Consider the following 211,553-nt stretch of genomic DNA (forward strand, 5'->3'; position numbering starts at 1 on the left):
TTCTGCAACTAGTCGTGCAGACGTCGGCTTCTCGGGTCCTCAGTTGTCCGTCAGGATGTGGTGCAGATTCCGGGTGGTCCCCACATAACAGCGCCGTCAATGATAATTCAGACGTCAGATAACACCCTCTGAACGTTAACTTTTTCTCTTCTAGCTGGAGTGTGAAAGTTTCTCGCGTGTAAGCTGTAGTGGCCTAGGTCTCTGCGGGGATACAGTTCACGTTCATCTTCCTCCTTGCAGGAAAAGCTCCCTGCTCTTGCTCCCTGCAATCAGCAGACCAAGACTTCCATGAGGGCTCTTTAGTTGATTAGCTGAGCGACCACCCGAGGCCAGCACGTTTCCTAAGACGATCTCCTTAAAAGGACCAGCCTGTCTTTAAAAGGAAAAAAAAAGGGGGGGGGGGCAGGGGGTAGCCAGCGAGCCTGAGAAGTCATCAGCAGCCTTTCTTCCCACACTTGCGGTATCACAACAATGATTCACCTCAACACAGGGCGGCAGCTTCCCTAATTAGCCTGGAGACGCTCCGGACCCACACGGTTATAAAAAAACAACTTTTACTTTTATTCAAATGTACAGTTCCCACCCACTGCGCCCACTCCCTCCAGCCCCGGGCCCGCGGGCCGCCTGCTTTGCCGGGCGGATCAGGAGTCCCCTAGGCCCCGCGCCGTCGGGCCGCGAAGCCCCCTGGTGACCTGGAAGGTTGAGCCTGGAGTTGGGGCCGAATCCCTCTCGAGGGTATTCAAGTGAGCCGGAACGTGAACGCCTCGTCCTCCAGGCCCGTCGGGGTCGCTGGTGGACCCCGGCCTCGCCAAGGTAGGGGTGGCCTGGCCCGGAGCCCCGACAGCGTCGCCGAGTGGGCCGGCCAAGGCGGGGCGGCGGGAGCAGCCGCGGGGTGCGCAGGGGTCCCCGCCCGGCGCGTGGGGACAGCCTGGGCCCGCCGGCGCCTTCCCCCACGAGCTGTGGGCAGCGACTCAGGCTGTTGGGTGGCGGCGGCGGCGGCGGGAGCGGCGCGCCGCGGGGGAGGTGCGCGCGGCGGCCGCGGGCGAGCGGAGCCGCGCGGCGTCCGCCCCCGCCGAGCCGAGAGGAGCCGAGCGGAGCCGGCGCGCCCGGGGCTGGGAGCGCGCGCCGAGGCAGGCTGAGGGCCGGCAGCGGGAGCGTCGCGCCCGCGCCTCGCTCTCAAGACCCCGACCAGGGCCGTGGCGAGGCCAGCTGACACCTGCTGCGTCGGGCCGCGGGCCGCAGCGTTCCCGCGCGGGTGCCGGAGCGGTTTCGGGCGGGGGCCGCCGGGCGCGCGCGCCCACGGCAGGAGCGTTCCCCGCACGCTGCGGACGGTGTTCCTCCAGCGCTTCGCCGAGCCCGGGCCACGCTCCTGAGCCAGGTACCCGGGCGGTCTGCAGCGGGCTGGCCTCGAAGCGTGCGTGGGCTGGCGACCGGTGGCGCGGGGAGACCTGGGCGGGGGCGGCGCGGACCCAGTAGCGCCCCGACGTCTGCCCAGGTGTGTGGCCGGCCAGGGCAGAGCCCACGCGGCCAGGTGCCCCTCGGACTGGGGGTTGGGGGGGTGGGGGGGCCGCGTGGGGCAGCGCGGGCCTGGGCGGAGATGAGCCAGACACGCTCACGCAAGTGCCCAAAGTTTCCCTTTGCTCACTTTGCTGGACTTAACTTTGAATTGTGAGGTGAAGCATAGCAGTTTCAAGCTTTAAGAGGGAAGTCGATCTTGCTGGGTCTGGATCGTTAGTATACGAAGTATTTGTGCCTGCTGTCTCTAAAGGCCATGGCAGGAGAAATTAGTGGACAAAGTCACTAAATGCCTTTTTTATGTGTTAGTTAATGGTTTATTTGTAGACAGGTTTTAGGCTTCGGTTACAAGCCACCAGTAAGGGATTCTGGGTTCCATGTAAGAAATATTCAAATTGGGGGGCGTTGTCTTAAAAAAATTATAGTTGACATGCAATGTTGTATGAGTTTCCAGGGTATGATTTGACAGTTCTATAAGTTACGCAGTACTCACCACAGTGTTCAAAATTTTAATCAACAACATATATCTTGAACAGATGCTTCATATCTGGCAGGGCTTTAATTTGAGGTTAATAACAGCATAGGTAGTTACTCAAATGAGCTAACATTTGGCTTTGAAATGCAGGGAAAAAGGAATGCCACCGTTTGAATCGGACTTGTGTAGGTACAGGCTGACAGCTGGCATCGTGTCACTGCTGAACACTTAATTTTGAGCCAGGAAATCTCTCCAGTGAGAGACAAGCAGCTGTGTGATCTTTTTAGAGGATCACCCCATACCTTCTCAAGCTATCTTAAAATATCCTCCCTTATTCAAGCCTGCAAGCTTTCTTCATTTACATAACGCAGGCAGTGGACCATGGAATAGAATCTATTTAGACCCCTGGTATTCAATCTGGAACTCAGTCACCTCATCCCCCACACACCTGGAATTATGGAGCAGGGGGGTCACTCCTGAGAGCCCTTTGAGGTTATAAAATTGTGGGGGGAAACATCTGGAGAGGGCCCCGCAGTGGTGTCTGGGATCCCTGCCTTTGGGAGCTGGTGGAGAAGGGTTGAACTGGCTGGCTTCCTGGCTCTGCCCCAGTCCTGTGCTGAGCCATGTTGGAGCCTGAGGCAAAAGGAAAAATCACTAATCTGGATCCTGTCTTTAGTTAAAATTGTAATATTTAGCACGACATAGATTTTGTGTTTATTTTGACGTTTTAAAACACTGCATTAAGACGTTTGCCTTGTGGAGCTTTTGGTCTCCCTTTAAATTTTGCATCTGAGGTGAATGCCTCACTTGCCTCACCGTAGTTCTAGACCTGCCTGTGAGTCCAGGTGCTTAACTTCTGCAAGCATCAGTTTCCTCACCTATAAAATAAAAAAAAAAGTAGACCCTCCATGGATGCTGTACAACTAAAGCGTAGCATCTGGCTGTTTACATAGGACTAGGCATATGGGACCCATGAAAGGGTGGCTGTCCTATTTGTATTTTCCCGAATTTTCCTGAGTTTTGGTTTGCACTCAGCAAAATGGGAGTAATAATAGCCAATTCACAGGGATGCTGTCAGGGTTAAATGAGAGAATGTGTGTGAAGGCGCTGGCCCTCCTGGAGGGTAAGTTTTCTGTGATGGCTTGGTGGGCCCCGGATTTGCCTTGCAAGGTCACAACCACTTGTTTTCCCCTCTGGACGTTAGCCTTGTGCCTTGTCATGCACAGACACTCATAAATTCTGTTTGTGTTGCATTGAGACCCCACAGAAGCTTTTGAATCAAAGTAGAGATGTTTCTTGCCCAGGACTTATTTTGGAGTGGTGAAGTTCACCAGCCACAAGTTGTAGTTAGCAAAATGTTTTATAAATGAACTTAATTTTGCTACTCCAAACAAACAACTTTGGTTCCCTTTTGGTATATTTAGTCCTTGTTTATGATTGTGATTTTCCTGAGCCTAAGTCAAGTGATATTATCTCAGTCACTAGCTTAAGGCAGCTTGGTCCCTTGAGAGTCAGTCTCTCAGTCTCTCTAGGTTACTCTTGGGGGCCCCTTCTCCCCACAGGTGGTCTCTGGGCACCAGGACAAGGTTGGCATCATGTAAAGGTGTGTGGGAGAGTGGCCTCTTGCTGGCCTTCTATTCCTCTTGCTGATGCATTTCCCATCACCACCACTGAGCCTTCTTTCCCTCCTCTACTGAGTGTGATCCAGCTGGGTGTCACTGGGGTGAGCTACAGCTGGGACCTGGCTCCTGCAACTGGCTGTGAGGTCGGCACACTCTGGCTCTCTTCTAGGTCTCTCCTGGGCACCCGAGAAACTGCCCGGATCATGTGGCACTATGTTAGGCTTCCATTTCTGCTCTACTGTGTGGTCCTCAGTGTTCCCAATAGGAAGCAGGACAAAAACTTCCCATGTTTTGTGTTCCCCTCAACCTTCCATGGATTTTTCTTCCCTCACCACCTCTTCTCTAGGTGGTGCAAAGCGGTGGGGGGGGGGGAGGGTGCTCAGTCCCTTCAGCTTCCCCTTTTCTTAGTACTGGAAGAGTGTTTTTTTTTTTAAGATTTTATTTTTAAATAATCTCTATACCCAACATGGGCTCAGACTTACAACCCTGAGGTTGAGTTTCATGCTCCACTGACTGAGCCAGTCAGGCACCCCAAGAGCTTTTTTTTTTTAACCTGTGGGGCAAGAGTCTTAAGTCATATCTTCTGTTCTCTGTGCACTATGACTTAGAATAAAAAAAGAATTAAACATCATCTCACCTCCCCACACCCCCCCACCTTTGAAAAATCAGATGCATCCTTTTTTTTTTTTTAATTTTTTTTAACGTTTATTTATTTTTGAGACAGAGAGACAGAGAATGAACGGGGGAGGGTCTGAGAGAGAGGGAGACACAGAATCCGAAACAGGCTCCAGGCTCTGAGCTGTCAGCCCAGAGCCCGACGTGGGGATCAAACTCACGGACCGCGAGATCATGACCTGAGCCGAAGTCGGAGGCTCAACCGACTGAGCCACCCAGGCGCCCCCAGATGCATCCTGATGAGGTGGGAAGGAGGCAGGGAAGAACAAACTGGGAAAATAGGGAAAAAGTTCCCTTCCTCTCCCTGCTCTCCGTCTTTCTGGCCACGCTGACCTGGGTTATGGGCACTGGACTTCTTAATACATGAAAAAGACTGGGAAAGATATAGAACCTGCTGGAAATACCAGTCACAGGCTGGGAGGAAATGGGGAAAGAGCAGCTTTGAAGCTTTGTTGGTGGGTGGGAGAAGAGACTAGTTTTCTGCTACACATTACTGAGTCCAGCCCAGTAAACCAGTTTCAGGTGGATTAATGTCTTTCAAACCATTACCCCCTATTTATGCTGCTGTTTCTTCATCATCAGAATGATCCACTGTGTGCTTTGCATTTACTAAAAGCATAAGAGAAACAGAAAAATCCAAGTCATAATTAGTTGCTTCTTCAGGGTGCTTAGGAATTATTTGAAGAATAAGATTAGCCTTTAGGAAGTCTAAAGCTGTAAACCCAAGCTCTGGGTTTTGTTTTCACACTCAGTGGTTGGAAGGTGAAGTGGTCAGGGAAGGCTTCTTGGAGGGGGTGACTTTAAGTAACATTAAGACTTTGCCACATGGATGTGAGATGAAAGAGAGCTTTCCATGAGAAGGAGCTCTTGAGTGCCTAGAGACAGAAAGGCCTTCCCAGGGGTGGCCTTTCAGGATGTGCTCATGGCTTGACCCTTCTTGGTGTCATGTTTATCCTTTTTGTTGTCTAGGTACCTGTAAACACTGGCACAGTTACTGTCATCTGTAGGTAGGACAACAGGAGTGGTCAGCTCTCTAAATTCCTTGTGTTTTCCCAAACTAATGGAAATCAGAGGTGTTTTCATCTACCCTGTTTTCTTAGATATTTGCACCTGGAAAATAATTTCAAACTTTTGGGTCAGGTCAGTGGTCCTTGAGATATGTTTGTGATTCTGATGAGTTAGTTACCTTGGAATTCTTTGTATTGCTTTAACGTGCTATAACCCATAATTCTGAGCTCAGTGGGTCATGAACCAGAAGATGCCATGTGAGTACTCATGGAATTTAGTGGCTAATAGACAGGGAACAGTGAGACAGGTGTGACCATGCACCCAGGGGCTCCTTCTCATTGGTGTCAACCCCTGACTCCATGCAGACACTTGTACTTTTCAGATGCAGATTCCTGGTAGGAAGGACTCTCAAATATTTTTCTTATGATTAAGGTATCTGTGAAAAGAAATTACAGAAGATCTTTTTGAAAGGTGAGGAGTAGACAGTTATTTAGTTGCTCAAGCCTCTTCCTATCCCTGGTGTGTGAGGCTAATTTGTAAATGTATGAAATTTGAGAACTTCTGGAATACTTGGCCTCACATCTGAGGTCCATTCACCAGTCTCTGCATCCTTTCTGACCCCCAAATTCTCGTGTTTGTGGGAGGCAATAGAAGCATTAGCTGTGGTGTGCGATTTTCCCAAGAAACTGCTCTCTGAATGTGGCATATGAAAATGTCAGAGGTGTTTTGCTTTCTTAAAGTAAGTGATCCAGCCAAGGGGGGCAGTCAGGGCGCTGGTTTCAGCTGTGGCACTTAAGAGTCCCTGTGACCTCAGGCACCCCAGAGAATGGGGGGGGGGGTTTACTCATATGCACACACACACACACACACACACACACACACAAGCATTACTTGAGGTATTGTATCAGCAGAAGAAATGCTTCATAAATTATTTATGACTATTCTTCCATTTCCTTTCTTAGAACGTGAAGGGTACTTATTATAATTCCCAATTAGGACCCCTAATAAAGTACCCTACAGCAATAAAGGGTCCTTCTGCATCTGAGATCTGATGGCATTTAAGGAAAATGAGCAAATGTGCTACAGAGTGACCCTGAGAAAAGTTAGTGGTAGATGTCATGTGGGGAAAGGCCTTGATGCAATTTAAAGCACACAGTGAGAAGTGAGGGGAAAGCAATGGGAAGGGTAGCACAGGTAGGATAGGGTGAAAGTGGGTGGAAGACCTTCAGCATCTGGGTCCTGGGGTACACTGTGGTCATGGGCTCCATCTCTCTCTACAGCATTAGCTGTCCCTGCTAATATGTGGTTACAAGGACCAGTTAAAGTACTAGCGGAAGGGCCATAGATGGGACACACACACACACACACACACACACACACACACACACTTGTTCTATTGGTGAGACTCGTAGGGACAATTCTGCCCTGCCACATCTGTGGCTCCTCAGCGAGCCTGATGAACAGCCATGGATTAGAAGATCAGAATGGGTGTCACCAATGGGTAACCAAATTGCAACCAATATTAGGTTTCTCTTATATATTTAATGTTATACATAAGAATACGTCATGAATATTTAGTACCTTTTCAGCATTTAGTGTATCATGAATATTTACTGCCCAGCTACTTTGGGTATATTTAGTACCTCATGAATATTAGGTATCTCTTGTCCTTCCACACCTTTCTGTCTGTTTGATATACACATGTTCTCTTTACTGAGTTTTATCTATACTAAACATATCTTATAAGTCATCCATCCCCTTTGCTGTCTTTTCTTTAGAACTGAATATTCTCAAATAACATGACAAATGTACATTACACCAGCCTAGTCTCTTAAAATAAATTTCCAGGTTGTATATATTTTTGTGAAGCCATTGTCCTATCAGGATGGGTGTCTGAGGTGTGTGGGGGCCTCTGGGACCGGGTGTAGGTCTGTATAGGCTGATAAAGCTTGCTCATGTGCACTTCAAGTTTGCAGATGGACAGTGAACTGTGTGCTCAGGGCTGGTTTCTGCTCTTGGCCCCTCAGGAAAGAAGTGACCATGGGAGAATGTCCATCCGAGAGGCTATACCTGTTGTTTTGAGCCTTGCGCAAGCTGGTCTCAACTCTTAGCTCTTTTTGGTTGGGTGCAGCTGTGTGGCCAGGCACAACATCTGCACCAGCAGGGACAGGGACAGGGACAGGGACAGGAGCATTGGATGTGGGGTCACAGTTCACCTGGGGCCTAGGCTCAGCCCTGGGCCTCTTGAGTTCTCCTCCCTGGTCTGCAGCTGATGTGGGCAATGCAGAGCTGCTCTGGAGCACCATCCCCTCTCTGCACCTGCTGTTCCAACCTGTGTCTAATACCACACTCCTGGTCCAGAGGTTCCATCATCTTGCTTTAATACATTAATTACTCCCCATTTCTTCCCCTCTATTCCCTGAAAAGTGGTAGCAGGAACTTTTTCATGGGTCCTTTCTGCATGGACAATTTGTGACATGGAAGCGACAAGCGCGAACCCTGCTGATGGAAATGGGGAGGAGGATGGGATTTGGGGGCGGGTCAGGCCCACGCACTGGACATCGTACCACTTCACCTGGTGCTTTGTTCTCTGTGAACTGGGCTTATTTCCTCAGGAACTGAAGTGGTCACGTATGTTTGGATGGTTGCTGGGTGGCAGCTGCATGCTCCATTGGAAATCAGATCTTTAAATCACCATGTATTAGCGTTTCCAGTATACCGTCTGGGTGAAACAGGCTCTTCACGTGCAAACACAAAACATTTTGCAGATCTGAGTCACTGTTTTCTGAGGCTTGGCCTGTGTCATCTTGTTTTCATCATGGCCTCCATGAGCAGAGATGGTTCTTTCAGCTGAGGTGTTCGTGCTAGCAAGGCTTCCCTGGTACCACGTTTAGAGCTGAAATTACTGGTTGTGTTTCATGGGCCCTGGGGCAGCCCAGAGGCATCCCTCGATAGTGGAGGAACCACTGCAGGCAAGACTCTGCCAGGCCAGCAGGCAGGGAAGGCCCAGAAGGTCGTGAACTTGGCGTGGGGCAGGCCTGCCAGCCGCCCAGAATGCCGACCAGACGTGTGATTTGGCTCGTCGCAGTCAGGCTGCTCCTTGGCTGCTCCCTTGTGTGGCACAAGGCCAGGTGCGGCACAACAGACTGGCTCCACCACGAGGCAAAGCCGGGGGCAGAACATGAGTGGGCGTCTTGCTAGATCTGGGGGCACGTCCTCCCAAATTTTTGTCTGTGCTATACCGAATATTCATGTGTGTGTGCACGCAAAAGTACCTGTTTAATATGAAGAGGTAATATCTACATTGTTTCGTGCTGCCCTTGCTTTCTTTCTTTCTTTCTTGTATATGTCTTTATTTGAGAAAGACAGAGAGAGTGCGCACGCAAGTCGGGGAGGAGGAGAGAAAGAGGGAGGGAGAGAGTCCCAAGCAGGCTCTGCACTGTCAGTGTGCAAAGCCCGATGCAGGGCTTGAACTCACGAACTGCAAGATCATGACCTGAGCTGAAATCAAGAGTCAGATGCTTAACCAACTCAGCCACCCAGGCGCCCCTGCCTTTTCAAAATTAGTATTGTGTGTTGAGTCTCTTTTCCACATTGCTAGATATTCTTTCTTAGTATTGGTTGTGTGGCTGTGAGGAGCTCCCATAGGATGGGCAGGCCCAGCCTACTTAACCCAAGTCCTCTGTTGGATCGATGTCTACTTAAATTATTTTCAACCCTTAGCCACTTAGTAATGGTAGGACGGTGAACATCTTTGTCATGCTTATAATCCAAACATTTGTCTGGTTGGTTCCTTCCAAGTACTATCTCATAAGTAGATTTCCTGTGTATGTACATGCCTCCTCCTTTAATATGCCCTGCCTGGAATAATTTTTTTTTTCACACCAAGGTGTGTGTGTGTGTGTGTGTGTGTGTGCATGTGTATATGTATGAGAGAGAGAAATTTCCCTCCTCTTGGCCAACAGTGTCTTCAACATCTGTGTTATTCAGGATTTGCTCAAGTTAGTTTAGGCAGAAGAGGATTTAATGCAGGAAATTCAGGGCCAGCAGAATCATTGGAAGCTTGGCCCTTGGCCAGACCTACAGGAGTGACCCCCAGAACAACACTGCAGGGCTGGCTGGACAGAAGCTGCTGCCTCCAACCCCAGACCCATTCCGTGGAGGGTCCCTCCTGCTCAGTGTACATCCATGAAGCTGGGGACAAGGCTGTGGGACTTCCACACCCTTCTCCCCGCATGGAAAAACCTTATGCTTCTGCGGAGGTGGTGGTGTCTGTTAGCAGGGATGCACAGGAGACTCTTCCACGTGGGGAGCCTGGCAGGGAGGGAGGCTAGGAAGTCAATTTATGAACTATATTTCTCCTTGGTTTTCTAGCCTCTAGCAGGCAGTGAATAAGCCAGGGAGTGTCAACAGAATCTCAGCCTTTATTTGTTTTTCTAATGTTGTCCTTTTAGTGTTGTATCTGAAGCAGGCAGAGGTGAGGTTCACAGAATGTAACCACAGGTATGGTGATGGGCCTGGGTCCCTGTCTCACAGAATCAGTTGTTCTGCTCTCAGAGAAGGCCCAGAATCTTTCACGGATAAGGTTTTCATTTCAGTTGCCTTGGACATGAGCCCCAGTCCCCTTCCTACTCACTCTTAGAAACCAGATTAGAAGCTTCTCCAGCCTGAGCTTTGTTCAGATAGGTGACAAAACAACATGAAGCCATGTACCAATAGTTCCTGCAGACTTGCCTTTTCTATGAACCATGTATTTGAAAATCAGATCCCTGGAGACCTGCCTCAGTGGGAAGGGTGTGGGTTGTCTAGTTGTTTTCTCTTGACATTGGAGACCCTTTGCTCTCTCCCCCTTTCTTGGTGGTGTCGTGTTAATGTTGAACAGCCCTGTTATTAGGCATGGGGAGGAAGCAGGAGTTAGCGTACTGTCAAGTTAAGACTCAGATTTTTTTTCATGAGCCATAATTGATCAGCAGTCAATTTATGAACTATATTTCTTCTTGCCTCTCCAAACAGGCTTTTGTGCATAATTACTGTGAATTCAGGTGTCTGTATAGTGCCAAGTTCCCCCTCTGAGTGGATTACTGCATTTTCAGTTGTTCAGGAAAAGCATTGCTGAGGAAGGGTTCCAGGAAAGACTGTGTCTTTAGCAACCCTCAGCCCATGGGTGGCCCATGGTGTTTTGGTGACTGTGGGGGTCAGCTACCAACCTGATATGCACACCTTTCTGGCCCTAAACAGGCCCTCCACCCCTTACAGTAAATTTTACCCTTCAGAGATTGACTATTTAAAGCAACCTGATGGTCCCTAACTCAAAGCTCTGAGGGAGATGCTGGGGGTGAGGAAAGAAGGAGCCCAGCTTCCTCCCAACTCCAGATGGGATGTGACAGCCTTTGGGACCAGTTCTTGGAGGGTCCAAAAGATCATTATTTTAGAGACCCATCAGAGAAACCCATATCTTTTACAAAGGAGAACGTATTGGTGATTTGATATATCCCAAGTGATTCACTTCGGGTTTCAACAGCACCTTCCTTCTGTAAATTAAAAATAGAACTTGACAGAGCCGGTCACTATACGGTAAAACCTTGGTTTGCGAACACAATTCATTCTGGAAAACATGCTTATAATCTAAAGCTCTTGTATATCAAAGCGAATTTCCCCATAAGAAATAATGGAAACTCAGATGATTCGTTCCACAACCCAAAAATATTCCTGTAAAAATGATTACAATACTGTAATATAATATAAAGAAAATACAAAATATAAAGAGAAATAAACAAATTAAGCTGCTCTTACCTTTGAAAACCTTCGTGGCTGATGTGAGGGAGATGAGAGAGGAGGATTATTGTGTAGGATGACTTTTACTATCACTAACGGAATCACTGCTGTCTGTTGGCTCAATGGAATCTTTTTCTGTATGGAGGCAATTGAATAGTCTCACATTGATATTGACTACAGTACAATATTAATAAGCACTTGTCATATACTGTATTTAATGTAACTGGCAATAGGTAGTAGAGGAAAGGGTCTGTATCTGCAGGAAGCCTGACCTAGAATGAAACAAAGCATCCCAAGCTTACTCGTGTATGGAAAAGCAAAGGACAGTTCATTGGTGCTTTGAAGTGACAAAAAATACACTAGTGCCAGTTGTGGGCACTCTCCAACGTTCTAAAAAGTCACTGATTTCTGCCAAACACTGGGGCCTGAGACAGAGCATCCTAGCATGGGAGATCACCTGTAATCCCACAGAGAGAGAGAAAGAGAGAGAGAGAGAGAGAGAGAGAGAGAGAGAGAGAGAGAGAGAGAAAGAGAAACCATTGGCTCAGTTGTGATCATGTGATGTTTGGCATCACATTCTGCTCATATCACAAGACATTGCTCATTTATCAATTTAAAATTTATAGAAATATTTGCTCATCTTGCAGAATACTCTTAGAACAAGCTACTTGTAATCCAGTACTATACTTACTACCTGTTGAACACTGGGCACCATTTTGGGTATTTCCCCTTCATCATCTCACTGAAGCCTGTGATCACGCTGTACATTTTATAAATAAGGAAACTGAGGCCCCGAGAGGTGAAGTAACTTGGCCAGGGTTCCTCAGCTAGTGAGTGAAAGAGCTGTGAACCCAGCTCCACTCACCGCTCCCCCTGTTTCTCTCAGAAGATGATTTCCCCTTGAAAATAGCCTCTGTTTCCGAGGATGTGGAGAAACAGGAACCCTCTTGCACTGTTGGTGGGAATGCAAACTTGTGCAGCCACTCTGGAAAACAGTGTGGAGGTTCCTCAAAAAATTAAAAATAGAACTACCTTATGACCTAGCAATTGCACTACTAGGAATTTACCCCAGGGACACAGGAGTGCTGATGCATAGGGGCACATGTACCCCAATATTTATAGCAACACTGTCAACAGTAGTCAAATTATGGAAAGAGCCTAAATGTCCATCACCTAATGAATGGATAAAGATGTGGTTTATATATACAATGGAATACTACTTGGCAATGAAAAAGAATGAAATCGTGCCATTTGCAGCAACGTGGATGGAACTGGAAGGTAATATGCTGAGTGAAATAGAGAAGTACAGATATCATATTTGTCACTCATATATAGATCTTGAGAAACTTAATGGAAGGCCATGGGGAAAGGGAAGGGGAAAAAATAGATACAAACAGAGAGAGAGGGAGGCAAACCACAAGAGACTATTAAATACAGAGAACAAACAGGGTGGATGGGGTAGAGGGGAAAATGGGTGATGGGCATTGAGGAGGGCACTTGTTGGGATGAGCACTGGGTGTTGTATGTGAGCCAATCTGACAATAAATTATAGTAAAAAAACCTGTTTCTCTAGTGTGCAACCGAGGTACTTACCCACACAAGCGCTGTGTGGTTGTTGGCTTTATTGCTGTTACTATTTAGCGAACATGCCCAGATGCTGTCATGATTGCTTTACCCTCACTGTTTTTATCCCGATTTTACAGGGGAGCAAACTGAGGCACAGGGAGGTTATGGGACTTACCTAAATCACCAGTACCCAGTGGAGCGGGGATTTGAACCCAGTGTCCTTTCCTTGTTGCCCTGCTTTTAACCTGTCTTGAACTTTTAACTTGCAATGACTGGGAAGTGTCCTTATAACTCCCCCAGGCTTTTACTTAATGGGAGGGAACACTCTTGGAAAATCAGTCCTATTGGTGTTCACAGAGCCTGGAGGGGCTCCTTACTCCCCAGTCAGATTCCTTCTGAGCCCACCTCCCTGACATTCCAGCCACAACTGGAGTCTAGGTGGAGACCTTTCTTCCCTCCTGCCTCTCTCTCTCGGCTGCCTGCAGCAGATTTTGCAGGAAAGGAGAGGAGGGGAACGTCACGGATGGAGGTGGCAAGGGCACAGGCTGAAGGCTGGGCTAACCACACCCTGGCAGACCCCTGGCTGTTTGGGTGACCTTGAGGACAGCCTTGATCTCACTTTCCAACTGCACGCACTGGGAGATTGAGATACGTGCCTCCCAGGGTTGTTGGGAGAAGAAAAGGCAATAGTTTATGTGGAAATGGCAGACGTGCTGTAACCAGTGTATAAGAGTGAGTTAGAAATGACCTTTTATTTTAATTGTTATTATAATTTAGCCCTTTTTATTAATACATTTCTAGGAAGAGTAAGGCCTCGTGACTGGGGGCTCTGGGCACAAAGCCTAACTCTCCTGTTCTCCAGCCTCATGGTCTCTCAGTGCCTGGGTTCCCCATGGGGGTGGGACTAGCATCCCTAGGATTCATGTGGGGACTGGCTGGAGTGCTAATGTCCCAGGGCAAGCACGTACTTAGCCCCAGCTCTTAAGTACTTGCTCACCTGAAGGCCTGCAAGTTAAATGGCTGCCATCTGTGAGAATAAAAACCAAAGTGGCAGTGGGGGAGAACGGATTGGAGCCACCAATGGTTGAACAGGTATGTCTTCCAGGCACTATTAGGCACTTATATGACCTCACTAATTCTGCGAATAACCTTTAAAAGTAGAAATGATTGTCACTCTTTTCAGGTGAGGAAACTAAAGCTCAGGGAGGTGAAGGTGATGTGCGGGTCCCCATCACAGGAGACCCAGGGGGCTGCATCCTGAGTCTTTCTGGCTCTATGGGGCTATTCTAAGTGAACTGTTCACCATGCACCAGCATGATTAACTGCAGGAACAAATACTTCCCCCAAAATCATCTGTTCTTGTTTCTCCCCCATTCCCAGATAAACACTGCTGTTGTGGCATCGTGTTATGCTCTCCTAGTTCTTTGCTCTTCTGATGGACATAGACAGAGTCTTTTGTGCAAAGTGGCAGTTTAAACCCCTCACGGCCAACCAAACTGGAATTCCCATCTGAACTCACGTCAAGGAGCAGTATCCAGGATGGCTGCCGTGGTGTTTGGTTTCTTAAAGGCTGTTGGTTCTCCCCTAAAGCTAGAGTGCCTGGTCTTTCTGAGAATGAGGGTCCCTTTGTAACATTGAACAATTTGGGAAACCTTTCACATGACAGTTACTGTATTTTCATGAGCCATCAAGAAGTGTCACTGCTCAGTATAGCTTTAGTATTAGAAATATACAGGTCATCAGGGCGCCTGGATGGCTCCATTGGTTTAGCATCTGAATCTTGATTATGGCTCAGGCCATGATCCCAGGGTCGTGGGATCCAGCTGATGCTCAGCATGGAGCCTGATTAAGATTCATATTCTCTCTCTCTCTCTCTCTCTCTCTCTCTCTCTCTCTCTCTCTCTTTCTCTGCCTCACTCATGTGCTCTCTCTCTCTCTTAAAAAAAAAGGGAGAAAAAAGAAAAGGAAAAAAAAGAAATACACAGGTTGTCTTAGCCACGTAGGGACCCTGAGGCACCTGAGACCCCTCTCTTCTACATGGACTCTAACAGAAGGCTCTGGGACTCTTGCAGCCATGTCTTTCCCTCAGTAACCCAGTCTCAAAGGGTGCCTTGGCCTCCTGTCTACCTGTGAGAGATAGCCAGGTATTGAGCTAATTTGAATACAAAATCTATAGCCAGAAGAAAACCAGGCAAAAGTCCCTGAGACAAACTTGTCAGTTTAACCAGTCCCACTGGTTAAAGTCCTTGTCTGTTTATTCAGTGTTCCTTCAGGACACACTTATTAAGGCCCCTGTGAAGCTCACAGTCTATACAGTAGCTCTAGATATAAAGGCATAAGTGCAGTGAATGTGACAGGTGAGGGCAGTGGATTCCACTGAGGCAGGCTGTGCAGGGTCTGGGTTGTAGAGACACTGGCCAGGCTTGAGCTGGGTCTTCCACAGGGAGTTTGCAGGGAACCCTGCTGGGCTCATGGTAGGATGGAGCTGACTGGCCCAGTAGCTATGGGAGGCTGAGAGTCCATAATAGTTTTAGGGCCCACAACAATGTTTTAATTTCTTTTAAAATCCAAAGGAAAACATGAACTTTAGGCTCAACAAAATGTGTTAATATATAATAACATCATCTTTATGCTGATGCAACTGTAACATATACTTTTTAAATTTTTCTTTAATAGAGGAAGGGGCCTATGTAGGCAAAGGTGCCTAGAGCCCAAAACAGCCATAATGTGGCAGGATGGCAGAGTGACCTCCTGACCCAGGGAACTGCCTGAGCTGAGTCACACAGGCAGGGATGACCCAGGTTAGGAAGGGACCGCTCAGAGGCTTGGCTTAGCAATGCAATGGGGTTGGGGGAAAAGCAGAGACCCTGAAAAGACCGTCTCAACTTTGGCCACAGCCTGTTCATTGAAGGCAAACAGCCCTTGGTTTTGCAGGCTCAGGACCAAGTGTTTGGGTGCCTCAGCCTTAGGCATCACTGAGAGGTAGATGCGAGGGAATTTTAGGACCTTCAGAATATTAGCTAAACCCAGAAAAGGTTGGATTTCTCAAATGTGAGGTATTTGCGGCGGGGCGGGGGGAGGGGGTTCTAGTCCCACCCTGGTCACTTGGGGTTGAGGCTTACACCTTTGAAAACATTTCCTCATCTGAAAGCTGGGGCAGTAATTCATACAGTTTTGCTGAGGGAATTAGATAGCACATGTCGAGTGCCTTCCTAGCCCAGTGCCTGGCCTGTAGGCACTGTCAAATGCTGGTTTCTTCTTTCCTTGTATACTTGGCCTCACTCAGGGCAGGCCAAGGAGATGGAGGTGTGCTTACCTGGGCCGTGCCTTGGCCTGGTACCAGCACCACTTGTGGCTGCCCTAGCCTTACCTACCAGGCTGACTCAGAAGGTCTGGGTGGGACCATAATTTGTGTTTAACAAGCTTTACAGGTGTATCTGCTGTGTGGCCAGGGTTGAGGGCTTTGGCCTTCACCTGAGCACGTCTGTGCCACGGTTTGGTAGATTTGATTTCCAAGACCGAGGCTCCCACCTTTTTGAGGGAGGGAGGAGCCTGAGGCCTCGTGTGGGGAGAGTCCAAGAGCGCAAGGCTGGGCTGGCCTGGGTCCCATCCACCCTGAAGAGGCACAGGCACTCCTTTGTCCTCGGCCCCACGGGCCTCCCCTTCTTCCTGGAATACTTCTTTCTTTTGGCTTGAGGAATGAGCAGAGCTGAGTGGCTTTTCTCCACACTGACGTTTCCAGTTTCCCTCATCTACTTTGTCAACACACGTTTGTTGCAGCCATGTGCATGGCACAGTGATTTGAGGCAGGACAGCTTAGATGTGGGACAGGCCTTCATGGCACCACCTGATAGAACACAGATGTGTGCCTCTTATCATAAAGTAGACTAAAGTAAGGGCTACTCCACAAGGTGCACACCCTGTGGGGATTAATGAATTGAGATTACGGAGGCAGCGTTGATGGATCTGGAGGAGTGAATGCCACTTCTACGGTCAGGGTAGCATGTCCAGTTGGAGGGAGAGTGTGGCATGTGTAGGACAGGCCGTGTCTGATGGCACAGGACACGGACGGTATGGAGGGCTGAAGAGGGCAGCAGAGTTTAAAGAAATGGGCTGTGGCTGGACTAGGAAGGCTGGGCATCCCACAGGAAAGTGCTGGCACTCTTGAGTGGTCATGTCCCTGGGGGCTTGTGGAGGCGACCACTCAGTAAGGGCTTTGGAACCAGCTGTGCTTGGCTCAGGAGAAGTTGTAGAGACAGTGCTTACCCACAGAAGTGTGTGCCGTGAAGCCTCTCTGCCTGTGAAAAAAAAAAAGTCAGGAAATGTGATGGAGAAGCTGTTCCCTTCACTATAGAATCAAAGATGGAACACCTAGGAAAGGCACTCATAGGAAATGTGTAGAACCTGTATGCAGAACACGATAAGGTTGCCCTGGAGACACAAAAGAGCAATTGTATAAATAAAAATGTTCAGCATGCTTCTGGAAGGGAGGGGTCAATATTTTACATATTTAAGTTGTTCCCAAATTATGGATTTAATGCAACTCCCAGCCAGAACCTGGATGGATAACCTACCAGATATTGAAACATTATAAACTTAAATGAAACATTTTGATATTGGGATGATAATATCATGGTAAACATATCCATGAAACAGACTAGAAAGTCTGGAAAATAGAAGTTAATAGATTTAGTTAATATTTAACCCCTTGGGAAACCATCAGGTCTTTTATTCGTATCAAACCTCAAAATATACTCCCTGAAATATATAAATTTTAAAATGAAATGATGAGGGGCGCCTGGGTGGCTCAGTCAGTTAAGCATCCGGACTTCGGCTCAGGTCATGATCGCACGGTCCGTGAGTTTGAGCCCCGCGTTGGGCTCTGTGCTGACAGCTCAGAACCTGGAGCCTGCTTCAGATTCTGTGTCTCCCTCTCTCTCTGACCCTCCCCCGTTCATGCTCTGTCTCTCTCTGTCTCAAAAATAAATAAACATTAAAAAAAAATTTTTAAATGAAATGATGAAATTCACTTTAGCTAAGTATTTGAGAAATTATCAGATGAGAAACATCTTTTTACATGTGATACCAGAGACAGGAGGCACAAGGCTAGAATTGTTTTTGTTTGTTCATTGGGGAGAATAAAAACTGTAGTACACCAATAGGAGAAACCCAAAAGCAAAATCAAAAGTCAATTGATAAACTAAGAAAAAATTCCTGCAATGTGTGTGACACATACCCTCTTACATAAACAAATCATCATTGATATGGAGAAGTGTTATTATGAATAAAGTTGCCAGTAGGAAAGTGGGTAAAGGGTATGAATTTGTTTTAAATGGCAGCAAATGTGAGAAAGAAGGTCAATCTTACAGTAATTAAATAGGTACATATTAAAATTAGATACTACTTTTTTGCTATCAAATGAGCAAGTTTTGGGTGTGTTTTTTTTTGTTTTTGTGAATGATGGTGCTCAGCACAAGTGGAGATGTGTGGCAAGGGCTCTGTTGTGCCTTTAGGAGGGGAAAGTATAAGTGCTCTGCCAAGCAGCTTTGGCATAATGTCCCAAAACCTGTAAAGGAATACATCCTTTATCCTGGTGATTCTACTTTTAGGAATTTTCCCCAAGAAAACAATGAAATATGCAGTCAGAAAGTTTCTATGCAAGGATGTTCCTCACAATGTTATTTATAAGGATGAAAATTTGGAAGCAATTTAAACATCCAATAATGGGGAATGAGTCATTCGCATGCCAGAGAGCAGTGGAGCCCTTGAGAGTGTTTCTGAGGATGTTTAGTCAAAGGAACTTCATGGTCTCAGGCTAAATGAAGAAGGCAGGAAAGATGGCAGCCAGAGCTGAGAGATGATGGGTGTTCAGGACCCCGGAGGGAGAGAGCCAGAGCGAGGAAGGGAGAAGTTTGGGTGAATAGGCCAGCCTTCACATTTGTTTACATTCCCTTCAGCGACTTTTGATTGAACAGGTACTGGGTGCATGGCATTGTCATTTTGGTTCTATTTAGAGCACAAGAAAGTTTGGGTGGACTGATCGAAAGGAAGGGGTGGTGATACTCTCAGAGGCTCAGGCAGGCTCTCACTCAGGGTCACAGACCCGTGTCCCCCCAGCCCCTCCAGACAGGCTCTGCTGTTCTACCCCTCTCCTGGCTGCTCCCCCCTTCCCCAGGAGCTACTTTTTCCTACTTCTTCTTCTCAGTGTGCCTCAGGGATGGGAGTTTAAAACCAAAAAAAAAAAAAATCTGAAAAACCCAAACAAACAAAAACTCAGGAGGTACGATTTTAAATTAAAAAAAAAATCTTTCTGAAAAAGATATTGCCTTCTACATAAAAAAAAAATTTACATGTTATTTATGTATGTGTATAGGGAAAGTACTAGAAGCAAACATTATTAAAATGTTTCTGGTCAGCTCTGACAGAATTATGGGAGATTTAATATTTTTTTTTGTATTTTTTCTTATAATCAGCATGGATGACTTTCTTTAAAAAAAAAAAAGCAGCTGTATGGAGATATAATTGACACACAATGTGCACACGTTTAAGTGCACAATCTGATAAGTTTTGACATATGTACACACCCATAAAACCAACACCACAGTCAAGACAATGAACATATCCATCACCCCCAGAAGTGCCTCATGCCCTTTGTAATCTCCTCTCTCTACTCCTGCAAGACAACCACCCATCCACTCTCTGCCACTGTTACCCAATTAACATTCCCTGGAATTTTATGTAAATTGACTCTTGCAGTATGTAGTCTCCTTGTCTGACTTCTTTGAGTCTCTAATTGTTTTGTAGTTCATCCATATTATTGTGGGTATCAGTGATTTAGTCTTTTTTATTGCTAAGTAATATTTCATTGTGTGGATACAACAGGTTTTTTTTGTTTTTTTTGTTTTTGTTTTTGTTTTGTTTTGTTTTTTACAGCCCAGCGAATTACTTTTGTAATGAAGAAAAGCCCCATTTTTCTAAGCATACCCTGAGATTGGATAGTGTTGTGAGAGTTTGGGTTCCTGCTATCCATCCCTCTCTGGAAGCTTGGGGCAGTTTTCCAGTCCTGACACAGTGACTTTAAGGGCAGCAATCTGGTAAGCCCCGAGGGACCATATGCTATCATTTGCCAAACAAAAGCTTGGCCAAGCCTTTGAACACTTGTGCTGTATATGGTCAGAGTTTGATTTGGGTTCTAAGGAGACTAAGTTCTGGTTAGCAAACATTTTAAAGACCTGCCTTTGTGCTTCACCTCAGTTGTAGAGTTGGAGAAAGCTTTGTTGAAGGAGCTTGACCTCTTGTCACAAATTGGCGTTGAGTTTGTAACTTTCACATGTCACATGGACCCTGGCTGTGCCGCTACCCATCAATGACCGCTCTCCCCCTGTCCCTGCAGCCCTTCTTTTTTTTTTTTTTTCAATATATGAAATTTATTGTCAAATTGGTTTCCATACAACACCCAGTGCTCATCCCAAAAGGTCCTGCAGCCCCTTCTGTGCCCCACCTGCTCAGTGCAGCCCCCACCCCATCTCCCTGCCGCTCCTGTCCTTCCCTCAGACAAAGCTGACAGCCCTCTTCCCTCTGCTCTTGGGTGATTTTTGCAAGGTCTTCCTGTCTCCTAGTTTAACATAAACCTACACAGCTCCTGTAGGACTCCAGACTCCCCGAGGTCTTGGGACAGTCATTTGTTAGTCATCACTAGTCCCTGTGGGCACAGTGACAGACAGACACTGGCATGCTCTCACCCCATTTGTTGCTGTGCTCGTCACTGGGGGTCCTGGAAGGGCCTCTAGAGTGCTTGGAAGCCAGTCTACTGTGATACTCTGCTCTGGCCTCCTCTAGACCCTTCTAGGCCCAAAGGAAGGACTTAGCTACTCCTGTTTCCGTGCAAAAAGGAGACACAGCAAGGGGTAGCCCTTCTTCTACACTCTGTAAAGCTCCTTGTCCCTGGGCCTGAGTTTCCTAATGTCTGTCATGTGATATCCTTTTCTTTTCTTATCATTCTGAGTAAGGGTTAGACCCAGTCCCTGGGCTAGGCCAGGATGTGGACCCTCCCATCCTGCTGACCTCCTTCCCCCTATTATTACTCTACCCTGAGGGCCCCCTGTCAACTCCTTTACCAAAACCACCCACACTGAAAGAGACCTATGACCGACCAGGTAGCTGATGCCCAGATGCCTGGGTCCCCTGCTGTGGATTGCACCCCTTTGCCCACTGTGCACCTGCTAGTCAGCAGACATGTCTCAAGGGGCTGCTCTGGGAGCAGCATCAGGGGCTGAGGGTCACCCTCCCCTTCCTTCTCTCTCAGGGGTCTTACATTCCAGGCATGAGACTGGCAAACAAACACCAGGAGGATGGGTGGCTGGCTGTGCAGGACCTCCTCTTGGAGGGGTGCTGGCTAATGGTCACACCTGCACTCAAGACCACCCTGCCTCCTCCCACAGGGGCCCTCCTGTTAGGAGACAACAAGGGTCCTGTTGGTGGCGAGGGCCCAGGTTTCCTTCTGGTGAACAGTTGCCTTTGTGAACTAGGCACAGCTCCCCAGAAGGTGGAGGAGGGGTGGGGGCAGGGCTCCCCTCTTTCCAGCAGGGACTCCTATTTTTTTTAAAGTCTCCTTCAAGAGGATGAAAACAAACAGTAGGTTTGCCTGGACCATGTCCAGCTCGTGTAATCTTAGAGCCACCGTGGGTGGCGGTGATAGGAGCCAGCCTCTGTAACCCGAGCCCAGAGCCACTCAGAGGCAGCTTGTTGGGGATGCTCCAGCAGGTTCCCGTGGATATCTTTGTCTCTACCGAGTAGTGATGCTGCTTGCCTACCTACACACTCAGGAGCCTTGTGGGCCAGGACATTCAGGGCACCTGGGGAGGTGGCCTGTGCATGGGGAAGCCAACCCAGTGGGCCAGGGGCTGCCCTTAGCCTCAGGGTGGGCAGGACCCTGCTAGGTTTCTCAGGGAGCCCTTCTTTGTGTCTGAAGATGCCAAGGTGTGCCTTTGACACATATTTATACCAGCAGTGCCCACATGCACATGGGTACCATGCCCTGTGTAGAGAGGGGACCTTCCCCCTGGAAATCTGGCTCTGTGACACTTTCTGCCTAGGGTGGAGGTTCAGAGGCCACCTTGAGTAAATCCCATGCTGCTGTTTGAACTGGCTGGGTTGCTGTGTGGTGCTGGAGGAGACCGGGGGATGTGGCCAACTTCTGAAGTGGAAGGTTCGTTAGAGGAATTCCAGGAACACAGTTACCCAGGCTCTTTGGCTTATGCTGCCTTCCCTCTGGCCTGTTCTTGACTTTGAGTCCTGGCTCCTGACCACGAGCAGGGCATGTGTACTAGCCTGTCAGCCCCACACTGCCAGTGGGTCACGGGCAACAGGACGATAATAAAAGTCTGTGGTACAGAGATGATTTCTAAGCCTGTTAACAGGGCACATATTATTCCTATATTATTACTTACTATGGCTCTGAGGTACTAAGTAATCTTCCCCAGGTTGTCCTGGTTAGTAATGGTGGAGCTGGGGTTTGGAGCCTGTCTGGCTCCTAACTGTGTATTCTGCCCATCGTGTCCTACTAGGTCACTGCAGGATCACTGGCCACAGGCCAGAAGTTTTGCCAGGGGCTTCTACATAGCTTATTTAATCCTCAAAACAGCTCTGCGAGGTAGGTTTTGTTCTGATGGTTTATTCTGATCATTGTGAGTCTCAGAGCATGTGAATTACTTGCCCTGCTGCAAACATTGGGAGGGTCTTTCTGCTCCCGAAATCCACATTCTCTGTGACACCTTAGATGCCCACACCTGCCTTTCGATAGGAGGTGCGGTCTTGTCTTTACCAAGAGGCTTGGCGTCTGGCCAGGTAACCACTTCTGATACCCGCCCCTCCCCTCACTGCCTGCAGATTGCAACTTTTATACTCCTCCAGACAGCCGCATATCCTGCTGCAGACATCAGAGTTATGTCCTTGCTGCCCACGGGCTCCTCACTTGGCCTACCCAGTGGCCTGGCCACAAGATCACTCTTTCTCCTCCCTCACCTCCTGCGCAGAAGTGACTGTCCCTGTCACTTCCCCTCTGTCACTCTGTACATACCTCCATTACAGGCAGACCACAGAAATGGCTGTCTGCCTCCCTGACAGACAGATTTCTTGCGGGAAGAGACTGTGCCTTAGGTTCTGGAAACATGCGGAAGAATAACACATAATAGGTGTTCAGTAAATGGTTTATGAATTAGGTAGAATTAAGCTTTTAGATGTAAATGTTCTTCTTTTCTGATCTAATGCTTTTTATGTTTGATGTTTAATAGGGTGAGAATTTTCCATGTGCCAAAATGGGTCCTGGTGGTAAGCGTAGGACAGGTTTAATTTTTAACTCCAAATTTTAACTGCATGCTATGTGTACTATGAGTATATGGCTATGAGCATATGAGTGTATGAATGTCAAGAAATTCATGGAGTTTAAAATTTGGGCTCATTTACTACCAGTGTGATTTGGTTGGTGTGGTAAAAGGCCTCAGATCTGCCTCTGGGTCCCACTGCCAGGTTTGGGGACCCTGGCCCTAGACTGATGGGGTGCCCAGTGGATACCTTGCAGCCTTTCTCCTGGCCCCTGCTTCTGGGTGCCTCAGAAATGAGTCAGAACATGTGCAGCGTGGGCTTGTGCGGGTGGCAGGGAGCCCAGAATTAGCTCAGCTGTGTTTTAGCAGGACTGCAGCAGGGAGGAGGTGGCTGTGCCAGGCTGGGGGCCGAGAGGCAGGCAGCCCTTAGCTACATAGAGGTCAGCTCTCAGGAGCCATCACAGGCCTCCAGGCAGTGGGGGGAAGCCTGCTTTGTGCTTGGCACACACCCAATTGCACGTGAACAGTGGGTCAGAGAAGGAGGCCTGTGCAACCAACCACAACTAGTGCAACCCCAGCACAGCTGAGACAAATGTAGATGCCGGGTGAGCATGGCCAGGTCATTCCTGAGGAGTGAGTGGCAGACAGGTATGGGCATCACTGTGCTCGCTGGTCACATTCTGGTAGCTCAGTGCCTTTACCTGTCTGCAGCACACCTAGTCAGGCAGAGGCCCGCTGAACCTAAGCTGATCCACCACTAGAAGGGAAGGCCTCCTTCTCTGTCTAGCGTTCTTTTACTCTTCACAAGCAACCTTTTTGTTCAAAGGGTGGGAGTGGTTAGTATGGGTATTTTAATAGATTGCAAAATGCTTTGTTTTCCCTTGCCCCTTTTCCTGCTCTCTCCAATCTCTGGCATAGGTGTGTTGCCCAGGACGCCAGTGGTTGTCACCAGAGACAACAGGGCAGTAATACCGCTCCTACTGTTCAAGTGTAAAACACAAGGGCAGGCTTCAGGCTTCCCAGGAGCAGGGAGGGGCCTGGCACTTGTGTTGCCACCAAATGAATCAGCTAGGTGGAACGGTGGAGTATTTAATCACATGTCTGTCAGCACCGTTCTAGAAAAAATATTTTCAGAGGTTCTGGTATGCAGTATGGGTACCCGATGTCACCTCTGTGGTTTCCCCACTGCCATATGAAATGCACGCGAGCAGAGTGATTGGTGTGCTTGAGATTTCAGTGGGCTTAATTAGGTGAGTTGTAGAACAGTTTGGGGAAGAAAGCAAAGCATCCAAAGGTTTTCAGGGTGGCCCAGCTTTGAAGCTCAGCAAGTGATTTCTGCCTCGGAGCCCAGGCCTGTGCTCGATTGTCTGTGTTTGTGTTCAGGAGGCCACGGTGGGCTGGCTCTGAGCATAGAGAGCCTGCTACCGGTGTCCTGTCCTGCAGAGGATCAGTGCTCCCATCCCTGAAGGCGCATCCCCCCTTCTGCCCTTGCACCAGCTTTGATCCAGCCAGCCTCATCAATGCTGGACATAGGAGGATCTCAGAAGGGATGTGATGGACCACACCCAGACCCAGCAGATGAAGGGGCAAGTCAGAGAGCCACGCTTCTGCAGCACACCTAGCTTTGTCCCATTAGTGCCTGATCTAGGGCTCTCCACACAGAGGTCCAGGACTCTTCCTACATGCTCGTGGGCTCACACCCTTTCCAGTCCCTCTCCTGGTACCTGGGGCCAGTCCCTGGGGACATTTGTGCAAGGGTCCCACAAGTCTGAAGAAACTTCGTTTTCATTTGTGCAAGGGTCCCACAAGTCTGAAGAAACTTTCCTCTTGATAGAGCCATATGTTTTTTTCAAGGTACAGTGTGTACCCAGAAGTCTTGTTTGGGCCCCATATCACCTGTGAGGTGGGTGGGTCCAGGGTTAATGTCCCTCTTTGAAGGACAAGGTACCTGAGGCCCAGAGAGTGGAAAGGGCACGTGTGTGTGTTGGGAGCAGAATCACCAACATAGAGGCTCTCTCGCCTCTCACGTAAGCACCTTGCCTGGGGGCCTGCTGCCCGCCTGCTGCCCGACATTGTCCCACCAGGATGTCCTGCCAGACCGCACCCAGAACTCTGGGGTGTAATGACCCCATTGGTGAGCCTCAAACTGGGGAATCTTGGAGGAAAAATAAGATCCAGAGATCAGACAACTTCTGTATTTTCCAAATATGAACACTGAAGCCAAGAAGAGTGAAGTAATTTGCAGTAGGTTGAATGTTGGAAAGAATTCTTTTGGGAAGTTTTAAAGAAAAAAAAAATCGCAGTCAAGTTTCTAATTCTTGGCCAGCAACATCAGTATATTTGTGTCACAGCTCCTCTTAACATTGAGATGCCGCAGGCCTGGGATCTTAGCTGGATACTCCACTTGGTGGCAGCCATCTGGGTTTGAGGACAATTTCTCAACCTTTCTCGAAAAATAGAAGGTTTCTTAGATTGTTCAGATCGTCTGTGCCAAGTTTGTTGAAACCCGAGTCCTGAGCTGCCCCTTTCACTAAGAGGTGGCTGTGTATGATCTTGAGCTGACCAGCTGATCTGTATCACCATATTTAATCCTCCTGTTAACCCCAGTGAGTAGGTGCAGTGACGAGCTCTGCTTTGAACAAAAGGAAACATGGCCTTGCCAGGGTCACCCACGCAAACAGACCCAGGCCTGGCGTACTCTGAAGCCCACACCCTGACAGCGGGTGGACGTAGGAGGGAGGGACGCCCTAACTCTGAGACACTCGGCTCTGAGGCTGTTCCTTGTCTGAGGGAAATGTTCGGTTTTCACTGTGAGCCAGAGCTGATTCTGCTTCTGAGGGGTCCTCAGAGCAGTAGTTTGGTAAATGAGGAACTTCTCAGAGTACATTTTCAGAGAAAACATGCTGACTGCTCTCCTCAAAAGGCATGTGGGGTTTCCTGCCTGAGCTTTGGTCTGTCCCACAGCCCCCTTGGTGAGAGGTCTCTGAAATCTGCTTCCTGTCCATAGGAGCAGCTGGAGGAGGGGATGGAGCTTAGGCAGGGGGCAACGCTAGCCCGGGGGGACAGGGAATAGAATTCCCACAAGTGTGCTGTTGGGGAGAAAGGACCCAATGAGGAAGACTGCTTGGTGTTTTGTTAAGCTGGAGGGTTGAGATCTGTACAACATGCAGCAGTTTCCTCCTTCAGGATTAAATTACCCCTTTATGAAAGCTGCCAGAGCTCTGCTACCCATTTCTTTTGTTGTTGTCTTCCCTCAGCCCCTTTGCTGGTCCTTTGCCATGCCCTCTCATGGGCTTTGGACCTGGGGACAGGCTCTTTGAGATTCCAGGTGGCACTGGAACAGGGTTCTTCTGGCCAAAAGGGAACAAGGCAAAAGGAGCAGCTGGCCAGGTGGCTCGGCGTGTGCTCCCCAGTGGAGTGTTCAGTGCCAGACCCCTGGCTCCCTTGGGAGATCAGTCAGTCTGGGCATCAGATTTCACCTGGCCTTAGCAGAGCAGCAGCAGGAATGTGCGGGAGGGAGGAAATTCCATGTTGCATTGCCAGTGTTTGCTCATGTCGTACAGCCTGATGGCTCCTTTAGCTTGCATTTGCCATTTTCATGAATGGTAGTTTGATGGCACTTTCTTGGGTCCAAATTAAATGGAAACATTCTGAACCTCCTCTGGCATCCTTGGTCTAATAATCAGGACTGCCTTCTCAGACATTTCATAGGGATTTTTCCATACCTGCCCTCCTCCTCTTATAATGCACAGCAGTTTACCTTGCACAGCTGTTACATGGAAATCAGAAGAAAATTGAACCCAGTACAGAAAATCATTTTATGAACAAACAAGGATCCCCTGAGAAGCACAGGGGCTCTAATGCAAATATCATGAAGAGGAATTTAAGAATTGGCTACTGCTGTCTAGGGCTCTGGAAAATATGAATTTCATGGTGTGCTCAGAAGCCTTACAGAGAAATTGCCTGACCACCCTCTGCCAGTCTCTCCTTAGTCTTCATTAAGGAATCCTCATGGGACTCTCTGAGGGACCAGCGTTTCTGAAATGCTGATTTGCTGTGTGAGGCTTAAAATTGGGACACACTTATGCAGCCTGTACTCTTAGAGTTCAGATTAAGCTTTTATTTCTTTTTATTTTTAAAAAATATTTATTTTGAGAGAGACAGAGAAAGTGCAAGCAGAGGAGGGGCAGAGGGAGAGAGAGAATCTCAAGCAGCCTCCATGCTCCGCGCAGAGCCAGACATGGGGCTCGATCCCACGACCTCGAGATCAGTACCCCAGCCAATATCAAAAGTCAGACACTCAACCAACTGAGCCACCCAGGTGCCCCTCGGATTAGGCTTTTAAACACAGGGGTGGGGAAGACAAGTTTCAGGTAGTGGGCTTTTACTGTTTCGACCTCTGAACCTTTAGGACTATTCTGCTAGTTGTACAGAAGAAAACAGGGACTCAGACCCAGCTGAGAGAAAATGGGTGAGGTATAAATGAAATTAATTTCTGTGTAAATGGACTTTGAGTAAAAATTGTGAGGCTCAGTCCACTTCTCCAGGGCAGACTTTGGCCTTTTGTAGATTCTAAATACTTCATAATTCTGCTACTTCTCTGATGGAGGCAGTGACAGAGGGAGAAGGTCATTGGATCTGTAAGCTGCCTTGGAAACCTGAGCCTTTGTCTGTTGTCCGGGACAAGCGGCAGCTTGTACCAGGGAAGGGAGGGGACGGCTTTTTCAGGTATTTATCTGCCTGATAGACATTCATGGTGATAGGGTGAGTTTGAGTTTGAGTTTTTATTTGGGCTGATAAAATCTTTCTGTTCATGTTTAAACAGTTAGGTTGACAAGCCATCCGTAAGCTGTAAATGGGAGAAGCCGTGGAATCATCTAGCTGGGTGGTTGGGAAGGACTATTGGCCTCGCCCCTACTCAGACCCCTAACTGCTGTGCCAGGGCCAGGCATTTACTAGGAAAATAACTTTAGTTGGAGGATTGACTTTGTCCTGCGTTTGTAGGAGAGATAGTGTGTGACCCATTCCTGCCCCTCAGCCAAGGATTTGGAAGTCTCTAGAAGAGACCTAATACTTGAGGTTGACCTCAGAGCTCTCCAGGCCATATATTTGGGTTCCTCTGCCCTCGTGGCTAGTCTTCCAGATGATATGGCCAGTCAGTCCACTGGTTACAGCTTTGAACACAGGAGGAGCTCCTGCTACAGTTGTAGCTGGGCTTGTCCAGAAAACTGTGAGAGAAGGTCGTGTTACTCCAGCCTTCAAACTGCAGGTCTGCATCTGGTGTCAGACCCAAGAACTGGCCTCATGTTCCCATGGGTTTATCTGAAGGTATGTATTTTGTTCCTGAAGTCTTGCCAGATTTGCACAGGTGTTTAACCAGTGTCAAAGCATTTGTATTTTCTGCTTCAAGAAAAACTTTATCATCAGTTCTTTTTATGTGGTCTCATGGTAGGTAATTTATTTTATAGTCTCTTCCACACAGCAGCCAGAGTCACCTTTTAAAATATAATCACACTTCCCATTCCAGCCATGATGGGGTAATAAATGTTAGATTTATTCTCCTTTCCTGAACAGTTATGATATCAGACAAAATAATATGAAACAACTGTTTCCAAGAATGGAACATCACTCAGTTCAAGTCTGTGATCCAGATGGAGTCAGGCTCCATGTTCATCCTGGCTTTCTGTTGGGGAGTACCTCTGCAGCCAAGGCATAGGGAAGTGGATACCAACAGAGAGCTGATCAGAGGAAACAGAAATCAGAATTTTGGGGTGCTGAAGCAGCTGGAGTTTGTGGAGCAGAGTGTGGAGAGTAGAGTTCTGAGCAGAGCAAGGACTTCAGAAACCTTCAGTGGCCCCCCAGACCCTTACATAATACTAATCCATGTTTATATAGGACAAGACTCCTTGAGGTTTTAAGCAGAGAACAACTCCTGGGGGCTGGGTATTGAGCTGAATGGGGATTCTGGAGGTCACATGGTGCTGGGATAGGTAGAGTTCTAACCTGCTGGAGTGAGGAGACCTTATGCACTCCCTGATCTTTTACCTGAGGCCACAAAAAAGTCACACCTTAAAAGTAGGAGTTCTCTAGCCTGGACTAAGGACCATACTAAACCCACTGTATCAAAACCTAAAAAGAAGCCTTATTAGGATAAGATGATATGCTAGTCAACTGCCTGGCAGAATAAAACTCAACACTACTTAAAGTATTATCTGTAATATCCAGCACATAATAAAAAGTCACTAGACATGCAGGATAGTGTGATTGATAACAAAGAGAAAAAGGTCAATAGATATAAACCCATCTAAGCATAATGGGCAACCAGGGGTTTCAGTAGAGAAATGGAAATTTAAGAAACAACCAAATAAAAATTCCAGAACTGAAAAATACAGTATCTGAAATGAAAAATTCACTGGGTGACTCTAATAGTAGTTTGGGCACTGTAGAAGAAAATATCCATCAACTTGAAAACAGATCTATAGAAACAATTCAAACTGAAGCACAGAGTGAAAAAAAAAAACAGAAAAAAATTAACAGAGCCTCTGTGACATGTAAGAGATAACATCAAGTAGTCTAACATATGTGTAGTTGAAATTCTGTAAGAAGAGAGGTTGAGGCAGAAAAATATTTGAGGAAATTTCCTCAAATTTAATAGGAAAGAAATTCCAGTCTATAGACTCCCAAATATCAAGGAATCCCAAGCAGAGTAGACCCAGAGAGAACCACACCTAGGTGCACTGGAATTAAATTGCTAAAAACAAAAGATAAAAAATAAAAGCAGCCAAAGGAAAGAAGATGTATTACATGTAAGGGGACAAAAGCAAGGATATGGCTGACTTCTTATCAAAACAATGCAAAGCAGAAGACAATAAGATATTGTCTTTAACATTCTGAAAAAAATATCTCTTTCAAAAATAAATGTGAAATAAAGACATTTTCAGATTGACAAAAGTTGAGAGAAGCTGTTCCCTGTGAACTCGCAGAATAAGGATCATTAAAGGAAAGTCTTCAGCCTGAAGGGAAGTGCCACCAGATAGACTGTGGATCCATAAGAAGGAATGAAAAGTGCCAGAAATGAGAGATATGTTGTAAACATAAAATAATTCATTTTCTTATTTTAAAATTTCCTTAAAAGGCAATTTATGGTTTAAAGCAAACATGGTAGCAATTTATTGAGGAGTTTATAACATATGTGACAGTAAAAAGTGTGTACAAGGGACAAGAGGAGGGTAAATGAGGAGTACAGACAAGCAATAGGAAATAATAAAAACAGAAGTTGGCTTTTAAAAAGATGGATAAAATTGATAAACCCCTGAGAAGACTAATCAAGGAGAGGAAACCAAATTTGCCACTATTAGCAATGAAAGAGGGCCTATAACATACATCTTATAGATATAAAAAAAGAGAATAATGGAGTATTATGAACTACTTTGTATCAGTAAATTCAGTAAATTAGATGAAATAGATAAATTCCATGAAAGGCACAAATTACTGAAATTGACACAAGAAGACTTTTTCACAAAGCAAATTCCAGGCCCAAATGGTTACACTAGTGAATTTTAGGAAACATTTAAGGAAGAGATAGCACCCATATTACACAACCTCTTTCAGAGACGAAAAGGAAAGAGGAAAACATTTTCCAAATAATTTCACAAGGCCAGCATAACCATGAGTTAAAAGGAAGGAAAAGAAGTTACTGACCAATATTTCTGGCGAACATAAGGTCACACACACACACACAAAATAACAAAACACTAGCATACTGAATACAACAGTATATAAAAAGAATGATACCTCATGCCCAAGTGGGATTTCCTAGGAATGCAAGGTTGGTTTAACATCCGAAACTCAGTGAATGTAATTCACCACGTTAACTGAAAAAAAAAAAAAATTATATGATATGTGCTGTGAGTAGATGCAGAAAAAAGCAATTGATAAAACTTAAAGCCTATTTATGATCAGAAACTCTCAGCAAACTCAGAATAAAAGGGAAATTCCACAATGTGTTAAAGGACATCTTTCAAAAGCCCACAGCTGAAATCCTTCTAAACTGTGAAACATTGAATGCTCTCCCCCTCAATCAGGAGTAAGGCGATGAAGTCTGCATGTGCCACTCCATATAGCACAGTACTGGAAGTCCCAGTCCGTGTAATCAGGCAACAGAAAGAAATAAAAGCCATAAGGGTTGGAAAGGAAGAAGTGAAATTATCTTTGTTTGCAGAAGACAGAATTCTATAATCATAACTAATAATTGAATTTAGCAAAGTCACAGGATATATGGTCAATTTGCAAAAATTGATTGTGTTTCTTCACATTAACAAGAGTGATTAGAAGATGAAATTGAAATGTGTCCCAGTTGTGCCAGCACTGTACCTGCAACCTTCTAATGACAACTTACTTCACTCAGAATAAAATTCAAAGTCTTGCCCATGTGCAACAAGGCCCTCTTGCCATGTGTGCTCCTCTCCCTTGGCACCCACCATGTCTCTAATCTGTCCCTGTTCCCTCCTGGCTCCCTCTGCTGTGTTCCGTCCTGGCTTCCTCTGCTGTGTTCAGGGCTTTTGACTGTGTTCAGGGCTTTGCACTCCTCTGTGCCTGCATGCCCATCCCCTACATACACCCATGGCTCACTGCCTCACTCCACTCAGGTGTCTGCTCACCTGTCACCTTCTCAGAGAATGCCTTCCTGGTCACCTTGTTTAAAATAGCACCTCCCTACCTCAGTTTGGTTTGTAAAACATTTGGTTTTTAAAGGAAGGTCTTTCCCTCATCACCATCTGGCATATTGGTTGTTTTGTTTATTGTCTCTCTTCCCCCCTTCGAACATTAGAACAAAGATTTCATCTTTTGTGGTTGTTTGTTGCTGAATCTGAAATGCCCAGCACAGTGCCTGGAACTTAACAGTAGTCAATAAATATTTGTTACATGAGTTATTGAGAACAAAATGTGCTGGTAAGGATGGGGCTTGGGGGTAAACACAAAAATGAAAGTACTTGGTGTGGTAGGCTCTTGAGTTTGCCGTTATCTTTTTTTTGAAAAATCTGTGATTTTAGTGTGAAAGAAAAAGTTTAAAATTGCGATGTCTTGCTGAGTCCTAAAGCAGGACAGGGCACATCTGTAGGGCAACTCTTGTGTACATGGCACTCCATCATTTGCAAAGTGCTTTCTGAACATTGCCACACCAGAGCCACACAGGGCCCAGTGATGCAGTGGGTAGGATGGTGAGGCAGAGAGATATAGGTACCTGCTTAGGGCTGTACAGAGCTGCTAAAACCAGAAGTCCAGGATTTCAATCCCATGTTCCTTTCCACTGCATCCTATCATGGGAAACAGTCCCTGAAACAAAGTTTTTGCGTCGCCACTTGTGAATAGGGCACCCCTGCCCCCGCCCCTCCCAGGTCCCATCTTCATGAGGCTAAATGTTCTGGTATGTCTGTTTTGTGCACATGTGCAGAAGGTGAGACAGCAGGTGGAGCAAGAGAATTTTGCAGATTTTTGTCGAGGTCTGTTTTGAAGACAGGATCTGTGAGAATGGAGGCTGGGGTCAACTCAGCAACAACGCAGATGTTTTCATTGTGAAAAGAGGCACAGGAAGGGCCCTGATAGTCCTGGGGTTGAGTGAGAGCCTCCTAGATCCAAGCCCTAAGGACTCCAGAATGTGGGTTGGCTTCAGCTACGAGGAGGAGAGCCCAGGGAGACTTTTGGAGGAGTCTGTGGGTGTGAGCATTTCTGTTGGGACCTGGCTTTTGTCACATATGCTGCCTGAGCTCTGTGGGTACCAATGGGAAGAAATAAAGGTGGCCTTTTTCTTCGCTGATTGAAATTTGTGTCAATAGACATTCATGGGTACATTGCCAAATGAAGGGGGATTGGGCATTTGTGTGTGGTATCTCATTGGATCCTCAAAATAGACAAGAAAAATGCCTTCTCTGTCTTCTCAGATGAAGAAATAGGCAGTGTGAAATCACGTGGATTTCCCAAGGTCATTTCCATATTAGGTAGCACATCTGGGACAAGGATCCAGGTCTTAGAACTCCAAGTCAAATGCTCTCTGGGAGGGCTCCACCCAAGATGCCTTGAACTTTCAACAGATTGCCAAGAGTGACAGGGACAAAGAGCGTCATATCATGACTGTAATACCACAAAAACTGCAGCAGGGAGGCTTCCCAAAGATTGTTCTCCAGGAAAGGATGAAGGAGTATGGACCCAAAATAAGGAAAGGGATTAAAATAAACTGGTGTGAGGCATGTGTGAGTAGGTAGGGACCTCGATACCTACTTATATATTCTATGTCAGCTTTCCTCAGTGGCCTCTCACTTTTTATAACTCTCTCTCTCTCTCTCTCTCTCTCTCTCTCTATCTGGGGATCATTTTACCTTGTCCTCACCAGTATGAGGCTCTGGTCTGCACAGAGCTGACAGCTGACAGGAGCTTGGAGTATTGCTGACAGTCCTGATGGAGAGCGGCTGGGGCTCCCTTACATGAGCCTGCAGCCCTGGGTTTTGCAGATGTCACTCTTGGCCCCAGAGACTGGACAGAAGAGTGCCACCCAGACTGAGGGCCGAAAAAGCTTTTAGCATTTCTGACTGCAGCAGCATTTCTAAGTGCAAGGCTACATACCTCTCTCTCTCTCTCTCTCTCTCTCTCTCTCTCTCTCTCTCTCTCTGTGTGTGTGTGTGTGTGTGTTTGTAAGGACAATGCTGGAAAGAATGTTTTTTTCCTTCATAACTTAGTGATGCATCAGAAATAAAAAAATTACTACTAAGATAAATTTCCTGAACAATTATGGGGTGAGGCATGTTTAGGATGCTTAGCTCATTGTAGGAATTTGGGGTTAATCAAAATGCCAATGTTTTTCATCATTGGTATATTGTTGCTTTAGAAAAAAAATTGTTCCTTGATTTAAGGGTTTGCAGTAGTTTAAAACTCCTCTTGGGTCCCCATGCCCACTGAGACGTGGCTTCTTCTCACAGGCAGAATTATTTTATACAGTGAAGCATTATGTCCTCTCTTATACTTCATTGAGAAAGCCTAAGAGGACTCCATTATGCTTTTGTTAGGTGAGCTTTTTGAAAGGAGAGGGAAAACGAAGTGGGTGTTCAAATCATGAAATTCTGGAAAGTAATGTGTCCCAGAGGTGGGCACCTGGCAGGTTAAGGAAAGCCAGTCCCTCTGCCTAGTCACTGCCAGGCACTTGCTGGCTTACTTGTCCTTGTGTGAATGTGCACAGTTCAGGGAGACAACGAGTGGGAGGGAGCTGCTTCTGCTTCAGGCTGTTTGGATTTGGGGTGTTACCTCTGCTGGTTTGCAGGAAGCCTTGGGGAGCTCTTGCCTGCGTCTGTGCTGTCCTGGAGGTTGGGTTTCCAGAGGGAGGGAGGCTGAGCCCACCACAGAGAAGATGGGAGTAAGCACCCCTGTCTGTGAGTACAGTGCCCCTTATCTGCCGTGCATGAGGTGGGAGAGTGTGCCAGGGCAGCTGCAGAGGGACACCGCGCGGGGAAGGGTTTTGTCATCTCAGGACACCAAACTTCCCAGAGGAGACCGTGATAAAGCTGATTGTGGACACTGGGACATTTAGTACATTTTCCTAAATAGGTCTGGGAAACATGGAGCAACAAAGAATTGCTTGTCTTAGAGAAATGACCTGCAGAGCAGCGTGTGTCCTCCGAATGAAGAGGTGACAGTTGACCCAGGAATACTGAACCCATAGGTTAGGGGGTGACTTGGGGTTCCATGGTTTAGGAAGGCAGGCCATGGTAAGACCCTAGTGTTGGCCTTCTCAGGGTGCTTCTGCCCAGTGGGGAGACCCCTATCTAGTGCAAGACTCTTGGTCCTACAGAACCTTCCCTCCAACTTGATGGATGATCGGGTCATGGCAGTAACCAGGGACCTCTCCCCCACCAAGCTCTTTCAAAACTGCTTTGAAAGCCCAAAGCCTGGTTTGCAAATTTAGGATGGCAGATATGTTTACTCTGAAGACCAGCACACCCATGTCTGCGGCTCCAGAGACACCTTCTCAGCACCCACACACTTGGGGAATCTATTCGGTATTCATAAGATAAACTGTGCATGAAGTTCTCCAGTGAGGGCTTTTCACCATATTATGGAAGGGATTTTTTTTTTTTTTCTGGCTGTGGGACATGGGGCATCATTTGCCTTCTCCCAGGCCTAACCCTGGGTCTTGCAGGCCAGAGACTGTGTGAAGGCATCTGGGGACCCCCTCACCATAGGACGAGTGACACCCTGAGAGAGGTGAGCCCACTCCCATTTGGGTGACTGCATCTGCCCTGACTCCTTTCAGCGATGCCCATGGGAACTGACATCCAAATCTCATTTGCACGGGTTTCCAAGTCACAGTTTTGGATCGTTGAGCCTCCAATGGCAAATTCCATCATTTGCAGATCTTCATACCTTTCTATGTTGGTGTCCAGTCAGGTAACATTTTGCCAGGATTTGTTTCTCGGCTTCTCTGCTGTTCATGCCTTACTACTCTCAACTAGTTCTTGGGTTCCTTGCAAGGAGGGGCTGGATTTGATTTTGCCTTGTGCTGCTTGCTGGGTACAGCATGTTCTCAGCCAACTGTCGTTCATATGTGCTGATGCTGGATTACACTTGCTGATGATGTGCACCCACACAGGGTTCACCGATTTTGCCCATTCTGGACTCTAGTAAAGACCTAGCCCCTAACTCTAAGTCAGAACCTCTAGACTGTGTCACTTTGGTGATTCAGGACTTTAAGAAAATATGGAAGAATTCCTCATGTGGTGTGGCCCCTGTGGTCTGATGTGATGGCTTTATGTGTGATTGCATCATACATAGGCAAGCACCTTAGATAAGATGCTCAGCGGATGTGACGTCAGCCTGCGGGCCCCTGACTGAGGTGCCAGCGCTGTGTCAGGACCCCCAGGCCATGTGGGATGTCCACTTCGCCCTCCAGGGCTCTGAGCTCTTGAGAAGGAGAGCCTTGGGACTGTGCTTTTGTAGATGCCCTGTGTACTGTATGTGTATGTAGCATCAGGGTCTCCCTGAGCACCCGGGATAGGCAGACCCTTCGTCAGGGGACTGCTTTCTCTGCTGTGTGGGAACCAAAGCAAAAAGCCATTTGTGTTGTGCTGGCAACTTTCCTGCTGCAGCAGAGGCTCCAAGGACTTCTCATGGTCAAAATGGTCCCCATTTACTGAGCTCTTTCTATGACCAAGCCCCATGTCAACACATCTTCATTTAATTCTCAGAGACCTTGCAAGGAGGCATGACCCCATTTCACAGATGAGAGAGCAAAGAGAGGCCACCTTGTTCTAAGTGGCAGAGCCAAGATCGAAACTCAGGGCCTGCAAAGCCCCATGCTTTTAAAGCCCTAACCCAGTGCCTCCCCTCCCCACCCACCTCTTTCCTTGTCGAACCACTCCCTGTCCAAAGTGAGGAGAGGGGTGTGGTTCTTCTTCCTGGGGAACTTCATTCCTTCACCCAAGGACTGCACCTGTCACAGAAGGTGGAGCTGGATGCCAGGCTCCTCCTCAGACGAAGCTCTGTCCTGGCAGCCACCATTACAGGTGAACCAAAACCGTCTGATCGTTTCCTTGGCTGCTTAGCTCCTCCCAGCAAGGCTTTGGGAGGAGGTTTGGATCTCTCCTTGGCTGGGCTTGAGCCTTTGAGTCATTTTCGGGGTGCCAGTCAGGATGGGACAGTGTGCTTGGTCCTCCTCAGAACTTTGTTAACAGCCCACCTTCCCTACCCCACATGCACACAGTTGTCAGTCAGGCCCTGAGTCCCACCTCTGCTCTTTTTCTGTCCTGACTTTCTGCGACCTCTCTAGAAAGCCAAGGGGAGGTGACAGGCACTGGAAGAGTTGTTGCCGCCCGGGTTTTGTGGCCTGGCTCTGGCTGCCAAGGGGACCAGGGCACCCTACACACTGAGCCACCAGTCCAGCCCTTGCTTTCCCGTTGGGCCAAGATTTTGCCAAACACATTTCGGAGGGTGGGGTGGGGGTCCCAGACTCAGGCCCTCCGTCATCAGGCCTTCCCTGGCTTTTCAGCCTTTTTTCTTTCATTTCTTCCTTAGCCACACTTTTTCCTCCAGTCTGATTGGGACAGTCTGTCTGCTGACCACATCTTGCCCTTTGCTCTCAGGTGTTCCCCTGTGCTTGTACTGCCACCCCAACCCCCATTTCTTCACCCGGACACACCCTCACCTGTCCTCAGAGTACGGCTGCGGTGCAGCTTAAGAGTATCCCCCCAAGTGGTCCAGACTTAGAGCCATCTCAGCCACTGGACCATCCATTTGGCACCTGATTACGTTCTGCCTTAAGGACATTTTTTCTTTCTCCTGGAGACTTGTTTTACTTATTATGTCTGTCTTTTCCACAAAACTATAAGGTTGTACGAGGACTGTTTTGTAATTTTTGTCATACTTGGATGCTTACTAGAGATTTTTAACTTTGAAGAAAGGATTGAAGTCTTGTCTTTTCCCTTTGCGTTGCCGAGTGGCCAGTGCCATGCTGGGCCCATGGCCATTTCTTGTCAGTGGACAGACAGGCTATGTGAAGAAGAGTGGCTGCATGGAATTTTGATAGAATTGGAACGTGGGCTGAATGGACTGGCTCATGTGGCAGCAGGTGCATTTAATGTTTTCTGCCACCACTCTGCCTGGAGCAAATGTTACCCCTTCTGTACTTGGGCCTCTCTTAGGTTCAATGAAATAGAGGGCATATTTCTGGTGTCTTGGCTTTATGGGGGCCTGGTAGCCATGAGCTTGCACAGGATTTTTCCACTTACCACAAGGGCCTGGATTGTGACTGCTTTCTGGATTTCAGCCTCTGTGTTCCTCCTTTTGGAAAAAAGCACCCTTTCTGGCAGAAATTAGTGCATTCTTCTATTTAAGAAGGAAAAAAAAAGTGTGTAAAACAGACTTCTGCTGTCCTATACAGGAAAACAGTCTGCCCTTAAGCCATTTGAGCACCGTGGTGGCATTTATGTAGCATTTGGTCTTTATGGTTTGTGGTGACAAGACACCAGGCCTCCCTTCCATGCATCCACGGAGGCTGCATGCTGTGCTGCTGGGGTGGAGGAGGCAGCAGGAGGGTGTTTGGTGTCTGGAGGGCCCTGCCGAGCTCTGGACAGTGTGGTGGCCACAGGCAGGTGCTGTGTCTGGGTAGACAAGGCCTGGCCCCAGGAAGTTAGGCCCTTGGCTGCAGCAAGCCCCTCTGAATAAGGTGCATGTGTCCTGGGCCCAGAGCATGCTCACTGTGGCGAGGTAAAAGGACTCCAGCTGTGCCCTACCTGATCAAGATCCTGGAAGAGCTGGTTGGCTTCCGTTTCCCAAACTTCATGACATTTATTATCTGAGGATCACATTGGCACTCATCACATGATGCCATGCTCTGATGCTTTTCTTGTGGGCACACCTTTTTTCCCTCATAATTGCAGGGAAGTGAGGACTTAATTCTCAAATCTCTTCAAGACCCCCATATTGCCTACCAAGTTGACTTGCACATGGCCCTTTAAACGAGTAGTGATTGTTGACGGGTTTTTTTCTTTTTTGTGTAAAAAGGTGCAGTAGAGCTCCAACAGCCAGCAATAAAACTTCACATTCAAGACAAGTGACCAATAGAGAATTTTCCTTCAGCTGATACCGTGGTCTTTGTATCTTGATCTTTATAGATCAATTCTTCATCAGCTGTATGTGAATTCACCATTTGGGAAATATATGTGACAAATGGTACATCCCATATTAGCTTCCCCAAGTTGCTCAGCAAGTTTTGGGGCTCTGTGACCCACCTCATTGATCATGAAAGCTTGAGGAGCACCGTGATTTAAATCAAACCTAAGCAAGCTGTGGTGGGGGAAGTCTACTGGCTGAAGGAAACCTCACAGTGGGCTCCACAGTTTGGGGACCATCTGGAACCTTGTCCCTTGAGGGCAGAGAGATGCACCACCTCTCTGTTCCCAGCACTGTGCTGTGTGCATGCAGGCACTCAGTAAAGTTTGGGGAATAGATTGTCAAACAAGCATGCCATTCCAGAGTTGCCTTGTAGCTCAGAATTCTATGAATAGCTGAAGACAAGAGTGCCTGTGCTCCTTCTCTCTCGTTTTCTAAGAATGGTAAGGAAAACTGGTAACTAATGCTTAACTGTATCTCCCAAGTTAGGTATGGAAGGAATTAAAGTAAAGGTTAATTGTTCTTCTTTTCACTGGGTTACAGGGATCATCCCTAACTTTAGGAGCTAAAAATGATCAAAAAAGTTATATCCAATGGAACCTTCAGGGCTTTAATGTTTTACTAATCTATTTCAGCAGAAGTCACTGATTTTCTGCGTACTGCATATTATGATTTTGATTTGCTGCTATTGGGGCACCTGTGGCAGAGAGACAACATCTTTGGCATTTATGAAGGAGAAAGTGCAGGTGATCAAAGGAGCAGAGCAAATATACATTTGCAGTGCTGTCAGTGCTTTTGTGTTTAATACCAGAAGGGTAGAAGGAACGACTATTGATTTCTGCCTCATCTGGGATGAATCTCAAAAGCATCATGCTTAGTGAAAGAAGCCAGTCTCAAATTGTTATATACTGTACGATTCCATTTTTGTGACATTCTCGAAAAGACAGGACTACAATGACGGAGAGCAGATCAGTGGTTGCCAGGGATGGGGGAGGGGGAGCGTGTGAGTGTAAAGGAGCAGCACGGGGAAGATTTTTGGGGGGTGATGGAACTGTTTTGTATCCTAGCTGTGGTGGTGGCTACATAAATCTATACATAAATCTATATATTGACATACCCATTGAACTGTGCCCCAAACCACATCAGATTTACTGTATGGTAATTTAAAAATAAAATAATAACAAAGGGGTGAGCAGCGCCTGAATTGTGTGGTCACTGACAGCAGGTTCAGGCCCCCGCTTCTCCCCCAGAAGTAACTACCTCTGTGCTGAGAAGTTTAGAAAGATCTCCATCCCAGGGCTCACGTCTGTGTCACGTCATTTGGCGGACGGTTGTCAGGGTGTTCCCAGGGTTATGATCTGTGTTTCTCTGTTGTGTGAAAGATGGTGGCGTTTGCACCTCGGCTCCAGACTTACCCCCCAGGGTGTATGTAGGGTGTGGATTTGAGTGAGTTTTTTGACCACTCCCAGGATTTCCTTTTATAAGGGTTTATAGGAACATTTACAGGAATGTGTTCGTATGAATCGACAGATTTAGAACAATTACTCTTTTTCGGCTGTTAATGTTTTTCTTTCTTTGCAAACATGCCTGTGTCCAGGACTGCATGCATCTTCATTTCTGTCTGTCCAGCACCACTGGGTCTCCTGTCTCAGGGAGGGATCTACCATCCACTCACTTGCCTGATTCTGAAATCTGGAATTGATCCTTATTATTCCTTAGCAGCCTTGCTTTACACCATGTAAAGCATGTCTTATATGTTCCGTCTTCCTAACAGCCCTCAAACTGGTCCATTGCTCTCCATGGACCTGTGCTGTCAACCCTTCCGCTCCTGGCTCAACCCTTCAACCAAGAGGATCTTTTTGACCCTCAAATATCATTCTCCTGCTGAAAATCTTGTCAAAATATAAACCAAACACCCCAATGTGGCTTAATACTCTAGAATCATCTAGCTTTACCCTGCTTATTTTTCTAGCTCAGCGTCCCTACCATTCCCTAGTCCAGAGCTCACACTTCTTACTGGGTCTTGAACAGGTTCTGTTCACTTGGGCCTCTGTGCAGAATGCCATTCCCTGTATTTGAATTGTGCCCCCCACCCCTGAGCACACACAGTATTTGTCTGGCAAATTTTCTATTCATCTATCCATCCTCAGCCTACATCTGCTCTCTTCTGTGCTGAGCATCCTTCCTTCCTGGCCTCAGAGTTGCCTGTTCTTCTGTCCTGCCTGCCACCTGCCAAACTGGATCATAATTGCCCTCAGATCTTTGCAGGCAGGGTCCTCCCTGTGCTGTCACTGTTGTGTCCCTGGTATCGAGCACAGTGCTTAGAGCTGGAAGGTGCTGAGGAACATTTTTTACAGTGATGGACAGAGTCATTTATAAATCCCAGAATCGGCAGACCAGCAGAAATCTAATGACCTGGAGGAGCCAGTACCTGTTTTCTGAATTGCTTATGGTCTGGTCAGGGAAAGAGTAACTGTTTGTTAATCCATGTGACACAGACTCCTGATGTCACTGCAGGAGAGCACAGGAACTGAAGGAGTTGAGGTGGCTGGGGACCTTCCCAGAGCTCCTCTCCCTACATCTCTCTGCCTGTTGTGTCTGCCTGTCACCATAGACTGACCCCCCTCCTTCTCACGCTCACTAACACAGAGCCAAGAGGGCCTGCCCCTTGCCCCCTGTGTGTGGCTTTAGGGGTTTTTCTGTCACATTACAGGGGGGAATCCCATCCAGTATTCTGTTATGTGGCCACTGTGCCCAGCATCTCTCTCTCTCCTTCACACTGTGTTTACATGGTGTGCTTGTGGTGTTGCTTCTCTGCTCTAATCAATGTGGAAACACTGCATTTTGGCCTCTGGTGAGCTATCCCCCTCTTCTAGAGTGGTCCTGAGCCAAATTTCCATAGAGATGTGGTGGGGAGGGAGCATTCTCTGCCTTCTCCCTCTTCCTGCTCCTCTGTACTCATCCTACACCTAAAAGGATGGCTTTCCACTTGAGAAACACAGTGTCTTCAATCAGAGTTTGAGCACACATATTGCTGATTAGAATTCTTGATGGATTCCCAAAGCAGTCTCTGTCTTCTGATCTGTCCTGGAACTGTTGCTGGAAGTGCCTGTGTCTAGCTCTGTTTGTCAGGGATTTCTGGAAGCTCTGGGATTGGGTGTTTGGCTCATGTTCTCAGGCTCGATACTGAGGTGATTGTGGGGAGCTAGGCTGGGTGAACCTGCTCAGTTCCCCTGTTGGGCCCCTAGGCAGGATGGTGGGTGTACCTTGTGCACAGGGCTGGCTCAGCCATCTCTGAAGTTGGATCCAGTGCTAAGCTGAGCCAGCCTGCCTTCCTGGTCTTAACATTCCTTTGAGGAAGTTTTGTTTTGCATCTCACAGCCATCAAGGGGAAGGGCAATCCACAGATTGCTGAGAAGCTCTGCTGGCTTCACAATTCTGACAAGGCCAAGGGCATATACCTGTTCTTGTTAAAGCCTTGTCTGATTTCCTGATTAAAAACAGACCTCCAGGAACTGGGAACTTTCAAGGTCTTGGGTTATGACCACTGCCTTTGTGGCAGGACCCTTGATTTGTCCTGGCTTCCCAGTGACCACCCAGTGGGGCACATGGGCAAGTCACTGGCTTTCCCAGGTCTCTGTTTCCTCACCTCCCCAATGAGGGGTTTAGATGAGTTGACCACGGGTTCTCTCCAAAAGTTTGATGTAATAAAGGTATTGTTCCGGGGGTTACGAGTTTGGGGTGGTAGACTAGGCGCACACATCCACTTTCCTGTCTCCTTGGTCCCAATGAAACAGTGAACAATGAGGCAAAGAGAAATGGAGTCATAATGCCCTCAGCAAAGTGGGAATGCAGAGGAATCCCTAGAAGGTAAAAACAGATTGGGTTGACAAGGAAACTGGAGCAGAAGACACAAAACAGCCCAAAACCCTAGACATGAGTCTTTCACGGGAGCCCTGGAGATGCTCCAAGCACCATAGTGTTAAATGGAATTAGAAGAGTCTTCACGGAAACATACTGCAGAGCAGCCAGGGCAAATCTTGACCCCAGGGTAGAACCCTGAGAGTATTCTCTCCACAATGCTGAAGAGACTGGGAAGTTTGCTTGGGTGTGCTCTTGGCAGTGGTGTTGGGGTCTGAGAGAGAATTGTTGCACAGCCTGAGGTGACTTCAGACCTCGAGGAGAATAAAAAAGTGAAAGATGATGCTGTCCAGGAGTAAAAGACATCACCTGCTTTCTGCCCAGGATCAAGCTGTCTTATTTTTGGCAGTTGTGAGAGAGTCCCAGGCTGCTGGCCTGTCCCACCTACCCAGCCAGAGCCCCGGGCGAGCCTCCCATTCAAAGGAGAGGCCTGAGGGAAATACACTCCAGCAAAACTTTAGGATTGTAAAGGTAAGGAATTTTGTTAAAACTTCTGGAGAGAAAAATCAGGTTGCCCACAAGAGCAGCCTCAAACTGGCAGCAGACTTCTTGTCGGCACCACTGGAAGCCACGGTGGCGTCACATCTCACGTTCTGGGGAAGATGGTCTCCAGCCTGGAGTGCTGTTTCCTACTAAACTGTTAATCAAGTGCAAGGACCAGTAAAGATATAGTTTCATTCCTGGAGTAGCTCAGAACTTCACCTTTACATTCCATTTTGTGGGAAAAAAAATTAGTCTTTTAGAAAACCCTCCAGATAAAGCAAAAAACCCCCCCAAACACCAAAAGACAAATACAAGGATTACATGGTGTGCATGAAACAGTGGCAGCTGATGATTCAGAACAAGTGAAGAAAGCTGAAGAGAAATGGAAATGCTTTAATAGACTCTGATTCTTGAGGTTCTGAGGTCCAATTGAAAGGGTTTCCAGTGGGCTGTCCACACCATTTGGTGGACAGTGAGTAATACTGGGGCATAATGTCAGCCCTCCCACGTCTACCTGTTGGCTCCCATGTCTTCATCTCTTCACCAAATGCTGCTGCTTCTACCTCTGCAGTGTCTCTCCAGCTCTACTAGGTGAGAAGGAGGTGGTACTGACACAGGTAGGAGAGCAAGAGATGGCTACGGGGATAGCTGGGGGTGGTTTGGGCCCTGATGAAAAGAGCAGGCCCATTGCTTCTTAACCCTGGCTGCACGTTGGAGTCACCTGAGGAGTTTTTAACACATTCTGATGCTGAAGCCCTTCCCCGCCAATTACATCAGAACCTCTGGGGATGGTGCCCAGGTGACTCTGTGCAGTCCATGAGAACTGAGGTAGATTCAGATGGGCATGAGGATTCAGACCTTGGCCACCAGGCTCCTGCTGATGGCCTGGGTGTCCTGTTCAGACTAAGAATGTCATAAAATAGTCTCAGGAGACTTTTTTTTTCTTTTTAGTTATCTTCTAATTACATGAGTAATTTAAAAAAATCAAACACTACAGAAGCACATAGAGTAAAAAGCTATAATCTCTTTTCCAGAGATAAGCCATTGTGTATCCTTCCAGATCTTTTCTATACTTTTACACAACAGAATGTGAAAATAGAGCTTCTTCTGCATTCTTTTTTTTTTTTTTAACATTTATTCATTTTTGAGACAGAGAGAGACAGATCATGAATGGGGGAAGGTCAGAGAGAGAAGGAGACACAGAATCTGAAACAGGCTCCAGGCTCTGAGCTGTCAGCACAGAGCCCGATGCGGGGCTCGAACTCACGGACCGCGAGATCATGACCTGAGCCAAAGTCGGACACCCAACCGACTGAGCCACCCAGACGCCCCTCTTCTGCTTTCTTAACTGAGGACAGTTTTGTGGTGCTGCACAGCCCTTATTTCTACAGCATGGTGAAGTGAGAGGCCACATTGACCCCAGCCACCTCCAGCCTGCCAAAGACCTAGAACATCAGGTGGGGAGAATTTTTTTGGAGACATTATCAGTGAGCCCATTTCCTTTCCTGAACCTTCCCACTGGAGAGGCAAGGTGCATTCCTGACACTGTGGGCCCAGAGGGAAGCACTCGGGAAGGATGTCTCTGAACTGATGGCACTCTTGCCAGGGGTGTGGCCAGATTGAAGGCTCCTGCAGAGCCAGAGGGGTTCCTGGAGAGTTTGGGAGTCAGTAGAGGGGAGATGGACCCAGGTCAGGGGCAATACTGATGGAGGAAGGTGGAGAGGGGGATCTCAGACCACCTGGAGGGCCCTGGCCCTAGTTGGCCTGGGCCTGTCCTTGGGGGGGCCCTTTGTCCGGGTTCTAGCCAGGTTGTGGGCCCTGCAGGGAAGTGCCCACACCCTATCCCCCATGAGCCGCTGGGCCTCCATTAGCCAGGGAGTGAAGACACTTTCTTGTGGAAAGGACTCTACCTTCTAGTCGACTGGAACTGGCAGTGCTTGATGCCAAAAATAGATGGTCTATTCATCTATTTCAGAAAGCCTGGAAAAGCTCTGGCTGAGATGTGTGGAGGTGGCAGGAACAGGTCCACAGAGTGCGTTTAGTAAGAGTGTGAGGAAGGATGCCGTAGGTTTCTGCTTTTACTCTGAGGAGTCCAGCTTGGTCTATAAGTAGTTACACTTAACACACACATACACATACACGTGCGTGCGTACACGTGCATGTATTGGGGTTCACATTTTTTGCAAAAATGAAATACTATGCGTATTTTCCTGCAGATCTTTATTTAAACTTCATAATATATTTTATAAATACTTCCATGTCAGCAAATAGATCTACTTCATTTCTTTTAACCATTTCTTTCCTTAGTATTCTAAATAATTCAGATAACCATTCCCATACCAAGGAAAATTTATAATATATGTAAATTTTAATACAGATCTGGCTGCAGGGAACATGCTTGCTCATTTATCTGTAAGTTTTTCTGAATATTTCTATAGAATAAATTTCCAGAAGTGGAACTATTATGCTACATTTAATATTTTGATAAAAGCTGCCAAATGGCTTTTATTTTAAAAAGGTATATAATTTTTTAACTCCTACCAGCAGCATATGGGAATGCCATTTTTCATACTCTGCCAACAGTGAAGAATATTTACCTTTGAAAATTTCTGATAGTCTTGATTGTTACGTTTAGTTATTAGTGGAGTTGGCCGTTTTTATACGCTTACTGATTATTGCCTATCATGCCAGTTGCTTTTACATATCCTTTGCCCACTTTTCAATGGAATTGTTTGCATTTTCCATATTGCTTTATAAATCAGGAATATATATTCTCTTTCTCATAGATACTGTTTATATAGTTCTTCCTAATCTGACTCATATCTTTTAACTTTATAGAAAGCTTTCACAGTGTAGAAAAGGTTTGGAAGACATGAAATAGAATGTCACCTACTTTTAAGATGAAAGAAAAAGGTAGGGGCTTGTGATTCTCATTATAACCACTCAAACAATGTTCAACTTTACCAAATAAGAAAAAAGATCCAGGAATTACATTGTTACAAATGTACTAGATTGCTTTTGTTTCCCCCCCCTTACTTTCTAAATAATTGAGATATAATTTACATATGCCAAAATGAACTTGTGAACCATCGCCACAGTCTAATTCGAAAACATTTTCATCATATCCCAAAAGAAACTACATATCCATTAGTAGTCTTCTTTAAACATTTGCTGGAATTCACCAGTGAAGCCTTCTGAGCCTGGGATTTTCTTTGTGGAAGGTTTCAAAATTCCTCATTGTCTCTTTAGTTGTAATAGGTCAGTTCAGAATTTCTTTTGGAGTCATTTTTGGTATGTCTTTCTAGGAAAATGCCCATTTCATCTGGCTTATCTAGTTTGTTGGCATACAGTTGTTCATAGTATTCCCTTATAATCAATTTTATTTCTGTAAGGTCAGTAGTAATGGCCCTTTTTTCATTCTTGATTTTAGTAAGTTGAATCTTTTCTCCTCTTTTCTTGGTTAGTCTGTCTATAGTTTTGTCCATTTTGCTGATCTGCTCAAATAACTAACTTTTGTTTTTGTTGATTTTCTGTATTGTCTTTGTTCTCAATTTCATTAATTTCTTTTCAAATCTTTATTATTTTTCCCCTGCTTTCAGTTTAGTTTGCTCTTTTTTTTAATTTCTGAAGGTGTATTATTAGACTATTGAGACCTGGAGATTGAGACCTTTTTTTCTTTTTAAATATAGGCATTTATACCTATAAATTGCCTTCTAAGCACTGCTTTAGCTGCATCCTATAAGTGTTTGTTTTTAGTAAACTCAAAGAATTTTCTAATGTTTCTTGTGATTTTTTTTCTTTGACCTATTGTTGCTTAGGAATATGTTATTTAATTTATTCCAGACATTTGTGAATTTCCCAACTTTCCTTTAGTTATTGATTTCTAACTTAATTCTGTTGTGGTTGGAGAGCATAATTTGTATGATTTTAATCTTTTAAAATGTATTGAGTCTTGTTTTATGGCCTAAAAAATGGCCTATCTTGGAGAATGTTTCATATGTCCTTGAGAAGAACGTGCATGCTATTGTTACTGAGTGAGTGTTCTGGTCTTTTAGATCTAGTTGGCTTATCATGTGTTCAAGTCTTCTGTTTCCTTATTGGTCTTATGTCTAGGTTCCATAAATTTTTTATTAATTTTTTTAATGTTCATTTTTGAGAGACAGAGACAGAGCACAAGAAAGGGAGGGGCAGAGAGAGAGAGAGAGGGAGAATCCAAAGCAGGCTCCAGGCTCTGAGCTGTCAGCACAGAGTCCAGCGTAGGGCTTGAACTTAAGAACTGCAAGATCATGACCTGAGGCAAAGTCAGACACTTAACCAACTGAGCCACCCAGGCACCCCTAGTTGTTTCATAATTGTTGAAATGGAGCATTGAAGACCTCAACTATTACTGCCTAATCATCTGTTTTTTCCTTCAATTCTGTCGGTTTTGCTTTGTGTATTTTGGAGCTCTGTTATTAGGTGCATATATGTATATAATTGTTAAATTTTGATTAATTGACCCTATTATATAATTTCCCACATTGTCTCTAGTAATTTTTATCTTGGAGTCTATTTTGTCTTATATCAGTATAGCCATTCCAGCTCTGTTTTATTGTTTGCATGGTATCTTTTTTCTATCCTTTTGCTCTCAACTTATATGTGTCTTTGAATTTAAAGTGTGTCTTGGGCTTGGCTGCAGCACCTTACTTGACGTGTCTCCAGAGGCAATGGAAACAAAAGTAAAAATGAACTATTGGGACCCTCATTAAGATAAAAAGCTTCACACAACAAAGGAAATAATCAGCAAAACTAAAAGGCACCTGATGTAATGGGAAAAGATATTTGCAAATGACATATCAGGTAAAGAATTAGTATTCAAAATCTATAAAGAACTCATCAAACTCAAAACCCAAAAAACAAATAATCAAGTGAAGAAATGGGCGAAAGACATGAATAGACACTTCTCCAAAGAAGACATCCAGATGGCTAACAGACACATTAAAAAAATGGTCAACATCACTCATCATCAGGGAAATATAAATCAAAACCACAATGAGATACTACCTCACACCTGTCAAAATGGCTAAAATTAGCAACTTGGGCAGCAACAGATGTTGGCGACAATACAAAGAAAGAGGAACACTTTTGTACTGCTGGTGGGAATGCAAACTGGTGCGGCCACTTTGGAAAACAGTTTGGAGGTTCCTCAAAAAATTACAAATAGAACTACCCTACGACTCAGCAATTGCACTAGTAGGTATTTATCCAAAGGATACAAAAATGCTATTTCAAAGTGGCACATGGACCCCAATGTTTATAGCAGCACTATCGACAATAGCCAAAGTATGGAAAGAGCCCAAATGTCCATCAAATGATAAATGAATAAAGAAGATGTGGTATATATGTACAATGGAATACTACCCAGCGATCAAAAAGAATGAAATCTTGCCATTTGCAACAATGTGGATGGAACTAGAGTGTATTATGCTAAGCAAAATAAGTCAGAGAAAGACAAATATCATATGATTTCATTCATATGTGGAGTTTAGGATACAAAACAGTTGGTGAATGTAAGGGAAGGGAAAGGGAAGCAAAAATAATATAAAAACAGGAAGACAAACCATAAGAGACTCTCAAATACAGAGAACAAATTGAGGGCTGCCAGAGGGGAGGTGGGTGAAGGGACGGGCTAAATGGTGATGGGCATTAAGGAGAGCACTTTTCGGGATGAGCACTGAGTGCTATATGTAAGTGGTGAATCACTAAATTCTATTCCTGAGATTATGTTAACTATCTTGGATTTTAATTAAAAAATAATTTAAAAAAGAAATTAAACAAAAGAAAAAATAAAGTGTGTCTTGGGGTGCCTGGGTGGCTCTGTCAGTTAAGCATCCAACTCTTAATTTGGGCTCAGGTCATAGTCTCACACGTGGTGAGTTCGAGCCCTGCATCAGGCTCTCCCTCTCTATCTGCCCCTTCTCTGCTCATGCTCTCTCTGTCTCTCTCAAAATAAATAAACTTTAAAAATAAATAAAGTGTGTCTCTTGTAGAAAGCATATATTTGGATCATTTATTTATTTAAAAATTTTAACATTTTACTTTTTTGAGAGATAGAGACAGAGTGCAAGCAGGGTAGGGGCAGAGAGAGAGAGGGATACACAGAATCTGAAGCAGGCTCCAGGCTCTGAGCTGTCAGCACAGAGCCTGACGCAGGGCTGGAACAGACAAATTCGAGATCATGATCTGAGCCGAAGCTGCATGCTCAAGCAACTGAGCCACCCAGGTGCCCCTATTTGGATCATTTAAACATCTCCATCCTGTCAGTCACTTTTGTTTGAAATACTTAATCCATTTTCTTTTAATGTAAATATGTGCCCTTAATTGTTTTAAATAAACACTTCAGTAGAGGGAAAAGGCTTTTCACACTGAGCAAGCTCTGACTCAGGTCAGATTGGGGTTTTCTAGAGAACCACTGGAGAGGTCAAATGACAGTTCTCTGGGGATGGAGCTTAGATGAAGTTCCATCCTGGCTCTTCTAGTGGCTGCCAGGCTGCTGATCTACAGAGTGATTGTGAAGCTGTTGGCTTTCAAGGCTACCAAGGAGCTAGAGAGCAGGAGGGTGGAATAAGCTGCAAAACTCACTTCATACCAAGATTCAGTCATTTCTCTTGGTAATGCTCCACAGAGTGCTGCAAGCCTTTAGTTCATTTCCAGAGTTGTGACATTGATTCTAATTTTTTTTTCACAGTTTTCTCATTGCTTTTGTGGAGGAGAGATTTTTGGGGGGGAGGTCCTTATTCCACCATTTTTAGTGATGTCACTTGCTTATGGTTTTATTATTAAGAAGTATTTTGAATCACATTGAATACTTGGCATCATCATATTTGGTTATCCAAGAGAACTCAGTTTTGGTACTACTTCACTGTGTCCCGAGGCGAGTTACAGTATAGAACCTGTCAGCCTCAGTTCCATTGCTTGAAAAATGATTAGTTGTCCAGTGAAGATGCCAGTTTTGACCACCTTTGAAATTCTGAGCTTCTAAAGGCCATATTTTCATCTACATTTTCGGTTCTGATGCAGCTGTACTGAGTTAATTTTTTTTAACTCTTATCACACTCTGTCAATCATATTTTTGTAATAATTATTTTATTCTGAATTGTAAATATTCTTCCAATAGCATCGCTGTTGCTTTTGGCTTTTATTCTTCCTGAGAAGCTACAATGCAGCTGCTATGAATTCTACTATAATATATATATGAAAAAAGCAGTCGTTCTTCCCACCAACATCATGGTTTAGCAGCTCCTTAGCATGATGTTGAAGGAGAGGCCTTTAAATTGGCCCTGGTGTGAGGAGTGATGATGTTCAGGTCTAGAAGTAAGATGCCATGTTACCTGAGTCCTCTCTTACAGTTGCTAGAGAATTGTCACTGAGTTCACTGTCCAGCCACAGATTTTCCATCACCACCTTGACTGAATCGTCTCCATAAGGTACAGCCCCTGTTCTTGGGCTTCAGTTCCCTTTTGTTGGTCCTGTGGTACAGATGCCTAATCACATGGGCACATCCACCCTTCCCACCCTCTTATGCCTTTCTTTGCCGGGCACCCTCTCAGTGTCCTCCTTGTGAGGTGAAGTCAACTCCATGGTCTCTTGTGTCTGGGATTCAAGGAAGGGGCACAGAGTTCGGCACTAGTTTCTGGAAGGCCTAGTCCTCTCATTTTGGCAGGTGCAGGTGGCAATCAGATAATCACCCCTGTTTTTCTCTTCCCACTGAAGTGGACTGGGTGGCAGTGATGAGGCAGGGATGTCCTGGTGGTGTGGCTGGGCAGGCTGGCTGTCAGTCACTGTGGGAGTGGGTGATGTTCATGTCCATCCTACATCTTTTTTCACCTGCTTCCAGCCCTGCATGTTTCTTTGTTTAAGCCCTGCACATGGGGTTGTGGTCGGTCCCTGGCTCCATCTGGCCATTGCCAGGTCCGTGTCCGTGTCTGTGCTGAGCCCCACCCTGGCTCTGTGAGCTGTGCAGGCCTCTGAGTCGTCTGGCCAGTTGTGCAGGGGATTTGCTGCTGACCTGGTCTCTCTCTCCTCAGAGCTGCTTAGTGCCTGGCAGGCGGCAGCAGGTGTTCGGTTCCCCACACGCCCTCTGCTGGCCTGTGTCTCCAGGTGGATCCTGCACCTGGGGAGCAGACTGCTCCCTGGCCACAGCACATCTCCTGTGGGCGGCACTATTTCCACATCCCAGCAAGTTAGGGACGGGACGGCCAGAGCAGGCCTTGTGTGGAGGTGGTGTGGGTGGGCGCCCATGTGCTGCATTCTGAGAGATGTCAAAAATAACCGTGAGCAGTGATCCCTCCCATTAGCTCCATACTTCCTTTATGCATTACATCATCTCATTCTGTCCTTCACAGCAGCCTGTGCGATAAGTCTTGTGATAAGTGAGAAACTGAGGCCAGGCTGGAAGGTGACAACCAGGACCCCAGTGCAGACAGCAACTTGGTGCTCTTTCTGTTCTACTCAAGCCCAAGTTCCTCCGTCTGTTTTGTTGTTGTTGTTGTTTAGTTTTTACTTAAATTCCATTTAACATACAGTGTAATATTAGTTGCAGGTGTACAATGTAGTGATTCACCACTTCCATGCATTACCCGGTGCTCATCACAAGTGCTTCCCTCTGTTTCAAGGTAGAATTTTATTACTTCTGGTTCTTTGTGCAAGTTGCACTTGGTGTGAGCATTGAACAAATGTGCTGTCCCAGAGTGGTGCAGGACCAGTGGTGCAATGTGCAGCTGCTTCTGCCCCAGGCTGGGCTCCCCAGGGGCATGTCTCAGCCCCCAGTGTAGGTGCCTGAGAAAAAACTTGGTTTTCCCACAACTGTTTCTTTTCAGCTTTGAGCTCCTGGGGTGCATGGCCACCAACCTTAATTTCAGCCACTGGGATGTTTCTCCCAGCCGTTAGCACCCAGCGAGTAGCACCTGTGTTCTGGGAGGTTTCCTGTGGTGCTTGATATCTGGATGGGAGAAATGCTGCTTGGTGCTTGGCCTAGTACATTTGCCTGACCACCAAGACCTCTATCCTTCTGCTTCTGTGCTGGTCCCTGTGGGTGGGCATTGAGACTTCCCTGTTGTAGTCCCTTTGAGTTTGGTGACCTGCCCCACCCCAGGCCACCCCTGAAGCACAGGGGTTATTCTGCCCTGCTCCTGCTGGGGCTCAGGATGCCACATGACACATCTAAGCCTTGCTTTCCTAAACACCCCTTGTGGCTCTTTTCACCCAGAGATCTTGCTGCCGTTGCTTGGGTCCTGAGTCTGGGTCATTGTAAGGCCCTTGCCCTTCATTCTTTGCCAGATTGTTTTCCACCAGATGGAAGAGGCAAGGCTATCACGATGCAGTGGGCATGTAGAGGGAATGGCACAGAGCTTAGAATTTGCTTTTGCTGGTGACTGAGCTGTTCATTGGTGACTCTGACACACAGGGATCATGCACTTGCCCCATGCAAATCCACAATGAACACAGTCTCCATTTTTTTTAATGTGTTTTTTTTTTTTTTTGAGAGAGAGAGAGCACGAGCAGGGGAGGGGCAGAGAGAGAGGGAGACAGAATCCAAAGCAGGCTCTAGGCTCCAAGCTGTCAGCACAGAGCCCGATGTGGGGCTTGAACTCACAAACCACAAGATCTGAGCTGAAGTCGGACACTTAACCAACTGAGCCACGCAGGCGCCGAAACACAGTGTCTGTTTACTGGTACCTAGCATGTCGTTTGGCCCCACCTATCCTGGGTGCAGCTGTCTTGAAGTATACCAAATCCCTTTGTCTTATAGATCTAAGAGTAGAGCCAAACAAAGCATGTCCATGACTTCAGAGGGTTCAAATAGCTTGACATCATTCATCCAGCCCCTGTTTGCTCAGAGTATTAGTTGGGACTCTTTCTTTTGTAAATGAGGCTTGCAGAGACTTGTCTGGCATTTAAAAATCAGACAGACTTTGTGGCCCCTGTAACTGGAACATCATGGATAGCTGCCTTTAGGAACAGCTGGATCCAGGCCTCTAAACAGAATTCCCAGGTGCATTTGCTTTTCTCTCTTCATGTCTTGGTGCTTCTTTCCTCTCTAGACTCACATCCTCCCAGACCCAACAGAAAAGAAATATTTTCAACAATTCCATAAAAGCCCTGAGCCTCACTCTCCTTCGCCTGAACTAAGTCATGTGCCTGTCCCTGCAGCAACCACTCTTGCCAGGGGCTAGAACTACATTCATTGATCAGCTTAGGCCTGCGCCATAGCTGTAGCTCCTGTCTTGGGCCACACCGTGTATTAAGAGTCAGACCTTGGCAGGTTCTTACCAAGTCCCCGAGTGAACACAGTTTCCACCCTCTGAAGGAAGAGTAGCCCCCTCTGCTCAGTAGTGCCTGGGAATGGACTTGCTGCCTCAGCCGATCATTTGAAGTGGCATGCAGCCTAAATGGTCTTAACCTTCCCCTGCTTGGGCTTCTGTTCCAAGGAGGCTGCAGTCCCTCCTTTTTCCTTTGTTTGAACTTCAATGACTCAAAGGAGAACCTTTTGTTAATGGAGGCTGGAGTACGGGATGCAGAACCATGTGCCTCTCACTCCACCCCCCCATTCTGTGCTTTAGATGCATCGCCTGTACTGTTCCCAGGGGTTGGAAGCCCCCCTGGGGTTGGGAAGCATTCTGTCTCTTCCTCTAGAAGTCCAGTTTTCCAGCCCTTCTGAATGCAGCCTAGCCATGATTAGATAGATTAGGTAGATCTTTCTGGGCTCCCCTAAGCCTGTATTGTAAGAGGAAGGGGGCTGGATCCATATGAAAAGCCCTCTTCTCCCAACCAGTGAAGCTGTGTGTCCAGTTCCCACCATGAGGTCATGGACCAGGACACACTGGAGGCCATAAACATTTCCATTGCCTGGACGGTCTAAGCACCACGCTTGTGGCAGTTCCTTGTCCTTGTGGGCGAACACCATATCCTTACATGCCTCAGCTGAAGGCTCACCTAATGATCTGAGGGCCACACCCAGAGGTCTTGAAGTACCTCCAGAGCAGTGATTCTCTACCCTGGCTGCTATGGAAATCATTTTAAGAAAATACTGATACCTGAGTCCCACTGTCAGCGCAGGGCTGGGGCATGACCTGAGTATCAGGAATTTTAAAAGCCCTCCAGGTGATTCTGATGTGCAACCAAAGTCGAAAACAACCAATCTTAAGCAGTGGTTCTCAAACTTTGACACACAGAGGAATCATCTGGGGGTCTGGTTCCAGTGGGGATTCTGAGCCCATAGATCTGGGTGGAACTCAAGAGTGTGCACTGCTAACCAGCTCTCAGGTGGTGCTGAGGTTGCTGGTCCCCAGGGGCAGTCAGTAGGTACAGATGGGTCTTTCCCTTGGCAGTGGGTATGTCAAACATGGCCAAATGGTGAGCTGATGCAGGTCCCAGAGAGAGCGCTGGTGAGGGAGTTCTCCAGCACTTCTATCCTCTCTCAGACCCCAGTGTGACGGTCTGTCAGGCATTCTGGGTCACTTCTTGCTGCAACACTTTTACCCTTGGAGAGAAACTAGGCGGGGACAGAGCAGAGCCTCCTCACTATGCAGCCATCCGATGTGCTGCCAGAGAACTGGGACCCTGTTAGGGCCGTAGAAGCAGGTACCCAGCAAACACACTCAGAAGCAGCAGTTCCATGGTCTGTGGGCTCATAGGTGTGGAGACCTTGGGGCTCCACCTCTGCCCCATGCCTGTGCTGGTGCTTCCTGCTTTTGCCAATTGCCTCTGGTGACTCTTTCTTTGATTAACGACTCAGAGTTGCCTGGCATGGATGAAATACTCATAGTAATCAATTCAGTTAACATTTAAAGAGTAAACTATATGAACTAATCACAGCAGTTCTTGGCACATGCTAAGCTGCCGTCATCATTAGGCTTTGGCTCCCTGGAAGGTGGAGTTTGAGAAATCCCCAGTGTCCTCACTTGTTCCTGAGATTTTGCCTCATCAGCACGCCTGCCTTTCTGTGGTCACTTTCCCATTCATCAGCCAAGTAAGGAATGAGTGCAGTGCTCCCTTAATGACTCCACTGCTGTGTTCACTGTTGTGTCTGCAAATGACCCTGGCCAGTAGGAGGAGCACATGGTTTACATGCTGCACCGTATTCATCATAGTGCACTTTTAAGCACCTGCTGCACACTTGGCACCTGGGGATATACAGAAAGAACCACATTTATTGGTATTGTTCTCAAAGAATTCACACTCTGATTGAGGAAGCCAGCTCTGACCCAGGAGACTGCAAAAGTCATTAATTGTTCAATGTTGCGGGGCCTCTATGTACTATAGCCAACGCCCTGGAGATATTTCAGAAAATGCGGATGTTGCTGCCTTTTTAAGGTCTTCCAAATACAGAGAGGCTGGAATAATTTGGAATATTAGACGTCTTCACGTAACCAGCCAAATGTATGTTCGTATTGCTGCATGTCCTTACTCTCCAAGTGTCGTGTCTCCAGATTACAGCATGGGAAGATATTTACGTCAAACCCAACCAGCCCCCACAGCTGAATCACACAGGAGCACTTTGTCAGAGGATCTTCCCAAATGGCTCAATAAAATCAACTACTTGTTGATTTGAGAGTATTTTTGTTTTCTTAGACATTCCAAAGAAAGTTAATAAAGTGAAGGGCCTTCTTCAAAGTGATTATGGGCTTGTTACCTCAGGAATGCTGCCTTTGGATTTTATGTACATCGGGGGTGAGGCTCACTCATTCAGAACATATTTACCAAGCACCTACTGTGTGTAGGTAGGAAGGCTACAGAGATAAGAAGATCTTGTCTCTGCCCTCAAGAAGCACAAGGTCCAGGAGTGGAGATGTGTGTGGAATAATGTGATGACCAGCCAGGGGCTCTGAGGAAGGATGCAGGGTGCCCGGCAAGCACAGAGATTTCCCAGGGTTCCCAGGGTGGTGGTAGAAGTTGCTGTTGCGTGTGGGAGGTGAAGAGCAGGAATTCCCTGCAGGTGTGCAGAGTCTCCGGTGCGACTGTGTGTGGGCAGGTGCGGAGAAGGTGGGAGGTAAGGCGGTTGGGGCAGGAGGGGCCTTCTGTGGTGTTACCATTGCACTTCAGTTTCTGGATCACAAATAAGCAGCACACTGAGAACTCGATGCTGAAAATGTATTTTCAGTATATTTTGTCCTCAGCTCAAACGTGTTTTTTATGTTGTCTGACTAACACATCTTCACAGAAAGAGGAATTTGTGCCAATTTTACAGACCTTTATTTTTTCCAGAAGTAATTTAATGGACTATTAGGTATCAGACATGAGTCCAAACCACTCATGTCGTAAGCAAGACTGAGGCCCAGAGAGGGAAACGATTCATTCCAAGTCACTCAGCTGGTTAGTAGCTAGTTAGTGGCTGAACCAAGGCTAGCACTGTTCTGTAGATTTATTGCCATATCTGCCAGTGGTGCTGCTGCCCCAAACAACTGGCAGTAGCTTCCTGGAGTCCTGTGTGGGGAGCAATTCTGATAATGATGCTGTGGTTGATTACTGATGTCTGCCAAGGGCAAGTGGTAGGAGAGTGGCAGCAAGAGTACCCAGTGTTGCCATTCCACCTTATCTTTCTTTGTGATGATAAAAAGGAAGTAGCAGAAAAAGCAGAAACTGTGGTTGGTGATAACTTAAACAGTTAGACTTCCAATACATTCATGTAAGTCAGTAACCATTCATTGGGATCTAACATGTGCCCTCAGTGCTTGTAAACACAAAATCTCATCCCACATAGGCTGGCCCATATTACTAAGCTCACAGTCTCAGGGCCAATGCCGTGTTTCATGAGGAATGGCAGCAGCTTGCAACAGAATGGGAAAAATGGGGAAAGTAATTTAACAGATTTATGCTCAGTGGTGCATTTGTAACTGGTTGTCTAAATAAATAATTTTTTAAGTTAACTTAAAAATTAAGTTAGGACCTTTTTAGTAGCTAAACTGGCAAGGTGATTTTAGACCTATAGAGGCATTAAAATAATATTATGTCTGTATCTTTAGTCAATTAAAAAAAATAAAGGCAAACAAGTCCACATATAGAATTTATTTTCACTAATTTTACAGTATTCTCAGATCTTCACATCCAACTCCAAACCTGAATGTTCTCCAATTCAGAAGGATTGCTGGAGCATTCTGGCTTTTGCTTTCAAGAACAAGAAGCTAGTTTGGGGGCTTGTGGCTTAACCCAGGATCAAGCTGGCTGATGGACTATCTGAGAATTGACCTAGAGGCAAGTGAACAGGCCAGCAGAACACATTTGTGTGGTGACAAAAGGTGTCATACATGCCCATGAAGGCAAGTCTTGGCTACTCAGGTCTCCAAAGTGCAAGCCTACCAGGGGCAAAGGTGTAATTTCATTGGATGTCTGGTTCTGTTTTTTTTTTTTTTAATATTTTTATAAATGCAGATACTTGCACCTCTTTATTTCTGTTAGCACGGCCAAAGCCCATTTCCTTCATCATTAGTGGTGTGTTATTTCCAGTGATTCTTGATGCCCCATGTTGATTCATTTATGTGTGTTATTTCTTAGGTCACCTGGTCCTTGAGCAAGGTCTGCCCAGTGCCTTCCAACTGCTAGCATGAATGGGATAAGAGCTCACTCTCCCGGGCTTCTCTGTTCTTTCCTGTGCTGTCCCTCTTGTCTGGGACCTTCCTCTCTTCCCTCTGTCAGAGATAGCAGGGACCTTCCTCATCACAGCTGAGCGGCTTCTCTTTGTATCCCTGGGAGTTGGGAGGATGGGCCAGGGCATGCTGAAGGTGACCAGCCCCAGGTGGCCTGAGGTGGAGTGACTTCTTCCCAGCAGCACGCGCAGAATGCCTCCTGACTCTCAGGGTATTGCCCTTGGGTGTCATTTTGCAGTTTCCACAGAGTTCTGCTCAACTGGAAAGAACTGTGAAGAACCTTCAGTGGTGCAACAAGATCTGTGGCTGCTCTCTTCTGGGTTTGTTTTTTGTTTTGTTTTTTGGTTTTGGTTAAAATCAATGTAAATCATGATGGGGGTTGGATTCTTTATAATGTCACTCTTGGATAGCAAGCAAATAACAGATCACAAACGTGGCACTTACCGCTTTGTAAAGGTTAACTCTGAACAACACACAGCAAAGGAAAGATTTTGGAGTTGCCTAACTTATTGCTGACCCTGGAAAGTAGCTATTCTAAGTAATTTAATAAGGGCTCAGTTGAACTTTGGGGCATTAATTGTTTGGTTTGACTGCCTTTGTGGCTGAAAATAATTTATTGATGGTGAACCCATCTTTTCTGTTTGGTTTAAACAGCCTGAGTGTTTAAAATAGTACATGAGGAAAAGCACATTTTGATATTCTTAAAATCCCAGGAGGTCATGAGGGTTACTCTTGAGGCATGGAGAGACTAACTGGCATGTCGTGTGGGAATCCAGGCAGATTCCTGGCAAGCCCTCAGAGACCCCAGTTCTGTAACCCTGTCCCAGGCCAGTTCAGCGGGGGACTGTTCCCCACCTGGGGCACGGCATGGCGGTCCCTGTGTAAGAGGTAGCAGAGCCAGAGCGTCCTGTGACAGAAGCTCCCTTTGGGCCAGCCCGCACTGACGTGCCTTGCAGCGTTGGCTGAGACGTTTGTCTTCCTTGCTGTTCCATGCTCTGTAGGATCCACGGGTGGTCCTCCAGCTCTGACACAGAAATGATGTGGAGACATGGGGAACAAGACCTCAGGAATGACAGAAACGGCCTCTCACAGACAAGCTCTTGGTTCCAGTGGCCCAGCAGGCAGGGCCGGGGGGGGGGGGGGGGGGGGGGGGGGAGATCTTGCAGAGCAGGAACTTTCCCTCAGAGCTGCCCGGGCTCTCACACTCCCCTTCCTCACACTGTCAAGTCAGGACAACCGAGACTCAGGGAGGGGAGGTCACAGCTCCAGACCCCGGGCCCCAAGTCCTGGTCTAATTACAGCCTCTGTCTTGTCTTCAAAAGAAACTATTGGAACCTCTCCTAATTACGAGCAAAATACATTTTCAGTCAGAAAAGCTGTAAAACTTAGAAAAGCACAAAAGGGAAGGTTAAAATACATATAATTCTGTGACCCAGAAATAGCTGCAGGTCACGTGTTTTTGTGGTTCTTTTTGTATTTCTCTTATGCACCCAGAGACTTTAAAAAAATAATGGGCTTTACTGCACACAATTTGTTATAGCATGCTGCTCATCAAAAGAGAGTCCATGGGCAGCGTCATTGCCATCACCAAGGGACTTGTTAGAAATATAAGACTCTTGGGGCACTTGGGTGGCTCAGTTGGTTAAGCGTCCAACTCTTGTTTTCAGCTCAGGTCATGATCTCATGGTTCTTGAGTTCAAGTCCTGCATCAAGCTCTGCATGGAAAGCACAGAGTCTGCTTAAGATTCATTCTCTCTCTTTCTCTCTTTCTCTCCCTTTCTCTCTCTCTCTCCCTCCCTCCCTCCCGCCCCTTCCCTACTTGTGTGCTGTTTCTCTCAAAAGAAATAAACTTTATAAAAAGAAAAAAAAAAAGAAATACACGACTCTCAGTCCCCAACCCAGACTTCAGCAGAGTCTGTTCTACAAGCCTTCAGATGACAGGTCTGCGCAGCCGCTTGTGGAAGCACTGCCATCGGCCACTCCCCACCCCTCACCCCCAGGCTGCAGTGCACTGGGGGCACTCTCCTATGTCAATCACTATTCTCCTGTAATGTGACTTTTTGTGACTATGGAGAATTCCCTCATATGGCAGTATCCCAACACCATCACCCATCTCGGGTTGATGAGCCTTTCGAAGTGTTCCCAGGGTGCTGCCATTAACAGATGCTTGATGATCTCCTGAAGGCAGGTTCCCCAAAGCACAGTTACTGGATCTGCAAGGGTTTTGAGGGCCACCAGACTGCCAGCCCAGAGAAGATGTAGCTTGACTGTCAGTTGAACTCTCGAATGCTTCTTAGGAGGCAACTGCTCTCGGGGAGAGCTCACACCTGGGTGAGGTACAGGCCTTGATTTGAGTCAGATTTTCCACTTCCTGGTTCTGTGATCGTGGACTGGTTTGTTTTCTCACCTGCAAAAAGGAGATTTACCGTTTAATTCAGAGGGGATTGTGAGCCTTGAATGAGAATATAAACCATCTGGGACCTGGGACCTGCTTTATTCTCTTCCTTCTGAATGAAATGAGCCCAGGGGCCTGACACAAAGCCCTTTGGTTTCCTTGCTTGAAAATTTTTCTGTTGGGATTTCTAAACTGCATTGTAATAGGAATGCATCAGGAGTGTTACTGACCTTTTAGTTTGGTTCTCCCATGTCCCAAGGGGTGTATGGCTTGGGCACTCCAAAGGACAAGGAGAGTGTCAAAGAAAGGAAATTCCTGAGCATTTTTCTTGAAATTGAGCAGAGATTTAAGAGGTACAAACTGTGCCGTGGAGAGCACACTGGGAGGAGGTGCAGAGGCGGGCGTGTGCAAGCAGGCTGGAGTGCATCTTCCTCGCCTGCTCCTCAGTGTACCTCTCTGTCCCTGAGACATCCAGCACTGCGACCCCATGATGGGCTCACATAGCAAGTGGCAGGGTTGGCTCCAGTCTCAGTGTGGCTGATGGATACCGGCCTCAAGCATCAGTGGGTTGCTGCTGTGGGTGGGTCCCTCTGGGTTTGACCAAGCTCATGCCTCTGGAGGAGTGCTGCTCACTGGGACATCAGAGAATCAGCCCTGAGGCTGTCTCTGACCTTCAGTAGTTCACTCTACCACCTGGGCCCGTGAACTGCCTACAGGAGACACAGGAGACCCCTCCCCCATGTTGTCCCTCTTCTGGGAAAAGACTATTCTGTTAGCAGCCAACTCCTCCTGCCAGCATTGAGGCAGCTGGCCTTCAGCCTCTAAAGTGCACAAAGGCAAGTATATATATAAAAACCTTCAAAGGTCTTAGTGATTGTTTTCCAAGTTCTCTAAAACTCACTACTTTCTTTTATCACTATCAAGAGACAGTGGTCAGGCTTTAATGTTTAAGTTATGAACCATCTGACTAGAATTTTATATAGATGTATTTTGGAAAACAGAAAAGCAAGCTAGGACATTCTTAGAACCATCTTCAGAAGTCACCCCCTCCCCCTTGCTGCCCACTTGCTCCTTGGTTTCAGTGATAATACAGAATCACACCTGTCATCTAGAGCCTTCTGCCAGCCCTCCAGGCGTTGCTTGGAAACTGCTGATTGTCCCGGGTTAACAGCCTTTAGACTCTGGACAGATTTGAGGCAGGTGGCACTGCGAAGCTGGGTTGCTGGGGTCCATCGCTTGTAAATGGCTCAACTGAAGGTATCAGAGAGGACATCACCAGGGAGGGCAACTTTGTGCCTGGGAGAGTCCGGGGAGCCTCATCACACAGGCTGCAATTGGTGATTTCTCTCCAGTGGTGTGGTCTGTGCACCTGCCAGGTGTGGTGTCTAGCAGGGAGTATTGGGAATCCTCTCACCCTACAGGGAGCAGGGTGAGCAGGTGCCCCACTCCCAGAAACATTTGGAAGGTCCCAGGAAAGCATTCACAAAACATATCATGGATCCAGGATAACATGATAAGCCTTTAAGAACAAATAACAAGAAAGCCAGAGCTAAGGAGCACATGTTCGGTGGCAGAGAGGAGTGTGTCCCCTACAGTGACCCCTCACTCCACAGGTAGTAAGTGCACTTCAAGGAGGGCAGGACTGAATGGATGTGCTGTGTGTCCCTGGTGCTGGAAGGAGAGGGAAGCATAGGACTTGGCTGTGTTAGGCTCAGAATTTGTTTGGGATTTTTTCAGCATCAGATCTTATTTCTCCCCGGGATCAGCCCTTAACCTAGATAGGAAATGCAACCTTATCCCGTCATTGCCCTTTGCCTGCTTCTGTGGCGAACCCAGTAAAACAAAGCCCAGGTTTGTCATTTTTCATCCTCAGCAATTTGGCAGCGACTCCACTCAGAGGGAGGCGGGTAACAGCTCCAGACCAACTGCCTGCCGTGTCAGGTCATCTCCACACGTGGCCTTCCAGAGTTGGGGTGAACGAAGCAAGTGTATGTGTTTCTTAGCTTTTACTGCTCTGTGCTTCACACCTCCCTCCGGAGTGGCTGTGGTCCGCAGAGGCCCCACTTTCTCGTGCCTGAGGAGGTGGGGGTGCTGCCAGGCCCAGTGATGCTTCTTGGGGAGACAGAGAAGAAGGCTCTGGATCAGCACCCAGTGGTGTCCACTGTGGAATGTGGGGGATGGGACAGGGAAGGCCCTCTCTTCTGGCCCTCTCTGCTGCTGGTTTCCAGCAGGATGAAAGTGCAGGAGGCTTACTCTACATCCAGAGGGTGGCTTCCTTTTAGCAGCGCCTCAGGCCTGAGCCCCCAGGTGGGCTTCTGAGCGCAGAGAGATGGGGGGAGGGGAGTGCCACAGGGACCACCCCTGGGGCCAAAGAATAGACTCTCAGAGTTTATTATCATGTGTTCTAGTAAGTTTATGACCTCCTTCCTTACAGATGTTAATTTATCTCCTGGGATTGTGGCCCCACCCCTGCCCCTGCCCTGAGCCTCACTCTCTTCTTTTGTTCCAAAGGGACAGCAACCCAGCAATTTAGGATTCCTTGTGAACCCAGGCCTTTGTGCTGTGTAAAGCCCTGCGCATGGACGTCCTCATCATTACTGTCTCATAAAAATCTTTTTACTGATAATTACTCAACCTCAGTGTCTGAGTCTGCCTATTTTGCGTGGGCCAGAATGAGGGGTGGTGTTATGTCTCCTTATTAATAGTCCTTGGAGCATGACTTCCTACCAAAAGAAAAAAAAAAAAAATCTCAGCTCTGCATCTGCCGTGCTGCAGAAGTGCCAATCACATATGTAACATCCCAGATAAATCAAGCTGTAAGAACTTGCTTCGTGTCATTATTCTTGGTATATGTGCATTTAAAAAGAGAGTTTATTATCTCAGTAAACTGATGAAGTTAAACATGAACCAGCCTGGGATCCAGTGCCCTGTTTGTCAGGTGTGTGTGCAGTAGTCTGCACAAGGTGCACCTCTCCAAGACTGAAGGTTTTAAGTTACATAAGTTACATCCTGGCAAGGTATCCCCAGCACTAGAGTGAATTTGTATTATATTTTTCCAAGAATTATGCAAATACAATTTCTAAATTAAGGCTGCAAAGTTCGAAGCTCTTATGCTTACCTATTTTTGAAATAATGGCTTTGTAAAAGTCCCTAATAGAATTTTTTTTACTCTAATAACCTGAGAATTCTAAACTAATGTTCTTCAAATCTCCTGTGAAAGCATTCACTCCTGGATGTGTGAAAATAGGTTCCTCCTGTGAGAGCTGTCATGCATCACAGTCTGAGGCATGAGATTTATTGAGTATTTGTGTAGGCTCAGGCTTCATGTGTGAACACAGGTGCATGTGCATGTATCTACATATATACACCGCACTGTATGCATTCCCAGCTAAGTAGCTTATCAGCTTGCCCATTTACAAGAATTCAGAATACCGTGAAATCAATTGTTATATAAGTTTCAGAAAATGATGTAGTTTATCTTACGTAAGGTACTTGTTTATATGCTTATAAACTGTGCTATTTTTCGTGTTGATGATGGAGTTTGTTTGGATGAAGCTCTGTTGTTTATTTGTAAAGAAACAGCCCAGTGAATTGTGGCTCACTGCCTCATTCTTTCCAGATGCCCTTGCTGTTCCTGCCCAGCCTATAGCCAAAGGGAAGCTTGAGGATGGGAACAAGGCATCTGGAGCAGGGATGTCCTCTGCATCCATATTCCTTTACTCCCGAAGACCGTTGAACTTCTGCTCTGCATGGTTGTCCCTAAGAAATGTCTAAAGGAAGACAGTGGACAAGCAGAACCCAGGCTGGAGAAATGTGGCATAGTTTAGCTAAGTGGAGTGCTAGATGGCCTTGGGATCTGAATGGGTAGTTGATGCTGTCTCATTTTTATCAGAGATTAGACAGATTCATTTTTCTAGTGAGTATTATAAGTGCCTCTGGTTCATTTGTTCATTCATTCATTCAGCAGTGTTTATTGAGTACCTATTGTATGGCAGTACCATCCCGGTACATATTCCTTATCCTCAAGGAGTTAGTCTTCAAGTTTTACACACTTCACAAGACAGGGGATGATTTGCCTCTCTAGGTCAAGCCTAATTTTAGTTTTTCATGAGATAAGCGAGTCCAGGATACTGGGAACTTCAAAACTTGACCACCCAGTATGCTCTTTTACTCTCTCCTCTTGCTCCATTCAGAGTAGTATGACTCAGTATCCGAGTTCTGTGGTTTTAGCCCTTTGCTTGTAAGACTTCTTGGCTTTCTTTTCCCCCCAAATGTCAAATTAGATCTATCCCTTTCTCCTCCCTGTCCTTTCTGACAGTAGACAGAGAAGGTTTTGTGCACTCATATCTAGGTGTCTGCTTTTTTTTTTAAAGGGTAGGAGGTCCTCTAAGCACTTCAAGAGAAATGGCTGGCTGTGGTGAGTCCAGCGTTGACACCCCTGTCACTTTGGGGTGGATGCAGTGGTCAAGTCCTTTGCTCTGGAGGATAATAATATCTATCATGAATCACTAAGCTGCCACAATTTTTGAAGAGTGATTTCTCACAGGAACTTTGCGAGCATTACACATCTCATTTGCCTCAGTAACGTGAAACTTATTTTTCTAAAAAAGGTACAGGCAGATCCTGGTGTGACTCACTAGAGAACAATAGTTAAGTCACAGTTTATTTTCATCTTTTTCCCCGAGAAAAGGAAAAATTGATTAAACGTATAGGAATGTAAGCAGGCTTAAATCTATAAAGCAGAACTGGATCAAAGAGTCATGCAAACACAGTTAAGATTAAAATTGGCAAGTTCTATGAACAAAAGCTGCGTTGCGGAGGTCCTAGGTCATCCTGAAGGGGCACATCAGTCTTCTTGGGGAAGCAGAATTGAGGTTGACATCGCAAGGATAAGTAGGAGTTAATAAGAAAAAGGTAGGGTGTGAGGGCAGGGAAGAGCATGTTTGAAGCAGAGGGAACATCTGCAAAGGCCCTGGGCCAGAAGGAAATGGAATGTTTTAGGGAGGGAGAGCAGGCCAGGGCACACATTTGTGCTACTTGTACTCAGGGCCTGTGGCTGAAATCCAGACTGCCTCCCCCTCTTGTCCACATTGAGATTTACCCACATGAGTATTGCTCTCCATCCCTCCAGTCCTACCCACACCTCCAGCTTTCATCTAAGATCATACCCGTCTTTTTTAATATTTTAGTGTGGAATTGCTGGAGACAAATTTTATCATGTCTTCTTTTCCAAAAACCTCTTTGTTTCACCTTTTTTTTTTTTCTAGTAACACTTTTTTTATCCAGGAGTTTTGATGACATGTAATTTATATACCATAAACTTCACCTGTTTAAAGTACACCATCAACATATATTTCTAGTAGTGCAACTATGAGCATAATCTAATTTCAGAACATACTCATCTCACCCAAAAGAAACCTTGTGCCCATTAGCAGTCACTTCCTACTCCACCTCTCCACCCGCCCCCCCCCCCCCCCCCCCCCCCGGCACCCCACTCCACAGCCCTAGTCAATCACTAATCTATTTTCTGTCTCTAGGGCTTTGTTTGTTCTGGATGTTCCATAGTGTTTGTGTCTGGCTATTTTAACTGAGCAGAGTGTGTTCACGGCTGATCCATACTGTAGCATGTATCAGTACTTTGTTCCTTTTTGTGGCCAAATAATATTCCATTATGTGAATATGCCACATTTTGTATCTGTTGATCAATTGGTGAATATTTGGGTTATTTCTATGTTTTGTTTTTATAAATAATGCTGTGAACATTGGTGTACAAGTTTTAATGTACACTTTTTTCATTTTTTTATTGTTATAAAATATACATAACAGCAAAGTTCATCATCTTAACCATTTTTAAGTGTACAGTTCAATGGGACTAAGTACATTCATATTGTTGTACAACCATCACCACCATCTATCTCCAGAATGCTTTTCATCTTTTTTTCAAGTTTGTTTATTTTGAGAGAGAGAGAAAGAGAGAGAGAGAGCACACTTGCACAAGCAAGTAGGGGAGGAGCAGGAAGAGAGGGAGAGAGAGAATACCAAGCAGGTTCCTCACTGTCAATGCATAGCCTGATGCGGGGCTCTAACCCATGAACCGTCAGATCATGACCGGAGCTAAAGTCAAGAGTTGGACACTTAACCATCTGAGCCACCCAGGCGCCCCAAGAATGCTTTTCATCTTGTAAAACACAAAGTATATAGCCATTAATCACTCCCCATTACATCTTCCCTCAGACCCTAGAAACCACCATTCTACTTTGTCTCACTATAATTTTGACTCTTCTAAGTAGTGGAATCATACAGCATTTGTCTTTTTGTGACTGGCTTGTTTCACTTGCATAATGTCCTCAAGGTTCATCCATGATATAGCTTATTTCAGAATCGCCTTCCCTTTAAGGCTTACCTAATGAGGAGAGACTTTCTTCTGTCATTTTGCTTTTTTATTCTATACTTTATAGTTTTTTTTATCACTGATTTCATGCATTACTGTCTTCTTTTGAGTTTAGCTGATTTTTTGGTAGTGAAACATTTCAGTTCCTTTCTCCTTTCCTTTTGTATATATTCCATAGCTATTTTCTTTGTGGTTCCCATGGGGATAAATAACACTTAACATCCTAAAGTTGTAACACTTTAATTTGGATTTAAACCAACTTAACTTTAGTAACACAAAAACCTCTGTCTCCTTACATGTCTGTATCCATTCTTTTCAGTTGTTTATATCACAGAATAATGTCTTTATATTTTTTATGTGTCCTAAAACATAAACTAATAATTTTAAAAAATGCATCAATCTCTTATATAGAAAACAAAATGTGGAGTTACAAACCAAAGTTACAATACTGCTAGCTCTTAGGCTACTAATTGCTTTTTAAAAAATGTATTAAATTCCAGTTCTTTCCTTTTGCCACTGTGGCCATTTCCAAGAGTATGATTAGGCTTTAGAAGAGGCTTACCTCTGGTGTCTTCCATTGTGGCAAAAAGGTCTGGTTGGTCCCCATTAGAACAATGTAAGTACTAATGCCAACTCCCATCAGCAGATCTGGAAGCTGATCAAAGATGGGCTGGTCATCCGGGAGCCTGTGACTATCCATTCCTGGGCTCAGTGGCAGAAAAACACTTTGGCCCTGCCAGAAGGTCAGGCTTATGGGCATAAGGAAGTGAAAGGGTACTGCCAGTGCTGGATGAGGAGGATAAGAATTCTGCACTGACTGCTCAGAAGATAGTATGAATCTAGGAAGACTGACCACCTCAAGTGCTTTGAAGAGTGGCTCCAGGCCAAAAAGGAGGAAATTATCATGGCTGTGTCCAAGGAGGAAGAGGCCAAGAAATAAAACTCCCCCTCTTTTGTTTATACATACTGGCCTTGGCAGTTATATAGATCAATCATTCAATAAAACAAACCCTTATCTGCCAAATTACATATATATATATATATATATATAATTACATATATATATATATATATATATATATATATATATATATGTCTCATAAATCTAATATTTTATATTAGGTATATTAGATCTAATATATATATATATGTCTCAAATCACATAGAAAATAAAAAGTGGAGTTGCAAACCCATGTGCCCATGTGTTTACTTTTACTGAGAGCTTTATTTATTCATATGGCTTCAAATTACTCTTGGGGCACCTGGGTGGCTCAGTTGGTTGAATGTCTGATTCTTGATTTTGGCTCAGATTATGATCTCACAGTTCGTGAGTTCAAGCCCCACATCGGGCTCTGCACTATTAACACAGAGCCTGCTTGGGATTCTTTCTCTTCCATCTGCTCTCTCTCAAAAATAAATAAATAAGCTTTTAAAAAAAATTACTGTCTAGTGCCCTTTTGTTCAACCTGCAGGACACCCTTGAACAATACTTGTAGGGCAGGTCTAGTGGTAATGAACTCCCTCAGGTTTTGTTTATCTGGAGATATCTTAATTTATCCTTCACTTTTGAAGGACAGTTTTGCTATGTATATGGTTCTTGGTTGACATTTTTTCCTTTTAGCACTTAGAGTACATCAGCCCACTGCCTTCAGCCCTCTAGTTTCTGAGAGAAATCTGCTTTATTGAGGATCTCTTGTGTGTGTTGATTGGCTTCTCTCTTGCTGCTTTTGCGATTCTCTTTGTCTTCGGCCTTCAACAGTTTGATTATAATGTATTTCAGTGTGGGTCTTTTTGAGTTTAGCCTACTTGGAGTTCATTGACCTCTCTGGATGTTTATATTCATGTCATCAAATTTGGGAAGTTTTGGGTCACTATTTCTTCAGATATTCTCTCTGCCTCTTTCTCTCTCTCTTCTCAATCTGGGACTCCCACAATGCATATGTTGGTCTACTTGGTGAAACCCCTTATGCTCTATTCTTTGTACTTCAATCTTTTCTCTTTCTGTTCCTCAGACTCAATATTTTCCACTGTCTTCAATTTTTCTGATTCTTCTGCCTGCTGAAATCTGCCTTTGAATCCCTCTAGTGACTCTTTCAGTTATTGTATTTTTCAGCTCCAGATTTTTTTTTTGTTGTTTCTTTTTAGGTTCTCTCCTTTATCCATATTTCTGTTTTGTTCATACATTGTTTTGTTGACTTTCTCCACATCTTTCTTTAGTTCTTTGAGCATATTTAAGACACTTGTATTAAAGTCTTTGTTTAGGGGCACCTGGGTGTCTCAGTTGGTTGAGTGTACAATTCTTGGTTTTGGTTCAGGTCATGATCTTGCAGTTCTGGGATCAAGCCCTGCATTGGGCTTTGCACTGACACCATGGAGCCTGCTTGCAGTTCTCTCTCTCTTCCTCTGTCTCTGCTCCTCTCCCTCACTTGCTTTCTCTGTCTCTCTCTCTCTCAAAATAAATAAACTGAAAAAAGTATTTGCCTAGTAGATCTGCCTTGGGTCCTTTTTTTAGGGATAGATTCAAAACTGGATATTTGACTCTAATAATGTGGTAACTTTGGAAATCAGATTCTCTCAGGATTTGCTGGATTTTGTTTTTATTTTTATTTTTTCAATTGCTGTAGGCTGTCTCTGTGCCGAGGATCAGCCATTAAATTAATTGATTTTCATATATTAAACCAACCCACATTCCTGGGATAAATCCCACTTTTATGTTTGGTGGATTTGATTTGCTAGTATTATCTTGAGAATTTTTGTGACTATACTCATAAGAGATATTGTCTGTAATTTTCTTCTGTGAGGTCTTTGTCTGGTTTGGGTATCAGAATAATACTGGCATTATAGAATGAATTGGGAGTTGTTACCTTTTTTTGTGTTTTGGAGAACAGTTTGGGAAAGGAAAGTTTGCCATTAATTCTTTAAATGTTTAATAGAATGCAACAATGAAGATCTCTGGGCCTGGGCATTTCTTTGTGGGAAATTTTAAGTGACCAGTCCCTTTTCTTACTGTAAGTATGGTCATATTTTCTATTTCTTATTGATTCAAATTCAGTGGTTTCAGAAATTGTCCATTTCATCTAAGTTATCTATATTTTTGGAATATAATTATTCATAATATTCCTTTATAATCCTTTTTATTTCTATAAGGTCAGTAGTGATACTCTTTGATTTTTGGTTTTAGTAATTTGAATCTTCTTTCCTTTTGTTTAGTTGAAGGTTGATCAATTTTGTTGATGTTTTGAAGAACTGACTTGTTTCATTGATTTTCAAAATGTTTTCCTATCCTATATTTCATTAATTTTTGCTCAGATATTTATTATGTTCTTTTTTCTGTTTGCTTTCAGTTTAGTTTGCTCTTCTTTTTGGTTTCATATGGTGGAAAGTTATGATATTGGTTTAAGATCTCTTTTATATAGGTGTTTGTAGGTATAATTTTTCCTTTAGGCATGTATCTTACATGTCTTGGTATGTTGTGTTTTTATTCATCTCGAAGTATGTTATAATTTCTTTTGTCATTTCTTCTTTGACTTCATTGGTTATTTACAGTGCATTGCATAATTTATACATATTTGTAAATTTCCCCAAATTCTTTCTGCTCTTGATTTCCAATTTATTTCCATTGTGGTTGGAGAATATAATTTATTTTTTTCATGGAGATATATATATGTATGTGTGTGTATGTATATATATATATATATATATATATATATATATATATATGTTCAAATTGGTTTATACAATTGCTCAAGTCTTTTACGTCATTGATAAATTTCTGCCTATTGTTTTTTTGAAAGTGAGGTCCCCAATTATTGAAATTACTAGTATTATTATTGAATTGTCTGTCTTCATTTTATCAATTTTTGTTGCATGTATATTGAGACTCTGGTTTTAGGTACATACCTGTTTATAACTGTTATGTCTTCCTGATGGATTTACCAATTTATCATTATAAAATGACTCTATCTATGGTTATAGTTTTAAAACCTGTTTTTTTTCCTGACATTAATATAGCCATTTCATTGGTTACTTAGGAAAATATTGTTTAATTTACACATATTTGCGACTTTCCCAAATCTCCTCTCACTTATTTCTAATTTCATTCCACTATTGCCAGAAAGCATACTTTCTGTAATTTCAAGCCTTTTAAATCTCTCTAGGCTTGTTTTATAGCCTATCTGTGGTCTATCCCATAAAATCTCTCATGTGCACTTGAGGAGACTTTTTATTCTGTTGCTGGGTGGAGTGTTCCATAGATTTCTAGTTGGTTAATGTTATTCTTTCAAATCTTTCATTTCTTTGTTGATTTTCTGCTTAGTTGTTCTGTCAGTTATTGAGAGCCGGATATTAGAATCTTCAGCTATTACTTTTGAATTTTATATTTCCATCAGTTTTTGCATCATCTAGGAAGAAAAGCTAGCTCTAAGACTCTGAAGTCTCTCTCAGTGTTATCTCATTTTTAGGACATTGAAAAGTAAAAGACTCCAGTGATTAGATGATACTTTCAAGGCATATATTTGGAAATGGTTCTAAGATTTTCAAATGATTTGGCACATGAACACTGGTATTCAGACTTGTTCTCATTTGCTTTTAAACAACGTAAACTGCATTTGTGGATCTGTGATTATTGACTTTAATTTTTTTTTTAAAGTTACTTCATTGTAATTGTCATCACTCACCCTCAGAATCTCAGGTATAACCACACAGGTGTAGGTAGAGTCACCTTTCTCCAGGACATGGTGACTCCAAATCAAAGCAGCCACAGACACTGGAAAAAGTACAGGAGAAGCACACATAGATTTGGCCTTATGAAATACTATCACCCGGCCCAAATTTAGCTCTGTTTTTAATCTTTTCAAAGTCATGTTGCTCTGTAAATAAAATATAGTTTCCTTCAATAAGGATTATTTATTTTTTTACAAAGTCAGGTTTCCATAATTCTCTGGAGAATTTCCCCAGCCTTAAATTGGGTTATAAAAATAGATCTATTTCAGGAACCAGATGATTTACTGCTTTTCATTTTACTGGCCCCTGTGTCAGTCATCTACAGAAGCCTCTCTCATTTTGTCAACTGTCTTGTTCCTATGTTGTGTTCAGTTCCTTGCTCCAGGCACTGTCCTAGGTGCTGGTAGGACCGCAATGGACACAACAGGCACAGAGCTCACCCTTCCAAACTTGAAGTCTTGGAAGGGTGGGGAATGCTAGACAGATATCTTATAAACAAGTCTTTGTTAACAGTGTTGTTGTTAATTTTTTTAATGTTTATTTAGTTTTGAGAGAGAGAGAGGCAGGGCATGAGTGGGAGAGGGGAAGAGAGATGGAGACACAGAATCTGAAGCAGGCTCCAGGCTCTAAGCTGCTAGCACAGAGTCTGACTCAGGGCTCTAACTCATGACCTGAGCTGAGTCGTCTGCTTAACCAACTGAGTCACCCAGGTGCCCCAGTGTGGGTGGGCATTATGGAGAAAGGTGCAAGTGCTGAGAAAAAATACCACTGGGATATGAATATGGCCTGAAAGATATTGTGGGATTAATAGGTCTGTAGGGATGTGCATGATTATGTGATCAGGGTATGCAATCAGTTTATAGATATTTTTCTTTGCCTTGTATAGGTAAATATAATAGATTGGAACCTTTAAGATACCATATTAAAATCTATTCTCATTCTTCATGTGAATAAACCTTTGTAGAATTTTTCAATATAAGCTGCAGCTAATGATGAAATTCTTCTATAAGCTAGAAAGAAGCCTGTGGTTACAATTAGGTTTCATAGAGAGGGAGTGGGGCAACCCCCACAGGGAGCCTTCACTGGATGTAGAACTCCCCTAGATTCTGTAGGTGCCCAGATCACACTGATGAATGCTGTGAACTACAGAGGGAGCTGGAGGCTCAGCCCCCTTTTGAGTCAATGAGAACCCCTGAAGAGACCCCCTCAGGTCCAGATTTAAAGAGTAAGTTTTCCTTTATTTGGACTTGAGCTGTCAGAACAACAGGTTTGGGGTTGGTGCAAGAAGGCAGAAAGCTGGAGATAGGCCTGAATTGCAATCTACTTTACTCTTAGGATTGCCTTTGCTGCATCCCAAAGGGTTTTGACTGTCGTGTTTTCATTTTCCTTTACTTCCATGTATTTTTTAATTTCTTCTTTAATTTCCTGATTAATCCATTCATTCTTCAGTAGGATGTTCTTTAACCTCCATGTATTTGAGGGCTTTCCAAATTTTTTCTTGTGGTTGATTTCAAGTTTCATAGCATTGTGATCTGAAAATATGCATGGTATGATCTTGATCTTTTTGTACTTGTTGAGGGCTGATTTGTGACCCAGTATGTGATCTATTCTGAAGAATGCTCCATGTGCCCTTGAGAAGAATGTGTATGCTGGTGCTTGAAGATGAGATGTTCTTAATATATCTGTTAAGTCCATCTGGTCTAGGATGTGAAAAAAGCCATTGTTACCTTATTGATTTTCTGCTTAGTTGATCTGTTCATTGTTGTACGTGGGATAGTAAAGTTTCCTACTATTATCAAAGAGTTTCTTTATGTTTGTGATTAATATATTTATTTGGGTTCTTCCAAGTTGGGGGCATAAATATTTATAATTGTTAACTTTTCTTGATGGATAGACCCCTTAATTGTGATATAATGCCCTTCTTCATCTCTTGGTACAGTCTTTGTTTTAAAATCTAGTTGGTCTGATACAAGTATGGCTACTCTGGCTTTCTTTTGACTCCATTAGCATGATAGGTGGCTCTCCATCCCCTCACTTTCAATCTGCAGGTGTCTTTAAGTCTAAAATGAATCTCTTGTAAGCTGCATATAGATGGATCTTTGTTTTTTTTCCCCCCCATTCTGATACCCTATGTCTTTTGATTGGAGCATTTAGTCTACTTACATTCAGAGTGATTATTAAAAGATACAAATTTAGGGGCGCCTGGGTGGCGCAGTCGGTTAAGCGTCCGACTTCAGCCAGGTCACGATCTCGCGGTCCGTGAGTTCGAGCCCCGAGTCAGGCTCTGGGCTGATGGCTCAGAGCCTGGAGCCTGTTTCCGATACTGTGTCTCCCTCTCTCTCTCTGCCCCTCCCCCGTTCATGCTCTGTCTCTCTCTGTCCCAAAAATAAATAAAAAACGTTGAAAAAAAAAAAAAAAGATAGGAATTTAGTGTCATTATGTTACCTATAGAGTTGGTGTTTCTGGTGATGTTCTCTGGTCCTTTGTAGTCTTTGTTGCTTTGGTCTTCTTTTTTATTTTTTCCTCCACTAAGAGTGCCCCCCCCTCCTTAAAATTTCTTGCAGAGCTGGTTTAGTGGTAAGGCACTCCTTTGGTTTTTGTTTGTCTAGGAAACTCTTTATCTCTCCTTCTATTCTGAATGACAGCCCTGCTGGATAAAGGATTCTTGGCTGCATATTTTTCCTATTCAACACATTGAATATTTTCTGCCACTCCTTTCTGGCTGTCAGAAAGGCTGAAATTAACAACTCAGGAAACAACATATGCTAGTGAGGATGTGGACAAAGGGGGACCCTTTTGCACTGTTGATAAGAATGCAAACTGGTGCAGCCACTGTGGAAAACAGTATGGAGGTTTCTTAAAAAGTTAAAATTAGAACTACCCTATGACCCAGCAATTGCCCTACTAGGTATTTATCCAAAGGATACAAAAATGCTGATTCAAAGGGGCACATGCCCCCAATGTTTATAGCAGCATTACTAACAATAGATAAATTATGGAAAGAGCCCAAATGTCCATTGACTGATGAATGGATAAAGAAGATATGTGTGTGTGTGTGTGTGTGTGTGTGTGTATAGACACACACACCTGTATGGATACACACGCAATGGAATACTACTCAGCAATGAAAAAGAATGAAGTCTTGCCATTTGCAGCAATGTAGATGGAACTAGAGATTATATTATGCTAAGTGAAATAAGTTAGAGAAAGACAAATATATGATTTCATTCATATGTGGAATTTGAGAAACAAAACAGATGAACATAAGGGAAGGGAAAGAAAAATAAGATAATAACAGAGAGGGGGCAAGCCATAAGAGACTTTTAAATACAGAGAACAAACTGAGAGTTGCTGGAGGGGAGGTGGGCTGGGGGGTTGGCCAGATGGTGATGGGCATTAAGGGGGGCACTTGTTGGGATGAGCACTGGGTGTTGTATGTAAGTGATAAATCACTGGGTTCTACTCCTGAAACCAATACTACACGATGCTAACTATCTTGAATTTCAATAAATAAATTTAAATATATATAATGGAATATTAATCAGCCACCAAGAAGGAAATCTTCTAGATTTCTAGAGCTAGAATGTACTATGCTAAGTGAAAGTGAAATAAGTCAATCAGAGAAAGACAGATACAATATGATTTCATCATATGTGGAATTTAAGAAACAAAATAGATGAGTATATTGGAAGAGGCAAAAGGAGAGGAGAGAGAGAGAGAAACAAAACACAGTAGACTCTAAATGATTGAGAACAAACGGAGGGTTGATGGAAGAAGGGAGGTAGGAGATGGACTGATGGGTACTAAGGGTACTATGGGTACCCTTAGATGGGTGATGGGTACTAAGGAGGGCACTTGTGAAGAGCACTGGGTGTTGTAAGTGATGAATCACTGAATTCTGCTCTTGAAACCAATATTGCACTGTATGTTAGCTAACTAAAATTAACATTTTTTTTTAAAGGGAGAAAAAAGAAAGCTAAGGTTGAGGGTGTTGGGGTAAACTGACTTGAACTTTGAGTTCAAGCAGAAGGGGTGCTGGGAGTTATGGGGTGTTTGCCACATTGCCTTTCTCATTATGGTTTTCCTTCTTCTGGCTTGTCATTGAATTTTACAGGGAGGGTGGGGGAGGTTGTGTGTTTAGAAGGGCAAGTCCTTGGGCCCAGTAGAGAAGACATTCCATGGTGACGGTTGTGGAATGTTTCCCCCTGGAGTGTCAATGAAGAGGATGTCCTAGGTCTGCACACTCCACAGTCTCAGAGGGCAGACATTCCTCTGTGGCCTGGAATGTGTTCTTACCAGTTACCTGGCAGTGGTTTGATTCACCTTGCTGTACACGGTCCTTCAGGCTACAGGACTTTGGGAAGCACAGGTGTCATCTGGGAATCCAGGATCTTTGGCTGATAAAGTTGGCTCTAAAATGAGCTACTTGCATAAGGAGACTATCTTCGTGAGACAGAATCGAACTCACCTGCTACCAGATGTGCTGGTTGTGTGTGCTCTTATCTACATTTATGCAAAGACTTACATAAGCATGCAGTGAGGAACAAGCTTCAGAAACTGACAGCTGTTCTCAGCAAGGGCTTGTGTGTGCTGTGTTCTCAGTCCATTTAATTAAAGTATTACTATCCCCATTTTGTATATAAGAAAACTGAGGCTCAGCACTGGTATGTGGTAGAGTGAGGCTTCAACCCCAGGACTGCCTAATGTCCCAGGCTTTGCCCTTTTCCTCTGTACTATATTGTATTCTTATTGGTTTGAAGATGTTTGGAACAGAAAAAATGAGCAGGTTTTAAAACTCCTCATGTGAGGTGAGCCTGATTCCCATGTGGTCCCTTCATCTGTGGAGTGACTTTTGCCTCCATCAGTCCATTAGCAGCCTTGGCATCAGGTAGTGCTGTCTGTATCTGGGCCCCACCAGGATGTGCCTTACAGCAGGGTGAGGACTGGGTCATTCTCTTGGGCCTCTCCCCTCCCACCTACTCCTGAACCTCTGCCCTGTGTCACTTCATCACAGCCACATTGTTCAAGCCACGCAGAAGCAAGTGTGAGCATCTAGATCTGCTCCACACTCAGTGGGATGTGGCGCCCTTCTGTACCCCAACCCGTGGGGCATGTGCACGCACTCTCACATAAACCTGCACATCATGACTTCTCAAGAGTGACAGTAGACATATAATGACAGCCTCAAACCCCTTCCCCCCAAACTAAGACCCAGTGGATGGTCTCCTGAGGCCCCTTTAGCTTCTGGGCCCTGGCATGTTCCTGCACAGGAGCTGCTTGACAGACAGAGCCATTTCAGGTGGATACTCGTGTCCTTTGGATTTCCTAGCTCCTATAAGCCCCTCAGAGGACAGCTCAGGACTCTCCCCTTCAGTGGGTCAGCACCTGCAACAGGCAGGGAGCACATCGATCTCACCTGTCACTGTGTCCCCAGGCCTCAAAAGTGTCTGCCCCTGGTGGATGAACAGTCACACGAGTATACAGGTTGGTGTATACTGCTTTGCTACTTTAAACCAGTTAATATGCTTATTTGATATATGTTCTCAATCCCAAAATGTGAATACTAAAGATTCCTGGGGATTAAATGAAGTAACTCAAATGATACACTACATGCTTGATAATTAATTACAATTGTTGTAGTTAACTCCAAATTCAAGCAGTAGAAAGCTCTTGCTCTTGTATTTTCCAGTTCAGTGGCAGCCTTAACAATGGCACCAAGGGTAATCATTGGCTACTTTTAAGCAACTCTTACCATTTTCACTCTCCTTACTACTTCTGACATTTTCCTGCTTTTCCTTCTCTTCTGCCTCTTCTTTCAAATGCCGTGGTAGCTTCTTCCCCCTGCTCCCATCATAGTATCAGAGAACAGCAGGACATTATGGGATCAGGAAGTTTGCTAGGAGTTGCATTGCATCTGTAGACTGCTTTGGGGACATCGTAACAATTAAGTCTGTTGATCCATGAACATGAGATAGCTTTCCTTTTTTTTTTTTTTTTGTATCTTTAATTTCTTTCAACAACTGTGTATAGTTTTTACTGTACAAGTCTTTTGTCTCCTTGGTTAAGTTTATTCCTGAGTATTTTATTCTTTTTGATGCTATTGTAAATAGAATTGTTTTCTTAATTTCCTTTTCAGATTGTTCATTGTCCGTGTACAGAAACAACTGATTTTTATGTGTTCATTTTGTGTCCTGCAACTTTTCTGAATTCATTTATTTGTTCGAACAGTTTTTTAATATGAAATTTGTTATCAAATTGGTTTCCATACAACACCCAGTGCTCATCCCAAAAGGTGCCCTCCTCAATACCCATCACCCACCCTCCCCCCCACAACCCCCCATCAACCCTCAGTTTGTTCTCACAGTTTTTTGTATGGGGGAGGGGCAGTCTTCAGGGTTTTCTACATATAAGATCATGTCATCTGTGAATAGACTTACTTAACTTTATTTCTTCCTTTTCAATTTGGATGCTTTCTAGTTCTTTTTCTTGCCTAATCTCCCTGGCTAGAAATTCTAGTACTGTGTTGAATAGAAGTGGTGAGAGGACTCTTGTCTTGTTCCTGATCTTAGAGGAAAAGCTTTCAGTTTTTCGCTGGTGAGGATAATGTTCATTGTGGGTTTCTCACACGTGGCCTTTATTATGTTGAGTTTCCTTCTATTCCTGGGTTTGTTTTTTGTTTGTTTGTTTTGTTTTGTTCTTAGTATTTTTATCATGAAAGGGTGTTGAATTTTGTCAGATATTTTTTCTGGATCAATTGAGGTGATCATGTGGGTTTTTTTCCCTTGATTCTGTTGACCAGATATTTTTAGGGAGCTAAATTATATGCAAACTAAGAAACAAAGCCAGTGGAGCTTTGTTCACCTTTTCAGGAATTGGCTGGTCAGAAGATGGACATTTTGGCATTATTATTAAAGACCTAAATGTTAGACCCAACTCTGGCAAAAACCAATGAGTCCTTTGCTCTGTTAAATATTTTCTTTGTATTTCTCCTATTATTTCTCATTACGCGCTGTGTACAAGTGCTAAATGTTAATTGGTTAGTTAGATATTTGAGCCCCCCTTTAAAGTCTGAGGATTCATAGTAACTGCCAATAAGAAATAACTTTCCATATATAAATGGTGAGTTAGTATGTGTGGGGTAGAGGACACTGTTTTAAAGTCAACTATGAAAGAGGCAGGGACACAGCTTGAATTTTATTTCCATGAAGAGTCAGGGCTTTTTAATTTAGGAAGAAACCATGGAACTATGTGGATGAAATGATAATAATGTCTGGGATGATTTGTTTTGAAATAACCTTGTGGGAGTGGGAGGGGGAGAAGGTGTAAAAATGAAACAAGAGTGACAATATGTTAAGTTCATTATATATTCTCTGTATTTTTGTATCTGTTTGAGATTTCTCATAATAAAAAGTTCAGAAAAGAAACTCAATGTAAATTAATGATGATGTTGCAGCTTTATATGGAAATACTTCATAGCCATTACAGTTAACACTTATGAAGAATTTTAATGATATGATATAAGAAAACCAGGAAGTCAGTCTTCCTAACAAGGTATATGTGTGCATGTACACACACATATCTGTGTAGACAAAAATATTGGAAGGAAATTCAAACATTAATCGGAGTAACCTTGGTTAAGGTGGGATTATGGATGATTTTCGTTCTCTGTACTTTTTACAGTGAATAAGAGAAAAACATCAAGGTATAACTGACGTACAGAGTTATATTAGTTTCAGGTGTATAATGTAATGATTCAACGTTTCTGTACATTGGTCAGTGCTCATCATGATAAGTGTACTGTTAATCTCCTTTATCTGTTTCACCCATGAAAAAAACAATTTCCAAAAAAGCTTTTTTGAAGGAAAGGAATCAAATCTGCATTGTATAATTTGGTCAAACATTTTTTCCAGTTAAATGTTTTCCATGAACTCTGATCAGTGATTAGATAAACACCTATGTGGCTGTTAATCTTGAGCTGTGGGCATGGTTTTGGCCTATACTGTCCTGTACTCTGCCCTGGAATCTGTCTCTGATGGGGTGTGTGCAGGTGAGGTCCTGGGCAAAAAGCAATCACCAAAACCATTTTACTCATTGTTGACTTCTGTTAAGCATGTCCCTTTTAACATGAATTTCCATTTGATTTTAGTGAACTGGATATGATCTCCACAAGGGTGATGGACATTAAGCTTCGAGAAGCTGCAGAAGGCCTTGGGGAGGACAGCACGGGTAAGGCCCTCACTTCACCTGAGAAGAACCCATGTTTGGTTGTGGGGCAGGGAGAGGGGCTGATGGAGCCAAGCTTTTGGGGTTCTGTGTGTGGAGAGTGGGGGTTCAGTTCACAATGTGTCCAAACACCCCACACCCTTCACTATGACTGGAGAGCACATCCAGATTATTTAAGGCCACTCAGGGCAGTACTCCTTTGCTTCTCTGTCACACACAGGGAGGTTTTAAAGTCATATTCCTCATTCCTGGAGGCAAATCCGTCCCCATGTTTGGCTGACTTGAAAGCAAGGAGGAACAATTCAATGGAGTCACTTATCATCCAAGAACATCCAAAGAATCAGTAGGATGTTGGGAAAAGCATGATATGGCCTGATCATGCAGAAGAAATAATATTATCAAGACAGAGCCTTTGCTGTCTCTCTTTCATGGCTTTGATTCTCCTTCAGAGAACATTATTATACCCCCTACCAAGCTAAATACCAGGCTCCCTACCAAGCCAAATTCCGTCATCTCATTACATGTTCTCAGTGTTACCTGATTAGGTAATTGGTTCACTGTTTTCTATAAATTGCTATTTGTCTAGACAGAGTTGCAAAATTGACCTTAAAAATTTTGATCTCCCCACAATGTACCTTCTTCTTAGGTTAGCCATTTATACTCCCCTTATCTCAGTAACAAAGATCTCCATCACTTTCTTGTTTAAAGTTAAAATGCTAAAAAGTAAAAATAAAGTTAAAATGCTAGTAGTGATTTTCTTTGTTGTACTTTAGTGGGAACAGCTTCCAATAATATTAAATCCTAGATGCTAACCCTTAGCTTCAAATACTAATTTCATTAAAGAGTCTATTTCATATATTATAGGTAGATTTTCCTTATTATTCCATATTAGAACTACTTTTCCTCTGTCACATTTTGGTAGACACCAAATAAGCCTAAATATAAGGTGAGGTTTTAAAAATTAACTCTGATGGAGGCACCTGGGTGGTTCAGTCATTTGAGCATCTGGCTCTTGATTTTGGCTTAGGTCTGAGCTTGGATGCGTAGGTCTTGATTCCAGGTTTGTGGGATAGAGCCCCACATCAGGCTCTGTGCTGAACATGGAGTCTGCTTAGGATTCTCTCTCTCTGTCCCTTTGCCCATCTCTCTCACTCTCTCTCTCTCTCTCTCAAATAAAAATAAAAAAATAAAAATCCTGAGAGAGAAAATGGAATTTCAAAATTTCTCATATTACAGGATACTGAATTATTTCTGATTTTAAACAAAAAATACTCTTTGAAGAAGCATTTCATTAGTCATTAGTCTGAAACAACCTCCATAAATGCTAGTTTGGGATGGTTATGGAGGCTACCATAAAGAATCAGGTTTAAAAAAAATTTTTTTAACATTTATTCATTTTTGAGAGACAGAGTGTGAGCAGGGAAGGGGCAGAGAGAGAGGGAGACACAGAATCCAAAGCAGGCTCCAGGCTCTGAGCTGTCAGCACAGAGCCTGATATGGGGTTCGAACCCACGAACATTGAGATCATGACTTGAGCTGAAGTCAGACGCTTAACCAACTGAGCCACCGAGGTGCCCCTTTGATAAATTTTTTAAAAATGTTTATTTTACTTTTGAGAGAGAGAGAGAGAGAGAGACAGAGCATGAATGGGGGAGGGGCAGAGAGAGAGGGAGACACAGAATCCGAAGCAGGGTTCAGGCTCTGAGCTGTCAGCACAGGGCCCGACGTGGGGCTCGAACTCATGGACTGCAAGATCATAACCTGAACTGAAGTCAGACTCTTAACTGACTGAGCCACCCAGGTACCCCTACAATCAATTTTTAAAAAGAAAGAGAGAAATTAAATATTCTTTTTTTCTGAAAAATAGTAAGTTAAGTTATTCAGGTCAACTCCTTCCCATTTAAAATTTGAAATTCTAGATAAGCTTCAACAAATGAGGTTGGGAAAACTGGATAGCCACATGCAAAAGAATGAAACTGAATCACTTTCTTTCACATATACAAAAATAAACTAAAAAAAATCATAAAATTAAAAAAAAATAAACTCCAAATGAATTAAGGACCTAAATGTGAGGCCTGAAAACACAAAAATTCTTGAAGCGAGCATAGGCAGTAATCTCTCTGACATTTTTCTAGAAATGTCTTCTGAGGCAAGGGAAATAAAGGCAAAAATGAACTATTGATACTACATCAAAATAAAAATTTTCTGCACAGCAAAGGAAATAGTCCTTTCCTTTAGTCCAAAACTAAAAAGCAACCTACTGAATGGGAGAAGATATTTGCAAATGACATATCTGATAAAATATTAGTATCCAAAATATGTAAAGAACTGATACAACTCAATATTCACAAAACAAATAATCCAGTTAAAAAATGGACAGAAGACATGAATAGATATTTCTCTAAAGAAGACATACAGATGGCCAACAGACACATGAAAAGATGCTCAGCATCACTTATCATCAAGGAAATGCCCACCAAAACTACAATGAGATATCACTTCACAACTATCAGAATGGTTAAAATCAACAACACAAGAAACAACAGGTGTTGGTGAAGATGTAGAGAAAAAAGAATCTTCTTGCATTGTTTGTGGGAATGCAGATTGGTGCAGCCATTGCAGAAAACAGTATGGAGCTTCCTCAAAAAATTAAAAATAGAACTATCCTACAATCCAGAAATCACACTATTGGATATTTACTCCCAAAACACAAAAACACTAACTCAAAGGGATACATGCACCCCTATGTTCATTGTAGCATTATTTGAAATACACAAACTATGGAAGCAGCTGAAGTGTTCATCAATAGATGAGTAGATGAAGAAAAAGTGGTATACACACACACACACATATACACACATATGTACACACACACACACACACATACATACAGTGGACTGTTTTTCAGCCATAAAAAAGAATGGAATCTTGCCATTTGCAACAACATGGATAGAGCTAGAGAGTATAATGCTAAGTGTAATAAGATGGAGAAAGACAAATAATCGTGTGATCTCACTCATTTGTGGAATTTAATTAACAATACAAATGAGTAAAGGGGGGAAAAAGAGAGAGACAACCAAGAATCAGACTCTTAACTATAGAGAACAATTTGATGGTTACCAGAGGGAAAGTGGGAGAGGGGATGGGGGAAATAGGGGATGTGGATAAAAGAGTATCATGATGGAAAAAAAAATAAAATGAGAAAAAATTTATCACTTACCATGATGAAAAAAATGAGAAAAAACTCTAGGTAAGACCATTTACCTCTTAAAAATCTTTTTAAAAGTAAGAAATAAGATAGCCAGAATTGAAAGAGAAATGGTGATCTGCAGAGATAAGCGGTCATAGAAACCACTTTTGCCCTCAGATCATTGATCAATCTTGGAAATTTTGAATTTCATTTTCATGTCTTCATGGAGTGGTAGATGAGAGAAAGGGTCAGATATCAAAGTACATGTCTGTACAAGGTGGGCTGTCTAACAGAAGACCCTCTTGACTCGAAGGTGGGAGCCCAAGGAGCAATAAAATCAGAGTAAGTGTGAATAAGAGGTAAAGCACCTCTTTATGGATTTGTAGCTTGAGTTTGTATCACTTAGGTAATTTAGAGAATCTCAACCCTTGAACTTGGCTAATATTCCTAGACTGGATGTGACTATAGGTACCTTGTCGAATCAGACAATCTTTTTTGAAGAAAAGTACCTCTACCTAGACTTCAAAATATTACAGAAAATAATATTTTCAAAAAGTTCCATGACAAACACAGTCAGTGATAACCACATATATAAAGCCATAGGGCACCATGAATGAGAAGCAACATGTTCTAGGTTTAATTAGGTCTCCCCAAAAGTCATATATTGAAGTCCTGACCCCTGGCACCTCAGAATATGACCTTATTTGGAAGTTGGGTCATTGCAGATGGAGTTAGTTAAGAAAAGGTTATACTGGAATATGGTGGGCCCCTAACCTGTGACTGATGCCGTTATCAAAAGAGGAAATATGAACATAGACACGCATACAAGGAGAACACCATATGAAGATGAAATCATATCAGGGTGGTGGCATCTACAGGACATGGAATGTCAAAAATTGCCAGCAAACCACCAGAAGTTAGAGGATGGAATAGATGTCACGGCCCTTTCAAGGAAGCAACCATGCCAATAACACCTTAATCTCAAACTTCTAGCCTCCAGATCTGAGAGGCAATACACCTCTGTTGTTTAAGCTGCTCAGTTTGTTCTATTTTGTGACAACAGCCCTAACAAACTGGCACACAGGAGAAACGGGGTGCCTGGATGGCTCACTTGGTTGTGTCCAACTTTTGGTTTCAGCCCAGGTCATGATCTTGCGGTTTGTGAGTTCGGGCCCCACATCAGGCTCTGCACTGGCAGTATGGAGTCTGCTTGGGATTCTTTCTCTCCCTCTCTCTCTGCCCCTTCCCCACTCATGCTGTCTCTGTCTCAAAATAAATGGATAAAATTTTTAATAAAAAAATACACAGCAGAAACAAGAGAAACATAAAAGATACACAAAAGAATCAAATACCAGAATGATCAAATATATGCTATAAAGCAATTGTGCATAGTAACTATGTTTAAAGATAATTTTAAAAAGCTTGAAAATATTTGGAAGGAACAGAGAACTATGAAAAAGTGTCATAACACTCAGCCAGTGCTCTAAGGGAGATAAGTAAAAGGGATACAGATAGAAGGAAGAAGTGAAATTATCTTTATTTGCAGATGACATGATTATACAAAATATCAAAAAAGTACTTAGATCTCTTAAGCAAGGTTAGCAAGATTGCAAGATACAGGTCAATATACAAATATCAATTGTATTTCTGTATAACTAGCAGTGAAAAATTATAAAACTGAAATTTTTAAAAGTACAATTTACAATAGCACAAACAAAAATAAATACTTAGGTACATATCTAACAACATGTATGCAGGACCTGTGTACTGAAAAAAAAATTGTTTAAAGAAAGACCTAGGTCAACAAAGACCTAAATACGTGGAGTGGTATATTATGTGTTGTGGACTGAATACTTGTGTCCCCACATTCATGTTAAAATCCGAATACCACCATGTGATGATATTAGGAGGGTGGGGCCTTTGGGAGGTAATTAGGTCATGAGGGTGGAACCCTCAAGAATGGAATTGGTACCCTTATCAGAAGAGACCAGAGAGCTACTTGCTTTCTTTCTGCCACTTAGAGACACAGTGAGAAGTTGTAATCAGCAACCTATAAGAGAGCCCCAAAAGAAGCCCACCGTGGTGCCTCCCTGATCTCAAACTTCTAGCTTCCAGAACAGTGAGCAATGAATTTCTGTCACTCATAAGCCACCCAGTCTATGGTACTTTATTAGAGCAGCCTGAACGGACTAAAACTACATTTACAGATTGGACGGTTGTGTTGCTAAAAGGTCAGTTCTCCCCCCATTGAGCTGCAGAATGGTGTGTTAGTACACGTGGGGTAGAATATACTGTTGCTGGTTGATAGGAAGATGGCGGCGTAGGAGGACACTGGGCTCACCGCGCGTCCTGCTGATCACTTAGATTCCACCTACACCTGCCTAAATAACCCAGAAAACCGCCAGAGGATTAGCAGAACAGAGTCTCCGGAGCCAAGCGCAGACGCAGACGAGAGGCCCACGGAAGAGGGTAGGAAGGGCGGCGAGGCGGTGCGTGCTCCACGGACTGGCGGGAGGGAGCCGGGACGGAGGGGCAGCCTGCCGGCCAAGCAGAGCCCCCGAGTCTGGCTGGCAAAAGCGGAGGGGCGGACGGAGTGTGTTCCGACAGCAATCGCGACTTAGCGTCTGGGAGGTCATAAGTTAACAGCTCTGCTCAGAAAGCAGGAAGGCTGGAGGACAACGGGAGGGAGAGTTGCTGAGCCCCGGGATGACAGAGCTCAGTTTGGCGGGGAACAAAGGCGCTCTCCATCGCCACCTCCCTTGCCCATCCCCCAGCCAAAATCCCAAAGGGAACCAGTCCCTGCCAGGGAACTTGCTTGCTCCTCGCAAACACCCAACGCTATGCTTCTGCGGAGCCACCCCTCCAGCAGCGGGTCTGACTCCCTCCCGCTGCCACAGGGCCCCTCCTGAAGTGGATCACCTAAGGAGAAGTGAGCTAAGCCTGCCCCTCCTGCCCCCGTGCACCTTGCCTGCCCACCCCAGCTAATAGGCCAGATCCCCAGCACCACAAGCCTGGCAGTGTGCAAGTAGCCCAGACGGGCCACACCACCCCACAGTGAATCCCGCCCCTAGGAGAGGGGAAGAGAAGGCACACACCAGTCTGACTGTGGCCCCAGGGGTGGGCTGGGGGCAGACATCAGGACTGACTGCGGCTCCGCCCACCAACTCCAGTTATACACCACAGCAGAGGGGAAGTGCCCTGCAGGTCCTCACCACTCCAGTGACTATCCAAAATGACCAAACGGAAGAATTCCCCTCAGAAGAATCTCCAGGAAATAACAACAGCTAATGAACTGATCAAAAAGGATTTAAATAATATAACAGAAAGTGAATTTAGAATAATAGTCATAAAATTAATCTCTGGGCTTGAAAACAGTATAGAGGACAGCAGAGCATCTCTTGCTACAGAGATCAAGGATAAGGAACAGTCAGGAGGAGCTGAAAAACGCTTTAAATGAAATGCAAAACAAAATGGAAACACGATGGCACAGATTGAAGAGGCAGAGGAGAGAATAGGTGAACTAGAAGATAAAGTTATGGAAAAAGAGGAAGCTGAGAAAAAGATAAAAAAATCCAGGAGTATGAGGGAAAATTAGAGAACTAAGTGATACACTAAAAAGAAATAATATACGCATAATTGGTATCCCAGAGGAGGAAGAGAGAGGGAAAGGTGCTGAAGGGGTACTTGAACAAATTATAGCTGAGAACTTCCCTGAACTGGGGAAGGAAAAAGGCATTGAAATCCAAGAGGCACAGAGAACTCCCTTCAGACGTAACTTGAATCAATCTTCTGCACGACATATCAGAGTGAAACTGGCAAAATACAAGGATAAAGAGAAAATTCTGAAAGCAGCAAGGGATAAACGTGCCCTCACATATAAAGGGAGACCTATAAGACTCGTGACTGATCTCTCCTTTGAAACTTGGCAGGCCAGAAAGGATTGGCACGATATCTTCAGTGTGCTAAACAGAAAAAATATGCAGCCGAGAATCCTTTATCCAGCAAGTCTGTCATTTAGAATAGAAGGAGAGATAAAGGTCTTCCCAAACAAACAAAAACTGAAGGAATTTGTCACCACGAAACCAGCCCTACAAGAGATCCTAAGGGGGATCCTGTGAGACAAAGTACCAGAGACATCACTACAAGCATAAATCATACAGACATCACAATGACTCTAAACCCATATCTTTCTATAATAACACTGAATGTAAATGGATTAAATGCACCAACCAAAAGACATAGGGTATCAGAATGGATAAAAAAACAAGACCCATCTATTTGCTGTCTACAAGAGACTCATTTTAGATCTGAGGACACCTATAGATTGAGAGTGAGGGGATGGAGAACTATTTATCATGCTACTGGAAGCCAAAAGAAAGCTGGAGTAGCCATACTTCTATCAGACAAACTAGACTTTAAACTAAAGGCTGTAATAAGAGATGAAGAAGGGCATTATATAATAATCACAGGGTCTATCCACCAGGAAGAGCTAACAATTATAAATGTCTATGCGCCGAATACCGGAACCCCCAAATATATAAAACAATTACTCATAAACATAAGCAACCTTATTGATAAGAATGTGGTAATTGCAGGGGACTTTAACACCCCACTTAAAACAATGGATAGATCATCTAGACACACGGTCAATAAAGAAACAAGGGCCCTAAATGATACATTGGATCAGATGGACTTGACAGATATATTTAGAACTCTGCATCCCAAAGCAACAGAATATACTTTCTTCTCGAGTGCACATGGAACATTCTCCAAGATAGATCATATACTGGGTCACAAAACAGCCCTTCATAAGTATACAAGAATTGAAATCATACCATGCATACTTTCAGACCACAATGCTATGAAGCTTGAAATCAACCACAGGAAAAAGTCTGGAAAACCTCCAAAAGCATGGAGGTTAAAGAACACCCTACTAAAGAATGAGTGGGTCAACCAGGCAATTAGAGAAGAAATTAAAAAATATATGGAAACAAACAAAAATGAAAATACAACAATCCAAACGCTTTGGGAGGCAGCGAAGGCAGTCCTGAGAGGAAAATACATTGCAATCCAGGCCTATCTCCAGAAACAAGAAAAATCCCAAATACAAAATCTAACAGCACACCTAAAGGAAATAGAAGCAGAACAGCAAAGGCAGCCTAAACCCAGCAGAAGAAGAGAAATCATAAAGATCAGAGCAGAAATAAATATAGAATCTAAAAAAACTGTAGAGCAGATCAGTGAAACCAAGAGTTGGTTTTTTGAAAAAATAAAATTGATAAACCTCTAGCCAGGCTTCTCAAAAAGAAAAGGGAGATGACCCAAATAGATAAAATCATGAATGAAAATGGAATTATTACAACCAATCCCTCAGAAATACAAGCAATTATCAGGGAATACTATGAAAAATTATATGCCAACAAATTGGACAACCTGGAAGAAATGGACAAATTCCTAAACACCCACACGCTTCCAAAACTCAATCAGGAGGAAATAGAAAGCTTGAACAGACCCATAACCAGCGAAGAAATTGAATCGGTTATCAAAAATCTCCCAACAAATAAGAGTCAAGGACCAGATGGCTTCCCAGGGGAGTTCTACCAGACATTTAAAGCAGAGATAATACCTATCCTTCGCAAGCTATTCCAAGAAACAGAAAGGGAAGGAAAACTTCCAGACTCATTCTATGAAGCCAGTATTACTTTGATTCCTAAACCAGAGACCCAGTAAAAAAAGAGAACTACAGGCCAATATCCCTGATGAATATGGATGCAAAAATTCTCAATAAGATACTAGCAAATCGAATTCAACAGCTTATAAAAAGAATTATTTACCATGATCAAGTGGGATTCATTCCTGGGATGCAGGGCTGGTTCAACATTCACAAATCAATCAACGTGATACATCACATTAATAAAAGAAAAGATAAGAACCATATGATCCTGTCAATCGATGCAGAAAAGGCCTTTGACAAAATCCAGCACCCTTTCTTAATAAAAACCCTTGAGAAAGTTGGGATAGAAGGAACATACTTAAACATCATAAAAGCCATTTATGAAAAGCCCACAGCTAACATCATCCTCAGTGGGGAAAAACTGAGAGCTTTTTCTCTGAGATCAGGAACACGACAGGGATGCCCACTCTCACCGCTGTTGTTTAACATAGTGTTGGAAGTTCTAGCATCAGCAATCAGACAACAAAAGGAAATCAAAGGCATCAAAATTGGCAAAGATGAAGTCAAGCTTTCACTTTTTGCAGATGACATGATACTATACATGGAAAATCCGATAGACTCCACCAAAAGTCTGCTAGAACTGATACATGAATTCAGCAAAGTTGCAGGATACAAAATCAATGTACAGAAATCAGTTGCATTCTTATACACTAACAATGAAGCAACAGAAAGACAAATAAAGAAACTGATCCCATTCACAATTGCACCAAGAAGCATAAAATACCTAGGAATAAATCTAACCAAAGATGTAAAAGATCTGTATGCTGAAAACTATAGAAAGCTTATGCAGGTAATTGAAGAAGATATAAAGAAATGGAAAGACATTCCCTGCTCATGGATTGGAAGAATAAATATTGTCAAAATGTCAATACTACCCAAAGCTATCTACACATTCAGTGCAATCCCAATCAAAATTGCACCAGCATTCTTCTCAAAGATAGGACAAGCAATCCTAAAATTTGTATGGAACCACAAAAGACCCCGAATAGCCAAAGTACTATTGAAGAAGAAAACCAACGCGGGAGGCATCACAATCCCAGACTTTAGCCTCTACTACAAAGCTGTAATCATCAAGACAGCATGGTATTGGCACAAAAACAGACACATAGACCAATGGAATAGAATAGAAACCCCAGAACTAGACCCACAAACGTTGGCCAACTAATCTTTGACAAAGCAGGAAAGAACATCCAATGGAAAAAAGACAGTCTCTTTAACAAATGGTGCTGGGAGAACTGGACAGCAACATGCAGAAGGTTGAAACTAGACCACTTTCTCACACCATTCACAAAAATAAACTCAAAATGGATAAAGGACCTGAATGTGAGACAGGAAACCATCAAAACCCTAGAGGAGAAAGCAGGAAAAGACCTCTCTGACCTCAGCCGTAGCAATCTCTTACTCGACACATCCCCAAAGGCAAGGGAATTAAAAGCAAAAATGAATTACTGGGACCTTATGAAGATAAAAAGCTTCTGCACAGCAAAGGAAAACAACCAACAAAACTAAAAGGCAACCAACGGAATGGGAAAAGATATTTGCAAATGACATATCGGACAAAGGGCTAGTATCCAAAATCTATAAAGAGCTCACCAAACTCCACACCCGAAAAACAAATAACCCAGTGAAGACATGGGCAGAAAACATGAATAGACACTTCTCTAAAGAAGACATCCGGATGGCCTACAGGCACGTGAAAAGATGCTCAACGTCGGTCCTCATCAGGGAAATACAAATCAAAACCACACTCAGATATCACCTCACGCCAGTCAGAGTGGCCAAAATGAACAAATGAGGAGACTATAGATGCTGGAGAGGATGTGGAGAAACGGGCACCCTCTTGCACTGTTGGTGGGAATGCAAATTGGTGCAGCCGCTCTGGAAAGCAGTGTGGAGGTTCCTCAGAAAATTAAAAATAGACCTACCCTATGACCCAGCAATAGCACTGCTAGGAATTTACCCAAGGGATACAGGAGTACTGATGCATAGGGGCACTTGTACCCCAATGTTTATAGCAGCACTCTCAACAATAGCCAAATTATGGAAAGAGCCTAAATGTCCATCAACTGATGAATGGATAAAGAAATTGTGGTTTATATACATAAGGGAGTACTACATGGCAATGAGAAAGAACAAAATATGGCCCTTTGTAGCAACGTGGATGGAACTGGAGAGTGTGATGCTAAGTGAAATAAGCCATACAGAGAAAGACAGATACCATATGGTTTCACTCTTATGTGGATCCTGAGAAACTTAACAGAAACCCATGGAGGAGGGGAAGGAAAAAAAAAAAAAAAGAGGTTAGAGTGGGAGAGAGCCAAAGCATAAGAGACTCTTAAAAACTGAGAACAAACTGAGGGTTGATGGGGGGTGGGAGGGAGGGGAGGGTGGGTGATGGGTATTGGGGAGGGCATCTTTTGGGATGAGCACTGGGTGTTGTATGGAAACCAATTTGACAATAAATTTCATATATTGAAAAAAAAAAAAAAAAGAATATACTGTTGCTACGTCTGCTGTGGAAGGCTGGACCCAGATCAGTGATCTACAGCAAGAATATTGACCAGTGATCATTTATTTAATTTCCATGAAAAGTCAGAGATTTTTTTATTTAGGACAAAGCCAAATCCGTATAGATGAAGTGATAATAGTATCTGGGAGGATTTGCTTTGAAATAACCTGGTAGGGATGAGGAGGAGAAGAAGGAGTAAAGATGAATCAGTCATAATCCCAGCAGGATATTTTTCCAACATTGACAAACTGATTTCAAAATTTACATGAAAATGCAAAATAACCAGAATAGTGAAAACAGTTTTTGAAAAGAACAAAATTGGAGGACTCACATTACCTGATTTCAAGACTTATAAGCTACAATAACGAAGCCAAGTGTGGTAATATTGATGAAAAGGATGGATGTGTAGAGCTACAATAGTGTCCAAAAATCAACCCATACAAATGTGGTAAGTTGATCTTTGACAAAAATGCAAAAGTGATTCAAGGGAAAGAGGACTATCTTTTCAACATGGTTGAACATTTTTTCAGCATGGTTATCTTTTCAACATGGTGCTAGAGCAAATTAAACATCCAGTGTAAAAAAAAAACAAAACAAAAAACTTTGACCTCTACTTCACAGATGATACAAAAATTAATTTAAAATATATCAAGGGCATAAATGCAGCACTATTAAACCTTTCAAAGAAAACAGAAAATATTTGTGACCTGGAATTATATAAGAGTTCTTAAGACACTTCAATGCCTAAATTGGACTTCAGTACAATTTAAAACTTTTTATCTATGAAAGACCCTGTTAAGAAAATGAAAAGACTTGCTTTGGGTCCTGTGTCTCCCCCTCTCTCTGCCCCTTCCCCACTTGTGCTCTGCCTGTCTCTCTCTCTCAAAAATCAATAAACATTTTAAAAAATTACAAAGAAAGAAAAGAAAGAAAGAAAGAAAGAAACAGAGGAGGGAAGGAAGGAAGGAAGGAAAGAAGGAAGGAAGGAAGGAAGGAAGGAAGGAAGGAAGGAAGGAAGAAAAAAAGAAAACGAAAAGACAGAGGCACCTGAGTGGCTCATTCTGTTGAGTGTCTGACTTTTGGTTTCCACTCAGGTCCTGATCCCAGGGTTGTGGGATTGAGCCCTGCATTGGGCTCCATGTTGAGCGTGGAGCCTGCTTAAGATTCTCTATCTCCTTCTGCCTCTGCCCTTCTCCCCTGCTCATATACACACTCTCTCTCAAATTAAAAAAAGAAAGAAAGAAAAAAAATGAAAAGACAAGTCCAAGGCTGGGAGGAAGTATTTATAAATCACCCTTGACAAGCGACTTGTATTTAGGACTCTCAAAATCAAACACTAGGAAAACAAACAACCCAAATAAAAAATAGGCAAAGGTTTTAAAGGATGCTTTACCAGAAGATACACAGATGCCAAATAAGCTCATGAAAAAGTGCTCAACATCTGTAGCCATTAGGTAATGCAAGTTAAAACTACAATGAGATACTGTTGTACATCTATTAGAATGGCAAAGCAAAACAACAACACATCCAACAGTAGCAAGTGCTGGAGGATGCAGGGCAGCTGGAACTCTCATACTGCTGTTGGGAATGCAAAATGGTATAGCCACTTTTGGAAATATTTCAACAGTTTCTTATCAAATTAAATACACTTAGTCTGTGACCCAGCGATCCTGCTCTTAGGTATTTGCCTAAGAGAAATGAAAACTTACGTTTACACAGAAACCTGTACCAACTTTATTCATAATTGCCAAAAACTGCAATGAATCCAAATGTCCTTCAACTGCTCAATGTTTAAATAAAGTGGTACATCCCTACAATGGAATAGGGCTCGGTAGTAATAAGGAACAAATTACTGCTTGACGTAACCACATGGATTGTTGTGCTGAGTGAAAGAAGCCAGAATCAAAAGGACAGGTACTGTATGAATCAATCTATATGACATTCTGGAAAAGGCAAAACTATAGGAACAGAGAAGATATCAGTGGTTTCCAGGGGTTAAAGACCAGGGAAGGGTTTGGATACAAAAGGGCAGCCTGAAGGGTGATGGTATAATTCTGTATCTTGAGATCATTATGCAGCTCTATGTGTACCAAAAAGAGTAAATTTAACTTGTAATATTTAAAATAACTTAAAAAATTATATGCCAGATTTGAAAACCATCAAATGGATTTTTTTAGAAATAAGAAAAACTAGGGGCGCCTGGGTGGCTTAGTCAGTTAAGCATCTAACTCTTGGTTTCAACTCAGGTCATGATCTCATAGTTCATGAGTTCGAGCACTGCATTGGGCTCTGCGCTGACAGCATGGAGCCTGCCTGAGAGTCTCTCTTTCCCTCTCTCTCTGCCCCTCCTCTGCTCTCTCTGTCTCTCAAAATAAATAAAACTTAAAAAACTATTTAAAAAGAGAAATAAGAATAACTGTTACAATTAGAAATTTATTGGATGAGTTTAACAGCAGATTATATCAGCTCAGGATAGATTAATCATAAGAAAGTAGACAGAAAAGGGGTGCCTGGATGGCTCAGTGGGTGGAATGTGGAACTCTTGATCTCAGGGTTATGAGTTTGAGCCCCTGTAGGGTGTAGAGATTACTTAAAAAATTTTTAAAAAGCATACAGAATATAGAATAGAATGGTAAAATGATGGGAGGTACAGAAGAGAAGAGGCATAGAGATAAGTGAAAGGATGTAATGTACATCTGAGCAGTCTCAAGAGAGGAGAGAGTAGCAGAGAATATTCTAGATTTGATTTAGAAAAAGATGACCCAATCCACAGATTCAAGAAACTGAATAAACCCCAAGAAGGATACATAAAAGGAAAATCCGTACAGAGTGAAATTATAGAAAATCAAAGACAAAATGAAAATCAGTGTGAGAAAAAAAGATTACCTTCAAAGAAGCAAAAAGCTGATGACTGACTTCTCAACCACACAACAGAAGCCACAAAACAGTGAAATAATATTTTCAATATTATTGAAAGAATAAGTTTGAAAAACTAACTGCCAACCTAGAAAATTATACCCAGGAAAAATATATTTTAGGAATGAATGAAATATAAGTCTTTTTCAGACAAACAAAAACTGAATTTGTCATCAGTAGACCCTCTCCAAATCAGATTGTAAAGGAAAATTGTCCTAGATGGAAAGTCTGGAATACAAGAAGGAATGGTGAGCAAGGAAACTGAGAAACAAACAGATATATCTGAATGAACATGGAAGAGTTTTTTAAAAAATGAAAACAAAATAGGACATATAAATAGGATTAAAGTATTCTAAGTTCCTTGTTTTGTCCCATAATAGAATACATAGTACGATTTCTAGGGCAATTACTGAAAAAACAGAGATTAAAGACAGCTTACAAACTCATAGTGGGAAGAACAGAATAACTTTTAAAAGTCAGCTAATCCAAAGGATGGCAATAAAGGAGAGTAAGAAAAAAACACATAAGATGTAGTCTTGTTTTTATTAACGTATCAGTCATTACAGTAAGTATAAGTAGGCTAATTATATTAATTGTTCCAGTTAGACTTAAAGATCATCAGATTGGATTTCTACAACTCTAAGTCCTATATATAAAGATTCAGAAGAGTTGAGAGTAAAAGGATAGAAAAACATGTATCTTGTAAACACTAGGAAAAAGGAAGCTGGATAGATGCGTTAATAGCAGTCAAAACAAAATTTAAGGCAAAAAGCATCACTAAAGATGAAGAGGGCCATTTCACAAAAGGTTCAGTTTCCCAGCGAGATAATAATTGCAACTTTCTCTACTCATTGTAATGTTAAAAGTTATGGAGAAGAAATTGACAGTTAAATAAAACTAAAATCTGCAGAGTAGGTCTTGTTTTTTTTTTGAAAGAGAGTATGAGTGGAGGAGGGGCAGAGGGAAGAGGTTGAGAGAGAATCTTAAGCAAGCTCCAAGCCCAGAGTGGAGCCTGATGTGGGGCTCAGTCTCACAACTATGAAATTGTGACATGAGCCAAAATCAAGGGTCAGATGCCTAACCAACTGAGCCACCTAGGCACCCCCAAGAGAGGGTTATTTTTAATACATTTCCATCAGTAATTGATAGAACAAATGTATTTTAAAAAATTAATAAAGATGAAACATATTTAGACAACACAAAAAGTAAAGGGCTTGTCCTAATTGACATGTATACAACATTGGCAGAAATACATGATTTTCAAGCACACTGGGAACATTTACCAATTTATGGTAAAGGCCATGAAGCAAATCTCAACAAATTTGAATGGTTTCAAATAATATAGAGCAATTCTCTGACCACAGTGCACTTAAGCTGGAAGTCAATAACAGAAAGATAGTAAGAAAATCTCCAAGGGTTTGGAAATTAAGATCTACTTTCCTAAATAACCTCTAGGTCTAAGAAGGTATTATAATGGAAATTAGAAAATATTTCAACCAAACAACAATGAAAATCTATCAAAACATGTGGATGCAGCTAAACAAGGTTTAGGGGGAGATATATTGCCTTAAATGTGCCTTAAATATAAAATGCCTTAATAAAATAAATAAATGCCTTAAATATAAAAACAAAAAGCCTAAAAATTAATTAGCTAAGTATTCATCTCAAGAAGTTAAAAAGAAAGCACAGTACCTGAAGACGGTAGGAGGAAGGAAAGAGTAAGAACAGAAATTGACACAACAAAAAATAAACATGAAGTAGAGAGAATTAACAAAGCCAGCTTTTTTTTTAAAAGGCAAATAAAGTTGACCTCTGGTGAACTCATCAAGGAAAAATGAGGCACAAATAATTAATACCAGAGCTGAGGAAGGGGGTTTTATATCAGGTTGTGTGGATGCTAAAACAATATAAGGATATTATTAATAACTATATGCCAATATAGTGAAGTTGAAAATTTAGAAAAAATAGTCAAATTCCTAGAAAAACGTAGCTTCATAAAACAGATTCGAGAAGTAGAAAATCCAAATAGTTCCTATAACCCACTAGAGAAACTGAATTTAACAGCCTAGCAGTGAACAAACCTAACACGAACAGGCCCCAGTTGGATGGCTGACTAACCAACCACTGCAATTCAGACAAGAGTGTTCCCTTCTGGATCTTTGTAGCCACTCATTTTTAACCCGGAAATACCATGTTTGACTGCATAGGGTAATAAAGCTGCACTGTGTATTCAGACCTTCATGGATGCAAACCTATTTATCAACTAGGCAAAGGTCAGATGGTATCCTAGCAAATGCAGAAAACTCTTAAAGAGTCTGTCCAAATCATAAACTGTCATTGAGAACCATCAGTTAACAACATAAGCATTATGTGATTATTAAGGTAAAGAAACTTCCACTAGAAATTAAGAAAGTTTGGCTACATGTAGGATTGATTTCCCTTTGGGCAGGGATCTGCTCCCCCTAAGGTAATATAGGGACCCCAGCTAGAGTAATCCTAAGTCATTCTGCACATTAAGGCAAGATTATGTAAACTTCCTAAGGGGACATTCAGGGGGGAAGTTAAAAAGGAGTTCAGCTCACAAAATTATTTACTTATAAAACTAATAAATTGTTTCAGCAAATGTTCAGAATATGTTAGACAGTACCCTGGTGATCTCTGATGTTGCATCCTTCTGTTGTTAGTTCTCATAAATATTCAGAAGGAGAGGAATAAAGGTCCCTGAGCTGCGAATGTGATGTCACAGGATCCTGGAGATGATAGAGTTTGTGGGTGAGACTAAAGGAGGCATCAGAGAAGAGATAACGAAATGTTTCAAAGTGTTGTAAATTCTAACAATCCAGGAAACGTGGCAGAGTGGGACTCAGTGTTTCCACCACAATTTGACATGTTTTTTTCACCCAGAGTTGTTAGCTCCTCCTGGCATCGGGCACTCCAGTGAGCACCAGGAGGCTGGCCCTCCTCTGTCCCTGGTGTGCATGTTCATGCTAAATGAAGCAGTTGAAGACTATTTGGAAAACAATAATGTGAGTTATCACATGGCCTTTGCCTCACCAGGACTTTTTGCTTTTGGCTATGTATATTTAGATATTAAAACTTACTTTTGTTTGTACAGTGGAATATTATTCAACAAAGTAAGAATGCATACTAACACATGTATCATCAATGCAAAATTCAGAAGCAGTTCATGGAATGAAAGAAGCCAGACCAAAGAGTATATTCCACTCATGCAATACAGTATGTGTTATATGAATTCAAGATGATTCCACTGTATGTATGATTCCACTCATGCAATACAGTATGTGTTATATGAATTCAAGAATGGGCAAAACAACTGTGTGGTGATAAGAAATGAGTGGTTGCATCAAAAACAATAAACTAGGGGCACTTGGGCTTAGTTGGTTGAACATCCAGCTCTTGATTTCAGCTCAGGTCATGATCCTAGGGTTGTGGGATTGAGCCTCACATCAGGCTCCATGCTTGAGCATGGAGCTTGCTTAAGATTCTCTCCCTTCCTCGGCTCCTCTTCCTCCCTTGCACTCTTGATGTCTCTCTCTACAATAAAAATTATTTAAAAAAAAATACTCTTTAGGAATAAATTTAACCAAGAAGGTGAAAGATCTGTTTAAAAAAAAAAAGAAAGAAAGAAACCTGGTTTCAAATGAGAGAATGATTGCTTGTGGTTTGATTCTGTGATCATGCTCCAGAGCTTTCTTGGCTCTCTTATGAAATGTCCAAAATAAACAAATCAGGAATGTTTTCAGGTGTGCAAAAATGGCACTCTGTGAAGTTCCTGTACTTCTGTGTGGTAAAAGAACTTTCCAGTAGTGCATAATTGATGCACAGACAGAAATATTGCTGTCTGCCCTTCTCTGGTACACACCTTGCACATGCTTCATAAGTACTCACATGTGTTCTTTCTGCACAGGGAAGAAAAAGTCCAAGTTCAAAACATTTAAGAAGTTCTTCGGGAAGAAGAAGAGAAAGGAATCACCATCTTCCACAGGAAATAGCACCTGGAAACAAAGTCAGGCGAAGAGTGAGGTCATTGCCATTGAGTCAGGGCCAGTGGGCTATGACTCAGAGGATGAGCTCGAGTAAGTTGCCTTGTCCATCCTTCAGACACATGTGGCCCAATAAGCAGGTGTTGGGGGAAGCATAGGAGGACCCAAATACTCTGTCTCATGGTCTTGAAAATTGACTGGATTTGTGAGTATATTTCCTTCCAAGGGAATTCCACTGGAAGCTCTTCCAAGGAGGTTGTATTTTCTGTCTTTTCTTACATAGGAATGGAGAAAGGGGAAAACATGAACAGGTACCTGCTATGTCCCAGGTGCTGTATTTATTAGAAGTCTGCAACCACTATGGGATAGGAGGTCAGATCTGCCACTTTATAAATGAGCAAACCAAGCTTTAGAGACATTTTGGAGAACTTGCCCATTGTCCTGCAGCTAAAGTGGCAAGATTAGGATATACACCATTATTTTATTTGACCTAAAAATTCTCCATTAGAAGGAGAGGGGCGGAGGGAAGGTTTCTTGCTGTTCAGTCTTAGAAAAATCATCCAAAAGTATTGTTAGATATAACAGAACCAATAAGTATGAAAATTTGGGGAAATCTAGTGAAGAAATACTTATTTTTAGAACGTGTACTTCATCAAAATATAGTTATAATACACATGCTTCCAGCAGTTATTTCTGTGAATAAAAGGGGGAAAAATTAGTTGCTATGCAAACTTTAAAAAAATTTTTTATTTAAATCCAAGTTAGTTAACATATGGTATAATAATGGTTTCAGGAGCAGAATTTAGTGATTCATCACTTACATATAACAACACCCAGTGCTCATGCCAACAAGTGTCCTCCTTTAGATCCATCCCCATTTAGCACCCCCCACCTATCTCCCCTCCAGCAACCCTCAGTTTATTCTCTGTATTTAAGAGTCTTTTATGGTTTGCCTCCCTCTCTGTTTTTATCTTATTTTTCCTTCCCTTCCCCTATGTTCATCTGTTGTGTTTCTTAAATTCCACATACGAGTGAAATCATATGATATTTGTCTTTCTCCTACTGACTTATTTTGTTTAGCATAATACACTCTTAAGAGTTCCTTGCCTGTTTTTAGAGGAGTAGAAATTACACTGACCACTTGGTGGCACCAAATGACTGAAGAGGAAAGATTCAAGGTTTTTCTTTCAGGGTTTTTGTTTTCGTTTCTGTTTTTCCTGGTGCTAGCAAGGAGCAGGGTGGACCCACATAGCACTCTATGAAGAGTACCAAGGAAGGGCTGTACACACATTTTATTAGGCAGGGTGCTCTATATCCTTGGGCTGCGAGATGTTGTCATGATCATATTGCTAATTATTAAATGTCTTCACTTGGCCAGCCCCAGGGAAATTATACTTTCCCCACCCACACCCTGTCTCTTTACCAGAACACACAGTGGCTGCTCCATCCAGGGAACAGGAACACAGCAGAGAGGCGAGCATGGTGTGTGCATGTGTGCATACGTGTGTGTGTGTGTTTGTGTGAGAAATGACCTGTCCACTTGTGTGTCTCCTCTTTGTCACTGGAGCCCATGGAAAATGGGGACAGTTTCCCTTCTATCTTTATGTTCCCACCAGGGGCCAGGTCCTCAATTACTGGTCAAAGTTCACTGGAGTGATGCTAGGATAGGAGGCTTAGGGGTGGGGTCTGATGAATCCCGGGAAGTACACTGTTTTTAGAGAACACAGAGGATGAGACAAGATCTGTTTTTCCCCCAACTTCATTGAAAAATAATAGATGTATAACATTGTGGAAGTTTAAGGCGGATACTGTGTTGATTTAATACACAAGCATATTAAAAAATGACTACCACCATAGAGCTAATACCTGCATCACATCACTTAATTACTACCTATTTATTGAGGTGGGAGCATCTAAGATCTGCTCTCTTAATAATTTCAAGTATATAATACAATAGTATTATCTATAACTGTACTATACAAACTGTGCTGTAGATCTCCCTAACTTCTTTGTCTTATAACTGGAAGTGTGTACCATTTCCCCCAGCCTACAGCCCCTGGTAACCACCATCCACTATGTGTTCTTATGAGTCTGACTTTTTTAGATTTTACATAAGTGAGATCATACAGTATTTGTCTTTTTCTGTCTTGCTTAATGCCCTCAGTGTTCATCATGTTGTCACAAACCACAAGATGTCCTTCTTCCTCATGACTGACTAATATCCCAGGTACATATATGTAGACACACACATGCAAACTACATCTTTCTCCATTCATCTGTTGATGGACACGTGGGTTGTTTCCATATTTTCGATATTGTGAATAATGCTGCAGTGAACATAGGAATGCAGATATCTCTTCAAGATCCTATTTTCATTTCCTTTGGGTAATACCCAGCAGTGGACTTGCTGGATCCTGTGGTAGCTCTATTTTTAATTTTTTGAGGGGCCTCCATGCTGTTCTCCATGGTGACTGCACCAACTTCTATTCCCGCCAACAGTGCAGATGGGTTCCCTTTTCTCCACATTCTTGCCAACATTTATCTCTTATGGTGATGGCCATTCTAACGGGCCTGATATTTGCATTTCCTCAATGATTAGTGATGTTGAGCATCTTTTCATGCGTCTGTTGGCCATTTATATGTCTTCCTTGGAAAAATGTCTGTTTGACTCCTCTTGGTTAAACAATTAAATCCTCTTGAATTGGTTTGTTGTTGGTTTTTCTTGCTATTGAGTTGTATGAGCCCTTTTTATATTTTGGATATTAATCTCTTATCAGATATATTGTTTGTAAATATTTTCTCCCATTCTGTAGGTTGTCTTTTCATTTTGTTGATAGTTTCCTTTGCTGTGCAGAAACTTTTAAATTTGATGTAGTCTCACTTGTTTATTTTTGCTTTTGTTGCCTTTGCTTTTGGTGTCAAATTCAAGAAGTTATTGCCAACACCAATGTCAAGGTCACTTACTATCTATGTGGTAACTCTTCTAGGAGTTTTATGATTTCGTGTCTTATGTGCAAGTCTTTAATCCATTTTTATTTTTTTATGGGGTAGAATGAAAAAATACTGAAACTGAAATTGCATGTTCAATTTCATTCTTTTGCTTGTGGCTATCCAGTTTTCCCAGCACCATTTATTGAAAAGACTATCCTTTTTTCATTGTATATTCTTGGATGCTTTGTTATAAATTAATTGACTATGTAAGGGACAAAATCTTAGGGGCAGTCTTTAGCCCCTTTGAGAGTCTGTGTGTGTGCCTTCTAGACTCTACAGCAATTTCTCATCCATCACTATGGGCAAAAGAGTTCCATTTGCCAACATACATTAATGCTGGCAAACCACATGGGACCCTGTGGTTTCAAAACGCTGACACCCATTTATTGTGTCTGTGTTGTTAAGCTTTCTAAGCCTCTTAATCTGTAACGATTTTCCCTCTTCCTCCGCCGCCACCCTGCTTTGTTTCATGTCATTGATCTGATGGAGAAGCAGGGTAATTTTCTCTGGCCAATATCCCACATTCTGGATTTGCTTTCTCTTGGTATGATTGAACTCATTTTTATAGTCTCTGAATCTCTTGCAAAATGTTAGATGGATCTAGATATTTATTTAGATTTAGGTTCAAGGTGGTACTGGATACTTACTGTCACATCACCTCATGAGGCACATACTCTCCGGTTGCCCCACTTCTCATGACACTAAGACTGAGCAGTGGGTTCAGGGGGTCTCTCTCAGTGTGATAGCTCTACAAACCTTCATATAGTGATTTTAACACCTGCTTATGTTCATTGCCTAGATCCATTCTTTTATTGCACAATGGTGTTTTTTCTAATCCTTTCATGCATTCTGCATGTATTAGCTGGAATTTTTTTCATGAAGGAGACCTTTCCTTCATAAATTCCTTGGTTTCTCTGACATGCAGTTTTTCCAAGAAAGGCAGAATAATACCTCATTCTCCTTTTACCAATCTACCTTCAGAGTAATGACCTGGTACCCGAGCTGGTACCCTAACTTCCAACACTGACCAATGAGTTTTGTTTTTTTTCTTTTCTGTTTTTTTTTTTTTTACTTCATTGTGAGTGCATGGATTTTTATATATTTGACTTGCTTTAAACCATGACAGTCTTTATTCATTTTTATGCTCATAGTGTCTCATCTTGCACTTTGGAAGTCACTTCAAATTAGTTCCTGGGTTTTTTTGACATGACCCCATTTGTCTTTGAATCTCCCCTGCTTTCCTGTACAATGAGAAATCCCAGGTTTATTTTGTGCATTTCCTATCCTAGACCTAGTATCAGACATCTCTTCACATGGTCCTGGTTCTTTTTGGTGTGAAATGGTCTTTAGAGACCATTCTGGCTGCTAGGGGTGATGATTGCTAGTTGGCTGTCATTGCTTCTAGACTTCTTCAGTAGGTATATTAGGAAATACGTTTTAAGAGAAAAATAAATCACTAACTCACTGGTATTTCCAGTTCAAGTTTAATAAGACAAAATTTTTACTTTGATTATTTGAATTCACTATTTTCTATACTAGGAATCTTGGTTCCTAGTGATATTAACAAAATTGTTCATTTTCTTTATTGTACAGTATACTAATAATAATTTCATTACCCCGCTTTAGGTTATAGGTTAGAGTATAGGTTACACTCTATAAGGATTGTCCTCTACTCTTTTTAAAAATAGCACTGCTAGGAATTTACCCAAGGGATACAGGAGTACTGATGCATAGGGGCACTTGTACCCCAATGTTTATAGCAGCACTCTCAACAATAGCCAAATTATGGAAAGAGCCTAAATGTCCATTAACTGATGAATGGATAAAGAAATTGTGGTTTATATACACAATGGAATACTACATGGCAATGAGAAAGAATGAAATATGGCCTTTTGTAGCAACGTGGATGGAACTGGAGAGTGTGATGCTAAGTGAAATAAGCCATACAGAGAAAGACAGAACCCTATGGTTTCACTCTTATGTGGATCCTGAGAAACTTAACAGAAACCCATGGGGGAGGGGAAAAAAAAAAAAAAAGAGGTTAGAGTGGGAGAGAGCCAAAGCATAAGAGACTGTTAAAAACTGAGAACAAACTGAGGTTTGATGGGGGGGGGGGGAGGGGAGGGTGGGTGATGGGTATTGAGGAGGGCACCTTTTGGGATGAGCACTGGGTATTGTATGGAAACCAATTTGACAATAAATTTCATATATTAAAAAAAAAATCAATATTACTGGGATGCCTGGGTGGCTCAGTCAGTTGGATGACTGACTCTAGATTTTGGCTCAGATCATGATCCCACAGTTTGTGGGTTAGGGCCCCTGTGTCAGGCTCTGCAGTGCAGAGCTTGCTTAGTATTCTCTGTCTCCCAATCTCTCTGCTCTCTCTCTCTGTCTCAAAAACAAATAAATAAATAAACTTTAAAAATGTTTTTAAAAATCAATATTGCTACCAATAAAACTGAGTGCAATTTCTTATTTTTGTTTTTTGTTTTTGTTTTTTTTTTTGTTGTTGTTGTTCTTGGAATTTATCCTATTATGAACGTAGAGTCAAAAGCCACTTGGATGTTGAATTAAAATCACTTAAACTCATTCTTTTCTCTGTACAGTTATGCCAACAATGTGATATAAAATTAGGCTTCTTTGTTTCCGTTTGTTTTCTAGTTTTAGAGATTATCTTATTTCCCTTTTTGTTTGATTTTGTCTTTTAACTACATAAAATGTTTACATAGTTTCAAAGACAAAATTGTAAATGTACAAGTAAGTACCTGGGAACCCTGTCTCCCAATCTTGTTTTGTCCTTCCCCCTAAAGGTAACTATTTTTATTCACTTATTACTTATCTCTCTATTTTTATTTCTTAAAATATGCACAAACAACACATCTATTCACATATGTTCACCTATAGTCATACACCCCTTCCCCACATAGAACTGACATGTTGTTCTGCACTCTGCTTTATTTTTCACTTAGTGCAGTCTGGTGCTGCCTGTGTACAGAGCTCCCCCTTACCTACTTGGTCAGCTGCAAAGTTTCCATGGTTTATACAGATAACCTACTGAAGGTCATTGGGTTGATGATAGTCTTTTGCTTCTATAAATGTAGCAAATGGCCTTGAACATATGACATTTTGTGTTTTTTGCCCGTGTATCGTTGAAAAGGCAGAGGCCTTTTCATGCCATCTCAACTCCTACTTACACCCCCAGAGTGGAGGTGTTCAGGCAGTGGTTATGACTTCCAGTGGGCGTGGCCATGGGCTTCCCTACTGTAGGAAGGAAACCCAGGTGTGCCTGTGATCTTTGTGACAAGAGCTGCCATTGGCAGGAAGGGCCCATCTAGTTCTTTCACTTGGCCTGATGCCTTCCGAGAAGTGTAAGGACACACCCTTCTGGGAGCCATAGGTTTCCCACTTGCAGACTCACAACTGTGGGCTAGAAAGAAGTTGGAAAGCATCGTTAACCAACACAATGTGATCTGCAGTGGAGCAGGACCACCCCTAAGAGTGCTCAATGCCTCACAGAGGACAGGATGCCTGGGGCAGCCTGGAGGTGGGGGAGTGTGGAGCACAAGATGGCCAGTGCCTGTAGGGGCGGGCCTTCCTTCCTTCATCATCGGATCTCAATCATCTCCTTCCATCTATTGTTCAGGCAGTCACTGCCAGTAGGAAAATCTGACAACCAACTCTCACATCCTCTTAGGACATTTTGTGAAATGAGTCCTTTGGGTTCAGTTCTGAATTGGAGTCTTGAGCTCAGAGCTGTGGCAGAGGCTGAGATGATGATGACAGAAATGCCCACCATCTGTATTCCAGGATGTAGGCACACAGGCTGGATTGCACAGATCATATCAGGTAATGAAAAGAGGGCATGGCTTAGCAGATTTGCAATTCTCATTTCAAACCCAGCCTGTGGATGTGTGTTTTGGACCACCTTGCAAGGATGCCTCCGTCAGACAGGCCCTCAGCCTGCTGTGCAAAACAGCCTCTAGCCCACTGAGGGGCTGCATGTTGGCCCACAAGGAATGATTTCATCTTCCCTGGACATCCATGCCAGTCTTCTGTGCAACCCCCCAGCCAGCCGAGGAGCCCTGCCAACCCTTCCTTTCTACAGGCTTGCTGTCATGGACCTCACACCTCGTCAGACCCTGGTTTTCCCATTAATGAAAAGAATTCACACAGTCTTCAGATCTGTTAGGAAAATCCCTATCTCTGCAAAGCTCTTAATAGTTGACTGTGGTATTTGACAGGGTTGGGATAAACTGGAGTCAGAAGCTGTTAAAAAAGAAATGTAACCGAAGGCTTATTGTATGATGTGCCATTAGCCCCAACCCCCTTGTTCATCCTGAGCACCCCGAGGGAGAGATGGAGGAGAACAGAGTTTCACAGTGCCTCTTTTATCCTAGGGAGTCAAGGGGTGCGCTGGGCAGCCGGGCCCTGTCACATGACAGTATTTTCATTCCTGAGTCTGGACAGGATCCTACTCGACCTGTGCGGGTGTTTTCCCAAGAAAATGTGTGTGACCGGATTAAAGCCCTACAGGTAAAGTTTTCCTTGGCAGTGACACTTGGTGTGTATGTCAAAGATGTATCAATAAGTTTTAAAATTATTTCTGCTTGGTTTATTTAACATATCTTAAAGTATATTTGCATTCCAGACACACCAAGTTAATTACAATTGGATCTTGATTCATGCCTAGTTATAAGCACTCATTTTCAAGATGAGAGCAAGAGAGCTAGTCGCAGACACTCTTGTGCTTCCATCTGCTACACCAGGCTACACCAGGCAGAGGTGTTGAAAGTACCTCCTGAAGGAATGAATTGGAGCAAGAAGATTTGTTGATAAAAAGTTGCTGATGGAAATAAGAGCAAATGTTCTTTATTCCAATCTAGTTAAAAATACAGTGTAATGTGAAAATGGGGCCACCCCCTCCTCCAGGGGGTCTTCCTGCCAAGCGAGGAGATGACACCGGCATGAGTTCTGAGGATGATGGTCTGCCCAGGAGCCCCCCAGAGATGTCCCTGCATGACATTGGTCCCGGCACAACCATAAAGGCAAGTGACAGCCTGAACCACCTCACAGCTTTGTCTGCACCCACTGCAGAGGACAGTCGGGAACTCTGGTGGCCCCTGTTAAGATTCCCATGGGTGGGTGTGGCCGTGGTCCATGCAGCTAGGAGGTGTTCCAGACCTAAACAGTGGGAGCTCACCGTCAGTCCTTGGACTGTATTTGTTTTCATTCTTTGAGCAGAAATTCCTGTTTTGTCAGGAGATATAGTGTTGGTAACATTTTTCATCATGGTTACAGGTCAGGTACAATCAACCCTTTCCTTTACCTGGTTTTTCCTGTCTGAGCAGATGACCGGACTGGGCATCCCATCTCAAAACAAGGGAAATACCATTGTATCTGTTTTCTGTTGTCATGACATTTGGCTGGAGGGAGGAGGGAGTGGTGAACATACATGACTTCATCTAGACTCTCAGATCTGAGTTTAGGACCATGAGACCTTGTTGATCTAGGGTTAGAATGTGAGGTATGATGCAGGTAAACAGGGAAGCAGGGAAAGTTTGACAAGCAGGAGGGGTGTTTATGACCTCAGTAGGGCAGAGGAGTTGATCATGGATAACACCCTTCCCCATTAGAAAACAGGTAGAAAACTTGAGCTCCTTCTCCTGTATAAGCTACCCTGCTAATGGTGCCACCATTTTAAGCCCATACAATGTGCTTGTACATAAATGATCATTTTTCCCTTTAGACAAGACTTGCTGAGGGCTGGGTAGAATTGGAGTTCTATGTGTAATGCTGACACTTGAAAAACAAATTAAGGCCAGAGTCCATGTTTTATAGCCACCCACCTGCCCTGTGCATTCTTGGAGCTACACTTGTGCCCTGGTCAAAAGCTGTTCCCAGTAAATCTCAGGGTTTCATTGTGAACCATCATCTTGCAGATTCTGTGCTGATCTGAAATACACTCAGTGGTCACTTCAATTTGGACATCCAGAAGCCCCCCTCCAAAAACAAGGGAAAGAATATTTACCTAATTTATGTGTAGTTGTGGGTTCCCAGAGCATCACTGATGAAAGGCAGAGGAAGGACTGTGGTATAGCTGAATGTAAGTAAGCCCCAGGGCTGGGGGTTTACTCAGGGCTGGCTAGAGAATTCTTCTCTCTGGAATGCTGCTCTAGGGTGAACCTGTCCCTGCTTTCTCCATGAGCAGAGTCTGAGGACAGTGAGCTACCCACACCTGTTCTCCCATGTCGAAGAGAAGCAAGAGAAGACAAGGAAGATGATTTGGCCTATTTCCTGGACTTTGAGCCAACCCTGTACCCCTTAATACCTTAAAATACTGGAAGGGAAGGTTTGACAGGCTATTGCTGCCTATGGTGACACGTGAAAGACCCATGTTTGTACTCTGAGATGTGCAGCTTCAGGGTCCCCATCCTCAGGACCAGATGTGACTTTGTATGTTTCAGGGCCATGTGTTGGGGAGATGACCCTCACGAGCCATAGTTGACTGATTTGCCCTCACTCCATCCCACAGTTCTCTGGCTCTCACAGCACCATGGTTCTCTGCATTGAACTGGAAAAGTACAGAAGAACAGGTAGTTTCTAATTCCATTCATTAGGGCATGAGCCCAACTCCAAACCTGCAAAGCACCATGATGCACAAATTCTATCTTTAGCTGCCTGGGAGCCACTCACACTGGACAGGGCTATGGCCTCATCCTTCTCAGCGTCCCTCCTATGGTGGTTATGTTACTGACAAAACAGTGCTCTGAGATTTTATTTATTGGGTAGTATGAACAAGCCACTAGCTTCATAGGAACCTAAAATTGGAAGCTTTAAGACTTAAAATATATATATAATCTTTATTATCAAGATTTTGAAGACACGGTGATCATATTTTATGCCCTAAAAGTTTTTTGGGCACAATGGACTGACTGAGATGGGGAAACAATGCAGCCTTTAAAGTGTTTTTATATAACACATGGTATTTGATATAATGGTACCTTAAATCCCACCAGGATGGGATTGTGAGCTGTTTAATTTTTTTCCTGTTGACGACTCCTTACACAAGCCCACATGCCTGACAGAAAAACTTAAAGATTATTTTGATACAAGGTTTCCAGGAACAAGTATTTCATGATAAGACCAAGATGATATTTCCTGATGGATGAGTTTTTCAGGAAATGCATGGAATTATTTTTAAAATCTCATTGCCACATTAGGTAGCAACTGGTGAAACTTGGTGATTTTTATGGTAAAATTACATCAAACTAGCCATCTGCTAAGTGTCCTACCATTAAGTAAGAAACACTGGGTAGAGGGTGGCAAGCTGGCAAGTTGTCTTTATCCTGGGGGATGAGGGAAGGTAACATGGAGAGACAGCATGGCTCTGGTGGAAACACACACACTGCTGTGCTACCAGGCAATGGGCAGGTTCTGTCACCTGTAGGAATCTGTGTCCTCAGAGGGTTTTGGAGAGGATTTTGTGAGATCAGGTAGGTCAGTGCCTCCCCTTCCCTCACCAGGAAAGGCCAGCTGGAGTGCAAAGCCAGCAGGCCTCTCCTGCCCAGAAAGGTCCCACTGGCTCTACTTCACGTCTGTGGCCTGTTCCTGCGTGCACCTCCCTCAGCCCACTCCTCAGTGACTGAGCACCCCCCTTCTCTATCTCTCTTTTTTTTTTTTTTTTTTGATAGCTACTATTTGTTGGACAAGTACCATGTGCCAGGACTGAAATTTCTGTTTTCCATGTGTAACAACAGTCTTGTAAGGAAGGTGTTACTAACTAATTTAACAGGTGAGGTAATTGTGAACCCCTCTCTTTGAGGACAAACACTGTAAAGCAGCTGTCACTCAGGTTCACCCCCAAAAAAGCCTCTGAACTCCAGGCCATTTTCCCATGTGAGTTACATTCCTCCAACGAAGGGCCTCCTGTTAGACTTTTTAAATCATTCACTTCCAGAATCATCCAGAAGCACAGATTTCAGGTCAAACTGGGCAACTGGGGCAAGCAATGCAATGCTTGTGAATGCTTCCAGCCCACAGACTAAAATCCAGGTCAGCTTTCCCAGCCTGTACTGTACCCACAGACCTTACCCCAAGTCGCATAGTTGCTTCTCTGATCAAACGCTGGACTCACCGTTCTCCTCAGTCATGAAGGTGTTGGTCTTTTCAGGCTGTAAGAACTCTCCGAATGACAGCAAAGACTGAGAAGTGGGAGTTCAGTGCCCTTGTAGGAAGACCAACCGTGACAACCAGTGCAGGGATTTTGTGGGGACAGAGGTCATTGTGGTCAGAGTTTCTAGGAAGTTAATCTTGCCAGGATCTGCCTCCCCCACCCACTGTCACCCATGCAGGGGCCAGAGTGGGTTTGAACCCAGGACCGTCTGCTCAAACGGTGCAAAGCTAGTGGACGGGAGGCAGGGAAGGTTTTTCCTTTGGGTTAATGGGATGTGTGTGTGGCGGGGGCGTTGACCACATCTCATGTCCTCACAGAAGATGTCATCATTCTCACCCGAGAGTCACTGCATTTGCAAAGCAGCTCATCTTGCCTGGTCTCTTGAGTCAGAAAAAAACAACAGTGAGAAAAACACAAAAACAAGAGCCAAAATTTTACCAAGGGTATATACATTGTTCCTCTAGACAAGGGTGAAAATGAAGAAGGCTTCTCTATGTTCTTTGGAATGTACCCATTCTACCAGTGACCCTGAGGGAGGACTGCCTGGGAGAGGTGTCATCTGCCCAATCTTAGGTGACTTCCTGAGTCATCAGCTACAGCAGTGGAAGCCAAAGCCACAGGCACAGAGGAAGCTGGGAGCCCTGTGGTTTATTTTTTTAAATAATTTTTCTTGCTTTATTCCCGTAAGAACACAAGTCGCTGAAACAGAACTAAAATAGATTAGGTCCGTTTATAATGCTTTCCCCTTCATTTTAGTAATTGTCTTCTCCTAGTTGGCAGGAATAAACTTAATACTTGCAGGAGAAAATACAACTTTCTGTTAACAGGGAAAATACGTTTCTCTGAGGAAGTTCCCTTGCAGGACAATCCCTGCCTCAGCTTATCTCTCTAATAGTGACACACATCTGGTGCCCCCCTAGTTTAGCAGGGGCTACTGGAGCCTACTCTGTCCAGGGCTCCAGGGCTGTGGAAGAGCTGAGCAGGATGTACCCAACCCCTGTGAGTCCACTTGCTGCCCACATCTTGTTTGCTGCCTCCCCTGAGGAGACCATTTTCATGGGGGCTTACTAAATCATTGTGAGGTGCATAAAATTATGGTCTTAAGTTAAAATGTGTGTTCCAAAGAACACACAGCACCCATTAGGATGGCTACTATCAAAGAAACAGAAAATAACAAGTGTTGGAAAGGATGTGGAGAAATTCAAGCCCCTGTACACTGGTGGGAATGCAAACTGGTACAGCCACTGTAGAAAACAGCATGGAGGTTCTTCAAAAAATGAAAAATAAAGCTACTCTGTGATCCAGTAGTTCCACTTCTGGGTAGATACCTGAAAGAATTGAAAGCTAGTTCTTGAAGAGGTATTTCTACACACATGTTCACAGAAGCATTATTCGCAACAGCTATAATGTGGAAGCAGCCCAGGTGTCCATTGATGGATGAATGGATACACAAAATGTGGTATTTCCATACACTGGAATATCATTCAGCTTTGTAAAGGTAGGAAAGCCTGACACATCCTATTACATGGGTGGACATTAAGGACATTATGCAAAGTGAAATAAGCCAGACAAAAAAAGCAAATACGGTATGATTCCACTCAGTGTGAGGTAGCTAGAGTAGTCAAGTTCATAGAGACAGAAAGTAGAGTGGTGGTGGCCAGGAGTTGACAATGGGGGATGGTGAATTGTTGTTGAGTGGGTGCAGTTTCAGTTTTACAAGAGTAAAAGCTCTGGAGATGGTTGCACAGCAAAATGAGTATACTTAATGCCACTGAACTGTGTGGTTAGAAGTGGTCACAATAGTAAATGTTGTGTGTATAACATATAAAATTTGGCAAATAAAAAACATTGGGGGGAAAATGTAAACTTGACCCTAATACTGAGCACCACAGTAGAACAGAAGTAGGTGGTAGATTTGTAACTGAAGCCCAGCACCTCCCGGATGCTCTCCCTGCTCCTCGCTCATCTGGGCTGTGTTTGCTCAGGGGTGCACGGTGGGTTCCCCCCCCCCCCAAACACACTATTTCATGCTGACAAATGTCTTTGTGGCAGAACCCACTTAGACCTCACTCAGTCATGGAGTTTGCCAAGTTCAGTGGGCAGGTAACAGCGTGTTGCACTCATCCTTCCACGTGACTCCCCAAATCCCCTTCCTCTCTGACAACACTTTTGCCCTTGCCTGACTTAGTGCCTCCCTGCTGAGGTATAAACTAGTAAAATAATTGTAACTACAGATGGAAACTTAAAGCCCTATGTCTCCAAGAGGACACATGAAGATACAGGAACCTTCTAGAATGAATGAAATGCAGCTGCCGCGATGCGGTGCTGGGTGGTGGGCTTGGCACATCTTTTGCCCCAGCCTGTAAAATCACACATTTGGGCCACCCTCTCAGGACCAAGGCTGCTCTTAGAGAAATCGGGTCGGTCTGTTTCACCAGAGAAAGAGGCTTTTGTCTGAATCACAGATACCTGCTTAGGAAGGTGAAGGCAGGGTTATCTCATCAAGGGTGCCTAGGACATAGGTTCTCTGCACAGCCTTGGAAATGAGTAAGTTGTTAGGGGTTGGCCCAACTTTTAAAGCTGCCAGCTTTTCTAAGGAACACTTTTCTAAGGGGGTGTCCTGGAACCCTCCCTGTTGAGAGCCAGATTTTAAATCTGTCCTTCCATGTAAAGCCCAGAGATGGTATGAGAAGACTGAGCACCATACAAGAAGGGAGTTGATGTGCTGGTGGGACCATTTCATACCACGAAGTTAATGCTTGGTGTGTTTGCTTCTTCTCCCTTGAAGGTCTCTTTAGTATCCTCATCCCGGCCACAGTCTCCAGACCAGCTCTCCTCCAGGCACGCGAGCGATGCCAGTGTCTCCCCCCGCACCTCCGACAGCAGCGTGGCACCCGTGGCTGATTTCGATTACCCTCCAGAATTTTCCTCCTGCCTGGACAATTCTGCAGCTAAGCACAAGCTCCTGGTTAAGCCCCGCAACCAGCGGTCCAGCAAAATGAGGCGGCTGTCTTCGGTAATCGGGCTTTTTCTTACAGGCAGACTTGGTGGCCCCCCACTCCCACCCACCCCCGCCTCTCTCCCCTCAGGGTCACGTGCCCCTTCCGAGAAACCCCATGGTCAGTAGGACCATCTCCAGGAGCTAGAGTTGCTCATCTTTTTCAATATACGTCAGATATGTCTCTTCCTTGCATAAACATGCCATCTGTTCTTTGGTTCTGCAGCACCTCCTGTGAAAGCTGCTACATGCTGTGGGTCCCTTGCCTTCCAACAGCACTGAGTGTAAGGTCCACACTCCAGGCCTGGCATGACCATGCCCTGCCTACCTCTGAGACCTACTCTTATTCTCTGCCTCACTCACTCAACACGATTTGGCCTGTCTCTGGCCTCAGGCCTTGATCTCTTGCTTGAGACATTCTTCTCCTGGCTGGCTCCTTAGCCTTGGAGTCTCAGCTCAGAGGTCTTCTCCCCAGAGGGGCTCACTTGACCATCTTATGGAAAGCAGCCCTCCCTTCCCACCAGTGCGTTCACTTTCTTTATAGCACAGGCCACACACATAAGTGACCTTTATAATTGTGTATGCTCACTTGTTTATTGCCAGTCTTCTTGAGACCTTGTCCCAGCCCTACATCCCGCCCCTAGAGCAATGCTAACCACACAGCTGGCATTCAGTGCACATTTGTTGAATGGATGAACAGATGACATGAACCAATGACAGATAAGCTGGCACACTAGCACAGACTTCTGCCTTGGACAAGGACCTACTTATTAGCATGGGGACTGTGCCCCTGTGAGGACAGATCCCTCTTTGGTCACACTGCCTGTGTAGTTGTCAGTTTGTAGTTCTGGGTGTCGAGAACTCATTCGTGGAGTGTTTTGTCTTCATAGTACCCATAGGTTAGAGGTCCACATAGGATTGTAGACTTCTCCACTGCCTGATGCCCACAGTATTCCAGCCCTGGAGGAGCTGAGGGCAGGTGTGGGGCCAGACTGGCCACAGAGAATGAGAGTGCTGAGAAAGAGATGTTCACAGACCAACATTCTCTCCCTCCTTCCTTGGAGACAGTATTGGGGGGGTATTGATGAAGTGCCCAGGATGAGCTAGGTGCTCAGCTAGGAATGGTGGGCTGGGACTTCTCAGGATTCCGGGGACTCCCTGGAGACAGTGGGGTTTCCTTTGGGCGTGTGGAAGGTAGGTGCTTTTTAAACTCAGGCCAGCAGGGTTGACTTTAGAGGGGACTAAGGCTGAAGAATGAAGTCAGCTATGGTTACCCTCAGGCCAATAAGCCTTTGTGCAAGCTGGACACTTGTATAAGTGCTTGCACATCCAATGCATTTACAGGCTTGTTGCTGTGGGACTTGGCAAGGATCAGGAACTCGAACCTGCCTATCCTCATACTGAGTGGGACCACAGGGCAGGGACAGAGCCAGCTCCCTCTGGCCTCAAGTCTAGGGTTTATTCCCATGGGGATGTCTTTTGCTTTGGCAAGGGTACGTGTAACCAGCCACAGCCTGCTCAGGACTTTGTAGCAGAGAGAAGCCGCACTCATACTCCAGATGGGGGAGATAAAACTTCCTGCCTTACTGTCCTCTGGACAAAGCTGTACCTCTCATTCTTTCTTTACATTTAAACTTGACTTAGCTCTTGAACCCCATTTTTTAGAGTAACAGAAATTCTGATTTAGTCAGTCCGGTAAACATTCCTTGATTTAAACTCTGTCATTTACATATCTTCCTTCCTTCTTTGGTTCCCCTTCTTGGTAGGGAGCAGGCATGGATACCTTAAGTTTTTGACTGGGCAGAGGTATCTGGCCAGCGGTCACCAGAGTCACTGTTGGGTCCTAAGGCAGGGCCTCTCTCCTTCGAGTATTCATAGCCCCCTTTGCCCTTCGGTCATGAGGTCCCTCCTCCCAACCATCAGGACTTTCCTGGTACCCTGGCCCCTCTTGGGTATGTGAGGCTGCTGTGAGGGCCCAGGAGAGGAGGGGAGAGGAGGTGGCAGCAGCAAGGGAGTGAGTCTATGCATCCTTCCTGACGATCCCAGGACCAAGCTGACGATCCCAGACCAAGTCAGAAGCCACTTTGTTCCCTCGAGAAACTCTGTTCAGTGTCCGAGTCCATATTCCACACTACCTTTGTTCTGCCTGGCCCTCCACCCTTACCTCCTTGTATCTGCCAGTGGCCCAAGGTGGGATGCTCCCAGCCAGGCCTGCTTCTCAGCTTTATGCTCATTTAGTGAGGCTTACGATAGTTTTAAAGCATGACCCACATCCTAAACAGGTTTCAACATCAGTGATTTCCTGTAGTAGCAAAAGGCCCGTGACACCTATTGAAACTGTGGCTTTTGAAAATTCTTCTGTAGATTTCTTTGCACATCTTCCTCTTTTCAAATCCATGGGAATAGAATTGTGCATCTTGGCAAGAGTTCACTTAGGCGTTGTCAGAGACATCCCACTTATCTGTGTTCTGTTAGCAAGCAGATGCCAGTGGAAATGTTAAAATAACACAGCAAACAAAAACTAAAACCTACTGCAAACACTCCCTGAACGTTTCTTAACATCAAGGAAAGGAGGTCTGATGTCCTGAACTTTTTAAAAAAATTGACCTCAGGGCGCCTGGGTGGTTCAGTCGGTTAAGCATCTGACTTCAGCTCAGGTCATGATCTTGCGGTTCGTGGGTTTGAGCCCCGCGTAGGGCTCTGTGCTGACAGCACAGAACTTGGAGCCTCTTTCGGATTCTGTCTCTCTCTCTCTCTGCATCTCACCCACTTTCTCTCTCTCTCTCTTTCAAAAACAAAAACATTTAAAAAAAATTTTTATAAAAAGATTGACCTCACACCCTCAACCTTTTGGTCATTTTCTCATGCTTTTGAATGATTCATTGCTACTTTGATCTCCTTTCCTTCCTAAGAGAGCAGCAACTGAGTTTGGGTACAGTAAGGAGGAAGTTGGACTAAATTTAAATTCCAGAGACTTCAAAAAATACAAGGCAGTATTTGATTGTCACACCGGTAGGGCTTGGGGAGAGGAGGAGCACCATAAGCTGCAGGCAATAGGCAAGACTTCCTGTTGGAGTAGAATCTCAGACTGTTCTTGGGGGTTACTGGTAGAACACCTGGAGATGTGGGTAAAGAGCAGCTGGCCTGTCACTCAGGCCCAGAGTCGGGCACATTCACTAGTGGGGGCATGGCTTGACCTGAGCAGGGACTAGGAGAAATAATTTAAGACCAGAGAATATAAGACTTCTGACTTAACTGAAAAGTTTGGACTTTATCCTATCAGCTATGCTTTTGGACTTTATCTTGTAAGCTGTGGTTTGCCTTTGACTGTGTTTGATGTGATATGAAATTACCCTTTAGGCAAACCAGTTTGCCCTCACCTTGGGGCCCATCTCTGTAGAGAGAGAGAGAGAGAGAGAGAACTGAGATGGAAAACTAGCTCTCAGGCAGCACAGGGTCATGGAGAGAGCACCAGCTTTTCACCTGAGCTAATAAGCTCAGCCTTAACCAAAGTATGGCCCTCTCTGAGCTCCCAGTACTACAAGTGCAAAGAGGAAATAATTCTTCCTTGCTGGGATGAATCAAGAGTAAATGAAATAATAGGTGTGGAGTGTAAAGCATGGCAGACACCCAGCTGATTTGATCCCCTTCCCTTTGCTCTGTAGAGCAGTGTTTGTGGCTCAGCCACTAGAACCTTAAGCACCATTTACCTAGAGGGCATAGCTGCCATTGTTCTGCTGAAAGCTGAACTTGTAAGGCAAGATTCCAAACAGACCAATATGGGAGTTATTAAGAGACACCCTACCCTGTGTCAGTGCCTGCTTAGGTGCCAGCTTTAGAGACACACTGTTTCCTATTATACAAAATGGGAATGTCATAGGCATTTGACATATTTGACATGATGATGCTGTCTTTGTCCTTTTTATCTCTGGCAGCGAGCACAGTCTGAATCCCTGAGTGATCTGACGTGCACCCCAGAGGAAGAGGAATACGATGATAAGTCCTTACCCAAAGTCAGCACAGAAGAGAACCCCAATTCTGCACAGCAGGATGTGGGACTGGACAGAAGCCCTGAGCCTGGAGGACTAGCCACCATGCTGCAATCTGGGGGGCCACGGGCTAGGCGGGCACGCCTGCAGCACTGCCCTGCACTCAGTGCCAGCGCCGAGGAGGAGAGCTTCCTTGGGGATAACACCTCAAGCCGACCAGCCACCCCCGAGGTCATTGAGTCTGAGTCAGGCCCAGTCCCCCGCGCGGAGTCCCCATCTCTGCCAGAAGGTTCCCCACATCACCACCATAATCCTGACAGCGAAATCCAGAGGGAGGAGCCGTCCCTGGAAAGCACAAGTCCCCCAGCCAGGGAAACAGCTGATGAGGTGATTTGTGCTTCTGGAGACATTGAGATTCGATTATCCCCCTCCATCCCCGAGGGGGACACGACGCCTCCCGAGACTGACCCTGCCATCACCTCGGAGACACCCCCTGGTCTAGATGGGCCAGACCAAAGTGTCCAGAAGGAGGTGGAGCTGACGCTGGAAGCGCCCGAGCCCGAGGGAGCAGGGAAGGGATCTCCAGAGGCCCCTGCCCCAAGCCCCTCGGCTCCCAAGAGCTGCCTGAAGCACAAGGCCCCGGCGGTGAGCGAGAGCCCCGGCGCGCTGGCCGCCTGCGAGCCGCCTGCGGAGGAGCCCGCTCCCGGTCCCCTGGACGGAGAGGCCGAGCCGCCCCGGGCCGAGCCCGCGGAGCCCCCACAGGGGGGACCGGAGAGGCCGGCGCCCGAGCGGAAGGTGGAGCGGGCAGGCAGCGAGCTGCGGGCCGTGAAGTTCTCCGTGTCGTCGGGCCGGGCGTGGCCGCGCTCGGGCAGCGCCCGCCTGTTGGAGCACGCGGGCCCCGCGGGCGCCTTGCCGGTGCGCCTGCCGCTTCTGAGGAGCAGCCTGGCCTGGAGGAGCGAGGCGGCGCTCGACGACCTGCGGGCGCCCCCCGAGCCCCACGGCGGCGGCGGCTCTCGGGACTCGGGGGACGCGGCGGCCGGGCCGGGCCGGAGCCCCCGGGACGCCCCGGGAGACCCCTGCCCGGCGGCTCGCGAGCCGACATCGGGGGAGGACAGAGGCCCCTTTGCCGTCAAGCTGCGCTCCACGTCTCTGTCCTTCAAGCACAGAGAGGCGTCCTCTGCCGAAGCAAGAGGGATAAAGAGATACAGCGCTGAAATCCGGTTAGAAAGAGGGGGGCTGGCTTTGCTCCCCAAAGACGAGAAATGTCAGGTTGCGAAGGCCCCCTCCCCTCGAGGGGCACGGTCCCCGCACGAGCAGGGAAAGGGGAAGGCTCGGCCCTCGGAGCCGCTCAGCTCCAAGCCGCCCCTGCCCCGGAAGCCGCAGCTGCAGAGCCGCCCCCTGCCGTCCCCGGACGCGGGCCCCGGGGAGCTGGTCAAGGCCGCGCTGCCCCAGGACCTAAGACGGGAGACCCGGTCGGCAGAGACGCGGTCGCAGCACAGGGCAGCTGGTAAGAGCTCGCGCCGCCTGGTGGGAAAGGGGCAGGACCGTGGGCAAGTGGGGTGTCCGCAGAGTGTGCAAGATCTAAGGGCGAAAACGTCGGAATCCCTCTCGGTACCACTAACACGGTTCATCCAGAGTTATGAATAGAGACCAGAGAAGGGGGAAACAGAGCAGGATTTTGTGGAAGTTCGGAGAAGTAAGGAAAATGTAAAAACCCATCTTGCAGCATATTCCCGGAGAGGAGATGGGCTGCTCAGGGGATCATTCAAATGCTTCTATCATTTCTTAAGATCGGAAGCTCAGTGAGTTCCAGAATCTTGGGATATGTGTACTCTGGTAGAAGGAGGTACTCCTGGGGCCTACAGCACTTCTTGGTTATAAATGAAGCATCTGGCTCCTCTGTCATTTAGTGTCCTTCTGACCTTCCCCCCACCCCACTTCCCAAGAAAGAATTTTTTCCTGTTTAATAATCAGGCTCATGTGGCCCAGCCTCATGCGGGAAGCATCCCATTTATTGGAGTCACGAGCCTTTTATGTAAAAGGAGAGCCCCTCCGGGTGGGCGTTAACTTCCTGTCCCAGAAAGGAGGTGGTGTGAAGATTGGGGCTGAATGGAAGAATCTTCTAAAGCAACTGCCCTTTAAAATGAGCAGAGGCAAAATAGATGACCTTTCTATGTCTTTGACATTTGTCACTTTTTATTTATAGTGTTTCAGATGAAACAAATCTGTTGGAAATGGGTATTTGTGGTAGAGCTAAATCATCTTTCATTGCTGGGTTCTTTTATTAATGGAAATCAGTGTGCCAGAAGCGAAACTACACGGACCAGTCGTGTGTGCATGTGATGAGGGCCCTAAAGAGAAATTTTCCATGGCAAATTTTATTTGAAAAAAACCAAAACTTTCAGGATGTTTTTAAGTGGCTATTCTAAGTCCAAGACTCCACTTTAGTGCTGCATTGTGGACAGAGAGGAAATAGGATGCAGTTGTTCTAGGGACCCCACACCCTAAAAGGAAGGTGAAGTGCACACGTAAGAAAAAATTAGCTCACAGAAAGCAATGTAAAGACAGTTTTCAAAGAAACTCTTATCTTTTCTGCTTTCATCCTAGGAAGTGAAAGTGTGTATGTGTGTGTGTGTATAGTGCTTTAAGTTCTTAAGGTGACAGTTCCAGGGAGTAGTGCCAGGAGAACCCCCTGAAGGAGCCCACATGCATGGCCTTCCTGATCCAAGGCCCCTTGGCTCAGCTGTAATTTTTTGCTGCTGCTACTGTCGCTACATTAGGCTAATTAGCAAGGGAGCTCTGGGAGAGGTTCAAGCTGTAGCTGATGATCCACTCTGCAGATTTCCAGCCAGGTTATTGAAGCTATTGTAGAGTGCTTCAAAAACCCATTGAAATATCAAGGGAGGAGGGGGTTTGCTCTGTGCAGATAAAACCCTGACATCAGCACCATCCACCTTCATGGCCTGGAATTGAAAATGTCTCTCAAGGGCTTGCTGACTGAATGGAACTTAAACACAGGATACTTGGGTTCATGGTCAGAGCTGGAAAAGAAGCTTCAGAGGGCAATGCTTGACGTATTAATAATTTAAAACTTCCTCAGCCTAAGCTGTGAGAGTTTAGGCTTGTTTATTGTCAGATGACTGTACTGGTCTATAAGGACCTTATTTTTTTTTCTTTAATTTATACAATACGGTATTTATTACAGCTTTACTTAGAAGTATAGTATAAAAGAATTGTCCACTTGTTAACATTCTCTAAGTGACAGAAATAGCCAATCCAGTTGAATTCCAAGGTGAAAGAATCTAGGTTACTTTAGGGCAGGGGTAGTGATTTTCATTTCAGTGCAGAGAGAGGAAGGGAAGAATTACCCTCATTCTGCTTGAAACCATCTCTCTCAAAGTGTGGGTGGTATTTGAAGGGCGAGTGTCAGGTTAGGTTGTGGCTGCTGCCTGGGACCTTGGGGTCTAGGGCCTGCCTCATGCAGACCAGAACAGAATCACAGGGTCTGTGTTGTCAAATCCCATTAGTGAAAGCAGCTTCTATCTTCCCCAGACACTGGATCTGCTTGTGGTTTAATTCATTCTTATTACTTCTACTGCCATCCTCACTGCTCCCAAAATATAACCACTGGAGGCAATTAAATTCATACAAGACATACATATAATAAAAGTTTTAATATCAGTATTATTCAGTTTTCCAGAAAGGCCTAATTACGGCTGTTTATTATCTTGTGGTGGCAGGCACTTTACCCAGAGCTCCCAGATGGGCTGCCACCCCTGTATGCCTTCCAGGGGCACACACACCAGAGAGTTAGGTCACCAAGGTGTCCCAGATGGGTGCACAATCCTACCTTCAGGACTCAAGCACTTTGTCCCCCACACTCTGCTTATTCTTCCTCCTCTCGTCCACATTCCCACCTTTCTTCTCTGAAGGCATGAAAGAATCCTTCCGTGGGAGAGGCAGGGAGGATGTCCCAGTTGTTGCAGTAAACAGAGGAGCCCAGCTTTGCCAAGTGGGCTGGACCTCACAGGGCCATGTTGGGGCGGTTCTGCAATCCCAGTACCGTATGTGCTCATCAGTGCAAACAAGACCAGGAGGTTAACGGCCTGGGGTTACCAGCCTTGTTCACTTGTGCAGGACATTACCCATCCTCCTGGTAAGCCAGTCCATCCCAGAGTCCAAATGACAGGTCAGGTAAAAAGAGATTCTTGTGTGAGAAAATGGTAAAACGTAGGAAGTATATAGAAAAAAGCCACTACTTAGGAGTCTGTTTTCTAGATGTTATCCCTGTTGTCCTTTCCTTCTAGTCATTCTTCTCTGTGTGTGTGTAATTTTTGTTTCATTTGGTTGTGGTCACATGTTGGGTATTTTGGAGAATAGTTGGACAAATTGCCATTGTCACCCAGGAGCCTCATTTGACAATGAGCCTCAGCCTTCTGTCTAAGCTCATTCCCTCCAGACTGGGCGGGTGATACAGTAGCACACATAGACCTCTGAACCTCTTTCTCTGGACTCTGGTACTCACTCATTCATGCGTTCATTCTTGCAAGAAATATTGCATATATTTCTGTGATACACACAGCACTGTGCTGGCTCCCAAAAGGCCATCAGGAAAAGCATGAGGACCTCGCTCTCAAGGAGCTTACCAGTCTAAAGGGCCAGGTGGCAGCTGGATGCCACAGGGGAGTGTAGATAGATACCCATCTTGTCTTTGGGTGTCAGAGGCATTTTCTGGAGGAAAGGAATTCAAAGAGACTGTCACCTACTCTATGACAGTTACTTTAGTTGTATTCAAGTTCATTTGAGTAGAACATAAGGGGTCTTTTTTTGGTATCATGCTAAAAAATATGCAGTTGATCACTGAACAGTGCAGGGGTTACAGGGACCAACCCCCTGTGCAGCCAAAAAATCCACCTGTAATCCCCCAAATTTAACTACTAATAGCCTACTGTTGACCTTTTATCGATAACACAGTTAACATATATTTTGTACGTTATGTGTCTTATATAGTGAATTTTTACTATTAAGTAAGCTAGCTAAAAGAAAATGTTATTAAGAAAATCATAAGGAAGAGGAAATACGTTTATAGTACTATATGGTATTTAGAAAAATTCTCATATATATGGACCTTGGCACTTCATACCTGTGTTGTTCAAGGGTCAATTGTGTTTATATATCTTGAATTCTTAAAAAAAGAAAAGAAAAGAAAAGTCTGTTCACATCTCCTCCTCTTTTCAGCCTATCCTTCCCTTGACAGTCCCTTCCTGACCAAGTATGGTCAACATCCTGGGCCTCCATTTCTCCACCTTTCCTGTGCTTCTCCAACTGCATATATTTTCTCTTCCTTGGCTGCCTCTCAGTGCACCAAACTCTCCTCAGTGCCCCCAGACAGAACACATCTCATATTCCCACCTGTTTCTCAAGTTCTCTCTTCCTTTGACTCCTTCAGCCACAGCAAGCAGCGCTTAACCGCCTGTGGGCATCCCTGTCTTGACATCTCAACATTCATAATTATCCATACCTCCACCAACCTCAGTCAGTTTCCTTTTCAGTTACCTCATCTATCCAGATAAGCTAAAGAACTCAGAGTTATCAAAAAGATTTTAACATGGAAAAAACACTGAAAAGTCTAAAAATTATAAAGAAAAATCACTTTGTAATCCTACTTCTTTAAAATTCCTTAAAAAGGGACTTACATTTCTGACCAAGGTGGAGTAAACACACACCACCCTATGTCTCCCACTGATAAAATTTAAAAGCCTTGACAAAATGCATGAAGTGAATGTCAGAGAATTCTGAAAGGTAGGTAGGAGCTGGTGGGCTGGGCAGAGAGATCAGGACTCTGAAGACCTGCCTGCCTTGCCTCCATGGTACCAACAACCTCTGCAGACCCCCGCTCTTGTGACTCTCCAGCCCTGCTCCTCCTGCTCCCCACCACCACCAGCACCAGCCCTGTAGGGCAGTTTGTTGGACAGTCCTGGCCCTACTCCATGTGAGCACCAGCAGCTAAGCAGCAAGCCCCTCCATGTGGTGGCACAGCCTGCAGGCTGGAGCCCTTTGGGTTCTCTCATCACTGCGCCAGGCAAGTGCCAGCAGCAAACTGGAACTTCTTGTCCTGGCGGCTGTGGCAATGGTATCTTTTAGGGCAAAGCTCTTTTAATCCTTCCAGACCTACTCAGATGAGCACCACCTCCATCCATAGCAGCATGTGGGGTTCAGAGCCCTTTGACTCTCTGGGCAGCATGCCAGCAGAGATCTAGTAGTGAAGCCACAGCCCCTCACAGCAGCGAGCACAGTGACAGGTTGTGCTTGTGGTGGTCCCGCAGGCTTCTTTCTCTTGCCCCCTGCCCTGCGGGGTGATGGTCACTGGAGCACACAGCAGCATAGAGGGTAAACCCTGGTTTTCTAGCTGGAAAACTGGAGGGTGGGAGTGGAAATCACAGAAGGGAGACACCTGAGGAAGTGTCCTTACCTAGGTGCATGAGGTTAAGAGCTTGTCTCTGACATGCATCTGCATGAGACTGACTAGAATCAGTACAGCAGAACCTTTGAGAATTTTAATAGGACCGAGTGTGAACAAACACTCAAAATGTCTAGGATACAAACAAAAATTGTTCAACATATCAAAGAATCAGGAAAACCTAAAAAATTTTCTAAGACACCAACCTTGAGGTGATTCAAATATTAGTATTATTAGAAAAAAACTTTAAAGCAACAATTATACCGTGATCTAAGAAGTAAAAGTGAGCACTCTTGAAATGAATGGGAAGCTGGACTTCAAGCTATATTACAAAGCTGTTAATCATCAAGATAGTATGGTACTGGCACAAGAACAGGCACTCAGATCAATGGAACAGAATAGAGAACCCAGAAATGGACCCACAAACTAATCTTTGCCAACTCATCTTTGACAAAGCAGGAAAGAATATTCAATGGAATAAAAACAGTCTCTTCAGGAAGTGGTGCCTGGAAAACTAGACAGTGACATGCAGAAAAATGAACCTGGACCACTTTCTTACACCATACACAAAAATAAACTCAAAATGGATGAAAGACCTAAATGTAAGACAGGAAGCTATCAAAATCCCAGAGGAGAAAGCAGGCAAGAACCTCTTTGACCTTGGTTACAGCAACTTCTTACTCAACACGTCTCCGGAGGCAAGGAAAACAAAAGCAAAAATGAACCACTGGGACATCATCAAAATAAAAAGCATCTGCACAGCGAAGGAAACAATCAGCAAAACTAAAAGGCAACCAACAGAATGGGAGAAGATATTTGCAAATGACATATCAGGTAAAGGGTTAGTATCCAAAATCTATAGAGAACTTACCAAACTCAACACCCAAAAAAACAAATAATCCAGTGAAGAAATGGGCTAAAGACATGAACAGACACTTCTCCAAATAAGACATCCACATGGCCAACAGACACATGAAACGATGCTCAACATCCCTCATCATCAGGGAAATACAAATCAAAACCACAATGAGATACCACCTCATACCTGTCAGAATGGCTAACGTTAACAATTCAGGCAACAACAGATGTTGGCAAGGATGTAGAGAAAGAGGATCTCTTTTGCACTGCTGGTAGGAATGCAACCTGGTGCAGCCACTCTGGAAAACAGTATGGAGGTTCCTCAAAAAATTAAAAATAGAACTACCCTATGACCCAGCAATTGCACTACTGGGTATTTATCCAAGGGATACAGGTATGCTGTTTTGAAGGGACACATGCACCCCAATGTTTATAGCAGCAGTATCAACAATAGCTGAAGTATGGAAAGAGCACAAATGTCCATTGACGGATGAATGGATAAAGAAGATGTGGTGTGTGTGTATATGTGTATATATATACACACATATATATAATGGAATATTACTTGGCAATCAAAAAGAATGAAATCTTGCCATTTGCAACTACATGGATGGAACTAGAGGGTATTATGCTAAGCGAAATTAGTCAGAGAAAGACAAAAATCATATGACTTCACTCATATGAGGACTTTAAGAGACAAAACAGATGAACATAAGGGAAGGGAAACAAAAATATAAAAACAGGGAGGGGGACAAAACATAAGAGACTCTTAAATATGGAGAACAGAGGGTTACCGGAGGGGTTGTGGGAGGGGGGATGGGCTAAATGGGTAAGGGGCATTAAGGAATCTACTCCTGAAATCATTGTTGCACTATATTCTAACTAACTTGGATATAAATTTAAAAAAGAAAGAAAGAAAAAAAATTTTTTTAAGAAATGAATGGGTAGATACAAATTCTCTGCAAAGAAATAGAAGCTATGAAAAAAATACATCTTAGAACAGGAAAACACAGTATCAGAAATAAGATTTATTAGAAAAACTTCTTAGTAGAATAGAGATGACAGAAGAGTCAGTGAACTTCAAAACAGACTAATAGAAAATAGCCTGAGTACAAAAAGGGGGAAAAAAGCCTCAAGGACTATTGGAACAATATGAAAAAGCGTTAACATTCATGTCATAGGAGTTCAGAAGGAGAAAAAGACTTGAGCAGAAAAAAATATCTGAAGGAATAGTGACTAAAAACTTCCTAAATTTTTGAAAAACCTGAATTTACAAGTCCAAGGAGCTCAGGTGAATTACTTTTGCACTTTTGTTTTGTTTTTAGAGCTGTATTTACATGCGTTTATTTCATCTTTTCAACAAATGATTCTGGAGCATGTGAACATCTAAGCAAAAATATGAACCTTGACTTAAGTCTCACATCACGTATCACAGTTAACTCAAAAGGGGTTCAATGAGCTAAATGTAAAGTGAGACCAGAAGATTTTCAGGAACTTAGGAGAAAATCTTTGAAACATAGGACTAGACAAAGAGTTCTTAGACTTGACATCAAAGCACGATCCATAAGAGGAAAAACTGATAAATTGGACTTCACTGGAATTAAAAACTTTTGCTCTGCCGAAGACCCCGTTAAGAGGATGAAAAAAGACAAGCTACAGAATACGAGAAGATATCTACAAACCACATATCCCACAAAGGACTAGTGTCTAAAATATATAAAGTGTTCTTAAAGGTCAACAGTACAAAGCAAAGAAATACAATTAGAACAAGCAGAAGACATGGGCAAATATTTCACCAGTGGGAATACAGAGATGGCAAATAAGCACGTGAAACATCATTAGCCATTAGAGAAACGCCAATTAAGACCATAATGAGATAGCATTATACACATATTAGAATGGCTGAAACAAAGCTAATACGACCACGCGCTGGGGAGGAGGCAGAGCAGCTGGAGCTCTCGTACATTGCTAGAGGAAGTGCAGAATGGTGCAGTCACTTTGGAAAAGTTTGGCAGTTTCTTACAAAATCAAATACGCTTACCTTATAACATAGCAATCCCACTTCTAAGTATTTATCCTAGATAAATGGAAACTTAGGTTCACACGAAAGCCTGTACATGAATATTTATGGCAAGATTGTTCATAATCCCCCAAAACTGGGGACACTCCAAATATCCTTCAATTGGTCATCCAAACAATGGAATATTACTCAGCAATAAAAAAGAATGAACTTCCAGTACACACCGTAACATCTTAAATGCATATGCTAAGTGAAAGCAGGCAGTCTCAAAAGATTACAAACCGTATTATTCCATTTATATGACATCTGGATGAGGCAAAAATACAGAGAACAGATCCGTAGTTGTCATGGGCTGGGGATAAAGATAGGGTCCCTACAAAGGGGAGGCATGAGAGAATTGTTTGGGTGTTGACATTGTTCCATATCCTATTTGTGACTTTTTGTAAGAATCTAAGGGTATTAAAACTCCTAAAACCCTGTAACAAAAATGAATTTTACTCCATGTAAATTTTTAAATAATCTTTTAAATGATACAAAAAAGTGACAGTGACCTTCTCTCCACCCATTCTGAATATCTCAAATCCCACCCACAGAAGGAACCACCACCAGCTCTTTCCCATGCCAGTAGCAGTCAGAGCTGCATCAGTATGAACAACACACAGATGAATACCCCCTTTTTTTAATCACAAAAATATTATACATGTTGGCTCACAATTTGATATTTTCACTCCACGATAAGACATGGGCCTCTTTTCTGATCAGAGTGAGTCACTTGACCTCATTCCTTTTAAGGGCTGCATAGTGCCTGTACCATATTTTATTTAGCCATTCCCTACTGAAGGGCATTCTGAGTGTGTTGAGGTTTTTTTTTTTTTTTCCTTTTGCTGCAGTAGCCATTCTTGTCTATTTTATCTCTATGGAGTTACACTGTTCCTTCTGTAGGATAGGTTTTTTTAAAATGTTTTTTTAATTTCCTTTTGAGAGAGGGAGAGAGCGAGCAGGGGAGAGACAGAGAGAGGGAGACAGAAGATCCAAAGCAGGCTCTGTGCTAACAGCAGAGAGCCCAACACGGGGCTCAAACCTACGAACTGTGAGATCATGACCTGAGCTGAAGTTAAACACTTAACCTACTGAGCCACCTAGGCGCCCCTAGATTTTTTTTTTAATTCAAGTTAGTTAACACATAGTGTAGTCTTGGCTTCGGGAGTAGAACCCAGTGATTCCTCTCTTACACATGACACCCAGTGCCCATGTAGGACAGATTCTTAAAAGTGGGCTTTCTGGCTCAAGGGCATGTGCAGTTTTTAGCTTCAGATTGCACTCCCCCCCCATAAAGGTAGTACCAATTTACACCTCTTTGCATAGAGTAGAGAACTTCTCATTAGCACTAGATGAAAAAAATCACAGGTTTTTTTTTCAATCTGATGGATGAAAAAGGTCCTCCTTGGTCAGTGGGTCCTGGCTTTATCTTAATGTGAAGTGTCTTTATCTTGCCCCCACATCAGCTCTTTTTTTTTTTTTTATGTTTGTTTATTTTTGAAAGAGACAGAGTGTGAGTCGGGGAGGGACAGAGAGAAGGGAGACAGAGAATACCAAGCAGGCTCCAGGTTCTGAGCTGTCAGCATAGTCAGATCTCTTAGTCTTTAACCCAATGCCCACAGCACTTCTCTCTTCCCAGGTCTGGGTCTAACCATGGAGCTTTCCTCTTTAAAACTCTCTATACCTTCCCACTGTATATGCCTTCCTGGGGGCGGGGGGGCATTTAGGGCTTTGTGGATTCTGGCCAAGGTCGACATTTCAGCCTTCTAAGTTTGCTTGCCACTCGTTCACTTCCTCTGACATCTCCAGCCCCACCTGTGTCACCAGCTTCCCTTGGCACTCTGCACACACTCCTGCTTGCCCTGAATGCACTCTGCATTTCTGAACTCAATCTTGAGCTCCCTGAGAACATCCACATTTTTGTTTTTCTCTATGGAGTATCTGTGCTTGGGGGTCTTGTGGCCTGCAGTGGGTTCCCCACGGAACCCCGCCGTGGTTTGCGTGGACAGGTACAAGGGCAAGGCAGGGGGCTGGGTGGTAAGATTGAAGAGTGTGGGTTTGGAGGTTTTACTGCAAGGTCCACCTTTCAGGGGCTGTGGGATTTTGAGCAAATGAGATTCCTTAACCTCTAAGTCTTAATTTCCCCCTTTGTAAGACGAAGTTATTAGTAATGCACAGGGCAGCAAAAGCTTTGTAACTACAAAATGTGATGTAGTTTCCAACAGTACAGTCATAACTTCCTAAGGATGTACCAAAATATACTCATCTGAGCTGCATAGAACAACAGTATATGGGAATGGGATTCTCTCTGTCCCTGGTGAAACCAGTGAGGGCACCAACGAGAACCCAGAGAGAGCGTGTGCGTAGAATATTGTGAGGAGTCCACCCCACCCCCTGAGAATATACAGGGGCCCTGAGAGGGGAGAGGAAGAAGGGGGATTTGCAAAACACTTTCTTCCAGGAGCACAGCTACAGTTCTGTGAGCCCCCAGCTCAATGGGGTGGGGTCAGGAGGCCTCCCTTGTCCAGAGTCTACAAAAGGGGCCTTGTGTGGGACTTCTGGGAGAGCTGGACAGGTGTGCCCTGCAGTTGGGAGACCAGTGCTGGATTAAGGCCACCATGGCTGCCACATAACACACCTGTGCTCCCAGAGCCCTGCCTGATGGAGAGGGCAAAGGGACACAGCAGCAAGAGCAGAGGAGGAGCTGAGTCACAGCCAGAGAGGCATAGCTGCAGATGAGCATCCCTGGCTCAGTCTCAGACACCTGCTAGCCCCAGATTGGATGGAGCCCACTGAGGCAATGGTAGGAGCCAATCACAGGAGAACCCTGCCTATTCTCCCCACCTTTCCTCCTTCCCAGACCCTAAGCACTTGGGAAAGGACCTCCCACCCCAGCTCAGACACCCTGCATTCAGGGGAACAGGAGACTTAATACTGACTCAACCTAAAATCTACGTCATATTCCAAAGTGACCACAGTGACTGCTAGGACCTGAGAATGACTAGGAAGTTACTGAGAATCTTCTGGCTCTATCTGGGGGAGGGTGATGGACTGTAGGAGATCAGGGTCATGCTGTGCTTTGCTCTAAAACTTGCCAGCCCAGCATTCAGGCTCCTGCAAAGGTGCAGCCCATCTCCTAGGGTGTGGAGAGGCAATGCCCCCCACCATCCATCTGCATGCTGCTGCCACTTCAGAGTGCACGGCAGCACTTTCTCCAGGGCAGCCATAACCTCATGTAGGGACTGAAGCCCCCTATGCACTTATCCCAGGGCTGGTGGGAGAAGAGTGCACTTGAAGAGAGACGGCAGCGTCTTCATGACAGAAGTGGGCGAGTGTCCTGGGCAGAGAGTGCCAAAAGCCTGAGCAGTAAGACCATAGTTGAGGACTGTGTGGGCATCAGTGGGGTGGTCCTGGGAGTAGATGTCCAGATACAAGGCAGGGGGCACTGGCTGATTTCAGGAGGGGAGGGTTCACCAGATCCTGGAGCGGTGGGGGGTGGAGGGTGGGGGCATCAGCCCAGTTCAGGAACTGGACCACCTGGTCAGATGGGTGCTCTGTGTCACCAGAAGGCAGCATCATGGGCTCTCCAAGGCTCCCTCAGGCTGGAAGTTTGGAGCAGCATTGATATCACTGCTTCCCAGTGATGGACGCAAATTGGGGTCATCACCCCCACAGGTTCAGGTTGATGGGTGCAGGGTGAGCCCCAGACAATGGGAGTATTAAAGACTCCACAAGTGATTCTAATGTGTGGCTAGCACTGAGAACGCCTGTTCTTGGGCAGCACTTTCTCAAACTTACAAATGTTTGTGAATCTTGTTAAAATGAAGACTCTGATTCTGATGGGGACAGTACTGCTGGTGTACAGACCAACATTTGAGTAGCAAGGATCTAGATCTGCCTTAACCAACATGGAACTGTTAGCCTCATATGTCTGTTTATATTACTTTATTTTTTTATGTAAACTCTCCCCCCCAACATGGGGCTCAAACTCACTATCAGTGAGTCTCATGCTCACTGACTGAGCCCACTGGGATCCCTAGCACGTGACTATTTAAATGTAAACTTGAATGAATTAAAATTAAATTTAAAACTTCAGTTTCTCAGTCATACTAGCCACATCTCAAGGACTCAGCAGCCCCATATCTCATGGCTAGCTGACAGCACAGAGATCATTTCCATCGCTGCAGAAAGTTCTGTCGGATGGCACTCTTTCAGGGCAAGTAGCATCTTCTTGACACCCTGTAAGGGTTGTGCTCTGTGCTGTTCCCAAAAATGTGCCTGCTGTCAAAGCATCATTACACTTTCACCTGTGTGTGTGTGTGTGTGTGTGTGTGTGTGTGTGTGTCCGTCTCCCTCACTACATTAGCTTCCCTTAGTCAGGGTCTACAGTGGATTTACTCACCACACTTATACACACTCTGTATAGTGACAATAATAGTTCATGTATATTATGCACTCACTAAGTGCCAAGGCTCATATTAAATGTTTTACATTTTAATTTGCAACAAGAATCCTATTTTATAAATGGGAAAGCTGGAACTTAGGCCAAAGAACTTGCCCAAGGGAACATAGCAGGTAAACTGTGGAGGGGAGTGTGGAGCCACGTAGACTACCTCTGCAGCCAGATGCTCTTCACTGTTATGCTATACTGTGGTGGTTCTCAAGTGAGGACAACTTTGTCCCCCGCAGACATTTGGCAGTATCTGGAGACATATTTGACTGTCATGACTGTGGTAAGAAGGAGGCACTACCAGCATCTAGTGGGCAGAGGTTAAACATACTGCAGTGCACGGGAAGGCCCCCAGCAACAGAGGATCATCCAGCCCCACCTGTCAGTAGTGCCAAAGCTAAGTAACTACTGTTTGCCACTCAGTGAGTAGATTATAACAGGGAGAAAACGGTATATAGGAAAGTTGTGGGGTCATACTCCTTACTATGAGAGGGTGTGTGATGTGGTGAATGAAGAGTAGAGGAAAAACCTGCGTTTGGCAGTGTGACCCTGGACAAGTCCTTTACTCCATGAGATTCTGTGTTCCTGTCTCTGAAATGGGGATTGAAAGCAGGGTTGTGAGGTTCATTAGGAATATGGTATTGCTCTGAAAATCAAGACTGAATAAACCTGAGCTGTGAACACTTCTTGGGTGGGGAGAAGTTTCCCTACCTGTTCACGGGGAGTGAGGGCAGCCCAGAGGTAATAGAGGAAGGAAAAATCTAAGCTCTGTGTACAAGGGCTATCCCTCAAACTAATTACTTGTTCTCTGGTGACCACTTGAGAAAGATCTTGCAGAATTCCAGCTGCTCCTGGAGATCCGCAAAGAATCCAAAGTGAGGTGTTTGTGTATATTTTGAATTATAAGAGGGTGCCATGTAATATAATAGTTTTGCTACCTTTTCTCCATCATCTGCTGTAGCTAAAAATTATCTTCAAATTAACAGTGCCTTTCCATCCCCATATCCTTGTAAGGTCCCCATTATATTACCTGGCGGTTACTGGACAGCAGCTGTCTCTATGCTCAGAGATGGACTTTGGTCACTGCCTTCTGCTTAGAGGCTGTTTTAATTGCACGGACAGTGGCAGTTAAGCAAATGGACTTTGAGTCCAAGCATGTGTATCACAACTCTGTGTCCTTGAACCTGTCTCTGGCTTCCTGGGTCTCCACTTTGAGATGTAGGGATCAGGGTGGGCAGCTTGGGAATGTCTGCCAGCCTTTACATGTGAAGGCTGGGCAGCTGCACCTGAAGTTCAGCAAAGAGCCTGGCAAAGCATCAAATGCCTGGGGCACCCCCAATAAATGTGCTTGCATGTGACCAGGTTCCTGACCTCACACATCCAAATCCCAATACGATTCACAGTCGTTTTTAAAAATGTTTAGGTTTATTTTATTTTTTAGTTTATTTATTTATTTTGAGAGAGAGAGAGCAGAAGAAGATCAGAGAGAGGAAGAGAGAAAGAGAATCCCAAGCAGGCTCCACACTATCAGCACAGAACCTGACAAGGGGCTTGAACTGACAAACCATGAAATCAATTACCTGAGCTGAAATCAAGAGTTGGAGGTGTAACCAACTGAACCACCCTGGTGCCCGACATGCATTGATTTTTGTTTATAAATGCTTTTTCACAGATTTTGCCTATGAGCAACAGAGTCTTAAAGCAGTTATAGCTAGTGCTGTAACAAGAAAAAAACCAGGCAGACCCCAGGACCCCCCCTGGGAAAAAGACTCACATCAGTTCCCACTATGGAGGCCTGCACAAATCCCTGCCCTGGGACAAGGACTGACCACTCTCCCCTGGTGAATATGCTGTGACATTGAGAAACCTGACTCCATCGGCCCTTTCACCAGGACTGAATCACTTATACAACCATAACTTCGTTATCAGCGTTGTTTGCCCTTCGTGGGTGAGCAAGTGTAAGATGTTCCCTAGAGACTTCCCACAATACCAGGGTAAAGGGCACAGTCTTGGCCTTCACAGGTTCTCACCTCTTATGATAGAAACAAGCTACCAGGACCATTTAAAACAACAGTGGCATTTTTTTTCCTGCCATGGGGTTTGAAGATCACGAGAGAGACAATCTGTAGGTCTGAAGGTGGGTTTCAGGAGCTGGGGTGAGGAGGAGACCCTGGCAGCGCCTCCTGACCTTGGAATAGGGAACAGCGGTAAGGACAGTTTGGCCCCAGTGGCCAGGAAAGAGGCTCCCAGACATAGTAGCTGCCCTCCTTGAGAGCTCCATTTTGCCAGGGGGCTGTGAAGAGAGTGTTTAGACAGGCAAGTTCTCTGCCCTTGCTGATCTGTGGGGTCTTATTTAGGAGAGGAAATGGAGAACGGATTCAGGATAAGCCTTCAGAGGATGGAGGGAAGAGGGAGATTCGTGGGGTGATGGAGGACAGCAGTAGGAAGGCAAGTGGGCCAAGGACCTCAGGGTGCTTTTGAGGTCTGAGGGGAAGTGAAGAGGATGGGAAGCTTCTGCTGACCAGGGAGAGGGCATCCTTAAGAGAACCCTCACTCCCTCTGGCAGTAGCCTTGCCTAACTGCAGTGTGGAAATAGCTCCACAGTGCAGACTTGCCTTGTTTCTGTATTTCAACAGGGACCCGGACTCCTTCCTGGTTGCTATCCAAGCACCAAGCGAATCCCGGTTATCTTAGAGTAGTTTTTGTGGGTTGTTTTTGTTTTTGTTTTTAATTTTTACTGAAGAGTGATACATATGCAGAGAAATATACAGATCATGTGTGTCTCAGTGAATTTTCACACACCAAACACACCAGACAAGAAACAGAATGAGACCAGTACCCCAGAGGCCCCTTGTGTTTTCTGCCAGCAGGCTCTGGAACTCATTCCCAGACTGTGGAATATGTGCTAGCTGTCGAAGGATCCCTCAATCTCTGATTGCCCTTGCAGGAGACCCGGTGTGCAGTGCACTGGAGAGATGTGTTAGATTAGAAACAGCCTTCCTGTCTGTAGAATCAGCACTTGCCAAAGGGCCTGGTGCCTCGTGGGCACTCACCAGGTACAGTTGATTCTCATTATGTGTAGTAGTTATGCTCCATAAAGTTGCTGTGAACAGTGAATTAGTGAATACTGAACCATTGCTCCTAGAAGAAAGAGTAGAAATCAGAGCTAGTGGGCCTCTGATTACAACATTTTGTCAAATGATCAGCAATACCCTTGTTTTATTTGTGTTTGTGTTTAAGACACTGTATTGTATGTATTGTTGATTAATTATCATCCCACTCACAGCCAACAAAACTGAAACTCATGCCTGAATGAAGTTCATTTGATAGACGTATTTTCTCTGTGACATACCTAACAGCCTTTTTGTGGTCAGGAACACCAGACAGCACTTTAGCACTAGACGTGGGAGCTATTTTACAGTAAAATCACCCCCAAAACCCCATAAAAATGCAAAAAATGTGGCACCAAGTATACCTCAAAAAGGACATTTGTTCACAGTATGAGAGCAGAAACAGGAAAGAAACAGAGTCTCATCAGCTGGGACTGTGCTTGTCCAAAGACTCGAATTTTTCACTTCTCTGCACATGTCTGCAAATTACCATGAATGGTCATAAGAACTGGTGTGGGCGTTACAAATACATTATAGTGAGTAGGCAAATTCACAAATATGGAATCCGTGAACAGTGAGGACTGACTGTATTGGTTAAATGGGAAAGGTAGGAATGGCAATTAGTTCAATCTGGAGGTGGAAATAGAACACAGCCCATCACACATCATTCAGAATGGGAGCTTACTCTGTGAAAAGCCCTCACTCCCCAAACGCTCAGCACAGTTTTGAGACAAATGCTCACACAAGAATTAAAAGCCCAAGTTCCACTGTAAGATCACCCAGCCTGGCTCGTGGGCAGAACTGGTGAAGAGCGACTGCAGACTTTGCAGGCATGTATTGATCAGGGGCTATCTGTGTAAGCTGAGATGGATAATCACTCAGTAAATGCTTAGAAAAACACCAAACCCTCAGCTTTCATATAGGAAGCCTGGCATATAGGAGCGTGTGGGTGGCTCAGTCGGTTAAGCATCCTACTGTTGGTTTTGGCTCAGGTCATGTTCTCATAGTTCATGAGTTCAAGCCCCATATTGCGCTCTGTGCTGACAGCGAGGAGCCTTCTTGGGATTCTGTCTCCCTCTGTGTCTCTGCCTCTCCCCTGCTCATTCTTGATCTCTCCTCTCAAAAAAAAAAAAAAAAAATATATATATATACACACACATATATATACGTATATGTGTGTGTGTGTGTGTGTGTGTATAAACATTAAAAAAAAAAAAAAAAGGAAGCCTGACATAAACCCTTAACATAGGTGAGGTCCCATGTGTCCCCAGAGCCCAGGACCCCACCCCCACTCCAGCAATCCCCTTAGTGTGTGTTTAGACATGTCATCACCTCCATGTAAACCAGGTCTGTGGCAGAGGACCTGAAGGGGAGGCAGAAACGGAGGATGTTTGCTGTTATTGAAACACCTAGGCACTGTTCTGGCTTCGGCTAATTATGACAGATGTTAATGATACATGCACGTTAGATCAGAAATCTTAGAGTGTAAACTCAGGCCTCTCCTTCCACAAAGAATGTTTTGCAAAGCTGGGAATGAACCATTGATACATATTTTTAAGATATTTAAAATGACAGCATAACAGAAAAAGATTCCAAGAAGCGTGCCAAAGTGTTAGCACACTCTCCTGGGTTATTGATTTATGGGAAATTTCCTTCTCCTTTATACTTTCATCTGTTTTCTGGATTTGTACAATGTGCATGTGTACTTTTATAAACAAGGAAGACATTTTGCGAAAGGAAAAAGATTCTTAAAAATTGTGGCTCCAAAAACTTTCAAGAGACGTAAGAATCCTGCTGTCCCACTGTGTGTTGGCTTAGGGCATAGATTTGCTTTATTTTTCTCAGCCAAAGGGCAGGAAATCCTGGTAGTTTACATCGTACAGCTCATTGCCTCTCACCCAGAAGACAGTCTTCATGATAACTCCCACCTTCCAGACTCAGCTGTCCTTCATGTCATATGGGATGTAGAGCACTGTTGGAGTCCCAGCCTCAATCCCTCAGCGGGTCCTTATAGAAGTCTTTCCAAATGAAAGAAACAGTACCTCAAGGCTGAATTGTAATAGGCACCAAAAAGGGGGGGAACCCATCACTGACTAGCAAGTCAAAATGAAGTAGTAAGAAGCATCTGCCTCACAGAGGGCTGGTTGAATATATCTCTAGAAATGGTTTCACACTGAGGATCTTCTGAATGGTTAATTTTAAGTCTTCCTGTATACAAATAGCTCGGTTAAAATGCCAAACATGTGTCCAGAAACTGTGTGGTTTTCTTCCCCATTGTATTTAGAGTTGTGTGTGATGGGGTATTTTCAGAGTGATATATATGGTAGGCTCCTGGGCAGATGGATGAAAATTGGGCTGCCATCTTGGGCAGTGTGTAGCTGTATCAGGGCCTGTCTGCTAGCCAGCTGTCCACAGGGCATAGTGTCTACAGGGAGGAACAGAGTGCTATTCTAGAGAGTGTGGCTTCAGTGGGCGCTGGGTTACTTGGGCCAGGCTCGTCCATGGCCTTGTTCAGACCTTGCTGGCCTTCCCACCCTCCCCAGCCCACGTGGGGCACAGCACATGCAGAGATGGCTAGGAGGAGGCCCCTGCCCTGATGGTGTGGCTCATGAGGAGACCAGGACACGCAGAGCATCAAGAGTTAGTCTGCTTGGACTATCGCAGATCATGTCCTCAGGAACCAAGAGTCAGCCTGGCCACCTGGCCCAGTTAAAGGCTGGGAGACATCCCAGTGCTTGCTTCTGTTTTCTTATCATGGGAGAGGACATTGGTAAAGGGCTCATTGGTCTCCACCATGTCCTGGCTAGGATTTGACCAAAGTCTACATCTCTTCTCAAGTGGGACTAACAACAACAAAATAACAACAGCACCCTTTGCGAGGGCAGCTCACACTCTTCAGCTTACAAGATGCCAGGCACTGTGCTAAGTGCCTTCTGTGGCTTATATCTCATTACACCTTCACCATCACTAAGGAGGTGTAGACAGCACATGATCTCTTTTGGTCTTCAGTCACATTAGGAGAGGTACACACTGCTCCTTTCCTCATTTGACACCAAAATTGAGTCACAGAAAGATTCTGGAATTTGCCCCAAAGCACCTTGCTAGCCCGAGGCCTTAATCTTAGACATGGAGGCCCCAGGGCCACATCAGTAGCTGCTCTGTTTCCTGGCCCCAAGGAGGAAGCAGTCCTCATTACCACAGCCTACTGAACCAACCACAAGAACAAACTCTCTTGGAGATGAATGCTTGAACAATAAATATACTTTTTAAACCAAACCCTTGAAGAAGGAGAATGTGTTAAGAAGAAAGAAGGAATCTGGAGAAAATCTAATGTATAAACTTCTCATAGCCTCCCTCTTTGACAGAATCATATCCTCAAAATAACAGCAACAAAAATAATTTTCCTGATCAAAAGTTGCCCTCATGTGAAATTAAGTTATTTAGGGCAAGCGTTGTGGCTGTTACAGCTTCCTGCATCGAAAGTGTTGTGTCTTCCAGAAGTTTTACTCTACATATGCTGTACAGCAGATCAAATTTGCTGTCTTCCTTTCCAGGGGAGACGTGTTTGGGGGAGTCCATCTCTTTCAGACTCTCTGTAAAGGAGATCACACAGATACAGACATGAATCAGTGGTTTCCTGTGCGTGAGAAACGCTCCTGGGCTGTTGGTTGCAAACCCAGGCACACCCAACTGCTTAAAAACCTGTTGTCAAGTGGGGAGGAGAAATTGAGATGTCAGAGCCCTTTAGCCAGATCCCCAGAAGATTAAGGTTGTCTGTGTATTGAGGCAGAAAGGAGTAAACAAAGGAGTGTTTTCAGCTCCTTTTATTTAATCTGCTGCCACATCTATATTAGCCTGGGATTAATGACATTTTGAACGTGTTTAATCTCAGAAGCTTTTTTTATGGTTGAACCTTGACCCTGAATATTCATGCAGTAGAGCGGTCACATAGTAAGATACTTGGCACCTGCAACCTGCCTTATCCTGCACATTACCTGTGTCTTCATTCCTCTCCCCTCCCTCCCCTTGTGGAGTATAGCACATGCCCCACAGTCCTTGCCCCTGCTGTGGCACCATGTGCAGGGAATGGGAGTGCAGACCAGAGTGGCCAGCTGGGCAGCTGGGTCTTCTGCCACAGAGCAGAATAGCTCTTTACCCAGCCGCTCTGCCTGCACTCACCTGGCACAGGCACTTCCATGTGGGCTCTGTGAGGCTCCAGGTGGAATCCTGGGCCTCTCTGAACCATGGTAGGAAGCTTCCTTCCCAGTGCCTGGAATTTCTCCCACCATTCCTGTGCCCTCCACCCATGAGGCTGGTCCTGAACTGTCCTGTGAAAGGGTCTGGAGGCCGTCAGGGTCCCTCTGGCCCACTCGCATTCCTGACATGACAAGGAATGAAGGGGTAAGGAGAGAGCACCGATTACCGAATACAAGGAGAGGCCACCACTCAGGGAAAAGAAATAGGAACCAAAGAAGAAAAATGGTTGCCGAAAGATCTCGGCCGTGCGCCTGGCCCAGTGCTTGGTGGCACTGCCATTGTAGGTTGTTTGATGTCACACTGGCACAGCAGGGCATGGGTGCAGAGCTCACTCTGTCCCATGAGCCTGCCCATGAATGCCTGACACAGGTGTACACATTCACACACAAAGTACAGCTGCCCACTGACAGGCAAAGCCGAGGCCAGTGACCCTTCTTTGCTTGCAAAGAAATCTGCCAGCATGCTCTCCATGTAAGGAAAGAAAAGCCACCTCTTGCCAAGCCGAACCTAGCTGCATTGATTACAAGACCGCAGTTCCTATGACCAAACTGGACAGAATAGGATTTGTCTCTGGTCCAGTGAGCTGTCAGCCTTGAGCCTGGTCTAGGAGGGCCCCCAGCCTTGCTGTAGGCCTCCATTTTATTTTATTTTTTATTTTATGTTTGAGAGAGAGAGGATGCAAGGGAGTCGGAGACAGGAGGGGCAAGCGAGAGAGAGAGGGACAGAGAGAGAGAGAAGCAGGGCTCACCCAAAGCAAGACTTAAGCTCACCAATGTGGGGCTGGAACTCAGGAACTGTGAGATCATGACCTGAGCCCAAGTCCAATGCTTAACAACTAAGCCACCCAGGCGCCCTTGCTCTAGGCCCCTGATCCACATGGTCCCCAGGAATGCTACATAGCCCCTGTATAACCTTTTCCAGTGAGTTTTTAAATACTCTTTTTTGGTCCAAATAGGGTATAGAAATTCCTCAGAGCTGTCTTGTACCCTCGTGGTGAGAATGACACATGTGTCACTTGCCCTACACAGACCGGAGGGACTGGAGAGCCACCCAGAGCACTGGGAGGTGCAGGGCCACTGTGGCATTTCGTAGCTGCCATTCAGCCTCTAGGTTAAAACTTGGGATGGAAATTTTCTCTCTGTGTATCTGTAGTCTTGACAGAATTATTCAGAATATTCTGTTGACTAAGGTAATGAGTTTAAACCTGTAGTAAAATCCCTCTCTCCAGTCAGCCTGTGCTGTGGCAAAGGCTCCTGAGCAGCAAGCATGTGCAGGACAGAGCAGGCAGGACGGCACCACCACACCTCTCATTCTGGCCAGGACCAAATGGAGGGCACAACTGTCATTGAGTGTGAGGAAAATATCAAAGGAGAAATGGAACGAAATCTTCTTAAGAAAAAAGTTAAAAGTCCAGGGGCACCTGGGTGGCTCAGTCGGTTAAGCGTCTGACTCTTGGTTTTGGCTCAGGTCATGATCTCATGGTTCGTGAGTTCGAGCCCCCACATCGGGCTCTGTGCTGTTGGCATGGAGCCGGCTTCAGATCCTCTGTGTGTCCCCGCCCTTCCGCCTCCCTGCCCACTGCTGCTCACTAGCACACTCTCACTGTCTCTCTCTCTCTGTCTCTGAAAAATAAAAGACAAAAGTTAAAAGTCTAGAAAGACCATGAGGTTTCCCTGGAATGAGAGATTGAGATTAAGGTAAGAGAAATGCAGACTTTCTGTAAAACATGGAACCACCTTCTGTGTGCTAGGCAATCACTGGGTTCTTCAGATGAGATATAAAACGTAAAACAACATCATAAATGAGCTAATATTAGGACACTACATGGTGCATAGTCTGCAGAGTGTGTCTGTTAAATAAATAAGAAGTTCTAATGACTGAAAGCATATATCAGTGAGGCAGACAGTGAGCCAAGAAGTGGGGTAAATCTCTTAAGAGAGATTAGGAGAGGGAGAGCATATTCATCTAGGCTGACCAGACAGGCTGACCAGAGTAGGCTTCATGGAGAAGGCAGCATCTGGGCAGGCCCTTCATGGGCAAGTAGGGATGATTCTGGAACAGGGTGTCTAATCCCTGTCACCTCCTGGACTGTGGCCATAGCCTCCTTCCTCACCTCATAGCCTCCTATCCCTCCCCAGTCTGACTTCCTCTCCACACAGCCTTCAGAGTGTGCCCTTGGTTCAAACCCCAGGACTCCCCATTACGGACAGGAAAAAGGCCAAGAAGACCCTTCTCAGTCTGTCCCTTCGTGATCCATCAGCCCCTCTCAGCCAGCCTGCCTACTGTTCTGCCTTCTGCCCCTTCCACCTAGGAGGCCTTATGGTGCCCCTCTGTTCAGCCTGGAAGGTTCCTTCTCTAGGTCCCAACCCAGACAGCACCTCACCCACCACCTACCAGTGTTAGGCCCTTCATCCACCCAGCACTTGGTAAACTGTAGCATCTTCCAATTTCCACTACAGTTGCTTGTTTGTGTTTAGTTTCCCACACTAGATTTTGAGATTTTGAAAGAACAGGACAATTGGCTGCTTATTTTTCCACCTTAGCATTTAGCACAGTCCTTGCACATAGGAAATGCCAAAGGGAGGGAGGGATGGAGGGAGGGAGGAAGGACAAAGGGAAGGAGAAGGAGGAGAGCAGAAATGTTGAGATCTGGCTAATAGAAATGATTGTACATTTAGAAGTAGTCTGAGCAAATCTGAGTTTTGAAGTCAAGCGTGGAGCAGAGAGAACATTTTGAAGAAGGAGCGATGAAGGCTGAGGATCAGGAGCAAGGAGGAATTCCCAGGTTTGGGAGCAAGAGTCCGACAAGGACCCGGGGCAGGAGGGAGACACCCAAGGAGGACAGGCCTCCCAGGCAAGGTTAACACAGTTCCATCAGTACGAGGGGTAGAGCAGGTAGAGAACTTGGAGACCTCAGGATTTACAGTTCAATGGTCCGGTGGATGGAGAGAGCAGCGCTCATGTTGTGGCTGGGTCAGGCATTAGCTGAAGAGACACAGGCAGAGGCCATTGGAGGTGGAGGGTGGAGGAGAACAGAGGACTCGGGCTTCATGGGGATGATGAGGCTTAGTGGCGACAGTTCTTTTCAAGCTGTGGGAGACCCAAGCACTTTGCAAAGCAGCAGAGAAGAGGTCAGCTGCCAGGGAGAGCCTGAAGAAGCAAGAAGGGGCAAGGGATAAATGAAAGAGATAGAGCAGGGCTCCCTGGGGACCAGCAGGGTGGAGGCTTCAGGGAGCAGCCAGGAGAAGAGTGGGAGCCATTCCCGGCTGTCCAGTCCAGGAAGAGGTCAGCATGTGAAGCCAGAGGCCCTTCTCAACTCTGACGAGAGACCGAAGCTTGCAGGGCAGGGGCTCCTGTCCCCTGCCCCTCTTTGGTGACCGGGGGGCTGAGAGAAAGACTGCAGGTTAAACTGGAGACAGAAACAAGAACAAATAGAGTAATATCCTATCACGTCAGAGCCAGGGGTGGTATATGTCAAGCCACCAAGAACGAGAGGTCATCACAGATATCTGCAGGCATTGCTGCGACATGGGCCCTGCCTTCACCTTGCTGACCAAGGTGCACTGTGTAGAAGGGAAAGCGGTCAGGGGCCAGGCATCTGGGGATACACTTCTGTCTTTGTTTTCTGAGGTAGCAGGCAAACATTCAGAAAGGCGGGCTTGTGGGGAACCTTTGGATTCGGTGTACTTTTTTTTTTTTTTAATGTTTCTTTATTTTTGAGAGAGAGGGAACATGAACGAGGGAGGGGTAGAGAGGGAAGGAGACAGTGGATCCAAAGCAGCCTCTGTGCTAACAGCAGAGAGCTCGATGCAGGACTTGAACTCACAAACTGTGAGATCATGACCTGAGCCGATGCTGCTTAACCAGCTGAGCCACCCAGACACCCTGGATTCGGTGTACTTTTGATATGCCTGTGAGAAGTCACTATTTAAGTCATAGATTTCCTTGAAGAGTGTAAGCTTGCTTCTTTTTTCTGTGGATAAAGATAATAAATTTTCATCAAAGAAAATATGCAAATACAGAGATAAAAAGAGGGACTCATAAAAAAACTGGCTCAGTCAGTTAAGCATCCAACTTTGGTTCAGATCATGATCTCACAGTTTGTGAGTTCAAGCCCTGCATCATGCTCTGTGCTGGCAGCTCAGAGTCTGGAGCCTGCTTCAGATTTTGTGTCTCCCTCTCTCTGCACCCCTCCCATACTCACACTCTGTCTTTCTCTCTCTAAAAAATAAATAAACATTAAAAAAAAATTTTTTAGGGGCACCTGGGTGGCTCAGTCAGTTAAGCATCTGACTCTTGATCTCGGCTCAGGTCATGCTCTTACATTTGTGGGTTCAAGCCCTGCTTTGGGCTCTGTGCTGACAGTACAGAGCCCGCTTGGATTCTCTCTCTCCCTCTCTCTCTGCTCCTACCCTGCTCACACTCTATCTTTCTCTCTCAAAAATAAAAAAATAAAGAAACATTAAAAAAAATTTTTTTAATAAACAAAGTCACTATTTCTGTTCTCTCTAGAACATTAAGGAAACCAACTGTGGCTAGTTTTGGTGTCACTCTCCACAAAAGGAAGGTTATGCTTACAATTAAAAAAATAATAATAGTGTGTCTACAAAACTTCCAAGAAAATCAGGAATCACATAGTATGTACTAGCCCAAAATGCCAGGCTTATATTAAAGAAATCTTATTTATATACTGATTTTTATCTCATTCCAGAAAGTATCCTGTGGGAGGAATGTGGCTTTTAAATGTGCATATAGGAGCAGTTGCATTTAATTTTTTGTGGCTCAGACTAGAGGAGCATCATCTCTTTGATGCATCTTTAAGTGAGAAAACCAAGTCCCCTGAAGAAAAGCAATGGTCTCACCAGAGAAGCTTCCCAGACCCTCTCTCCTCCTCCCTCATACACCCTTGCCTCCAGCTCCTCTGTGCAGTATTCTCTGTGTGGGAGAAGCCAAAGGTGAGACTGGACAGGGGCTGGGCTGTTTTGCATAATCTTGTGTCTTTACCCACAGAGAAGGGTCCACCTCCTGCAGCCGAGGGCCAGCCTGCACCACCCTGGATCACCATTGCTCGGCAGAAACGGCGAGGGACCCCCAACCAGCCCCCTAACCAGGAAGACAAGCCTGGGGTCCGTACCCTGAAGTCAGAAATAGGAAAGCAAGCCAAGGCGCCCGAGAGAGCCCAGGTGCTTAGAGCAAATGCTTTCTGTCTCTATAGATAGAGGGTGGGACCAGCCAGCTAGAGCTGAGGCCCAGCACCCCACACATTCTGCGTGTTCATTATAGAGACCCTTGCTTCTGACGATTGCTAATGGGTGCCCTCGGTGTGAGCTGGACTGTTAGAAGTGGGTGGATCGCTTAGGCAGCTCGCCGCGCCCTGCCCCCTGGGCAACACAGCTCAGCCTCTGGAGAAATGGAATGGGGTTAAAATAACTTCTCAGATGCGTGGTGACCATGTCAGCAGCTCCATCTCGGCTCGTTGCATGGTAATGGACAAGCCCTGCTTTTGCTGCTATGCTGGCCACCTGCTGGGGCTTCTTGTTCCTCATCTAGGGCTGCAGGGCTGGAACCTGGGTTTCCACTTCACACTCTGCACTGAAACAGCTTTCTCAACCCCAGGCATCTATGCTCACAAGCAGGATGAGACCCTCAGCTTCTGTATTCCCCCTAATAGCCACCATGATAAACCCATAAGCGTGTTTCAGCCATGTGAGGAAATGAGCCCCAGCCTCCAACAGCATCTGTTTTCCTTTGTTTGAACCCAAACCTCCATCGTACCCAGCCCTGAAACCCTGCATGCAGACTAAGGGAATTTCTAAAGTGAATACTAACCAATGATGTTGGTTTGGGGCATCCATGTTCATACCAGGTGTCATAAAAATTTCAAAACTATTTCCAAACAATTCATTATGACTTTTAAATGGAATCCCTGCCATCTGACACGCAGGGCTGAGGCCAGGTGTGGGGACAGGGCAGAAGCCACGACGTCTGTGTGGGCATAGCAGAAGGCCCCACACTCGCCTGAGTCTGACATTCTAAAGGCTCCTCTCAGCAAGGGCACAAATTAGAGCTCTGCCAAGAAAGTACCAGTGGCATGACTCAGCTCAGCAGAGAAGTTCTGTGGCCCCGCTGCTGTTGGTCATGTTTGCCCCCTCTCGGAGTGTCAGTGACCAGACAGAGGGTGTCTCTCTTGTGTCCTAATAGGAGCCCATGAAGCAAGCTGACTTTGTCCGCAGCAAGTCTTTCCTGATTGCTCCTGCCAAACCCACTGTGGACCGGAGGCAGGGGACAAAGCTTCGCCTCCAGGAGGGGCTGCAAAGAGGAATCTCCTTGTCCCATCAGAACTTGGGTATGAAACCTGCAAGCAGTACCAAATACAGTTAAAACCTTGTTTTGCGAGCACAGTTTGTTCTGGGAACATGTTTGTCATCCAAAGCACTCATATATCAAAGCAAATTTCAAGAACCATTGGCTCAGTTGTGACTATGTGATGTTCGGCATCACGAACTACTCATATTGTAAGACATCGCTCGTTTATCAAGTTAAAATTTATCAGAAATGTTTATTCATCTTGTGGAACACTTGGGACACTCGCAGAACAAGTTACTTACAATCCAAGGTTTTACTTTGAAATATGTTTCTAGCACTGGTCCTGCTTTTCTTGTTTTGTTTTCTGAATTACTTTGCCACATTGATTTTTTAAATGGCTTTTGCTGAGATGTCACTTCCATGTCATAACACTCACCCATTTCCAGTGTACAATTCAGCAAGTGTATATTGACAGTAAGTGTATATTTACTGACTTGTACAACCATCACAATCCAATTTTAGAACACTTCCCTCACCCTAAAAAGAAACTCATGCCCATTTACAGTCATTCACCGTTCCCAACCCTAGGGCTAGGTAACCACTAATCTACTTTCTGTCTCCATATACTTGCCTTTGGGGACATTTCTTATAAATAGAGTCATAAAATATGTGTTCTTTTATAGGTAGCTTTCTTTCACCGAGCATAGTGTTTTTGAGAATCATCTCTGCTATCGCATCAGTATTTTTAAATCTATTTTTAATAGATTTAATAGATTTAAAATCATACAACAAAATCTACCATCCTGGCCATTTTTAAGTATACAGTTTGGCAGTGTTAAGAATATTTGCACTGTTGTGCAAACTGATCTGCAGAGTTTCTGCAGTTTTATTCTGAAAGTTTCTCTTATCTCACTGTGTTGCTGGAACCATTTTGAGCCTACCGTTCTTAAGTCTTTTTATTACATAAATTATTCTATGCTTGAGTCTTCTTTACGTGTTTACACATTAATAGATTTTGTGTTTGAGACCACAGCTAAGACCTTGACGTATATTTTAAAGAAACGCAAGAGGCTTAAGTGGAAATCCAAACTCATTTCTCATGTTTCTGTTTGTTTTGTCTTCTTTCCAGCGGCTCAGTCTGCAGTGATGACGGAGAAAGAATTGCATCAGCTGAAGAGAGCCAGTTATGCCAGTGCAGATCAGCCATCCTGGATGGAACTTGCCAGAAAGAAATCTCAAGCTTGGAGTGACATGCCCCAAATTATAAAATAGGCTGACAGCCTGCTGCTAAAGAACGTCCACTACCTTGACGGGTCACTTACTTAAAAACTGCCAGTGAATCAAGGCAAACAAACTGTGAAACCGAAGAGTGATTTTATCAAGTTATGGGAGAGCGAGCCTGGGGAAGAGGAAGGAACCAGGCCAACAAAGACAGACACACAGCCACAATCCTGGGCCAGAGGTGCCCTAAAACAAGAGCACCATTGAAAAGGGCCAGCAACAAGGTCCTGTGCCCAAAGGTATGAATATGAGTCTTTGAGAATTGCCTTCATAAAGAGGGCTTGGCAGGAAGAAAACAGAAGTGAGCAGTGAAAGCCTTAGTCGGAAGCGCCTGCAAGGACAAAGGGGAAGGTCTTCCAGGAGAACGTGTGTCTGTGCTTCCACCTGAGGTCAACTTGTGTCTCCGGGTGTGGTCTTGCCTGTGGATCCTGTCTTCTTTCAATGTTTACTATTAGGCATGACATTTTTGGTAAAACAGGGATGCCGTTTCCAAGAGCAGCTATTAAACAGTTTTCCTGAAGACAGTCTCTCTAAGAAGGAGCAGAAGGAACATAGCCGGGTTCATCAATTCATAGACTGTTTCCAAAAATAATTTTTAAACTTTTCCACAAGGCATCTGTGTCCTTAACCATTGCACAATGCATTGCCTGTTCAATAAAAGGTTTCAAACATGCCTCTGTCCTATGTGTAAATGTTCTTTCTAGTCACACTTGGAGAATGTCCTCCAGCAGTGAGTGAAATGCGATGTGTGGAGTTTCAGTTAGTATATATATCATTCAGAGTCTCAGTTGGGTTGGTTTGGGGTTTGGGTTTTTTGAGATTCTTTTTTTCCAATAAAATTTTCAGTGTTTATTTTTGGAAATCAGAAGATAATGTAGGTTTTTTTTCTATCTTCATCTACTTGGTGCAACATCTTAAAACATAAAATTTCTAAAAAAGTTGTAATTCTTTAGCATCTAATTAATCTAACCTGCACATTTCTACCGAAAACTAGGTTATCAGTGTATTAGCCAGGATGACCCATGAATGTAGAATGTGGAAAGGCCAGCAGAGGAAGAACGTATATTTAGGAACTCAGAATTGTGTCTCAGTTATATAATACCTCTATTTTTAAAAATATTTCCAATTTGTTCCTTTGAACAAGCTCATCTTCATAGGAATATGTGCGGCTGGGGGCATTCAGCCACCAAAATCAGTGAGACTTTATAGATATTATAATTTGATTTTATACACCCTAAGTTCTACTTTCATTGTATTCTCTATCCTCGTGAGTAATTATTTTTCTAGCTGTTAGAACTACACAATGTGATTAAGCCTGCCTTTATTGGAAAAGTCCTGGGATAGCTTTATTCCTAACCAAATTGATTTATTAATTTCATTCTCTTAGAGAACATCAATACTGAATGCCATGGTGAATGTGTGCTCTAAACAAGAACTCTGTCCATCTAGAATTGCTCCAAAAGCTTAGACATGAATAGTTTTAACTAGAAAATATTTTGGTGGCTAGGATTAACCCAAACCATCATTTCCCCTATTAGCAGGACATTTCAGATGAACAATTTTGAGGCAGTGGATTTTACCATTAGATCAAAAATATTTGGTTCAGTTTTATTCAAATAGAGAGGTTGGTATTCTCTGTGTGTCTCAGGACTTGGTCTCATTCTCTCTGGTACCTGGTAAGTTAGAAGGGTATAGATTGTTGAGACACTGGGAGAATTCACTGGGGGATGGCTCTGTATCTGCCACCCCCCTGCATGAAGGTTGTGATCTTCTGCCATAACAAGAGAAACTTAAACAGTGGTGAAAATATGGAGATACCGTGTGAAGTCTAGAGTGGCCTCAGAGATGGTAGTCTGCAGGGAATTGACAAATTTGGTTTACCTAGAAGAGTGAAAAATTATTGAGTGCCTCCTGTGTGCCAGGCCCTGCTCTCAGTGCTTCATATGTGTTATTTTTAATTCTCTCCACAATCCTATGGGAGTAAGTACTTGTCTCCATTTTGCAGATGAGGAAACTGAGGCACATTAAGGTTACGGTCACCTGTCCAAGATCTCACAAGTGAGTACCTCGTAAATGACTCTAGTCTTTCAACCCTACCCTTCAGTGATGTCCCCATTTATTTTTTATTTCTTATTTTTTATTTTTTATTTTATTTTAAAGGGAGCACAAGCAGGGGAGAGGGGCAGACAGAGAGATAGAACCTTAAGCAGACTCTATGCTCAGTGTGGAACCTGATGCAGGGCTCAATCCCATGACCCTGGGATCATGACCTGAGTCAAAATCAAGAGTCAGATGCTCAACTGACTGGGCCACCCAGGGGCCCCTCCCCATTTTTAAAAAGCATTAGCATGGTGAGTCTGTGTCCTTAAAAGCATAATATAGACAAGGGGACTATGTGGGATCTTATGTGGCTGTAGACTGAATGTTTTCATCTCCCCAAAATTCATGTTAAATCCTGATGTCCAGTGTGATGGTATCAGGACGTGGGATCTTTTGGGAGGTGATTAGGTCTTAAAGGTGGATCCTTCGTAATGGGTTTAGTGCCCTCATGAGAGAGTTCCCAGAGATCTCCCTGCTCCTTCCACCATGTGAGGGCACATCAATAAGATGGCTGTCTATGAACCAAGAAGCGGGCTCTCATTAGACACTGGATCTGCCAGTGCCCTGACCTTAGACTTCCCAGACTCCATCCACATCAGTAAGAAAGAAATTTCTATTGTTTACAAACTACTCAGTTTATGGTGTTCTGTTACAGTAGCCATAACAGACTAAGACATGTGTCCTGGAGACAAGTACATACATACTGCATGATGCTTCCCTGGGTGACCACATTCACCCTTATCCTTCAGTTCCTAAGAGGGACTGGAGAGAGTATGAGGGTTCTTTTGTAATTTTTAATCATGAGTACCTTCATGAACTATGAGATGTTTTCATTCCCCTGAGGAACAAATGGATAATAGGCCTTATAGTTGTGGGGAAGGAACACTAAAATAAATAAACATGAAACATGAGAAAAACATGGGAAAACAGCAATACCTGCAGTGGTGGGCCATAAAACAGAGGGACTTGGTTGTGGCAGAAAAAAACTATTTGAGAGTGGGTGGTTAGGAAAGGGTTTGCTAAAGAGGTGACCTAGTTATAAAAATGAACCAGCCTTGCAGAGATCTGGGGGAAAACAGCTAGAGATGACAGCTCTATAAAGCCCCATGCTCTCCTACCGGGCATGTTCAGGAAGCAGTGTAGTCAGCATGTACAGGACAAGGGGGAGAAGCAGGTGCAGACATCAGGAAACAGTCCGGACCACTTGTGGGTGGGGTGGCTGGCAGACCATGTGGGAGATGGATTTTGTTCTAAGTGCTTTGGCAAGTCAGTGAAGAGAAGTGATGGGAGGTGATGTGCTTTACATTTTAAGAAGATGGCTGTAGCTTCTGGGTGAGAATACACCGTATGGGGACACAGGGAAACAGAAAGCTAGAAGCCTATTCCATAGTCCATGTGGGATCATGGTGGTCAGGTCTACAATAATGATGGAGATGGCAAGAAGTGGATGGATTCAAAATACTTTTTAAAGAGAGTATAAAATCCATAATGCTGGTGGATTTGATTTGGTGTGAGAAGGAAAAGATGAAAGTACAGATGACACCTAGAGTTTTAGTTGGAGCTCCTGGATGAGTGGTGATATCACTTACAGAAATGGAGGTGGAGGGAGGATATGCCACAAAAAGGAGTTTGATTTTGGACATTTTTAAAAATTCAATTGTAATTAACATACAGTGTTCTGTTAGTTTCATGTGGACAATATAGTGATTCAACAATTCTGTACGTTACTCAGTACTCATCAGGATGAATGTACTCTTAATCCCCTTTATTCACCCATCACCCTTCCCTCTGGTAACCAGTTTGTTCTCTATAGTTAAGAGTCTGGTTTTTTGTCTCTTTTTTTCTTTGTTATGTTTGGTTTTTTTCTTAAATTCCACATATGAATGGAATCATATGGTATTTGTCTTTCTGTGACTAACTGATTTCACTTAGCATAATACCATGTAGATCAATCCATGTTGTTCAAATGGCAAGATGTCATTCTTTTTATGGCTCAGTAATATTCCATTGTGTGTGTGTGTGTGTGTGTGTGTGTGTGTGTATCTCACATCTCCTTTATCCATTCATCTATGGATGGATGGACACCTGGGCTGCTTCCGTATCTTGGCTATTATAAATAATGCTGCAATATATATAGGTGTGCATATACCTTTTGGAATTAGTGTTTTTGTTTTCTTTGGATAAATAAATATCCACTAGTGGAATTACTGGATCATATGGTAGTTCTATTTTGGATTTTCCAAGGAACCTCCATACTGTTTTCCACAGTGACTGCACTAGCTTTCATTCCCACCAACAGTGTGCCAGGGTTCCTTTTCCTCTACATCCTTGCCAACACTTGTTATTTCTTGTCTTTTTGATAGTAGCCATTCTGACAGGTGTGACGTGATATCTCATTGTGGTTTTGATTTGAATTTCCCTGATGATGAGTGATGTTGAGCATCTTTTCATGTATCTGCTGGCCATCTGTATGTCTTGTTTGGAAAAATGTCTATTCATGTCTTCTGCCCATTTTTAAATTGGATTATTTGGTTTTTTGGTGTTGAGTTATAGAAGTTCTTCATATATTTTGGATATTAATATCTTATCAGTTATGTCATTTACAAATATCTTCTATTCAGTAGGTTGTCTCTTTGTTTTGTTGATGGTTTCCTTCACTGTGCAACAGTTTTTATTTTGATGTAGTCCCAATAGTTTCATTTTGCTTTTGTTCCCCTTGCCGGAGGAGACATTGTTAGAAAAAGATTTCTACACCTGATGTCAAAGAGATCACTGCCTATGTTTTCTTCTAGGAATTTTATGGTTTCAGGTCTCACATGTGGGTCTTTAATCCATTTTGAGTTCAGTTTTGTGTATGGTGTAAGAAAGTGGTACAGTTTCATTCTTTTGCTGGTAGCTGTTCAGTTTTCCTAATACGATCTGTGGAAGAGATTGCCTTTTTCTCATTATATGCTCACCTCCTTTGTTGTATGATTTTGGACATCTTAAATTTGAGATTCCCATTAAACAACTAAATGGAAACACAAAATAAAGTTATACAGTTGGAAATGATCAGCATGGGATGATTTAAATGGAATAGGAATTCAGGGGTCTGGAAGAGGAAAAGAAGGGTCTCAGAATTGGTCCTAGGACACAGCAACACTTAGGGATTTAGAGACAGGAGCCAGCAAAGGAGGCAGGAAGGGTCTCTGAAGGAGAAGGAAAAGCAGGCAAGAGAAGAAAGTGCTGGAAAGAAGAGGGAGAACTCAGCTGTGTAGGCTGGGATCTTGGAGATCCAGCCAGATGGGAATGAGAGTGACCATTGGGAATGAGAGTTATAGGTGACCTTGACAGAGCAATTTCAGTGGAGTGTTAGGGACAGAAGTGCAAATAGTGAGTCAAGGGCAGCTAGCCTATTGAGACATCATCTATGTTCAACTTTCAAAATGTTACTGTGTATGGTAGAAGAAATGGAAGTAGAGGGGAGGAGGGGCATATGGCAACAGAGCATTTGTTAGAAAAGACAAACAAGAGTGTGTTTATATGTGGATGGGAGTCAATGTGTAGGAGGAAAGAAGGGAATATTGTGGAAGCAGGTCTTTCTGAAGCACACCTTGCCTTCCAGCGCTTCCCACAAGGATGAATGCCTACACCTGTAGGCTGCCCTTGGTCCTAGAAACAGGAGCCCCAGGTTTTGATCCAGCTGTCAAGGGAGACCCAGGGTGATGGAAATATCCTGAGTGTGTTCTTCCCCTGCTTGCCCTGGTCTTCCATTCCCACAGCCCCCTTCATACTTGAGACTCATGCATTTTTGTTGTTGTCTTTTCCCAGAACTTGACTCTTGGCGGTCTGCAGAAGAAATCTAGGTACACCTGGCATTCTTTGCCTTGGTCAAGTCTATTATATATTTGATGGTGGAGTCACACAGTGTAGACCAATCCCAGAAGACATAACCCCTCCCTAGCTTCCTAGTTCCATTGTCCACCCCCACCATCAGGACAAATTTCTCTTGGTTGTCTCAACCACATCAGGCCTATCATCTTCGTTCACAGTCATATACCACTTCAAGAGGCTTAACAGAATTTCTTCAAAACAAATGGAGTCATTTTGCTAAGGGAAATTTTGATGAATACATTTTTTTCCACTTCATTCAATCCTATCCTTTGATTAATGTTTAAAACCACCAGCAGCAGGATCCTGGGAAGTTCTTGTGACTCCACCCATCCTGAGTTGTCACACCTCGCTCCTCAAAGCATCCATGTTATAGGACTCAGTATAAAGCCCTGGAGATACTCTCCCTCTCGACTTCATATAGGTTTGAATAAGTCTCTCCCTAAGACCACAGTCACTGTCTCTGCTTGAGTAAGGCTGCCAGTTGGAGAATAACCAAGGCTCCCTCATCCACACTGAGGGAGAACACTCATCTGTTTCATAGGACACAAGTCATCAAGAAGAAGAAAAAAATAAAAAACATAATACATAAATACATGTGCCCGTAAAATTTTAAGAAAAATACAATCAGTGAGGTGGGTTCTAGATTTGCAACAGTTTTAAATGGAAGATGGAGGAATAAACAAAAAATGGAAAAATTAATTTCTTTATATTAAATCCTAAGAGAAGACAATAGGGAAATATTTCTATGGCAGCTGCAGTGGCTTCAAAATATGTCTACAAATTCTTTGAAATTCTGCCTTCAAAAGTGGAGCCTAATTCCCCTTCCCTTGAGTGTGAGATGGGCTTTGTGCCCACTTATAACTCTAGATAATGTAGCAGAAATGAGAATGTAATACTTCTGAAGCAAGGTAATGAAAGACATTGCTACTTTTACCTTTTGGACTGTTATCTCTGAGAGAAGCCTGTCACCATGTCTTGAGGACACTCAAACAGCCTGTGGAGAAGCCCATCGAGAAGGAACCAAGACCTCCCGTTATGGGCTGAATTGTATCTCTCAAAAGTTGTATGTTGAAGTCCTAACCCAACTCCCAGTATGTCAGAATGTGACTGTATTTGGAGACAAGAAATTTAAAGAGGTAATTAAATTTTGGAGCACCTGGGTGGCTCAGTTGGTTAAGTGTCCGACTCTTGATTTCGGCTCAAGTCATGGTCTTGCAGTTCATGAGTTTGAACCCCATGTTGGGATTTGAACTGCTTGGATTTCTCTTTCTCTCTCTTTCTCTCTCTCTCTCTAAAAATAAACTTAAAAAAAGAGGTAATTAAGTTTAAATGAGGTAATCAGGGTGGGCCCGAATCCAATATGACTAGTGTCTTTATAAGAAGAGGAAGTTTGGACACAGATACACACAAAGGGAAGACCATGTAACAACACAGGGAGAAGATGGCCATCTACAAACCAAAGAATGAGGCCTCAGAAGAAATCAAACATGCCAACACCTTGATCTCAGACTTCCACCCTCCAGAACTGTGAGAAAACACATTTCTGTTGTTTAAAACACTTAGTCTGTGTTGCTGTGTTGACAGCAGTCCCAGAAACTAACACCGCCCATCAATCACCAGCACCAACTTGCCAGCCATTTGAATGAGCCACCTTAGAATTGGCCTCTATGGCCCCAGTCAAGCCTCCAGATGAGTGCAGCCCAGTTGACATACTGACTGCAACCTCACGCAAGATCCCAGGCCCAACTGTCCAGTGAGGCTGCTCCCAATCCTGGCCCACTGAAATTGTCAGGTGACAAATGTTGAATATGGTTTTAAGCTACTACATTTTGAAGTTACATAGTAACCGGTACCTAATACAGCAGTTTCATATACTTTTTCTGGGTCTGAAAGTGAAAAGTCCCTAATTGTTTTAAAGTTTGTATTTTCCTTGAGGTTAAGAATGTGACCATAAGCACAGTGTGAGAGATTTTTACTTAACGCCTCCCAAATTGCAGTCTGTCTTAGGGTCTGTGGCAGTGATAGCTGGGGTGGGGAGTGGGCTACACCAAAGACCTGTGAGACCCTTGCATAGTTTTAAGTTGTTTCTAGAAACAGATGTCCAGCCAGAGACTACATGTCCAGCCTCAGCCATCTCCTACCCAACACATACATCTACCTACACATGGGACCCTGTTGTTGAGTTCTGGCTAATGGACTGAGTGGCAGTGATGTGTGTCCCACACACAAAGCCCTAACTTTCTAGAGAGAGTTCAGGGGAAAATAACCAACATGACAAGGAAGTGTCCTGTGCAAGAGACTTTGGAGAAAGGAGGAGTTTAGCTCAGAAAAACCAAGGGGAGGCAGGAGAGGTATCTTCAGATGTTTGAAGAAAGAATTGACTTATTCTGTTTAATTCCCCAGGGAACAAACCAGGACCGGAAATGAAAGTTCAAGAGAAGGACAAAGAAATGTTCTAACTCATTGTCCAGCATGGGACAGGATGTCAGTCAGGAGTGAGCTCCCCAACACTCAAAGTGAGCAAGCTGAGAGAGGATGGCCATCACTCTGGGATGCTGTCCAGACCTTCACCCTGGAAAGGAGTTTGGATCAGGCAGCCTCCCCAGACTAGAGATACTCTGTATTTACAACATGTAGTTGTCTGAGGCAGGGCCTTTTACATTAGTTTTGTAATGTAATTACATTACATTGCTCTTAATACTAATTATTACCAAGAAGTAATCATCCATAAAATGATCCAAATGGGCTTTTATACAGAATGTAGTTGTCCAGAGTGCTCTGAAAGCTTTTTATTACCAGAAGAAGGAAGCCATGCAGAACCAGCTAGTCAGAAGATGGGGCCTTCCCAGTCCCTCCCGACAGATGAACATGATGGGGGGAGGAATGCAGATCAGCTTCTCCAGCCGCACTCCTGAATCGTCCTGTCAGTTCTATTTAACTCCCATGTGGAGGGAAATATTTATTTATTCCTTGGAAGATGAAAATCATCTCTGGTGAATAGGCTCTTTAGGACCAAATAGCAGAAATAATGCAGGCTGAATGCATGCATTTTGGGTGATAGCACAGGTGCTCAGGCAGTGGTTGACACTTTATATGCATTGTCTAGCTTCCTTCCTGCCTTCTCCATAGGGAAATTATCCTTATTAGCATGGAAATAAAGGAGAGGTATGTTTGTGATGCCCAGAAGATTATTAACAACAACAGTCAGGCTGGTGGTTGGGGTGTGCTGGAGGAGTTTGCTTATTAACATCACCTAAGAGCACCCTGAAGTATTTGCAGAGAGACCAGAGGCCTCCAGACTTGCACGCCTATGAGCACGAGCTGCCCTCCCTGCCAGGTGCCTAGTTTGACAATTGCTATTACATTTGCAGAAAAACAAATTCAACATTTAGCCCGCTATTCAATAAAGAACAACTTGCATCTGAAAGATTCCCCACAAGGAAAAGAATTCCAGGATCAAACTTAGGAAAATGCAGAATTGCTACGGAGACAAAGACAACCAGAGGCAAATCACTAGGGAGGCATTTAGACAAAATAAAGCCAATCTTTCAGAAGCTGAAGCCTTTAAATTTAGACGCCCCATCTTTTTTCCCAAAGGTAGGGGAGGAGGGAAATGATCAGATTGTTTTCACTATCACCCACCCCCGCCACCTCATCTACCATCTTGTCTGTAAGGATCAGACACTTCCACTGGGTGGGCTGCCCAGGCTCCCATGAGGCCAGAGCAGGAGGAGAGTTTGGATGCCTACAACCACAGAGTATAGCGACTCTCAGAGTGCCACCCTCTCCTTGACTGAATTACCGTGTCCTTTCAGATCTCCGAGCACAGGAAGAGCTTACAAAGGATGTGGGGCCAAGCACTAAACTCGAAGTGGTCAAATTAGGAGCCAGCTTTCCTGGTAGTGGCTGGAGCCAGACATGTGCTGGGTCACCTAGTGAACTTGGAGGTTCCAGCAGCTCCAGCCCTTAAAGGCTATGGTTCTGTGCATCTATGGGACACTTCTGCACTGGCCATAGCTGGTTTCCAGACATTCTCTTCTATTTATGATCTCTTCCCATAAGGCACTGGACTTGCAAGTTGTTACAGGCTTAACTGCATCCCCCCAAATTCATTGGTGGAAGTCCTAACCCCCAGTATCTCTAAGTGTGGTTGCAATTGGAGATAGGACCTTTAAAGAGGTAATTAAATTAAATGAGCTCACTAGGGTGAGCCAAAATCCGATATAACTGGTGTCCTAAGAAGAAAAGATTAGGGCACAGACACATACACACACACACACACACACACACACACACACACAGAGACAGAGAGAGAGAGAGAGACAGAGAGAAGGAAGACCATGTGACAACACAGGGAGACCGCCATCTACAAGCCAAGCAGAGAGGCCTCAGAGGAAACCAATCCTGCTAATACCCTGACCTTGGACTTCTATCCTCCAGAGCTGAGTGAAAATTCCTGTGGTTCTTTGTTATGGCAGCCCCCTAGCAAACTAATACACAGGTCTAGTGTGATCTATACTTAGGGGTTAGAGTTCAAGTTCACAGTGGTTTGGAAATAAGTATTTTAAAGTAGGAAGTGGAGACTTTCAGGGGCCAACATGGCAGAGAAGTAGGAGGATCCATACTTCCTGTGTCTCTCAAACAAAGAAGGGCAGAAGCCAAAGGACTTTGAACACCAGAGCCTGGGAGGAAAAGAGACTGAATCTACTAGGAAGAAAATGGGAAAGCTGGAAAAAAGATTAGTGAGTAACTACAAACTGGGGAGATTAAAAAAAAGGCCATGGGGCATGGAGGGGAGGGACCCCCTTCTGTGGAGAGACAAAGGGAAGAGAAAGAGAGGCTAGGGAAGTGCAGGACCCTATCTGGACAGGAGGAAGACCGCGGACTGAGACTGAGAGGGATCCGATCTCTAACTGAAGGGCTTTCTTTGGACTGGAGCCGGCTCCCTGTTTGTGCACCTGGGGAGGAGGGGAGCCAGCTCTGGGTGTGGTGGTAGGTCAGGGGCTCAGTCCGCGGTTGGAAAAAGTGGTTCCCTCCTGGGAAGGCTGCGCGATAGCACAGAAACTGCCTAAGTCCGCCACCCCCCGGGGGCGCAGTGTCTGGGCCCAGGGCGCAGTCTGCAGGAGGAAAAGGCAACCATCTCCCTGGAGTGCTGTGGGAAAAGACAAAGTCTGCCTGCGTCCGCCACCCCAGGGGCTTGCAGCAGCAAGGGCGGTGGCTCAGTCCACAGAAGGAGAAGGCGGTCCTCCCAGAAGTGTAGTACAAAGCCAGCCGGGACCACATATCGGGCCGCACTCAGAGGCACTTACCCAGTGCCAGAGCACACAGAGCAGGACTTTGAATCCTAGCTAAGCGCAGGGTCAGGGGAGTTGGCAGAGCGAGAAGGTCTGCCCTATCTGCGCCCGCAGCACAGTGAGGATGACTCGGAGTCCACCGGGTCCAGCTCCATGGAAAAGAGACTGGGGGATCACCATTCCCCCCCAATCACCACCACAAAGGCAGGGCCTCAGGGATCACCCCCCCCCCCCCCCCGCCCACTCCGGGGCCCATAGTGGAGGTGGGTCCACTTTACGCCAAACCACTCCCCTTTGCACTGGGTAACTGCGTATCCACCGGAGCAGCACAGATCCTGGGGACAGCTCCTCGTGACAAGCAATGCAGCATTGCCTGGATTAACTCTAGGTCAGTTCTGGATTTTTAGGTATTTTCTCTCCACCCCCCAACCCCCCATTCCTCCTCCTTGTCTCTTCCCTCCACTATGCTGGTTACTCTGGTTATCGGTCTGTCTAAACAGACATATTTAATCCATTGTCTTGATACATGTTCTACACCTTCTTCTTTACACTCCTTTTCTCTCTTTCTGGAATAATTGAACCATATAGTTTCTCTGTCTGGGTAACTTTATCTTTGTTTCGTTTTCCTCTCCTCCTTCTTTATTTTCCTTTCTCTCTCTCTCTGGATTAAGCTTTTTAGTCTCTCTGCCTAGTCCAATGTTTATTTTTTCTCCCCCCCCCCCCCCACCGCTTCTGTCATTTCTCTCTTTGTAAGTGCTCTTCTATCAGCACCGCCTCCACCCGCTTCTTTACTTGTAGTTGGTGTTTGGGTTTTTTTTTCTTTTTAGTCTTTAGTTTTTTGTTTTTGTTTATTTGTGTGTTTACATGTTTTTGTCTCCTATTTGTCTATCTGTTTTCCTTTACAGGGATACTCCAAGGAACAAATCAAAGCACATCTGGTGGAAGGGCCAAAATATCACTAAGAGTAGGGTAATAAAATAACCAAAGTCACAACAGAGAGCAAGTAACAATCTCCGAAAAAACACCTCCTGAAGAGCCAGGCCCTGGACAGTGTATGACCCTCTTTTAATATAGCAGTGCTCACAGGTGCAGAGCACACAACAAGCTTATATTTTTTATTTTTATTTTGTTTTAATTTTTCCAAATTTTATTTTTATTTTCATTTTTTTAATATGAAATTTATTGTGAAATTGTTTTCCATACAACACCCGGTGCTCATCCCGACAGGTGCCCTCCTCAATGCCCATCACCCATTTTACCCTCCCTCCCACCCCCATTAACCCTCAGTTTATTCTCAGTTTTTAAAAGTCTCTTATGGTTTGCCTCCCTCCCTCTCTAACTTTTTTTTCCCTTCCCCTCCCCCATGGTCTTCCGTTAAGTTTCTCAGGATCCACATAAGAGTGGAAACATATGGTGTCTGTCTTTCCCTGTATGACTTATTTCATTTACACAACAAGCTTTTAAAATGCATAAGGGACAGAAAACTAGCCAAAATGATGAAACGGAAGAATTCTCCTCAAAAGAAATTCCATTAACACTAGCTAATGAAATGATCAAAACCAATTTAAGCAATATAACTGAACAAGACTTTAGAATAATAGTCATAAAATTAATTGCTGGGCTTGAAAAAAGCATAGAGGACAGCAGAGAATCTATTGCTACAAAGATCAAGGGACTAAAAAATAGTCATGATGAATTAATAAATGCTATAAATGAGGTGCAAAATAAAATGGAGGCGGCCACACCACAGATTGAAGAGGCAGAGGGGAGAATAATTGAATTAGAAGATAAAATTATGGAAAAAGAGGAAGCTGAGAAAAAGAGAAAAAAATCCAGGAGTACGAGGGGAGAATTAGAGAACTAAGTGATGCAATCAAATGGAACAATATCCATATAATAGGAATTCCAGAAGAAGAAGAGAGAAAGAAAGGGGGTGAAGGTGTACTTGAACAAATCATAGCTAAGAACTTCCCAAATATGGGGAAGGAAACAGGCATTGAAATCCAAGAGGCACAGAGAACTCCCTTCAGACGTAATTTGAATCGATCTTCTGCGTGACATATCATAGTGAAACTGGCAAAATACAAGGATAAAGAAAGAATTCTGAAAGCATCTAGGGATAAACGGGCCTTAACATACAAAGGTAGACACATAAAGGTAGTAACAGACCTATCTACTGACACTTGGCAGGCCAGAAAGGAATGGCAGGAAATCTTCAATGTGATGAACAGAAAAAAATATGCAGCCAAGAATCCTTTATCCAGCAAGTCTGTCATTCAGAATAGAAGGAGAGATAAAGGTTTTCCCAAACAAACAAAAACTGAAGTAATTCATCACCACTAAACCAGCCTTACAAGAGATCCTAAGGGGGACTCTGTGAGGGAAATGTTGCAAGGGCCACAAAGTACCAGAGACACCACTACAAGCATGAAACCTACAGATATCACAATGACTGTAAACCCATATCTTTCAATAATAACACTGAATGTAAATGGACTAAATACTCCAACCAAAAGACATAGGGTATGAGAATGGATAAAAAAAAAAAAAAAAACAAGACCCATCTATTTTCTGTCTACAAGAGACTCATTTTAGACCTGAGGACACCTTCAGATTGAAAGTCAGGGGAGGGAGAACTATCTATCATGCTACTGGAAGTCAAAAGAAAGCTGGAGTAGCCATACTTAGACAAACTAGACTTTAAAGGCTGTAACAAGCGATGAAGAAGGGCATTATGTAATAAGTACAGGGTCTATCCATCAGGAAGAGCTAACAATTACAAATGTCTATGCGCTGAATTTGGTAGGACCCAAATATATAAAACAATTAATCACAAACATAACCAAGTTTATTGATAAGAATGTGGTAATTTCAGGGGACTTTAACACCCCACTTACAACAATGGATAGATCACCTAGACAGAATCAATAAGGAAACAAGGGCCCTGAATGATACATTGGATCAGATGGACTTGACAGATATATTTAGAACTCTGCATCCCAAAGCAACAGAATATACTTTCTTCTTGAGTGCACATGGAACATTCTCCAAGATAGATCACATACTGGGTCACAAAACAGCCCTTAACAAGCATAAAAGAATTGAGATCATACCACGCATACTTTCAGACCACAATGCTATGAAACTTGAAATCAACCACAGGAAAAAGTCTGGAAAACCTCGAAAGATCATGGAGGTTAAAGAACATCCTACTAAAGAATGAATGGTTCAACCAAGCAATTAGAGAAGAAATTAAAGAATATATGGAAACAAATGAAAATGAAAATACAACAATCCAAACGCTTTGGGATGCAGCGAAGACAGTCCTGAGAGGAAAATACATTGCAATCCAGGCCTATCTCAAGAAACAAGAAAAATCCTAAATACAAAATCTAACAGCATACCTAAACAAAATAGAAGAACAGTGAAGACACCCCAAACCCAGCAGAAGAAGAGAAATAATAAAGATCAGAGCAGAAACAAACAATATAGAGTCCAAAAACACTGTAGAGCAGGTCAATGAAACCAAGAGTTGGTTTTTTGAAAAAATAAACAAAATTGATAAACCTCTAGCCAGGCTTCTCAAAAAGAAAAGAGAGATGACCCAAATAGATAAAATCATGAATGAAAATGGAATTATTACAACCAATCCCTCACAAATACAAGCAATTATCAGGGAATACTATGAAAAATTATATGCCAACAAACTGGACAACCTGGAAGAAATGAACAAATTCCTAAGCACCCACCCACTTCCAAAACTCACGGGAAGAAATAGAAAACTTGAACAGACCATAACCAGCAAAGAAATTGAATCAGTTATCAAAAATCTCCCAATAAATAAGAGTCCAGGACCAGATGGCTTCCCTGGGAACTTCTACCAGACATTTAAAGCAGAGATAATGCCTATCCTTCTCAAGCTGTTCCAAAAAATAGAAAGGGAAGGAAAACTTCCAGACTCATTCTATGAAGCCAGCATTACTTTGATTCCCAAATCAGACAGAGACCCAGCAAAAAAAGAGAACTACAGGCCAATATCCCTGATGAATATGGATGCAAAAATTCTCAACAAGATAATAGCAAATCAAATTCAACAGCATATAAAAAGAATTATTCACCGCGATCCAGTGGGATTCATTCCTGGGCTGCAGGGATGGTTCAATATTTGTAAATCAATCAGTGTTACATCATATTAATAAAAGAAAAGATAAAAACCATATGATCCTGTCAATCGATGCAGAAAAAGCATTTGACAAAATACATCATCCTTTCTTAATAAAGACCCTAGAGAAAGGATAGAAGGAACATACTTAAACATCATAAAAGCCACTTATGAAAAGCCCACAGCTAACATCATCCTCAATGGGGATAAACTGAGAGCTTTCCCCCTGAGATCAGGAACATGGCAGGGATGTCCACTCTCACTGCTGTTGTTTAACATAGTGTTGGAAGTTCTAGCATCAGCAATCAGACAACAAAATGAAATCAAAGGCATCAAAATTGGCAAAGATGAACTCAAGCTTTCACTTTTGCAGATGACATGATACTATACATGGAAAACCCGGTAAACTCCACCAAAAGTCTGCTAGAACTGATACATGAGTTCAGCAAAGTTACAGGATACAAAATTAATGTACAGAAATCAGTTGCATTTTTATACACCAATAATGAAGCAACAGAAAGAAAAATAAAGAAACTGATTCCATTCACAATTGCACCAAGAAGCATAGAATACCTAGGAATAAACCTAACCAAAGATGTAAAAGATCTGTATGCTGAAAACTATAGAAAGCTTATGAAGGAAATTGAGAAGATACAAAGAAATGTAAAAACATTCCATGCTCATGGATTGGAAGAATGAATGTTGTTAAAATGTCAATACTACCCAAAGCAATCTATACATTCAATGCAATCCCAATCAAAATTGCACCAGCATTCTTCTCAAAGATAGAACAAGCAATCCTAAAATTTGTATGGAACCACAAAAGACCCCGAATGGCCAAAGTACTATTGAAGAAGAAAACCAACGCGGGAGGCATCACAATCCCAGACTTTAGCCTCTACTACAAAGCTGTAATCATCGAGACAGTATAGTATTGGCACAAAAACAGGTACATAGACCAATGGAATAGAATAGGGACTCCAGTATTGGACCTACAAAATTATGGCCAACTAATCTTTGACAAAGCAGGAAAGAATATCCAATGGAAAAATACAGTCTCTTTAACAAATGGTGCTGGGAGAACTGGACAGCAACCTGCAGAAGGATGAAACTAGACCACTTTCTTACACTATTCACAAAAATAAACTCAAAATGGATGAAGGACCTGAATGTGAGACAGGAAGCCATTAAAATCCTAGAGGAGAAAGCAGGGAAAATCCTCTCTGACATCAGCTACAGCGATTTCTTACTTGATACATTTTCAAAGGCAAGGGAATTAAAAGCAAAAATGAACTATTGGGGCCTCATGAAGATAAAAAGCTTCTGCACTGCAAAGGAAACAATCAACAAAACTAAAAGGCAACTGACAGAATGGGAAAAGATATTTGCAAATGACATATCAGATAAAGGGCTAGTATCCAAAATATATAAAGAGCTCACCAAACTCCACACCCAAAAAACAAATAATCCAGTGAAGAAATGCGAAGACATGAATAGACACTTTTCTAAAGAAGACATCCAGATGGCCAACAGGCATATGAAAAGATGCTCAACGTTGCTCCTCATCAGGGAAATACAAATCAAAACCACACTCAGATACCACCTCACGCCAGTCAGAGTGGCTAAAATGAACAAATCAGGAGACTACAGATGCTGGCGACGATGTGGGGAAATGGGAACCCTCTTGCACTGTTGGTGGGAATGCAAACTGGTGCAGCCGCTCTGGAAAACAGTGTGGAGGTTCCTCAAAAACTTAAAAATAGATCTATCCTATGACCCAGCAATAGCACTGTTAGGAATTTACCCAAGAGATACAGGAGTGCTGATGCATAGGGGCACTTGTTGTACCCCAATGTGTATAGCAGCACTTTCAACAACAGCCAAATTATGGAAAGAGCCTAAATGTCCATCAACTGATGAATGGATAAAGAGGATGTGGTTTATATATACAATGGAGTACTACTTGACAATGAGAAAGAATGAAATATGGCCTTTTGTAGAAACATGGATGGAATATGAGTATTATGCTAAGTGAAATAAGTCAGGCAGAGAAAGACAGATATCATATGTTTTCACTCATATGTGGGTCCTGAGAAACTTAACAGAAGACCGAGGGGGAGGAGAAGTGGGGAGAAAAAAAAAGAGAGAGGGAAGGAGGCCAACCATAAGAGATTCTTAAATACTGAGAACAGACTGAGGGTTGATGAGGGTGGGGGAGAGGGGAAAGTGAGTGATGGGCATTGAGGAGTGCGCCTGTTGGGATGAACACTGGGTGTTGTATGGAAACCAATTTGACAATAAATTATATATAAAAAAGAAAGAAAGAAAAGTAGGAAGTGTACTTTCCCCCTGCCCTTCCCCGCCCAACTTTAATTTTCTTGTTTTAAGAATCAAGATAATGCATGCGAGGCATCTGGCTGGCTCAGTCAGTAGAGCATGCCACTCTTGATCTTGGGTTGTGAGTTCAAGCCTCACACTGGATGTAGAGATTACTTTAAAAAAAAAAAAAGAGGGATGCCTGGGTGGCTCAGTTAATTAGGCGTCAGACTCTTGATTTCCACTCAGGTCCTGATCTCACAGTTCGTGCTGACAGCATGGAGCCTGCTTGGGATTCTCTCTCTCTCTCTCTCTCTCTCTCTCTCTCTCTCTCTCTCTCTTCCCTTCCCCTACTCTCTCTCAAAATAAATGAACATTAAAAAAAGATAATGCAGGGTGCCTAGGTGGTTCCGTCGGTTAAGCATCTGACTGGCTCAGGTCATGATCTAGCAGTTTGTGAGTTCGAGTTCCACATCAGGCTCTGTGCTGACAGCTCAGAACCTGGAACTTGCTTCAGATTCTGTGTTTCCCTCTCTCTCTGTCCCTTCCCTGCTCTCACTCTGTCTCTCTCTCTCTCTCTCAAAAATAAATAAACACTAAAAAAAAATTTTTTTAAAGATAATGCATGCAGTATTAAAAAATCATAATCTGTATCTTAATCCCAGCAAACTTTTTCTGTAAAAGGCCAGGTAGTAAATATCTTAGGCTTGCAGGCCATACAATATCTGTCACAATTAATAAATTCTGCTATTGTTAACACAAAATCAGCCATAGCTAATAAAAGGAGTATGACTATGTTCCAGTAAAACTTTATTTACAAAAATAGGCAGCCAGCCGGAGGCCATATTTTGCTGACACCTGAGCTACAGGATAATATGAAATTAAAAAGTAAAGCCTGGCACTCCCACAGGTAGTCCCACTCACCAGAATAACCACATTTAGCTGGTTTTGTATTCTTTGGGTTATTACACCCTAATTCTAGGTAATATGCTTATAACTCTATTTCCTGATTTATTTAATTTTTTAAAATGTTTATTTATTTTTAAGAGAGAGAGAGACAGATAGAGCACAAGTGGGAGAGGGGCAGACAGCCAAAGTTGGAAGCCCAACTGACTGAGCCACCCAGGTGCCCCTCTATTTCCTGATTTGTTAATTTTACATAGCATCTACCAAGCCCCTTATGGAATGTGAGAAAATTGTGTGACTCACATTACCTCTTCCCTCCACTACTCCCCAAGATCCATCTTCTATAAACATATGTATTTATAGTTTTTCTTTTATTTACCTTTATTACTTTTCGTTTCTTTTTCTGTTAACAGGATAGCACTCCTCTTGATTCTCCATAAGATATGATTCCTTCATCACCTTGTACTCTTCTCCATCCTTGCCCGACTGCTGTCAATTCCCCTGTTATCTTTGCAGTACCCATGTTTTAATGTTTGCATTCCATTTTGTAAATTAACTAGGTCTTTGGTGCTCTGCCAGAAGTTGATTCTAAAAATGCAAACTAAGAAATGGCATTTACAACATTTTAATTATGTAAATATTAATCACCACATAACCAAGTAGTATGATTGGAGAAATAAATATAATTCTCTGGTACTAAATCCATTTCTTCACAGAGAATGTTCCAAGCATCAAAGCCATGTGGATTGTTTTTTCTTATACTCCGGCAAATACTCAAAATCAAATCACATCTTAGTTTGCAGTCTTATCCTGGAAATCCTATCATCAATCTTCAAGAACTCTGGTTCTCTGCTCCTTTTTTTTTTTTAATTAAAAAAATGTTTATTTTTGAGAGAGAGAGCGAGAGAGAGCACATGCACACAAGTGGGGAGGGGCAGAGAGAGAGACACAGGATGTGAAGCAGGTTCTATGCTCTGAGCTGTCAGCACAGAGCCCAATGCATGGCTCCAACCCACCAACTGTGAGATCATGACCTGAGCTGAAGTCAGATGCCCAACCAACTGAGCCACTCAGGCATCCCTGGTTTTTTGCTCCTTTTCCGGGTTAACCTATTCTTGTTTCATAGAATCAGTGCTCTCACATGCAGCTCTGAGACTGCCATTTTTTGAATCCCCTCTATCCTTTCCCTGGGAACCTCCTCTTTGGGTTTCTTGTCTTAGTTCTTCTCTTTGAAACTGTTGATTATCCTCAAGGCTATCTTTATTGTCCTTTTGTATTTATAGACAAAAGCCAGACTGGTTGATCTAGAGTATGTGTTGCAGGTTCTTCTGCACTTGTGTAGCCCTTTTCTCCCCAATTCCCCTTCTGGAATAGGAAGACCAAGTCCATGGACAGGGAAGGTCAACTAGCAGGCTTAATTGTGACCAGGCACTGAACTGTGAATTCTGAACCTTGAGCTTTTGGGAGCCAAGACAAAGGCTCTGTTGTCAGGCAGATTTCTCTTCTGTATCTTCTGAGCTGAGGCTCATTCTGTCATTACATCTACTTTCTACCTTCCAGAATTATATCAAAATCTTATCTGCTGTTGTATCCCCTTCTGTTCTCTGCTCTCTTGTGGAATTACTCCATTTCATACTCCATTTTACAGTCTTCTCAGTGAAACTATGGGAAGGAGCAAGGTAAATGTGTGTTTTCCTCTTCTACCTTATCCTTCTTTTGCTTTTAAGCCATCAGCAGGCAACCTAGAAAACATGAAGCTGTGGGGTGCATTTGTCCAATGGTTGAAATACACAAGGTAGATTTAAGATTTGGCAAAATCTTAAACCAAATAATTCATACAAATATACAGCATGAATAAACTTAGACAGTTTCATATAAAACAATTGCTCAGATTTTTTTCATTGTTTAAATATAAGGAATAAGTACTTCTAAAAAAAGAGATTTGTCTGTGCCTAAATGTCTTTAACACAAAAGTTCAACCTGGATTTCCCCTTCTCCAAAGAGTAAGTTATTGGCCACAGTTCTTCATATTTTAGGGGTTATTTGAAAGAATATTATTAATCCTTTAGGCAAAACTGTTTTCTCCTTCCTCCCTGTGCATTGATATCATTAATCATATTATCAGCCTGGAAAACTAAAAGCGAAGTCAGCAGACTAAGCTGCACTAAGTAAGGAGTAAGTTGATTGTTCCTATAGGAGCTTTGAGCTCACACACTGGCTCATGTGATTCCGGTGCTCAGTGGTCAGAGCAAAGGCTCTGGAAACCCTCAGTGAGCATTTGGTAATTGAATGGGTATTTTCTGAGCCAGGACTGTCTCCTTGAAGGATTCTCCCTTGGGAGAAAAGTCCTTCTAGCATCTCAATCCAGATGTCACATCCCCTTTAAGGTGTTGAAAGGGTTAATCCCTTGACCTTCTGAGACACAGAAAGCTGTGTACAAGGGGGCTGAGCAGGATGCACAGAAATGTGAGATGTGAGTCATTGGTTCCAGGAACTTAACATTCTTGATGAAGAACCATCAAAAGCAGCCAGCAGTAATGAAGGCATCTTTAAATTAATTGGACTCCTTCATAAATCTAAAGGATAAATTAAATAAATGAATTGTCTGAGGTCAGTTGATTTGCAGTTTACATTTCTTCTGGAAAGACTGGACTACAGATTTATTACTGTGTTTCTGAAGCCACATGATTTAGTGCTGGTGCCTTTTTGAGCCTTTGATAACTGCCATGATCATTAAGGCCTTAGAAGGTATACAGATGTGTTTGCCACAATATTCACTTATGTTCTCTGTACAAAAAGCATGACCATGTTGCCAAGAATGTTACTTGAAATAGGAAAAAAATGAAGACTTTTTTTTTCTTTTTAATTCTATAATTAACCACTTAAATATCGTCTGCAAATTGGGCCTGAGGATAAAAAAGCAGCTTCTAGTACTGACACAGGGACACGCCAGACAGGGAACTTTGTTTTGAGCGTGCCAAAGTGTGTAGGTGTTCATGAGTTTGCATTTTGTACCAGTGTAAAATGGATACTGTCTAACTTTTATTTCAGCCCCTTTGAGGGAGAAAGCCACTATGACCTGTGATGGTTGATTTTGTGTGTCAGCTTCACTGGATCCCCAGATGCCCAGCTATCTGGTTAAACATTACCTCTGGGTATTTCTGTCAGGGTGTTTCCAGAAAGAGATTAGCATTTGAATTGGTAGGCTGAGTAAAGCAGATGGCTCTCCCCACTGTGGGCATCTTCCAATCTGTTGAGGACAAACAAAAAGGCAGAGGAAGGGTTGGATTTGCCCTCTCGCTGCCTGACTGCTGAGCTTGAGCCACAGTCTTCTCCTGCCCTCAGGGCTCCTGGTTCTTAGGCCTTCAGACTTGGACTGGAATCTCCCCACCTGCTCTCTGGCTCCCAGGCCTTGCAACTACACCACCAGCTTGTGGTGGGACTGGGACTTCACAGTCTCCATAATGCTGTGAGCCAATACTTTAGATTAAATGCAGAAGTAAACAAACAAATCTTACTGGTTCCATTTCTCTGGAAAACCATCTACTAATACACCACCTAACAGTGATTTCAAATGTTGTATTTCAAGGGGCGCCTGGGTAGCTCAGTGGGTTGAGCGTCCGACTTCGGCTCAGGTCATGATCTCGAAGTTCATGAATTCAAGCCCCACATCGGGCTCTGTGCTGCCTGGGTGTTGCTTCAGATTCTGTGTCTCCCTCTCTGTGCCCCTTCCCTGCTCATGCTGTCTCTCAAAAGTGAATAAACGTTAAAAAAAAATTTAAATGTTGTATTTCAAGGATAATAACTATCTTGTCTTTCACACATTTTATTCAGGAATGACATTGGGAAATGTTTGTTCAGACTGATAATTTACCTGCTATCATTTCCGCCCACTTTGGAAACAAGTTAGTGAAACATGGTGGACCAGAATGTGTGTTCACTAAAGGGTGAAGCCATCCCCATTCAGATGTGAGGGTGGGGGTGTGGGGCAAGAGGGGCCCGGGGAGAATGTTTGGATAACTTCCACTTTGAAACCAGAGGCAGGAACAAGGATGTGTGCTTAATTTGACCTGGGAATTGTCTGGTTAGAAGCCAGCTTGGAGAAAGGTAAGCGTTCACCCATGGATGTGCAAAGGTTTGCCTCCTGCTCAAAAGGAAGGCTTGGGAAGAGGAGGGCATCAATCAGGACTGTCATCCCTGCCTCCACCCTCCCACACACAGCTGACTGTCATTCTCTGAGAGTGTACCTCCAGGTCCCTGAAGTGACACAAGTCTATAAATCCCAGGTGGTCATGGGCCTTCTCATGACAAGCTGTTGGAGTCTTATACCTTCATTAAAACTAAACCACAGCCCTGCAGTATTGCTGTGAGAGCCAGGCTAGAGGGGCTGTAGTCCATGATTGCTTTCTCTGTTGCCAGAAAGCCACCTGCAGGTGATTGCCCAGTGTGGGCCTCGATTGGGGCAAGAGGGTACTGGGGCACCCAGACCTTTCCTGGTGTCTCAAGGCTGTTCTCCTCCCAGGGTACTCTGGAGGCACCTTGATAGTGAGCTAGGTATATAGCTTAATAAAGATCAGGTACGGAGGTGCCTGGGTGGCTCAGTTGGTTGGGCATCTATCTTCAGCTCAGGTCATGATCTTGTGGTTTGAGCCCCATTTCGGGTTCTGTGCTGTCAGCTCAGAGCCCGGAGCCTGCTTTGGATTCTGTGTCTCCCTCTCTCTCTGCCCTTTCCTTGCTCGTTCTCTCTCTCTCTCCCCCCACCCCTCTCTCAAAAATAAATAAATAAATAAGTAAATAAATAAATGAACATTAAAAAAAAGATCAGGTACAGACATTTCCTACTTGATTTGAGTAGCTGATACTGGCTTCCAGGAACCTGACAAATTCTGTTCTGCTTAGCATCTACCACAGCCACAGGTAATAAATCTGGAATGAAGAGACATTCTTTCCTGTCACCGCTGTTATAACTACCCTGAGGAATCCTTGAGTTACCCAAGGAGGCCTCATGCCAACCACCATGTCTGGCTTTCCTGCCAGAGCAGTTTATAACCCAACAGCTATGACACTTCGATGAGGCAGATCAACACTTTGTTGGGTGTAACCAAGCTGTAAATGGATGCACAATATCAAAATAATAATAAGTTGTTGCTTGAGCTCTGAAGAAAATACATGTGAGAGCCACGAGTGAGAGGCAGGGGGTAGCAGCTATGTATTTGCCCAAGGTGGGCCTGGGCAAGTTTCATGGAACGGTCAGGCTTTCAAGACAGGTTTGAGATGTAGCCAGAAAAGGGGAGGTTGACACTGAGGGAGCAAATGGGCACGTGTTCCTGGCATCTCTGGGAGCCTGGCATCTCTGAAAGTCCTCAGGCCTCCCTGAGTACACAGTCCACAGCACCCAGGAGAGACTGGCGGGACTCCAGTGACCAGATGCTTCCAACACCAACAACACTGGGAGTTGCATTCTTTGAGGCTGGCTCATGGCCTCAGAAACTCGTTTCTTTATGGCTTCTTTGGACAAGTATGTACTGACCATCCACCATGAGCCGGGTACTAGATATGCACTGGAGGACTCACAGAGGAAAGATTCAGATCCCATGGCAGAGACAGCGTGCCCCTCCTGTGCAGTGACACAATGTAACAACTGCTGTGGTGACAGAGGACCCCAGGGGGCAGGCAGAAGAGGTGTCCCTGACATTGGCTCGGGGGAGGGCAGAGGAAGTCAAGCTACATCTGGGGTGCTTGCATGAAGCCTCAAACCAGGAGTAGGAATTAGCTGAGGGGAGAAGGGGCACTATGGAGAGAATGTTCAGGAGTTTAGAATTTATTCTAAAATCCACAAAAAAATCACTGCAACGTTTTTGTTTCAATCCATGTGACAGGACCTTTGTCATAGGCTAACGACTCCCAGCTCTGTGTCTTCATTACAGACTGCTACTCTGAACTCCATCTGCCTTCCCAGCACCTCCAGAAGCCCAGGAGACCTAGACACCTTCCCTACACACAAGTCTGGTCTTCCTAGTGATACTTCCTGTGATACTGTGATATAGTAAGAAATACATATTTGCTCTTTGTCCTGGTTCCTGGCACAAGAGCTCCTAAAACGTTACAATTTCCTGATACAGGGGAGAGGAGAGTCTTTTGCTATTTGCCATAAGTCCCTTTCAAAAGTCCCCAGAGCATGCTAGCAAAGGGACTCTCGGAGAATGGGGGCCAGTTGCCAGAGGAAGGAACCATGCACTTTCAGCCTCACCCCCAGACCTCCAGGAAGGGCTGAGGGGTGGGTAACTGAGTTCAGTCACCTAAAGTCAATGATTCAATATATCGTGCCTACATAACAGAACTCCCATAAAAACCATAAATAGCAGGGTTTGGAGAGCTTCTGAGTTAGTGAGCTGGAGGGTGGCGTGCCTGGAAAATGCACCCCCTTCCCCAAACCTTCCCCTACATATCTCTTCCTTTTAGCTATTCTTGAGTTGTATCCTTATAGTAAATGAGTAAACATAAGTAACAGAGCCAGACTGTGGTGGCTGGAGAACTGAATGGAAGGTGAAAAAGTGGCCAGTGAGGGTGATTGGCAGCAGGAGAGCTGAATGTTACATTTTCAATAATTTTGTGAGCCAGTTGTAAAATATAGTCGGTATTAAAAATTATGTAAAAAAATTATGTAAAGTTACAGTTAAGTGAATCACATTTTAAAACAGTAATAAATACTCAAAACACATCCCTCCCTAATGATTATACTACATTTTACAAACAGCTAGTCTCTTGAGGTCATTTTACCCCTATTGTGTCCATATAGGGACACACTTCTGTGCGTGTCTTCATACTCTGTGTTGTAGTGATATCACACTGGTAGCTTGAAATCGGGCTTGATGTGGGAGTATTCCCACCACAGAAATCTGTGGACTGTACAAATCAGAGCTTTCTAGATTCCCAGAGAGCCAGGTGTTAGGCATTCACCAGAACACCATAGGTCCCTGAGAGCACTTAATGGAGAGTCATATTGCTATGGTAGCAAACAAGAAGGAGAAAAGATGGCAACAAACACAGATGGGTTTATGCGATTCAGGGCAGAGAAGTGAGGACTTTTTTCCTGGTGACTTCCATTCTTGTGTGTCACTAAGGGCAGAGTCAAGGGCTGAGTGTGAGGGAGCCAAGGAAGAAAGAAGCATGGAACTGGAGACCCAAACCAGAGAGGCTGCAAGATGAAGAAGTCGGAGGCAGAAAGAGACCAGGCAAGAGACCCAAGGCCATCAGGAGGAATGACACCAGAGTAATGGGAGAAAATGAGGGAGTAAACTGCATGGGAGGGATGGAAGGGGTAGGGAGAGTATCTGGATGTAAGACTTTAGAGCAGTCCCTTTTGAAAGTATCTGAGAGCTGCCCATGTGCAGGCATGGAGCTGAAGCTAGTGGACACACAGTGGTGACTGAGACAGACATGTTCCTCATCCTCCTGCATTCTGGGGAGGAAGACAAGCAATGGGGGAAGACACATAACAATCACAGAATTGTGGCAGACACTATGAAGGAAATAAAAGGATGCTGTGACACCAAGTAATTGTAGGTTTACTTTTTATAGGGTGATGGCCATAAACAGAACTGAAGACTGGAAAGGAGAAATCCATTTAAAATGGCCTTTTTAAAGTAGAAGGTGAGTAAAAGTATCTTATAAAAAGTAACTCTCCCTCCCATCCCAAATGCCACACTCCAATTTCCTCTCTAGAAGCAGCTATGGTTTATTACCTCCATTTCCAGAGATATTCGAGGAACAAGCTATTTGAAGATCCGTATGTGCAAGGGCCCTGAGGTAGAGTTGGTTGTGTTCTACTCTACCAACCAACTTGGTTCTTTTTTTTAAAATTTGTTTTAATGTTTATTTATTTTTGAGAGAGAGAGAGAGCAAGCAGGGAGGGGCAGAGAGAGGGAGAGAGAGAGAGAGAGAGAGAGAGAGAGAGAGAGAGAGAATCCAAAGCAGGCTCCAGGCTCCGAGCTGTCAGCACAGAGTCCGACGCAGGGCTTAAACTCACTAATGGTGAGTTCATGACATGAGCCAAAGTCAGAGGCTTAACCAACTGAGCCACCCAGGTTCCCCTGCTTCTCAAACTTTATTTGCATACACATCACCCGGATATCTTGTAGAAATCCTGATTCTGGCTCAGTATGTCTGGAGTAGAGTTTGAGATTTCTAACAAGCTCCAGGTAATTCTGACAGTGCTGATCCAGAAATTTCAGTCATAGTGGGAAAGTCCTGGGGGACCACTGGAGGCCAATCTAGTCAGAATGTCATGAGAGATGTGAGAATAGCTCAAGATGGGACTGGAGAGGTGGGCAGGGCATGCTCAGTCAAGACCTAGGGGTATAATAAGACGCTTGGATATTATTCTAAGCATAAGAGGAACTCATGCAGGATTTTATGCAGAGTAGGGAGTAGAAGTGGCATTACATGGCATAATTTTTGTTTCTAAATCACTCAAGCTGCTGGTTGGGTAGGCAAAGTAACAGTGGGGAGACCCATTGGGAGGCTATTGCAGAAATGTCATCCAGAGATGATGGTGACCAGAATCAGTGTGGTGACCAAAAAGATGGATAGACCCTGTCAGACTCTAAATGGATTTTGAAGGTAGAGCTGAAAGAATTCCCTAATGGGTTGGCGATGGGCAGTGAGAGAAGGAGAGGAATTAAGGATGCTTCTTGGGGTTTTGCCTTGAGCAAGCGAGTAACTGTGTTGCCATTTCCTGGGACAGAAGAAGGAGTGGTGAAGGGAGGGGAGGAGTTTGAGAAGCCCTGAGAATTGAGTGAATTGTAGTGGAGATGTCCAGGAGATAGATCTGTGTGTCCGGGGCTCAGAGGAGGCTCTTGGCTTGACATAGTGTTATGGAACTGGATCGCTGGCAGAAAAACCAAGTGGCACTCAGAGATCTTGGTGGATCGGACTTTTATTTTACACTGGCGGGCTCAGAGGAGATCCTTCTCCAGAGATCTGAGTCCCCAGCACAAGCATGGGAGACAATTTATCGTCTGTTACTTCTGCATTCCGCATTAGTAGTAATTTGTTTCACACGGCAAGCAGGGCAGGAAGAAGAACCCAGAAGGAGTTCCTAAGCTAGGAACTAGACTAGCTTGTTAGTCCCATAGGCCATCTTATGGTTCATAACTTTACTTATTTTCCCAACAATGTAAATGGGGAGTTGTCAGCGTCAACATGTTTTAAGGCCAAGAGAAGGGAAGAAACCAGGTAGGAAAAGGATAGAGAGAAGAGCAGAGGCTCTAGGAAGAACGCTGAGGGACACCCACATTTGGACACTGGGTAGAAGGGCCCACCAGAGACAAGCTGGGGAGATGGTGTTGCATCTACTGCCCTCACAGGTTTGAAATGGAAAAGGGGCTACGGGCCTCAGGACCAAACGTATTTGCATTTTACCTTTTTTCTTTCTGGCATTCATAGAATGTGCTATGAACCAGAAGAGCAAGGCAACAAGGTGAGCGAGGACCACACGTGGAACCCATCTCCCGGCTGTGGCGAGCCTAGCCCAGCACCTGCCCAGTGGATGCCTGTCTGTGGTAAAGATGAAACCTAAATCTACAGGTCAGTCTCATACCAATGCAGGTGACAGGGCAGGAGAAGATGCCAGCCCCTTCCCCTTCCCGTTCTGTTCATATTCTTTGTGTCAACCTATTACTCCAATAATTTATTCATTGTGTACCACAGCATCATTTTCTTATAATTTCTTTATTACTGTTTCTAGATTTACCATTTCACATTAGATTTTTACACATGGGAGCCTAGGGGGGACATCTTTATTAGTTTACAACTTAAAATGAATATTTTATATATACACACATTTAAAATGAAGGCAGGGAAACTGTTAACCCAGTTTTATCTTAATGCTGAAATGTTATTATCACGAATTCTCAAGCCTCCGTGCACTGTGCAAACAATCCTTGAGGAAGGGATGTTATCAATTATTAAGAACAATTAAATTAGCATGGAGTTTGATTCTCCCCTAAGTTCTGTTTTGTAACTATGGAGCAGGGAGAGGACCTCTGTTCCCCGCTGGGTCTCCTGCTCAGACAAAACTGAAGCCCATCCAGCAGCACCCCCCCACCCCTGGGGAGGCCAGCCCCTGACCCACAGCTACTGCCCCTATCCTGCAGGGCACCTCAGGCCTAGGACATCTTCTTGGATGGAAGAATGAACCCAACTCCCAGGAAATTCTCCACAGGAGCATGTGACCCTGATGTTTGTCACAAACTGGAGGAGGACGCTGTGTTTGGAGTTTGTCCTCCTCCTCATCTGTTAAGGACTGAATTGTATCCCCCTCAAAATTCATATGTTGAAGTTCAAACCCTCAGTACCTCAGAATGTGACTGTATTTGGAGACAGGGCCTTTAGAGACATCGTGAAGTTAAAACGTGATTGTAAACACGTGCCCTGTTCCCGGGGCATGTTTACAACAGCTGTCCCCAGCCCCAGGTGGACACTGTTCTTCCCTAGAAGCCCCTTGATTCTTGACCCTGTGGTTAAGGAGTCAAACATTCCATTAAGAGCCAGATGACGTCTTTGTGAGAAGAGATTAGGAACAAATGCACAGAGGGACGACTATCCATAAGCCAAGCAGAGAGTCCTCAGAAGAAAGCAAAGCTGCTGACACCTTGATCTTGGACTTCTGGCCTCCAGAATTGTGAGAAAACTACATTCTGTTGTTTGAGTCACCAATCTGTGGTATTTGTCTTGGCAGTCTTCACAAACTAATACACAGTCTGGGCCCCCTTCCTTACCATGTTTGGTATTCTCATAAGTGTGTCAGCTTTGCTTCCAAGGAGTCCCTACCTAGGCTTGCCCTCATGTAGATCTATCTCCTTTCTCTTTTTTAAAACAGGCTCTGGGCAGCTGTGCTTTGGAGATTATTAAAGTGTAAGAGACTTTGAATAGCTTAATATATTACTCTGATGATGGCAGTGACCCAGACCAGGAAATGAAAAACCAGGTTGAGAGGTACTTTGAACCTCATCGGCTGCCTTTGAACACACAGTAGATTCGAGGGGAGTAGAGGAACCCATTTGATCTGTCCCCACCCAAGGCCATATCTTGCACCTGCCTTGTTCCCAGGGCATGTTTACAACTGCCATCCGCAGTCCCAGGTGGTCACTGTTCTTCCCTGGAAGCCCTTTGAATTTTGGTCCTTTGATTAAGGAGTCAAATAGTAACTGCAGCTAGGTGCTCCCTCAGGCCACCCCGAGTTGTTTCCTCGTCCTGGGCCACCCCATCCTAATGAAAGGGATTGGGGTCTGTTCTTGCAGTGGGGGATCTGGAAACACCCCTGGTGCGGGGTGGGAGAGAGGCTTAGGAGGACCACTCTCACTGCCCCTGCTACCATGGCTGGGATAATCTCTTCACATAAATATGGATAGGGATTCTTTTTATGTTTATTTGTTTATTTTGAGAGAGAGAGAGAAATAGAGTGTGAGAAGGAGAGGGGCAGAGAGAGGGAGACAGAAAATCCCAAGCAGGCTCCATGCTGCCAGTGCAGAGCCCGATGCAGGGCTCAAACCCATGAACTGTGAGATCATGACCTCAGCAGAAATCAAGAGTCAAACGCTTAACTGACTGAGCCACCCAGGTACCCCATAGGGATTTTTTTTTACACAATATTCTACATCCTGCTGGAAAGAGCAAAGGAAAAAGCCCTAACAGTTATTTGCTTTGTGGGAATTTCTTACTCTCTGCAGGCCCCTGAACCCCAACAAAATAATCCTCAATCTGGAGAAAACACATTTCAGGAAGGGTTCTGGATATTATAATTGTATTCATCTAGTCATATCAGCATGAAAAAGCATTTTTAAACATATTCCGCCAAGCCCACACCTCCCCCAAAGTTAAACCAATTAAATGCAGTTATCATGAGGCTATGGATAGCCTTGTCAAAGAGGCCTGACCTAGAAGCGGGACAGGTGAGGAGAATTAGTTCTGGATGGCTTAAGGAGCAGGTGGAAGGTACTAACCTATTGCCTGGATTTCTGGCTCTGCAGAGATTGGGAAGAGCTGGCTACTATCACGGGATGTCTACAAGTGAGAAAACTTCCCTGACCCAGATTCAAGAGGTCACCAACATGGAATTGGCCAAACAGAGTAAAGGCAGCAGATGAAGGACTGTTCCTTTCCCCATTTAGAGTGGACTTGAAGAATAGGAGATCTAACCAGAGTCCTGACCTCTTTCCTCTACACACAAATTTTAAGACCAGCCTGGGCTTTCAAGTGCAGGATGGGGAGGTAAGTGAGGCTGGTGATGCTCAGAGCTCACCTACCTTCTCAGATCCCCAGGGATTTCCTCTCTGCTCTCAAAACCATGTGAGAAACAACAACAATAAAAAACATGCTGAAAAATGTTAGAAATTCAGCCACTCGGCAGCCTTGCAATAGCTAACAACTGCGAAGAGCCATTTGATAAACCCCAAACCACAAGTAGCCCTCAGCTAAAACCTGGTACTCTGTGTGTATTCTCAGGTAGGAAGGTTTAGAAGAGTCTGATGAAGATTCCGCAGTTCCCCAAAAGAGCCGACTCCCTGATTGAAGCTAGGGACTGTTCTTCTTTTAATTTGTGTAGCATTCCATACACTGGGCCTTTGGCAGCAGGCCTTCCTGTTAGATACGGGGACCACTAGGACCTCTGCTGTCTTCTTAGTGGACAGCAGAGACATGGAAGAGCATGGAAGAGACATGGGCTTTGGAATCAGATTTATTTTTGTTTGTGTCCCAGACCTACAATTTAATATATGTGACCCTGAGCACGTTAATTCTTTCTGTACCTCAGTTTCCTCATATGTAAAATGGGATAATAATGATAACTACTTCTTTTGGTATTCTGAGACCAATTTCACTGTGTGTGTGTGTGTGTGTGTGTGTGTGTGTGTGTGTGTGTAGGGCTTCCCCCACACCACCAACAAGCACTGCTCTGACACCAGCTGGATGTTTTACAATTCAACTTGATTGTGACACTATGTCCCTGGAGAAAGCCTCAGGTTCCACAGGTTAAGGGTTGGCCCTATAAGACTTCCTACCCCCCACCTCAGGTGCCAGTTGCAAGTCCAGATTGTTACCTGTGCTTCTGACTGATGAGGGACCATAAGGCAAGCTGAGGGCCAAGCACAAGCTGGCACACCCCTGCCCCAAAATGGGATATGTGTGATATTCCTCAGGCACGCCTGGCTTCCCAAGAACAAAAGAAAGGACAGAAAATAAATGGAGTCTCCATCGGTTTACAAATATCTCACAATAGCCTAATCTCTAGGAACTCCCCACTATCTTAATGATAATGCTTTGCTAGAGGAAAAACAACCTTAGTTTGACAATAGCTAGGCTTCCAGTAATGTGTAAATCCTCTTTAGCCTCCCCCAACTACACAGTATATAAGCAGTCACTCTGCACAACCCCAGTGCAGCTCTTCCTGCCCATGGGTCCTGCCCCATGCTTTATTAAGATCACCTTACTACATCAGGGTGCCTGGGTGGCTCAGTCGGTTAATCTTCCAACTTTGGCTCAGTTTATGATCTCACAGCTCATGAGTTCGAGCCCCATGTCGGGCTCTGTGCTGACAAGTCAGAGCCTGGAACCTGCTTCAGATTCTGTTTCTCCCTCTCTCTCTGTCCCTCCCCCACTCATGTTCTGTCTCTGTCTCTCAATCATAAATAAACATTAAAAAAATTTTTTTTAATAAAAAAAAAAGATCGCCTTCTGCCTCCAAGATGTCTTCAAGAATTCTTTCTTGGCCATCAGCTCCAAACCCCCACCATCACCCCAAAACCCCGTCACTGACCGCTGGCTTTCAATCAAACATTTTCACGATCTCCTCCTTGTGTTCAATTGTTTTGCTAGAATGGTCTACAGAACTCAGAGAAACATCTTACTAGATTACTGGTTTATTGTAAAAAGATATAACTCAGGAACAGCCAGGTGGAAGAGGTGCAGAGGGTGAGGTATGGGGAAAGGGCACAGAGCTCCCATGCCCTCTGGTGCATCCCTCTCCTGGCATCTTCCATGTTCACCAAACTGGAATCTCTCTGAACCCAGTCCTTTTGGGGTTTTATGGAGGCTTCATTATACAAGCATGATAGATTAAATCATTGGCCACTGACAACTGATTTAACCTCCAGCCTCTCTCTCCTCTCGGGAAGCCAGGAGGATGGGACTAAAAGTTCCCCTCCTCTAATCAGGGTGGGTCTCTGGCCCTTGGGTGTGGCCCAAAACCTCACCTCATTAACATAACAAAAGACCTTTCTCACTCTCCATCCTTAGGAAATTCTGAGGGTTTGGGTAACTCTGTGCCAGAAATGGAGATGAAGATCACATATGTATTTTATATAAATCACCATATCACATGACCTCACAGGGTTAGTGAGGATTAAATGAGTTAGTACTCGACCATAGCACACTGTGTATTCAATAGCCATCATCGTCAGGATTAGCTGTGTGAGCCTATTTCCCCATCTATACATGGAGCTATTATTATAAGGACTAAATGAGATACTAAATATCAAGCACATGGCCCATAGTAATGCTCAGCTAATGTTTATTCCTTTTCTACTATGTTAAGAAAAGCTGGTAATTCAGTAACACCTCATCTGGCGGGAACATCATTGACACAGATGTGCTTACCAGTCTAAATAGCCCAACAGCCAGAATGAGTCTCACCAAGGTCATGCTCTGGGGACTGGCTTCTTCATAGTGACACTTTCACTTCCCAGACACAAAGTTCTTTTCAACACTTACAATGAGTCAGACACAAAGGCCACAATCTGAGCTTTATCTCATTTGATCCTTGTAACAACACTAGGAGGTAGATATTATGATCACTATCTTACAGATGAGGAAACTGGGGCTTGGAGAAGGTAAAAAAATTTGCCCACATCACACTGATGGTGTCACAACCCACTCATTAAATCCAGGTCTTTCTGACTACTGAGCCTGGCCTTGAACCTCTGTGCTTTCCAGAACCAGAATCAATTGTAAGTAGCTGATGCCATAGAACCTGTTACAAGCAGACACGAGGACAGGAGGGAGAGGAGAGAACAGAGTCGTCCTGGGCAGAGACTGAGTAGGAGCTTAATATCTCTGGTTCCTCCCCAGCCATGCCATGCAGGCGTCCCTTCTCGTCCTTGCTCAGGTGTTGTCTCTTCCTGTTCTCTATTGCCAACCTGCTTTTCTTTGTAATTACTTTATTGAGATATACTTCACATATGCATAGAATTTGTCCATTTACAATGTAGAGTGCGATGGTTTTTAATATACCACAAAGCTGTGAATCATTAGAACATCATCACTATCCCCAAAAGAAACCTGCACTCCTGAATCATCATGCCCCAACCCCAACACCCATCCCCTCTAAGCCTTAGGCAGACACCCATCTACTTTCTGTCTTTGCAGATTTGCCTCTTCTGAACATTTCATATGAGTGGAATCATATTCTATGTGGTCCTTTGTGGCTGGCTTCTCTCCCTTAGCATCATATTTTCAAAATCTGGTTTTAAAGTAAATGAAAAATGGTTAAAGTTCAATATACAGTACTTGGCACAAAGTAGAGATGCTCAGTAAATACTTATTGAATTGAAATTGATCACAAATGATGGCCCTGAGTCATCAAGAAAAGGCTACATTACACTCATAAAATTATTTTTTCCCCATTTTTAAATTTTATTTTTTTAATATACATCCAATTTAGTTAGCATACAGTGCAACGATGATTTCAGGAGTAGATTCTTTAGTGCACCTTACCCATTTAGCCCATCCCCCCTCCCACAACCCCTCCAGCAACCCTGTTTGTTCTCCATATTTAAGAATCTCTTATGTTTTGTCCCCCTCCCTGTTTTTATATTATTTTTGCTTACCTTCCCTTGTGTTCATTGTTCTATGTCTTAAAGTCCTCATATGAGTGAAGTCATATGATATTTGTCTTTCTCTGACAGACTAATTTCACTTAGCATAATACCCTCTAGTTCCATCCACATAGTTGCAAATGGCAAGACATTCATCAAATTCTTGAAGCAAACAGTGAATGATACCTTTTTGAAATTTTTCCATGAAGAATAGATCAAAACCGGGGAGACTGGGAGGCTCAGTTGGTTAAGTATCTGACTCTTGATTTCAGGTCAGGTCATGATCTCACAGTTTGTGAGTTCAAGCCCAGAATCGGGTTCTGCGTTGACAGTGCAGAACCTGCTTGGGATTCTCCTTCTCTCCCTCTCTCTCTCTGTCTCTCGAAATAAATAAACTTAAAAAAAAATAGATAAAAATCTAAAATTTATGCTTAACTGTATCTCACTTGCTGGAAACTTGGCTTTCTAGAATGATTTGTTCTTGGAGACTCCAGATGGTGAAAGCTTTACTATACTATGTGTTCACTCCATTTTTTTATTTGCTTAATTTGTTCTTTATTATTAAAGGTAACTGATGCTATCAAACCCCATTTCATATATCTGTGACTATTGATTTCCAAGTCTTTATCTCCCATCTTAGATGGATAGTTAGTATGTTAGTAGATTCTAACCCTATACAGGGTCATCTCTGTGATTCATTGATTCATGCACCATCTTTTACCATCATTAACAAAAATTTAAGATATACTGGCCAAGACCAGCCAATGAAAACGGTCTCTTTGTGTTCCTAATACCAACAGTTCGACCATATTTTTCTGGTGTGTTGAGTGGTTTGTGTGAGATGAGTTTAAACCCCTTGCTGAAGTTAATATGCATCATGTAAATGATAGCCTTTGATTTACCAAACTTAGAACCAGCAAAGTTTTACCAGTCTGGCAGTATTTGTTATTCCCAAAGCCATTGAGTAGCATTTTGTGCTTATTCCCCGGGTGGGTTAAGTAGTAAGGGATCCATAATTATTAGGGTCAGGTATTTTCCTTTGTGACAATTCTGAGAATTATTTTCTAATTATTTTTTTCTTTTTAATTGAAGTACAGTTGGCATACAAGATTTTATTAGTTTCAGGTGTACAACATAATGATTTGACAATTATACGGGAAATGTGCAGCACAATCTAAGTGTAGTTACCATCTGTCATCACACAAAGTTATTACAATGTTATTGACTCTATTCCCTGTGCTGTACTTTTCATCCCTGTGACTTACTTATTTTATAATTGGAAGTTTGTGCCTCCGTCTTAATCCCTTTCACCTGTTTCACCCATCCCCCACCCGAGAATTATTTTCACCAGTTTCTTATTTAGTTACCTTCCTAATTCTCCAAAAGTTATCAAAATCAATGGCAATTTTAGGCACTCTAAAGATCTCCAGGACTTGTGTTTTGTGCATATCTCTAATTTAAATAAATATGAATTAATTCTTTACTTCCATATCATCTTCTCCAAGAGCCCACTGTTGGCAGTAGCAGCTGCTGGCTCAGGCCAGACTTAGGGTGTGACGCTGCCTCCTAGGTGTTCCCCATATCAGTCAGTGACATCCTCCTAACAGTTCCAGGAACCTGCAGAACTATTCTCATAGAATGCACTGGAGTACCCTCGCCTTTCTGGAAAGTTTTGCGATTGGACTCCAGTAGTCTTCGGGCTATGGCCGCAGCAGGATGTCCAGCTGGCCTAGAGGCATGGCAAACCCACACAAACCCAGCCCCTCCTTCTCAAAGCTTCCCCCCACCTCCTCACGGTGACCCCTCTCCTCCAACCCCATGCTACTGTCTCCCAGCCCCTTCTTTGGCTTACTGTTTCTCATGTTGCTCTGTTTCTGTCTGCTCCTAACTGGCAGGCAGCCAAAAGCCTCATCCACCAAGCCCGGAAGTCGAGTCTAGTGCAAGTTCCCCTTTAAGACTAGGGGCTGACCCAGCATCTTGCTAATTGTATGGGCCTTCCTCAGTCTTAGTTCTTGGTTGTGTTTGATCTCCAGGACTGACAAATGTTTACTGTCTTCTATGCCCATGCCAGTCTCTTCTTCGGAAACTATCTGGCTTACTCCCAAATTTCTGCAGCTCTATACTCCTAATTACAAAATGTGGAAAATCACATATAGAGCTCCATAGAAAGATAAATAGAACTCCCATATGTACCTACAATCCATCATTTCTCAATCTATTACTTTCAAATGTAGTTGATCATTCATTTCTGAGACCAGATGGTACAAAAATTATCATTCGTCAATTGTTACGGTCTTTCAGAAGGGTGATTTAGTAGTGTGCCAGGACCACTCAAAAACCCTTAGAATTACTCATTCCACTCCTAGAAATTTGTCCTAAAGACATCAACAGATGTGCACCAAAATTTGTGTGCAAGAATATCATGCAGAGTTTCTATTTTGAGAAAAGTTGGAAACAGTCTTAACTGTCCAAAAATAGGACTAAACAAAATATGGTACATCAATATAGTGAAATATTATATAACCATTAAGTTATGTTTTTGAACAATATTTTTAAAATAAGAGAAATTCCAAAACTTCTGAAGAAACCTAGAAAAATAAAAATACATATAAAATGAAAAGTGCGATATACCACTTTATATAATAATATTATCCCAATTTTGTAAGAAGAAAGAAAAATATTTCCATGTGGGCATGCTTAGGACAAACCCAAAAACATTAATAGTATTTCTCTCTCTCTGTCTCTCTCTCTCTCTTTTTAAATAGTATTTATCTCTGGGTGGTAGAATTACTAGCAATTCAAAAAATATATTTTGTTGTATTTTGCAAATCTTCTGCAACAAATGTGCTATTCTCCTAATCAGAGAAACAATTATTGTTATTTGTTAAAAGAAATTAGGCCACAAGAAAGGCAAAAACAAAACACAAAAGGCCTTAGCTGGATGTTTTTCTTAACTGTCTCACCCCATCCTTTCTCCTTGATGTAGAAAAAAGGGGGCACTAACATTTATCCTGCTAAGATGCTAATTCTGTCCTGCAGCTTTCAAAGGGACATATTTTTCCCATTTTAATTGTAAGGAAACAAATTCACAAAGAAAAGTATGGAGAAACCAGGGTGTGAGCACAGATCCATCAGCTCTAAAGGTGTGTCTGCTGTCTGCTCTCCCTGATACCAAACCAGATTGACAAGAGGCCAAATGTGAGTTCCAGGCAAGGCTTTATCAGGGCTTGTGCTCAGCACAGGGGAGACGGCACAGAGGAAAGTGTCCTCAGGCTGACTCCCCAAGGAGAGGGCAGGGAGAGTTTTTTAAAGACACTTAGGTGGGAAAAGGGTGACATCTAAGCACGTTAAAGTGAGGATTTAAAGGTCATGCTTCTTCATGTGTCTTGTGTCTAATTAACATGTTCAATCTCCACCCCTGGGAATGATTTTTAGTATTATAATGAGGGGAAAGTTGATGAAAGGTCAGTGCTGGGGTCGACCTCTGTGCAAACTGGTTTGGTCTTGTCTTCACCAGTCTTTGTAGTAGGTATCCTCCCTCCACTTCCCTGAAAGGTGTGCTACTCAGGAGGCATAGAGTTTGGGCTTTTTTTTTTTTTTTCCTTATTATCCAAGGAATACTGGATTTTGTGATCTGGGTCTAGGGGACCTGAATCCAGTCCCTGCTCTGTCTCATTCCCCCCTGAGAGATTTTACCCTCCTTATTCCTAAGGGGAAGGGGACAAAGGTCTCATCTTCTGAAAGTGCTTCCTACTGAGCAGGAGCTGTTGTCCCTCTCCTACTTGGAGGTGTAAAAATCTCTCCCTAACTGTTCTAATGATTTCTAGGGACTCGGATCCTCCTGTATTAGCATAGGTGGACTCCCTTGACTGGGAATTGTTGAAACCTGGAAGACACAAACTGTACCAGAAGGTTAAGGAGACAGGGCCCCAAAAGTAACAGCAATAAAATGAGAGCCCAAGGAAAGGCAAGAAACAAGTAGTGTTTGGTAGATACCGTTAATAGAGTCCCCAGATGGTTTGAGTGGTGGGGTTGTTAAAATTACGTAGCCATATAGCCCGTTGGAAGGTGATGTCTGCCCTTTGTTCCACCTCTCCAGAAACATTAATGAAGAGACAACCAACTATATTTGCTTTTTTTATTTAAAAAATTTTTTTAACATTTATTCATTTTTGAAAGGCAGAGAAAGACAGAGCACAAATGGGGGAGGGGCAGAGAGAGAGGGAGACAACAGAAACAGAAGCAGGCTCCAGGCTCTGAGCTATCAGCACAGAGCCCGAAGCAGGGCTCAAACTCACGGACCACGAGATCATGACCTGAGCCAAAGTCGGCCTCTTAACCGACTGAGCCACCCAGGCATCCTGTACAACCAAATATATTTGTAATAGCACATATTCCTCTTTGTTTAGCTAGTGTACCATCCAAAATGAATCAGTGGTCTAAGACTATTGAAGCCAGAGAATCTAATGATTTTTGTATGAGCTTAGAATCTTGTCCTGTCTTGGGTCACTACCACGGGCACAGTGGCTGTCACATTTTGCATGATAGCATTGTTGTTACCCCTGGTTAGTCCTATCAAGGAAACAACCAACCAAACTGACTATTTTGGCAATCGGCAGACCTATTCTGATCTGGACCTTGATGATATCAGCCTTACACAATTGTCGGGGAGCCTGCCCCTTGTTCAGCTGTTTAAATAATCATATGTCCTTGGGGGCCTTTTATTATCCCCACAGAGTAACAGGCATGAAGATTGTGTAAACATGGGCCATTGTGGCAGTTTCTCTGAAGTTGACCTCAAGTTGTCCAGCTTTAGTTTGCAGGGCTTTGGGAAAAAGAACCTTTTTAGCTTTAGTTCTGAAGGATTCCAAGTCAAGAAAATGAAAGAAAATTGGAAGCCTTGGTTTGGAGAGTCATAACCAGATATTTGAGGAAACCAGAACAATTTAGGATCCAGTCCAGTTTTATAGGCAAATAACAAACATTTAAAGACATTTAAAAAACAAACATGCCCAGAACTAGAATCTAATATTCAAAAGGGTGTGTTACTGAAATGTAATCTGTCTCTCTAAAGTTACCCTCACTTTTGTCAAGGATAGCCAAATTAAAACTAATTTCTAAAAGAAGTACAGTTTTAACAAACGTGGCCTAATTATTTACATAAGCCAGCAAGAATAGTAACTGACCATATAGGTTTTAGTTTGTTTTTAAATCTGCTTTGCTAGAATTTTTTTTTTTTTTTTTTTTTTTTTTGCTGGAACTTTTTAAAAGGAATTGAGGAATTTTAGATTGAAGCCCAGCCAGATACCTGCCATCAGATTTGCCTGTAATACCTGTAGATTTGGGTGTATTCTCAAGCTCCCCAACATATCCTGAAGTTCTTGCACCTGCCAGGAAGTGACAGTCTTCATTTACCTGGTAAGGCTGCTGGGAACTCTATAAGCAAGGTATCAGGCCAACATTTCCAGGGGGTTCTATTGACTCCATAAAGTGAACCTTAATTCCTTAAAGCTGTCTGGTCATATCTGTGCCAATGTATGTCTCTCTCAAATATGACATTCTAGTCAAAGCCTTGGTAAAATAACCAAAGTTTCCAATGGTGTCCTGTTACACGAAAGAAAGAATACTCACTGAGAGTATCTGGATTCTGGAGGGTTCAGGTAGGGAGAAAAGATAAATGCTTCAATTTGTTCACACAGGAATATTTTATCATATTTCTGGAACTTATGGATATTTTAAGAGAAAAAGTTTCCTCTTAAATCTGGAAGAGTAAAAATTAGAGAACCAGAATGTTTTAAACAAGAGTCATAAAAACTATATCATCTTTCTTAATTCATTTGGTCCCATGCTACTAATTCTTATTCTGTCTGAATGTGGTTTTCCCATTAGTTCTGGAAATTCTTACCCAATTTAGTCATGATCTTAAAGATAGGGGCGCCTGGGTAGCTCAGTTGGCTAAACATTCGGCTCAGGTCATGATCTTACAGTTCATGGGTTCAAGCCCTGCGTCAGATTCTGTGCTGACAGCTCAGAGCCTGGGGTCTGCTTCAGATTCTGTGTCTCCCTCTCTCTCTCTGCCCCTCCCCTGCTTGTGCTCTGTCTCTCTCTCTCTCTCTCTCTCTCAAAAATAAATAAAAATATTTTAAAAAGAAGATATCAGAAATCTGTATTTGTAAAAACAAACAAACAAACAAACAAACAAACGGTCCTTTTCATTAATCTCCTTGAAGATGAAATACATTTTCAAGAGCATCAGAACAATAACTATAAAGGACAAAAACTCGAAAAATGACCTGGTTAAAAACCTGATGACAGCTCATTATAAGGCAATTGACAAAGAATTCTAGTTATTTCTGTGACACACATTTTAATAATTAGAATTACATGTGGTGACATTATAACAGGACATATTAAAACTTTAAGAATTTTATGTGCTTTCTGGAACAGTTATAACTATAGCATTTACACATACAATATAACCTAAGAAGGTCTATCATCATTTGTTTGATAATGTTTTCCATGTAACAAATCAAATAAGCAAGCTTAATTAGTCAAAAAGGACTTTATTCAGAATTTGAGTCTTGGGAAGTTTGTTAAAAAAACAAAACAAAACAAAACAGAAGGTTTTAACGCCCATGCCTAAATAGGATCACAGATCATTACAAAACTCAAAACTTAATGATCTATTTAACTGAGGTGGCAGTAAGAGATTCTGAAGCAAAAACATTCCTTTTGATGGCTGAGTATTCCATTACACACACACACACACACACACACACACACACGCATACACACACCACATTTTCTTTATCCATTCATCAGTCCACAGACATGTGGGACAGTTTGAATAATGCTGCTATGAACATCTGGGTGTATGTATCCCTTCGAATTAGTATTTTTGTATCCTTTGCACAAATCTCTTGTAGTGCAATTGCTAGATGTACATAGCTGTCAACAAAACTTAGCTCTTTAATTTTGAGGAGATTTAACCTTATTAAGGAATCAAAGACCTGATAAAGACAAAACATTGAAACTTCGTTATCCTGGGCAGATAAAAAAAATACCTTTGTTTACAATTTCTTGCAAAAAAGGAGAACAACATTCTAAGAAAACTTTGTCTTTTTAACAGAGAGAAAAGCCAAATTTTAATCTTATACCAGTGTACTTTTAAAAATTCATTTATTTCAATCTTAGTCCTTAACACACATAAAATTCTTTTCTAAAGATTCTTTTTCCACAAGCTTTCTAAAAATTTTTTTAATTTAGATTTTGCCCTAAGCTTTCTCTCTCAAAATAACCAGTCTCATTTTAGGACAAAATTATTTTCTCTTCCTTCAACAGAAATATATTTTCATTTCTCGTACCTTTCTTATAAAAAACATAGCTTTCTTTCCTTGCCTACAGAGCTGATTTCCTTATCATTTCTATAATATCAGTTACATTTACCAGAATTTTAATTCTTAGAAACCTCAGTTTCTAGTAAAAACCGAGCAGTCAGCTATTGTTACATTCTTTAGGTTGGAAATTTATGCGTACTTTTCATAATTTTTAGAAATGTTGGGTTTCTTTTATATAGTACAACTTTCAATAAAGCATAAGACGTGCTTACTAGCAGACCTAAATTTATCTTTGGTTTCTTTGTAATAAGAAATCAAAGCAAAAAAAAAGAAAGAAAGAAAAGCCAAAGCAGATAAACCTGTATTTAGTAATCAATGCCCTAGTATTCTATCTTATTTGGAAAAGACTTAGATATTTAATGAATATAACCCACTTTATCATCTAACTTAGCAAAACTTCAGTTTCAGGTTATCAAAGATTGTAAAAGCTATAAACCTTTTTGTTTACTCAACCTACTTGTTCTTAACAATCACCCATGAAAACTTTGTGAAACAGACAAAATTAACCATCATTTTCAGTCCTCTTTTTGTTGACAAACCGCAACAGAGATAATACGAGCTTATTTGATTTTGAGTAAACCTTGGTAGAATAAAAGTGTTAGGTTTGCTGCTGATCACTCTAAAGACATGCCTCTTTCAGTTAAACCAACAAACTTAAATTAGCGTTAATACCAAATTATTTAGCTGCGTCCACTAAAAAGTCATCGATTTGTGGCACGTTGGGCACTGTTGTGGGGAAATCTGAAGTAGACAATTTAAGTCCAGAGGAGCCCCTGGGCCCCTTCATGTTGAATTGGGAGGTGCTTTAATTTGAACCTCGTAAGGAGGTAGCACAAAAGTTTGGGGTGTTTTGTGCTCCTTGACAGTGAGGGTAGGAGGCACAGGGCTTGTATAGGAGCTGGCTACTCAAGCCCTTCATGTGGTGGTGCAGGTGGTGGTGAAGAAACAGGAGGAAGAAGAGGCGAGGGCAGAGGTGGTAGGGGTGCAGCTGGCAAGGCTGGAGGCAGATTTAAGGTTTGAATTAACTTTCCTTTACCTCTGTCTCCTATCTCTCCCTCCCGCAAAACAGGCTTTTCTTCTGTACTGTTTATTTAAAATATGTCCTGGGGCGCCTGGGTGGCTCAGTCGGTAAAGGATCCAACTTTGGCTCAGGTCACAATCTCACCTTTATTGAGTTCAGCCCCGCATCAAGCTCTCCAGTGCAGAGCCTGCTTGGGATTCTGTCTTTCCCTCTCTCTGCCCCTTCCCCACTGGCTCGCGCTCTCTCTTGCTCTCACAATAAATACATAAACTTTAAAAAATCAAATAAAATATGTCCTAATGGACATGCCCTCCTAATTTTGGGAGGGGGGTGGAATAGGAGTATTCCCCATCTTCCTAAGCAAAAGTTCAGAAAGAGCTATAAATGAAGTCCAGAGTACCCCTGTTAACATTTTTTTCTCCTGAAAAGTTGGAGCTTCACTAAGTGAACTAAACGGCTTTCTTGATACGCTAAGAGAATCAAACCAAACCCCCCTACTTGTTACATTTTTTTAATGTTAATAATTTTTGAGAGAGAGAGAGAGACAGAGACAGAGACAGAGACAAAGACAGCGATAGAGCACGAACAGGGGAGGGGCAGAGAGAGAGGGAGACACAGAATCTGAAACAGGCTCCAGGCTCTGAGCTATCAGCACAGAGCCTGATGTGGGGTTCAAACCCATAGACTGCGAGATCATGACCTGAGCCGAAGTCAGACACTTAACTGACTGAGCCACCCGGGCGCCCCAAAATCCCCTATTTGAAGGCAACCAAATGGGAACAAGGGATTCAAGAAAGTCATTCTGTGGCCATCTTTTCTCTTAGCTTAACATACACCCAGGCCAGTCAGTGTTACAATGAAAAAAGTCATTTCCTGTGGATATGGGTCATAGCTGTAAGTATGCCCATCAGACAGAATTCACCCCAGTGGCTCTGACATGGGACAAAATTAAGTCCTCCCATCCTTATACAGATTCCAGAAACAGACAGACAGATGAGGTACCTCTCAGCCAGACAGATTCCCCTCCTTCAAGGACAGCCTGTCTATGGAGTCACTTCTGAGTTATTCCTCTTTGGAGCTGAATGACTTAGTCACTCATACTTCTTGCCAAAAAATTTATTCAAGCCTTATGTTACTAACATCAATTAGTATAATGCCAATATAAAACAATAAACCCATTAACTTTAGCCCCTCTGGGTTATTCCCACAGAACATTACCAGTAACCCACAATAGCTAGAATAAAAGTCAGGACTGTCAATGCAAATTGAGAAGGTCCAGATATCAGGAGACTATGTGAATACACCTGTGAGATGCTGCAAAGCCAGAGAGGCACAAAGGGCCTTTGCTGGCACCGAATGCCAAGTTCCATGGACCCTCAGGTGTTCTCAGGTAGTTGCTCTGCTATCCTGCCGACTATGTCAAGAAATGTCAATGCAAAATGAACAAACTTTTTTTTAATTAAAAAAATTAATTTAGATTTTTTAATTTCAATTTTTAATTTTTTTTTTCAATTTTAAAGTAAAAGGAAACAAGTTCCATTTGAGCACAAGTTAGGATAATTGCTCAGAGTGCACAATCTTCACAAAGAAGAGAGTCCTTCAGGGAAGGAACGTTTGGTGCAGGGTTAACATAAAAAGTTACAAATCATTAGACAAAGGACATTTCAGAAAGTTGTAGACCTCATCTTAACCTTCTAGTATGTGGAAGGCTATATGGCTTCTATCTCATGGGAAGTTGAGAGGTTTCACTCTTTATGTTAATGTTCCATTTTAGTTATTTTTTGAAGTTTATTTATTTTGAGAGAGAGAGAGAGAGAGAGAGAGAGAGAGAGAGAATGCAAGCATGAGCAAGGGAGGGGAAGAGAGAGAGAGGAAGAGAAAGAATCCCAAGCAGGCTCCATGCTCAGCACTGAACCGGACACGAAACTCAATCTCATGACCGACCATGAGCCAAAATAAAGAGTCGGATGCTCAACCGACTGAGCCACACAGGCGCCCCCATTTTAGTTATTTTTAAAATGAAGCAGATGTACAATGTATGCTCAGGGTAGAAATAGAGCCCAGGCTCTGAGGTTTTGTCAAGTCATTTTGACCTTAGTAAATGTTAAAGTATAGCTTCCTTGGGAGCCCAGGTATTATTTAGGTGGTCTTCACAGAGACAATGAGATCTAACTGGGTGACAAATCTGACTAGAGAGGCAACAGGGAAGTCCACATGGTTCCTCTCCCCACATGTGGGAACAGAGGTTGGAGAAGTACCCAGGAGTTTCTTTTTTTTTTTAATCTTCTTTTTTTTAAATTTTTAATGTTTATTTTATTTTATTTTTTATCTAATAATTTATTCATTTTTTATAATTTATATCCAAGTTAGTTAGCACATGGTGCAACAATGATTTCAGGAGTAGATTCCTTAATGCCCCTTACCCATTTAGCCCATCCCCCCTCCCACAACCCCTCCAGTAACCTCTGTTTGTTCCCCATATTTAAGAGTCTATTATATTTTGTCCCCTTCCCTGTTTTTATATTATTTTTGTTTCCCTTACCTTATGTTCATCTGTTTTGTCTCTTAAAGTCCTCATATGAGTGAAGTCATATGATTTTTGTCTTTCTTTGACTGACTAATTTCACTTAGCATAATACCCTCCAGCTCCGTCCATGTAGTTGCAAATGGCAAGATTTCATTCTTGATTGCCGAGTAATACTCCATTGTATATATATACCACATCTTTATCCATTCATCCATCGATGGACATTTGGGCTCTTTCCATACTTTGGCTATTGTTGATAGTGCTGCTATAAACATTGGGGTGCATGTGTCCCTTCGAAACAGCACACCTGTATCCCGTGGATAAATGCCTAGTAGTGCAATTGCTGGGTCATAGGGTAGTTCTATTTTTAGTTTTTTAAGGAACCTGCATACTTTTTTCCAGACTACCTGCACCAGTTTGCATTCCCACCAGCAGTGCAAAAGAGATCCTCTTTCTCCACATCCTTGTCAACATCTGTTTTTGCCTGAGTTATGTTAGCCATTCTAATGTTAGCCATTCTGACAGATGTGAGGTGGTATCTCAATGTGGTTTTGATTTGTATTTCCTGGATGATGAGTGATGTTGAGCATATTTTCATGTGTCGGTTGGCCATCTGGATGTCTTCTTTGGAGAAGTGTCTATTCATGTCTTTTGCCCATTTCTTCACTGGATTTTTTGTTTTTTGGGTGCTGAGTTTGATAAATTCTCTATAGATTTTGAATACTAACCCTTTATCTGATATGTCATTTGCAAACATCTTCTCCCATTCCACTGGTTGCCTTTTAGTTTTGCTGATTGTTTCCTTCGCTGTGCAGACACTATTTATTTTGATGAGGTCCCAATAGTTCATTTCTGCTTTTGTTTCCCTTGCGTCCAGAGGTGTGTTGAGTAAGAAGTTGCTGTGGCCAAGATCAAAGAGGTTTTTGCCTGCTTTCTCCTTGAGCATTTTGATGGCTTCCCGTCTTACATTTAGGTCTTTCATCCACTTTCAGTTTATTTTTTGTGTATGGTGTAAGATAGTGGTCCAGGTTCATTTTTCTGCATGTCGCTGTCCAGTTTTCCCTGAACCATTTGCTGAAGAGACTCTTTTCACTGAGTATTCTTTCCTGCTTTGTCAAAGATTAGTTGGCCATATGTTTGTGTGTCCATTTCTGGGTTCTCTGTTCTGTTCCACTGATCTCCATGTCTGTTTTTCTGCTACCCAGGAGTTTCAAAGAAAGTAACAAAATAGGGAATATCCAGGTTGGAAGTGGGCAGTGGGCAGAGCATAGGGAGCTGGAAGAAGGGAAGGAAGAAGGAGAAAGAAGAAAGAAAGAAAGAAAGAAAGAAAGAAAGAAAGAAAGAAAAGAAAAGAAAAGAAAGAAAGGAAGGAGGGAAGGAAATGTCTTTCCACCCATCCCATAGGGATGTCTATTCAGGCAAAATAACCAAACAGTGGCCAGGGGAGGAAGGCACTTTATGACAGAGTCAGCCTCAACCCGCCTTCCTGCAAGTGTCTATTCAGGCAACTCACAGAGGAGAGGGGGAAAATGGGGTTTCCGGTGACTATCAGATTTCCAGCCACTACATGATGTGAGGGTTACACATCCATTTGTCTCGCCTGTGGGACCCAAGTCTGCGGGTGCCGTGCAGCCACCCCTACCTCTGCTGGTCAGTTACGAGGCCCAGGGCACGCTCGCACAGGCTAATCAGGATAAATCTGTAGCCATCTTGTAGCCACCCCAGAGCATGAGAAGGAGGGGAAAGAACCTGCAAAAGAAGAGAGAGGTTTGGAGGTGATGAGGAAAGGAAATTGGGAAGGAAGAGAAAAAGGAAGAGTGTGCATGAAGGAGAGTAGTGGGAACCACGGGACACAGGAGACAGCCTTAGGTTGTGCAGGGACACTGCAACAGACGTTCAGGAGTTGGCTAGTCAGCTGCATCTGACTGCCCCTAGGGGTCCCATACTCTCTCCTTGAGGGGGAAAAAGAACCCCTGGGGTCCTGGCAGAGTCCCCCAAAATATGATACCAAACTGGGTCCTTGGGTCTACTGAATAGTAGAAGTTGACAAGGGGCCAAATGTAAGTTTCAGGCAAGGCTTTATCAGGGCTTGTGCTCAGCACAGGGGAGACGGCACAGAGGAAAGTGTCCTCAGGTTGACTCCCCAAGGAGAGGGCAGGGAGAATTTTTTAAAGACACTTAGGTGGGAAAAGGGTGACAATTAGCACGTTAAAGTGAGGATTTATTAGCACCTGTGCACCTAAAGGTCATGCTTCTTCATGTGTCTTGTGTCTAATTAATATGTTCAATCTCCACCCCTGGGGGTGATTTTTAGTATTATAATGAGGGGAAAGTTGATGAAAGGTCAGTGCTGGGGTCGACCTCTGTGCAAACTGGTTTGGTCTTGTCTTCACCAGTCTTTGTAGTAGGTATCCTCCCTCCACTTCCCTGAAAGGTGTGCTACTCAGGAGGCATAGAGTTTGAGCTTTTATTTATTTATTTATTTATTTATATGCTGGATTTTGTGGTCAGGTTGGAGGGGATCTGAGTCCAGTTCCTGCTCTGTTCCATCCCTATTTGTGATATTGTTTAAAAAGTTTATTTATTTTGAGAGAGAGAGAGATAATGCACAAAGCAGGGGGTGGGCAGAGAGAGAGAGAATCCCAAGGAGGCTCTGCATGTTAGCGCTGAGCCTGCTCTATCCCATGAACTGTGAGATCATGACCTGAGTGGAAATCAAGAGTCAGACACTTTACTGGCTGAGCCACCCAGGCACCCTGCTATTTGTGATGCTTGTAAGTTGCATCTATTCTATACTGGGGCTTTCTGTTTTATCAGAATAAACTTCCCCTTTGATAACAAAGACATTCTATTTTGTATAAAATTCTCATTCTAGCTGACTTTTTTAAGCTAAGTATACCTTAAGAGTGTCAATTCTTTAAATAATTATTGTAAAAAGACAACCTGATTCCTAGAAACATATAAACTATCAAAATTGAAACAGGAAGAAATGGGAATGAACAGACTGATAACCAGCAAAGAAACTGAATCAGTAATCAAAAAAACTCCCAACAAACAAAAGCCCAGGGCCAGGTAGCTTTGCAGGCAAATTCAACCAAACATTTAAAGAAGAGTTAATGCCTATTCTTCTCAAACTATTCCAAAAAATAGAAAAGGAAGGAAAACTTCCAAATTCATTCTATGAGGCCAGCATTACCCTGATACCAAAACCAGATAAAGACTCCACTAAAAAAGAGAACTGCAGACAAATATCCTTGATAAAAATGGATGAAAAAATTCACAGGAAAATACTAGCAAACCGAATCCAACAATACATTTTAAATCATTTGAGAGAGAGAGCATGAGCAGGGGAGAGACGGAGAGAGAGGGACAGAGGATCCGAAGCAGGCCCCACACTGACAGCAGCATGCCCATGCAGGGCTCTCACGAACCGTGAGATCATGACCCAAGCCAAAGTCAGATGCTCAGCCAACTGAGCCACCCACTCAGGCACCATCATTCACCCTGATCAAGTGGAATTTATTCCTGGGTTGTAAAGATGGTTCAATATTCACAAATCAATCGTGAAACACCACATCAATAAAAGAAAAGAACCATACGATCATTTCAATAGAGGCAGAAAAAGCATTTGACAAAGTATAGCATACATTTGTGATAAAAACCCTCAACAAAGTAGGTTTAGAGGGAATATACCTCAACATAATAAAGGCCATATACGAAAAACCCACAGCCAATATCATCCTCAGTAGGGAAAAACTGTGAGCTTTTCCTCTATGGTCAGGAACAAGACAGGGATGTTCACTCTCACCACTGTTATTTAACATAATACTGGAAGTCTTAGCCACAGCAATCAGACAACAAAAATAAGTAAAAGTCATACAAATCAGTGAGAAGAAGTCAAACTTTGGCTATTTGCAAATGACATGATACTCTATATAGAAAACCCTAAAGACTCCACTACAAAACTGCTGGAACTGATACACGAATTCAGTAAAGTTGCAGAATACAAAATCAACATGCAGAAATCTGTTGCATTTCTAGACACCAATAATGAAACAGCACAAAGAGAAATTAAGGAATCAATACCATTTACAATTGCACGAAAAACTATAAGATACCTAGGATTCAGCCTAACCAAAGAGCTGAAATACCTGTACTCTAAAAGCTATAAAACACTAATGAAAGAATTGAAGATGACACAAAGAAATGGAAAGACATTCCATACTCATGGATTGGAAGAACAAATATTGTTAAAATGTCTACACTACCCAAAGCAATCTACACATTTAATGCAATCTCTATTATAATACCAACAGCATTTTTCACAGAGCTAGAACAAACAATCCTAAAATCTATAGGAACCACAAAAGACCCCTAATAGCCAAAGCAACCTTCAAAAAGAAAAGCAAATCTGGAGGCATAACAATTCTGGACTTCAAGTTATATTACAAAGCTGTAGTGATCAAGACAATATGGTACTGGCACAAAAACAGACACAGATCAATAAAACAGAATAGAAAAATCCAGAAAGCAAATAGTCAATCTTTGCCAAAGCAGGAAAGAATATCCAATGGGAAAAAGTCTCTTTAACAAGTGGTGTTGGGAAAACTGGACAACAATGTGAAAAGAATGAAACTGGATCACTTTCTTACACACACACACAAAATAAATTCATTATGAATTAAAGAACTAAATGTGAGACCTGAAAAATCCTAGACACCATAAAATCCTAGAGAAGAACACAGGCAGTAGTCTCTTTGACATCAGCTGTAGCAACTTCTTTCTAGATATGTCTCCTGAGGCAAGGGAAACAAAAGCAAAAATGAACTATTGGGATTTCATCAACATAAAAAGCTTCTGTACAGTGAAAGAAACAATCATCAAACAAAAAGGCAGCCTATGGAGAATACATTTGCAAATGACATATCTGATAAAGGGTTAGTATCCAAAATATATAAAGAACTTATCAAACTCAATACCTAAAAAACAAATAATCCAATTTAAAAATGGGCAGAAGACATGAATAGGCATTTTTCCAAAGACTTACAGATGGCCAACAGACACATGAAAAGATGCTCAACACACTGATCATCAGGGAAATGCAAATCAAAAGCACAAGATAACACCTAACACCTGTCAGAATGGTTTAAACCAGCAACACAAGAAACAACAGGTGTTGGTGAGAATGTGGAGAAAGAGGAACACTCTTGCACTGTTGGTGGGAATGCAAACTGGTACAACCACTCTAGAAAACAGTATGAAGTTTCCTCAAAAAGTTAAAAACAGAACTACTCTATGATCCAGCAATTGCACTACTAGGTATTTACCCAAATGATACAAAAATACTAATGCGAAGGGACACATGCACCCTGATGTTTATAGCAGCATTATCTACAATAGCCAAACTATAGAAACAGCCTAAGTGTCCATTGACTGATGAATGGATGGAGAAGATACGAGATATGTATATTTTGTACACTATATCTATATGTAGATATAGATATTACACAGCCATAAAGAAGAATGAAATCTTGCCATTTGCAATGACGTAGATGAGACAGTATTATGTTAAGTGAAATAAATCAATCAGAGAAAGACATATACCCTATGATTTCACTTCTATGTGGAATTTAAGAAGCAAAACAAATAAACAAAGGGTGGGGGGCGGGGAGAGAGAGAGGCAAACCAAGAAACAGACTCTTAACTATAGAAAATTGGTTATCAAAAGGGAGGTGGGGTGGGGGGATGGGTTAAATAGGTGATAGGGAGTAAGGAGGGCACTTGTTGTGATGAGCACTGGGTGCTGTATGGAAGTGATGAATCACTATATTGTACACTGGAAACTAATATTATACTGTATGTTATCTAACTAGAATTTAAATAAAAACCTAGGGTTGCCTGGGGGCTCAGTCGGTTAAGCTTCCAACTCTTGATCTCAGCTTAGGCCTTGATCTCAGTTTTGTGAGCTTGAGCCCCATATTGGGCTCCGTCCTGGGTATGAAGCCTACTTAAAAAAAATTTAACTAAAACTTAAAAAAGTAGTAAAAAAAAAAAAGGGCAACCTGATTGGTCTGAATAAAATTGAACAAATGAATGTTCCAACAAGCTGGATTATAGCATTCTTGCCTGTGTTTTATTATTTTGGTACAGTAATAATTATAAACAAATATCCAACACACAAATGTTAGACAAGTTACAGTTCATTGTCATAAGGTTAAGGAAGGTTGTCATCTCCCCAGTTCCTCATAGAAGATGCTCGTGGCTATTGGCATTAGAATTTTGCCTGTATAGGTGAAGGCCTGATAGGTTGCGGGAAGCCCCAGGTGGGGACTGACCAGGCCTCGAATACTCCTATGTGTCACCCCGGAGTCCATATGGTTGTGAGGTCACCTAGATTTGAGATACAACTTGTAATTATGTCACATATGTCATTTTGCCATTTGTCTGCACCCGCATTTATCCTGCCACCATGTAACAATGGCCACTGTGTCCTTTGTTGTGCTGCTAATTTGTTATCATAAGACCTAGGAGGAACTGTGCACTCAAGCCTGAGTTGGGCAAAGCCCAACTATTATTCTTCACATTTTATGATTAGGATACGGGGACCAAAAATGTTAAGCAATTTGCCCAAGGTCATGAGTGCATCAATCTCTCAGAGCTGTACTGTTCAATACGACAGCTTTGTGCTACTGTCACATGTGACTGTTGCTATGAGTACTCGGTGTGTGGCTGGTCCAAATCGAGATGTACTATAAGTGTAAACTCTGTCTTGGGCTTCAAAACTGAGTCTGAAGAAAGAATGTAAAATATATCTTTCATAATTTTTTTGTATTGATTACATATTTAAATGATTGTTTGGGATACGTTAAGCAAAATATATTATTCAAACTCTTTTCACCCTTTTATTTTTACCTTTTTAAAATGTGGCTACTAGACGATCTTAAATTACAAATGGGATTCACATTACATTTCAGCTGGACAGTAGTGTCACAGAACCTATCTCTTCATCTATAAGGTGAAGTTTACAGTGAGAACACAGGTAAAGTGCCCAAGTAGCAAGTGTTGTATAAATGGTTTTGTTCCTCCCCCCACCACATTTCCTCACCAGAACACCCAAGCGTCATGACTTTGACATAGGTGACTTTCTAGAGGCTTTAATAGGAACATTGTTCTTCTGTTTCCATCCAGATTCCTCTTCAGCAAGGGCATGTTTTTAGTCATGAGTTATTCGAAATCTTACGGTGTACAGTTTGTAAATAGCAAGTCAGAAATCTGAAAACTCAGGCCAAGATCCTGAAACTGCCTTACCTACAGCAGAAGCATTAAGAGAATGTACCCATTCATAAACTTGCCACAGATGCCGGTAAAAAGATGGACTGACATGTAGGCAGGAAATGCACACAGGGTAATTCATTGCCATTGAAGCTCACTGAGCATCTATCTGGTCGTGATATGAATTATTTATGGATTTCCCCTTGGCACCTTTCTGTTGCAGGTTAATGTCAGGACAGGACCTGCACTTCCCTCTCTGGCCCCCCTGCTGAGCAGCTATGTACAGGGTCAGTGCCCCATCCTAGAACTGGCTGTCTTCCAAGTGGACCCAGCAACTGGCCGCTACAATTAGGCTTACTTGTCCAACTGCCAGAAGATGGATGAATTCATCCAGCAGCCAGCCCAGTACTCCTGAACGAGGAACTTGAGATAATTTATAGAATTGATTTATGCTGTTCCTCTTTCCACAAGAATTTGTGGTGGCTATATGATATAAGTGGACTTTTGTTGAATTTATGCAACTGTCCTCTAATTCCATGTTTCTGACGTCCCAGTCAGGAATGACAAATTCCTATGCAGTATGCTACAGTGCCCAGCAGTTACAGTGATGAAGAGTAAGGCAACAGGGAGTGGTGTGAAGAATGCCGGGCCCTCCAGACCCAAGCAGGTCATTGCCTTGTGAGGATGCACATCTGGGGCTGTTACATACTCTGATTTTTCACAAGAAGTCAAATTCCCAGATTTTAATGTGGAAATCTCATGATTTTAAAACTTGGGGACTGGGGCGCCTGGGTGGCTCAGTCAGTTGAGCATCTGACTTTGGCTCAGGTCATGATCTCGCGGTTCATGGGTTCAGGCCCCGCATCAGGCTCTGTGCTGACAGCTTGGGGCCTGGAGCCTGCTTCATACATATTCTGTGTCTCCCTCTCTCTCTGCTCCTCCCCTGCTCACACTCTGTCTCTCTCTCAAAAGTAAATAAAGATTAAAAAAAAAATAATAATAATAATAAAAACTTGAGGATTAAGGGAATCCTTCCATTGATCCAATTCAACGAGGCTGTTTATAATTTCTGATCTTGTTTGTTTACCTATATAAATGGCAGACCTTTGTGGGAAGGTACTGTAACTGTTATTCTCCCATATTCTTTTTTGTTCTCTCTCCCCCTCACCACACCATGCACATTGCATATAGCATTTGTATCAGTTATGATTTCCAGGACTAGACACTAATTTGCCACCTTAATCATTAGTGTTCCAGATTCTTCTTTTTTGTGCATACTTCTCCTTGTTACTCGAAATTCTCCAGACACCAAGAGAGAAGAGGAAGTATGAACAGGAGTCAGTAATGGGTCTTTTCTGACAATACATCCTCATCTGTAAGACAGTGGGGGCAAAGCTCCCTTTGCATGGTTTATGTATAGCATTGCCAAGGCATGGCCCAGGGGGCAGTGGCTTAGGAGAGAAGAAGGGAGGAATTCCAGGTCAGGATTCAGAATTCCTCTCCTTCTGATTGAAGATAGTGCTAAAATAATAAAGGCATGCCTGACCCATCTCCATTCACCCTACCCTATTCCCAGCTCTCCATGGGCCACCCATCTCTGGCAATATGCTCCCTTATCTGGGACTTGTTTTGGGATGAAGGCCTCCTGCCTTCTAATGCTCTCCCCCATTCAACCAGACACTTTGTCTTTGATGACATGCCCTGAGGTCCCAGAGAAGCCTAGGCTATGTCTGCATAAGTCAACAAGACCTTAAGTAAAATTCAGTTAGGTAACTGGCTATGTTGAGCCTAACAGGTCATTTGTTTGGTTTTTGTGCCTTTGTTTGGTTTTGTAGTATTGAGAAAGTCACAAACTGAGTTCTGTCCATAGGAAGTCACTCCAGACCACTTTCTTACTGATGCCGTGAAGCCAAAATTTTGAGAACTACAATGTAGCTATAAAAGATATTAATTTTAAGGAATTGAAAGAAGACAGCTGTATTTTTCAGGAAATGAATTAAGAAACACTCAGTGAAGCAATATATGCTTCCACCTATGCAAAAGCCCAGACACACAGCAGAAGTCTGCCATGTTTGTGCACTCATGGGCCACGCCACGAGCAGATAGATACAATGCTGATGGGGGGGTGGGGGGGGGCGGGGGGGGGATCAGACTGAGTTCTGCCACAGTGCATCTACTTTACTGGTAAAAACACAGGAAGAACAACTTCCTGTGAAACTCCAACTTGGTAGATGAAACATGTGATACAGAGTGCAAAGTTTTACTACTTTCAGAGAAATCCAGTGCACAAACAGAATTTGTTCCTTATGACCTTTGTCCACCCAGTCTTGGAGCTCATGGCCCTTCCTTAGATTTCTTCAGCTAATGACACCAACACACACATTCCAAAATTCTCTGTAGGGAACAGGGGAACGGCCTGATCCCCATTTTTTAGGATATGGGTATTCAGAGACCATGTTTTGTATTTGAAGACACATTTTTTGCCTCCATATTTTGTTTTTACTACATGGTCTACATTTTCTGATGCAGGACATGTCTTGATGCTTGACCTTTTCTGTTCTGGGTACACATTGCTTCCCAATCCCATAATTTGAGGTAGCGCTTATAGCTTATGGAGTGTGGCAGTCTATTGTTTTAGGCATCCCAGGCTCTCTGTGGGTATATCTCCAGGTGTGTAGTGACTAGGGGCTGTGGCTGATTTTCTTCCAATTCCAGTCCCCACAGAGGCAATATTAGAGAAACAGTCATACAGAAAAACACAATCACATAACTTGGTGTTCAGTAGGAAAATCTATGTTTCCCTAAACTGAACGTGCTTTCCTTCAGCCATCTGGTGCTCCATGTTTTTTGGCATTGCTTCCCTTAATGTTCACCTCATCTTCATGATAACACAGGAGTGGGCATTTTTTTTTTTAATTTTTTAATGTTTATTTATTTTTGAGACAGAGACAGAGCATGAATGGGGGAGGGGCAGAGAGAGAGAGAGACACAGAATCGGAAGCAGGCTCCAGGCTCTGAGCCATCAGCCCAGAGCCTGACGCGGGGCTCGAACTCACCAACGGTGAGATCGTGACCTGAGCTGAAGTCAGACGCTCAACCGATTGGGCCACCCAGGCGCCCCAGGAGTGGGCATTTTGAAAATATGCCCCCTGGTCACAGTACAGACTGGGCTCCAGGCTGGAGCTGGACATTCACAGTGCCTTTGTCAGGTCCCATCTCCAAGCCACAGTTGAGTGGTCCTGGGATGGGGTCTTGACCCATGTGAGCCAATCACCCTCCTCCTGTGGAATTTTAAGACTGGAAATGAGAAAAAAACGAGTGTCTTCCCAGTGGATAAAATTGTACAGAGAACTATGTAGACAGAGGCAGGTATGCAGTCAGCAAGAAGGAAGCCACACACGGAGAGATGCAGAGCTGAGGCATCCCAGGGGTGTTTGGGTTCAGCTGTTCCTGAGGCTGTCTTCATCCCTACTCTCCTACAGCTTCTAACCTAGCAATTGTCCATAAAATCCCCTTTTTGGCTAAATCTTGTTCTAATTGGGTTCCAGCACTTACAACCAAAGTTGTCCTAATCATTACAGTGAAGTTAGGTCATGCGCAATCAATATAAACAAGTATACAGTAAATTGCATTTTACTTCAGGGGTATGTTCCTAAAGACCTTTTGACACTTTATACTGGATGGTATTTGCTTCCTGGCCAAGATGGCACTACCATGTATCATTACTATAAATAGTGTGCAATTTACTTGGCCCTCCAGCTTTGATTTGTGTCAAAGTTTGCAGGGTTGTTTTTCTTTTCCTTTTTCTTTTTTTAAGTAGTCAGAATTTGGGGTTGGGGTGGGATTTTTGGTGGCTATAAAAGGTGTCCAAAAATTCTTCTACATTTCTCCTGTCAAAAGACTTTATAGATACAATTTCCCAAAGTAGTGGTATTAATTACCCTCCCATCAGCAGTATAGAAGGTTTCGTTACTCCATATTTTCAGCAATACTTGGTATTGTCAGTCTATTTTATTTGAGTTCTTTGATACCATTATGCAATGGATATCCAATGGTATCACATTATAGTTTTACTTTGTATTTTCCTAATGACTAAGAAAATTGAGCACTTTTTCATATATTTATGGCTATTTGGAGACTGTATTTCATTAAGTGTCTGTTCAAGTCTTCAGCCCATTTTCCTATTGGGTTGACTGCCTCTTAGTGACTGATTGAGGTTCATTGTATACTCTGGACATAAGTCCACCTTACATACATGGTGCAAATATCTTCTCCCACACGTGGCTTTCTTCTTCATTCTATTATTAGTGTCTTTTGGCGAACAGGAGTTTTTTATTTTAACAAAAATGAAAAACCTTCCAATTTTTTTCTTTCATGGTTAGTGTTTTTTATATTTTGTTTGAGAAATCTTTGCCCCAAGGTATGAAGTTATTCTCCTATGTTTGCTTCTCAAGATTTTATTGTTTTACTGGTCCCGGTTAGGTCATACATCCACCCTTGGGTCTGATTTTATGCAGAGTTTGTGTGCCCCACATCAACAGCTCTTAATTATCATTCTAACTAGAAACACGCTGGGTGGCTGAGGATGAAGATCATCTGTGAACCATTGCATTTGGCCATATGTAACAAACATTGGGAAAGTGATGGCTTAAATAGAGTAGGGCAGTAGTTCTCAACTTTTGCTGTGCACTAGAATCATCTGGAAGCTTTAAAACAAAAAACCTGCATGCCCAGGCTGTACCCCATATCAGTTACATCAGAATGTTTTGAGGTGAGATCCAGGCAACAATAATTTTTAAATCTCTTCTGATGAGTCCTATGGGCAGCTCAAGCTGGGAACCACCAGTTAGGGTTTACTTTTCTTTTACATGACAAGAAGTCTGAAGTTAGGCAGTTCAAGGCTGGTGTGGCAGCTTCACAAAGCATTAAGAAACCAGATTCCTCCTAACCTTGAGCTTTACTATCCCTGGGGGTGTAGTCAAAAAATAACAGCTAAAGAAAGCACCAGCCATTGGGTCCCTATTTCACACAACAGGAAGGAGGAAGGTTGAGGGTAAAAGTCTTCACTTAACAATTTCTGTGTAACTGTCAATGGCAGGAACTTCATCGTATTGTCACCCACATCTGAAAGGGAGATTGGGAAATGTATTTATTAAGTTGGGATATTTCTGTTCCCAAAAAGATCAGGGTTCTGTTAGTAAAGAAAAGTGGAGAACTGATATTGGAAAGGCAACTGTTTCTACTGTGAGTCTGCTTATGAAACAAAACCAACAGATACCCATTCGAGAGAGTTCTCTTCATATCCCTGGGACCCCTTCAGTGTATAGTGGCAGAAACACATATGCCACACAATCTAATTATAACTGAAATAAAAGTGTGTTTTCTAAAAAGATCAAGACATATTAAACCATATTTTTACATATGTCTTATTGAAAAAGAGGTCTTCAGCTTAAAGAGCTATATTTCTTTTCTCAGACATTTTTATTGCATGAGGCCCCTTGTGATTTAAAAATCATATTTTTTTCTGAATAGTATCAGGAAAGAGAATCAAAAATGGTCATGTGTTTTTGAGAAAAACTATGATAAGGTACTGTTGGCCAGGCAGGAAACAGCACACCCGTGGCAGGCTCTGAGTGCCACGCTGCAGAGTTTGGGGCTCATCCTCTGTGGTGGATGGAGCACTCCTTACCCCCAACCACTCCCCAGTCCTTCTCTCCAATAGAGACTAACTTATTGCCAGGTGTGCCCCAGTTTTTGGTTCTAGTTCTTGGTTCCATCCCTCAGGAAGCTCAGATGTATCCCTTTTGTATGTCTAAGCTAGACGGCAAGGGTTTCTGTAACCCTTTGCTGGAAGGCTGATGTTAAGAGGTCTTGTCCTAATGAGGAGGCAGGAGAAATGAGATCAAATGCCTGTGCTGGTTGTGTGAAACAGACAGATGGGAGTTGCAGCTGACCCCAAGTGCAGGAAGAGAAAGGGAGAGGAGCAAAGGCTGAGTCTGAGACTTCTGCCTCAGTCACTGTGAGCAAGGGGGGATACTAACCCCATAAATGGGGACATGGGCAGGAAAAGATGTATTGTGGAGAAAGATAATGAGTTTGGTTTGAGAAGGAAAAAACAACCGAGCTGGTCGCTAACATATGTGGAAAGGGAGTCCCCTCTGGGCTCATTCTTTGTTGGAAAGTCTACAGTGGGAAGAGAATCGGACAGAGATACAGGAGGGGCCATGAGGCCTTACGCTGACTTACGGAGAGGTGTGCTGGGGGCAGAGATGGGAATGGAGGAGGCACACTGGGAAAAAGCAGAGGGAGAAAGAGGACAAAGGGCCTCCACTGAGTAGCAGAACTTGGACCCATTAACACGGCAGGGTGGGAAGAAGGCATAAACTCAAAACTAGAAAGGACACAGAACAGTGAAGTGCTGTGCACAGTACAGCAGAGGGCTTTTCGAAGGAAGAGGGGGGAAATCCAGGCTGAGAACTATCAGGTCAAGCATTCGAGGGTCCTGGGAAAAACTGGCCATTCTGCAAGCATAAAGATACAACTGGAACTCTCCTAGCAACCCCACCCCCACCCTCCAAACACTACCACCACACTTTGGTGTTCTCCACCAGGACAGTTTCCATACTTGCATGCATGTGTATACCTTTTCTTTGTTCAAGGTTGGAATTGTATTTCACACATTGACTGTAAGTTGTTTTTATTAAAGTGAACATAAAGTGATCACTATAGTGTCTGGGCAGGTCTGGGTTAGGGCAGAACTTGATGATACAGGAGCTGCAGAGGCCTTCAGGCTGCAAAGCATGGTGGGAGAAGAAGGGACCCCTTCCTGCCCTGGGTGTGGTTTCCCCAGCCCCTCCCTGCCAGAGCACTCTTTCTATCCATCCTTTGTCCCATCTTAAAGGGTGAATGCTCTTGGAGAGGACACTGTACTGAAGTTCACAAAGGCTCAGCCAGTCACGAAAAGATGAGAACTGAAGATGGGAAATTGTGTCTAATCTTTAGTAATCCTTTCTGTGACTGCTCCAGACTTTCCCCATGTCCACCAGGCCCCTGATCCCATTCCCATCTGCTTTCTGCTGCTCTAAGGACAAGCTATTTAACAAAATATCAAGCCTAGGAGGCCTCAAGTTTCAGGTAGCTCCCCCAGGACCCCCAATCAGAATGGCAAGGACTGTATGCGGTAAACCCTCACAACATCCCCGCAAGGTGACCAATATCGTATTTATTTTACAGATGTGAAAACTGGGCTTCTGAACATTAAGTATAACTAGGCCTAATTACTTGATATGTTAATATAATATGCATAATATAATTTATAACATATATACTGATATGAGGCACACACCTTATTAAAATATATATCATATATTCCTATATACCACATTGATTAAATGGAAAATCTGGGATTCAAACTAAGCCTGAGGCTCAGGTCCACTGATTCCCATGAAGACATTATGAACTAAGAAGATTGTGGAGAGGTTGGAAGCCAAGATCTACTGTTCAGCTATGGCTAGAAAATGTGTTTTGTTTGGTCCACCTGCTATTTTAAAATATGGAAAATTAACATTAGAATCAGAATTTCAGTTTCTTCTGAAAAAGCAGATCTGGCTCCTCTGGGTCTCTATCCCCAGGAGGTGATAAGTGGTCAGAGCCGTGTAGGGGCTGCCCCTTCACACTGGGCAACTAGGTGGAAGTATACTCATCCCTGACTATAGTCACTGGCTTTGATGACCTGTCTGGGCCCAAAGGCCTGTGCTGCCTTGGTGTGATGCAGTGTCCTTTCCAGGGACATTCACTCTTAAAAAAACAAAAGCACACCCACAAAAACAACTTTGTTATGGAATAACTGACAAACATAATTGTATGTATTTGAAGTGTATGACATGATTTGATAAACATATGTATTGTAGAATGATTACCAACATCAAGATAATTATCAAAGAGAAAGTCCTTATACCTAAGTGATAAGTCATAACAAAATACTAATAATGTTCAGGCAACAGAGAATCACCAAGTATTTTTTGTCTGGGGTTCTCCCCTAAAATTAAGCCCATATAAATAACTTCTGATTTCTGCATACTCTCAAATTCAAGCTGGAAACTTGTTACATTTTTTTATGTAAAAAGTGGGTTGTTCATTTGTTTTGACCTCTTATCTCTGGCTTTTTAAAAAAAAACTTGAGGTATAATTGACATATAACACTATATTAGTTTCAGGCGTAGAACAGAATGATTTGCTATTTGGAGATACTGTGAAATGATCACTACAGTAAGTCTAGTTAACATCCATCATCACATATCATTACAAAAAAGTTTTTTTCTTGTGATGAGGACATTGCTTTTGTATTTTCCTCAAGTCATTTCATTTAATCATACAAATAGAATGGTCTCCAAACATAATGCATTGCCAAGCCAAATACAGAAGATGATCACTGGATCATAATGACTTTGCCCTCTCCTGTTTATGAGATTTAACGCCACCCCAAAAGCTTTTTAACAGTTTTGGGAGACGCCGTTATTTTGCAAAATGTACTTTCTGTTTCTGGGCCTTATGTGTAGGGCCATTTAGGGAGCAGCCGTGTTTGCACAGTGAGTTTTTCTGTGGAAAGTTGTTTTTGCGAGAGACACTCACTTAGTGTTTTCACATTGCTGTATCCCTGTTGGCAGCAAAATTAAATGCCAGTAAAAGGTGAAAGTTACCAACTGCAGCTCGTATGGTGAGAACCTCAATGTTGTAAAGAAATGGACTTACCTGAAGAAGGACCAGTACCAACTCTGTGTAGCTCGTCACTGGTACAAACCACGTGTTTTCTCTGAGGATCCAAGAGGCCCCTGCTGAAGTTATTTCCTTGCTTCCCCAGTGGATCAAGGGGAAATCCATGGAGCTGCTATTCCTTTGCATGTTTCTCCTATACTATTCACTCATGGGTGGGTCAATTAATTAATTTTAAAACATTCACCTAGCACTTGTGTGCCAGGCCTCATCCACCCTTTCTTCTGGGCATAAATAGTGTAAGACCCTGGATGGGAGTGAGGATGGAGAGAAAGAAAAGAAATTAGAGTCATGCTAAATGGCCGACTGGAACATGCAACCTCAGGGAGCTCTCTCAGGAAAAGGACTGAGCCGGGCGGTAGCCTGTGCATAGGTTGGTACAACTCACCCTCACCCTGACCTGGGTTCTGGGGTGCAGGCTCACCTTTCTGCTTCCTTCCTCTGTCACCACACCCCTCTCCTCTGTCTCTTCCACCTCCAGCTCCTTTGGGTATAGTGGGAAGACTCAGGATATTGAGTTCTGGGCTTTGTTGACCCTAAGCCAGTGATGTGACCTTAGCCAAGCCACCTTGCTGCTCTGGACAGTGATTTCTTTTTATGTGAAAAAAGCACTTTCCCAGAGAGACTTCAGGGTTCCTCCTTGCTCCTAGGGTCCTCAATTCTAGGCTCAGGATGTTGGCAGACTTTTCAGCTTTCCTACATAACTTTTGGCCCCATAACAAGTGAGGATGAACTTAGCCTGAGTCACTCTCTAAAATGAGCCAGCCTTTAAATAAATACCTACTTGAAAGCTTTCTATGATTGTGTTTAGTTTCTGCAAAGTTCCTAGGACTCCTTTTATACCTCATGGGGAAGGCCAACGTCATGATTAAGGACACAGACTCCAGCAGGATGGCTGGGCTGATTCCCAGCTTAGTGACTTCTTAGTTGCATGAATTTGGGCAAGTTATTTAATGTCTCTTGCCTCAGTTTTCTTGTGTGTAAAACAGGCAAAATGAGAGTTTCAGCCTTTTAGAGTTGTTGTGAAGATTAAATTAAATATTATTATTTTAATGTTTATTTATTTATTTTGAGAAAGAGAGAAAGTGAGAGAGAGCCACTCTACTGAAATGGCTCTTGTGAAGGTGGCTAGTGGCCTAGCTGATAAACCCATGGCTTCTACTCACCCCCATCCCTCTCCATCTTGCTGGTGTCACCTGATCTTTCTTCTGAAGTCTGATGTTCATTTCCCACTCTTGCCAAAGAGCAATAGCTCTTTATCTCTTAACAACTCTGAGGGGAGCAGAGCCTGAATTGAAGTCATCCTCCTCCCATACATCTCCAACACTGTAACTTCTGCTTTGGTTTGGAATGCTAGTAGCAATCAGCCCCATCGCTGGGTTCAAAATCTTTGTGCCACTTTTTCCACTTCCTCTCTTTGGTCTTCTAAGCTAGGACTGATTAGCTCTTGCCCAGAGGATCCAACCTCCTTCCCCCATCCCCCACTGTGCAGGCTGCCACCAGGAGGATCAGGACCCACCTTCTGACCACAGCTCTGACCAGCCATTCTCAAAAACATCTGATGATTGCACCTTATCTACTGAACGAAGTTCATACCCCTTCTGCTAGCACCGAAGCACTCTTCCAGTATCCCATCCCCAACCACCTGACCCCAAACATCATTCTTTCCATGCAACCTTACTTCCTGCTATATTCCTGCCCTTTCCCCACACTCCAGACAAATTGAATAGCTGTGTTCAGTTGTGTGTGCCACCGAGTGCTTTGTGCCCAGAACATAGTAAACACTCTGTAAATATGTGCCAAACAGGAAAGAAATATGATACGTAGTCAAATGACAACTATGGCAAATGCTAAAAGGGGGAAGAAGTTTTCTAAATATTTGTTCTTTTCTGCAGAGGCCAAGATGATGACTTTTCCTTTAGCCTTGGAACTTGAAGAAATTGGCACATGTACTTTCACTGCAAGGTTGAAGCTTTCATTTGAAAGGAGAAATTATTTCACATTGCTGGGCAGGGGGTACTTTCGTAATTATAAAAACATTTGACAGACACTCAAGTGTAATGTCCCTTTATAGGAGGGCAATGAAACAGTAAATTATAAGGACCATTAGATGATTAGAGGAATTATAGGATGGGTTTTTTTTTACCCTTATCAGATTTTTCTAGTTAAAAACTCAATTCTCATTTGAGGCAAGTTCTTTTGGGCACTTTCCCAATACAATTCCAATTTATTTTTCCATTAGCTGGGAGCGGTTCTTATATTTTTTCATTCTAAGTCCATGATGCCAAATCCACATTGTGCTAGAAGTTTGGGAGTCCAACTCCCTAGTACTTCTGAATATCATCTTCTGTGTTATTGCTGAATGGCAACATAAATGTGACCAGTGAGATACAATTCAGGTTGGAAAACTAGAAGGCTGATAAAAAAAATAATACCACACAGGCAGGTTTTTTTTTTTAATGTTTTTATTTATTTGGGGGAGAGAGAGAGGGTGAGTGCAAGCTGGGGAGGGGCAGAGCGAGGGAGGACAGAAGATCTGAAGCAAGGTCCATGCTGATAGCAGAGAGCCTGATGGATGGCTTGAGCTCACAAACCATGACATCGTGACATGAGCCAAAGTCAGAAGCTTAACCAACTGAGCCACCCAGGTGCCCCATACATAGACAGTTCTAATGAATGCTAAAATACAAGAGGATTTATCTGACTGATCTCCTGTTTTGGGTTTTGGGGAAATAAATGGAATGTGGAGATTATGATCATCATTATTAGAAATAGATTATTTCTGGGGCACCTGGGTGGCTCAGTCGGTTAAGCCTCCAACTTTGGCTCAGGTCACAATCTTGCAGGTTCGTGACTTCGAGCCCCATGTCAGGCTCTGTGCTAACAGCTTGGAGCCTGGAGCCTGCTTCGGATTCTGTGTCCCCCCCCCCACCTCTTGGCCCTCCCCCATCATGCTCTGTCTCTCTCTCACTCACTCAAAAATAAATAAACATTGAAAAATTAAAAAAATTTTTTTAGTTTATTTATTTATTTTGAGAGAGAGAGAGAGAGAGAGAGAGAGAGAGAGAGAGAGCACAGCAGGGGAGGGGCAGAAAGAAGGAAAGACAGAATCCCAAGCAGGCTCTGCACTGTCAGCATAGAACCTGATGTGGGGATTGAACTTATGAACCTTGAGATCATGATCTGAGCTGAGATCAAGAGTCTGACGCTTAACTGACTGAGCCACCCAGGCACCCCAGAAATAGATTATTTCTATCCTCTGTATGACAGTTTTAGAATCTGTATATCAATAAGTCATGCCCTTATCAAACCTTGGCCTTGTTGGATCTCTGGCTGCCTTGATGAGGTTTGGTGGCTTGGCCTCTCTATCTCTTCAGCCCATGACTAATTGTTTTAAATTCAAATTTCAAAATGGAAATAAGTAAAATTACCTACTTTTTTTCAATGCACAGGTGACAGGAGAATGGAATAATAGAGCACATAATATACACTGTGGGTAATCTAAAATACAAGTCCTATTTTTGAAGACCCGGCAGCCTTCCTCAAATCCCTGACCCCTCTGCTCTGCCCTTCATGAAGAGTTGTGTGAGGGTAGTTTTAAGAAGGGTAGGAATCAAGCCTTCAGCCTCCTAGACAAGTTCAAGTCTGACTGTCCTTGTCCTGCCTGCAGTACACACTCCCCTCCTACACTGGCTTGACCTGATAGACAGGTCCAACACTGCTTCAGTCGTGCCTCCACTGCTTAGTCTGTTTCTCCCTCAGGCTGCTGCTTCTTACCCTTTTGTGGACTCATTTCTCTTCTCTCTACTTTCCTCTCTACCTCTGGCTTCCTTTTTGCTCAAAGTTTCTGTCTTCTCCATCCTCTGTCTTTCAGCTTCTGCCCTGATACTGCATGACATTGCATGTCCTTTTCATTGTTATTATTATTATTTTGTTTTAGAGAGAGAGAGAATGAGGGGAGGAGAGGGACAGAGGGAGAGACAGAAAGAATCCCAAGCAGTTTCCACGCTCAGCATGCAGCCCGATGATGGGTAGGGCCGGGGGATGGTGGTGCTCAATCCCATGGCCCTAAGATCATGACCTGAGCCTAAATCAAGAGTTGGATGCTCAACTAAATCAAGGGAGCCACCCAAGTGCCCCAGTATGTCTTTGTTTCAAAACCCTTCAGAGAAGAGATTTGCTGAGTTCTGTTGGTCTTGGTCCAGTTTAAATCACCTCTATAGGGCAGGGTACAAGTGTTAGGACTCTGTATCCTGGGACACTAGCTAGTCTGTTAATAGCTAGACATGTGTGAGTTGGCCATCACATTGTTGTGAGTCAGAACTCTTGATTATGTATATATCTGTCTATCCGTAGATCTATATATCATTGAATTAAACTAGGAAAATGATTACTCAATGTATTTAGCCTGTTTGATATGCAAAGCTTTAGATAACATGGAGTGCTTATAAGGAAAACCAACAGGAACAAAAGGTTCTCCACAATGAAAGCATGGGGCAATTACTCAGTTGGAGAAAGACATCATCTGAGGAAATGCCAGGCTGGCTGTCTGGGAGATGACACAAGGCTATGAACCAGGCCTGGGAGCCCAGAGGAAAAGAAACAGGGCCCAACTAGCACAAGACTTGAGTTTACCTAAAATGAGGCCTCCGTGTTTCTAACTCAACGGTGTTCAAGTTTTTTGTACCTCTGTTAGACCTGTTCTCTTGCTCCCTGACCTGGGAAAACTTGTTGACACCTCTCTTACCTCTAGGGTATGAACTGAACCTTGCTCCTTCATCCCCTTCTCATACAGAACCAGAGGCAGGTCACTCTTATAGCATGTACCCTCAATAAGCATTTGTTAAGTACACAAAACAAATGGCTGCCCAGAAACTTTTTTAAAACTTTTTTTAATGTTTATTTATTTTTGAGAGAGAGAGAGAGATGAAGTGAAAGCAGGGGAAAGGCAGAGAGAGAGAGACACAGAATACACTTAACTGACTGAGCCACCCGGGCGCCGAGGGACACAGAATCTGAATCAAGCTCCAGGCTCTGAGCTGTCAGCACAGAGCCCGACGTGGGGCTCAAACTCATGAGCTGTGAGATCATGACCTGAGCCGAAGTTGGAGGCTTAACCAACTGAGCCACCCAGGCGCCCCCCAAAAACTTCTTTTAGAGAATTTCTTAAAAATTCATTTTACAAACCACTCTGTGGAGATTGTCTTGGAATGTCTAAACTGGTACTTCCATGCACCAAGATTTTATATTCAGAAGACCTTCTCAAGTCCTTACACTGTTTCCACCTCCCCGAACTCCTTATAATGAAGATGACCTGAACAAATCTATTGGATAGAGTGTTCAGAATTCTGGAAGATTCTTTTCTCTGAAGAGACACCTGAGTTC

General features: G+C 43.7%; 1 protein-coding gene and 1 pseudogene across 3 annotated transcripts; both read left to right on the forward strand.

The window, feature by feature from the left end:
• The first annotated feature begins 404 nt into the window (after positions 1-404).
• Positions 405-145,318, forward strand: CRACDL (CRACD like). Of its 3 annotated transcripts, none has more exons than XM_042981209.1 (10): positions 405-813; positions 79,295-79,374; positions 97,649-97,817; positions 105,113-105,248; positions 105,599-105,760; positions 111,677-111,904; positions 115,822-117,382; positions 142,080-142,252; positions 143,271-143,415; positions 144,505-145,318. In XM_042981209.1, exons 2-10 carry the CDS (start codon positions 79,305-79,307, stop codon positions 144,645-144,647), a joined length of 2,787 nt encoding a protein of 928 aa, XP_042837143.1. In that variant the 5' UTR covers positions 405-813; positions 79,295-79,304; the 3' UTR covers positions 144,648-145,318. The 3 variants fall into 3 exon arrangements, with proteins under 3 accessions (XP_042837143.1, XP_042837144.1, XP_042837145.1); XM_042981210.1 differs by lacking the exon at positions 405-813 and adding an exon at positions 1,248-1,378; XM_042981211.1 differs by lacking the exon at positions 405-813 and adding an exon at positions 1,482-1,495.
• On the forward strand, positions 66,963-67,366 carry LOC122237290 (annotated as a pseudogene).
• Positions 145,319-211,553: the final 66,235 nt, after the last annotated feature.

The sequence above is a fragment of the Panthera tigris genome, chromosome A3 (assembly GCF_018350195.1).
Source record: "Panthera tigris isolate Pti1 chromosome A3, P.tigris_Pti1_mat1.1, whole genome shotgun sequence".
NCBI lineage: Eukaryota > Metazoa > Chordata > Mammalia > Carnivora > Felidae > Panthera > Panthera tigris.

Bases quoted from the DNA above. Each gene is read 5' to 3' on its own strand.
- CRACDL (XM_042981209.1), top strand. From the start codon at position 79,305: ATGATCTCCACAAGGGTGATGGACATTAAGCTTCGAGAAGCTGCAGAA. The intron at 79,375-97,648 runs GTAAGGCCCTCA...CTTTCTGCACAG, and splicing joins CCTTGGGGAGGACAGCACGG to GGAAGAAAAAGTCCAAGTTC. The intron at 105,249-105,598 runs GTAAAGTTTTCC...ATTCCAATCTAG, and splicing joins ACCGGATTAAAGCCCTACAG to TTAAAAATACAGTGTAATGT.